The 288,358-nt window shown below is 47.4% G+C and overlaps 1 pseudogene across 1 annotated transcript; it reads right to left on the reverse strand.

Moving 5' to 3' along the window:
* Positions 1 to 15,743: 15,743 nt before the first annotated feature.
* Positions 15,744 to 231,371, reverse strand: LOC308256632 (protein SPT2 homolog; annotated as a pseudogene). The gene is made up of 3 exons: positions 230,857 to 231,371; positions 219,783 to 220,725; positions 15,744 to 16,286 (listed from the first exon to the last, which is right to left on the reverse strand). The product of its transcript is annotated as a protein SPT2 homolog (transcript).
* Positions 231,372 to 288,358: the final 56,987 nt, after the last annotated feature.

Raw genomic sequence — 288,358 nt, forward strand, 5'->3', positions numbered from 1 at the left:
ATTACCTTTGCTGGCAGGTATCCATGATCTCTTGGCTGCAGTGGTGTCAGAAGTTAACCATGTCACAGCCAATAATTTCACAAGGCCGGCTCTTATTTACCTCATACATTATAAATTCTAACAACTGGGTTAATAACCAAACTGACATGATCAGATTAACAAGAGATGTACAACGCTTAATCCATGCACAAGGAAAACTCACATACAAATGAATACCAAAGACAATGAGGTAATATTAGGAACAGAAAATGTTGGAAAATGGGGAAACAGGGTCTTAGATTGTAGAGGTGAAATGGGTAATATTTAGGAAAAGCACAGGCTATGTGGCATGTTAATTTTAGTTAGGTAATCCCAAAAACTATATGATGAGGGGGGTAAGATAGGCATATCAAGAAACTCCTGGTAGCCTGGCTGGTGTGGCTCAGTGGTTGAGCATCAACCCATGAACAAGGAGGTTATGGTTTGATTCCTTGTTAGTGCACATGCCCAGTTTGTGGACTTGATCCCCAGTGTGTGGTGTGCAGGAAGCAGCCGATCTCTCATCATTGTTTCTATCTCTCCCTCTCCCTTCTTCTCTGAAATCAATAAAAATATATATTTTAAAGAAACTCCTGACCTCCCCCCCACACAGACAGCACCTTTAGTCAGTGTGTGCTCTACCCTCAGGCTCCCCACAGAGCTGTCACACAGCACATGCTCTACCCCGAGCCCAGGTCAGAGCTGCTGGTGTGACCTGGTATGCCCAGCCACAGGTCACAAGACCATGCTGCATGTGTGAGAGGGTCCTAGGGCGCCATCCTGCCTTGAGTGCTGGGGCTGCAGAGTGAATTGCATGCCACAGGGCTCTGGGTCCTCATGGGGAGTTGCAGGCCAGAGGAACTGTGCATGCACCCCCACCACCCCGAGAATCTGAAGTGGACAACTGAAGGACCAGAATCATGGGAGAAGGAACTACAATTCAGAGCAGATGATAAAGGTATGAAACTCAAGGCACACCCAGCCTCTGGTCTAGCGAGTCCCAGATCATTGGACCACTAGGGGATTCAACCCCTTGGATCCCAAGCAGGGAGTCCAGCATCAGGAAGAGGAGACAGCAAAAAGGAGGAGACAAAGAAAACCCCCAAAGGATAGAAAAGGAGAAATCACCAGAAAAGGAAATGGAGGCAAGCAATATGTCAGAGAAATAATTCATAGTAAGGGTCATGCAGTTCCTAAACCAACTGGATGAGAAAATTACCAACATATGTAAGAATCAAGAAAAAATGAAGAATGATATAGCTAAAATAAAAACCACAATGGAAGGTTTCAATAGTAGACTAGAAAAAACAAAGGCCCGAATCAGTGAGTTAGAAGACAGGGTTTTAAATATACCCAATCAGAACAGCAATTGGAGAAAAACTTTTAGAAATCAGGAGAAGAGCCTAAGGGAGACTTGGGACAACATGAAATGAAGCAACATCAATATAATAAGGGTACCAGAAGGGGAGGAAGAGGGGTAAGGATTAGAAAACTTATTTGAAGAAATAATGACAGAAAACTTCACTAACTTGGGGAAGAAAAAAGTCACACAAACAAAGAGAGTCCCAAACAAGATGAACCCAAAAACACCCACACCAAGACACATCATAATTACAACGGCAATTGTTAGTGACGAAGAGAGAATCTTAAAGGCTGCAAGAGAGAAATAGAGTTACCAACAATGAATCTCTCATTAGACTATCAACTTACTTCCCAACAGAAACACATCTGGCCAGAAGGGAATGGAATGAAGCATACAAAGTGATACAAAGCAATGGAATGACTTCAACAATACTCTTTCCAGTTAGGCTACCATTTAAATTAAAAGGGAAATCAGGAGCTTCACAGACAAGAAAAGGCTGAGGAAATTTATTACTATCAAGCCAGAAATGCAAGAAATGCTAAAGGGACTGTTGTAAAAAGAAGAAATAGGAAGAGAAGAAGGAACACATGCATAAAAATTAAAATTGCTACAAACAAGTACTTATCAATAATAACCTTAAAAATTAATGGATTAAGTGCTCCAATCAAAAGACATCAAGTGGCTGAATGGAAAGAAAACATGACCCATACATATGCTGTCTACAAGAGACCCACCTCAGATCAAGGGACTCACAATACTGAAAGTGAAGGAATGGAAGAAATTTTTTCAGGCACATGGAAATGAATAAAAAAAAGCTGGGGTAGCAATACTTATATATCACAAAATAGACCTCAGAGTGAAGGCCATAACAAAAGATAAGGAAGGCTACTTTATAATACTAAAGGGATTGGTACAACAAGAGGATATAACCCTGGAAAACATATATGCTCCCAATGCAGGAGCATCCAAATACATAAAAAACTTCTGGAAGATATTAAGGGAGAAATCCACAGCAATACATTCATAGTAGTGAACTTTAATATCCCATTGACAACACTGGAGAAATCTAGACAAAAAAATCAACAAAGAAACAGCAATCTAAAGGACTCACTAGATCAGTTGGAATTAATTGACATCTTCAGAACATTTCACCCCCAAAGCCACAGAATATACATTCTTCTCAAGTGCACATGGGACATTTTCATAGACAGAGCACATATTAGGACAAAGGCTAAGTCTCTACAAATTCAAGAAGACTGAAATCATATCAAGAATCTTCTCAGATCACAATGGCATAATATTAGAAATCAACTACAATAAAAACAATTTTATAAAAATCAAACACTTGGAGGCTAAATAGCATGTTACTAAAGAATGATTGGGTTACCAAAGAGATCAAATAAGAAGTTACAAACATCCTGGAAACAAATGACAATGAAAACACAACAATCCAAAAATGATGGGACACATTGAAAGCAGTCGGGAGAAGGAAGTTCATAGCATTACAGGTCTACCTCAGAAAACAAGAAAAACAGGCAATAAATTATCTAACCCTACAACTTAAAGAATTAAAAAGAGAGCAACAAGAACAGCCCAGAGTAATCATAAGGAATCAGATAATAAACATCAGAGCACAAATAAATGGCATAGAGGGAAAAAAGATCAATAAAACCAAGAGCAATTTCTTTGAAAAGATACACAAGATTGTTGAATTTCTAGCGAGGACCACCTAGAAGTAAAGAGAGATTGCCCAAATAAACAAAATCAGAAATGAAAGAAGTGAAGTAATAACCAACCCCACAGAAATAAAACGATTGTACAAAAAAATACTATGAACAACTCCATTACAACAAACTGGACAACCTAGAGGAAATGGACATGTTCCTAGAAAAGTACAATCTTCCAAATCTCAATCAGGAAGAATAAAAAAATCTGAAAAAGCCAATAACTATGGAGGAAATTGAAGCAGTCATCAAAAACCTTCCAGCAAACAAAATCCTGAGCTGGATAGTTTCACAGAGGAGGTTCACCAAACATTCGGAGAACTAAAATTACCCTCCTCAGACTATTCCAAAAAATTCAAGAGGAAGGAACACTTCCAAGCTTTTTCTATGTAGCCAGCATTACCCTAATCCCAAAAGCAGATAAAGACACCCCAAAGAAAGAGAATTACAAGCTAATAACCCTGATGAACATAGATGCTAATATACTCAACAAAATTCTAGCAAATTGGATCCAGCATTACATTCAAAAGACCATACACCATGACCAATTGGGATTTATTCCAGGGATGCAAGGCTAGTATAATATCCACAAATCAATCAACGTGATACATCACATATACAAATTGAGAGACAAAAATCACCGAGTCATATCAATTGATGTAGAAAAAGCACTTGACAAAATCCAACACCCTTTCTTGATAAAAACTCTCAGATAAGTGGGAATAGAGGGATCATACCTCAACATAATAAGGGCCATATGACAAACCTACAGCCAACAGCATACTCAGAGGGCAAAAAATAAAACCATTTCCCCTAAGAACAGGAACAAGACAGGGATACCCACTTTCACCACTCCTGTTCCACATAGAACTGAAAGTGCTAACCATAGCCATCATACAAGAAGAAAAAATAAAAGGCATCCACATTGCCAAAGAAGAAGTAAAACTGTCATTATTCACAGATGACATGATATTGTACATAGAAAACCCTAAAGACTCCATCAAAAAACTACGAGGCTTAAATGAATTTGGCAATGTAGCAGGATACAAAATTAACACTCAGAAATGTATGGCTTTTTATACACCAATAATGAACTCACAGAAAGAGAAAGTAAAAAAAAAAATTCAATTTATCGTTGCAAAAACAAACCAACAACAACAAAAAACAAAGATACCTAGGAATAAACTTAACTAAAGAGGTAAAAGGCCTGTACTCAGAAAACTACAGGACATTGAAAAAACAGATAGAGGAAGATGTAAACAAATGGAAGAATATACCGTGTTCATGGACTGGTAGACTCAACATCATTAAAATGTCTATACTACCTGAAGCAATCTATAGATTCAATGCAATCACCATTAAAATATCAATGGCATATTTCATAGACCTAGAACAAACTCTCCAAAAATTCGTATGGTGCTGAAAAAGACCCCAAATAGCTGCAGCAATCCTGAGAAAGAGAAACAAATTTGGAGGAATCATAATACCAGATATCAAGATATATTACAAAGCCATTGTTCTCAAAACTGCCTGGTACTGGCACAAGAACAGACATATTGACCAATGGAACATAACAGAGAACCCATAAATCAACCCAAGCAATTATGCTCAATTTATATTTGACAAAGGAGGCAAAAGCATACCATTTAGTGCACAGGTAGACCCAGGGCCTGCAGCTTCCATAGGGCCTGGGTTGGGTTCCTCTCCAAGGCCAGGGTGGCCGCCATGGAGATCTGAGTTTTGCCCACTCATCTTGGGGAAAACCTTCAGCACATCCTGGAAGAAATGTGGCCACCGGGCTGGTTTTGCAACTTTGAGAGCCACTCAGCACCCTCACGCTTCTTCTCCGCCAACTTGAGGAAGAAGTGAGAGACACTTCATCATGGCGGAAATACTAGTAGAAGCCCAGAGAGAGAAGAAAAGCTGTGTGAGGACACAGTGAAGAAGCGGACATCTATATACCAGGAAAAGAGTCCTTATGGAAATTCAACCGTGACAGTGACACCTTGATATTGGCCTTCTAGTCTTCAGAACTGAGGAGCAGCAGTCCCGTGAGCAATGTGCCCCCATCCGAGGAGCAGCAGCTGCATAAGCTGCCCGCCACAATCCAAGGATCAGCAGCTTTGTAAACAGCCTCCCCCTCTCCAAGGAGCAGCAGCTGGAAGATCAACCCAGCCACACCAGCCAGAGGAGCCACCACTGCTGCGAGCAGCGGCACAAGCAGCACCCACTAGAGGAGCTTCTGCTAAATGAGGAGCAACCGCCACCCAAGGAGCCACTGCTGCCTGAGGCACAGCCCCTGCATGACTCGACACCTAGGTCCTTCAGTAAGAGCAAAAATGGGGAGACAAAATCCCCAAAGGAAAGAAAAGAAGGAATTACCAGAAACTGAGCTAAGTGAAACGGAGGTATGCAATATGTCAGAAAAAGAATTCAAAATAAGTGTTATACAGTTCATAAACCAGATAGATGAAAAAATCAACAACTTATGTAAAAACCAAGAAGAAATAAACAGTGTGTAGCTTCAGTAAACAACACTAAGGAAAGTTTCAACAGTAGACTAGAAGAAGTGGAAGACTGAATTAATGAATTAGAAGACAGAGAAGAAAAATGCACCCAAACTGAACTGCAATTGGGGAAAAAAACTAAAAGACAGTAGGAGAGCCTAAGGGAACTTTTGGACAACATTAAATGAAGCAACATACAAATAATAGGGGTGCCACAACGACAGGAAGAGGAACAAGGTTTAGAAAACATATTTGAAGTAATAACGTCAGAAAACTTTCCTGATGTGGGGAAGAAAACAGTCACACAAGCACAGAGAGTCCCAAACAAGATGAACCCAAAAAGACCCATACCAAGACACATCGTAAATACAATGGCAATTGTTAACAACAAAGAGAGAATATTTTTTAAAGTTCTTTATTGATTAAGGTATTACATATGTGTCCTTATTTTCCCATTATCCCCCAACCCCCCCATTCATGCCCTTACCCCCCTGTTGTCTGTGTCCATTGATTAGGCTTATATGCACGCATATAAGTCCTTTGGTTAATCTCTTCCCCTTACCCCCACCATCCCCTACCTTCCCTGAGGTTTGACATTCTGATTGATGTTTCTCTGTCTCTGGATCTGTTTTTGTTCATCAGTTTATGTTGTATTCCATAAATTCCATAAATGAGCGAGATCATGTGATATTTATCTTTCTCTGCCTGGCTTATTTCACTTAGTATAATGCTCTCCAGCTCCATCCATGTTGTTGCAAATGGTAAGAACTCCTGCTTTTTTACAGCAGCGTAGCATTCCATTGTGTAGATGTACCACAGTTTTTTAATCCAATCATCTGTTGCTGGGCACTTAGGCTGTTTCCAAATCTTAGCTATGGTGAATTGTGCTGCTATGAACATAGGAGTGCATATATCCTTTCTGATTCGTGTTTCTAGTTTACAAAGAGAGAATCTTAAAGGCTGCAAGAGAGAGACAGAAAGTTATGTACAAGGGATCTCCCATTAGATTATCAAATGACTTCTCTACAGAAATACATCAGGACAGAAAGGAATGGAAGGAAGTTTACAAAGTGATGCAAAGCAAGGGACTGAATACAAGAATATTACATTCAGCAAGGCTAACATTCAAAATTGAAGGGGAAATAAGGAGCTTCACAGACAAAAAAAAAAAAAAAAAGGTTAAGGGAGTTTATCACCACCAAGCCAGCAATGCAAGAAATGCTAAAGGGAATGGTATAAAAATAAACAATAAAAAGGGAAGGAGGAACACAGGCACAAATAATAAAAATGGCTACAAACAACTACCTATCAATAATAACTTAAAACATAAATGGACTAAATGATCCAATCAAAAGACACTGAGTGGCTGAATGGATAAGAAAACATGACCCATACATTTTCTGTCTACAGGAGACCCACCTTAGAACAAGGGACTCACACAGACTGAAAGTGAAGGGATGGGAAAATATCTTCCAGGGAAATGAAAAAAAAAAAAAGCTGGGGTACCAATACTTATATATCACAAAATATACCTCACAATAAATGCCATAACAAGTGATAAAGAAGGCCACTACATAATACTAAAGGGATCGGTACTGCAAGAGGATATAACCCTGATAAACATATATGCACCCAATACAGGAGCACCCAAATACATTAAAAAGAAACCTCCTTGAAGATATCAAGGAAGAGACTGACAGCAATACAATCATAGTAGGGGATTGTAATACCCCTTTGACATCACTGGAAAAATCATCTAGTCAAAAATCAGTAAAGAAACAGCAATCCTAAATGACTCACTAGATCAGATGGACTTAATTGACATCTGCAGAACATTTCATCCCAAAGCCAGTAAATATACATTCTTATCAAGTGCACATGGGACATATTCAAAGATAGACCACATATTGGGTCACAGGCAAAGTCTCTTCAAATTCAAGAAGATTGAAATTATATCAAGCATCTTCTCAGACCACAATGGCATAATATTAGAAATAAACTACAATAAAAACAATTAAAAAATCAAACACTTGGAAGCCGAATAGCATTCTATTAAACAATGATTGGGTTACCAAAGAGATAAAGAAGAAATTAAAAACATTCTGAAAAAAATGATAATGAAAACACAACAATCTAAAAATCTATGGGACACCGTGAAAGCAGTTCTGAGAGGGAAGTTTATAGCTCTATAGGCCTACCTTAAAATACAAGAAAAAAATGATAATAAATCATCTAACTCTACAACTTAAAGAATTAGAACAAGAAAATCCCAGAGTGAGCAGAAGGAATGATACAATAAAGAGCAGAGCAGAAATAAATGACTTAGAGACAAAATAACGACAACACACACAATACAAAAGATCAATGAAACGCAGAGCTCTTTCTTTGAAAGTATACACAAAATGGATGAACCTCCAGCCAGGCTCATCAAGAAGCAAAGAGAGAGGACCCAAATAAACAAAATCAGAAATGAAAGAGGTGAAATAACAACAGCCCTCACGGAAATACAAAGTATCCTATATAATAAAGAGCTAATATGCAAATGGTCATCATGCGGTCATGCCATCACGCCGTCACACCAGGGCTGGGGGACCTGAGGCCAGGCCAGGGGGCCCTGAAGCCATCCCCTCTTCCCCAGTGCCGAGGCTAGGGGACTGGAGGTCAGGAAAGAGGACCTGAGGCTGAGTCGGGGGACCTGAGTCCATGCCCCCCATCGAGTGGGGCTTGATGGGGGACTTTAGTCTGTGCCTCCTGCCCAGTGCCAGGCCGGGGGACCTGAGGCTGCAACACCAGCCAATGTGGGGCTTGATAGGGGTTGGGCCAGCCGGGTCTGGGTCCCGAGTGATTTCAAAGCACACACGGGTGGGTGGGGACTTGACTCTGGGTCTTGTGGCATGCCCCAGATACTGACAGGAGGAAGATTTGAGATTTCCATATACATTTTACTAATTTTCTTTCATCTCTGACACTTCTATTATAGAGAAAGGTCAAATAGCAATATTAAAATATTTCCTCTACTTAATTCCCTTTTAATGTGCATGAATTTCATGCACCAGGCCACTGGTTGTAAAAAAAAAAATACTATGAACAACTCTATTCCAACAAACTAGACAACCTAGAGGAAACGGACATATTCCTAGAAAAATACAAGATTCCAAAACTCAATCAGAAAGAATCTAAAAATCTCAATAGGCTGATAACTATGGAGGAAATTAAAGCAGTCATCAAAAAGCTTCCAGCAAACAAAAGCCCAAGTCCAAGTGGCTTCACAGGGGAGTTTTACCAAACATTCAAAGAAGAACTAAAACCTATCCTCCTCAGACTATTCCAAAAAATTAAAGAGGAAGCAACACTTCCAAGCTCATTCTATGAAGCCAACATTACCCTAATACCAAAACCAGATAAAGACACCACAAAGAAAGAGAATTATAGGCCAATATCCCTCATGAATATAGATGCCAAAATCCTCTACAAAATTGTAACAAATCAGATCCAGCATTACATCAGAAAAATTCATATATCATGAACAAGTAGGATTTATCCCAGGGATGCAAGAATGGCACAATATCCACAAATCAATAAACATAATACATCACACAAATTAAGAGATAAAAATCACATAGTCCTGTCAATTGATGCAGAAAAAGCTTTTGACAAAATCTAACATTATTTCTTGTTAGAACCCAGAGCAAAGTGGGAATAGAGGGATCATACATCAACATAATAAAAGCCTTCCTTATATGACAAACCTCAGCCAACAGCATACTTAATGGGCAAAAACTAAAACCATTTCCCCTAAGAACAGGAACAAGACAGGGATGCGCACTGTCACCACTCCTTTTCCACATAGTACCAGAAGTGCTAGTCATAGCAATTAGACGAGAAGAAGAAATAAAAGATATCCAAATTGGAAAAGAATACATAAAACTGCAATTATTCACAGGTGACATGATGCTGTACGTAAAAAAACCCCAAGCACTCCATAAAAAATTATTAGACTTAATAAATGAATTTGGCAATGTAGCAGGATACAAAATTAATGCAAGGAATCTATGGAATTTTTATAGACCAATAGTGAACTTACAGAAAGAAAGGTTTAAAAAATCCCATTTACCATTGCACCAAAAACATTAAGATACCTACGAATAAACTTAACTGAGGAGGTAAAAGACCTGTACTCAGAAAACTACAGGACACTGAAAAAAAGAGATAGAGGAAGACATAAACAGATGGAAGAACATACCATAGAATCAACATCATTAAAATGTCCATAGTACCCAAAGCAATCTATAGATTCAATGCACTCCCCATTAAAATGCCAATGGCATATTTCACAGTCCTATAATGAACTCTCCAAAAATTCATCTGGGATGAAAAAAAAAAAAAAAAAAGACTCCAAATAGTTGCAGCAATCCTGAGAAAGAAGAAAAAAGTAGGAGGGATCTCAATACCAGATATCAAGCTGTATTACAAACTCACTGCTCTCAAAATTCCCTGGAACTGGCACAAGAACAGACATGTAGATCAATGGAACAGAACAGAGAACCCAGAAATCGACCCAAGCCACTATGTTCAATTAATATTTGACAAAGGAGGCAAGAGCATACAATGGAGTCAAGACAGTCTCTTCAATAAATGGTGTTGGGGAAATTGGACAGATAAATGCAATAAAATGAAACTAGACCACCAACTTACATCAGACACAAAAATAAACTCAAAATGCATAAAGGACTTAAATGTAAGATAGGAAACCATAAAAATATTAGAGGAATCCACAGGCAGCAAAATCTCAGACATATGCCAAAGCAATATCTTCATCGATATAGCTCCTCGGGCAATAGAAACTAAAGAGAAAATAAACAAATGGGACTACATCAAAATAAAAAGCTTCTGCACAGCAAAAGAAATCATCAAGAAAACAACGAGAAAGCCCACTACATGGAAGAACATATTTACCAACGTTATCACCGATAAGAGTTTAATCTCCAACATTTACAGGGAACTCATACAAATTAACAAAAGGAAGACAAACAACCCAATCAAAAAATGGGCTACAGATCTAAATAGATATTTTTCATAGGAGGACAGAAGGAAGGCCAAGAGACATATGAAAACATGCTCAAAGTCACTAATCATCCGAGAGATGCAAATCAAAACTACAATGAGGTACCATCTCACACCTGTCAGAATGGCAATCATCAACAAATCAACAGATGACAAGTGTTGGCAGGATGCAGAGAAAAAAGAACCCTCATGCACTGCTGGTGATAATGCAGACTGGTGCAGCCACTGTGGAGAACAGTATGGAGTTTCCTCAAAAAACTAAAAGTGGAACTGCCATTTGACCCAGTGATCCCCTTCTAGGACTATATTCCAAGAAACTAGAATCATCAGTCAGAAAGAATATATGCACCCCTATGTTCATAGCAGAACAATTTACAATAGCTAAGATTTGGAAACAGCCTAAGTGCCCATCAGCAGATAAGTGGATTAAAAAACTGTGGTACATCTACACAATGGAATACTATACTGCTGTAAAAAGGAAGGAACGCCTACCATTTGCAACAGCATGGATGGTCCTGGAGAGAAAGATAAATATCACATTATCTCACTCATTTGTGAAATATAATGAACAACATAAACTGATGAACAAATATCGATCCAGAGACTTAGAAGCATCAAACAGACCATCCAACCTCAGAGGGAAGGCAGGGGAGGGTGGGAGAGTGAGGTAAGAGATCAACCACAGGACTTGTATGTATGCATATAAGCATAACCAATGGACAAAGACAATAGGGAGTGAGGGCATGTGCTGAGGGGGTGGGAGCTGCCAGGGAGAGGCCAATTGGGGAAATGGAGACATATGTAATTCTTCAAACAATAAAGAATTTTAAAAAATTAAAAGAAACCCCTGGTAAAGTTCTCTTCTAACACCAGTGTTTTCCAACTAAATCTTTTAGAAAGGAATGGGAGACAATTTTTATTTCTTAACAATGAGCTTAAAATCAGTACATCCAATGCAAAATTTTGGTACTCTTTGAAACTTTATTTATTTATTTATTTATTTTCTCTTGGTACACATGAATTTAGCTTTTGTTTTATTGCCATTGATTGCTAAGGAATTTTAAGATAAAAATACAAAGTCATTAACATCAAGAGACACAAGGGCACTTTGGATTCCAAAATATCTTTATAAGGGGGTGTAAGTAAGGGGAACCTCACGTGTCACTTGCTTATTTTTTAAACTATTACTCTTTCAATTCTAATCTTTGAATAAAATATTTTTCTACAATATAAAATGACTTTTTCGATAAAAATCAGCACAGTAACATTGTCTATTTTACAATAAATCTGAAAGGAAAATATGGAAAAGAATATTCTTACACCATATAACATAACTTGTTTTTTTAATTGAAATTTTTTTGTTAATTGCCTAATCACCTAAATCAGTGAATAAGAATGCTCAGCTTCCAATCCATGAATATAGAATACAATATAATTTATTCTACATTTTGCTTCAAAGTTACAGAGATGACATCCACCCTATCCAATAAAAGAGTGATATGCAAATTGACCGTACCTCCGCTACACCCACAAGCCACGCCCACCAGCCAATCAGGAGTGATTATGCAAATTAACCCAAACAAGATGGCTACGGCCACAGAGAGAGCAGGAGGCTTGGGTTTCCCCGGCAATGGAGGAAGCCAAGCTTTCCTGCACACCCTGGCCAGCCCAGGCCTCTGCTCAAGGCTACAAAGTTTCCGTTATAGAAGATAAATCAATCCCAACAAAAATGGCGGTGGCCACAGAGCAAGCAGGAGGCTTGGCTCTGCTCAAGGCTACAAAGTTTCAATTATAGAACATAAATATATCCCAGATACCAGGGCCTCCGCTTGGGTTGCAGGGGACATGGCCGGCCCGCAAACCACCATAGGCCCCTCACCCAGGCTGCCCCACACCCCAAGAGAACCCCCACCCTGATCTGGAACACCCTTCAGGGCAAACCACCCGGCTCCCACCCATGCACCAGGCCTCTGTCCTATATAATAAAAGAGTAATGTGCAAATTGACCATCACTCCAACACACAAGATGGCTGCCCCCATGTCGTCAAAGATGGCTGCCCCCATGTGGACACAAGATGGCCGCCACAGATGGCCAGCAGGGGAGGGCAGTCGGGAGGGACCAGGTCTGCAAGGGAGGGCAGTTGGGGGTGATCAAGCCTGCAGGGGAGAGCAGTTAGGGGTGACCAGGCCTGCAGGGGAGGGCAGTTAGGGGTAAACAGGCTGGCAGGGGAGCTGTTAGGCATCAATCAGGCTGGCAGGGGACTGGTTAGGGGGTGATCAGGCTGGCAGGCAGAAGGGGTTAGGGGCAATCAGGAAAGCAGGCAGGCGAGCAGTTGGGAGCCAGCAGTCCTGGATTGTGAGAGGGATGTCCGACTGCCCGTTTAGGCCCGTTTCTACCAGGATCTGGCCTAAACGGGCAGTCGGACATCCCTCAAGGGTTCCCAGATTGCAGAGGGTGCAGGCTGAACTGAGGGATACACACGCCCGTGCAAGAATTTCGTGCACCGGGCCTCTAGTATAATTATAAAGCCTACTCTACATTTTCAAGTTTTCAATCCAAATATATAGATTAGAACAGGTCACTTTATTACTGACAACATTCATGGAAGGGCCAGATTCCTCATAAAAAGACAAAATAAGTTTGATTGGGAGCTGGCCATTGCTCTACTCACCCATCAACAGAATTATGGAAGTCAACAGGCAATATTTTTTCCTTTTTAAAATAGCAAAGGAACAAAAGAAGATTGGCTGTCTGTTGAGTGGGCCCCACATTAGAGTGCATAGCTCATCAGGATCAAAGCTGGCACCTGTGAGCAGTTAACTTCCTAAGAGCACTCACTGGGCATTATGTCATCTGTATTACAGCTTTCACCGTGGAAAGTATTTGAAAATACTTTATGCTCAAAATATACACTGAGTGGCCAGATTATTATGATCTCTGAATGCATAATAATCTGGCCACTCAGTGTATATCCTATATTATAAAAAGCTAATATGCAAATTTTCCCCTCGACCAGCAGGCAGGCCGGCCAACCACCCATATCCTCCCCCTGGCCAGGCTGGCCGGACCCCAACCATGCACAAATTCATGCACTCACTGGACCTTTAATATATATATATATGAGTGTGTGTGTGTGTGTGTGTGTGTGTGTGTGTGTATACTAGAGGCCCGGTGCATGAAATTCTTGCATGGGGGAGGGGTGTCCCTCAGCCCAGCCTGCACCCTCTCCAATCTGGGACCCCTCGAGGGATGTCTGACTGCCCGTTTAGGCCCGACCCTAGGGTCGGGCCTAAACGGGCAGTCAGACATCCCTCTCACAATCCAGGACTGCTGGCTCCCAACTACTCGCCTGCCTGCCTTCCTGATTGTCCCTAACCCCTTCTGCCTGCCAGCCTGATCACCCCCTAACCAGTCCCCTGCCAGCCTGATTGATGCCTAACGGCTCCCCTGCCAGCCTGTTTGCCACTCACTGCCCTCCCCTGCAGGCCTGGTCACCCTTAACTGCTCTCCCCTGCAGGCCTGGGTCCCCCCCAACTGCCATTCCCTGCTGACCCCGTCACCCCTAACTTCCCTGCTCTGCAGGCCTGATCACCCCTAACTGCCCTCCCCTGCTGGCCATCTTATGGCAGCCATCTTGTGTCCACATGGGGGCAATCATCTTTGACCACATGGGGGAAGCCATCTTTTGTGTTAGAGTGATGGTCAATTTGCATATTATTCTTTCATTAGATAGGATTAGATAGGATAGAGGCCCGGTGCACGGATGGGGGCTGGATGGTTTGCCCTGAGGGTGTCTCGAATCAGGGTGGAGGTTCTCTTGGGGTGTGGGGCCACCTGGGTGAGGGGCCTATGGTGGTTTGCAGGCTGGCCACGGCCCCCAGTGACCCAAGAGGAGGCCCTGGAATCTGGGATTTATTTATGTTCTATAATTGAAACTTTGTAGCCTTGAGCGGAGCCAAGCCTCCTGCTCGCTCCGTGGCCGCCCCCATTTTTGTTGGGATTTATTTATCTTCTATAATTTAAACTTTGTAGCTTTGAGTGGAGGCCAAGGCAGGCCAGGGCTTCAGAAACTTGGCTTCCTCCATCGTCAGGAGCAACTCAAGCCTCCTGCTCTCTCCAGCTCCATGGCTGCCGCCATTTTTGTGGGGATTTATTTATCTTCTATAATTGAAACTTTGTAGTCTTGAGTGGAGGCCTGGGCCAGCCAGGGCAGGCGGAAAGCTTGGCTTCCTTTTTTGCTGTGGAAACCCAAGCCTCCTGCTCTCACTGTGGCCGCAGCCATCTTGGTTGGGTTAATTTGCATACTCGCTTTTTATTGGCTGGTGGGCATGGCTTGTGGTATAGCGGAGGTACGTTCAATTTGCACTGCGTGGCCAGAAAATTATGCGTTCAGAGATCATAATAATCTGGCCACTCAGTGTATAGTATCCATTCCTTGTCCTGGAGGATCCAAGTATCTATACTAATATAAACCTAGGTGGCCCTCGCATGTGACGTTGCCACAAGATGGCTTCCACAAGATGGCTGCCACAATATGGCCAAGTGCACAGAGGAGGCGGGGCCCAGCAGCAACTTTGTGTGGTGAGGCCTGGGGGTCCCAGCATCTCCTCTGCCTCACGAAGAGCAGGCGTGTCCCATTGGAGAAGGCAGGTAGAGGCAGGGGAGGGCAGTTGGGGGGAATCAGGCCAGCAGGGGAGCAGTTGGGTGTCAATCACGCCGGCAGTGGAGTGGTTAGGGGGTGATCAGGCTGGCAGGCAGAAGTGGTTAGGGGCAATCAGGCAGGCAGGCAGGTAGGCAGGCAAGCGGTTACGAGCCAGCAGTCCTGGATTGTGAGAGGGATGTCCAACTGCCGGCGTAGGCCTGATCCTGTACATCCCCCTAGGGGTCCCAGATTGGAGAGAGTGCAGGCTGGGCTGAGGGACACCTTCCCCCCACCCCTGTACACGAATTTCATGCACTGGGCCACTAGTAAATCTAACATGATAATGGGCTTCTTCAGTCCAAAGGCAGGACTTCTTTGCAGTAGAGTGTCTCCAGTGTTTCACAAAAATAAATAAAAGCAGCAGCTAACATCTTTTCAGCTTCTTGACCTCTCCGCATTTCGTTGCTTCTTCCTCCCATCTCATTTCCTCTAAGTCATGTTGCATACCTAGTCTTAAACACTTTGCTTCTTCATCTTTGTAATTTATTTTCGTCATAGCCAAAGAATGTGCTTAGATATTTCTTCCTGATATTCTCCTTCATCATTGATAAAATCTTCCATTTTGGAGTCATAGTTCTCATCTTCCTCCTTTTCATATTCTCATTGTCTTTTGTAACCACCAGGGAAGGGAAACCCTTGAGAACATTGGGCAGATCTGTAACCAGCTAAAGAAGGCTTCATTCCATTCATCTGTCCATTGGTGGGCCAGGTAATGATATTCTTAGAAGATATTGTTTCTGAGACAAAAGTGCATTTGGGTTTATGGGGGGATCTAAGCTACTAACTAATCACCCAGGTCCCAAGGTGCTCACTGGTCTTCTAGGGCCTGAACTGCTGACAGTCTGTCCAGCTGAAACTGTGCCACTTACTGATCGCCCAGAGCCACTGACTGACCGCTTGGGGGGCACTGAGCCACTCATTGGTCGTCGGTTATGTGGATTGTGCACAGGCCACCCAGAGTCACCAGAACTGACCACTGACTTCCTAGAACCACCTGGGCCACTGATGGGTCATCCAGAGCCACCTGTACTGCTGACTGTCCTTCCAGGAGGACTTAAGTCACTGGCTGGCCTCTTGGTCCCACTGATTGATCGCTCAGGTTCTGAGCTGGAGCTGCCATTCTGGTGCCTGGGCACGGAGCCAGAACTAACCATAGGCTGAAGACTCCCTGTGATGGGCTGCCCAGGAGCTAGGCTGGAGCTGCTGCCTGATGGCCTGACACTTGGACTCTTAGCCTTATGTGGGGAGACCACAGGTCCAGGTCTGGAATGGCTAGGATAGAGAGGAGATTTTTCACTGTGTGCTCAGTAACAGATTTCTGAGTCCCTTTAGCAGAAGTCTTTGGAACACTTGGTGAAAAGGTGCTCAAGTGGGTCTTTCCAGCCCCATTGTCAACAGGCCTGTCATGGTCCTTCCGAAGTGAGGCTTAGGAGCAGTTGCTAGATCTTACTTTGGTCCTCTCTCCTGGCATGGATTTGGATGAAAACAAACCTAAATGTTTCTTCTTATCTGTGCTGGGTCTGAATTTCTTCTCAGTATGAAGAAGGTGAGTACCTTTGGGGGAAGGATGCTTGTCCCTGGAAACTCTGCTAGGTATTGGGCCCATACTTTCAGTATGAGAGGGCACCATTTTGGTCAGAGGTAGTCCTGCATCTGCTTCAGGCTTCTTTTTCATATGTCTTCATTCAAGAAGTTTTCACTCCCTAAGTTCTTGTGCAATCATAGGCCACTTTTCTGTGTTTTTTTTCCACTACCTTGATTTCCACTGGTTCATACTGTTGGAAGCTAGCCATTGTCTTCCCTATCAGAAAAGTGTAAACAAGGAATGCAGAAGGCTCATGAACCTTGAGCTCTGGCAAGGGCCAAAACTATGCACTGATTGTTTAGTTGAGACAATGCTGGCTCAAGCAATTTCCTGACCAAACAGACTCAAAGTAAATCTTTACTAATATTTACTGACCTTTAAGATAGTCTTTATGTTACCAGAATTGCCTGCCTGACTAAGGGCAATATGTGTATCTAAAATTGAATAAAAGACTGTCAGGGCTTGGGCACCAGTGAAGTCCTTGCCCTTGCATTGGACTCTCTGCCTGGCCCCCCATTATTTCCAAATTATTATTTCTTGTCTTGTCTCATCATTTGACCACAGCCTTTCTCCAGATCCCAAACCCTGAGCCATGTGGGACATGAACTCTCACATCTGGCACCTTGAATGATGGATATCTGGAAAAGAAGATTTATGCTGGAGCAGAAAAACAAAGTTTCACCAGCGAGGTGGGGAAAAAGAATTCACCAGATAGGTGGGGAAATTCACCGCATGCAAAGCCCACAGCCAGCTGCAGAAGTCGAGATCTGTAAGTAGGGTGGGAACATCTTTTTTTAGTCAGGCTAATGGGCAGAATTTGTCAAAAGGGGAGAAGCTTTATTGTAGACTGTTGGTTTGCATGCTTAAGGATAAAGGGATTAAAGTGTCAGAAGGTATTCTCTTACAGTTTTTGCATGTTATTATAGAACATAATCCCTGGTTTCCTGAAGAAGGTACATTAGATGTTGAATGTTGGGAAAGAGTTAGTCATAACTTGAAAAAACCTCAGCAGCAGGGAAAAATTTGCCTCCAAATTGTTTCTCCTTGTGGAACATGGTATTGCATTTGCTAGAGCCTTCTAGAGAAACAAAACAGGACAAACCCCCTCCCCTTGCACCTTCTGCTCCTAAAGAGGAGCAAAAAGAAAAATTGGAGGAATGGCCTTCATGGTCCCCTCCACCTCCATGTCCTAATCCTGAAACATTTAATTCACCATTAATAGAATCACTTATGCAAAGAGCTATCCGAGAAGGATTAAAGGACATGACGGTGGAGGACCAACTCGCTTTTCCTATTATACAAGTAGCTGACCCACAGCTCCTAAATCATATAATAAGATAGCATGAAAAATTTGACTTTAAAATAATAAAGGCCTTGCGTGAAAGCATTGTCCAGAATGGTCCTATAGCTCTTTTACTGGAGAAATTATGACTAATATTTCTGAAGCATTCTTAGCTTCTTATGATTGGTATTCTCTGGCTCACGGAGGAGATTATTTACTATGGAAGGGAGAATTTTTGGAGAAATGTCAGGAGCAAGCCCATGCAAACTGCGGGCTGAATGCTCAAATAACTTATGAAATGCTGACAGGACTGGGACAATATAATGACATGCAAAATCAGCTAAATTATGTGCAACAGGCATATGAGCAAATTAGACTTTGTGGAAGAAGAGCTTGGTGGGCTTTACCATCAAAAGGGGACCCTGAGGGAGCTTTTAGTAAATGTATGCAGGGGCCTACAGAGTCATTTTTTGACTTTATGGCTTGCCTCACTCAAGCAGTGAGATGACAGATTCAACATGAAACAGCAGGAGACATTTTAATTCAGCCATTAGCTTATGAAAATGCCAATGCTGATTGTAAGAAATGCCTGACGCCTCTGAGAAAAAATAGTACCATTACAGAAATGATTTGAGCATGTCAGAATGTGGGGTGAGGCACTTTTCAATCAAACTTACTCGCTGCCGCCATAACGGTGGGGAATAAAAGGTATTATAATTGTGGAAGAACAAGACATTTTAAAAAAGAATGTAAGCAACCAAGAAGGACACAAGGTGGCAATCTAAGGAAAGGCGTGAGCATTCTGCCTCCCAATTCAATCAACACAGATGAAACCTCTCTGTGTCCTAGAAGTCAGAAGGGAAACCATTGGGTTGGTTAATGTAGATCGAAATTTCATAAAAATGGACAGCCATTAGATCAAGACATAGGGAATGGACAGCCACAGGGAAACGGCCCCCCAGCCCCATCATCAATAGGGGAAATTTGCCCTGCAAGGCCCACAGTGGACTCCCTCATCTGAGCCACTCCAGGGAGCGCAGGCCTAGTTTTTAACAGTACTATAGCGGTCACTTTGACCCCTGATATGGTTCGGCAAGCTGTTCCTACAGGAATCTGGGGACCTGTACCATCAAGAACTTTAGGATTAATCTTAGGGAGAAGTGGAAAAACTCTGAAAGGACTAACTGTTCTGCCTGGAGTCATAGATTCAGACTATGAGGGAGAAATTAAGGTAATATTAGAATATAATCATATTATGCAACTTACTTCAGGACAAAGAATTGCTCAGATACTACTTCTACCTTTTATTCAGCAAGGTGAAGCTATAAATAGGAAAGGAGGAACACAAGGATTTGTAAGCTCAGATCGCTATTGGATACATGAAATTAGCAAAACCCATCCTATGATTAATTTAAGAATAGAGAGAAAACAGTTTAAAGGTTTAAGAGACACTGGAGCATATGTCAGCATTATCAGCAAAGAATTCTGGCCTCCAAGTTGGTCCATGGTAGAAGCTATAAGCTCTATCATGGGGGTTAGAGTTCCTGATAATACACAGTGCAGTGCTGCAGTGTTAAGGTGGCAAGATGAAGAAGGACAGACAGGATGGTTTCAGCCTTACATAGTCTCTGGGATTGCAATCAACTTATGGGGCCGGGATGTTTTAGAAGGTTTACAAGCTTGTATTATTACCGGCAAAGGACAGCAGTTAATAACTCAGATGGGATATCAGACTGGTCAAAGCTTAGGAAAAAATAATCAGGGAATTAAAGAGCCCATCGAAGCCAAAGGAAACCTAGAAAGACGAAGATTAGGGTATCAACATTTTGAGGAGTGGTTATTGCTCAATCTCCTCACCCTCATGCAGATCCTATACAATGGGAAGATGATAGACCTATATGAGTGGATCTGTGGCCATTAACCAAGGAGAAATTAGGTCATATTCATGAATTAATACAGGAACAAATAGAGCATAGATCCTTCTAATATTCCTTGGAATACACCTATATTTACTATACCTAAGAAGGCAGCAGGAAAATGGCAATAGTTACATGATCTTAGAGCGGTTAACACTACTATGCATACTATGGAAGCTTTACAGCCTGGATTCCCAGCGCCTTTGCAAATCCCTCTAGATTGGTCTCTTATAGTAGTAGATCTTAAGGATTGTTTCTTGACCATTCCCTTGGCACCTCAAGATAAACAGAGATTTGCATTTTCAGTGCCAGCTATTAATAATATAGACCCCATGAAAAGATATCAATGGAAAGTTTTGCCTCAAGGAATGGCCAATGGCCCCACCTAGTGTCAAAAATATGTAGCTCAAGCTGTTCAGCCTTTAAGGGACAAATATTCCCGATGTTACATTATTCATTACATGGATGACTTGCTCTTAGCAAGTCTATGGGAAGAGCAGACTTTGGCAATATAAAAATTGCTCCAGAAAAGGTACAGAAAGAAACGCCTTTCAAATATCTGGAAACCATAATTGAAAAGCAACGTATCAGGCCTCAAAAGGTGGAAATAAGATTGCCTTAAAAGTTTAACTGATTTTCAAAAAGTATTAGGGTATATTAACTGGTTAAGACCTTATCTTAAAATCTCTACAGGAGAAATGACAATTCCTCATCCTGAACATTTACAGATGAAGCTAGGAAGGAGTTGCTAAGAATTGAGCAGGCAATCTCCTCAGCCCAAGTAGCATGGGTAGAGCCTGAATTGCCTTTATTGGGACAGATTAACCCTACTGCAAATAGTCCCACTGGAGTCATCTTCCAAAAAACTCTCCTGCTATTATTGAATGGGTCCACCTAGGGCATCAATCCTCTAAAACTGCAGTTAATATGTAGAACTTATGGCTCAGTTGATACCTCAACTTAGAAAGTGCTGCAGGTAGCTTAGAGGAGAAGAACCCCAATGCATTTACCTTTCCCTCACTGGGAAGCAATTAAAAATACTATTTCAAACTGATTTGAATTGGCAAATTGGACTAAGTGGATATTCAGGGGAACTTAGTTGTCACCTATTAAAAGACAAATTACTACAATTTTTATATTATACCTCCTTATTATACCAAAAAATTCTAGGCAGGAACCTATTCCTGGAGCATTAACTGTTTTTACTGATGGATCATCGAATGGTAAAGCTTCCTATCATACAATGAATTCAGACCGAGTCATAATGACCAGTCATACTTCTGTACAAAGAATTAAATTAGAGGCTATTAAGGCTGCATTGCAGGATTTCCAAGAGCTTCTTAATATTATCTCTGGCTCTTCTTATGCTGTGGGCCTAGTGAATAGAATTGAAACTGCTCAGTTAAAATGGCTCAGTGACCAAAGTTTATTTTTTACTATTTAAACAAGTTCAGCAGATTGTACACTCACATCAGGGCTCACAGTGTATTACCTGGCCGGCTAACAAAAGGAAATGCATATGCTGATCAATTGGTTGCTTTATTAAAACAGGCCTCAGAATCTCATCAACCTGCCAAAATGTTGTCCAAACAATTCTCGATCACTCGACAACAGACAAAACAGATTATCAGAGAATGTCTCACTTGCATATTACATCTGCCTCAAGGGTCTAATATAGGAATTAACCCTTGAGGATTGATAAGGGAACATATGTGGCAAATGGATGTAACACATTATACTCCTTTTGGACACCTTGGGCATTGCATGTCTCTGTATATACCTTTTCAAAGGGCCTATGGGCTACTGCATCTTCAGAGGAAATGGCAAAACAGATTATTAATCATTGCCTAGATGCTTTTGCCGTCAAGGCAATTCCAAAAATCATTAAAACTGTCAATGGACCAGCTTACACAACCTGTCATTTCCAGCAATTTTGTAAAAAGTGGAAAATTCACATCCCCCTGGGTCTCTCATATGCCCGGTGCCAGAGCAAGCTGCGGCCTCGAACCATTGCCCGGCCTCTGCCCATAGGCAGCAGGCACTGAAGCAGGTTGCACAGGGGGAAGCAGAAAAAAAAAAGTGGAAAATTCAGCACATTACATGAATACCATATAATTTGCAGGGACAGGCAATTATAGAACGCCAGCATCATAGGCTAAAATCCCAACTTGAAAAACAGAAAAGAGGGAATATGGAGAAATCGCCTGTAGGTAGACTACACTAAGCCTTAATTACTTTAAATTTTTTCACTTGTGATGCCGATGGCAAGACACCCATGGAAATAAATTGGTGTCAGAAGAAGCCAAAGGAAAATGGTCTGGTTAAATGGAAAGATCCCGAGTCTGGTTTATGGAAGGGCCCCAACCCCCTGTTAACATTTGGTCAAGGCTACACTTGAATATTTCCAGAAAATTTCTCAAAGCGCATGTGGATTCCCACAAGAAATATTAAACTTCAACATGGATCCGAGGGAGGAACTGGCCAGGTTAATGAGGACCTTGTACCTGGAGCCATGTCTTAACAGCTGCAGACAATCGACTACCCCAGCCGCAGATAGCAGCAGCCCCAAGCAACCCACTGAAGATAAGGAATGGGAGGAGGACGAGACAAATAGCCCAGAGGTCACCTGCGAGATGGTGAAGAAGATGGTCCAGAAAGCAGAGAGAATTTGTGAGGAGACCAGAACCCCAAGAATGCCTGAGAACGTCTTTCTTGCCCTGCTAGCAGTCATCAGCTGTGCGGTAATGCTACCGGGGCAAATGGGGAAGTATTTTGGACTTATGTTCCTGATCCTCCATGGGTAAGACACCTTACGTGGGCTGATCCCCCACCTAATGTAGTCACCAATAACACCAAACACCTTGGTCACCCAGGAGGACCACGGGTGGGGCAAGGAAGTATATGGGCAAAGTATAATTACATGGGTATCACCACCTAGCTTCCCTTTTGTATGACACAGAACCAAACCACAGCTCCTTTGTGTGTAAAATTAAAAAAGAGGCTTCTGACTAACATGGACACCAAAGAAGGGGGAAGCAAAAGCCGAAGTACATCTACTATCACTACTTGCTCTGGGGAGAGGTGCAGAAAATGTAACTTTACTAAGACACCCCACCACACTAAGCCGGTATGTAAAAAGTCTTATGAATGGCACCCTACCGAGGAAGAAATTAATTGGCAAGACTGTTATAGTGACCACCCCACCAGCAGCAAACTTAATAACAGTTTTTCCTTTGTGGGTTGGAGCCCGTATGGTTTTGCATATAGTAACAATCACACCCTAAAATGGAAGGGGAATGCATCCTATCCATATGTTGAAGCTAATCACTCCATTTCATGGCATGGAGGAGGATTTGTTGGATCTCAATTTCAACATGACAATTGGCCCCTAAAAAATACATAATGGAAATTAGCTGCTGCACTTGCACCTATTAAATAGTATAGTTTTAACTATAGCTCAGATAATTCCATTCGTACCTTATGGGGAACTCCCAATAAGATAGTATTTGCCACCGCCTGTGTATTTGATCCGTTTTTACTCCTCTCAGGCCCCATCCAGATGCACCTTAATATTACAAGTGATCTGTATGAGGTGTCATGCACAGGCTGCACAATATCCCATTGTATTAATTTCACATTCCAAAAGGATTCCCTCATGATTTTAAAACAACCGGCTTTCGCTTAGTTTCCTACTAACCTAACTGAGCCTTGGGAATCTCATCAAACCTACTAACTGTTACATGATCTGGTAAAAATCTTAAAAAGAGGAGAAACCAAAATGGCAGCATAGGTAAGCACCTAAACTGCTGACCCACACAACAATTTCAAAACTATAACTAAAAGACAGAACAGACACCATCCAGAACCACAGGAAAGCTGGCTGAGTGGAAATTCTACAACTAGAAGGAAAGAGGAAAACTCACAGAGAAGGAGAGGAAAAGGGCTGAGGTACAGAGACACGTGCACGCAGAGAGGAAGGGCGGCGGAGTGCCTGGCTGGCTTTCTCTAGTGTTAGGGGGAAGGAAGCCCCCGACGGTGCTGAACCCCAGTTCCGACTGCACTGAACCTCAGTTCCGGGCGAAACCCTGTGGACCCAGGCTCATTCAGGGGGAGTTTGGACTGTCAGTTAGAGAGAAAGGCACACGGAGACTCAGAGACTCGGAGACTCAGGGGAGCCATGGCGGCAGGGGTCTGGATGCGCGAGTGCGCAAAAAGACTGACTGCGGAGGTTGCCGCAGGCTTTCCCTAGTGGAAGGGAGTCGGAAGCTCCTGACTGCACTGAACCCCAGTTCTGACTGCACTGAACCTTGGTTCCGGGCAAGCCCCTGGGGACCCACTCTCTTACGGTGGAAATCTGGACTGTAAGGTGGAAACTCGGGAACCATGGAAGCCAGAAGTCTGGAGACGCGCATGCAAGGGCAGGGCTGACGGGCAGTGTGGCAAGGCAGAAAGGCGGCTCCAGGCCAGAGCAAAAAGGCAGTTCCAGAGCTAAGGCAGTGCTGGCAGCCAGGGTAAGGAAGGCCCATTCTTGCACGAATCTTCATGCATCAGGCCTCTAGTTGTGTTATAATGCTACAGTAATTAAAAAACTTGGATAATGTCCTGTGAATAGATAAACTGATGGAACGGAAAACAAAGTCCAGTGATAGACTCAAATACATATGGAAATTTGGTAAAATAAAAATATCTCCTTAGATCAGTGGGAAAATATGCATTATATTAATAAAGAGTGTTGGAACAACTGAATGGTGAAAAATATTGAACCAAAAATTAACTCATTTTACTCATAACTAATATAAAAACTGAAAGCTACCGAAAACCTAAGGGCACAAAGATATCAAAAGTGAAAGAACAGAAAAAAATATATTAAGCGAATATAAACCAAATAAAAAGTATATGATAACACAGGAGACTTGAAGGCAAAAAGCATTACTATAAATAAAGAGCACTTCATATGAATAATTGCATTTTACCAGGAATATCCAAATTCACAAGCACTTCATAACATGAAATCAAAGTACATAGAAGAGACCTACAAGGGAAACTAGATACATTTGTAATCGTAATAAGTTTAACACACCTCTCTCATTCAGAGACAGAGCATACCTCTTTCAGAACCAATAGCCTCACACAAAGACTTCAGTAAGGATGTAAAACACTTCAACAACCTGAGCAGCAAACTGCATTCAACAATCAGATAACCCACTGTACCCAACAACCTTTCCTGCTGAAAGGCACTAAGGTATTATTCCCAAGTTGCACATGCATACAACTCCTTTGGTTGATTTCTCCCCTTACCCTCACCCTCCCCTGCCTTCCCTCTGAGGTTGGACGGTCTGTTTGATGCTTCTAAGTCTCTGGATTTATTTTTGTTCATCAGTTTATTTTGTTCATTATATTCCACAAATAAGTAAGATCATGTGATATTTATCTTTCCCTGACAGGCTTATTTTGCTCAGCATAATGCTCTCCAGGTCCATTCATTCTATTGTGAATGGTAAGAGTTCTTTCTTTTTTACAGCTACATAGTATTCCATTTTGTAAATGTACCATAGTTTTCTAATCCACTCATCTGTTGATGGGCTGTTAGGTTGTTTCCAAATCTTAGCTATTGTAAATTGTGCTGGTGTGAACATAGGGGTGCATATAATTTTTCTCATTGGTGTTTCTGATTTCTTGGGATATAGTACTAGAAGTGGGATTACTGGGTCAAATGGGAGTTTCATATTTAAGTTTTTTTAGGAAATTCTATACTGTTTTCCACAGTGGCTGCACCAGTCTGCATTCCCACCAGCAGTGCACGAGGGTTCCTTTTACTCCACACCCTTGCCAGCACTTGTCTTTTCTTGATTGGTTGATGATAGGAAAGTTCTTAGTTTTAAAAGTTCTGAAATACACTCCTAAACAGCATTTCATTCAGCTCTTAGAGATGCTCCACTATAGCCACCCCTTTGTCCTGCTGACCTGCACTGACGTGCTACTCCCAAGATGCACACAAGATGGCAGTGGAGGAGCATTTCAATTATTTTTCAAGTGAACCTGCTGGACTATGAAGCAGGTGTAAACTAACTTCAAAGAATTGAAATTATACACAATATGTTTCTTGTTGTCATTGTAGTTAATCCAGAAATCAAGAACGGAAGTACCTAGAAACTCCTTATATTTAAAAGTTGTCAAATACACTTCTAACCCCAACAATACATCACAATTCAAGTTAGAAAATAAGTTGAACTAAATGATAATACCACATACCAAAATTTATGAAAAAATGTGCACTCATAAATGCACATACTAGGAATAAAAGTTGAAAATTTACATGTTTTGCATCCATATTAAGAACCTAAAATAGTAAATTATATAGAGATAAAACAGAAGAAAGGAAATGTGTGCACGTAGAGATGTCTGAAGGGAGATATACTTAAAATGATAGCAGTTTTTTTTAACTCTTGGGTAGAATTTTGAATTAACTCCATATTTTATTGCTTAAGTAAACTGCACACAGAAAGCCATTTTCATTTTAGGAAAAATGTTTTAGAGGAAAACATGGGATAATCCTAGATAATAAAGAGATAATATGCAAATTGATCATCACACCCTCACACAAGATGGCCATCCCCATGTGGTCATAAGATGGCTGCCCAATGTGGTCATAAGTTGGCCATGCCCATGTCATCACAAGATGGCCATCTCCATGTGGTCACAAGATGGCCTCACCCATGGGGTCACAAGATGGCCACCCCCATGTGGTCACAAGATGGCTGCCACAAGATGGCCAGAAGGGGAGAGCAGTTGTGGGGGACCGGGCCTGCAGGGGAGGGCAGTTGGGGGTGATCGGGCTGGCAGGCAGAAGCTGTTAGGGGCAATCAGGCAGGTAGGCAGGTGAGCAGTTGGGAGCCAGCAGTCTCGGATTGTGCGAGGGATGTCCCAGATTGCAGAGGGTGCAGGCTGGGCTGAGGAACACCTCAACCCCCAGTGCTCGAATTTCATGTACCGGCCCCCTAGTCCTATCCTATATTATAAAAGGCTAATATGAAAATCAACTGAATGGCAGAACGACTGGTCGCTATGATGCGCACTGACCATCAGAGGGCAGATGCTCAACGCAAGAGCTGCCCCCTGGGGGTCCGTGTGCTCCCACAGTGGGAGAGCCCGTCAGCCAGTAGCTGGGCTCACCACTGGCCAGTGCAGCAGTGCTGGCGGGAGCCTCTCCTGCCTCCATAGCAGTGCTAAGGATGTCCAACTTCCAGCTTAGGTCCCTTAGTCGGACATCCCCTAAGTGCTCCTGGACTGCGAGAGGGAGCATGCTGAGCTGAGGGAACCCCCCCGCCCCCATGCATGAATTTCATGCACTGAGCCTCTAGTTTATAGACTGTTGTGATAGCAAAACAAGTTTTTCCTTTGCTCACCAAGGCTGCTCTCTTAGACTAAAGAGAATAAAAATTCTTCCTAATTTTTTAGCCCAAAGTGGCTCCTTTCATAATCTGCACCTCTTCCTGTGCAATCCCAGCAGTTCTGAGAAAGGGAAACCCTAAAGCTTGGGGTCCCTGGAATCTACCTGAGCCTGGTTCTAAGATTTACAAGCAATGTGTTTTTTTTTAATTTATATTTTATTGATTTTTTACAGAGAAGAAGGGAGAGGGATAGAGTTAGAAACATCTATGAGAGAGAAACATCAAGCAGCTGCCTCCTGCACACCCCCTACTGGGGATGTGCCCGCAACCAAGGTACATGCTCTTGACCGGAATCGAACCTGGGACCCTTCGGTCCGCAAGCCGACACTCTATCCACTGAGCCAAACCGGTTAGGGCACAAGCAATGTTCTTTTTAACACAGAACAGATTTCTCAAAGTTTTCATTTTGTAACATGGAAAAAAAAAACCCTTTTTTTGGTTAATCCTCAACCTGAGGATATTTTCTCCATTGATCTTTTAGAGAGTGGAAGGGAGGGAGGGAGCAGGAAAAAGAGAGAAAAATCAATATGAGGGAGACACATCAATTGGTTGCCTCCTGTACTCATGGGGTATCAAACCTGCAACCCAGGTACATGTCTTTGACTGGGAATCAAACCTGCAACTCTTCCCAGTGCGGGCTGACCCTCTAACCACTGAGCAACACCAGTCAGGCCAAATTCTCCTGTTTTATAGTGTAGTTCATTCATTGCTGACAATCCAAGCCTCAGCACCTTGGCTCTGCCTCCAGAGAGACTGTAAGATGGGACCACGCAGCTCAGGTAAGCAGTACACTCCAGAATTCTGGTGTTCAGCCTGCAGTATATGCTCATGAAAAGTGTCCCCACAGGAAATGCTCACTAATGGCTACCCCGTCTCTCAAATCAGAAAAAATCCTGCTGGTTGTCCTGTATCTGTGACCTGCTGTTTGCCCAGTGTCCCAACACCACTTATTTTAAAAGGCACATTTTCACAACTGATCTAAGGAGACATCTTTATCTTACAAAATTTACTGACGGATTTCGGTAACTTACTAAACCTTCTATTCTGTTCAATTAATTCACGTACAAATGAATGTGAAAAACAATGAGGAAACATTTGGTATATAAAACGCTTTGGGACATGGTAGAGTGAAGCATAATAGTAATTCCTCCTCTGGAAAACCTGCTATTTGAAATTCTCTGATATTTTTAGATAGTCCCTTGCTCTGTAAGTCAACTCTGTCATTTTTAGATGATCTCTTATTCTATAAAATAACTTTGCTTTTAGCTTAAATAATAGGAAAGATAAACTTAACTGCCTGACCTTCTAGGCTAGCCATCCAATGTAAGGGGCTGAAACAATGATACTGATATGTACTCCCATACCAGGTGTCTGTATAGATATGATATGTACTCAAGGTTACAAGTTGTCTGTATAGATATGACAGGTGTTTGTTAGATATGATATATACTCAAGGTTACAAACTGTCTGCAAAAAAAAACTTACACAAAGACCTAGAATGATATAAAAAGAGAATACTCCTTCCTGTGATTGTTCAGAATTTGACAGAGGTATTCTGCTCGGAACCTGTGTGAAATAAAGATGACTCCTAACTAACTGACCCATTACGGTGCTTGTCTAGCTCGCTGATTTATGATCCAACATTTGGAGGCCCCAGCAAGATAAGAGACAGGTGCCTGTCCCTGGGCCAAGTCCTTATCCACTTGAGCACTTTTGGCTGTCCACGTGCCCCCGCCCCCTTGATGACGTGAACACTTCCTGCTGGCCCTTGGGCCCCAAACCCTTATCCACCTGAGCACTTCTGGCTATCGAAGTGGCCCCTCCCCCTTGAGGATGGCAGCATTTCTGGCCCAACATCGGGCACCAAGCCCTTATCCACCTGAGCATTTCTGGCTGTCCATGTGGGCCTCTTCCCGTTGATGACATCAGCACTTCAGGCCTGTCACCGAACCTCAAGCCCTTGTCCACCAGAGCATTTCTGGATGCTCACCTGGGCCAGACCATATCCATGGTCACCTCAGCATTTCCGGCTGTCCACCTGGCCCCACCCCATTGATGACATAAACACTTCCTGCTGGTCCATGGACCCCAACCCTTATCCACCTGAGCACTTCTGGCTCTCCCAGTGGCCCCTCCCCCTCGTTGACTGTAGCACTTCTGGGCCAACATCGGGCACCAAGCCCTTATCCACCTTAGCGTTTCTGGCTGTCCACGTGGCATCTCCCCCTTGATGACATCAGCACTTCAGGCTGGTCATCGAACCTCAAGCCGATGTCTACCAGAGCAATTCTGGCTGCTCACCTGGGCCAGACCATATCCTTGGTCACCTCAGCACTTCCGGCTGTCAACCTGACCAATCCCCCGTGATGATATGACCAGTTTGAGCTGGTCACCTGGGCCCAACCCTTGTTCATGTGACTATTTCCGGCCGTTCCCCAGGCCCTTGTTCGCCTGACCAATGAGACACACTGGCCGGCTACTTACCTCCTAAGAAAAGGGGTGACTTCCCAATATCTGGAAGTTGGCTGAACGGCCTAACACCCACAGCCCCAGGTCACCTTAGGCTCACAGACTGCCTAATCCCCGGTGTGGAGGGTGGCAAGCAGGGGGCCGCCAGAACTCCTTTAAGACAATCATGGGCATACATGAACACAGGGACACCCCATGCTCCCCAACATAGGAGCATCTCATTCTGGTGTGACCTGCGACACAGACAGCCCTGCCTCTGGACTATGAATTCCGGGAAAAGCAGTGTTGAAGCCCTGAAAACTAGTTCCATACTGGGAGCAAAGACCTGGCCCCTCAATGGTCATTAAAATTTCGCTGCCAACTGAAGGCCAGCTATTTACTTAATACCTAGGAAATGTCCTTCCGTGAGGAAAGGTACATTCCCACTGCCTTCTTGTGTGTGGACCACAGGAAGCTGGGGCGTTTGCGAACTCTTAGGATCCTCCAATGCATTCTCCTGGCTCTAACAGACTTTACACTTGACCACTTCCAGCTGTTGACCTGGCAGCAAACCTTTGTTTACCTGAGCATTTCTAGGTGTTCACTGGGACAGGCCCAACCACTTGGCTTCGTCACCACTTCTGGCTGTCCACGTGGCCGGTCCCCTTGATGACATCAGCACTTCCATCCTGTCCTGGTCCCCAAGCCCTTGTCCACCAGAGCACTTCCGGCTGTTCACCTGGGCCAGCAAATATCCATGGTCACCTTAGCACTTCCGACTCTCCACCTGGCCCCTCCCCATTGATGATATGAACACTTTAAACTGGTTACCGGCCCCAACTCTTGTTCATGTGACTATTTCCCAGTTTCCCAGGCCCTTGTTTGCCTCACCAATGAACCACACTGTCTGGCTACTTAGTTACTAAGAAGAGGGTTGACTTCCCAATCTCTAAGTTTGCTTCAGGGCCTAACAACCACAGCCCCAGGTCACCTTGTGCTCACGGATTGCCTCTTCCCTGGTGGGAAGATGGCAAGAAGGGAGCCAGCAGCACTCCTTTAAGACAACCCTGGGTGTCCATGAGGACAGGGATCCCCCATACGGCTCAACATGTGGGCATCTCACCCTGGAGTGACCTGCGACTATGACAGCCCTGCCTATGGGCTTTGAAATCCGGGAAACAGCAGTGTTGAGGCCCTGAAAACCCTTTCCAAACTGGGAGCAAAGACCTGCCCCCTCCATGGTCACTTAAATTTCGTAGCGAACTGAGGGCCAGCTTTTTGCTTAATTCCTGGGGATCAACCTTCAGTGAGGAAAACTACCTACTCGCTGCCTTCCAGAGTATGGTGCACAGGAAGATGGGGAGTTTCTAACCTCTTGGGATCCTCCAATGAATTCATCAGGCTCTACAAGCATTTACACTTGACCACTTCCAGCTGTTGACCTGGCAGCAAGCCCTGGTCTACCTGAGGATTTCTAGCTGTTCATTGAGAGAAGCCCAACCACTCGGCCTCATTACCACTTTTGGCTGTCCAGGTGGCCCCTCCCTTGATCACGTCAGAAGTCTCAGTTGGTCCCGGGCCACAAAATCTTAACCACCTGAACACTTCGGGCTGTCCACGAGGCCCTTACCCCCTGATGATGTCAGCACTCCCTGCAGGTTTCCACGCCCCAAACCCTTACCCACCTTAGCACTTTGGGCTGACCATGTAGCCCCTCCCCCTTGATGACATCAGCATTTCTGGCCAGTCTGTGGTCCCCAAGCACTTATCCACCAGAGCACTTCCGGATGTTCACCTAGGCCACACAATATCCTTGGTCACCTAAGCACTTCTGACTCTCCACCTGGACCCTCCCCATTGAAGATATGAACACTTTAAACTGGTTACCAGGTCTCAACCCTTGTTCATGTGACTATTTCCTGCTTTTTCCCAGGCCCTTGTTCACTTTACCAATGAGCGAACCTGGATAGCTACTTAGCTCCTAAGAAGAGGGGTGACTTCCCAATCTCTGGAAGTTGGCTTAAGGGCCTAACACCCACAGCCCAAAGTCAACTTTTGCTCACATACTGCCTCTTCCCCGGTGGGAGGGTGGCCAGCAGGAAGCAGCCAGCAATCCTTAAAGACAACACCTGGCGTCCATGAGGCCAGGGATCCCCCATGCTGCCCAACATGGAGGCGTCTCACCCTAGAGAGAACTGCGACTCTGACAGCACTGCCTATGGGCTTTGAAATCCAGGAAACAGCAGTATTGAGGCCCTGAAAACCCTTTCCAAACTGCTAGCAAAGACCTGCCCCCTCCACGGTCACTTAAATTTCGTAGCGAACTGAGGGCCAGCTTTTTGCTTAATTCCTGGGGAACTGTCCTTCCGTGAGCACGGATACCTTCTCGCTGCCTTCCAGAATATAAACCACAGGAAGTTCAACAGTTTCCAACCTCTTGGGATCCTCCAATGCATTCTTCTGGCTCTTTACACTTGAACACATCCAGCTGTTGACCTGGCAGCAAGCTCTGGTCAACCTGAGGATTTCTGGCTGTTCACTGGGACAAGCCCAACCACTCGGCCTCATTACCATTTCTGGCTGTCCACGTTGCCCCTCCCCTTGATGAGGTCAGCAGTCTCCTCTGGTCCTGGCCCCAAAATCTTAACCACCTGAACACCTTGGGCTGTCCACGTGGCACCTCCCCCTTGATGACGTCAGCGCTTCTGGCAGGTCACCGGGCCAAAAACCCATAATCACCTGAGCAATACAGCTTCTAGACGTGGCTACTCCCCGGTGATGACGTCAGCACTTCCTGCTGGTACCAGGTCCCCAAGACTTTATCCACCAGAGCACTTCCGGCTGTTCACCTGAGCCTGACCATATCCTTGGTCACCACAGCCCTTCTGACTGTCCACCTGGCTCGTACCCATTGAGGATATGAACACTTTAAACTGGTTACCCGGGCCAAACCTTTGTTTGACTATTTCCCATTGTTCCCCCGGCCCTGGTTCACCTCACCAATGAGCCACACTGGCTGGTGCTTAGCTTATAAGAATAGGGGTGATTTTCCAATCTCTGGAAGTTGGATTAAGGGCCTAACACCCACAGCCCCAGGTAACCTTCTGCTCACAGACTGCCTCTTTCCCAGTGGGATGGTGGCCAGCCGTGCGCCCCAAGCACTCCCTTAAGACAACCCTGGTTGTCCATGATGCCGGCATCACCCATGGTACTCAACATGGGGGCATCTCACCCTGCAGTGACCTGCGACTCTGACAGCCCTGCATATGGGCTTTGAAATCTGGGAAACAGCAGTGTTGAGGACTTGAAAATCCTTTTCAAACTGGTAGAAAAGACCAGACCCCTCCACGATCACTTAAATTCATAGCGACAGAGGGCCAGCTTTTTGAGTAATTCCTGGGAAACTGTCCTTCTGAGAGGAGAGCTACCTTCTCACTGCCTTCCAGAGTATGGTCTACAGGAAGTTCGGCAGTTTCTGAACTCTTGGGATCCTCCAATGTATTCTCCTGGCTCTACAAGACTTCACACTTGACCACTTCAGTTGTTGACCTGGGAGGCAGCCCTGGTCAACCTGAGGATTTCTGGTTGTTCCTGGGACAAGCTGAATCAATCGGCCTCGTCACCACTTCTGGCTGACCACATGTCCCCACCCCTTGATGACATCAGTAGTCTCAGCTGCTCCTAGGCCCCAAAATCTTAACCACCTGAACACCTAGGGCTGTCAACGTGGCTCCCCCCGCAAGATGACGTCAGCAATTCCGGCCAGTATCCGGCCCCAATCCCATAACCACCTGACCACTTCAGCCTCTCGATGTGGCTCCTCCCCCTTAGTGACATCAGCACTTCTGGCGTGTCCCTGGGCCCCGAAATCATAACCACCTGAGCACTTCAGCCTCTACATATGGCCCCTCCACGGTGAGGACATTAGCACTTCCTGCCTGTCCCTGATCCTCAGCATTTATTTACCAGAGCTCTTGGGGCTGTTCTCCGGGGCCTGACCATATCCTTGGTCACCTCAGCCCTTCTGACTGTCCACCTGGCACCTCCCCTTTGCGGATATGAAAACTTTAAACTGGTTACCGGGTACTAACCCTTGTTCATGTGACTATTTCCCGCTGTTCCCTCAGCCCTGCTTCACCACACCAATGAGCCACACCGGGTGGCGCTTAGGTCACAAGAACTATGGTGATTTACCAATCTTTGGAAGTTGGTTTAAGGGCCTAACACCCACGGCCCAGGTAACCTTCTGCTCACAGACTGACTCTTTCCCAGTGGGATGGTGGTGAGCAGAAAGCCCCCAGGACTCCTTTAAGGCAATCCTGGTTGTCCATGAGGCAGGGATCCCCCATGCTACTCAACATGGGGGCATCTCAACCTGCAGTGACCTGCGACTATGACAGCCCTGCATATGGGCTTTGAAATCTGGAAAACAACAGTGTTGAGGACTTGAAAACACTTTTCAAACTGATAGAAAAGACCAGACCCCTCCATGGTCATTTAAATTTTGTAGCGAACTGAGGGCCAGCTTTTTGCTTAATTCCTGGGGTACTGTCCTTCTGAGAGGAAAGCTACCTTCTCGCTGCCTTCCAGAGTATGGACTACAGGAAGTTCGGCAGTTTCCGACCTCTTGGGATCCTCCAATGTATTCGCCTGGCTCTACAAGACTTCACACTTGACCTCTTCCAGTTGTTGACCTGCGAGGCAGACCTGTTCTACCTAAGGATTTCTGGTTGTTCATTGGCACAAGCCCAAACAATCGACCTAGTTACCACTTCTGGCTGACCACGAGTCCCCACCCCTTGATGATGTCAGCATTCTCAGCTGGTCCTGGTCTCCAAAATCTTAACCACCTGAAACCCTCGAGCTGTCTTCATGGCCCCCCACCTTGATGACATCAGCATTTCCAGCCAGTACCCGGGCCCCAATCCAATAACCACCGGACAACTTCAGCCTCTCGATGTGGCCCCTCTCTCTTAATGACGTCAGCTCTTCCGGCATGTCCCAGGGCCCCAAACCCATAACCACCTGAGCACCTCAGCCTCTACTTGTGGCCACTCCCCCCTGAGGACATCAGCACTTCCTGCCTGTCCCTGATCCTCAGCCCTTTATTTACCAGAGCTCTTCCGGCTGTACACCGGGGCCTTACCATATCCTTGGTCACCTCAGCCCTTCTGACTGTCCTCCTGGCACCTCCCCATTGCAGATAGGAATACTTTAAAAAGGTTACAGCGCTCCAACCCTTGGTCATGTGACTATTTTCCATTGTTCCCCCGGCCCTGTTTCTTTTCACCAATGAACCATACTGGATGGCGCTTAGCTCATAAGAACAGGGGTGATTTCCCAAACTCTGGAAGTTGGCTTAAGGGCCTAACACCGACAGCCCCAGGTAACCTTCTGCTCACAGACTGCCTTATTCCCGGTGGGATGGTGGCCAGCAGTGGGCCCCCAGCACTCCTGTAAGACAACCATGGGTGTCCATGGGGCCGCGATCCCCATGCTCCCCAACATGGGGGCATCTCACCCTGCAGTGACCTGCGACTCTGACAGCCCTGCATATGGGGTTTGAAATCCGGGAAACAGCAGTGTTGAGGCCTTGAAAACCCTTTCCAAACTGGGAAAAAAGACCAGCCCCCTCCACGGTAACTTAAATTTGGTGGCGAACTGAGGGACAGCTTTTTGCTTAATTCCTGGGGAACTGTCCTTCTGAGATGAGAGCTACCTTCTCGCTGCCTTCCAGAGTATGGACCAAGGACGTTCAGCAGTTTCCGACCTCTTGGAATCCTCCTATATATTCTCCTGTCTCTAGAAGCGTTTCCACTTGACCACTTCCAGTTGTTGACCTGGGAGGCAGGCCTTGTCTACCTGAGGATTTCTGATTGTTCATTGGGACAATCCCAAACAATCGGCCTCATTACCACTTCTGGATGTTCACGTGTCCCCTCCCCTTGATGATATCAGCAGTCTCAGCTGGTCTACGCCCCAAAATCTTAACCACCTGAACACCTCGGGCTGTCCACGTAGCCCCCTGCCTTGATGACGTCAGCACTTCCGGCCAGGTCCAGGGCCCCAATCTCATAACCACCTGACCACTTCAGCCTCTCGATGTGGCCCCTCTCTCTTAGTGACATCAGCACTTCCAGCGTGTCCCTGGGCCCCAAAACCATAACCATCTGAGCACTTAAGCATCTACACGTGGCCCCTCCCCTGTGAGGACGTCAGCACTTCCTGCCTGTCCTTGATCCCCAGCCCTTTATTTACCAGAGTTCTTCTGGCTCTTCACCTGTGCCTGACCATATCCTTGGTCACCTCAGCCCTTCTGACTGTCCACCTGGCACCTCCCCATTGCAGATATGAACACTTTAAACTGGTTAACTGGTCCCACCCCTTGTTCATGTGACTATTTCCTGTTGTTCCCCTGGCCCTGGTTCACCTCACCAATGAGCCAAACTGGCTGGCGCTTTGCTCATAAGAACAAGGGTGATTTCCCAATCTCTGGAAGTTGGCTTAAGGACCTAACACCCACAGTCCCAGGTAACCTTCTTCTCACAGACTGCCTCTATCCCGGTGGGATGGTGTCCAGCAGTGAGCGCCCATCACTCCTTTAAGACAACCCTGGGTGTCCATGAGGCCGGGATCCCCCATGCTCCCAAACATGGGGGCATCTCACCCTGCAGTGACCTCCGACTCTGACAGCCCTGCATATGGGCTTTGAAATCCGAGTAACACCAGTGTTGATGCCCTGAAAACCCTTTCCAAACTGGCAGAAAAAGACCAGCCCCCTCCACAATCACTTAAATTTCGTAGCGAACTGAGGACCAGCTTTTTGCTTAATTCCTGGGGAACTGTCTTTCAGTGAGGAGAGCTACCTTCTTGCTGCCTTCCAGAGTATGGACCACAGGACGTTCGTTAGTTTCCGACTTCTTGGGATCCTCCAATGTATTCTCCTGGCTCTACAAGCCTTTACACTTGACCACTTCCAGTTGTTGACCTGGGAGTCAGACCTGGTCTACCTGAGGATTTCTGGTTGTTCCTGGGACAAGCTGAATCAATCGGCGGCGTCACCACTTCTGGCTGTCCACATGTCCTCACCCCTTGATGATCTCAGAAGTCTCAGCTGATTCTAGGCCCCAAAATCTTAAACACCTGAATACCTTGGGCTGTCTACATGGTCCCCCCATCTAGATGACGTCAGCACTTCCGGCCAGTACTCGGCCCCAATCTCATAACCACCTGACCACTTCAGCCTCTCAATGCGGCTCCTCCCCCTTAGTGACATTAGCACTACTGGAGTGTCCCCGGGCCCCAAAACCATAACCACCTGAGCACTTCAGCCTCTACACTTGGCCCCTCCACGTTGAGGACGTTAGCACTTCCTGCCTGTCCCTCATCCTCAGCATTTATTTACCAGAGCTCTTGCAGCTGTTCACCTGGGCCTGACCATATCCTTGGTCACCTCAGCCCATCTGACTGTCCACCTGGCACCTCCCTATTGAGGATATGAACACTTTAAACTGGTTACCTGGTCCCAACCCTTGTTCATGTGTTCTTAGCTAAGCGCCAGGGAGTGTGGCTCATTGGTGAGGTGAACCACGGCCGGGGGAAAAATGGGAAATAGTAAGAACAAGGGTGATTTCCCAATCTCTGGAAGTTGGCTTAAGTGCCTAACAGCCACAGCCCCAGATAACCTTCTGCTCACAAACTGCCTCTTTCCCGGTGGGATGGTGGCCACCAGTGCACCCCCAGAACTCCTTTAAGATAACCCTGGTTGTCCATGAGGCCGGGATTCCCCATGTTACTCAACATGGGGGCATCTCACCCTGCAGTGACCTGCGACTCTGACAGCCCTGCATATGGGCTTTGAAATCTGGGAAACAGCAGGGTTGAGGACCTGAAAACCCTTTTCTAACTGGGAGAAAAGATCAGACCCCTCCACGGTCACTTAAATTTTGTAGCGAACTGAGGGCCAGCTTTTTGCTTAATTCCTGGGGAACTGTCCTTCTGAGAGGAGAGCTACCTTCTCGCTGCCTTCCAGAGTATGGACTACAGGAAGTTCGGCAGTTTCCGACCTCTTGGGATCCTCCAATGTATTCTCCTGGCTCTACAAGAATTTATACTTGACCACTTCCAGTTGTTGACCTGGGAGGCAGCCCTGGTTTACCTGAGGATTTCTGGTTGTCTTCTGGGACAATCCCAACCAATGCGCCTCATTACCACTTCTGGCTGTCCATGTGGCCTGACCCCTTGATGAGGTCAGCAGTCTGAGCTAGTCCTAGGCCCCAAAATCTGAACTACCCGAACACCTCGGGCTGTCCACGTGGCCCCTCCTCCTTGATGACGTCAACACTTCCTGCCAGTACCCAGGCTCCAATCCCATAACCACATGAGCACTTCAGCCACCCAATGTGGCCCCTCCCCCTTGATGACATTAGCACTTCCAGAGGGTCCCAGGGCCCAAACACAAAACCACCTAAGCACTTTTGCTTCTACACGAGGCCCCTCCCCTGTGATAACATGAGCACTTCCTGCTGGTTCCTGATCCCCAACCCTTTATTCACCAGAGCACTTCCATCTGTTCACCTGGGCCTGACCATATCCTTGGTCACTTTAGCCCTTCTGACTGTCCACCTGGTACATCCCCATTGATGTTATGAACACTTTAAACTGGTTACCGGGTCTCAACCTTTTTTTATGTGACTATTAACCCCTGTACCCCAGGCCCTTGTAGGCCTCATTAATGAGCCACACTGGCTGCCTTTTAGCTCCTAAGAATAGGGGAGATTTCGCAATCTCTGGAGTTGGCTTAAGTGCTTAACACACAAAGCCCCAGGTAACCTTTTGCTCACAGACTCCCTCTTTCTCAGTGGGATGGTGTCCAACAGTGCGCCCCCAGCACTCCTTTAAGACAACCCTGTGTGTCCATGAGACCGGGATCCCCCATGCTCCCCAACACGGGGGCATCTCACCCTTCAGTTACCTGGGACTCTGACAGCCTTGCATATGGGTTTTGAATTTCGGGAAACAGCAGTGTTAAGGCCCTGAAAACCCTTTCCAAATGGGAGCAAAGACCTGACCCCGTCCATGGTCACTTAAATTTCGTAGCGAACTGAGTGCCAGCTTTTTGCTTAATTCCTGGGGAACTGTCCTTCTGTGAGTACAGGCACCTTCTTGCTGCCTTCCAGAGTATAAACCACAGGAAGTTGGGGAGTTTCTGACCTCTTGGGATCCTCCAATGCATTCACCTGGTTCCACCTGCCTTTACAATTGACCATTTCCAGTGAGGATTTCTGGCTGTTCACTGGGACAAGCTTAACCGCTGGGCCTTGTTACCACTTCTGGCTGTCCACCTGGCCCCTCCCCTTGATGACGTCAGCAGTCTCAGGTTGTCCCCGGTCCCCAAACCCTTACCCACATGAGCACTTCAGCCTCTCCACCTGGCCCCTCCCCCTTGATGACCTCAGTATTTTCGGCCTGTCCCCAGTTCCCAAGCCCTTGTCTTCTAGAGTACTTCCCGCGGTTCACCTGGCCAGACCGCATCCTTGGTCACCTCAGCACTTCCGCCTCTCTACATGACCTCTCTGCATTGATGATATGAACACTTTAAACTGGTTAAGGGGCCCCAACCCTTGTTCATGTCACTATTTCCCGCAATTCCCCAGAACCTTGTTCTCCTCACCCATGAGCCACACTGGCTGGCTACTTAGGTCCAAGAAGAGGGGTGACTTCCAAATCTTGTAAGTTGGCTTAATGGCCTAACACTCACAGTCCCAAGTCACCTTCTCCTCAAGGACTGCCTCTTATCCGATGGGAGGGTGGCCAACAGGGAGCCGCCAGCACTCCATTAAGACAACACTTGGCGTCCATGAGGCCAGGGAATCCCCCATGCTGCCCAACATGAGGGCATCTCAACCTGGAGAAAACTGAGACTCTGACAGCCCTGCCTAAGGGCTTTGAAATGTGGGAAACAGCAGTGTTGAGGACCTGAAAACCCCTTCCATATTGGGAGCAAAGACCTGACCCCTCCATGGTCACTTAAATTTCGTAGCGAACTGAGGGCCAGGTATTTGCTTACTTCCTGGGGAACATCCTTCTGAGAGGACTGGTACATTCTAACTGAGATCAAGATTATAGAACACAGGTAGTTCGGCAGTTTCTGACCTCTTGGGATCCTCCAATACATTCACCTGGCTCTACCAGGCTTTACACTTGACCACTTCCAGCTGTTCACCTGGAAGCAAGCCCTGGTCTACCTGAGGATTTCTGGCTGTTCACTGGGACAAGCCCAACCACTAGGCCTCTTAACACTTCTGGCTGTCCAGGTGGCCCTTCACCCTCACTGAAGTCAGCAGCCTCAGCCAGTCCTGTTCCCCAAAATCATAACCACCTTAGCACTTTGGGCTGTTCACGTGGCCCCTCCCCCTTATGATGTCAGCACTTCCGGCCAATCCCAGGTCCCCACCCACTTGTCCACCAGAGCAATTCCACCTGTTCACCTGGGCCCTCCCCATTGATGATATGAACACTTTAATCTGGTAATACGGCCCAAACCTTAGTTCACGTGACTATTTCTGGCTGTACCCTAGGCCCTTGTTCGCCTGACCAATGAGCCACATTTTCAGGCTAAGATAAGGGGTAACTTTGCAATCTCTTGGCTTAAGAACCTAACACCAAGAGCCCCAGGTCACCTTATGCTCACAGACTGCCTAATCTCCAGTGGAGAGGATTGCAAGCAGGGGGCCGCCAGCATTACTTTAAGACAATCATGGGTGTACATGAGCATAGGGACGCCCCATACTCCCAATCATAGGAACATCTCATTCTGAACTAACCTGCGACTCAGACTGCCCTGTCTCTGGACTTTGAAATTTGGGAAAAAGCAGTGTTGAGGCCCAGAAAACCCTTTCCATACTGGGAGCAAACTCCTGACACTCCAGGGTAATTTACAGTTCCCGGAGCCCTGAGGGCCAGCTTTTTGCTTAATTCATGGGGAACGCCCTTCCCTGAGGCTAGGTACCTTCTCTGTGCCTTCCAGAGTATGGAACTCAGAAATTTGGGGAGTTGCCGACCTCCTGGGATCCTCCAATGCATTCACCTGGCTCTACGAGCCTTTACACTAGCAACTTCGAGCTGTTGACCAGGCAGGAAGCCCTGGTCTACCTGAGGATTTCTGGCTGTTCACTGGGACAAGCCTAACCACTGGGACTTGTTACCACTTCTGGCTGTCCACGTGGCCTCTCCCTTTGATGACGTCAGCAGTCTCAGGTGGTCCCCGGTCCCCAAACCCTTACCCACATGAGCACTTCAGCCTCTCCACGTGGCCCCTCACCCTTGATGACCTCAGCATTTTCTGCCGGTCCCCAGTTCCCAAGCCCTTGTCTTCTAGAGTAATTCCCGTGGTTCACCTGGGCCAGACCGCATCCTTGGTCACCTCAGCACTTCCGACTCTCCACCTGACTCCTCTCCACTGATGATATGAACACTTTAAACTGGTTACCGGGCCCCTACCCTTGTTCATGTGACTATTTCCCGCTGTTCCCCAGGCCCTTGTTCACCTCACCAATGAGCCACACTGGCTGGCTACTTATCTCCTAAGAAGAGGGGTGACTTCCCAATCTCTGGAAGTTGGCTTAAGGGCCTAACACCCACAGCCCAGGTCACCTTCTGATCATAGACTACCTCTTCCCTGGTGGGAGGGTAGCAAGAAGGGAGCCGCCAGCACTCCTTTAAGACAACCCTGGGCGTCCATGAGGCCAGGGATCACCCATGCTTTGCAACATGGGGGCATCTGACCCTGGAGTGACCTGCAACTATGACAGTCCTGCCTTTGGGCTTTGAAATCTGGGAAACAGCAGTGTTGAGGTCCTGAAAATCCTTTCCAAACTGGGAGAAAAGACCTGCCCCCTCCATGGTCACTTAAATTTTGTAGCAAACTGAGGGCTAGGTTTTTGTTTACTTCCTGGGAAACGTCCTTCGTGAGGACAGGTACCTTCTCGCTTCCTTCCAGATTATAAACCACACGAAGTTCGGCAGTTTCCGACCTCTTGGGATCCTCCAATGCATTCTTCTGGCTCTTTACACTTGAACACTTCCAGCTGTTGACCTGGAAGCAAGCCCTGGTCTGCCTGAGGATTTCTGGCTGTTCACTGGGACAAGCCCAACCACTTGGCTTCTCATTTCCACTTCTGTCTGTCCACGTGGTCCCTCCCCTGATGACACTAGCAGTCTTATCTGGTCCTGGGCCCCGAAATCTTAACCACCCGAACACCTGGGGCTATAACGTGGCCCCTCCCCCTTGACGATGTCAGCATTTCCGGTCAGTACCCGGGTCCCAATCCCATTACCACCTGACCACTTCTGCCTCTTGATGTGGCCCCTCCCCCTTCATGACTTCAGCACATCCAGCAGGTCCCCAGGCCCCAAAACCCATAACCACCTGAGCACTTCAGCCTCTACACGTGGCCCCTTCCCAGTGATGACGTCAGCACTTCCTGCCTGTCCCCAATCCTCAACCATTTATCCACCAGAGCACTTCCGTCTATACACCCGGGCCAGACCATATCCTTGGTCATCTCAGCACTTCAGACTCTCCACCTGGCCCCTCCCCATTGATGATATGAACACTTTCAGTTGGTTAACGGGCCCCAACCCTTGTTCATGTGACTATTTCCCACTGTTCCCCAGGCCCTTATTCGTCTCACCAATGAGCAACACTGGCTGGCTACTTAGCTCCTAAGAAGTTGGGTGACTTCCCTATCTCTGCAATTTGGCTTAAGCGCCTAACACCCAGAGCCCCAGGTCACCTTCTGCTCACAGACTTCCTAATCACCAGTGGAGAGGGTGGCAAGCATGGGGCCGCCAGCACTCCTTTAAGACAATCATGGTCGTACATGACCATAGGGACGCCCCATGATCCCCATCATAGGAACATCTCATTCTGGACTAACCTGCGCCGCAGACAGCCCTGTCTCTGGACTTTGAAATCTGGGAAAAAGCAGTGTTGAGGCCCAGAAAACCCTTTCCATACTGGGAGCAAACTCCTGACACTCCAGGGTAACTTACAGTTCCCGGAGCCCTGAGGGCCAGCTTTTTGCTTAATTCATGGGGAACGCCCTTCCCTGAGGCTAGGTACCTTCTCTGTGCCTTCCAGAGTATGGAACTCAGAAATTTGGGGAGTTGCCGACCTCCTGGGATCCTCCAATGCATTCACCTGGCTCTACGAGCCTTTACACTAGCAACTTCGAGCTGTTGACCAGGCAGGAAGCCCTGGTCTACCTGAGGATTTCTGGCTGTTCACTGGGACAAGCCTAACCACTGGGACTTGTTACCACTTCTGGCTGTCCACGTGGCCTCTCCCTTTGATGACGTCAGCAGTCTCAGGTGGTCCCCGGTCCCCAAACCCTTACCCACATGAGCACTTCAGCCTCTCCACGTGGCCCCTCACCCTTGATGACCTCAGCATTTTCTGCCGGTCCCCAGTTCCCAAGCCCTTGTCTTCTAGAGTAATTCCCGTGGTTCACCTGGGCCAGACCGCATCCTTGGTCACCTCAGCACTTCCGACTCTCCACCTGACTCCTCTCCACTGATGATATGAACACTTTAAACTGGTTACCGGGCCCCTACCCTTGTTCATGTGACTATTTCCCGCTGTTCCCCAGGCCCTTGTTCACCTCACCAATGAGCCACACTGGCTGGCTACTTATCTCCTAAGAAGAGGGGTGACTTCCCAATCTCTGGAAGTTGGCTTAAGGGCCTAACACCCACAGCCCAGGTCACCTTCTGATCATAGACTACCTCTTCCCTGGTGGGAGGGTGGCAAGAAGGGAGCCGCCAGCACTCCTTTAAGACAACTCTGGGCGTCCATGAGGCCAGGGATCGCCCATGCTCTGCAACATGGGGGCATCTCACCCTGCAGTGACCTGCAGATATGACAGCCCTGACTTTGGGGTTTGAAAACTGGAAATAGCAGTGTTAAGTCCCTGAAAACCCTTTCCAAACTGGGAGAAAAGACCAGTCCCCTCCAACGTCAATTAAATTTCTTAGTGAACTGAGGGCCAGGTTTTGCTTAATTCCTGGGGAACTGTCCTTCCCTGAGGAGAGCTACCTTCTCGCTTCCTTCCAGAGTATGGACCACAGGACGTTCCGCAGTTTCCCACCTCTTGTGATCCTACAATCTCCTAGCTTTACAAGCTTTTACACTTGACTACTTCCAGGTGTTGACCTGGGAGGAAGTCCTGGTCTACCTGATGATTTCTGCTTGTTCACTGGGAAATGTCCAACCAATGGGCCTCCTTACCACTTCTGGCTGTCTACGTGGCCCCACCCTTTGATGAGGTCAGCAGTCTCATCTGGTCCTATGCCCAAAAATCTTAACCACCTGAACACCTGGGGCTGTCCACGTGGCCCCTCCCCCTTGATGACGTCAGTAGTTCCGGCCGGTACCCGGGCCCCAATCCCATAACCACCTGAGCACTTCAGCCTCTCGATGTGGCGCCTCCTCCGTGAGGACATCAGCACTTCCTGCTAGTACCTGGTCCCCAAGCTTTTATCCACCAGAGCACTTCAGACTGTTCACCTGGACCTGACCATTTCCTTGGTCACCTCAGCACTTCTGACTGTGCACCTGGCGCCTCCTCATTGATGATACGAACACTTTAAACTGGTTACCGGGTCTCAACACTTGTTCATGTGACTATTTCTTGCTGTTCCCCTGGCCCTCGTTCGCCTCACCAATGAACCACACTGGCTGGCACTTAGCTCATAAGAACAGGGGTGATTTCCCAATCTCTGGAAGTTGGCTTAGGGGCGTAACACCAACAACCTCAGGTAACCTTCTGCTTACAGACTGCCTCTTCCCCGGTGGAATGGTGGTCATCAGGGTGCCCCCAGCACTCCTTTCAGACAACCCTGTGTGTCCATAAGTCCAGGGATACCCCATGCTCCCCAACTGGGGGGCATCTCAACCTGCAGTGACCTGTGACTCTGACAAACCTGCATATGGGCTTTGAAATCTGCGAAATAGCAGTGTTGAAGCCCTGAAGTCCCTTTTCAAAGTGGGAGCAAAGACCTGAGCCCCCCATGGTTACTTAAATTTCTTAGCGAACAGAGGGCCAGCTTTTTGCTTAATTCCTGGGGAACTTTCCTTCTGAGAGAACAGGTACCTTCTCCCTGCCTTCCAGGGTATCACCACAGGAAGTTGGGGAGTTTCCGACCTCTTGGGATCCTCCAATGAATTCACCTGGCTCCACTAGCCTTTACAATTGACCACATGCAGCTGTTTACCTGGCAGAAAGCCCTGGTCTACCTGAGGATTTCTGGCTGCTTACTGGGACAAGCCCAACCACTCAGCCTCGATTCCACTTCTGGCTGTCCACATGGCCCCTCTCCTTGATGACGTCAGCAGTCACATCTGGTCCAAGGCCCCAAAATCTTAACCACCAGAACACTTCAGGCTGTCCACGTGGCCCTTCTCCCTAGATGATGTCAGCATTTCCGGCCAATTCCCAGGCCCAAAACACATAAGCACCTGAGCACTTCAGCCTTTACACGTTGCACCTCCCCCATGATGACGTCAGCAATTCAGTAGGTCTCTGGTCCCCAATCCCTTATCCACCAGAAAACTTACAGCTGTTCACCTGGGCCTGACCATATCCTTGGTCACTTCTGCCCTTCTGACTGTGCACCTGGCACCTCCCCATTGATGATATGGTTACCGGGTCCCAACCCTTGTTCATGTGACTATTTCCCCCTGTACCCCAGGCCCTTGTTCGCCTCACCAATGTGCCACACTGTCTGGCTCTTACCTCCTAAGAAGAGGGGTGATTTTCCAATCTCTGGAGTTGTCTTAAGGGCCTACCACAAAAAGCCCCAGGTAACCTACTGATCACAGACTCCCTCTTCCCCGGTGATATATTGGCCAGCAGTGCGCCACAAGCACTCCTTTAAGACACCCTTGGGTGTCCATGAGGCGAGGAATCATTCATGCTCCCCATCACAGGGGCATGTCACCCTGCAGTGACCTGCGACTCTGACAGCCCTGCATATGGCCTTTGAAATCTGGGAAACAGCAATGTTGAGGCCCTGAAAACCATTTCCAAACTGGGAATAAAGACTTGACCCCTCCATGGTCACTTAAATTTCGAAGCGAACTGAGGGCCAGCTTTTTGCTTAATTCCTGGGGAACTGTCCTTCCTTGAGGACAGGTACCTTCTTGCTGCCTTCCAGAGTATAAAACACAGGAAGCTGAGAAGTTTCCGACCTCTTGGGATCCTCCAGTGCATTCACCTGCCTAGACCCACCTTTACAATTGACCACTTCCAGCTGTTGACCTGGGAGGCAGCCCTGGTCTACCTGAGGATTTCTGGCTGTTCTCTGGGACAAGCCTAACCACTTGGCCTCATTACCACTTCTGACTGTCCACATGGCCCCTCCCCCTTGTTGACAACAGCACTTCCTGCTGGTACCCGGGCCCCAATCCCATAACCACAAGAGCACTTCAGCCTCTTGATGTGGACCCTCCCCATTGATGACATCAACACTTCCAGCGGATCCCAGGGCCCCAAACCCATAAGCACCTGAGCACTTCAGCCTCTACATGTGGCCCCTCCCCCATGAGGACGTCAGCATTTCCTCCCTGTCCCTGATGCCCAGCCCTTTATTTACCAGAGCTCTTCCGGCTGTTCACCTGGGCCTGACCAGATCCTTGGTCGCCTCAGCCCTTCTGACTGTCCAACTGGCACGTCCCATTGAGGATATGAACACTTTAAACTGGTTACCGTGTCCCAACCCTTGTTCATGTGACTATTTCCAGTTGTTCCCCCGGGCCTGGTTCACCTCACCATGAGCCACGCTGGCTGGCGCTTAGCTCATAAGAAAGGGTGATTTCCCAATCTCTGGAAGTGGGCTTAAGGGCCTAACACCCACAGCCCCAGGTGACCTTCTGCTCACAAATGCCTCTTTCCTGATGGGATGGTGGCCAGAAGTGCGCCCCCAGCACTCCTTTAAGAAAACCCTGGGTGTCCATGAGGCCGGGATCCCCCATGCTCCCCAACATGGGGGCATCTCAACCTGCAGTGACCTGCGACTCTGACAGCCTTGCATACGGGCATTGAAATCCGGGAAACAGCAGTGTTGAGGCCCTGAAAACCCTTTCCAAACTGGGAGCAAAGAGCTGACCCCTCCATGTTCACTTAAATTTCGAAGCGAACTGAGGGCCAGCTTTTTGCTTAATTCCTGGGGAACTGTCCTTCCCTGAGGACAGGTACCTTCTCGCTGCCTTCCAGAGTATAAAACACAGGAAGTTGGGGAATTTCTGACCTTTTGGGTACCTCCAATGCATTCACTTGGATCCAACAGCCTTTCCACTTGACCACGTCCAGCTGTTGACCTGGCAGGAAGCCCTCGTCTACCTGAGGATTTCTGGCTGGTCTCTGGGACAAGCCCAACCACTAGGCCTTGTTACAACTTCTGGCTGTCCACGTGGCCTCTCCCCTTGATGATGTCAGCACTTCCTGCTAGTTCCTGGGCCGCAATCTCATAACAACCTGAGCACTTCAGCATCTCCATGTGGCCCCTCTTTCTTGATAACATCAGGACTTCCCGTGGGTCCCGGGGACTCAAACCCATAACCACCTGAGCACTTCAGCCTCTACACGTGGCCCCTCCCCGGTGATGACCTCTGCATTTCGTGCAGGTCCCAGATTCCCAACCCTTTATCCACCAGAGCACATCCGGATGTTCACCTGGGCATGACTATATCCTTGGTCACCTCAGCCCTTCTGACGGTCCACCTGGCACCTCCCTAGTGAAGATATGAACATTTTAAACTGGTTATGGGTCCCAACCCTCGTTCATGTGACTATTTCCCCCAGCAACCCAGGCCCTTGTTAGCCTCACCAATGAGCCACACTGACTGGCGCTTAGCTCCTAAGAACAAGGGTGATTTTCCAATCTCTGGAGTTTGCTTAAGGGCCTAACATCCAAAGCCCCAGGTAACCTTCTGCTCACAGACTCACACTTGTCCGGTGTGATGGTGGCCATCAGCGTGCCCCCAGCATCCTTTAAGACAACCCTGTGTGTCCATGAGGCCAGGGATCCGCCATGCTCCCCAACACGGGGGCATCTCACCCTACAGTGACCTGCGACTCTGACAGCCCTGCATATGGCCTTTGAAATCCCGGAAAAGGCAGTGTTGAGGCCCTGAAAACACTTTCCAAACTGGGAGCAAAGACCGTTCCCCTCCATGGTCACGTAAATTTCATAGCGAACTGAGGGCCAGCTTTTTGCTTAATTCCTGGGGAACTGTTCTTCTGTGAGGACAGGTACCTTCTTGCTGCCTTGCAGAGTATAAACCACAGGACGTTCGGCAGTTTCCGAACTCTTGGGATCCTCCAATGTATTTACCTGGCTCCACCAACCTTTACAATTGACCATTTCCAGCTGTTGACCTCCACATAGCCCTGGTCTACCCAAGGATTTCTGGCTGTTTACTGGGACAAGCCCAACCACTTGGCCTTGTTATCACTTTTGGCTGTCCACCGGGCCCCTCCCCTTGATGACTTCAGCACTTCCAGCCGGTACACGGGCCCCAAAGCAATAACCACCTGAGTACTTCAGCCTCTACACGTGGCCCCTCCCCTGTGAGGACATCAGCACTTCCTGCCTGTCCGTGATCCCCAACGCTTTTTCCACCAGAGCACTTCCGGCTGTTCACCAGGACCAGAACATATCCTTGGTCACCACAGCCATTCTGACTGTCCACCTGGCACTTCCACATTGATGATATGAACACTTTAAACTGGTTACCGGTTCCTTACCCTTGTTCATTTGACTATTTCCCCCTGTACCCCAGGCCCTTGTTCGCTTCACAAATGAGCCATAGTGGCTGTCTTTTAGCTCCTAAGAAAGGGGGTGATTTCCCAATCTCTGGAGTTGGCTTAAGGGCCTAACACCCGCAGCCCCAGGTAACCTTGTGCTCACAGAATCCTTCTAACCTGGTGGGATGGTGGCCAGCAACGCCCCCCAAGCACTCCTTTAAGACAACCCTGGATAACCATGATGCCAGGGATCCCCATGCTCCCAAAATGAGGGCATCTCACCCTGCAGTGACCTGCGACTCTGACAGCCCTGCATGTGGGCTTTGAAATCCGGGAAACAGCAGTGTTGAGGCCCTGAAAACCCTTCCAAACTGGGAGCAAAGACCTGACCCCTCCATGATCACTCAAATGTTGTAGCGAACTGAGGGCCAGCTTTTTGCTTAACTTCTGGGGAACTGTCCTTCTGTGAGGAGAGCTACCTTCTCACTGCCTTCCAGATTATGGATGACAGGAATTTCGGAAGTTTTCCACCTCTTGGGATCCTCCAAAGTATTCTTCTGGCTCTACAAGCCTTTACACTTGACCACTTCCAGATGTTGACCTGGGAGGCAGCCTTGGTCTACCTGAGGATTTCTGGTTGTTCACTGGGACAAGCCAACCAATCAGCCTCCTTACCACTTCTGCCTGGCCACGTGTACCCACCCCTTGATGACGTCAGCAGTCTCAGCTGGTCCTAGGCCCCAAAACCTTAACCACCTGAACACCTCGGGCTGTCCACGTGGCCCCTCCCCCTTGATGACTTCAGCACTTCCGGCCAGTATCCGGACCCCAATCCCATAACCACCTGACCACTTCAGCCTCTCGATGTGGCCCGTCACCCTTAGTGACTTCAGCACTTCCAGTGTGTCCCCGGGACCCAAACCCATAACCACCTGAGCACTTCAGCCTCTACATGTGGCCCCTCCCCCGTGAAGACATGAGCACTTCCTGCCTGTCGCTGATCCAGCCCTTTATTTACCAGAGCTCTTCTGGCTGTTCACCTGGGCCTGACCATATCCTTGGTCACCTCAGCCCTTCTGACTGTCCAACTGGTACATCCCCATTGAGGATATGAACACTTTAAACTAGTTACCAGTTCCGTACCCTTGATCATGTGACTATTCCCGTTGTTCCCCTGGCCCTTGTTCACCTCACAAATGAGCCACACTGGCTGTCTTATAGCTCCTAAGAACAGGGGTGATTTCCCAATCTCTGGAGTTGGCTTAAGGGCTTAACACCCACAGCCCCAGGTAAACTTATGCTCACCGACTTCTTATTCCCAGGTGGGATGGTGGCCAGCAGCGCACCCCAAGGACTCCTTTAAGACAACCCTGGGTGTCCATGACTTGGGATCCCCCATGCTCCCCAACCTGGGGGCATCACACCCTGCAGTGACCTGCGACTATAACAGCCCTGCATATGGGCTTGAAATTCAGGAAACAGCAGTGTTGAGGCCCTGAAAACGGTTTCCAAAATGGGAGCAAAGACCTGACCCCTCCATGATCACTCAAATTTTGTAGCGAACTTAGGGCCAGCTTTTTGCTTAATTCCTGGGGATCTGTCCTTCCATGAGGACAGGTACATTCTTGCTGCCTTCCAGAGTATAAACCACAGGAATTTGGGGATTTTCCGACCTCTTGGAATCCTCCAATGCATTCACCTGGCTCTACAAGACTTTACACTTGACCACTTCCAGCTGTTGACCTGGCAGGAAGCCCTGGTCTATCTGAGGATTTCTGGTTGTTCACTTGGAGAAGCCCAACCAATCGTCCTCATTACCACTTCTGGCTGTACACGTGGCCCCACCCCTTGATGACCTCAGCAGTCTTAGCTGGTCCTAGGCCCCAAAATCTTAAACACCTGGAAACCTCGAGCTGTCCGCGTGGCTCCTCCCTCTTGATGACGTCACCACTTCCGGCCGGTACCTTGGCCCCAATCCCATAAACGCCTGAGCACTTCAGCCTTGGGATGTGGCCCGTCCCCCTTAATGATGTCAGCACTTCTGGCTTGTCCCCGGGCCCCAAACCTATAACCACCTGAGCACTTCAGCCTCTACACGTGGCCCCTCCCCCATGAGGACGTTAGCACTTCCAGCCTGTCCCTGATGCCCAGCCCTTTATTTACCAGAGCTCTTCCGGCTGTTCACCTGGGCCTGACCAGATCCTTGGTCGCCTCAGCCCTTCTGACTGTCCAACTGGCACGTCCCATTGAGGATATGAACACTTTAAACTGGTTACCGTGTCCCAACCCTTGTTCATGTGACTATTTCCAGTTGTTCCCCCGGGCCTGGTTCACCTCACCATGAGCCACGCTGGCTGGCGCTTAGCTCATAAGAAAGGGTGATTTCCCAATCTCTGGAAGTGGGCTTAAGGGCCTAACACCCACAGCCCCAGGTGACCTTCTGCTCACAAATGCCTCTTTCCTGATGGGATGGTGGCCAGAAGTGCGCCCCCAGCACTCCTTTAAGAAAACCCTGGGTGTCCATGAGGCCGGGATCCCCCATGCTCCCCAACATGGGGGCATCTCAACCTGCAGTGACCTGCGACTCTGACAGCCTTGCATACGGGCATTGAAATCCGGGAAACAGCAGTGTTGAGGCCCTGAAAACCCTTTCCAAACTGGGAGCAAAGAGCTGACCCCTCCATGTTCACTTAAATTTCGAAGCGAACTGAGGGCCAGCTTTTTGCTTAATTCCTGGGGAACTGTCCTTCCCTGAGGACAGGTACCTTCTCGCTGCCTTCCAGAGTATAAAACACAGGAAGTTGGGGAATTTCTGACCTTTTGGGTACCTCCAATGCATTCACTTGGATCCAACAGCCTTTCCACTTTACCACGTCCAGCTGTTGACCTGGCAGGAAGCCCTCGTCTACCTGAGGATTTCTGGCTGGTCTCTGGGACAAGCCCAACCACTAGGCCTTGTTACAACTTCTGGCTGTCCACGTGGCCTCTCCCCTTGATGATGTCAGCACTTCCTGCTGGTTCCTGGGCCGCAATCTCATAACAACCTGAGCACTTCAGCATCTCCATGTGGCCCCTCTTTCTTGATAACATCAGGACTTCCCGTGGGTCCCGGGGACTCAAACCCATAACCACCTGAGCACTTCAGCCTCTACACGTGGCCCCTCCCCGGTGATGACCTCTGCATTTCGTGCAGGTCCCAGATTCCCAACCCTTTATCCACCAGAGCACATCCGGATGTTCACCTGGGCATGACTATATCCTTGGTCACCTCAGCCCTTCTGACGGTCCACCTGGCACCTCCCTAGTGAAGATATGAACATTTTAAACTGGTTATGGGTCCCAACCCTCGTTCATGTGACTATTTCCCCCAGCAACCCAGGCCCTTGTTAGCCACACTGACTGGCGCTTAGCTCCTAAGAACAAGGGTGATTTTCCAATCTCTGGAGTTTGCTTAAGGGCCTAACATCCAAAGCCCCAGGTAACCTTCTGCTCACAGACTCACACTTGTCCGGTGTGATGGTGGCCATCAGCGTGCCCCCAGCATCCTTTAAGACAACCCTGTGTGTCCATGAGGCCAGGGATCCGCCATGCTCCCCAACACGGGGGCATCTCACCCTACAGTGACCTGCGACTCTGACAGCCCTGCATATGGCCTTTGAAATCCAGGAAAAGGCAGTGTTGAGGCCCTGAAAACACTTTCCAAACTGGGAGCAAAGACCGTTCCCCTCCATGGTCACGTAAATTTCATAGCGAACTGAGGGCCAGCTTTTTGCTTAATTCCTGGGGAACTGTTCTTCTGTGAGGACAGGTACCTTCTTGCTGCCTTGCAGAGTATAAACCACAGGACGTTCGGCAGTTTCCGAACTCTTGGGATCCTCCAATGTATTTACCTGGCTCCACCAACCTTTACAATTGACCATTTCCAGCTGTTGACCTCCACATAGCCCTGGTCTACCCAAGGATTTCTGGCTGTTTACTGGGACAAGCCCAACCACTTGGCCTTGTTATCACTTTTGGCTGTCCACCGGGCCCCTCCCCTTGATGACTTCAGCACTTCCAGCCGGTACACGGGCCCCAAAGCAATAACCACCTGAGTACTTCAGCCTCTACACGTGGCCCCTCCCCTGTGAGGACATCAGCACTTCCTGCCTGTCCGTGATCCCCAACGCTTTTTCCACCAGAGCACTTCCGGCTGTTCACCAGGACCAGAACATATCCTTGGTCACCACAGCCATTCTGACTGTCCACCTGGCACTTCCACATTGATGATATGAACACTTTAAACTGGTTACCGGTTCCTTACCCTTGTTCATTTGACTATTTCCCCCTGTACCCCAGGCCCTTGTTCGCTTCACAAATGAGCCATAGTGGCTGTCTTTTAGCTCCTAAGAAAGGGGGTGATTTCCCAATCTCTGGAGTTGGCTTAAGGGCCTAACACCCGCAGCCCCAGGTAACCTTGTGCTCACAGAATCCTTCTAACCTGGTGGGATGGTGGCCAGCAACGCCCCCCAAGCACTCCTTTAAGACAACCCTGGATAACCATGATGCCAGGGATCCCCATGCTCCCAAAATGAGGGCATCTCACCCTGCAGTGACCTGCGACTCTGACAGCCCTGCATGTGGGCTTTGAAATCCGGGAAACAGCAGTGTTGAGGCCCTGAAAACCCTTCCAAACTGGGAGCAAAGACCTGACCCCTCCATGATCACTCAAATGTTGTAGCGAACTGAGGGCCAGCTTTTTGCTTAACTTCTGGGGAACTGTCCTTCTGTGAGGAGAGCTACCTTCTCACTGCCTTCCAGATTATGGATGACAGGAATTTCGGAAGTTTTCCACCTCTTGGGATCCTCCAAAGTATTCTTCTGGCTCTACAAGCCTTTACACTTGACCACTTCCAGATGTTGACCTGGGAGGCAGCCTTGGTCTACCTGAGGATTTCTGGTTGTTCACTGGGACAAGCCAACCAATCAGCCTCCTTACCACTTCTGCCTGGCCACGTGTACCCACCCCTTGATGACGTCAGCAGTCTCAGCTGGTCCTAGGCCCCAAAACCTTAACCACCTGAACACCTCGGGCTGTCCACGTGGCCCCTCCCCCTTGATGACTTCAGCACTTCCGGCCAGTATCCGGACCCCAATCCCATAACCACCTGACCACTTCAGCCTCTCGATGTGGCCCGTCACCCTTAGTGACTTCAGCACTTCCAGTGTGTCCCCGGGACCCAAACCCATAACCACCTGAGCACTTCAGCCTCTACATGTGGCCCCTCCCCCGTGAAGACATGAGCACTTCCTGCCTGTCGCTGATCCAGCCCTTTATTTACCAGAGCTCTTCTGGCTGTTCACCTGGGCCTGACCATATCCTTGGTCACCTCAGCCCTTCTGACTGTCCAACTGGTACATCCCCATTGAGGATATGAACACTTTAAACTAGTTACCAGTTCCGTACCCTTGATCATGTGACTATTCCCGTTGTTCCCCTGGCCCTTGTTCACCTCACAAATGAGCCACACTGGCTGTCTTATAGCTCCTAAGAACAGGGGTGATTTCCCAATCTCTGGAGTTGGCTTAAGGGCTTAACACCCACAGCCCCAGGTAAACTTATGCTCACCGACTTCTTATTCCCAGGTGGGATGGTGGCCAGCAGCGCACCCCAAGGACTCCTTTAAGACAACCCTGGGTGTCCATGACTTGGGATCCCCCATGCTCCCCAACCTGGGGGCATCACACCCTGCAGTGACCTGCGACTATAACAGCCCTGCATATGGGCTTGAAATTCAGGAAACAGCAGTGTTGAGGCCCTGAAAACGGTTTCCAAAATGGGAGCAAAGACCTGACCCCTCCATGATCACTCAAATTTTGTAGCGAACTTAGGGCCAGCTTTTTGCTTAATTCCTGGGGATCTGTCCTTCCATGAGGACAGGTACATTCTTGCTGCCTTCCAGAGTATAAACCACAGGAATTTGGGGATTTTCCGACCTCTTGGAATCCTCCAATGCATTCACCTGGCTCTACAAGACTTTACACTTGACCACTTCCAGCTGTTGACCTGGCAGGAAGCCCTGGTCTATCTGAGGATTTCTGGTTGTTCACTTGGAGAAGCCCAACCAATCGTCCTCATTACCACTTCTGGCTGTACACGTGGCCCCACCCCTTGATGACCTCAGCAGTCTTAGCTGGTCCTAGGCCCCAAAATCTTAAACACCTGGAAACCTCGAGCTGTCCGCGTGGCTCCTCCCTCTTGATGACGTCACCACTTCCGGCCGGTACCTTGGCCCCAATCCCATAAACGCCTGAGCACTTCAGCCTCGCGATGTGGCCCGTCCCCCTTAATGATGTCAGCACTTCTGGCTTGTCCCCGGGCCCCAAACCTATAACCACCTGAGCACTTCAGCCTCTACACGTGGCCCCTCCCCCATGAGGACGTTAGCACTTCCAGCCTGTCCCTGATGCCCAGCCCTTTATTTACCAGAGCTCTTCCGGCTGTTCACCTGGGCCTGACCAGATCCTTGGTCGCCTCAGCCCTTCTGACTGTCCAACTGGCACGTCCCATTGAGGATATGAACACTTTAAACTGGTTACCGTGTCCCAACCCTTGTTCATGTGACTATTTCCAGTTGTTCCCCCGGGCCTGGTTCACCTCACCATGAGCCACGCTGGCTGGCGCTTAGCTCATAAGAACAGAGGTGATTTCCCAATCTCTGGTAGTGGGCTTAAGGGCCTAACACCCACAGCCCCAGGTGACCTTCTGCTCACAGACTGCCTCTTTACCGGTGGGATGGTGGCCAGCAGTGTGCCCCCAGCACTCCTTTAAGACAACCCTGGTGCCAGGGCCAGCCTGACAGGTTGAACCGAGCTGAGGTAGGGAGGTGGGAATTGAGAAAGGAAAGAAAGACAGGAAAGCGGGATCTGGAGAACTACAGGTCATCGAGAGACTGCAGCAAGTTTATTAACTGCGTAATGCTTTTTATACATAAAACACTGAATAGGAGGTCTGTCAAGAGGAACGTATTCTTTGTTCCTCTTAATCTCTAAGGGAGAGACAGAGCAGGACAAATTCTCAGTACAGCAAATCTAAGTAAATAGTTACAGACTTCTTGATAAGCTATGAAAGGTTGCTCTCATTCTACTGATAACAGCCATCCAAACATGCCTGGGAAAACTGTGTGGGTAGGGGACAGCCTTGCTAGTCCCCTCAGGTGCAAGGACCTTGTCAGCTTACACCCGGTCTCCAACACCCTGGGTGTCCATGAGGTGGGATCCCCCATGCACCCCAACCTGGGGGCATCACACCCTGCAGTGACCTGCGACTGTAACAGCCCTGCATATGGGCTTTGAAATCTGGGAAACAGCTGTGTTGAGACCCTGAAAACCGTTTCCAAACTGGGAGCAAAGACCTGACCCCTCCATGATCTCTCAAATTTTGTAGCGAACTTAGGGCCAGCTTTTTGCTTAATTCCTGGGGATCTGTCCTTCCATGAGGACAGGTACATTCTCGCTGCCTTCCAGAGTATAAACCACAGGAAGTTGGGATTTTCCAACCTCTTGGGATCCTCCAATGCATTCACCAGGCTCCACCAGCCTTTACAATTGACCACCTCCAGCTGTTGACCTGGAAGGAAGCCCTAGTCTACCTGAGAATTTCTGGCTGTTCTCTGGGACAAGCCCAACCACTAGGCCTTGTTACCACTTATGGATGTCTACGGGTCAGCACCCCATGATGCCATCACCAGTCTCAGCTGATCCTAGGCCCCAAAATCTTAACCACCTCGGGCTGTCCACGTGGCCCCACCATTGATGACGTCAGCACTTCCGGCAGGTACCCTGGCCACAATCCCATAACCACCTGACCACTTCAGCTTCTCGATGTGTCCCCTCCACTTAGAGATGTCAGCACTTCTGGCGGGTTTCAGAGCCCCAAACCATAACCACCTGAGGACTTCAGCCTCTACACCTGGCCCCACCCCCAGGAGGACATTAGCATTTCCTACCTGTCCCTGATCCCCAGCCCTTTATTTAACATAGGTCTTCCGGCTGTTCACCTGAGCCGACAATATCCTTGGTCACCACAGCCCTTCAGACTGTCTACATGGCACCTCCCCATTGAGGATATGCACACTTTAAACTGGTTACCGGGTCCCATCCCTTATTCATGTATTTCCCGTTGTTCGCCTGGACCTGGTTCACCTAACCAATGAGCCTCACTGGCTGGCACTTAGCTCATAAGAACAGGGGTGATTTCCCAATCTCTGGAAGTTGGCTAGGGGCCTAACACCCACAGCACCAGGTAACCTTCTGCTCACAGACTGCCTCTTTCCCTGGGGGATGGTAGCCAGCAGTGCGTCCCCAGCACTCCTTTAAAACAACCCTGGGTGTCCATGTGGCGGGGATCCCTAATGCTCCCCAACATGGGGGCATCACACCCTACAGTGACCTGTGACTCTGACAGCACTGCATATGGGCTTTGAAATCCGGGAAACAGGAGTGTTGAGGTCCTGAAAACCCTTTCCAAACTAGGAGAAAAACAAGGCCCCTACACCGTCACTTAAATTTCGTACCTAACTGAGGGCCAGCTTTTTGCTTAATTCCCGGGGAACTGTCCTTCCTTGAGGAGAGCTACCTTCTTGCTGCCTTCCAGAGTATGGACGACAGGACATTCGGCATTTTCCGACCTCTTGGGATCCTCCAATGTATTCTCCTGGCGCTACAAGCCTTTACACTTGACCACTTCCAGTGGTTGACCTGGGAGGCAGCTCTGCACTACCTGAGAATTTCTGGTTGTTCACTCTTCAAGCCCAACCAATCGGCCTTGTTACCACTTCTTGCTATCCATGTGGCCCCACCCCCTGATGACGTCTGCAGTCTCAGCTGGTCCTAGGCCTCAAAATCTCAACCACCTGAACACCTCGGGCTGTCCACGTGTCCCCTCCCCCTTGATGACGGCAGCGCTTCCGGCCAGTACCCGGACCCCAATCCCATAACCACCTGAACACTTCAGCCCCTCGATGTGGCCCCTCCCTTTAGTGATATCAGCACTTCCAGCGGGTTTCCGAGCCCCAAACCCATAACAACCTGAGCACTTCAGCCTCTACATGTGGCCCCTCCCCGGTGAGGACGTCAGCACTTTCTGACTGTCCCGGATCCCCAGCCCTTTATTTACCAGAGCTCTTCCGGCTGTTCACCTGGGCCTGACCATTTCCTTGGTCACAGCAGCACTTCTGACTGTCCATCTGGCACCGCCCCCACATTGTGGATAGGAACACTTTAAACAGGTTACCGGGTCCCATCCCTTGGTCATGTGACTATTTCCCGTTGCTCCACCAGCCCAGGTTCACCTCACCAATGAGCCACACTGGCTGGGGCTTAGCTCATAAGATCAGGGGTGATTTCCCAATCTCTGGAAGTGAACTTAAGGGGCTAACACCCACAGCCCCAGGTAATATTCTGCTCACAGACTGCCTCTTTCTCTGTGGGATGGTGGCCAGCAGTGAGCCCCCAGAACTCCTTGAAGACAACCCTGGGTGTCCATGAGGCCGGGATCCCCCATGCTCCCCAATATTGGGGCATCTCACCCTGGAGTAACCTGCGACTCTGACAGCCCTGCATATGGGCTTTGAAATCCGAGTAACACCAGTGTTGAGGCACTAAAAACCCTTTCCAAACTGGGAGAAAAGACCAGCCCCCTCTACGGTCACTTAAATTTCGTGGCGAACTGAGGGCCAGCTTTTTGCTTAATTCTTGGGGAACTTTCCTTCCGTGAAGAGAGCTGCCTTCTCTCTGCCTTCCAGAGTATGCACGATAGGACGTTTAGCAGTTTCCGACCTCTTGGGATCCTCCAATGTATTCTCCTGGCTACACAAGCCTTTACACTTGACTACTTTTACTTGTTGACCTGGGAGGCAGGCCTGGTCTACCTGAGGATTTCTGGTTGTTCACTGGTTCAAGCCCAACCAATCAGCCGCGTTACCACTTCTGGCTGGCCACTTGTTTCCACCCCTTGATGACGTCAGCAGTCTCAGCTGGTCCTAGGCCCTAAATCCTAACCACCTGAACACCTCCGGCAGTCCACGTGGGCCCTCCCCATTGATGACGTCAGCACTTCCAGCCAGTACCCGGACCCCAATCCCATAACTACCTGACCGCTTCAGCCTCTCGATGTGTCCTCTCCACTTAGAGATGTCAGCACTTCCGGCGGGTTTCCGAGCTCCAAATCCATAACCACCTGAGGACTTCAGCCTCTACACATGGCCCCTACCTAGTGAAGACGTCAGCACTTCCTGCCTGTCTCTGATCCCCAGCCCTTTATTTAACAGAGCTCTTCTGGCTGTTCACCTGGGCCTGACCATATCCATGGTCACCTCAGCCCTTCTGACTGTCCACCGGGCACCTCCCCATTGAGGATATGCACACTTTAAACTGGTTACCGGGTCCCAACCCTTATTCATGTGAGTATTTCCCGTTGTTCCTCCTGACCTGGTTCACCTTACCAATGAGCCACATTGGCTGGCGCTTAGCTCATAAGAACAGAGGTGATTTCCCAATCTCTGGAAGTTGGTTTAAGGGCCTAACACCCACAGCCCCAGGTAACCTTCTGCTCACAGACTGCCTCTTTCCCGGTAGGATGGTGGCCAGCAGTGTGCCCCCTGCACTCCTATAAGACAACACTGGGTGTCCATGAGGCACGGATCCGTAATACTCCCCAACATGGTGGCATCACAACCTGCAGTGACCTGCGACTCTGGCAGCCCTGCATATGGACTTTGAAATCTGGAAAACAGCAGTGTTGAGGTCCTGAAAACCCTTTCCAAACTAAGAGAAAAACCAGCCCCCTACACGGTCACCTAAATTTCGTACCTAACTGAGGTCCAGCTTTTTGCTTAATTTCTGGGGAACTGTACTCCTTCTTGCTGCATTCCAGAGAATGGACGATAGGACATTCGGCATTTTCCAACCTCTTGGGATCCTCCAATGTATTCTCCTGGCGCTACAAGCCTTTACATTGACCACTTCCATTGGTTGACCTGGGAGGCAGCTCTGGTCTACCTGAGAATTTCTGGTTGTTCACTCTTCAAGCCCAACCAATCGGCCTTGTTACCACTTCTTGCTATCCATGTGGCCCCACCCCCTGATGATGTCTGCAGTCTCAGCTGGTCCTAGGCCTCAAAATCTTAACCACCTGAACACCTCGGGCTGTCCATGTGTCCCCTCCCCCTTGATGATGGCAGCTCTTCCGGCCAGTACCCGGACCCCAATCCCATAACCACCTGAACTCTGCAGCCCCTCGATGTGGCCCCTCCCTTTAGTGATATCAGCACTTCCAGCGGGTTTCCGAGCCCCAAACCCATAACAACCTGAGCACTTCAGCCTCTACACATGGCCCCTCCCCGGTGAGGACGTCAGCACTTTCTGCCTTTCCCGGATCCCCAGCCCTTTATTTTCCAGAGCTCTTCCGGCTGTTCACCTGGGCCTGACCATATCCTTGGCCACAGCAGTCCTTCTGACTGTCCATCTGGCACCTCCCCCCATGCGGATAGGAACACTTTAAACAGGTTACCGGGTCCTATCCCTTGGTCATGTGACTATTTCCCGTTGCTCCCCCAGGCCAGGTTCACCTCACCAATGAGCCACCCTGGGTGGCGCTTAGCTCATAAGATCAGGGGTGATTTCCCAATCTCTGGAAGTTGGCTTAAGGGGCTAACACCCACAGCCCCAGGTAAACTTATGCTCACCGACTTCTTATTCCCAGGTGGGATGGTGGCCAGCAGCGCACCCCAAGGACTCCTTTAAGACAACCCTGGGTGTCCATGACTTGGGATCCCCCATGCTCCCCAACCTGGGGGCATCACACCCTGCAGTGACCTGCGACTATAACAGCCCTGCATATGGGCTTGAAATTCAGGAAACAGCAGTGTTGAGGCCCTGAAAACGGTTTCCAAAATGGGAGCAAAGACCTGACCCCTCCATGATCACTCAAATTTTGTAGCGAACTTAGGGCCAGCTTTTTGCTTAATTCCTGGGGATCTGTCCTTCCATGAGGACAGGTACATTCTTGCTGCCTTCCAGAGTATAAACCACAGGAATTTGGGGATTTTCCGACCTCTTGGAATCCTCCAATGCATTCACCTGGCTCTACAAGACTTTACACTTGACCACTTCCAGCTGTTGACCTGGCAGGAAGCCCTGGTCTATCTGAGGATTTCTGGTTGTTCACTTGGAGAAGCCCAACCAATCGTCCTCATTACCACTTCTGGCTGTACACGTGGCCCCACCCCTTGATGACCTCAGCAGTCTTAGCTGGTCCTAGGCCCCAAAATCTTAAACACCTGGAAACCTCGAGCTGTCCGCGTGGCTCCTCCCTCTTGATGACGTCACCACTTCCGGCCGGTACCTTGGCCCCAATCCCATAAACGCCTGAGCACTTCAGCCTCGCGATGTGGCCCGTCCCCCTTAATGATGTCAGCACTTCTGGCTTGTCCCCGGGCCCCAAACCTATAACCACCTGAGCACTTCAGCCTCTACACGTGGCCCCTCCCCCATGAGGACGTTAGCACTTCCAGCCTGTCCCTGATGCCCAGCCCTTTATTTACCAGAGCTCTTCCGGCTGTTCACCTGGGCCTGACCAGATCCTTGGTCGCCTCAGCCCTTCTGACTGTCCAACTGGCACGTCCCATTGAGGATATGAACACTTTAAACTGGTTACCGTGTCCCAACCCTTGTTCATGTGACTATTTCCAGTTGTTCCCCCGGGCCTGGTTCACCTCACCATGAGCCACGCTGGCTGGCGCTTAGCTCATAAGAACAGAGGTGATTTCCCAATCTCTGGTAGTGGGCTTAAGGGCCTAACACCCACAGCCCCAGGTAACCTTCTGCTCACAGACTGCCTCTTTACCGGTGGGATGGTGGCCAGCAGTGTGCCCCCAGCACTCCTTTAAGACAACCCTGGTGCCAGGGCCAGCCTGACAGGTTGAACCGAGCTGAGGTAGGGAGGTGGGAATTGAGAAAGGAAAGAAAGACAGGAAAGCGGGATCTGGAGAACTACAGGTCATCGAGAGACTGCAGCAAGTTTATTAACTGCGTAATGCTTTTTATACATAAAACACTGAATAGGAGGTCTGTCAAGAGGAACGTATTCTTTGTTCCTCTTAATCTCTAAGGGAGAGACAGAGCAGGACAAATTCTCAGTACAGCAAATCTAAGTAAATAGTTACAGACTTCTTGATAAGCTATGAAAGGTTGCTCTCATTCTACTGATAACAGCCATCCAAACATGCCTGGGAAAACTGTGTGGGTAGGGGACAGCCTTGCTAGTCCCCTCAGGTGCAAGGACCTTGTCAGCTTACACCCGGTCTCCAACACCCTGGGTGTCCATGAGGTGGGATCCCCCATGCACCCCAACCTGGGGGCATCACACCCTGCAGTGACCTGCGACTGTAACAGCCCTGCATATGGGCTTTGAAATCTGGGAAACAGCTGTGTTGAGACCCTGAAAACCGTTTCCAAACTGGGAGCAAAGACCTGACCCCTCCATGATCTCTCAAATTTTGTAGCGAACTTAGGGCCAGCTTTTTGCTTAATTCCTGGGGATCTGTCCTTCCATGAGGACAGGTACATTCTCGCTGCCTTCCAGAGTATAAACCACAGGAAGTTGGGATTTTCCAACCTCTTGGGATCCTCCAATGCATTCACCAGGCTCCACCAGCCTTTACAATTGACCACCTCCAGCTGTTGACCTGGAAGGAAGCCCTAGTCTACCTGAGAATTTCTGGCTGTTCTCTGGGACAAGCCCAACCACTAGGCCTTGTTACCACTTATGGATGTCTACGGGTCAGCACCCCATGATGCCATCACCAGTCTCAGCTGATCCTAGGCCCCAAAATCTTAACCACCTCGGGCTGTCCACGTGGCCCCACCATTGATGACGTCAGCACTTCCGGCAGGTACCCTGGCCACAATCCCATAACCACCTGACCACTTCAGCTTCTCGATGTGTCCCCTCCACTTAGAGATGTCAGCACTTCTGGCGGGTTTCAGAGCCCCAAACCATAACCACCTGAGGACTTCAGCCTCTACACCTGGCCCCACCCCCAGGAGGACATTAGCATTTCCTACCTGTCCCTGATCCCCAGCCCTTTATTTAACATAGGTCTTCCGGCTGTTCACCTGAGCCGACAATATCCTTGGTCACCACAGCCCTTCAGACTGTCTACATGGCACCTCCCCATTGAGGATATGCACACTTTAAACTGGTTACCGGGTCCCATCCCTTATTCATGTATTTCCCGTTGTTCGCCTGGACCTGGTTCACCTAACCAATGAGCCTCACTGGCTGGCACTTAGCTCATAAGAACAGGGGTGATTTCCCAATCTCTGGAAGTTGGCTAGGGGCCTAACACCCACAGCACCAGGTAACCTTCTGCTCACAGACTGCCTCTTTCCCTGGGGGATGGTAGCCAGCAGTGCGTCCCCAGCACTCCTTTAAAACAACCCTGGGTGTCCATGTGGCGGGGATCCCTAATGCTCCCCAACATGGGGGCATCACACCCTACAGTGACCTGTGACTCTGACAGCACTGCATATGGGCTTTGAAATCCGGGAAACAGGAGTGTTGAGGTCCTGAAAACCCTTTCCAAACTAGGAGAAAAACAAGGCCCCTACACCGTCACTTAAATTTCGTACCTAACTGAGGGCCAGCTTTTTGCTTAATTCCCGGGGAACTGTCCTTCCTTGAGGAGAGCTACCTTCTTGCTGCCTTCCAGAGTATGGACGACAGGACATTCGGCATTTTCCGACCTCTTGGGATCCTCCAATGTATTCTCCTGGCGCTACAAGCCTTTACACTTGACCACTTCCAGTGGTTGACCTGGGAGGCAGCTCTGCACTACCTGAGAATTTCTGGTTGTTCACTCTTCAAGCCCAACCAATCGGCCTTGTTACCACTTCTTGCTATCCATGTGGCCCCACCCCCTGATGACGTCTGCAGTCTCAGCTGGTCCTAGGCCTCAAAATCTCAACCACCTGAACACCTCGGGCTGTCCACGTGTCCCCTCCCCCTTGATGACGGCAGCACTTCCGGCCAGTACCCGGACCCCAATCCCATAACCACCTGAACACTTCAGCCCCTCGATGTGGCCCCTCCCTTTAGTGATATCAGCACTTCCAGCGGGTTTCCGAGCCCCAAACCCATAACAACCTGAGCACTTCAGCCTCTACATGTGGCCCCTCCCCGGTGAGGACGTCAGCACTTTCTGACTGTCCCGGATCCCCAGCCCTTTATTTACCAGAGCTCTTCTGGCTGTTCACCTGGGCCTGACCATTTCCTTGGTCACAGCAGCACTTCTGACTGTCCATCTGGCACCGCCCCCACATTGTGGATAGGAACACTTTAAACAGGTTACCGGGTCCCATCCCTTGGTCATGTGACTATTTCCCGTTGCTCCACCAGCCCAGGTTCACCTCACCAATGAGCCACACTGGCTGGGGCTTAGCTCATAAGATCAGGGGTGATTTCCCAATCTCTGGAAGTGAACTTAAGGGGCTAACACCCACAGCCCCAGGTAATATTCTGCTCACAGACTGCCTCTTTCTCTGTGGGATGGTGGCCAGCAGTGAGCCCCCAGAACTCCTTGAAGACAACCCTGGGTGTCCATGAGGCCGGGATCCCCCATGCTCCCCAATATTGGGGCATCTCACCCTGGAGTAACCTGCGACTCTGACAGCCCTGCATATGGGCTTTGAAATCCGAGTAACACCAGTGTTGAGGCACTAAAAACCCTTTCCAAACTGGGAGAAAAGACCAGCCCCCTCTACGGTCACTTAAATTTCGTGGCGAACTGAGGGCCAGCTTTTTGCTTAATTCTTGGGGAACTTTCCTTCCGTGAAGAGAGCTGCCTTCTCTCTGCCTTCCAGAGTATGCACGATAGGACGTTTAGCAGTTTCCGACCTCTTGGGATCCTCCAATGTATTCTCCTGGCTACACAAGCCTTTACACTTGACTACTTTTACTTGTTGACCTGGGAGGCAGGCCTGGTCTACCTGAGGATTTCTGGTTGTTCACTGGTTCAAGCCCAACCAATCAGCCGCGTTACCACTTCTGGCTGGCCACTTGTTTCCACCCCTTGATGACGTCAGCAGTCTCAGCTGGTCCTAGGCCCTAAATCCTAACCACCTGAACACCTCCGGCAGTCCACGTGGGCCCTCCCCATTGATGACGTCAGCACTTCCAGCCAGTACCCGGACCCCAATCCCATAACTACCTGACCGCTTCAGCCTCTCGATGTGTCCTCTCCACTTAGAGATGTCAGCACTTCCGGCGGGTTTCCGAGCTCCAAATCCATAACCACCTGAGGACTTCAGCCTCTACACATGGCCCCTACCTAGTGAAGACGTCAGCACTTCCTGCCTGTCTCTGATCCCCAGCCCTTTATTTAACAGAGCTCTTCTGGCTGTTCACCTGGGCCTGACCATATCCATGGTCACCTCAGCCCTTCTGACTGTCCACCGGGCACCTCCCCATTGAGGATATGCACACTTTAAACTGGTTACCGGGTCCCAACCCTTATTCATGTGAGTATTTCCCGTTGTTCCTCCTGACCTGGTTCACCTTACCAATGAGCCACATTGGCTGGCGCTTAGCTCATAAGAACAGAGGTGATTTCCCAATCTCTGGAAGTTGGTTTAAGGGCCTAACACCCACAGCCCCAGGTAACCTTCTGCTCACAGACTGCCTCTTTCCCGGTAGGATGGTGGCCAGCAGTGTGCCCCCTGCACTCCTATAAGACAACACTGGGTGTCCATGAGGCACGGATCCGTAATACTCCCCAACATGGTGGCATCACAACCTGCAGTGACCTGCGACTCTGGCAGCCCTGCATATGGACTTTGAAATCTGGAAAACAGCAGTGTTGAGGTCCTGAAAACCCTTTCCAAACTAAGAGAAAAACCAGCCCCCTACACGGTCACCTAAATTTCGTACCTAACTGAGGTCCAGCTTTTTGCTTAATTTCTGGGGAACTGTACTCCTTCTTGCTGCATTCCAGAGAATGGACGATAGGACATTCGGCATTTTCCAACCTCTTGGGATCCTCCAATGTATTCTCCTGGCGCTACAAGCCTTTACATTGACCACTTCCATTGGTTGACCTGGGAGGCAGCTCTGGTCTACCTGAGAATTTCTGGTTGTTCACTCTTCAAGCCCAACCAATCGGCCTTGTTACCACTTCTTGCTATCCATGTGGCCCCACCCCCTGATGATGTCTGCAGTCTCAGCTGGTCCTAGGCCTCAAAATCTTAACCACCTGAACACCTCGGGCTGTCCATGTGTCCCCTCCCCCTTGATGATGGCAGCTCTTCCGGCCAGTACCCGGACCCCAATCCCATAACCACCTGAACTCTGCAGCCCCTCGATGTGGCCCCTCCCTTTAGTGATATCAGCACTTCCAGCGGGTTTCCGAGCCCCAAACCCATAACAACCTGAGCACTTCAGCCTCTACACATGGCCCCTCCCCGGTGAGGACGTCAGCACTTTCTGCCTTTCCCGGATCCCCAGCCCTTTATTTTCCAGAGCTCTTCCGGCTGTTCACCTGGGCCTGACCATATCCTTGGTCACAGCAGTCCTTCTGACTGTCCATCTGGCACCCCCCCCCCCATGCGGATAGGAACACTTTAAACAGGTTACCGGGTCCCATCCCTTGGTCATGTGACTATTTCCCGTTGCTCCCCCAGGCCAGGTTCACCTCACCAATGAGCCACCCCGGGTGGCGCTTAGCTCATAAGATCAGGGGTGATTTCCCAATCTCTGGAAGTTGGCTTAAGGGGCTAACACCCACAGCCCCATGTAACCTTCTGCTCACAGACTGCCTCTTTCCCGGTAGGATGGTGGCCAGCAGTGTGCCCCCTGCACTCCTATAAGACAACACTGGGTGTCCATGAGGCACGGATCCGTAATGCTCCCCAACATGAGGGCATCACAACCTGCAGTGATCTGCGACTCTGACAGCCCTGCATATGGGCTTTGAAATCCGGAAAACAGCAGTGTTGAGGTCCTGAAAACCCTTTCCAAACTAAGAGAAAAACCAGCCCCCTACACGGTCACCTAAATTTCGTACCTAACTGAGGGCCAGCTTTTTGCTTAATTCCTGGGGAACTGTACTTCCGTGAGGAGAGCTACCTTCTCGCTGCCTTCCAGAGTATAGACCACAGGATGTTCGGCAGTTTCCGACCTCTTGGGATCCTCCAATGTATTCTCCTGGCTCTAAAAGCCTTTACACTTGACCACTTCCATTGGTTGACCTGGGACGCAGATGTGGTCTACCTGAGAATTTCTGGTCGTTCACCGGAAAAGCCCAACCAATCGGCCTCGTTACCACTTCTGGCTCGCCACGATTCCACAACCATTGATGATGTCAGAACTCTCAGCTGATCCTAAGCTAAAACACCTTAACCACCTGAACACCTCGGGCTGTCCACGTGACTACCCCGTTGATGACATCAGAATTTCCTGCCGGTACGCGGGCCCCAATACCGGAACCACTTGACAACTATAGCCTCTCGTTGTGGCCTCTCCCCCTAAGAGATGTCAGCATTTCCGGCGTGTCCCCGGGCCCCAAATCCATAACCACCTGAGCAATTCAGCCTCTACACGTGGCCCCTCCCCCGTGAGGTCGACAGCACTTTCTGCCTGTCCCTGATCCCCAGCGCTTTATTTATCAGAGCTCTTCCGGCTGTTCACCTGGGCCTGACCATATCCTTGGTCACCTCAGCCCTTCTGAATGTCCAGTTGGCACCTCGCTATTGCGAATAGGAACACTTTAAACTGGTTACAGGGCCTTAACCCTTGGTCATGTGACTATATCCCGTTGTTCCCCCAGCCCTGGTTCACCTCACCAATGAGCCACACTGGCTGGCGCTTAGCTCATAAGAAAGGGGTGATTTCGCAATCTCTGGAAGTGGGCTTAAGGGCCTAACACCCACAGCCCCAGGTAACCTTCTGCTCACAGACTGCCTCTTTTCCTGTGGGATGGCTGCCTGCAGTGCACCCCCAGCACTCCTCTCCGTCAACCCTGGGTGTCCATGAGGCCGGGATCCCCCATCCTCCCCAATATGGGGGCATGTCACCCTGCAGTGACCTGCGACTCTGACAGCCCTGCATATGCGCTTTGAAATCCTCAAAACAGTAGTGTTGAGTCCCTGAAAACCCTTTCCAAACTGGGAGAAGAGAAAAGCCCCCTCCACGGTCACGTATATTTCGTGGCGAACTGAGAGCTAGCTTTTTACTTAATTCCTGGGGAACTGTTCTTCCGTGAGGAGAGCTACCTTCTCGCTGCCTTCCAGAGTATGGACAACAGGACATTCGGCAGATTCCGACCTCTTGGGATTCTCCAATGTATTCTCCTGGCTCTAAAATCCTTTACACTTGACCACTTCCAGTGGTTGACCTGGGAGGCAGATCTGGTCTACCTGAGAATTTCTGGTTGTTCACTGGTACTAGCCCAACCAATCGGCCTCGTTACCACTTCTGGCTGCCCATGATTCCCCACCCCTTGATGACGTCAGAACTCCCAGCTGATCCTAGGTTCCAAAACCTTAACCACCTGAACACCTCAGGCTGTCCACCTGACCACCCCCCGTGATGACGTCAGAATTTCTGGCCTGTACGAGGGTCCCAATCCCACAACCACTTGACCACTATAGCCTCTCGATGTGACCCCTCCTCCTTAGTGATGTCAGCAATTACGGCGGGACACCGACCCCCAAACCCATAACCACCTGAACACTTCAGCCTCTCGATGTGGCCCTTCCCCCTTAGAAACATCAGCACTTCCTGTTTGTCCCCGGCACCCAAACCCATAAGCACCTGAGCACTTCAGGCTCAACGCGTGGCCCCTCCCCCATGAGGACGTCAGAACTTCCTGCCTGTCCCTGATCCCCAGCCCTTTATTTACCAGAGCTCTTCCAGCTGTTCACCTGGGCCTGACCATATCCTTGGTCGCCTCAGCCCTTCTGACTGTTCACCTGGCACGTCCCCATTGAGGATATGAACACTTTAAACTGGTTACCATGTCCCAACCCTTATTTATGTGACTATTTCCAGTTGTTCCCCCCGCCTGGTTCACCTCACCAATGAGCCACACTGGCTGCCACTTCGCTCATAAGAACAGGGGTGATTTCCCAATCTCGCGAATTTGGCTTAAGGGCCTCAGACCCAAAGCCCCAGGTAACCTTCTGCTCACAAATTGCCTCTTTCCCAGTGGGATGGTGAACAGCAGTGCGCCCCCAGTACTCCTTTAAGACAACCCTGGGTGTCCATGTGGCCGGGATCCCCCATGCTCCCCAACATGGGGGCATCTCACCCTGCAGTGACTGCGACTCTGACAGTCCAGCATATGGGCTTTGAAATCCGGGAAACAGCAGTGTTGAGGCCCAGAAAACCCTTTCAAACTGGGAGAAAACACCAGCCCCCTCCACGGTCACTTAAATTTCGTGGCGAACTGAGGGCCAGCTTTTTGCTTAATTCTTGGGGAACTTTCCTTCCGTGAAGAGAGCTGCCTTCTCTCTGCCTTCCAGAGTATGCACGATAGGACGTTTAGCAGTTTCCGACCTCTTGGGATCCTCCAATGTATTCTCCTGGCTATACAAGCCTTTACACTTGACTACTTTTACTTGTTGACCTGGGAGGCAGGCCTGGTAACCTGAGGATTTCTGGTTTTTCCTGGGACAAGCCTAACCAATTGGCCTCGTTACCACTTCTGTCTGTCCACTTGTCACCACCTCTTGATGATGTCAGAAATCTCAGCTGGTCCTAGGCCCCAAAATCTTAACCACCTGAACACCTGTGACTTTCCACGTAGCCCCGCCCCTTGATGACGTTAGCACTTCCGGCCGGTAACTGGTAACCAATCCCATAACCAACTGACCACTTCAGCCTCATGATGTGGCCCCACCCTCTTAGTGACATCAGAAATTCTGACGTGTCCCCCAGGCCCAAAACCATAAACACCTGAGCACTTAAGCATCTACACGTGGCTCCTTCCCCTTGAGGACATCAGCATTTCCTGCCTGTCCCTGATCCCTAGCCCTTTAATTACCAGAGCAATACAGGCTGTTCACCTGGGCCTGACCATATCCTTGGTCACCTCAGCCCTTCTGACTCTCCAGCTGGCACCTCACCATTGCGGATATCAACACTTTAAATGGGTTACCGGGTCCGAATCCTTGTTAATGTAACTATTTCCCGTTTTTCCCTTGGCCCTGGTTCAACTCACCAGTGAGCCACACTGGGTGGCGCTTAGTTCATAAGAACTATGGTGATTTCCCCATCTCTGGAAGTTGGCTTAAGGGCCTAACACCCACAGCCTAGGTAACCCACTGCTGACAGCCTGCTTCTTTCCCGGTGGGATGGTGGCCAGCAGTAAGCCTCCAGCACTCATTTAGACATCCTTGTGTTTCCATGAGGCCAGGATTATCCATGCTCACCAATATGGGGACATCTCACCCTGCAGTGAGCTGCGACTCTGTCAGCCCTGCATATGGGGTTTGAAATCCGGAAAACAGCTGTGTTGAGGCCCTGAAAACCCTTTACAAACTGGGAGAATAAACCAGCCCCCTCCAGGGTCACTTAAATTTCGTAGCGAATTGAGGGCCAGCTTTTTCTTATTTCCTGGTGAACTGTTTCTTTGTGAGGTGAGCTACCTTCTCGCTGCCTTCCAGAGTATGGACCGCAAGAAGTTTGGCAGTTTCCGACTTCTAGGGATCTTCCAATGTATTCTCCTGTCTCTAAAAGCCTTGACACTTGAGCACTTCCAGTTGTTGACATGGGAGGCAGACCTGATTTACCTGAGGATTTTTGTTGTTCCTGGGACAAGCCCAACCAATCGGCCTGGTTACAACTTCTGGCTCTCCACATGTCACCACCCCTTGATGACGTCAGCAGTCTCAGCTGGTCCTAGGCCCCAAAATCTTAACCACCTGCACACCTGGGACCGTCCAGGAAGCCCCCGCCCTTGATGACATCATCCCTTCCGGCTGGCAAGTGGTAACCAATCCCATAACAACCTGACCACTTCAGCCTCACGATGTGGCCCCTCCCTCTTAGTGACGTCAGCACTTCCGGAGTGTCCCCCAGTCCCAAAACCATAACCACCTGAGCACTTAAGCATCTACACGTGGCCCCTCCCTCGGGAGGAGTTCACCACTTCCTGCCAGTCCTGATCCCCAGCCCTTTAATTACCAGAGCACTTCAGGCTGTTCACCTGGGACTGACCATATCCTTGGTCACCTCAGCCCTTCTGACTGTCCACCTGGCACCACCATATTGCCGATATGAACACTTTAAACGGGTTACCGTGTCCGAATCCTTGTTCAAGTGACTATTTCCCATTTTTCCCTTGGCCCTGATTCAACTCACCAATGAGCCACACTGGGTGGCGCTTAGCTCATAAGAACTATGGTGATTTCCCAATCTCTGGAAGTTGGCTTAATGGCCTAACACCCACAGCTTCAGGTAACCTACTGCTCACAGCCTGCCTCTTTCCCGGTGGGATGGTGGCCAGCAGTAAGCTCCCGGCACTCCTTTAGACATCCTTGTGTTTCCATGAGGCCAGGATTATCCATGCTCACCAACATGGGGGCATCTCACCCGGCAGAGACCTGCGACTATGACAGCCATGCATATGGGGTTTGAAATCCGGAAAACAGCTATGTTGAGGACCTGAAAACCCTTTCCAAACTGGGAGAATATAACAGCCCCCTCCAGGGTTACTTAAATTTCGTAGCTAACTGAGGGCTAGCTTTTTTCTTAATTACTGGGAAACTGTCTTTCCATGAGGAGAGCTACCTTCTGGCTGCATTTCAGAGTATGGACCACAAGAAGTTCGGCAGTTTCAGACAATTGGGATCCTCCAATGTATTCTCCTGCCTCTAAAAGCCTTTACAGTTGACCACTTCCAGTTGTTGACCTGGGAGGAAGACCTGGTCTACCTGAGGATTTTGGTTGTTTCTAAGACAAGCCCAAACAATTGGCCTGGTTACCACTACTGGCTCTCCACATGTTACAACCCCTTGATGACATCAGCAGTCTCAGCTGGTCCTAGGCCCCAAAATCTTAACCACCTGAACACCTGGGATTGTCCACGAAGCCCCTGCCCTTGATGACATCAGCCCTTCTGGCCAGTAACCTGTACCCAATCCCATAACCACCTGACCACTTCAGCCTTTCGATGTGGCCCCTCCCTCTTAGTGACGTCAGCACTTCCAGCTTGTCCCCAGGGACCAAAACCATAACCACCTGAGCACATAAGCATCTACACGTGGCCACTCCGCAAGAGGACGTCAGCACTTCCTGCCTGTCCCTGATCCACAGCCCTTTAATTACCAGAGCCCTTCAGGCTGTTCACCTGGGCCTGACCATATCCTTGGTCACCTCAGCCCTTCTGACTGTCCACCTGGCACCTCCCTATTTCCGATATGGACACTTTAAACGGGTTACCGGGTCCGAATCCTTGTTCATGTGACTATTACCCATTTTTCCCTCGGCCGTGGATCACCTCACCAATGAGCCACACTGGGAGGAGCGTAGCTCATAAGAACTATGGTGATTTCCAAATCTCTGGAAGTTGGCTTAATGGCCTAACACCCACAGACCCAGTACCCTTCTGCTCAAAGCCTGCCTCTTTCCCGGTGGGATGGAGGCGAGCAGAAAGCCCCCAGCACTCCTATAGACATACTTGAGTTTCCATGAGGCAGGGATTATCCATGCTCACCAACATGGGGACATCTCACGCTGCAGTGACCTGGAACTCTGACAGCCCTGCATATGGGGTTTGAAATCCGGAAAACAGCAGTGTTTAGGCCCTGAAAACCCTTTCCAAACTGAGAGAATAGACTAGCCCCCTCCAGAGTAAATTAAATTTCCTGGAAAACTGAGGCCCCGCTTTTCCTTAATTCCTGGTGAACTTTTTTTTTGTGAGGTGAGCTACCTTCTCGCTGCCTTCCAGAGTTTGGACCACAAGAAGTTCGGCAATTTCCGACATCTAGTGATCCTCCAATGTATTCTCTTGGCTCTAAAAGCCTTTACACTTGAACACTTTCAGTTGTTGACATGGGAGGCAGAACTGGTCAACCTGAGGATTTCTGGTAATTCCTGGGAGAAGCGCAACCAATCGGCCTTGTTACCACTTCTGTCTGTCCACATGTCGCTACCCCTTGGTGATGTCAGCAGTCTCAGCTGGTCCTAGGCCCCAAAACCTTAACCTCCAGATCACCTGGAACTGTCCATGTAGCCCCCGCCTTTGATGACGTCAGCACTTCCAGCAGGAAACCGGGCCACAATCCCATAACCACCTGACTACTTCAGCCTCTCGATGTGGCCCCTCCCTCTTAGTGACGTGAGCACTTCCAGCTTGTCCCCTGGGACCAGAACCATAACCACCTGAGCACTTAAGCGTCTACAGGTGGCCCCTCCCCCTTGAGGACGTCAGCACTTCCTGCCTGTCCCTGATCCCCAGCCCTTTAATTACCAGAGCAATTCAGGCTGTTCACCTGGGCCTGACCATGTCCTTAGTCACATCAGGCCTTCTGACTGTCCACCTGGCACATCCCTATTGCCGATATGAACAGTTTAAACGGGTTATCGAGTCCGAATCCTTGTGCATGTGATATTTTCCCATTTTTCTCTCGGCCCTGGTTCACCTCACCAATGAGCCATACTGGGAGGCGCATAGCTCATGAAAACGATGGTGATTTCCAAATCTCTGGAAGTTGGCTTAAGGGCCAAACACCCACAGCCCCAGGTAACCTTCTGCTCACAGCCTGTCTCTTTCCCGGTGGGATGGTGGCCAGCAGTAAGGCCCAGCACTCCTATAGACATCCTTGTGTTTCCATGAGACCGGGATTATCCATGATCACCAACATGGGGGCATCTCACCCTGCAGTGACCAGCGATTCTGACAGTTTTGCATATGAGGTTTGAAATCCGGAATACAGCAGTGTTGATGCCCTGAAAACCCTTTCCAAACTGTGAGAATAGACCAGATCCCTCCACGGTCACTTAAATTTCGTAGCGATCTGAGGGCTAGCTTTTTGCGTAATTCCTGGGTAACTTTCTTTCAGTGAGCAGAGCAACTTCTCGCTGCCTTCCAGAGTATGGACCACAAGAATTTCGGCAGTTTCCGACTTCTTGGGATCCTCCAATGTATTCTCCTGGCTCTGAAAGCCTTTACACTTGACCACTTCCAGTTGTTGACATGGGAGGCAGACCTGCTCAATCTGAGGATTTCTGGTATTTGCTGGGACAAGCCCAACCAATCGGCCTCGTTACCACTTATGTTTGTCCACATGTTGCCACCCCTTGATGACGTCATCAGTCTCAGCTGGTCATAGGGACCAAAATCTTAACCACCAGAACACCTGGGACTGTCCACGTAGCCCCCGCCCTTAATGACGTCAGCACTTCCGGCCGGTAAACGGGCCCCAATCCCATAACCACCTGACCACTTCAGCCTTTCCATGTGGCCCCTACCTGTTCCTGACATCAGCACTTCCGGAGTGTCCCCCGGCAAAAACCATAACCACAGGAGCACTTAAGCCTCTACACGTGGCCCCTATGCTGGAGGATGTCAGTACTTCTTGCCTGTCCTGATCACCAGCCCTTTAATTACCAGAGCACTTCAGGCTGTTCACCTGGGCCTGACCAATTCCTTGGTCACCTCAGCCCTTCTGACTGTCCTCCTGGCACCTCCCTATTGCCGCTATGAACACTTTAAAAAGGGTTACCGGGTCCGCATCCTTGTTCATGTGACTAATTCCCGTTTTTCCCTCGGCCCTGGATCACCTCACCATTGAGCCACTCTGGGAGGCCCGTCGCTCATAAGAACTATGGTGATTTCCAAATCTCTGGAAGTTGGCTTAAGGGCCTAACACACACAGCCCCAGGTAAACTTCTGCTCACAGCCTACCTCTTTCCCGGTGGGATGGTGGCCAGCAGTAAGCCCCCAGCACTCCTATAGACATCCTTGTGTTTCCATGAGACCTGGATTATCCATGCTCACCAACATGGGGGCATCTCACCCTGCAGAAACCTGCGACTCTGACAGCCCTGCATATGGGGTTTGAAATCCGGAAAACAGCAGTGTTGAGGCCCTGAAAACCCTTTCTAAACTGAAAGAATAGACTAGCCCCCTCCACGGTCAATTAAATTTCGTAGCTAACTGAGGCCCCGCATTTCCTTAATTCCTGGTGAACTTTTTTTTGTGAGGTGAGCTACCATCTCGCTGCCTTCCAGAGTATGGACCACAAGAAGTTCGGCACTTTCCGACTTCTTGGGATACTCCAATATATTCTACTGGCTCTAAAAGCCTTTACACTTGACCACTTCCACTTGTTGACATGGGAGGCAGACTTGGTCAACCTGAAAATTTCTGGTATTTCCTTAAAAAAGCCCAACCAACCGGCCTGGTTACCACTTCTGTCTGTCAACATGTCGCCACCCATTGATGACGTCAGCAGTCTCAGCTGGTCCTAGGCCCCAAAACCTTAACCTCCAGATCACCTGGGGCTTTCCACGTAGCCCCCGCCCTGATGACAGCAGCAATTCCAGCTGGTAACCTGACCCCAATGCCATAACCACCTAAATACTTCAGCCTCTCGATGTGGCCCTCCCTCTTAGTGACTTCAGCACTTCCGCATGTCCCCCAGGCCCAAAACGATAACTACCTGAACACTTAAACATCTACACGTGGCCCCTCCCCCGTGAGGACGCAGCACTTCCTGCCTGTCCCTGATCCCCAGAGCTTTAATTACCAGACCTCTTCAGGCTGTTCACCTGGGCCTGACCATATCCTTGGTCACCTCAGCCCTTCTGTCTGTCCAAATGGCACCTCGCTATTGCCGATATGAACACTTTAAACGGGTTACCGGGTCTGAATCCTTGTTCATGTGACAATTTCCCTGTTTTCCCTCGGACCTGGTTCACCTCACCAATGAGCCATACTGGGAGGCGCGTAGCTCATAAGAACTATGGTGATTTCCAAATCTCTGGAAGTTTGCTTAAGGGCCTAATACCCACAGCCCCAGGTAACCTTCTGCTCACAGCCTACCTCTTTCCCGGTGGGATGGTGGCCAGCAGTAAGCCCCCAGCACTCCTATGGACATCCTTGTGTTTCCATGAGACCGGGATTATTCATGCTCACCAACATGGGGGTATCTCACCCTGCAGTGACCAGCGATTCTGACAGTTCTGCATATGGGGTTTGAAATCCGGAAAACAGTAGAGTTGATGCTCTGAAAACCCTTTCCAAACTGGGAGAATAGACCAGCTCCCTCCAAGGTCACTTAAATTTCGTAGCGAACTGAGGGCTAGCTTTTTGCGTAATTCCTGGGTAACTTTCTTTCAGTGAGCAGAGCAACTTCTCGCTGCCTTCCAGAGTATGGACCACAAGAATTTCGGCAGTTTCCGACTTCTTGGGATCCTCCAATGTATTCTCCTGGCTCTGAAAGCCTTTACACTTGACCACTTCCAGTTGTTGACATGGGAGGCAGACCTGCTCAATCTGAGGATTTCTGGTATTTGCTGGGACAAGCCCAACCAATCGGCCTCGTTACCACTTATGTTTGTCCACATGTTGCCACCCCTTGATGACGTCATCAGTCTCAGCTGGTCATAGGGACCAAAATCTTAACCACCAGAACACCTGGGACTGTCCACGTAGCCCCCGCCCTTAATGACGTCAGCACTTCCGGCCAGTAAACGGGCCCCAATCCCATAACCACCTGACCACTTCAGCCTTTCCATGTGGCCCCTTCCTGTTAGTGACGTCAGCACTTCTGGAGTGTCCCCCGGGCAAAAACCATAACCACAGGAGCACTTAAGCCTCTACACGTGGCCCCTATGCTGGAGGATGTCAGTACTTCTTGCCTGTCCCTGATCACCAGCCGTTAATTACCAGAGCACTTCAGGCTGTTCACCTGGGCCTGACCAATTCCTTGTTCACCTCAGCCCTTCTGACTGTCCACCTGGCACTTCCCTATTGCCGATATGAACACTTTAAAAAGGGTTACCGGGTCCACATCCTTGTTCATGTGACTAATTCCCGTTTTTCCCTCGGCCCTGGATCACCTCACCATTGAGCCACTCTGGGAGGCGTGTCGCTCATAAGAACTATGGTGATTTCCAGTAAGGGCCTAACACACACAGCCCCAGGTAACCTTCTGCTCACAGCCTACCTCTTTCCCGGTGGGATGGTGGCCAGCAGTAAGCCCCCAGCACTCCTATAGACATCCTTGTGTTTCCACGAGACCTGGATTAACCATGCTCACCAACATGGGGGCATCTCACCCTGCAGTAACCTGCGATTCTGACAGCCCTGCATATGGGGTTTGAAATCCGGAAAACAGCAGTGTTGAGGCCCTGAAAACCATTTCTAAACTGAAAGAATAGACTAGCCCCCTCCACAGTCAATTAAATTTCGTAGCTAACTGAGGCCCCGCTTTTCCTTAATTCCTGGTGAACTGTTTTTTTGTGAGGTGAGCTCCCTTCTCGCAGCCTTCCAGAGTTTGGACCACAAGAAGTTCGGCAATTTCCAACATCTAGGGATCCTCCAATATATTCTCTTGGCTCTAAAAGCCTTTACACTTGAACACTTTCAGTTGTTGACATGGGAGGCAGACCTGGTCAACCTGAAAATTTCTGGTATTTCCTTAAAAAAGCCCAACCAATCGGCCTCGTTACCACTTCTGTCTGTCCACATGTCGCTACCCCTTGATGATATCAGCAGTCTCAGCTGGTCCTAGGCCCCAAAACCTTAACCTCCAGATCCCCTGGGTCTGTCCATGTAGCCCCCGCCCTTGATGACGTCAGCACTTCCAGCTGGAAACCGGGCCACAATCCCATAACCACCTGACTACTTCAGCCTATCGATGTGGCCCCTCCCTCTTAGTGATGTGAGCACTTCCAACTTGTCCCCTGGGACCAGAACCATAACCACCTGAGCACTTAAGCATCTACAGGTGGCCCCTCCCCCTTGAGGACGTCAGCACTTCCTGCCTGTCCCTGATCCCCAGCCCTTTCATTACCAGAGCAATTCAGGCTGTTCACCTGGGCCTGACCATATCCTTAGTCACATCAGACCTTCTGACTGTCCACCTGGCACATCCCTATTGTCGATATGAACAGTTTAAACGGGTTATTGAGTCCGAATCCTTGTGCATGTGATATTTTCCCATTTTTCCCTCGGCCCTGGTTCACCTCAACAATGAGCCACACTGGGAGGCGCGTAGATCATAAGAAATATGGTGATTTCCAAATCTCTGGAAGTTGGCTTAAGGGCCTAACACCCACAGCCCCAGGTAACCTTCTGCTCACAGCCTGCCTCTTTCCCGGTGGGATGGTGGCCAGCAGTAAGCCCCCAGCACTCCTATAGACATCCTTGTGTTTACATATGACCTGGAATATCCATGCTCACCAACATGGGGGCATCTCACCCTGCAGTAACCTGCGACTCTGACAGCCCTGCATATGGGGTTTGAAATCAGGAAAACAGCAGTGTTTAGGCCCTGAAAACCCTTTCTAAACTGAAAGAATAGACTAGCCCCCTTCACGGTCAATTAAATTTCGTAGCTAACTGAGGCCCCGCTTTTCCTTAATTCCTGGTGAACTTTTTCTTTGTGAGGTGAGCTCCCTTCTCGCTGCCTTCCAGAGTTTGGACCACAAGAAGTTTGGCAATTTCCGTCATCTAGGGATCCTCCAATGTATTCTCTTGGCTCTAAAAGCCTTTACACTTGAACACTTTCAGTTGTTGACATGGGAGGCAGACCTGGTCAACCTGAGGATTTCTGGTAATTCCTGGGAGAAGCGCAACCAATCGGCCTTCGTTACCCCTTCTGTCTGTCCACATGTCGCTACCCGTTGATGATGTCAGCAGTCTCAGCTGGTCCTAGGCCCCAAAATCTTAACCTCCAGATCACCTGGGACTGTCCATGTAGCCCCCGCCCTTGATGACGTCAGCACTTCCAGCTGGAAACCGGGCCACAATCCCATAACCACCTGACTACTTCAGCCTCTCGATGTGGCCCCTCCCTCTTAGTGATGTGAGCACTTCCAACTTGTCCCCTGGGACCAGAACCATAACCACCTGAGCACTTAAGCATCTACAGGTGGCCCCTCCCCCTTGAGGACGTCAGCACTTCCTGCCTGTCTCTGATCCCCAGCCCTTTAATTACCAGAGCAATTCAGGCTGTTCACCTGGGCCTGACCATATCCTTAGTCACCTCAGTCCTTCTGACTGTCCACCTGGCACATACCTATTGCCGATATGAACAGTTTAAACGGGTTATCGAGTCCGAATCCTTGTTCATGTGACTATTTCCCGTTTTTCCCTCGGCCCTGGTTCACCTCAACAATGAGCCACACTGGGAGGCGCGTAGCTCATAAGAACTATGGTGATTTCCAAATCTCTGGATGTTGGCTTAAGGGCCTAACACCCAAAGCCCCAGGTAACCTTCTGCTCACAGCCTGCCTCTTTCCCGGTGGGATGGTGGCCAGCAGTAAGCCCCCAGCACTCCTATAGACATCCTTGTGTTTCCATGAGGCCTGGATTATCCATGCTCACCAACATGGGGGCAACTCACCATGCAGTAACCTGCGACACTGACAGCCCTGCATATGGGGTTTGAAATCCAGAAAACAGCAGTGTTGAGGCCCTGAAAACTCTTTCCAAACTGGGAGAATAGACCAGCTCCCTCCACGGTCACTTAAATTTCGTAGCGAACTGAGGGCCAGCTTTTTGCTTAATTCCTGGGAACTGTCTTTCCGTGAGGAGAGCTACCTTCTCGCTGCCTTCCAGAGTATGGACCACAAGAAGTTCGGCACTTTCCGACTTCTTGGGATCCTCCAATATATTCTACTGGCTCTAAAAGCCTTTACCCTTGACCACTTCCACTTGTTGACATGGGAGGCAGACCTGGTCAACCTGAAAATTTCTGGTATTTCCTTAAAAAAGCCCAACCAACCGGCCTGGTTACCACTTCTGTCTGTCCACATGTCGCCACCCCTTGATGACGTCAGCAGTCTCAGCTGGTCCTAGGACCCAAAACCTTAACCTCCAGATCACCTGGGGATGTCCACGTAGCCCCCGCCCTGATGACGTCAGCAATTCCAGCTGGTAACCTGACCCCAATGCCATAACCACCTAACCACTTCAGCCTCTGGATGTGGCCCTCCCTCTTAGTGACTTCAGCACTTCCGCATGTCCCCCAGGCCGAAAACGATAACCACCTGAACACTTAAACATCTACACGTGGCCCCTCCCCCGTGAGGACGTCAGCACTTCCTGCCTGTCCCTGATCCCCAGCCCTTTAATTACCAGACCTCTTCAGGCTGTTCACCTGGGCCTGACCATATCCTTGGTCACCTCAGCCCTTCTGTCTGTCCACCTGGCACCTCGCTATTGCCGATATGAACACTTTAAACGGGTTACCGGGTTCGAATCCTTGTTCATGTGACTATTTCCCTTTTTTCCCTTGGCCCTGGTTCACCTCACCAATGAGCCATACTGGGAGGCGCATAGCTCATAAGAACTATGGTGATTTCCAAATCTCTGGAAGTTGGCTTAAGGGCCTAACACCCATAGCCCCAGGTAACCTTCTGCTCACAGCCTGCCTCTTTCCCGGTGGGATGGTGGCCAGCAGTAAGCCCCCAGCACTCCTATAGACATCCTTGTGTTTCCATGAGACGTGGATTATCCATGCTCACCAACATGGGGGCATCTCACCCTGCAGTAACCTGCGACTCTGACAGCCCTGCATATGGGGTTTGAAATCCGGAAAACAGCAGGGTTGAGGCCCTGAAAACCATTTCTAAACTGAAAGAATAGACTAGCCCCCTCCACGGTCAATTAAATTTCGTAGCTAACTGAGGCCCCGCTTTTCCTTAATTCCTGGTGAACTTTTTTTTTGTGAGGTGAGCTACCTTCTCGCTGCCTTCCAGAGTTTGGACCACAAGAAGTTCGGCAATTTCCGACATCTAGGGATCCTCCAATGTATTCTCTTGGCTCTAAAAGCCTTTACACTTGAACACTTTCAGTTGTTTCACATGGGAGGCAGACCTGGTCAACCTGAGGATTTCTGGTAATTCCTGGGAGAAGCGCAACCAATCGGCCTCGTTACCACTTCTGTCTGTCCACATGTCGCTTCCCCTTGATGATGTCAGCAGTCTCAGCTGGTCCTAGGCCCCAAAACCTTAACCTCCAGATCACCTGGGACTGTCCATGTAGCCCCCGCCCTTGATGACGTCAGCACTTCCAGCTGGAAACTGGGCCACAATCCCATAACCACCTGACTACTTCAGCCTCTCGATGTGGCCCCTCCCTCTTAGTGATGTGAGCACTTCCAGCTTGTCCCCTGGGACCAGAACCATAACCACCTGAGAACTTAAGCATCTACAGGTGGCCCCTCCCCCTTGAGGACGTCAGCACTTCCTTCCTGTCCCTGATCCCCAGCCCTTTAATTACCAGAGCAATTCAGGCTGTTCACCTGGGCCTGACCATATCCTTAGTCACATCAGGCTTTCTGACTGTCCACCTGGCACATCCCTATTGCCGATATGAACATTTTGAACGGGTTATCGAGTCCGAATCCTTGTGCATGTGATATTTTCCCATTTTTCTCTCGGCCCTGCTTCACCTCAACAATGAGCCACACTGGGAGGCGCGTCGCTCATAAGAACTATGGTGATTTCCAAATCTCTGGAAGTTGGCTTAAGGGCCTAAAACCCACAGCCCCAGGTAACCTTCTGCTCACAGCCTGCCTCTTTCCCGGTGGGATGGTGGCCAGCAGTAAGCCCCCAGCACTCCTATAGACATCCTTGTGTTTCCATGAGGCCTGGATTATCCATGCTCACCAACATGGGGGCAACTCACCATGCAGTAACCTGCGACACTGACAGCCCTGCATATGGGGTTTGAAATCAGGAAAACAGCAGTGTTGAGGCCCTGAAAAGGCTTTCCAAACTGGGAGAATAGACCAGCTCCCTCCACGGTCACGTAAATTTCGTAGCGAACTGAGGGCTAGCTTTTTGCGTAATTCCTGGGTAACTTTCTTTCAGTGAGCAGAGCAACTTCTCGCTGCCTTCCAGAGTATGGACCACAAGAATTTCAGCAGTTTCCGACTTCTTGGGATCCTCCAATGTATTCTCCTGGCTCTGAAAGCCTTTACACTTGACCAATTCCAGTTGTTGACATGGGAGGCAGACCTGCTCAATCTGAGGATTTCTGGTATTTGCTGGGAGAAGCCCAACCAATCGGCCTCTTTACCACTTCTGTCTGTCCACATGTCGCTACTCCTTGATGATGTCAGCAGTCTCAGCTGGTCCTAGGCCCCAAAATCTTAACCTCTAGATCACCTGGGACTGTCCATGTAGCCCCCGCCCTTGATGACATCAGCACTTCCAGCTGGAAACCGGGCCACAATCCCATAACCACCTGACTACTTCAGCCTCTCGATGTGGCCCCTCCCTCTTAGTGATGTGAGCACTTCCAGCTTGTCCCCTGGGACCAGAACCGTAACCACCTGAGCACTTAAGCATCTACAGGTGGCCCCTCCCCCTTGAGGACATCAGCACTTCCTGCCTGTCCCTGATCCCCAGCCCTTTAATTACCAGAGCAATTCAGGCTGTTCACCTGGGCCTGACCATAACCTTAGTCACGTCAGTCCTTCTGACTGTCCACCTGGCACATCCCTATTGCCGATATGAACAGTTTAAACGGGTTATCGAGTCCGAATCCTTGTTCATGTGACTATTTCCCTTTTTTCCCTCGGCCCTGGTTCACCTCACCAATGAGCCATACTGGGAGGCGCGTAGCTCATAAGAACTATGGTGATTTCCAAATCTCTGGAAGTTGGCTTAAGGGCCTAACACCCACAGCCCCAGGTAACCCTCTGCTCACAGCCTGCCTCTTTCCCAGTGGGATGGTGGCCAGCAGTAAGCCCCCAGCACTCCTATAGACATCCTTGTGTTTCCATGAGGCCTGGATTATCCATGCTCACCAACATGGGGGCAACTCACCATGCAGTAACCTGCGACTCTTACAGCCCTGCATATGGGGTTTGAAATCCAGAAAACAGCAGTGTTGAGGCCCTGAAAACTCTTTCCAAACTGGGAGAATAGACCAGCTCCCTCCACGGTCACTTAAATTTCGTAGCGAACTGAGGGCCAGCTTTTTGCTTAATTCCTGGGTAACTTTCTTTCCGTGAGCAGAGCAACTTCTCGCTGCCTTCCAGAGTATGGAGCACAAGAATTTCGACAGTTTCCGACTTCTTGGGATCTTCCATTGTATTCTCCTGGCTCTGAAAGCCTTTACACTTGACCACTTCCAGTTGTTGACATGGGAGGCAGACCTGCTCAATCTGAGGATTTCTGGTATTTGCTGGGACAAGCCCCACCAATCGGCCTCGTTACCACTTATGTTTGTCCACATGTTGCCACCCCTTGATGACGTCATCAGTCTCAGCTAGTCATAGGGACCAAAATCTTAACCAGCAGAACACCTGGGACTGTCCACGTAGCCCCCGCCCTTAATGACGTCAGCACTTCCGGCCGGTAAACGGGCCCCAATCCCATAACCACCTGACCACTTCAGCCTTTCCATGTGGCCCCTTCCTGTTAGTGACGTCAGCACTTCCAGAGTGTCCCCCGGGCAAAAACCATAACCACAGGAGCACTTAAGCCTCTACACGTGGCCCCTAAGCTGGAGGATGTCAGTACTTCTTGCCTGTCCCTGTTCACCAGCCCTTTAATTACCAGAGCACTTCAGGCTGTTCACCTGGGCCTGACCAATTCCTTGGTCACCTCAGCCCTTCTGACTGACCACCTGGCACCTCCCTATTGCCGATATGAACACTTTAAAAAGGGTTACCGGGTCCGCATCCTTGTTCATGTGACTAATTCCCGTTTTTCCCTCGGCCCTGGATCACCTCACCATTGAACCACTCTGGGAGGCGCGTCGCTCATAAGAACTATGGTGATTTCCAAATCTCTGGAAGTTGGCTTAAGGGCCTAACACACACAGCCCCAGGTAACCTTCTGCTCACAGCCTACCTCTTTCCCGGTGGGATGGTGGCCAGCAGTAAGCCCCCAGCACTCCTATAGACATCCTTGTGTTTCCATGAGACTTGGATTATCCATGCTCACCAACATGGGGGCATCTCACCCTGCAGTAACCTGCGACTCTGACAGCCCTGCATATGGGGTTTGAAATCCGGAAAACAGCAGTGTTGAGGCCCTGAAAACCCTTTCTAAACTGAAAGAATAGACGAGCCCCCTCCACGGTCAATTAAATTTCGTAGCTAACTGAGGCCCCGCTTTTCCTTAATTCCCGGTGAACTTTTTTTTGTGAGGTAAGCTACCTTCTCGCTGCCTTCCAGAGTTTGGACCACAAGAAGTTCGGCAATTTCCGACATCTAGGGATCCTCCAATGTATTCTCTTGGCTCTAAAAGCCTTTACACTTGAACACTTTCAGTTGTTGACATGGGAGGCAGACCTGGTCAACCTGAGGATTTCTGGTAATTCCTGGGAGAAGCGCTACCAATCGGCCTCGTTACCACTTCTGTCTGTCCACATGTCGCTACCCCTTGATGATGTCAGCAGTCTCAGCTGGTCCTAGGCCCCAAAATCTTAACCTCCAGATCACCTGGGACTGTCCATGTAGCCCCCGCCCTTGATGACGTCAGCACTTCCAGCTGGAAAACGGGCCCTAATCCCATAACCACCTGACCACTTCAGCCTTTCCATGTGGCCCCTCCCTCTTAGTGATGTGAGCACTTCCAGCTTGTCCCCCGGGACCAGAACCATAACCACCTGAGCACTTAAGCATCTACACGTGGCCCCTCCCCCTTGAGGACGTCAGCACTTCCTGCCTGTCCCTGATCCCCAGCCCTTGAATTACCAGAGCAATTCAGGCTGTTCACCTGGGCCTGACCATATCCTTAGTCAAATCAGGCCTTCTGACTGTCCACCTCGCACATCCCTATTGCCGATATGAACAGTTTAAACGGGTTATCGAGTCCGAATCCTTGTGCATGTGATATTTTCCCATTTTTCCCTCGGCCCTGGTTCACCTCAACAATGAGCCACACTGGGAGGCGCGTAGCTCATAAGAACTATGGTGATTTCCAAATCTCTGGAAGTTGGCTTAAGGGCCTAACACCCACAGCCCCAGGTAACCTTCTGCTCACAGCCTGCCTCTTTCCCGGTGGGATGGTGGCCAGCAGTAAGCCCCCAGCACTCCTATAGACATCCTTGTGTTTCCATGAGGCCTGGATTATCCATGCTCACCAACATGGGGGCATCTCACCCTGCAGTAACCTGCGACTCTGACAGCCCTGCATATGGGGTTTGAAATCCGGAAAACAGCAGTGTTTAGGCCCTGAAAACCCTTTCTAAACTGAAAGAATAGACTAGCCCCCTCCACGGTCAATTAAATTTCGTAGCTTACTGAGGCCCCGCTTTTCCTTAATTCCTGGTGAACTTTTTTTTGTGAGGTGAGCTACCTTCTCGCTGCCTTCCAGAGTTTGGACCACAAGAAGTTCGGCAATTTCCGACATCTAGGGATCCTCCAATGTATTCTCTTGTCTCTAAAAGCCTTTACACTTGAACACTTTCAGTTGTTGACATGGGAGGCAGACCTGGTCAACCTGAGGATTTCTGGTAATTCCTGGGAGAAGCGCAACCAATCGGCCTCGTTACCACTTCTGTCTGTCCACATGTCGCTACCCCTTGATGATGTCAGCAGTCTCAGCTGGTCCTAGGCCCCAAAACCTTAACCTCCAGATCACCAGGGGCTGTCCACGTAGCCCCTGCCCTGATGACGTCAGCAATTCAAGTTGGTAACCTGACCCAATGCCATAACCACCTAATCACTTCAGCCTCTCGATGTGGCCCTCCCTCTTAGTGACTTCAGCACTTCCGCATGCCCCCCAGGCCCAAAACGATAACCACCTGAACACTTAAACATCTACACGTGGCCCCTCCCCCGTGAGGATGTCAGCACTTCCTGCCTGTCCCTGATCCCCAGCCCTTTAATTACCAGACCTCTTCAGGCTGTTCACCTGGGCCTGACCATATCCTTGGTCACCTCAGCCTTTCTGTCTGTCCACCTGGCACCTCGCTATTGCCGATATGAACACTTTAAACGGGTTACCGGGTCCGAATCCTTGTTCATGTGATTATTTCCCTGTTTTCCCTCGGCCCTGGTTCACCTCACCAATGAGCCACACTGGGAGGCGCGTAGCTCATAAGAACTATGATGATTTCCATATCTCTGGAAGTTGGCTTAAGGGCCGAACATCCACAGCCCCAGGTAACCTTCTGCTCACAGCCTGCCTCTTTCCCGGTGGGATGGTGGCCAGCAGTAAGCCCCCAGCACTCCTATAGACATCCTTGTGTTTCCATGAGACCGGGATTATTCATGCTCACCAACATGGGGGCATCTCACCCTGCAGTGACCAGCGATTCTGACAGTTCTGCATATGGGGTTTGAAATCCGGAAAACAGTAGTGTTGATGCTCTGAAAACCCGTTCCAAACTGGGAGAATAGACCAGCTCCCTCCACGGTCACTTAAATTTCGTAGCGAACTGAGGGCTAGCTTTTTGCGTAATTCCTGGGTAACTTTCTTTCCATGAGCAGAGCAACTTCTCGCTGCCTTCCAGAGTATGGAGCACAAGAATTTCGACAGTTTCCGACTTCTTGGGATCCTCCAATGTATTCTCCTGACTCTGAAAGCCTTTACACTTGACCACTTCCAGTTGTTGACATGGGAGGCAGACCTGCTCAATCTGAGGATTTCTGGTATTTGCTGGGACAAGCCCAACCAATCGGCCTCGTTACCACTTATGTTTGTCCACATGTTGCCACCCCTTGATGACGTCATCAGTCTCAGCTGGTCATAGGGACCAAAATCTTAACCACCAGAACACCTGGCACTGTCCACGTAGCCCCCGCCCTTAATGACGTCAGCACTTCCGGCCGGTAAACAGGCCCCAATCCCATAACCACCTGACCACTTCAGCCTTTCCATGTGGCCCCTTCCTGTTAGTGACGTCAGCACTTCCGGAGTGTCCCCTGGGCAAAAACCATAACCACAGGAGCACTTAAGCCTCTACACCTGGCCCCTATGCTGGAGGATGTCAGTACTTCTTGCCTGTCCCTGTTCACCAGCCCTTTAATTACCAGAGCACTTCAGGCTGTTCACCTTGGCCTGACCAATTCCTTGGTCACCTCAGCCCTTCTGACTGACCACCTGGCACCTCCCTATTGCCGATATTAACACTTTAAAAAGTGTTACCGGGTCCGCATTCTTGTTCATGTGACTAATTCCCGTTTTTCCCTCGGCCCTGGATCACCTCACCATTGAGCCACTCTGGGAGGCGCGTCGCTCATAAGAACTATGGTGATTTCCAAATCTCTGGAAGTTGGCTTAAGGGCCTAACACACACAGCCCCAGGTAACCTTCTGCTCACAGCCTACCTCTTTCCCGGTGGGATGGTGGCCAGCAGTAAGCCCCCAGCACTCCTATAGACATCCTTGTGTTTCCATGAGACTTGGATTATCCATGCTCACCAACATGGGGGCATATCACCCTGCAGTAACCTGCGACTCAGACAGCCCTGCATATGGGGTTTGAAATCCGGAAAACAGCAGTGTTTAGGCCCTGAAAACCCTTTCTAAACTGAAAGAATAGACTAGCCCCCTCCACGGTCAATTAAATTTCGTAGCTAACTGAGGCCCCGCTTTTCCTTAATTCCTGGTGAACTTTTTTTTTGTGAGGTGAGCTACCTTCTCGCTGCCTTCCAGAGTTTGGACCACAAGAAGTTCGGCAATTTCTGACATCTAGGGATCCTCCAATGTATTCTCTTGGCTCTAAAAGCCTTTACACTTGAACACTTTCAGGTGTTGACATGGGAGGCAGACCTGGTCAACCTGAGGATTTCTGGTAATTCCTGGGAGAAGCGCAACCAATCGGCCTCGTTACCACTTCTGTCTGTCCACATGTCGCTACCCCTTGATGATGTCAGCAGTCTCAGCTGGTCCTAGGCCCCAAAATCTTAACCTCCAGATCACCTGGGACTGTCCATGTAGCCCCCGCCCTTGATGACGTCAGCACTTCCAGCTGGAAAACGGGCCCTAATCCCATAACCACCTGACCACTTCAGCCTTTCCATGTGGCCCCTCCCTCTTAGTGATGTGAGCACTTCCAGCTTGTCCCCTGGGACCAGAACCATAACCACCTGAGCACTTAAGCATCTACACGTGGCCCCTCCCCCGTGAGAACGTCAGCACTTCCTGCCTGTCCCTGATCCCCAGCCCTTTAATTACTAGACCTCTTCAGGCTGTTCACCTGGGCCTGACCATATCCTTGGTCACCTCAGCCCTTCTGTCTGTCCACCTGGCACCTCGCTATTGCCGATATGAACACTTTAAACGGGTTACTGGGTCCGAATCCTTGTTCAGGTGACTATTTCCCTTTTTTCCCTTGGCCCTGGTTCACCTCACCAATGAACCATACTGGGAGGCGCGTAGCTCATAAGAACTGTGGTGATTTCCAAATCTCTGGAAGTTGGCTTAAGGGCCTAACACCCACAGCCCCAGGTAACCTTCTGCTCACAGCCTGCCTCTTTCCCGGTGGGATGGTGGCCAGCAGTAAGCCCCCAGCACTCCTATAGACATCCTTGTGTTTCCATGAGGCCTGGATTATCCATGCTCACCAACATGGGGGCATCTCAACCTGCAGTAACCTGCGACTCTGACAGCCCTGCATATGGGGTTTGAAATCCGGAAAACAGCAGTGTTTAGGCCCTGAAAACCCTTTCTAAACTGAAAGAATAGACTAGCCCCCTCCACGGTCAATTAAATTTCGTAGCTTACTGAGGCCCCGCTTTTCCTTAATTCCTGGTGAACTTTTTTTTGTGAGGTGAGCTACCTTCTCGCTGCCTTCCAGAGTTTGGACCACAAGAAGTTCGGCAATTTCCGACATCTAGGGATCCTCCAATGTATTCTCTTGGCTCTAAAAGCCTTTACACTTGAACACTTTCAGTTGTTGACATGGGAGGCAGACCTGGTCAACCTGAGGATTTCTGGTAATTCCTGGGAGAAGCGCAACCAATCGGCCTCGTTACCACTTATGTCTGTCCACATGTCGCTACCCCTTGATGATGTCAGCAGTCTCAGCTGGTCCTAGGCCCCAAAACCTTAACCTCCAGATCACCAGGGGCTGTCCACGTAGCCCCTGCCCTGATGACGTCAGCAATTCAAGTTGGTAACCTGACCCCAATGCCATAACCACCTGACCACTTCAGCCTCTCGATGTGGCCCTCCCTCTTAGTGACTTCAGCACTTCCCCATGCCCCCCAGGCCCAAAACGATAACCACCTGAACACTTAAACATCTACACGTGGCCCCTCCCCCGTGAGGATGTCAGCACTTCCTGCCTGTCCCTGATTCCCAGCCCTTTAATTACCAGACCTCTTCAGGCTGTTCACCTGGGCCTGACCATATCCTTGGTCACCTCAGCCTTTCTGTCTGTCCACCTGGCACCTCGCTATTGCCGATATGAACACTTTAAACGGGTTACCGGGTCCGAATCCTTGTTCATGTGATTATTTCCCTGTTTTCCCTCGGCCCTGGTTCACCTCACCAATGAGCCACACTGGGAGGCGCGTAGCTCATAAGAACTATGATGATTTCCATATCTCTGGAAGTTGGCTTAAGGGCCGAACATCCACAGCCCCAGGTAACCTTCTGCTCACAGCCTGCCTCTTTCCCGGTGGGATGGTGGCCAGCAGTAAGCCCCCAGCACTCCTATAGACATCCTTGTGTTTCCATGAGACCGGGATTATTCATGCTCACCAACATGGGGGCATCTCACCCTGCAGTGACCAGCGATTCTGACAGTTCTGCATATGGGGTTTGAAATCCGGAAAACAGTAGTGTTGATGCTCTGAAAACCCGTTCCAAACTGGGAGAATAGACCAGCTCCCTCCACGGTCACTTAAATTTCGTAGCGAACTGAGGGCTAGCTTTTTGCGTAATTCCTGGGTAACTTTCTTTCCATGAGCAGAGCAACTTCTCGCTGCCTTCCAGAGTATGGAGCACAAGAATTTCGACAGTTTCCGACTTCTTGGGATCCTCCAATGTATTCTCCTGACTCTGAAAGCCTTTACACTTGACCACTTCCAGTTGTTGACATGGGAGGCAGACCTGCTCAATCTGAGGATTTCTGGTATTTGCTGGGACAAGCCCAACCAATCGGCCTCGTTACCACTTATGTTTGTCCACATGTTGCCACCCCTTGATGACGTCATCAGTCTCAGCTGGTCATAGGGACCAAAATCTTAACCACCAGAACACCTGGCACTGTCCACGTAGCCCCCGCCCTTAATGACGTCAGCACTTCCGGCCGGTAAACAGGCCCCAATCCCATAACCACCTGACCACTTCAGCCTTTCCATGTGGCCCCTTCCTGTTAGTGACGTCAGCACTTCCGGAGTGTCCCCTGGGCAAAAACCATAACCACAGGAGCACTTAAGCCTCTACACCTGGCCCCTATGCTGGAGGATGTCAGTACTTCTTGCCTGTCCCTGTTCACCAGCCCTTTAATTACCAGAGCACTTCAGGCTGTTCACCTTGGCCTGACCAATTCCTTGGTCACCTCAGCCCTTCTGACTGACCACCTGGCACCTCCCTATTGCCGATATTAACACTTTAAAAAGTGTTACCGGGTCCGCATTCTTGTTCATGTGACTAATTCCCGTTTTTCCCTCGGCCCTGGATCACCTCACCATTGAGCCACTCTGGGAGGCGCGTCGCTCATAAGAACTATGGTGATTTCCAAATCTCTGGAAGTTGGCTTAAGGGCCTAACACACACAGCCCCAGGTAACCTTCTGCTCACAGCCTACCTCTTTCCCGGTGGGATGGTGGCCAGCAGTAAGCCCCCAGCACTCCTATAGACATCCTTGTGTTTCCATGAGACTTGGATTATCCATGCTCACCAACATGGGGGCATATCACCCTGCAGTAACCTGCGACTCAGACAGCCCTGCATATGGGGTTTGAAATCCGGAAAACAGCAGTGTTTAGGCCCTGAAAACCCTTTCTAAACTGAAAGAATAGACTAGCCCCCTCCACGGTCAATTAAATTTCGTAGCTAACTGAGGCCCCGCTTTTCCTTAATTCCTGGTGAACTTTTTTTTTGTGAGGTGAGCTACCTTCTCGCTGCCTTCCAGAGTTTGGACCACAAGAAGTTCGGCAATTTCTGACATCTAGGGATCCTCCAATGTATTCTCTTGGCTCTAAAAGCCTTTACACTTGAACACTTTCAGGTGTTGACATGGGAGGCAGACCTGGTCAACCTGAGGATTTCTGGTAATTCCTGGGAGAAGCGCAACCAATCGGCCTCGTTACCACTTCTGTCTGTCCACATGTCGCTACCCCTTGATGATGTCAGCAGTCTCAGCTGGTCCTAGGCCCCAAAATCTTAACCTCCAGATCACCTGGGACTGTCCATGTAGCCCCCGCCCTTGATGACGTCAGCACTTCCAGCTGGAAAACGGGCCCTAATCCCATAACCACCTGACCACTTCAGCCTTTCCATGTGGCCCCTCCCTCTTAGTGATGTGAGCACTTCCAGCTTGTCCCCTGGGACCAGAACCATAACCACCTGAGCACTTAAGCATCTACACGTGGCCCCTCCCCCGTGAGAACGTCAGCACTTCCTGCCTGTCCCTGATCCCCAGCCCTTTAATTACTAGACCTCTTCAGGCTGTTCACCTGGGCCTGACCATATCCTTGGTCACCTCAGCCCTTCTGTCTGTCCACCTGGCACCTCGCTATTGCCGATATGAACACTTTAAACGGGTTACTGGGTCCGAATCCTTGTTCAGGTGACTATTTCCCTTTTTTCCCTTGGCCCTGGTTCACCTCACCAATGAACCATACTGGGAGGCGCGTAGCTCATAAGAACTGTGGTGATTTCCAAATCTCTGGAAGTTGGCTTAAGGGCCTAACACCCACAGCCCCAGGTAACCTTCTGCTCACAGCCTGCCTCTTTCCCGGTGGGATGGTGGCCAGCAGTAAGCCCCCAGCACTCCTATAGACATCCTTGTGTTTCCATGAGGCCTGGATTATCCATGCTCACCAACATGGGGGCATCTCAACCTGCAGTAACCTGCGACTCTGACAGCCCTGCATATGGGGTTTGAAATCCGGAAAACAGCAGTGTTTAGGCCCTGAAAACCCTTTCTAAACTGAAAGAATAGACTAGCCCCCTCCACGGTCAATTAAATTTCGTAGCTTACTGAGGCCCCGCTTTTCCTTAATTCCTGGTGAACTTTTTTTTGTGAGGTGAGCTACCTTCTCGCTGCCTTCCAGAGTTTGGACCACAAGAAGTTCGGCAATTTCCGACATCTAGGGATCCTCCAATGTATTCTCTTGGCTCTAAAAGCCTTTACACTTGAACACTTTCAGTTGTTGACATGGGAGGCAGACCTGGTCAACCTGAGGATTTCTGGTAATTCCTGGGAGAAGCGCAACCAATCGGCCTCGTTACCACTTATGTCTGTCCACATGTCGCTACCCCTTGATGATGTCAGCAGTCTCAGCTGGTCCTAGGCCCCAAAACCTTAACCTCCAGATCACCAGGGGCTGTCCACGTAGCCCCTGCCCTGATGACGTCAGCAATTCAAGTTGGTAACCTGACCCCAATGCCATAACCACCTGACCACTTCAGCCTCTCGATGTGGCCCTCCCTCTTAGTGACTTCAGCACTTCCCCATGCCCCCCAGGCCCAAAACGATAACCACCTGAACACTTAAACATCTACACGTGGCCCCTCCCCCGTGAGGATGTCAGCACTTCCTGCCTGTCCCTGATTCCCAGCCCTTTAATTACCAGACCTCTTCAGGCTGTTCACCTGGGCCTGACCATATCCTTGGTCACCTCAGCCTTTCTGTCTGTCCACCTGGCACCTCGCTATTGCCGATATGAACACTTTAAACGGGTTACCGGGTCCGAATCCTTGTTCATGTGATTATTTCCCTGTTTTCCCTCGGCCCTGGTTCACCTCACCAATGAGCCACACTGGGAGGCGCGTAGCTCATAAGAACTATGGTGATTTCCATATCTCTGGAAGTTGGCTTAAGGGCCGAACATCCACAGCCCCAGGTAACCTTCTGCTCACAGCCTGCCTCTTTCCCGGTGGGATGGTGGCCAGCAGTAAGCCCCCAGCACTCCTATAGTCATCCTTGTGTTTCTATGAGAGGTGGATTATCCATGCTCACCAACATGGGGGCATCTCACCCTGCAGTAACCTGCGACTCTGAAAGCCCTGCATATGGGGTTTTAAATCCGGAAAACAGCAGTGTTGAGGCCCTGAAAACCATTTCTAAACTGAAAGAATAGACTAGCCCCCTCCACGGTCAATTAAATTTCATAGCTAACTGAGGCCCCGCTTTTCCTTAATTCCTGGTGAACTTTTTTTTTGTGAGGTGAGCTACCTTCTCGCTGCCTTCCAGAGTTTGGACCACAAGAAGTTCGGCAATTTCCGACATCTAGGGATCCTCCAATGTATTCTCTTGTCTCTAAAAGCCTTTACACTTGAACACTTTCAGTTGTTGACATGGGAGGCAGACCTGGTCAACCTGAGGATTTCTGGTAATTCCTGGGAGAAGCGCAACCAATCGGCCTCGTTACCACTTCTGTCTGTCCACATGTCGCTACCCCTTGATGATGTCAGCAGTCTCAGCTGGTCCTAGGCCCCAAAATCTTAACCTCCAGATCACCTGGGACTGTCCATGTAGCCCCCGCCCTTGATGACGTCAGCACTTCCAGCTGGAAAACGGGCCCTAATCCCATAACCACCTGACCACTTCAGCCTTTCCATGTGGCCCCTCCCTCTTAGTGATGTGAGCACTTCCAGCTTGTCCCCTGGGACCAGAACCATAACCACCTGAGCACTTAAGCATCTACACGTGGCCCCTCCCCCTTGAGGACGTCAGCACTTCCTGCCTGTCCCTGATCCCCAGCCCTTGAATTACCAGAGCAATTCAGGCTGTTCACCTGGGCCTGACCATATCCTTAGTCACCTCAGTCCTTCTGACTGTCCACCTGGCACATCCCTATTGCCGATATGAACAGTTTAAACGGGTTATCGAGTCTGAATCCTTGTGCATGTGATATTTTCCCATTTTCCCCTCGGCCCTGGTTCACCTCAACAATGAGCCACACTGGGAGGCGCGTAGCTCATAAGAACTATGGTGATTTCCAAATCTCTGGAAGTTGGCTTAAGGGCCTAACACCCACAGCCCCAGGTAACCTTCTGCTCACAGCCTGCCTCTTTCCCGGTGGGATGGTGGCCAGCAGTAAGCCCCCAGCACTCCTATAGACATCCTTGTGTTTCCATGAGGCCTGGATTATCCATGCTCACCAACATTGGGGCATCTCAACCTGCAGTAACCTGCGACTCTGACAGCCCTGCATATGGGGTTTGAAATCCGGAAAACAGCAGTGTTTAGGCCCTGAAAACCCTTTCTAAACTGAAAGAATAGACTAGCCCCCTCCACGGTCAATTAAATTTCGTAGCTTACTGAGGCCCCGCTTTTCCTTAATTCCTGGTGAACTTTTTTTTGTGAGGTGAGCTACCTTCTCGCTGCCTTCCAGAGTTTGGACCACAAGAAGTTCGGCAATTTCCGACATCTAGGGATCCTGCAATGTATTCTCTTGGCTCTAAAAGCCTTTACACTTGAACACTTTCAGTTGTTGACATGGGAGGCAGACCTGGTCAACCTGAGGATTTCTGGTAATTCCTGGGAGAAGCGCAACCAATCGGCCTCGTTACCACTTCTGTCTGTCCACATGTCGCTACCCCTTGATGATGTCAGCAGTCTCAGCTGGTCCTAGGCCCCAAAACCTTAACCTCCAGATCACCAGGGGCTGTCCACGTAGCCCCTGCCCTGATGACGTCAGCAATTCAAGGTGGTAACCTGACCCCAATGCCATAACCACCTAACCACTTCAGCCTCTCGATGTGGCCCTCCCTCTTAGTGACTTCAGCACTTCCGCATGCCCCCCAGGCCCAAAACCATAACCACCTGAACACTTAAACATCTACACGTGGCCCCTCCCCCGTGAGGATGTCAGCACTTCCTGCCTGTCCCTGATCCCCAGCCCTTTAATTACCAGACCTCTTCAGGCTGTTCACCTGGGCCTGACCATATACTTGGTCACCTCAGCCTTTCTGTCTGTCCACCTGGCACCTCGCTATTGCCGATATGAACACTTTAAACGGGTTACCGGGTCCGAATCCTTGTTCATGTGATTATTTCCCTGTTTTCCCTCGGCCCTGGTTCACCTCACCAATGAGCCACACTGGGAGGCGCGTAGCTCATAAGAACTATGGTGATTTCCATATCTCTGGAAGTTGGCTTAAGGGCCGAACATCCACAGCCCCAGGTAACCTTCTGCTCACAGCCTGCCTCTTTCCCGGTGGGATGGTGGCCAGCAGTAAGCCCCCAGCACTCCTATAGACATCCTTGTGTTTCCATGAGACCGGGATTATTCATGCTCACCAACATGGGGGCATCTCACCCTGCAGTGACCAGCGATTCTGACAGTTCTGCATATGGGGTTTGAAATCCGGAAAACAGTAGTGTTGATGCTCTGAAAACCCTTTCCAAACTGGGAGAATAGACCAGCTCCCTCCACGGTCACTTAAATTTCGTAGCGAACTGAGGGCTAGCTTTTTGCGTAATTCCTGGGTAACTTTCTTTCCGTGAGCAGAGCAACTTCTCGCTGCCTTCCAGAGTATGGAGCACAAGAATTTCGACAGTTTCCGACTTCTTGGGATCCTCCAATGTATTCTCCTGACTCTGAAAGCCTTTACACTTGACCACTTCCAGTTGTTGACATGGGAGGCAGACCTGCTCAATCTGAGGATTTCTGGTATTTGCTGGGACAAGCCCAACCAATCGGCCTCGTTACCACTTATGTTTGTCCACATGTTGCCACCCCTTGATGACGTCATCAGTCTCAGCTGGTCATAGGGACCAAAATCTTAACCACCAGAACACCTGGCACTGTCCACGTAGCCCCCGCCCTTAATGACGTCAGCACTTCCGGCCGGTAAACAGGCCCCAATCCCATAACCACCTGACCACTTCAGCCTTTCCATGTGGCCCCTTCCTGTTAGTGACGTCAGCACTTCCGGAGTGTCGCCCGGGCAAAAACCATAACCACAGGAGCACTTAAGCCTCTACACCTGGCCCCTATGCTGGAGGATGTCAGTACTTCTTGCCTGTCCCTGTTCACCAGCCCTTTAATTACCAGAGCACTTCAGGCTGTTCACCTTGGCCTGACCAATTCCTTGGTCACCTCAGCCCTTCTGACTGACCACCTGGCACCTCCCTATTGCCGATATTAACACTTTAAAAAGTGTTACCGGGTCCGCATCCTTGTTCATGTGACTAATTCCCGTTTTTCCCTCGGCCCTGGATCACCTCACCATTGAGCCACTCTGGGAGGCGCGTCGCTCATAAGAACTATGGTGATTTCCAAATCTCTGGAAGTTGGCTTAAGGGCCTAACACACACAGCCCCAGGTAACCTTCTGCTCACAGCCTACCTCTTTCCCGGTGGGATGGTGGCCAGCAGTAAGCCCCCAGCACTCCTATAGACATCCTTGTGTTTCCATGAGACTTGGATTATCCATGCTCACCAACATGGGGGCATCTCACCCTGCAGTAACCTGCGACTCAGACAGCCCTGCATATGGGGTTTGAAATCCGGAAAACAGCAGTGTTGAGGCCCTGAAAACCCTTTCTAAACTGAAAGAATAGACTAGCCCCCTCCACGGTCAATTAAATTTCGTAGCTAACTGAGGCCCCGCTTTTCCTTAATTCCTGGTGAACTTTTTTTTTGTGAGGTGAGCTACCTTCTCGCTGCCTTCCAGAGTTTGGACAACAAGAAGTTCGGCAATTTCTGACATCTAGGGATCCTCCAATGTATTCTCTTGGCTCTAAAAGCCTTTACACTTGAACACTTTCAGGTGTTGACATGGGAGGCAGACCTGGTCAACCTGAGGATTTCTGGTAATTCCTGGGAGAAGCGCAACCAATCGGCCTCGTTACCACTTCTGTCTGTCCACATGTCGCTACCCCTTGATGATGTCAGCAGTCTCAGCTGGTCCTAGGCCCCAAAATCTTAACCTCCAGATCACCTGGGACTGTCCATGTAGCCCCCGCCCTTGATGACGTCAGCACTTCCAGCTGGAAAACGGGCCCTAATCCCATAACCACCTGACCACTTCAGCCTTTCCATGTGGCCCCTCCCTCTTAGTGATGTGAGCACTTCCAGCTTGTCCCCTGGGACCAGAACCATAACCACCTGAGCACTTAAGCATCTACACGTGGCCCCTCCCCCGTGAGAACGTCAGCACTTCCTGCCTGTCCCTGATCCCCAGCCCTTTAATTACTAGACCTCTTCAGGCTGTTCACCTGGGCCTGACCATATCCTTGGTCACCTCAGCCCTTCTGTCTGTCCACCTGGCACCTCGCTATTGCCGATATGAACACTTTAAACGGGTTACTGGGTCCGAATCCTTGTTCAGGTGACTATTTCCCTTTTTTCCCTTGGCCCTGGTTCACCTCACCAATGAACCATACTGGGAGGCGCGTAGCTCATAAGAACTGTGGTGATTTCCAAATCTCTGGAAGTTGGCTTAAGGGCCTAACACCCACAGCCCCAGGTAACCTTCTGCTCACAGCCTGCCTCTTTCCCGGTGGGATGGTGGCCAGCAGTAAGCCCCCAGCACTCCTATAGACATCCTTGTGTTTCCATGAGGCCTGGATTATCCATGCTCACCAACATGGGGGCATCTCAACCTGCAGTAACCTGCGACTCTGACAGCCCTGCATATGGGGTTTGAAATCCGGAAAACAGCAGTGTTTAGGCCCTGAAAACCCTTTCTAAACTGAAAGAATAGACTAGCCCCCTCCACGGTCAATTAAATTTGTAGCTTACTGAGGCCCCGCTTTTCCTTAATTCCTGGTGAACTTTTTTTTGTGAGGTGAGCTACCTTCTCGCTGCCTTCCAGAGTTTGGACCACAAGAAGTTCGGCAATTTCTGACATCTAGGGATCCTCCAATGTATTCTCTTGGCTCTAAAAGCCTTTACACTTGAACACTTTCAGTTGTTGACATGGGAGGCAGACCTGGTCAACCTGAGGATTTCTGGTAATTCCTGGGAGAAGCGCAACCAATCGGCCTCGTTACCACTTATGTCTGTCCACATGTCGCTACCCCTTGATGATGTCAGCAGTCTCAGCTGGTCCTAGGCCCCAAAACCTTAACCTCCAGATCACCAGGGGCTGTCCACGTAGCCCCTGCCCTGATGACGTCAGCAATTCAAGTTGGTAACCTGACCCCAATGCCATAACCACCTGACCACTTCAGCCTCTCGATGTGGCCCTCCCTCTTAGTGACTTCAGCACTTCCCCATGCCCCCCAGGCCCAAAATGATAACCACCTGAACACTTAAACATCTACACGTGGCCCCTCCCCCGTGAGGATGTCAGCACTTCCTGCCTGTCCCTGATTCCCAGCCCTTTAATTACCAGACCTCTTCAGGCTGTTCACCTGGGCCTGACCATATCCTTGGTCACCTCAGCCTTTCTGTCTGTCCACCTGGCACCTCGCTATTGCCGATATGAACACTTTAAACGGGTTACCGGGTCCGAATCCTTGTTCATGTGATTATTTCCCTGTTTTCCCTCGGCCCTGGTTCACCTCACCAATGAGCCACACTGGGAGGCGCGTAGCTCATAAGAACTATGGTGATTTCCATATCTCTGGAAGTTGGCTTAAGGGCCGAACATCCACAGCCCGAGGTAACCTTCTGCTCACAGCCTGCCTCTTTCCCGGTGGGATGGTGGCCAGCAGTAAGCCCCCAGCACTCCTATAGACATCCTTGTGTTTCCATGAGGCCTGGATTATCCATGCTCACCAACATTGGGGCATCTCAACCTGCAGTAACCTGCGACTCTGACAGCCCTGCATATGGGGTTTGAAATCCGGAAAACAGCAGTGTTTAGGCCCTGAAAACCCTTTCTAAACTGAAAGAATAGACTAGCCCCCTCCACGGTCAATTAAATTTCGTAGCTTACTGAGGCCCCGCTTTTCCTTAATTCCTGGTGAACTTTTTTTTGTGAGGTGAGCTACCTTCTCGCTGCCTTCCAGAGTTTGGACCACAAGAAGTTCGGCAATTTCCGACATCTAGGGATCCTGCAATGTATTCTCTTGGCTCTAAAAGCCTTTACACTTGAACACTTTCAGTTGTTGACATGGGAGGCAGACCTGGTCAACCTGAGGATTTCTGGTAATTCCTGGGAGAAGCGCAACCAATCGGCCTCGTTACCACTTCTGTCTGTCCACATGTCGCTACCCCTTGATGATGTCAGCAGTCTCAGCTGGTCCTAGGCCCCAAAACCTTAACCTCCAGATCACCAGGGGCTGTCCACGTAGCCCCTGCCCTGATGACGTCAGCAATTCAAGGTGGTAACCTGACCCCAATGCCATAACCACCTAACCACTTCAGCCTCTCGATGTGGCCCTCCCTCTTAGTGACTTCAGCACTTCCGCATGCCCCCCAGGCCCAAAACCATAACCACCTGAACACTTAAACATCTACACGTGGCCCCTCCCCCGTGAGGATGTCAGCACTTCCTGCCTGTCCCTGATCCCCAGCCCTTTAATTACCAGACCTCTTCAGGCTGTTCACCTGGGCCTGACCATATACTTGGTCACCTCAGCCTTTCTGTCTGTCCACCTGGCACCTCGCTATTGCCGATATGAACACTTTAAACGGGTTACCGGGTCCGAATCCTTGTTCATGTGATTATTTCCCTGTTTTCCCTCGGCCCTGGTTCACCTCACCAATGAGCCACACTGGGAGGCGCGTAGCTCATAAGAACTATGGTGATTTCCATATCTCTGGAAGTTGGCTTAAGGGCCGAACATCCACAGCCCCAGGTAACCTTCTGCTCACAGCCTGCCTCTTTCCCGGTGGGATGGTGGCCAGCAGTAAGCCCCCAGCACTCCTATAGACATCCTTGTGTTTCCATGAGACCGGGATTATTCATGCTCACCAACATGGGGGCATCTCACCCTGCAGTGACCAGCGATTCTGACAGTTCTGCATATGGGGTTTGAAATCCGGAAAACAGTAGTGTTGATGCTCTGAAAACCCTTTCCAAACTGGGAGAATAGACCAGCTCCCTCCACGGTCACTTAAATTTCGTAGCGAACTGAGGGCTAGCTTTTTGCGTAATTCCTGGGTAACTTTCTTTCCGTGAGCAGAGCAACTTCTCGCTGCCTTCCAGAGTATGGAGCACAAGAATTTCGACAGTTTCCGACTTCTTGGGATCCTCCAATGTATTCTCCTGACTCTGAAAGCCTTTACACTTGACCACTTCCAGTTGTTGACATGGGAGGCAGACCTGCTCAATCTGAGGATTTCTGGTATTTGCTGGGACAAGCCCAACCAATCGGCCTCGTTACCACTTATGTTTGTCCACATGTTGCCACCCCTTGATGACGTCATCAGTCTCAGCTGGTCATAGGGACCAAAATCTTAACCACCAGAACACCTGGCACTGTCCACGTAGCCCCCGCCCTTAATGACGTCAGCACTTCCGGCCGGTAAACAGGCCCCAATCCCATAACCACCTGACCACTTCAGCCTTTCCATGTGGCCCCTTCCTGTTAGTGACGTCAGCACTTCCGGAGTGTCGCCCGGGCAAAAACCATAACCACAGGAGCACTTAAGCCTCTACACCTGGCCCCTATGCTGGAGGATGTCAGTACTTCTTGCCTGTCCCTGTTCACCAGCCCTTTAATTACCAGAGCACTTCAGGCTGTTCACCTTGGCCTGACCAATTCCTTGGTCACCTCAGCCCTTCTGACTGACCACCTGGCACCTCCCTATTGCCGATATTAACACTTTAAAAAGTGTTACCGGGTCCGCATCCTTGTTCATGTGACTAATTCCCGTTTTTCCCTCGGCCCTGGATCACCTCACCATTGAGCCACTCTGGGAGGCGCGTCGCTCATAAGAACTATGGTGATTTCCAAATCTCTGGAAGTTGGCTTAAGGGCCTAACACACACAGCCCCAGGTAACCTTCTGCTCACAGCCTACCTCTTTCCCGGTGGGATGGTGGCCAGCAGTAAGCCCCCAGCACTCCTATAGACATCCTTGTGTTTCCATGAGACTTGGATTATCCATGCTCACCAACATGGGGGCATCTCACCCTGCAGTAACCTGCGACTCAGACAGCCCTGCATATGGGGTTTGAAATCCGGAAAACAGCAGTGTTGAGGCCCTGAAAACCCTTTCTAAACTGAAAGAATAGACTAGCCCCCTCCACGGTCAATTAAATTTCGTAGCTAACTGAGGCCCCGCTTTTCCTTAATTCCTGGTGAACTTTTTTTTTGTGAGGTGAGCTACCTTCTCGCTGCCTTCCAGAGTTTGGACAACAAGAAGTTCGGCAATTTCTGACATCTAGGGATCCTCCAATGTATTCTCTTGGCTCTAAAAGCCTTTACACTTGAACACTTTCAGGTGTTGACATGGGAGGCAGACCTGGTCAACCTGAGGATTTCTGGTAATTCCTGGGAGAAGCGCAACCAATCGGCCTCGTTACCACTTCTGTCTGTCCACATGTCGCTACCCCTTGATGATGTCAGCAGTCTCAGCTGGTCCTAGGCCCCAAAATCTTAACCTCCAGATCACCTGGGACTGTCCATGTAGCCCCCGCCCTTGATGACGTCAGCACTTCCAGCTGGAAAACGGGCCCTAATCCCATAACCACCTGACCACTTCAGCCTTTCCATGTGGCCCCTCCCTCTTAGTGATGTGAGCACTTCCAGCTTGTCCCCTGGGACCAGAACCATAACCACCTGAGCACTTAAGCATCTACACGTGGCCCCTCCCCCGTGAGAACGTCAGCACTTCCTGCCTGTCCCTGATCCCCAGCCCTTTAATTACTAGACCTCTTCAGGCTGTTCACCTGGGCCTGACCATATCCTTGGTCACCTCAGCCCTTCTGTCTGTCCACCTGGCACCTCGCTATTGCCGATATGAACACTTTAAACGGGTTACTGGGTCCGAATCCTTGTTCAGGTGACTATTTCCCTTTTTTCCCTTGGCCCTGGTTCACCTCACCAATGAACCATACTGGGAGGCGCGTAGCTCATAAGAACTGTGGTGATTTCCAAATCTCTGGAAGTTGGCTTAAGGGCCTAACACCCACAGCCCCAGGTAACCTTCTGCTCACAGCCTGCCTCTTTCCCGGTGGGATGGTGGCCAGCAGTAAGCCCCCAGCACTCCTATAGACATCCTTGTGTTTCCATGAGGCCTGGATTATCCATGCTCACCAACATGGGGGCATCTCAACCTGCAGTAACCTGCGACTCTGACAGCCCTGCATATGGGGTTTGAAATCCGGAAAACAGCAGTGTTTAGGCCCTGAAAACCCTTTCTAAACTGAAAGAATAGACTAGCCCCCTCCACGGTCAATTAAATTTGTAGCTTACTGAGGCCCCGCTTTTCCTTAATTCCTGGTGAACTTTTTTTTGTGAGGTGAGCTACCTTCTCGCTGCCTTCCAGAGTTTGGACCACAAGAAGTTCGGCAATTTCTGACATCTAGGGATCCTCCAATGTATTCTCTTGGCTCTAAAAGCCTTTACACTTGAACACTTTCAGTTGTTGACATGGGAGGCAGACCTGGTCAACCTGAGGATTTCTGGTAATTCCTGGGAGAAGCGCAACCAATCGGCCTCGTTACCACTTATGTCTGTCCACATGTCGCTACCCCTTGATGATGTCAGCAGTCTCAGCTGGTCCTAGGCCCCAAAACCTTAACCTCCAGATCACCAGGGGCTGTCCACGTAGCCCCTGCCCTGATGACGTCAGCAATTCAAGTTGGTAACCTGACCCCAATGCCATAACCACCTGACCACTTCAGCCTCTCGATGTGGCCCTCCCTCTTAGTGACTTCAGCACTTCCCCATGCCCCCCAGGCCCAAAATGATAACCACCTGAACACTTAAACATCTACACGTGGCCCCTCCCCCGTGAGGATGTCAGCACTTCCTGCCTGTCCCTGATTCCCAGCCCTTTAATTACCAGACCTCTTCAGGCTGTTCACCTGGGCCTGACCATATCCTTGGTCACCTCAGCCTTTCTGTCTGTCCACCTGGCACCTCGCTATTGCCGATATGAACACTTTAAACGGGTTACCGGGTCCGAATCCTTGTTCATGTGATTATTTCCCTGTTTTCCCTCGGCCCTGGTTCACCTCACCAATGAGCCACACTGGGAGGCGCGTAGCTCATAAGAACTATGGTGATTTCCATATCTCTGGAAGTTGGCTTAAGGGCCGAACATCCACAGCCCGAGGTAACCTTCTGCTCACAGCCTGCCTCTTTCCCGGTGGGATGGTGGCCAGCAGTAAGCCCCCAGCACTCCTATAGTCATCCTTGTGTTTCTATGAGAGGTGGATTATCCATGCTCACCAACATGGGGGCATCTCACCCTGCAGTAACCTGCGACTCTGAAAGCCCTGCATATGGGGTTTTAAATCCGGAAAACAGCAGTGTTGAGGCCCTGAAAACCATTTCTAAACTGAAAGAATAGACTAGCCCCCTCCACGGTCAATTAAATTTCATAGCTAACTGAGGCCCCGCTTTTCCTTAATTCCTGGTGAACTTTTTTTTTGTGAGGTGAGCTACCTTCTCGCTGCCTTCCAGAGTTTGGACCACAAGAAGTTCGGCAATTTCCGACATCTAGGGATCCTCCAATGTATTCTCTTGTCTCTAAAAGCCTTTACACTTGAACACTTTCAGTTGTTGACATGGGAGGCAGACCTGGTCAACCTGAGGATTTCTGGTAATTCCTGGGAGAAGCGCAACCAATCGGCCTCGTTACCACTTCTGTCTGTCCACATGTCGCTACCCCTTGATGATGTCAGCAGTCTCAGCTGGTCCTAGGCCCCAAAATCTTAACCTCCAGATCACCTGGGACTGTCCATGTAGCCCCCGCCCTTGATGACGTCAGCACTTCCAGCTGGAAAACGGGCCCTAATCCCATAACCACCTGACCACTTCAGCCTTTCCATGTGGCCCCTCCCTCTTAGTGATGTGAGCACTTCCAGCTTGTCCCCTGGGACCAGAACCATAACCACCTGAGCACTTAAGCATCTACACGTGGCCCCTCCCCCTTGAGGACGTCAGCACTTCCTGCCTGTCCCTGATCCCCAGCCCTTGAATTACCAGAGCAATTCAGGCTGTTCACCTGGGCCTGACCATATCCTTAGTCACCTCAGTCCTTCTGACTGTCCACCTGGCACATCCCTATTGCCGATATGAACAGTTTAAACGGGTTATCGAGTCTGAATCCTTGTGCATGTGATATTTTCCCATTTTCCCCTCGGCCCTGGTTCACCTCAACAATGAGCCACACTGGGAGGCGCGTAGCTCATAAGAACTATGGTGATTTCCAAATCTCTGGAAGTTGGCTTAAGGGCCTAACACCCACAGCCCCAGGTAACCTTCTGCTCACAGCCTGCCTCTTTCCCGGTGGGATGGTGGCCAGCAGTAAGCCCCCAGCACTCCTATAGACATCCTTGTGTTTCCATGAGGCCTGGATTATCCATGCTCACCAACATGGGGGCATCTCACCCTGCAGTAACCTGCGACTCTGACAGCCCTGCATATGGGGTTTGAAATCCGGAAAACAGCAGTGTTTAGGCCCTGAAAACCCTTTCTAAACTGAAAGAATAGACTAGCCCCCTCCACGGTCAATTAAATTTCGTAGCTTACTGAGGCCCCGCTTTTCCTTAATTCCTGGTGTACTTTTTTTTGTGAGGTGAGCTACCTTCTCGCTGCCTTCCAGAGTTTGGACCACAAGAAGTTCGGCAATTTCCGACATCTAGGGATCCTGCAATGTATTCTCTTGGCTCTAAAAGCCTTTACACTTGAACACTTTCAGTTGTTGACATGGGAGGCAAACCTGGTCAACCTGAGGATTTCTGGTAATTCCTGGGAGAAGCGCAACCAATCGGCCTCGTTACCACTTCTGTCTGTCCACATGTCGCTACCCCTTGATGATGTCAGCAGTCTCAGCTGGTCCTAGGCCCCAAAACCTTAACCTCCAGATCACCAGGGGCTGTCCACGTAGCCCCTGCCCTGATGACGTCAGCAATTCAAGGTGGTAACCTGACCCCAATGCCATAACCACCTAACCACTTCAGCCTCTCGATGTGGCCCTCCCTCTTAGTGACTTCAGCACTTCCGCATGCCCCCCAGGCCCAAAACCATAACCACCTGAACACTTAAACATCTACACGTGGCCCCTCCCCCGTGAGGATGTCAGCACTTCCTGCCTGTCCCTGATCCCCAGCCCTTTAATTACCAGACCTCTTCAGGCTGTTCACCTGGGCCTGACCATATACTTGGTCACCTCAGCCTTTCTGTCTGTCCACCTGGCACCTCGCTATTGCCGATATGAACACTTTAAACGGGTTACCGGGTCCGAATCCTTGTTCATGTGATTATTTCCCTGTTTTCCCTCGGCCCTGGTTCACCTCACCAATGAGCCACACTGGGAGGCGCGTAGCTCATAAGAACTATGGTGATTTCCATATCTCTGGAAGTTGGCTTAAGGGCCGAACATCCACAGCCCCAGGTACCCTTCTGCTCACAGCCTGCCTCTTTCCCGGTGGGATGGTGGCCAGCAGTAAGCCCCCAGCACTCCTATAGACATCCTTGTGTTTCCATGAGACCGGGATTATTCATGCTCACCAACATGGGGGCATCTCACCCTGCAGTGACCAGCGATTCTGACAGTTCTGCATATGGGGTTTGAAATCCGGAAAACAGTAGTGTTGATGCTCTGAAAACCCTTTCCAAACTGGGAGAATAGACCAGCTCCCTCCACGGTCACTTAAATTTCGTAGCGAACTGAGGGCTAGCTTTTTGCGTAATTCCTGGGTAACTTTCTTTCCGTGAGCAGAGCAACTTCTCGCTGCCTTCCAGAGTATGGAGCACAAGAATTTCGACAGTTTCCGACTTCTTGGGATCCTCCAATGTATTCTCCTGACTCTGAAAGCCTTTACACTTGACCACTTCCAGTTGTTCACATGGGAGGCAGACCTGCTCAATCTGAGGATTTCTGGTATTTGCTGGGACAAGCCCAACCAATCGGCCTCGTTACCACTTATGTTTGTCCACATGTTGCCACCCCTTGATGACGTCATCAGTCTCAGCTGGTCATAGGGACCAAAATCTTAACCACCAGAACACCTGGCACTGTCCACGTAGCCCCCGCCCTTAATGACGTCAGCACTTCCGGCCGGTAAACAGGCCCCAATCCCATAACCACCTGACCACTTCAGCCTTTCCATGTGGCCCCTTCCTGTTAGTGACGTCAGCACTTCCGGAGTGTCGCCCGGGCAAAAACCATAACCACAGGAGCACTTAAGCCTCTACACGTGGCCCCTATGCTGGAGGATGTCAGTACTTCTTGCCTGTCCCTGTTCACCAGCCCTTTAATTACCAGAGCACTTCAGGCTGTTCACCTTGGCCTGACCAATTCCTTGGTCACCTCAGCCCTTCTGACTGACCACCTGGCACCTCCCTATTGCCGATATGAACACTTTAAAAAGTGTTACCGGGTCCGCATCCTTGTTCATGTGACTAATTCCCGTTTTTCCCTCGGCCCTGGATCACCTCACCATTGAGCCACTCTGGGAGGCGCGTCGCTCATAAGAACTATGGTGATTTCCAAATCTCTGGAAGTTGGCTTAAGGGCCTAACACACACAGCCCCATGTAACCTTCTGCTCACAGCCTACCTCTTTCCCGGTGGGATGGTGGCCAGCAGTAAGCCCCCAGCACTCCTATAGACATCCTTGTGTTTCCATGAGACTTGGATTATCCATGCTCACCAACATGGGGGCATCTCACCCTGCAGTAACCTGCGACTCAGACAGCCCTGCATATGGGGTTTGAAATCCGGAAAACAGCAGTGTTTAGGCCCTGAAACCACTTTCTAAACTGAAAGAATAGACTAGCCCCCTCCACGGTCAATTAAATTTCGTAGCTAACTGAGGCCCCGCTTTTCCTTAATTCCTGGTGAACTTTTTTTTTGTGAGGTGAGCTACATTCTCGCTGCCTTCCAGAGTTTGGACCACAAGAAGTTCGGCAATTTCCGACATCTAGGGATCCTCCAATGTATTCTCTTGGCTCTAAAAGCCTTTACACTTGAACACTTTCAGTTGTTGACATGGGAGGCAGACCTGGTCAACCTGAGGATTTCTGGTAATTCCTGGGAGAAGCGCAACCAATCGGCCTCGTTACCACTTCTGTCTGTCCACATGTCGCTACCCCTTGATGATGTCAGCAGTCTCAGCTGGTCCTAGGCCCCAAAATCTTAACCTCCAGATCACTTGGGACTGTCCATGTAGCCCCCGCCCTTGATGACGTCAGCACTTCCAGCTGGAAAACGGGCCCTAATCCCATAACCACCTGACCACTTCAGCCTTTCCATGTGGCCCCTCCCTCTTAGTGATGTGAGCACTTCCAGCTTGTCCCCTGGGACCAGAACCATAACCACCTGAGCACTTAAGCATCTACACGTGGCCCCTCCCCCGTGAGAACGTCAGCACTTCCTGCCTGTCCCTGATCCCCAGCCCTTTAATTACTAGACCTCTTCAGGCTGTTCACCTGGGCCTGACCATATCCTTGGTCACCTCAGCCCTTCTGTCTGTCCACCTGGCACCTCGCTATTGCCGATATGAACACTTTAAACGGGTTACTGGGTCCGAATCCTTGTTCAGGTGACTATTTCCCTTTTTTCCCTTGGCCCTGGTTCACCTCACCAATGAACCATACTGGGAGGCGCGTAGCTCATAAGAACTGTGGTGATTTCCAAATCTCTGGAAGTTGGCTTAAGGGCCTAACACCCACAGCCCCAGGTAACCTTCTGCTCACAGCCTGCCTCTTTCCCGGTGGGATGGTGGCCAGCAGTAAGCCCCCAGGACTCCTATAGACATCCTTGTGTTTCCATGAGACCTGGATTATCCATGCTCACCAACATGGGGGCATCTCACCCTGCAGTAACCTGCGACTCTGACAGCCCTGCATATGGGGTTTGAAATCCGGAAAACAGCAGTGTTTAGGCCCTGAAAACCCTTTCTAAACTGAAAGAATAGACTAGCCCCCTCCATGGTCAATTAAATTTCATAGCTAACTGAGGCCCCGCTTTTCCTTAATTCCTGGTGACCTTTTTTTTGTGAGGTGAGCTACCTTCTCGCTGCCTTCCAGAGTTTGGACCACAAGAAGTTCGGCAATTTCCGACATCTAGGGACCTCCAATGTATTCTCTTGGCTCTAAAAGCCTGTACACTTGAACACTTTCAGTTGTTGACATGGGAGGCAGACCTGGTCAACCTGAGGATTTCTGGTAATTCCTGGGAGAAGCGCAACCAATCGGCCTCGTTACCACTTCTGTCTGTCCACATGTCGCTACCCCTTGATGATGTCAGCAGTCTCAGCTGGTCCTAGTCCCCAAAATCTTAACCTCCAGATCACCTGGGACTGTCCATGTAGCCCCCGCCCTTGATGACGTCAGCACTTCCAGATGGAAACCGGGCCACAATCCCATAACCACCTGACTACTTCAGCCTCTCGATGTGGCCCCTCCCTCTTAGTGATGTGAGCACTTCCAGCTTGTCCCCCGGGACCAGAACCATAACCACCTGAGCACTTAAGCATCTACAGGTGGCCCCTCCCCCTTGAGGACGTCAGCACTTCCTTCCTGTCCCTGATCCCCAGCCCTTTAATTACCAGAGCAATTCAGGCTGTTCACCTGGGCCTGACCATATCCTTAGTCACCTCAGTCCTTCTGACTGTCCACCTGGCACATCCCTATTGCCGATATGAACAGTTTAAACGGGTTATCGAGTCCGAATCCTTGTTCATGTGACTATTTCCCGTTTTTCCCTCGGCCCTGGTTCACCTCAACAATGAGCCACACTGGGAGGAGCGTAGCTCATAAGAACTATGGTGATTTCCAAATCTCTGGAAGTTGGCTTAAGGGCCTAACACCCACAGCCCCAGGTAACCTTCTGCTCACAGCCTGCCTCTTTCCCGGTGGGATGGTGGCCAGCAGTAAGCCCCCAGCACTCCTATAGACATCCTTGTGTTTCCATGAGGCCTGGATTATCGATGCTCACCAACATGGGGGCAGCTCACCATGCAGTAACCTGCGACACTGACAGCCCTGCATATGGGGTTTGAAATCCAGAAAACAGCAGTGTTGAGGCCCTGAAAACTCTTTCCAAACTGGGAGAATAGACCAGCTCCCTCCAGGGTCACTTAAATTTCGTAGCGAACTGAGGGCCAGCTTTTTGCTTAATTCCTGGGGAACTGTCTTTCCGTGAGGAGAGCTACCTTCTCGCTGCCTTCCAGAGTTTGGACCACAAGAAGTTCGGCAATTTCCGACATCTAGGGATCCTCCAATGTATTCTCTTGGCTCTAAAAGCCTTTACACTTGAACACTTTCAGTTGTTGACATGGGAGGCAGACCTGGTCAACCTGAGGATTTCTGGTAATTCCTGGGAGAAGCGCAACCAATCGGCCTCGTTACCACTTCTGTCTGTCCACATTTCGCTACCCCTTGATGATGTCAGCAGTCTCAGCTGGTCCTAGGCCCCAAAACCTTAACCTCCAGATCACCTGGGACTGTCCATGTAGCCCCTGCCCTTGATGACGTCAGCACTTCCAGCTGGAAACCGGGCCACAATCCCATAACCACCTGACTACTTCAGCCTCTCGATGTGGCCCCTCCCTCTTAGTGACGTGAGCACTTCCAGCTTGTCCCCTGGGACCAGAACCATAACCACCTGAGCACTTAAGCATCTACAGGTGGCCCCTCCCCCTTGCATATGGGGTTTGAAATCCAGAAAACAGCAGTGTTGAGGTCCTGAAAACCCTTTCCAAACTGGGAGAATAGACCAGCTCCCTCCACGGTCACTTAAATTTAGTAGCGAACTGAGGGCTAGCTTTTTGCGTAATTCCTGGGTAACGTTCTTTCAGTGAGCAGAGCAATGTCTCGCTGCCTTCCAGAGTATGGACCACAATAATTTCGCCAGTTTCCGACTTCTTGGGATCCTCCAATGTATTCTCCTGGCTCTGAAAGCAATTCAAGTTGGTAACCTGACCCCAATGCCATAACCACCTAACCACTTCAGCCTCTCAATGTGGCCCTCCCTCTTAGTGACTTCAGCACTTCCGCATGTCCCCCAGGCCCAAAACGATAACCACCTGAACACTTAAACATCTACACGTGGCCCCTCCCCCGTGTGGACGTCAGCACTTCCTGCCTGTCCCTGATCCCCAGCCCTTTAATTACCAGACCTCTTCAGGCTGTTCACCTGGGCCTGACCATATCCTTGGTCACCTCAGCCTTTCTGTCTGTCCACCTGGCACCTCGCTATTGCCGATATGAACACTTTAAACGGGTTACCGGGTCCGAATCCTTGTTCATGTGATTATTTCCCTGTTTTCCCTCGGCCCTGGTTCACCTCACCAATGAGCCACACTGGGAGGCGCGTAGCTCATAAGAACTATGGTGATTTCCAAATCTCTGGAAGTTGGCTTAAGGGCCTAACATCCACAGCCCCAGGTAACCTTCTGCTCACAGCCTGCCTCTTTCCCGGTGGGATGGTGGCCAGCAGTAAGCCCCCAGCACTCCTATAGACATCCTTGTGTTTCCATGAGACCGGGATTATTCATGCTCACCAACATGGGGGCATCTCACCCTGCAGTGACCAGCGATTCTGACAGTTCTGCATATGGGGTTTGAAATCCGGAAAACAGTAGTGTTGATGCTCTGAAAACCCTTTCCAAACTGGGAGAATAGTCCAGCTCCCTCCACGGTCACTTAAATTTCGTAGCGAACTGAGGGCTAGCTTTTTGCGAAATTCCTGGGTAACTTTCTTTCCGTGAGCAGAGCAACTTCTCGCTGCCTTCCAGAGTATGGAGCACAAGAATTTCGACAGTTTCCGACTTCTTGGGATCCTCCAATGTATTCTCCTGGCTCTGAAAGCCTTTACACTTGACCACTTCCAGTTGTTGACATGGGAGGCAGACCTGCTCAATCTGAGGATTTCTGGTATTTGCTGGGAGAAGCGCAACCAATCGGCCTCGTTACCACTTATGTTTGTCCACATGTTGTCACCCCTTGATGACGTCATCAGTCTCAGCTGGTCATAGGGACCAAAATCTTAACCACCAGAACACCTGGGACTGTCCACGTAGCCCCCGCCCTTAATGACGTCAGCACTTCCGGCCGGTAAACTGGCCCCAATCCCATAACCACCTGACCACTTCAGCCTTTCCATGTGGCCCCTTCCTGTTAGTGACGTCAGCACTTCCGCAGTGTCCCCCAGGCAAAAACCATAACCACAGTAGCACTTAAGCCTCTACACGTGGCCCCTATGCTGGAGGATGTCAGTACTTCTTGCCTGTCCCTGATCACCAGCCCTTTAATTACCAGAGCACTTCAGGCTGTTCACCTGGGCTTGACCAATTCCTTGGTCACCTCAGCCCTTCTGACTGTCCACCTGGCACCTCCCTATTGCCGATATGAACACTTTAAAAAGGGTTACCGGGTCAGCATCCTTGTTCATGTGACTAATTCCCGTTTTTCCCTCGGCCCTGGATCACCTCACCATTGAGCCACTCTGGGAGGCGCGTCGCTCATAAGAACTATGGTGATTTCCAAATCTCTGGAAGTTGGCTTAAGGGCCTAACACACACAGCCCCATGTAACCTTCTGCTCACAGCCTACCTCTTTCCCGGTGGGATGGTGGCCAGCAGTAAGCCCCCAGCACTCCTATAGACATCCTTGTGTTTCCATGAGACCTGGATTATCCATGCTCACCAACATGGGGGCATCTCACCCTGCAGTAACCTGAGACTCTGACAGCCCTGCATATGGGGTTTGAAATCCGGAAAACAGCAGTGTTGAGGCCCTGAAAACCCTTTCTAAACTGAAAGAATAGACTAGCCCCCTCCACGGTCAATTAAATTTCGTACCTAACTGAGGCCCCGCTTTTCCTTAATTCCTGGTGAACTTTTTTTTGTGAGGTGAGCTACCTTCTCGCTGCCTTCCAGAGTTTGGACCACAAGAAGTTCGGCAATTTCCGACATCTAGGGATCCTCCAATGTATTCTCTTGGCTCTAAAAGCCTTTACACTTGAACACTTTCAGTTGTTGACATGGGAGGCAGACCTGGTCAACCTGAGGATTTCTGGTAATTCCTGGGAGAAGCGCAACCAATCGGCCTCGTTACCACTTCTGTCTGTCCACATGTCGCTACCCCTTGATGATGTCAGCAGTCTCAGCTGGTCCTAGGCCCCAAAATCTTAACCTCCAGATCACCTGGGACTGTCCATGTAGCCCCCGCCCTTGATGACGTCAGCACTTCCAGCTGGAAACCGGGCCACAATCCCATAACCACCTGACTACTTCAGCCTCTCGATGTGGCCCCTCCCTCTTAGTGACGTGAGCACTTCCAGCTTGTCCCCTGGGACCAGAACCATAACCAGCTGAGCACTTAAGCATCTACAGGTGGCCCCTCCCCCTTGAGGACATCAGCACTTCCTGCCTGTCCCTGATCCCCAGCCCTTTAATTACCTGAGCAATTCAGGCTGTTCACCTGGGCCTGACCATATCCTTAGTCACCTCAGTCCTTCTGACTGTCCACCTGGCACATCCCTATTGCCGATATGAACAGTTTAAATGGGTTCCCGGGTCCGAATCCTTGTTCATGTGACTATTTCCCTTTTTTCCCTCGGCCCTGGTTCACATCACCAATGAGCCATACTGGGAGGCGCGTAGCTCATAAGAACTATGGTGATTTCCAAATCTCTGGAAGTTGGCTTAAGGGCCTAACACACACAGCCCCAGGTAACCTTCTGCTCACAGCCTGCCTCTTTCCCGGTGGGATGGTGGCCAGCAGTAAGCCCCCAGCACTCCTATAGACATCCTTGTGTTTCCATGAGACCGGGATTATTCATGCTCACCAACATGGGGGCATCTCACCCTGCAGTGACCAGCGATTCTGACAGTTCTGCATATGGGGTTTGAAATCCGGAAAACAGTAGTGTTGATGCTCTGAAAACCCTTTCCAAACTGGGAGAATAGACCAGCTCCCTCCACGGTCACTTAAATTTCGTAGCGAACTGAGGGCTAGCTTTTTGCGTAATTCCTGGGTAACTTTCTTTCAGTGAGCAGAGCAACTTCTCGCTGCCTTCCAGAGTATGGACCACAAGAATTTCGGCAGTCCGACTTCTTGGGATCCTCCAATGTATTGTCCTGGCTCTGAAAGCCTTTACACTTGACCACTTCCAGTTGTTGACATGGGAGGCAGACCTGCTCAATCTGAGGATTTCTGGTATTTGCTGGGACAAGCCCAACCAATCGGCCTTGTTACCACTTATGTTTGTCCACATGTTGCCACCCCTTGATGACGTCATCAGTCTCAGCTGGTCATAGGGACCAAAATCTTAACCACCAGAACACCTGGGACTGTCCACGTAGCCCCCGCCCTTAATGACGTCAGCACTTCCGGCCGGTAAACGGGCCCCAATCCCATAACCACCTGACCACTTCAGCCTTTCCATGTGGCCCCTTCCTGTTAGTGACGTCAGCACTTCCGGAGTGTCCCCCGGGCAAAAACCATAACCACAGGAGCACTTAACCTCTACACCTGGCCCCTATGCTGGAGGATGTCAGTACTTCTTGACTGTCCCTGATCACCAGCCCTTTAATTACCAGAGCACTTCAGGCTGTTCACCTGGGCCTGACCAATTCCTTGGTCACCTCAGCCCTTCTGACTGTCCACCTGGCACCTCCCTATTGCCGATACGAACACTTTAAAAAGGGTTACCGGGTCCGCATCCTTGTTCATGTGACTAATTCCCGATTTTCCCTCGGCCCTGGATCACCTCACCATTGAGCCACTCTGGGAGGCGCTTCGCTCATAAGAACTATGGTGATTTCCAAATCTCTGGAAGTTGGCTTAAGGGCCTAACACACACAGCCCCAGGTAACCTTCTGCTCACAGCCTGCCTCTTTCCCGGTGGGATGGTGGCCAGCAGTAAGCCCCCAGCACTCCTATAGACATCCTTGTGTTTCCATGAGACCGGGATTATTCATGCTCACCAACATGGGGGCATCTCACCATGCAGTGACCAGCGATTCTGACAGTTCTGCATATGGGGTTTGAAATCCGGAAAACAGTAGTGTTGATGCTCTGAAAACCCTTTCCAAACTGGGAGAATAGACCAGCTCCCTCCACCGTCACTTAAATTTCGTAGCGAACTGAGGGCTAGCTTTTTGCGTAATTCCTGGGTAACTTTCTTTCAGTGAGCAGAGCAACGTCACACTGCCTTCAAGAGTATGGAGCACAAGAATTTCGGCAGTTTCCGACTTCTTGGGATCCTTCAATGTATTCTCCTGGCTCTGAAAGCCTTTACACTTGACTACTTCCAGTTGTTGACATGGGAGACAGACCTGCTCAATCTGAGGATTTCTGGTATTTGCTGGGACAAGCCCAACCAATCGGCCTCGTTACCACTTATGTTTGTCCACGTGTTGCCACCCCTTGATGACGTCATCAGTCTCAGCTGGTCATAGGGACCAAAATCTTAACCACCAGAACACCTGGGACTGTCCACGTAGCCCCCGCCCTTAATGACGTCAGCACTTCCGGCCGGTAAACGGGCCCCAATCCCATAACCACCTGACCACTTCAGCCTTTCCATGTGGCCCCTTCCTGTTAGTGACGTCAGCACTTCCGGAGTGTCCCCCGGGCAAAAACCATAACCACAGGAGCACTTAAGCCTCTACACGTGGCCCCTATGCTGGAGGATGTCAGTACTTCTTGCCTGTCCCTGATCAACAACCCTTTAATTACCAGAGCACTTCAGGCTGTTCACCTTGGCCTGACCAATTCCTTGGTCACCTCAGCCCTTCTGACTGTCCACCTGGCACCGCCCTATGGCCTATATGAACACTTTAAAAAGGGTTACCGGGTCCTCATCCTTGTTCATGTGACTAATTCCCGTTTTTCCCTCGGCCCTGGATCACCTCACCATTGAGCCACTCTGGGAGGCACATCGCTCATAAGAACTATGGTGATTTCCAAATCTCTGGAAGTTGGCTTAAGGGCTTAACACACACAGCCCCAGGTAACCTTCTGCTCACAGCCTACCTCTTTCCCGGTGGGATGGTGGCCAGCAGTAAGCCCCCAGCACTCCTATAGACATCCTTGTTTTTCCATGAGTCCTGGATTATCCATGCTCACCTACATGGGGGCATCTCACCCTGCAGCAACCTGCGACTCTGACAGCCCTGCATATGGGGTTTGAAATCCGGAAAACAGCAGTGTTGAGGCCCTGAAAACCCATTCTAAACTGAAAGAATAGACTAGCCTCCTCCACGGTCAATTAAATTTCGTAGCTAACTGAGGCCCCGCTTTTCCTTAATTCCTGGTGAACCTTTTTTTGTGAGGTGAGCTACCTTCTCGCTGCCTTCCAGAGTTTGGACCACAAGAAGTTCGGCAATTTCCGACATCTAGGGATCCTCCAATGTATTCTCTTGGCTCTAAAAGCCTTTACACTTGAACACTTTCAGGTGTTGACATGGGAGGCAGACCTGGTCAACCTGAGGATTTCTGGTAATTCCTGGGAGAAGCGCAACCAATCGGCCTCGTTACCACTTCTGTCTGTCCACATGTCGCTACCCCTTGATGATGTCAGCAGTCTCAGCTGGTCCTAGGCCCCAAAACCTTAACCTCCAGATCACCAGGGGCTGTCCACGTAGCCCCTGCCCTGATGACGTCAGCAATTCAAGTTGGTAACCTGACCCCAATGCCATAACCACCTAACCACTTCAGCCTCTCAATGTGGCCCTCCCTCTTAGTGACTTCAGCACTTCCCCATGTCCCCCAGGCCCAAAACGATAACCACCTGAACACTTAAACATCTACACGTGGCCCCTCCCCCGTGAGGACATCAGCACTTCCTGCCTGTCCCTGATCCCCAGCCCTTTAATTACGAGACCTCTTCAGGCTGTTCACCTGGGCCTGACCATATCCTTGGTCACCTCAGCCCTTCTGTCTGTCCACCTGGCACCTCGCTATTGCCGATATGAACACTTTAAACGGGTTACCGGGTCCGAATCCTTGTTCATGTGACTACTTCCCTGTTTTCCCTCGGCCCTGGTTCACCTCACCAATGAGCCATACTGGGAGGCGCGTAGCTCATAAAAACTATGGTGATTTCCAAATCTCTGGAAGTTGGCTAAAGGGCCTAACACCCACAGCCCCAGGTACCCTTCTGCTCACAGCCTGCCTCTTTCCCGGTGGGATGGTGGCCAGCAGTAAGCCCCCAGCACTCCTATAGACATCCTTGTGTTTCCATGAGACCGGGATTATTCATGCTCACCAACATGGGGGCATCTCACCCTGCAGTGACCAGCGATTCTGACAGTTCTGCGTATGGGGTTTGAAATCCGGAAAACAGTAGTGATGATGCTCTGAAAATCCTTTCCAAACTGGGAGAATAGACCAGCTCCCTCCACGGTCACTTAAATTTCGTAGCGAACTGAGGGCTAGCTTTTTGCGTAATTCCTGGGTAACTTTCTTTCAGTGAGCAGAGCAACTTCTCCCTGCCTTCCAGAGTATGGAGCACATGAATTTCGGCAGTATCCGACTTCTTGGGATCCTCCAATGTATTCTCCTGGCTCTGAAAGCCTTTACACTTGACCACTTCCAGTTGTTGACATGGGAGGCAGACCTGCTCAATCTGAGGATTTCTGGTATTTGCTGGGACAAGCCCAACCAATCGGCCTCGTTACCACTTATGTTTGTCCACATGTTGTCACCCCTTGATGACGTCATCAGTCTCAGCTGGTCATAGGGACCAAAATCTTAACCACCAGAACACCTGGGACTGTCCACGTAGCCCCCGCCCTTAATGACGTCAGCACTTCCGGCCGGTAAACTGGCCCCAATCCCATAACCACCTGACCACTTCAGCCTTTCCATGTGGCCCCTTCCTGTTAGTGACGTCAGCACTTCCGCAGTGTCCCCCAGGCAAAAACCATAACCACAGGAGCACTTAAGCCTCTACACGTGGCCCCTATGCTGCAGGATGTCAGTACTTTTTGCCTGTCCCTGATCACCAGCCCTTTAATTACCAGAGCACTTCAGGCTGTTCACCTGGGGCTGACCAATTCCTTGGTCCCCTCAGCCCTTCTGACTGTCCACCTGGCACCTCCCTATGACCGATATGAACACTTTACAAAGGGTTACCGGGTCCGCATCCTGTTCATGTGACTAATTCCCGTTTTTCCCTCGGCCCTGGATCACCTCACCATTGAGCCACTCTGGGAGGCGCATCGCTCATAAGAACTATGGTGATTTCCAAATCTCTGGAAGTTGGCTTAAGGGCCTAACACACACAGCCCCAGGTACCCTTCTGCTCACAGCCTGCCTCTTTCCCGGTGGGATGGTGGCCAGCAGTAAGCCCCCAGCACTCCTATAGACATCCTTGTGTTTCCATGAGACCTGGATTATCCATGCTCACCAACATGGGGGCATCTCACCCTGCAGTGACAAGCGATTCTGACAGTTCTGCATATGGTGTTTGAAATCCGGAAAACAGTAGTGTTGATGCTCTGAAAACCCTTTCCAAACTGGGAGAATAGACCAGCTCCCTCCAAGGTCACTTAAATTTCGTAGCGAACTGAGGGCTAGCTTTTTGCGTATTTCTGGGTAACTTTCTTTCAGTGAGCAGAGCAACTTCTCGCTGCCTTCCAGAGTATGGACCACAAGAATTTCGGCAGTTTCCGACTTCTTGGGATCCTCCAATGTATTCTCCTGGCTCTGAAAGCCTTTACACTTGACCACTTCCAGTTGTTGACATGGGAGGCAGACCTGCTCAATCTGAGGATTTCTGGTATTTGCTGGGACAAGCCCAACCAATCGGCCTCGTTACCACTTATGTTTGTCCACATGTTGCCACCCCTTGATGACGTCATCAGTCTCAGCTGGTCATAGGGACCAAAATCTTAACCACCAGAACACCTGGGACTGTCCACGTAGCCCCCGCCCTTAATGACGTCAGCACTTCCCGAGTTTCCCCCGGGCCAAAACCATAACCACAGGAGCACTTTAGCCTCTACACGTGGCCCCTATGCTGGAGGATGTCAGTACTTCTTGCCTGTCCCTGATCACCAGCCCTTTAATTACCAGAGCACTTCAGGCTGTTCACCTGGGCTTGACCAATTCCTTGGTCACCTCAGCCCTTCTGACTGTCCACCTGGCACCTCCCTATTGCCGATATGAACACTTTAAAAAGGGTTACCGGGTCCGCATCCTTGTTCATGTGACTAATTCCCGTTTTTCCCTCGGCCCTGGATCACCTCACCATTGAGCCACTCTGGGAGGCGCGTCGCTCATAAGAACTATGGTGATTTCCAAATCTCTGGAAGTTGGCTTAAGGGCCTAACACACACAGCCCCATGTAACCTTCTGCTACAGCCTACCTCTTTCCCGGTGGGATGGTGGCCAGCAGTAAGCCCCCAGCACTCCTATAGACATCCTTGTGTTTCCATGAGACCTGGATTATCCATGCTCACCAACATGGGGTCATCTCACCCTGCAGTAACCTGAGACTCTGACAGACCTGCATATGGGGTTTGAAATCCGGAAAACAGCAGTGTTGAGGCCCTGAAAACCCTTTCTAAACTGAAAGAATAGACTAGCCCCCTCCACGGTCAATTAAATTTCGTACCTAACTGAGGCCCCGCTTTTCCTTAATTCCTGGTGAACTTTTTTTTGTGAGGTGAGCTACCTTCTCGCTGCCTTCCAGAGTTTGGACCACAAGAAGTTCGGCAATTTCCGACATCTAGGGATCCTCCAATGTATTCTCTTGGCTCTAAAAGCCTTTACACTTGAACACTTTCAGTTGTTGACATGGGAGGCAGACCTGGTCAACCTGAGGATTTCTGGTAATTACTGGGAGAAGCGCAACCAATCAGCCTCGTTACCACTTCTGTCTGTCCACATGTCGCTACCCCTTGATGATGTCAGCAGTCTCAGCTGGTCCTAGGCCCCAAAATCTTAACCTCCAGATCACCAGGGACTGTCCATGTAGCCCCCGCCCTTGATGACGTCAGCACTTCCAGCTGGAAACCGGGCCACAATCCCATAACCACCTGACTACTTCAGCCTCTCGATGTGGCCCCTCCCTCTTAGTGACATGAGCACTTCCAGCTTGTCCCCAGGGACCAGAACCATAACCACCTGAGCACTTAAGCATCTGCAGGTGGCCCCTCCCCCTTGAGGACATCAGCACTTCCTGCCTGTCCCTGATCCCCAGCCCTTTAATTACCAGAGCAATTCAGGCTGTTCACCTGGGCCTGACCATATCCTTAGTCACCTCAGTCCTTCTGACTGTCCACCTGGCACATCCCTATTGCTAATATGAACAGTTTAAATGGGTTCCCGGTTCCGAATCCTTGTTCATGTGACTATTTCCCTTTTTTCCCTCGGCCCTGGTTCACCTCACCAATGAGCCATACTGGGAGGCGCGTAGCTCATAAGAACTATGGTGATTTCCAAATCTCTGGAAGTTGGCTTAAGGTCCTAACACCCACAGCCCCAGGTAACCTTCTGCTCACAGCCTGCCTCTTTCCCGGTGGGATTGTGGCCAGCAGTAAGACCCCAGCACTCCTATAGACATCCTTGTGTTTCCATGAGACCGGGATTATTCATGCTCACCAACATGGGGGCATCTCACCCTGCAGTGACCAGCGATTCTGACAGTTCTGCATATGGGGTTTGAAATCCGGAAAACAGTAGTGTTGATGCTCTGAAAACCCTTTCCAAACTGGGAGAATAGACCAGCTCCCTCCACGGTCACTTAAATTTCGTAGCGAACTGAGGGCTAGCTTTTTGCGTAATTCCTGGGTAACTTTCTTTCAGTGAGCAGAGCAACTTCTCGCTGCCTTCCAGAGTATGGACCACAAGAATTTCGGCAGTCCGACTTCTTGGGATCCTCCAATGTATTGTCCTGGCTCTGAAAGCCTTTACACTTGACCACTTCCAGTTGTTGACATGGGAGGCAGACCTGCTCAATCTGAGGATTTCTGGTATTTGCTGGGACAAGCCCAACCAATCGGCCTCGTTACCACTTATGTTTGTCCACATGTTGCCACCCCTTGATGACGTCATCAGTCTCAGCTGGTCATAGGGACCAAAATCTTAACCACCAGAACACCTGGGACTGTCCACGTAGCCCCCGCCCTTAATGACGTCAGCACTTCCGGCCGGTAAACGGGCCCCAATCCCATAACCACCTGACCACTTCAGCCTTTCCATGTGGCCCCTTCCTGTTAGTGACGTCAGCACTTCCGGAGTGTCCCCCGGGCAAAAACCATAACCACAGGAGCACTTAAGCCTCTACACGTGGCCCCTATGCTGGAGGATGTCAGTACTTCTTGACTGTCCCTGATCACCAGCCCTTTAATTACCAGAGCACTTCAGGCTGTTCACCTGGGCCTGACCAATTCCTTGGTCACCTCAGCCCTTCTGACTGTCCACCTGGCACCTCCCTATTGCCGATACGAACACTTTAAAAAGGGTTACCGGGTCCGAATCCTTGTTCATGTGACTACTTCCCTGTTTTCCCTCGGCCCTGGTTCACCTCACCAATGAGCCATACTGGGAGGCGAGTAGCTCATAAAAACTATGGTGATTTCCAAATCTCTGGAAGTTGGCTTAAGGGCCTAACACCCACAGCCCCAGGTACCCTTCTGCTCACAGCCTGCTTCTTTCCCGGTGGGATGGTGGCCAGCAGTAAGCCCCCAGCACTCCTATAGACATCCTCGTGTTTCCATGAGACCTGGATTATCCATGCTCACCAACATGGGGGCATCTCACCCTGCAGTGACAAGCGATTCTGACAGTTCTGCATATGGTGTTTGAAATCCGGAAAACAGTAGTGTTGATGCTCTGAAAACCCTTTCCAAACTGGGAGAATAGACCAGCTCCCTCCACGGTCACTTAAATTTCGTAGCGAACTGAGGGCTAGCTTTTTGCGTATTTCTGGGTAACTTTCTTTCAGTGAGCAGAGCAACTTCTCGCTGCCTTCCAGAGTATGGACCACAAGAATTTCGGCAGTTTCCGACTTCTTGGGATCCTCCAATGTATTCTCCTGGCTCTGAAAGCCTTTACACTTGACCACTTCCAGTTGTTGACATGGGAGGCAGACCTGCTCAATCTGAGGATTTCTGGTATTTGCTGGGACAAGCCCAACCAATCGGCCTCGTTACCACTTATGTTTGTCCACATGTTGCCACCCCTTGATGACGTCATCAGTCTCAGCTGGTCATAGGGACCAAAATCTTAACCACCAGAACACCTGGGACTGTCCACGTAGCCCCCGCCCTTAATGACGTCAGCACTTCCGGCCGCTAAACATGCCCCAATCCCATAACCACCTGACCACTTCAGCCTTTCCATGTGGCCCCTTCCTGTTAGTGACGTCAGCACTTCCGGAGTGTCCCCCAGGCAAAAACCATAACCATAGGAGCACTTAAGCCTCTACACGTGGCCCCTATGCTGGAGGATGTCAGTACTTCTTGCCTGTCCCTGTTCACCAGCCCTTTAATTACCAGAGCACTTCAGGCTGTTCACCTTGGCCTGACCAATTCCTTGGTCACCTCAGCCCTTCTGACTGACCACCTGGCACCTCCCTATTGCCGATATGAACACTTTATAAAGTGTTACCGGGTCCGCATCCTTGTTCATGTGACTAATTCCCGTTTTTCCCTCGGCCATGGATCACCTCACCATTGAGCCACTATGGGAGGCACGTCGCTCATAAGAACTATGGTGATTTCCAAATCTCTGGAAGTTGGCTTAAGGGCCTAACACACACAGCCCCAGGTAACCTTCTGCTCACAGCCTACCTCTTTCCCGGTGGGATGGTGGCCAGCAGTAAGCCCCCAGCACTCCTATAGACATCCTTGTGTTTCCATGAGACTTGGATTATCCATGCTCACCAACATGGGGGCATCTCACACTGCAGTAACCTGCGACTCTGACAGCCCTGCATATGGGGTTTGAAATCCGGAAAACAGCAGTGTTGAGGCCCTGAAAACCCTTTCTAAACTGAAAGAATAGACTAGCCCCCTCCACGGTCAATTAAATTTCGTAGCTAACTGAGGCCCCGCTTTTCCTTAATTCCCGGTGAACTTTTTTTTGTGAGTTGAGCTACCTTCTCGCTGCCTTCCAGAGTTTGGACCACAAGAAGTTCGGCAATTTCCGACATCTAGGGATCCTCCAATGTATTCTCTTGTCTCTAAAAGCCTTTACACTTGAACACTTTCAGTTGTTGACATGGGAGGCAGACCTGGTCAACCTGAGGATTTCTGGTAATTCCTGGGAGAAGCGCAACCAATCGGCCTCGTTACCACTTCTGTCTGTCCACATGTCGCTACCCCTTGATGATGTCAGCAGTCTCAGCTGGTCCTAGGCCCCAAAACCTTAACCTCCAGATCACCAGGGGCTGTCCACGTAGCCCCTGCCCTGATGACGTCAGCAATTCAAGTTGGTAACCTGACCCCAATGCCATAACCACCTAACCACTTCAGCCTCTCAATGTGGCCCTCCCTCTTAGTGACTTCAGCACTTCCCCATGTCCCCCAGGCCCAAAACGATAACCACCTGAACACTTAAACATCTACACGTGGCCCCTCCCCCGTGAGGACATCAGCACTTCCTGCCTGTCCCTGATCCCCAGCCCTTTAATTACGAGACCTCTTCAGGCTGTTCACCTGGGCCTGACCATATCCTTGGTCACCTCAGCCCTTCTGTCTGTCCACCTGGCACCTCGCTATTGCCGATATGAACACTTTAAACGGGTTACCGGGTCCGAATCCTTGTTCATGTGACTACTTCCCTGTTTTCCCTCGGCCCTGGTTCACCTCACCAATGAGCCATACTGGGAGGCGCGTAGCTCATAAAAACTATGGTGATTTCCAAATCTCTGGAAGTTGGCTAAAGGGCCTAACACCCACAGCCCCAGGTACCCTTCTGCTCACAGCCTGCCTCTTTCCCGGTGGGATGGTGGCCAGCAGTAAGCCCCCAGCACTCCTATAGACATCCTTGTGTTTCCATGAGACCGGGATTATTCATGCTCACCAACATGGGGGCATCTCACCCTGCAGTGACCAGCGATTCTGACAGTTCTGCGTATGGGGTTTGAAATCCGGAAAACAGTAGTGATGATGCTCTGAAAATCCTTTCCAAACTGGGAGAATAGACCAGCTCCCTCCACGGTCACTTAAATTTCGTAGCGAACTGAGGGCTAGCTTTTTGCGTAATTCCTGGGTAACTTTCTTTCAGTGAGCAGAGCAACTTCTCCCTGCCTTCCAGAGTATGGAGCACATGAATTTCGGCAGTATCCGACTTCTTGGGATCCTCCAATGTATTCTCCTGGCTCTGAAAGCCTTTACACTTGACCACTTCCAGTTGTTGACATGGGAGGCAGACCTGCTCAATCTGAGGATTTCTGGTATTTGCTGGGACAAGCCCAACCAATCGGCCTCGTTACCACTTATGTTTGTCCACATGTTGTCACCCCTTGATGACGTCATCAGTCTCAGCTGGTCATAGGGACCAAAATCTTAACCACCAGAACACCTGGGACTGTCCACGTAGCCCCCGCCCTTAATGACGTCAGCACTTCCGGCCGGTAAACTGGCCCCAATCCCATAACCACCTGACCACTTCAGCCTTTCCATGTGGCCCCTTCCTGTTAGTGACGTCAGCACTTCCGCAGTGTCCCCCAGGCAAAAACCATAACCACAGGAGCACTTAAGCCTCTACACGTGGCCCCTATGCTGCAGGATGTCAGTACTTTTTGCCTGTCCCTGATCACCAGCCCTTTAATTACCAGAGCACTTCAGGCTGTTCACCTGGGGCTGACCAATTCCTTGGTCCCCTCAGCCCTTCTGACTGTCCACCTGGCACCTCCCTATGACCGATATGAACACTTTACAAAGGGTTACCGGGTCCGCATCCTGTTCATGTGACTAATTCCCGTTTTTCCCTCGGCCCTGGATCACCTCACCATTGAGCCACTCTGGGAGGCGCATCGCTCATAAGAACTATGGTGATTTCCAAATCTCTGGAAGTTGGCTTAAGGGCCTAACACACACAGCCCCAGGTACCCTTCTGCTCACAGCCTGCCTCTTTCCCGGTGGGATGGTGGCCAGCAGTAAGCCCCCAGCACTCCTATAGACATCCTTGTGTTTCCATGAGACCTGGATTATCCATGCTCACCAACATGGGGGCATCTCACCCTGCAGTGACAAGCGATTCTGACAGTTCTGCATATGGTGTTTGAAATCCGGAAAACAGTAGTGTTGATGCTCTGAAAACCCTTTCCAAACTGGGAGAATAGACCAGCTCCCTCCAAGGTCACTTAAATTTCGTAGCGAACTGAGGGCTAGCTTTTTGCGTATTTCTGGGTAACTTTCTTTCAGTGAGCAGAGCAACTTCTCGCTGCCTTCCAGAGTATGGACCACAAGAATTTCGGCAGTTTCCGACTTCTTGGGATCCTCCAATGTATTCTCCTGGCTCTGAAAGCCTTTACACTTGACCACTTCCAGTTGTTGACATGGGAGGCAGACCTGCTCAATCTGAGGATTTCTGGTATTTGCTGGGACAAGCCCAACCAATCGGCCTCGTTACCACTTATGTTTGTCCACATGTTGCCACCCCTTGATGACGTCATCAGTCTCAGCTGGTCATAGGGACCAAAATCTTAACCACCAGAACACCTGGGACTGTCCACGTAGCCCCCGCCCTTAATGACGTCAGCACTTCCCGAGTTTCCCCCGGGCCAAAACCATAACCACAGGAGCACTTTAGCCTCTACACGTGGCCCCTATGCTGGAGGATGTCAGTACTTCTTGCCTGTCCCTGATCACCAGCCCTTTAATTACCAGAGCACTTCAGGCTGTTCACCTGGGCTTGACCAATTCCTTGGTCACCTCAGCCCTTCTGACTGTCCACCTGGCACCTCCCTATTGCCGATATGAACACTTTAAAAAGGGTTACCGGGTCCGCATCCTTGTTCATGTGACTAATTCCCGTTTTTCCCTCGGCCCTGGATCACCTCACCATTGAGCCACTCTGGGAGGCGCGTCGCTCATAAGAACTATGGTGATTTCCAAATCTCTGGAAGTTGGCTTAAGGGCCTAACACACACAGCCCCATGTAACCTTCTGCTCACAGCCTACCTCTTTCCCGGTGGGATGGTGGCCAGCAGTAAGCCCCCAGCACTCCTATAGACATCCTTGTGTTTCCATGAGACCTGGATTATCCATGCTCACCAACATGGGGTCATCTCACCCTGCAGTAACCTGAGACTCTGACAGACCTGCATATGGGGTTTGAAATCCGGAAAACAGCAGTGTTGAGGCCCTGAAAACCCTTTCTAAACTGAAAGAATAGACTAGCCCCCTCCACGGTCAATTAAATTTCGTACCTAACTGAGGCCCCGCTTTTCCTTAATTCCTGGTGAACTTTTTTTTGTGAGGTGAGCTACCTTCTCGCTGCCTTCCAGAGTTTGGACCACAAGAAGTTCGGCAATTTCCGACATCTAGGGATCCTCCAATGTATTCTCTTGGCTCTAAAAGCCTTTACACTTGAACACTTTCAGTTGTTGACATGGGAGGCAGACCTGGTCAACCTGAGGATTTCTGGTAATTACTGGGAGAAGCGCAACCAATCAGCCTCGTTACCACTTCTGTCTGTCCACATGTCGCTACCCCTTGATGATGTCAGCAGTCTCAGCTGGTCCTAGGCCCCAAAATCTTAACCTCCAGATCACCAGGGACTGTCCATGTAGCCCCCGCCCTTGATGACGTCAGCACTTCCAGCTGGAAACCGGGCCACAATCCCATAACCACCTGACTACTTCAGCCTCTCGATGTGGCCCCTCCCTCTTAGTGACATGAGCACTTCCAGCTTGTCCCCAGGGACCAGAACCATAACCACCTGAGCACTTAAGCATCTGCAGGTGGCCCCTCCCCCTTGAGGACATCAGCACTTCCTGCCTGTCCCTGATCCCCAGCCCTTTAATTACCAGAGCAATTCAGGCTGTTCACCTGGGCCTGACCATATCCTTAGTCACCTCAGTCCTTCTGACTGTCCACCTGGCACATCCCTATTGCTAATATGAACAGTTTAAATGGGTTCCCGGTTCCGAATCCTTGTTCATGTGACTATTTCCCTTTTTTCCCTCGGCCCTGGTTCACCTCACCAATGAGCCATACTGGGAGGCGCGTAGCTCATAAGAACTATGGTGATTTCCAAATCTCTGGAAGTTGGCTTAAGGTCCTAACACCCACAGCCCCAGGTAACCTTCTGCTCACAGCCTGCCTCTTTCCCGGTGGGATTGTGGCCAGCAGTAAGACCCCAGCACTCCTATAGACATCCTTGTGTTTCCATGAGACCGGGATTATTCATGCTCACCAACATGGGGGCATCTCACCCTGCAGTGACCAGCGATTCTGACAGTTCTGCATATGGGGTTTGAAATCCGGAAAACAGTAGTGTTGATGCTCTGAAAACCCTTTCCAAACTGGGAGAATAGACCAGCTCCCTCCACGGTCACTTAAATTTCGTAGCGAACTGAGGGCTAGCTTTTTGCGTAATTCCTGGGTAACTTTCTTTCAGTGAGCAGAGCAACTTCTCGCTGCCTTCCAGAGTATGGACCACAAGAATTTCGGCAGTCCGACTTCTTGGGATCCTCCAATGTATTGTCCTGGCTCTGAAAGCCTTTACACTTGACCACTTCCAGTTGTTGACATGGGAGGCAGACCTGCTCAATCTGAGGATTTCTGGTATTTGCTGGGACAAGCCCAACCAATCGGCCTCGTTACCACTTATGTTTGTCCACATGTTGCCACCCCTTGATGACGTCATCAGTCTCAGCTGGTCATAGGGACCAAAATCTTAACCACCAGAACACCTGGGACTGTCCACGTAGCCCCCGCCCTTAATGACGTCAGCACTTCCGGCCGGTAAACGGGCCCCAATCCCATAACCACCTGACCACTTCAGCCTTTCCATGTGGCCCCTTCCTGTTAGTGACGTCAGCACTTCCGGAGTGTCCCCCGGGCAAAAACCATAACCACAGGAGCACTTAAGCCTCTACACGTGGCCCCTATGCTGGAGGATGTCAGTACTTCTTGACTGTCCCTGATCACCAGCCCTTTAATTACCAGAGCACTTCAGGCTGTTCACCTGGGCCTGACCAATTCCTTGGTCACCTCAGCCCTTCTGACTGTCCACCTGGCACCTCCCTATTGCCGATACGAACACTTTAAAAAGGGTTACCGGGTCCGAATCCTTGTTCATGTGACTACTTCCCTGTTTTCCCTCGGCCCTGGTTCACCTCACCAATGAGCCATACTGGGAGGCGAGTAGCTCATAAAAACTATGGTGATTTCCAAATCTCTGGAAGTTGGCTTAAGGGCCTAACACCCACAGCCCCAGGTACCCTTCTGCTCACAGCCTGCTTCTTTCCCGGTGGGATGGTGGCCAGCAGTAAGCCCCCAGCACTCCTATAGACATCCTTGTGTTTCCATGAGACCTGGATTATCCATGCTCACCAACATGGGGGCATCTCACCCTGCAGTGACAAGCGATTCTGACAGTTCTGCATATGGTGTTTGAAATCCGGAAAACAGTAGTGTTGATGCTCTGAAAACCCTTTCCAAACTGGGAGAATAGACCAGCTCCCTCCACGGTCACTTAAATTTCGTAGCGAACTGAGGGCTAGCTTTTTGCGTATTTCTGGGTAACTTTCTTTCAGTGAGCAGAGCAACTTCTCGCTGCCTTCCAGAGTATGGACCACAAGAATTTCGGCAGTTTCCGACTTCTTGGGATCCTCCAATGTATTCTCCTGGCTCTGAAAGCCTTTACACTTGACCACTTCCAGTTGTTGACATGGGAGGCAGACCTGCTCAATCTGAGGATTTCTGGTATTTGCTGGGACAAGCCCAACCAATCGGCCTCGTTACCACTTATGTTTGTCCACATGTTGCCACCCCTTGATGACGTCATCAGTCTCAGCTGGTCATAGGGACCAAAATCTTAACCACCAGAACACCTGGGACTGTCCACGTAGCCCCCGCCCTTAATGACGTCAGCACTTCCGGCCGCTAAACAGGCCCCAATCCCATAACCACCTGACCACTTCAGCCTTTCCATGTGGCCCCTTCCTGTTAGTGACGTCAGCACTTCCGGAGTGTCCCCCAGGCAAAAACCATAACCATAGGAGCACTTAAGCCTCTACACGTGGCCCCTATGCTGGAGGATGTCAGTACTTCTTGCCTGTCCCTGTTCACCAGCCCTTTAATTACCAGAGCACTTCAGGCTGTTCACCTTGGCCTGACCAATTCCTTGGTCACCTCAGCCCTTCTGACTGACCACCTGGCACCTCCCTATTGCCGATATGAACACTTTATAAAGTGTTACCGGGTCCGCATCCTTGTTCATGTGACTAATTCCCGTTTTTCCCTCGGCCATGGATCACCTCACCATTGAGCCACTATGGGAGGCACGTCGCTCATAAGAACTATGGTGATTTCCAAATCTCTGGAAGTTGGCTTAAGGGCCTAACACACACAGCCCCAGGTAACCTTCTGCTCACAGCCTACCTCTTTCCCGGTGGGATGGTGGCCAGCAGTAAGCCCCCAGCACTCCTATAGACATCCTTGTGTTTCCATGAGACTTGGATTATCCATGCTCACCAACATGGGGGCATCTCACACTGCAGTAACCTGCGACTCTGACAGCCCTGCATATGGGGTTTGAAATCCGGAAAACAGCAGTGTTGAGGCCCTGAAAACCCTTTCTAAACTGAAAGAATAGACTAGCCCCCTCCACGGTCAATTAAATTTCGTAGCTAACTGAGGCCCCGCTTTTCCTTAATTCCCGGTGAACTTTTTTTTGTGAGTTGAGCTACCTTCTCGCTGCCTTCCAGAGTTTGGACCACAAGAAGTTCGGCAATTTCCGACATCTAGGGATCCTCCAATGTATTCTCTTGGCTCTAAAAGCCTTTACACTTGAACACTTTCAGTTGTTGACATGGGAGGCAGACCTGGTCAACCTGAGGATTTCTGGTAATTCCTGGGAGAAGCGCAACCAATCGGCCTCGTTAACACTTCAGTCTGTGCACATGTCGCTACCCCTTGATGATGTCAGCAGTCTCAGCTGACCCTAGGCCCCAAAATCTTAACCTCCAGATCACCTGGGACTGTCCATGTAACCCCCGCCCTTGATGACGTCAGCACTTCCAGCTGGAAACCGGGCCACAATCCCATAACCACCTGACTACTTCAGCCTCTCGATGTGGCCCCTCCCTCTTAGTGACGTGAGCACTTCCAGCTTGTCCCCTGGGACCAGAACCATAACCACCTGAGCACTTAAGCATCTCCAGGTGGCCCCTCCCACTTGAGGACGTCAGCACTTCCTGCCTGTCCCTGATCCCCAGCCCTTTAATTACCAGAGCAATTCAGGCTGTTCACCTGGGCCTGACCATATCCTTAGTCACATCAGGCCTTCTGACTGTCCACCTGGCACATCCCTATTGCCGATATGAACAGTTTAAACGGGTTATCGAGTCCGAATCCTTGTTCATGTGACTATTTCCGATTTTTCCCTCGGCCCTGGTTCACCTCAACAATGAGCCACACTGGGAGGCGCGTAGCTCATAAGAACTATGGTGATTTCCAAATCTCTGGAAGTTGGCTTAAGGGCCTAACACGCACAGCCCCAGGTAACCTTCTGCTCTCAGCCGGCCTCTTTCCCGGTGGGATGGTGGCCAGCAGTAAGCCCCCAGCACTCCTATAGACATCCTTGTGTTTCCATGAGGCCTGGATTATCCATGCTCACCAACATGGGGGCAACTCACCATGCAGTAACCTGCGACTCTGACAGCCCTGCATATGGGGTTTGAAATCCAGATAACAGCAGTGTTGAGGCCCTGAAACTCTTTCCAAACTGGGAGAATAGACCAGCTCCCTCCACGGTCACTTAAATTTTGTAGCGAACTGAGTGCCAGCTTTTTGCTTAATTCCTGGGGAATTGTCTTTCCGTGAGGGGAGCTACCTTCTCGCTGCCTTCCAGAGTATGGACCACAAGAAGTTCGGCACTTTCCGACTTCTTGGGATCCTCCAATATATTCTACTGGCTCTAAAAGCCTTTACACTTGACCACTTCCAGTTGTTGACATGGGAGGCAGACCTGGTCAACCTGAGGATTTCTGGTATTTCCTTAAAAAAGCCCAACCAACCGGCCTGGTTACCACTTCTGTCTGTCCACATGTTGCCACCCCTCGATGACGTCAGCAGTCTCAGCTGGTCTTAGGCCCCAAAACCTTAATCTCCAGATGACCTGGGGCTGTCCACGTAGCCCCCGCCCTGATGACGTCAGCAATTCCAGCTGGTAACCTGACCCCAATGCCATAACCACCTAACCACTTCAGCCTCTCGATGTGGCCCTCCCTCTTAGTGACTTCAGCACTTCCGCATGTCCCCCAGGCCCAAAATGATAACCACCTGAACACTTAAACATCTACACGTGGCCCCTCCCCCGTGAGGACATCAGCACTTCCTGCCTGTACCTGATCCCCAGCCCTTTAATTACCAGACCTCTTCAGGCTGTTCACCTGGGCCTGACCATATCCTTGGTCACCTCAGCCCTTCTGTCTGTCCACCTGGCACCTCGCTATTGCCGATATGAACACTTTAAACGGGTTACCGGGTCCGAATCCTTGTTCATGTGACCACTTCCCTGTTTTCCCTCGGCCCTGGTTCACCTCACCAATGAGCCATACTGGGAGGCGCGTAGCTCATAAAAACTATGGTGATTTCCAAATCTCTGGAAGTTGGCTTAAGGGCCTAACACCCACAGCCCCAGGTACCCTTCTGCTCACAGCCTGCCTCTTTCCCGGTGGGATGGTGGCCAGCAGTAAGCCCCCAGCACTCCTATAGACATCCTTGTGTTTCCATGAGACCGGGATTATTCATGCTCACCAACATGGGGGCATCTCACCCTGCAGTGACCAGCGATTCTGACAGTTCTGCATATGGGGTTTGAAATCCGGAAAACAGTAGTGTTGATGCTCTGAAAACCCTTTCCAAACTGGGAGAATAGACCAGCTCCCTCCACGGTCACTTAAATTTTGTAGCGAACTGAGGGCTAGCTTTTTGCGTAATTCCTGGGTAACTTTCTTTCAGTGAGCAGAGCAACTTCTCGCTGCCTTCCATAGTATGGAGCACAAGAATTTCGGCAGTTTCCGACTTCTTGGGATCCTCCAATGTATTCTCCTGGCTCTGAAAGCCTTTACACTTGACCACTTCCAGTTGTTGACATGGGAGGCAGACCTGCTCAATCTGAGGATTTCTGGTATTTGCTGGGACAAGCCCAACCAATCGGCCTCATTACCACTTATGTTTGTCCACATGTTGCCACCCCTTGATGACGTCATCAGTCTCAGCTGGTCATAGGGACCAAAATCTTAACCACCAGAACACCTGGGACTGTCCACGTAGCCCCCGCCCTTAATGACGTCAGCACTTCCGGAGTATCCCCCGGGCAAAACCATAACCACAGGAGCACTTAAGCCTCTACACGTGGCCCCTATGCTGGAGGATGTCAGTACTTCTTGCCTGTCCCTGATCACCAGCCCTTTAATTACCAGAGCACTTCAGGCTGTTCACCTGGGCTTGACCAATTCCTTGGTCACCTCAGCCCTTCTGACTGTCCACCTGGCACCTCCCTATTGCCGATATGAACACTTTAAAAAGGGTTACCGGGTCAGCATCCTTGTTCATGTGACTAATTCCCGTTTTTCCCTCAGCCCTGGATCACCTCACCATTGAGCCACTCTGGGAGGCGCGTCGCTCATAAGAACTATGGCGATTTCCAAATCTCTGGAAGTTGGCTTAAGGGCCTAACACACACAGCCCCATGTAACCTTCTGCTCACAGCCTACCTCTTTCCCGGTGGGATGGTGGCCAGCAGTAAGCCCCCAGCACTCCTATAGACATCCTTGTGTTTCCATGAGACGTGGATTATCCATGCTCACCAACATGGGGGCATCTCACCCGGCAGTAACCTGAGACTCTGACAGCCCTGCATATGGGGTTTGAAATCCGGAAAACAGCAGTGTTGAGGCCCTGAAAACCCTTTCTAAACTGAAAGAATAGACTAGCCCCCTCCACGGACAATTAAATTTCGTACCTAACTGAGGCCCCGCTTTTCCTTAATTCCTGGTGAACTTTTTTTTGTGAGGTGAGCTACCTTCTCGCTGCCTTCCAGAGTTTGGACCACAAGAAGTTCGGCAATTTCCGACATCTAGGGATCCTCCAATGTATTCTCTTGGCTCTAAAAGCCTTTACACTTGAACACTTTCAGTTGTTGACATGGGAGGCAGACTTGGTCAACCTGAGGATTTCTGGTAATTCCTGGGAGAAGCGCAACCAATCGGCCTTGTTACCACTTCTGTCTGTCCACATGTCGCTACCCCTTGATGATGTCAGCAGTCTCAGCTGGTCCTAGGCCCCAAAATCTTAACCTCCAGATCACCTGGGACTGTCCATGTAGCCCCCGCCCTTGATGACGTCAGCACTTCCAGCTGGAAACCGGGCCACAATCCCATAACCACCTGACTACTTCAGCCTCTCGATGTGGCCCCTCCCTCTTAGTGACGTGAGCACTTCCAGCTTGTCCCCTGGGACCAGAACCATAACCACCTGAGCACTTAAGCATCTACAGGTGGCCCCTCCCCCTTGAGGACATCAGCACTTCCTGCCTGTCCCTGATCCCCAGCCCTTTAATTACCAGAGCAATTCAGGCTGTTCACCTGGGCCTGACCATATCCTTAGTCACCTCAGTCCTTCTGACTGTCCACCTGGCACATCCCTATTGCCGATATGAACAGTTTATATGGGTTCCCGGGTCCGAATCCTTGTTCATGTGACTATTTTCCTTTTTTCCCTCGGCCCTGGTTCACCTCACCAATGAGCCATACTGGGAGGCGCGTAGCTCATAAGAACTATGGTGATTTCCAAATCTCTGGAAGTTGGCTTAAGGGCCTAACACACACAGCCCCAGGTAACCTTCTGCTCACAGCCTGCCTCTTTCCCGGTGGGATGGTGGCCAGCAGTAAGCCCCCAGCACTCCTATAGACATCCTTGTGTTTCCATGAGACCGGGATTATTCATGCTCACCAACATGGGGGCATCTCACCCTGCAGTGACCAGCGATTCTGACAGTTCTGCATATGGGGTTTGAAATCCGGAAAACAGTAGTGTTGATGCTCTGAAAACCCTTTCCAAACTGGGAGAATAGACCAGCTCCCTCCACGGTCACTTAAATTTCGTAGCGAACTGAGGGCTAGCTTTTTGCGTAATTCCTGGGTAACTTTCTTTCAGTGAGCAGAGCAACTTCTCGCTGCCTTCCAGAGTATGGACCACAAGAATTTCGGCAGTTTCCGACTTCTTGGGATCCTCCAATGTATTCTCCTGGCTCTGAAAGCCTTTACACTTGACCACTTCCAGTTGTTGACATGGGAGGCAGACCTGCTCAATCTGAGGATTTCTGGTATTTGCTGGGACAATCCCAACCAATCGGCCTCGTTACCACTTATGTTTGTCCACGTGTTGCCACCCCTTGATGACGTCATCAGTCTCAGCTGGTCATAGGGACCAAAATATTAACCACCAGAACACCTGCGACTGTCCACGTATCCCCCGCCCTTAATGACGTCAGCACTTCCTGCCGGTAAACGGGCCCCAATCCCATAACCACCTGACCACTTCAGCCTTTCCATGTGGCCCCTTCCTGTTAGTGACGTCAGCACTTCCGGAGTGTCCCGCGGGCAAAAACCATAACCACAAAAGCACTTAAGCCTCTACACGTGGCCCCTATGCTGGAGGATGTCAGTACTTCTTGACTGTCCCTGATCACCAGCCCTTTAATTACCAGAGCACTTCAGGCTGTTCACCTGGGCCTGACCAATTCCTTGGTCACCCTAGCCCTTCTGACTATCCACCTGGCACCTCCATATTGCCGATACGAACACTTTAAAAAGGGTTACCGGGTCCGCATCCTTGTTCATGTGACTAATTCCCGTTTTTCCCTCGGCCCTGGATCACCTCACCATTGAGCCACTCTGGGAGGCTCGTCGCTCATAAGAACTATGGTGATTTCCAAATCTCTGGAAGTTGGCTTAAGGGCCTAACACACACAGCCCCAGGTAACATTCTGCTCACAGCCTACCTCTTTCCCGGTGGGATGGTGGCCAGCAGTAAGCCCCCAGCACTCCTATAGACATCCTTGTGTTTCCATGAGACCTGGATTATCCATGCTCAACAACATGGGGGCATCTCACCCTGCAGTAACCTGCGACTCTGACAGCCCTGCATATGGGTTTTGAAATCCGGAAAACAGCAGTGTTGAGGCCCTGAAAACCCTTTCTAAACTGAAAGAATAGACTAGCCCCCTCCAGGGTCAATTAATTTTCGTAGCTAACTGAGGCCCCGCTTTTCCTTAATTCCCGGTGAACTTTTTTTTGTGAGGTGAGCTACCTTCTCGCTGCCTTCCAGAGTTTGGACCACAAGAAGTTCGGCAATTTCCGACATCTAGGGATCCTCCAATGTATTCTCTTGGCTCTAAAAGCCTTTACACTTGAACACTTTCAGTTGTTGACATGGGAGGTAGACCTGGTCAACCTGAGGATTTCTGGTAATTCCTGGGAGAAGCGCAACCAATCGGCCTCGTTACCACTTCTGTCTGTCCACATGTCGCTACCCCTTGATGATGTCAGCAGTCTCAGCTGGTCCTAGGCCCCAAAATCTTAACCTCCAGATCACCTGGGACTGTCCATGTAGGCCCCGCCCTTAATGACGTCAGCACTTCCAGCTGGAAACCGGGCCACAATCCCATAACCACCAGACTACTTCAGCCTCTCGATGTGGCCCCTCCCTCTTAGTGACGTGAGCACTTCCAGCTTGTCCCCTGGGACCAGAACCATAACCACCTGAGCACTTAAGCATCTCCAGGTGGCCCCTCCCCCTTGAGGACGTCAGCACTTCCTGCCTGTCCCTGATCCCCAGCCCTTTAATTACAAGAGCAATTCAGGCTGTTCATCTGGGCCTGACCATATCCTTGGTCACCTCAGCCCTTCTGTCTGTCCACCTGGCAATTCGCTATTGCCGATATGAACACTTTAAACGGGTTACCGGGTCCGAATCCTTGTTCATGTGATTATTTCCCTGTTTTCCCTCGGCCCTGGTTCACCTCACCAATGAGCCACACTGGGAGGCGCGTAGCTCATAAGAACTATGGTGATTTCCAAATCTCTGGAAGTTGGCTTAAGGGCCTAACACACACAGCCCCAGGTAACCTTCTGCTCACAGCCTGCCTCTTTCCCGGTGGGATGGTGGCCAGCAGTAAGCCCCCAGCACTCCTATAGACATCCTTGTGTTTCCATGAGACCTGGATTATCCATGCTCACCAACATGGGGGCATCTCACCCTGCAGTAACCTGCGACTCTGACAGCCCTGCATATGGGGTTTGAAATCCGGAAAACAGCAGTGTTGAGGCCCTGAAAACCCTTTCTAAACTGTGAGAATAGACCAGCTCCCTCCACGGTCACTTCAATTTCGTAGCGAACTGAAGGCCAGCTTTTTGCTTAATTCCTGGGGAACTGTCTTTCCGTGAGGAGAGCTACCTTCTCGCTGCCTTCCAGTGTATGGACCACAAGAAGTTCGGCACTTTCCGACTTCTTGGGATCCTCCAATATATTCTACTGGCTCTAAAAGCCTTTACACTTGACCACTTCCACTTTTTGACATGGGAGGCAGACCTGGTCAACCTGAAAATTTCTGGTATTTCCTTAAAAAAGCCCCACCAACAGGCCTGGTTACCACTTCTGTCTGTCCACATGTCGCCACCCCTTGATGACGTCAGCAGTCTCAGCTGGTCCTGGGCCCCAAAACCTTAACCTCCAGATGACCTGGGGCTGTCCACGTAGCCCCCGCCCTGATGACGTCAGCAATTCCAGCTGGTAACCTGACCCCAATGCCATAACCACCTAACCACTTCAGCCTCTCGATGTGGCCCTCCCTCTTAGTGACTTCAGCACTTCCGCATGTCCCCCTGGCCCAAAACGATAACCACCTGAACACTTAAACATCTACACGTGGCCCCTCCCCCGTGAGGACATCAGCACTTCCTGCCTGTCCCTGATTCCCAGCCCTTTAATTACCAGACCTCTTCAGGCTTATCACCTGGGCCTGACTATGTCCTTGGTCACCTCAGCCCTTCTGTCTGTCCACCTGGCACCTCGCTATTGCCGATATGAACACTTTAAACGGGTTACCGGGTCCGAATCCTTGTTCAGGTGACTATTTCCCTTTTTTCCCTCAGCCCTGGTTCACCTCACCAATGAGCCGTAATGGGAGGCGCGTAGCTCATAAGAACTATGGTGATTTCCAAATCTCTGGAAGTTGGCTTAAGGGCCTAACACCCACAGCCCCAGGTAACCTTCTGCTCACAGCCTGCCTCTTTCCCGGTGGGATGGTGGCCAGCAGTAAGCCCCCAGCACTCCTATAGACATCCTTGTGTTTCCATGAGACCGGGATTATTCATGCTCACCAACATGGGGGCATCTCACCCTGCAGTGACCAGCGATTCTGACAGTTCTGCATATGGGGTTTGAAATCCGGAAAACAGTAGTGTTGATGCTCTGAAAACCCTTTCCAAACTGGGAGAATAGACCAGCTCCCTCCACGGTCACTTAAATTTCGTAGCGAACTGAGGGCTAGCTTTTTGCGTAATTCCTGGGTAACTTTCTTTCCGTGAGCAGAGCAACGTCTCGCTGCCTTCCAGAGTATGGACCACAAGAATTTCGGCAGTTTCCGACTTCTTGGGATCCTCCAATGTATTCTCCTGGCTCTGAAAGCCTTTACACTTGATCACTTCCAGTTGTAGACATGGGAGGCAGGCCTGCTCAATCTGAGGATTTCTGGTATTTGCTGGGACAAGCCCAACCAATCGGCCTCGTTACCACTTATGTTTGTCCACATGTTGCCACCCCTTGATGACGTCATCAGTCTCAGCTGGTCATAGGGACCAAAATCTTAACCACCAGAACACCTGGGACTGTCCACGTAGCCCCCGCCCTTAATGACGTCAGCACTTCCGGCCGCTAAACAGGCCCCAATCCCATAACCACCTGACCACTTCAGCCTTTCCATGTGGCCCCTTCCTGTTAGTGACGTCAGCACTTCCGGAGTGTCCCCCAGGCAAAAACCATAACCATAGGAGCACTTAAGCCTCTACACGTGGCCCCTATGCTGGAGGATGTCAGTACTTCTTGCCTGTCCCTGTTCACCAGCCCTTTAATTACCAGAGCACTTCAGGCTGTTCACCTTGGCCTGACCAATTCCTTGGTCACCTCAGCCCTTCTGACTGACCACCTGGCACCTCCCTATTGCCGATATGAACACTTTATAAAGTGTTACCGGGTCCGCATCCTTGTTCATGTGACTAATTCCCGTTTTTCCCTCGGCCATGGATCACCTCACCATTGAGCCACTATGGGAGGCACGTCGCTCATAAGAACTATGGTGATTTCCAAATCTCTGGAAGTTGGCTTAAGGGCCTAACACACACAGCCCCAGGTAACCTTCTGCTCACAGCCTACCTCTTTCCCGGTGGGATGGTGGCCAGCAGTAAGCCCCCAGCACTCCTATAGACATCCTTGTGTTTCCATGAGACTTGGATTATCCATGCTCACCAACATGGGGGCATCTCACACTGCAGTAACCTGCGACTCTGACAGCCCTGCATATGGGGTTTGAAATCCGGAAAACAGCAGTGTTGAGGCCCTGAAAACCCTTTCTAAACTGAAAGAATAGACTAGCCCCCTCCACGGTCAATTAAATTTCGTAGCTAACTGAGGCCCCGCTTTTCCTTAATTCCCGGTGAACTTTTTTTTGTGAGTTGAGCTACCTTCTCGCTGCCTTCCAGAGTTTGGACCACAAGAAGTTCGGCAATTTCCGACATCTAGGGATCCTCCAATGTATTCTCTTGGCTCTAAAAGCCTTTACACTTGAACACTTTCAGTTGCTGACATGGGAGGCAGACCTGGTCAACCTGAGGATTTCTGGTAATTCCTGGGAGAAGCGCAACCAATCGGCCTCGTTAACACTTCAGTCTGTGCACATGTCGCTACCCCTTGATGATGTCAGCAGTCTCAGCTGACCCTAGGCCCCAAAATCTTAACCTCCAGATCACCTGGGACTGTCCATGTAACCCCCGCCCTTGATGACGTCAGCACTTCCAGCTGGAAACCGGGCCACAATCCCATAACCACCTGACTACTTCAGCCTCTCGATGTGGCCCCTCCCTCTTAGTGACGTGAGCACTTCCAGCTTGTCCCCTGGGACCAGAACCATAACCACCTGAGCACTTAAGCATCTCCAGGTGGCCCCTCCCACTTGAGGACGTCAGCACTTCCTGCCTGTCCCTGATCCCCAGCCCTTTAATTACCAGAGCAATTCAGGCTGTTCACCTGGGCCTGACCATATCCTTAGTCACATCAGGCCTTCTGACTGTCCACCTGGCACATCCCTATTGCCGATATGAACAGTTTAAACGGGTTATCGAGTCCGAATCCTTGTTCATGTGACTATTTCCCATTTTTCCCTCGGCCCTGGTTCACCTCAACAATGAGCCACACTGGGAGGCACGTAGCTCATAAGAACTATGGTGATTTCCAAATCTCTGGAAGTTGGCTTAAGGGCCTAACACGCACAGCCCCAGGTAACCTTCTGCTCTCAGCCGGCCTCTTTCCCGGTGGGATGGTGGCCAGCAGTAAGCCCCCAGCACTCCTATAGACATCCTTGTGTTTCCATGAGGCCTGGATTATCCATGCTCACCAACATGGGGGCAACTGACCATGCAGTAACCTGCGACTCTGACAGCCCTGCATATGGGGTTTGAAATCCAGATAACAGCAGTGTTGAGGCCCTGAAACTCTTTCCAAACTGGGAGAATAGACCAGCTCCCTCCACGGTCACTTAAATTTTGTAGCGAACTGAGTGCCAGCTTTTTGCTTAATTCCTGGGGAATTGTCTTTCCGTGAGGGGAGCTACCTTCTCGCTGCCTTCCAGAGTATGGACCACAAGAAGTTCGGCACTTTCCGACTTCTTGGGATCCTCCAATATATTCTACTGGCTCTAAAAGCCTTTACACTTGACCACTTCCACTTGTTGACATGGGAGGCAGACCTGGTCAACCTGAGGATTTCTGGTATTTCCTTAAAAAAGCCCAACCAACCGGCCTGGTTACCACTTCTGTCTGTCCACATGTCGCCACCCCTCGATGACGTCAGCAGTCTCAGCTGGTCTTAGGCCCCAAAACCTTAATCTCCAGATGACCTGGGGCTGTCCACGTAGCCCCCGCCCTGATGACGTCAGCAATTCCAGCTGGTAACCTGACCCCAATGCCATAACCACCTAACCACTTCAGCCTCTCGATGTGGCCCTCCCTCTTAGTGACTTCAGCACTTCCGCATGTCCCCCAGGCCCAAAATGATAACCACCTGAACACTTAAACATCTACACGTGGCCCCTCCCCCGTGAGGACATCAGCACTTCCTGCCTGTACCTGATCCCCAGCCCTTTAATTACCAGACCTTTCAGGCTGTTCACCTGGGCCTGACCATATCCTTGGTCACCTCAGCCCTTCTGTCTGTCCACCTGGCACCTCGCTATTGCCGATATGAACACTTTAAACGGGTTACCGGGTCCGAATCCTTGTTCATGTGACTACTTCCCTGTTTTCCCTCGGCCCTGGTTCACCTCACCAATGAGCCATACTGGGAGGCGCGTAGCTCATAAAAACTATGGTGATTTCCAAATCTCTGGAAGTTGGCTTAAGGGCCTAACACCCACAGCCCCAGGTACCCTTCTGCTCACAGCCTGCCTCTTTCCCGGTGGGATGGTGGCCAGCAGTAAGCCCCCAGCACTCCTATAGACATCCTTGTGTTTCCATGAGACCGGGATTATTCATGCTCACCAACATGGGGGCATCTCACCCTGCAGTGACCAGCGATTCTGACAGTTCTGCATATGGGGTTTGAAATCCGGAAAACAGTAGTGTTGATGCTCTGAAAACCCTTTCCAAACTGGGAGAATAGACCAGCTCCCTCCACGGTCACTTAAATTTTGTAGCGAACTGAGGGCTAGCTTTTTGCGTAATTCCTGGGTAACTTTCTTTCAGTGAGCAGAGCAACTTCTCGCTGCCTTCCATAGTATGGAGCACAAGAATTTCGGCAGTTTCCGACTTCTTGGGATCCTCCAATGTATTCTCCTGGCTCTGAAAGCCTTTACACTTGACCACTTCCAGTTGTTGACATGGGAGGCAGACCTGCTCAATCTGAGGATTTCTGGTATTTGCTGGGACAAGCCCAACCAATCGGCCTCATTACCACTTATGTTTGTCCACATGTTGCCACCCCTTGATGACGTCATCAGTCTCAGCTGGTCATAGGGACCAAAATCTTAACCACCAGAACACCTGGGACTGTCCACGTAGCCCCCGCCCTTAATGACGTCAGCACTTCCGGAGTATCCCCCGGGCAAAACCATAACCACAGGAGCACTTAAGCCTCTACACGTGGCCCCTATGCTGGAGGATGTCAGTACTTCTTGCCTGTCCCTGATCACCAGCCCTTTAATTACCAGAGCACTTCAGGCTGTTCACCTGGGCTTGACCAATTCCTTGGTCACCTCAGCCCTTCTGACTGTCCACCTGGCACCTCCCTATTGCCGATATGAACACTTTAAAAAGGGTTACCGGGTCAGCATCCTTGTTCATGTGACTAATTCCCGTTTTTCCCTCGGCCCTGGATCACCTCACCATTGAGCCACTCTGGGAGGCGCGTCGCTCATAAGAACTATGGCGATTTCCAAATCTCTGGAAGTTGGCTTAAGGGCCTAACACACACAGCCCCATGTAACCTTCTGCTCACAGCCTACCTCTTTCCCGGTGGGATGGTGGCCAGCAGTAAGCCCCCAGCACTCCTATAGACATCCTTGTGTTTCCATGAGACGTGGATTATCCATGCTCACCAACATGGGGGCATCTCACCCGGCAGTAACCTGAGACTCTGACAGCCCTGCATATGGGGTTTGAAATCCGGAAAACAGCAGTGTTGAGGCCCTGAAAACCCTTTCTAAACTGAAAGAATAGACTAGCCCCCTCCACGGTCAATTAAATTTCGTACCTAACTGAGGCCCCGCTTTTCCTTAATTCCTGGTGAACTTTTTTTTGTGAGGTGAGCTACCTTCTCGCTGCCTTCCAGAGTTTGGACCACAAGAAGTTCGGCAATTTCCGACATCTAGGGATCCTCCAATGTATTCTCTTGGCTCTAAAAGCCTTTACACTTGAACACTTTCAGTTGTTGACATGGGAGGCAGACTTGGTCAACCTGAGGATTTCTGGTAATTCCTGGGAGAAGGGCAACCAATCGGCCTTGTTACCACTTCTGTCTGTCCACATGTCGCTACCCCTTGATGATGTCAGCAGTCTCAGCTGGTCCTAGGCCCCAAAATCTTAACCTCCAGATCACCTGGGACTGTCCATGTAGCCCCCGCCCTTGATGACGTCAGCACTTCCAGCTGGAAACCGGGCCACAATCCCATAACCACCTGACTACTTCAGCCTCTCGATGTGGCCCCTCCCTCTTAGTGACGTGAGCACTTCCAGCTTGTCCCCTGGGACCAGAACCATAACCACCTGAGCACTTAAGCATCTACAGGTGGCCCCTCCCCCTTGAGGACATCAGCACTTCCTGCCTGTCCCTGATCCCCAGCCCTTTAATTACCAGAGCAATTCAGGCTGTTCACCTGGGCCTGACCATATCCTTAGTCACCTCAGTCCTTCTGACTGTCCACCTGGCACATCCCTATTGCCGATATGAACAGTTTAAATGGGTTCCCGGGTCCGAATCCTTGTTCATGTGACTATTTTCCTTTTTTCCCTCGGCCCTGGTTCACCTCACCAATGAGCCATACTGGGAGGCGCGTAGCTCATAAGAACTATGGTGATTTCCAAATCTCTGGAAGTTGGCTTAAGGGCCTAACACCCACAGCCCCAGGTACCCTTCTGCTCACAGCCTGCCTCTTTCCCGGTGGGATGGTGGCCAGCAGTAAGCCCCCAGCACTCCTATAGACATCCTTGTGTTTCCATGAGACCGGGATTATTCATGCTCACCAACATGGGGGCATCTCACCCTGCAGTGACCAGCGATTCTGACAGTTCTGCATATGGGGTTTGAAATCCGGAAAACAGTAGTGTTGATGCTCTGAAAACCCTTTCCAAACTGGGAGAATAGACCAGCTCCCTCCACGGTCACTTAAATTTTGTAGCGAACTGAGGGCTAGCTTTTTGCGTAATTCCTGGGTAACTTTCTTTCAGTGAGCAGAGCAACTTCTCGCTGCCTTCCATAGTATGGAGCACAAGAATTTCGGCAGTTTCCGACTTCTTGGGATCCTCCAATGTATTCTCCTGGCTCTGAAAGCCTTTACACTTGACCACTTCCAGTTGTTGACATGGGAGGCAGACCTGCTCAATCTGAGGATTTCTGGTATTTGCTGGGACAAGCCCAACCAATCGGCCTCATTACCACTTATGTTTGTCCACATGTTGCCACCCCTTGATGACGTCATCAGTCTCAGCTGGTCATAGGGACCAAAATCTTAACCACCAGAACACCTGGGACTGTCCACGTAGCCCCCGCCCTTAATGACGTCAGCACTTCCGGAGTATCCCCCGGGCAAAACCATAACCACAGGAGCACTTAAGCCTCTACACGTGGCCCCTATGCTGGAGGATGTCAGTACTTCTTGCCTGTCCCTGATCACCAGCCCTTTAATTACCAGAGCACTTCAGGCTGTTCACCTGGGCTTGACCAATTCCTTGGTCACCTCAGCCCTTCTGACTGTCCACCTGGCACCTCCCTATTGCCGATATGAACACTTTAAAAAGGGTTACCGGGTCAGCATCCTTGTTCATGTGACTAATTCCCGTTTTTCCCTCGGCCCTGGATCACCTCACCATTGAGCCACTCTGGGAGGCGCGTCGCTCATAAGAACTATGGCGATTTCCAAATCTCTGGAAGTTGGCTTAAGGGCCTAACACACACAGCCCCATGTAACCTTCTGCTCACAGCCTACCTCTTTCCCGGTGGGATGGTGGCCAGCAGTAAGCCCCCAGCACTCCTATAGACATCCTTGTGTTTCCATGAGACGTGGATTATCCATGCTCACCAACATGGGGGCATCTCACCCGGCAGTAACCTGAGACTCTGACAGCCCTGCATATGGGGTTTGAAATCCGGAAAACAGCAGTGTTGAGGCCCTGAAAACCCTTTCTAAACTGAAAGAATAGACTAGCCCCCTCCACGGTCAATTAAATTTCGTACCTAACTGAGGCCCCGCTTTTCCTTAATTCCTGGTGAACTTTTTTTTGTGAGGTGAGCTACCTTCTCGCTGCCTTCCAGAGTTTGGACCACAAGAAGTTCGGCAATTTCCGACATCTAGGGATCCTCCAACGTATTCTCTTGGCTCTAAAAGCCTTTACACTTGAACACTTTCAGTTGTTGACATGGGAGGTAGACCTGGTCAACCTGAGGATTTCTGGTAATTCCTGGGAGAAGCGCAACCAATCGGCCTCGTTACCACTTCTGTCTGTCCACATGTCGCTACCCCTTGATGATGTCAGCAGTCTCAGCTGGTCCTAGGCCCCAAAATCTTAACCTCCAGATCACCTGGGACTGTCCATGTAGCCCCCGCCCTTAATGACGTCAGCACTTCCAGCTGGAAACCGGGCCACAATCCCATAACCACCAGACTACTTCAGCCTCTCGATGTGGCCCCTCCCTCTTAGTGACGTGAGCACTTCCAGCTTGTCCCCTGGGACCAGAACCATAACCACCTGAGCACTTAAGCATCTCCAGGTGGCCCCTCCCCCTTGAGGACGTCAGCACTTCCTGCCTGTCCCTGATCCCCAGCCCTTTAATTACAAGAGCAATTCAGGCTGTTCATCTGGGCCTGACCATATCCTTGGTCACCTCAGCCCTTCTGTCTGTCCACCTGGCAATTCGCTATTGCCGATATGAACACTTTAAACGGGTTACCGGGTCCGAATCCTTGTTCATGTGATTATTTCCCTGTTTTCCCTCGGCCCTGGTTCACCTCACCAATGAGCCACACTGGGAGGCGCGTAGCTCATAAGAACTATGGTGATTTCCAAATCTCTGGAAGTTGGCTTAAGGGCCTAACACACACAGCCCCAGGTAACCTTCTGCTCACAGCCTGCCTCTTTCCCGGTGGGATGGTGGCCAGCAGTAAGCCCCCAGCACTCCTATAGACATCCTTGTGTTTCCATGAGACCTGGATTATCCATGCTCACCAACATGGGGGCATCTCACCCTGCAGTAACCTGCGACTCTGACAGCCCTGCATATGGGGTTTGAAATCCGGAAAACAGCAGTGTTGAGGCCCTGAAAACCCTTTCTAAACTGTGAGAATAGACCAGCTCCCTCCACGGTCACTTCAATTTCGTAGCGAACTGAAGGCCAGCTTTTTGCTTAATTCCTGGGGAACTGTCTTTCCGTGAGGAGAGCTACCTTCTCGCTGCCTTCCAGTGTATGGACCACAAGAAGTTCGGCACTTTCCGACTTCTTGGGATCCTCCAATATATTCTACTGGCTCTAAAAGCCTTTACACTTGACCACTTCCACTTTTTGACATGGGAGGCAGACCTGGTCAACCTGAAAATTTCTGGTATTTCCTTAAAAAAGCCCCACCAACAGGCCTGGTTACCACTTCTGTCTGTCCACATGTCGCCACCCCTTGATGACGTCAGCAGTCTCAGCTGGTCCTGGGCCCCAAAACCTTAACCTCCAGATGACCTGGGGCAATCCACGTAGCCCCCGCCCTGATGACGTCAGCAATTCCAGCTGGTAACCTGACCCCAATGCCATAACCACCTAACCACTTCAGCCTCTCGATGTGGCCCTCCCTCTTAGTGACTTCAGCACTTCCGCATGTCCCCCTGGCCCAAAACGATAACCACCTGAACACTTAAACATCTACACGTGGCCCCTCCCCCGTGAGGACATCAGCACTTCCTGCCTGTCCCTGATTCCCAGCCCTTTAATTACCAGACCTCTTCAGGCTTTTCACCTGGGCCTGACTATGTCCTTGGTCACCTCAGCCCTTCTGTCTGTCCACCTGGCACCTCGCTATTGCCGATATGAACACTTTAAACGGGTTACCGGGTCCGAATCCTTGTTCAGGTGACTATTTCCCTTTTTTCCCTCGGCCCTGGTTCACCTCACCAATGAGCCATAATGGGAGGCGCGTAGCTCATAAGAACTATGGTGATTTCCAAATCTCTGGAAGTTGGCTTAAGGGCCTAACACCCACAGCCCCAGGTAACCTTCTGCTCACAGCCTGCCTCTTTCCCGGTGGGATGGTGGCCAGCAGTAAGCCCCCAGCACTCCTATAGACATCCTTGTGTTTCCATGAGACCGGGATTATTCATGCTCACCAACATGGGGGCATCTCACCCTGCAGTGACCAGCGATTCTGACAGTTCTGCATATGGGGTTTGAAATCCGGAAAACAGTAGTGTTGATGCTCTGAAAACCCTTTCCAAACTGGGAGAATAGACCAGCTCCCTCCACGGTCACTTAAATTTCGTAGCGAACTGAGGGCTAGCTTTTTGCGTAATTCCTGGGTAACTTTCTTTCCGTGAGCAGAGCAACGTCTCGCTGCCTTCCAGAGTATGGACCACAAGAATTTCGGCAGTTTCCGACTTTTGGGATCCTCCAATGTATTCTCCTGGCTCTGAAAGCCTTTACACTTGACCACTTCCAGTTGTAGACATGGGAGGCAGGCCTGCTCAATCTGAGGATTTCTGGTATTTGCTGGGACAAGCCCAACCAATCGGCCTCGTTACCACTTATGTTTGTCCACATGTTGCCACCCCTTGATGACTTCATCAGTCTCAGCTGGTCATAGGGACCAAAATCTTAACCTCCAGATCACCTGGGACTGTCCATGTAGCCCCTGCTCTTGATGATGTCAGCACTTCCGGAGGAAACCAGGCCACAATCCCATAACCACCTGACACTTCAGCCTTTCGATGTGGCCCTTTCCTCTTAGTGACGTTAACAATTCCAGCGAGTCCCCCGGGCCCAAATACATAACCACATGAGCACTTAAGCATCTGCACGTGGCCCCTACCCCGGATGATGTCAGTACTTCCTGCCTTTCCTGATCCCCAGCCCTTTAATTACCAGAGCTCTTCAGACTGTTCACCTGGGCCTGACCATATCCTTGGTCACCTCAGCCCTTCTGTCTGTCCACCTGGCACCTCCCTATTGCGGATATTAACACTTTAAACTGTTTACAGGGTCCGAATCCTTGTTCATGTGAATATTTCCCTTTTTTCCCTTTTCCCTGGTTCACCTCACCAATGAGCCACACTGGGTTGCACTTAGCTCATAAGAACTATGGTAATTTCCCATCTCTGGAAGTTGACGTAAGGGCCTAACAACCACAGCCCCAGGTAACCTACTGCTCACAGCCTGCCTCTTTCTCGGTGGGATGGTGGCCAGCAGTAAGCCCCCATGACTCCCTTAGACATCCTTTTATTTCCATGAGGCCGGGATTATCCATGCTCACAAACATGGGGGCATCTCACCCTGCAGTGACCTGCGACTCTGACAGCCCTACATATGGGGTTTGAAATCCGGAAAACAGCAGTGTTGATGCCCTGAAAACCCTTTCCAAACTGGGAGACTAGACCAGCTCCCTCCACGGTCATTTAAATGTCCTAGCGAGCTGAGGGCCAGCTTTTTGCTTAATTACTGGGAACTGTATTTCCCTTAGGAGAGCTACCTTCTCGCTGACTTCCAGAGTATGGACCACAAGAAGTTCGGCAGTTTCTGACTTCTAGGGATCCTCCAATGTATTGTCCTGGCTCTAAAAGCATTTATTCTTGACCACTTCCATTTGTTGACATGGGAGGCAGACCTGATCAATCTGAGGATTTCTGGTATTTGCTGGGACAAGCCCAACCAATCGGCCTCGTTACCACTTATGTTTGTCCACGTGTCGCCATCCCTTGATGACGTCATCAGTCTCAGCTGGTCATAGGGACCAAAATCTTAACCACCGGAACACCTGGGACTGTCCACATAGCCCCCGCCATTAATGACGTTAGCACTTGCGGCCGGTAAACGGTCCCCAATCCCATAACCACCTGACCACTTCACCTTTCGATGTGGCCCCTTCCTGTTAGTGACGTCAGCACTTCTGTCGTGTCCCCCAGGCAAAAACCATAACCACATGAGCACTTAAGCCTCTACACGTGGTCCCTACCCCGGAGGATGTCAGTACTTCCTGCCTGTCCCTGATCCCCAGCCCTTTAATTACCAGAGTTCTTCAGGCTGTTCACCTGGGCCTGACCATATCCTTGGACACCTCAGCCCTTCTGACTGTCCACCTGGCAAATCCCTATTGCGGATATGAACACTTTAAACAGTTTACAGGGTCCGAATCCTTGTTCATGTGACTATTTCCCGTTTTTCCCTTAGCCCTGGATCACCTCACCATTGATCCACTCTGAGAGGCACGTCGCTCATAAGAACTATGGTGATTTCCCATCTCTGGAAGTTGACTTAAGGGCCTAACACCCACAGCCCTAGGTAACCTACTGCTCACAGCCTGCCTCTTTCCCGGTGGGATGGTGGCCAGAAGTAAGCCCCCAGCACTCCTTTAGACATCCTTGTGTGTCCCTGTGTCCGGGATTATCCATGCTCACCAACATGGGGGGAACTCACACTGCAGTGACCTGTGACTCTGACAGCCCTACATATGGGGTTTGAAATCCGGAAAACAGCAGTGTTGAGGCCCTGAAAACCCTTTCTAAACTGAAAGAATAGACTAGCCCCCTCCACGGTCAATTAAATTTCGTAGCGAACTGAGGGCCCGCTTTTTCTTAATCCCTGGTGAACTTTTTTTTGTGATGTGAGCTACCTTCTTGCTGCCTTCAAGATTATGGACCACGAGGGGGAGAAAAATGGCGGCAGAATAGACAGACGTGTTCCGAGCCTTGTCCCGGAGCAGAAAGAAAGAACAGCTGATGGTCACACTAGGAGTATTTGTTGGCAAGTTGGGGACAGCTGAACTCCAGAAGAAGGTGGGAGACTGCTAGACGGGGTTCCCCTGACCTGGCAGCTCCCATTGCGGCTGGGTCCCCTCCCGGAGCTGCGGGCTTGGAAGCGGAGTCGCCGCCATCTGGAATCGGAAAGTGGAGCTTATCGGAAGCCTGAGAATCCACAACTGCGGCACCCACGGAACAGCTGCGAGCCCCAGAACAACGCTCCCCAATTGGCGCAAACACACGGGTTCAGAGGAGCTCTACACTCCACCACGGAAAGGTCAGATTTCGCCTAGGATAAGGTGAGGTCTCTGGTCCCAGCGCGAGAGAGGAACGAGCGTTTTGCGGGAGCTGGAGGACCAGGGAAGTCTGTGCCTAGAAAAATCGGTGGCTGCTGGGGCTGGCGTGATCTGTGAATGTGGAAGGGGGTCCTCAGAGCTGCTAACAGAAGGGCTCTCTAAAAAGCAACCCATTTTGATCTGAAGTGCAGGGACACCCTAAGAATTTCAGGGGTGTGCTAGACTTACGCGCAGCCACGGAGTGCGCACACTTGGGCTTTTTCCTCTTGAAATTCTTGCTTCTGATTACTAAGCCCAATCCATAGGTTCACCCAGTTGGGGACACCCTGGGAGACTGCAGGGGAAAGTTGTTTTTCTGGAACCTGGGGATCGGAGCGGGGAGTGACCATCCGAGAGCCAGCTCTGAGGCAGCCCACTCCCACAAACCGGTAGTGAGTGCCACAGGGAAAGAAGGCTCTAACACTCCCTAGAGAGGCCATAGATAAACCCGGAAGTCAATCCAGAAACACTGCCACCCAGGGGCTGAATCACAAATTGACTCTTGTGTAATCAAAAATAAAGGAATACGAATTAAGACACACTGCCTGCTTAAAATCAGGACTGGCTTACATCACTGAAGAGCAGTGGAACGCAGGGAACTGCAATACTGTCCGGACTGAGAAACAGGCGTGCCAAACAGAACAACAGAGGAAGTGAATGACCTTCACTACTCCACATTTTATTTTTATTTTTTATTTTTTATTTTCATTTTTTGCATCTTTTACTCAAGAAACTAATTTTTTTCCTCACTTGATTTTACCTTTTTAATTATTACATTTTTATTTTCAATCCGTATTATTACTACTGCTATTTTATCTTTTTTTTTTTAAGTGTCATTTTATTTTCTCTTCATTTTGTTTTGGGATTAATGTTCTACATTCTATTTTTATCTTTCCTTTAGCATCATTTTACTCTATCTCAAATCTATCTTTATGCCATCACTCTCTTCCTCACTTTTCCCTTTTCAGTGTCCTGTTTATCTTACCCCTTTCCTGCTTTAGATTTTCCCTATTCTTTCTGTTTACCCCCTTTTAAAATTTCACCCTACTTATATATCTAATCTCCAATCCCCTGCTCCAAGTCCATACACACCTCTCTCTTCGCTGTCTTAACTATCCAAAAAATTGTTCTTCTCTCTGTCCTTTTGTTGTTGTTCGTTTGAATGTAGATTATATCGAATTTTTATGCTTTTTTTGTGAGATTGTTTTGCTTATTCTTCTTTTGTTTATTTTTTTGTTTGTTTAGTGCTTCTGTTTTCCCTTGCCTCACTCAATATTAGTTGGTGTTGTAGTTTGTATTAATCCCCAGGTACTTGTTGCTGGCATTTGCTGGGATAAGTGATTGTTCTATTGGAGTTTTATCCCCAATATATATAGTCTGTTTCCCTTTCTCTCTTAGTCTCTTTCTTGTCTCTCTTACTTTTTTTTTCTTCTTTTTTTCCCTTTTCCCAATTTCATTTTGACACCCCCTTTTTTTTCTTCTTCTTTCTTTCTTTTTCCTCTTCTTCTTTCTCTACTATCCCCTGATTTGCCTTTCTCTGGTGGTCACCTTTATTGGAGGTCGTTAATATCGTGAATACATTTCTGTTCAGTGCCTTGTGTGTTGTACCTGGTAGTGCTGTATTTTGTGCCTTTAAATCGACGCAGGAGAGAGAGCTACATAACCAGACACCCAGAGAAGAGAGACCATGGGGAGACAAAGACACAGCCCGCATATGAAAGAAAAGCAGGCATCACCAGAAAAGGAAGTAAACGAAATGGAAGCAAGCAACCTTCCAGAAAAAGAATTCAGAGAAATGGTCATAAGGTGGCTGAAAAGAATGGAAGACAAATTCGACAATATGAGCAAGAACCAAGAGGAAATGAAGAAGAACCAAGAAGAAATGAAAAATGACATCGCTGCTGTAAAGAACTCAATAGAAAGCATCAAGAGTAGACTAGAAGAAGCAGAGGACCGCATCAGTGAGCTAGAAGACAAGATGGGGAAAAATACCCAAGTAGAGCAACTTCTAGAAAAAAAAATTAAAAGGCAAGAGGAGAGCCTAAGGGAACTTTGGGACAACACGAAACAAAACAACATCCCCATAATAGGGGTTCCAGAAGGAAAGGAAGCTGAGCAAGGAATAGAAAACCTCTTTGAAGAAATAATGACAGAAAATTTCCCTGATATAGAGAAGAAAAAACCCACACAAATCCAAGAAGCTCACAGAGTCCCAAGCAAAATGAACCCCAAAAGACCGACGCCAAGGCACATTATAATTAAATGGGCAAACACCAACGACAAAGTAAGAATCTTAAAAGCGGCCAGAGAGAGACAGAAAGTTACATACAAAGGAACCCCCATCAGACTAGCAACTGATTTCTCAACAGAAACTCATCAGGCCAGAAGGGAATGGAATGAAATATACAAAGTCATGCAAAAGAAGGGTCTGAATCCAAGAATACTGTACCCAGCAAGGCTGTCAATCAAAATTGAAGGTGAAATCAGGAGCTTCACAGACAAAAAAGGACTAAGGGAATTTATTACCACCAAACCAGCAATGCAAGAAATGCTAAAGGGTCTGCTGTAAAAAAAAAAAAAAAGAAATAGGAAGCGAAGAAGGAACACAGGTGTAAAGAATAGGAATGGCGACAAATAAGTACCTATCAATAATAACTTTAAATGTAAATGGATTAAATGCCCCAATCAAAAGACATAGGGTAATGGATTGGATAAGAAAACATGACCCATATATCTGCTGTCTACAAGAAACCCACCTCAGAAAAAAAGACGCACACAGACTGAGGGTGAAGGGATGGAAAAAGGTTTTCCAGGCAAATGGAACTGAAAAAAAAGCTGGGGTAGCAATACTTATATCTGACAAATTAGATCTCAAACTGAAGGACATAGCAAGAGATAAGGAAGGCCACTTCATAATACTAAAGGGAGCAATCCAACAAGAAGAAATAACTCTGGTAAACATATATGCACCCAATACAGGAGCACCCAAATACATAAAAAAACTCCTGGAGGATATCAAGGGAGAGATTGACAGCAATACAATCATACTAGGAGACTTTAATACCCCACTATCACCATTGGACAAATCCTCTAAACAAAAAATCAGCAAAGAAACATCAATCCTAAATGACTCACTAGACCAGATGGAATTAATTGACATCTTCAGAACATTTCACCCCAAAGCCACAGAATATACATTCTTCTCAAGTGCACATGGGTCATTTTCAAAGATAGACCATATGTTGGGACATAGGCAAAGTCTCTTCAAATTCAAGAAGATAGAAATCATATCAAGCATCTTCTCAGACCACAGTGGCATAAAACTGGAAATCAACTACAATAAAAACAACCCAAAGAAATCAAACACATGGAGAATAAACAGCATGCTATTAAACCATGACTGGGTTACCAGAGAGATCAAAGAAGAAATTAAAAACATCATGACAACAAATGACAATGAAAACACTACAATCCAAAATCTATGGGACACAGCGAAAGCAGTCTTGAGAGGGAATTTCATAGCTCTACAAGCCTACTGCAAAAAACAAGAAACAGGGGTAATAAATTACCTAACCCAACAACTCAAAGAGTTAGAAAAAGAGCAACAAGAAAAGCCCAGTGTAAGCAGAAGGAAGGAAATAATAAAGATCAGAGTGGAGATAAACGACATAGAGACCAAAGAAACAATACAAAAGATCAACAAAACCAAGAGCTGGTTCTTTGAAAGGATAAACAAGATTGATGAACCTCTAGCCGGGCTCACCAAGAAGCAAAGAGAGAGGACCCAAATAAACAAAATCAGAAATGAAAGAGGTGAAATAACAAAAGATCCTGCCGAAATACAAAGGATTGTTAAAAAATACTACGAACAACTCTATTCCAACAAACTGGACAACCTGGAGGAAATGGACATATTCCTAGAAAAATATAACCTTCCAAAACTCAATCAGGAAGAATCTAAACAGCTCAATATGCCAGTAACTATGGAAGAAATTGAAGCAGTCATCAAAGAGCTTCCGGCAAACAAAAGCCCGGGGCCAGACGGCTTCACAGGAGAGTTTTACCAAACATTCAAGGAAGAACTCAAACCTATCCTCCTCAGACTATTCCAAAAAATTCAAGAGGAAGGAACACTTCCAAGCTCCTTCTATGAAGCCAGCATCACCCTAATACCAAAACCAGATAAAGACAACACAATGAAAGAGAATTACAGGCCAATATCCCTCATGAATGCAGATGCCAAAATCCTCAACAAAATTCTAGCAAATCGGATCCAGCAGTACATCAGAAAGATCATACACCATGACCAAGTAGGGTTTATCCCAGGAATGCAAGGATGGTTCAATATCCGAAAATCAATAAATGTGATACATCACGTAAACAAATTGAAAGATAAAAATCACATAGTCATATCAATTGATGCAGAAAAAGCATTTGACAAAATCCAACACCCTTTCTTGATAAAAACTCTCAACAAGGTGGGAATAGAAGGATCATACCTCAACATAATAAAAGCTATATATGATAAACCCACAGCTAACATCATACTCAATGGGCAAAAACTAAAACCATTTCCCCTAAGAACAGGAACAAGACAAGGATGCCCACTCTCACCACTCCTGTTTGACATAGTACTGGAAGTATTAGCCATTGCAATTAGACAAGAAGAAGAAATAAAAGGCATCCAAATTGGAAAAGAAGAAGTAAAGCCTGTCCTTATTTGCAGATGACATGATATTGTACATAAAAAACCTGAAAGACTCTATCAAAAAACTAACAGACTTAATAAATGAATTCGGCAAGGTAGCAGGATACAAAATTAACGCCAAGAAATCTATGGCATTTCTATACACCAACAGTGAACTTACAGAAAGAGAGACTAAAAAAGCAATCCCATTTTCCATCGCACCAAAAAAATTAAGATACTTAGGAATAAACCTAACCAAGGAGGTAAAAGACCTATATGCGGAAAACTACAGGACACTGAAAAAAGAGATAGAGGAAGATGTAAACAGATGGAAGAACATACCATGTTCATGGATTGGTAGAATCAACATCATCAAAATGTCCATACTACCCAAAGCAATCTATAGATTCAATGCACTCCCCATTAAAATACCAACAGCATATTTCACAGACCTAGAAAGAACTCTCCAAAAATTCATCTGGAATAAAAAAAGACCCCGAATAGCCACAGCAATCCTGAGAAAGAAGAATAAAGTAGGAGGGATCTCAATACCAGATTTCAAGCTGTATTACAAAGCCACTGTCCTCAAAACAGCCTGGTACTGGCACAAGAACAGACATATAGATCAATGGAATAGAATAGAGAATCCAGATATTGACCCAAACCAATATGAGCAATTAATATTTGACAAAGGAGGCATGAACATACAATGGAGTCAAGACAGTCTCTTCAGTAAATGGTGTTGGGAAAATTGGACAGATACATGCAAAAAAATGAAACTAGATCACCAACTTACACCATACACAAAAATAAACTCAAAATGGATACAGGACTTAAACATAAGACGGGAAACCATAAAAATACTAGAGGAATCCACAGGCAGCAAAATCTCAGACCTATACCCAAAGAACTTCTTCACGGATACTGTTCCTAGGGCAATGGAAGTCAAAGAGAAAATAAACCCATGGGACTACCTCAAAATAAAAAGCTTTTTCACAGCAAAAGAAACCATCAACCAAACAACAAGAAACCCCACTGTATGGGAGAACATATTTGCAAATGTTATCACTGATAAAGGTTTAATCTCCAACATCTACAGGCCGCTTAAACACCTTAATAAAAGGAAGGTAAATGATCCAATAAAAAAATGGGCAACGGACCTAAGTAGAATCTTTTTGAAAGAAGACAGAAGGAAGGCCAAGAGACACATGAAAACATGCTCAACATCACTAATTATCCGAGAGATACAAATCAAAACGACAATGCGATACCATCTCACACCTGTCAGAATGGCTATCATCAACAAATCAACAAACGACAAGTGTTGGCAAGGATGTGGAGAAAAGGGAACCCTCGTGCACTGCTGGTGGGAATGCAGACTGGTGCAGTCACTGTGGAGAACAGTTTGGAGTTTCCTCAAAAAACTGAAAATAGAATTCCCATTTGACCCAGTAATACCCCAACTAGGAATATATCCTAAGAAACTAGAAACACCAATCAGAAAGGATATATGCACCCCTATATTCATAGCAGCACAATTTACAAAAGCCTAGATTTGGAAACAGCCTAGATGCCCGTCAGCAGATGACTGGATCAGAAAACTATGGTACATCTACACAATGGAATACTCTGCTGCCATAAAACAGAAGGAATTCTTACCATTTGTAGCAACCTGGATGGAATTGGAGAACATTATGCTAAGTGAAATAAGCCAGCCAATGAAAGAAAAATACCACATGATCTCACTCATTTGTGGGTAATAAAAAACATTATAAACTGATGAACGAAAAGATAGATACAGGGGCCGTAAAGAATCAAACAGTCTGTCAAATTACAGCGGGAAGGTTAGGGAGAGGTGGGGGAAATAAGAGATCAACCAAAGGACTTATATGCATGCATATAAGAATAACCCACGGATACAAAACATTGGGCAGTGAGGGCATGTATGAGTGTGTGTGTGTGTGGGGGGGGACAATGGTAAGAAATGTACACATATAATACCTTAATAAAAAAAAGAAAAAAAAAGAAAATGAATGTTTACGTGTTTAATCTTCTTCCAAAAACGCCAACACACTGAGACTGAATTATGAATGTAAACAGTATGGCACTCACTTCTGTGCTCTTTGAACACGATTTCCCAGTGATTTAACAGTGTCTTTAAGATATCAACGCTCTATGAACATGTATTCCTAGTGTTACAAGCACATTGCTAAAAATTTCCCCAGTCAATCCTTGTGAATTCTCAGTTTGAGTCACTGTTGTCCAGTGATTCAAGCTCATTCATTGTGAATTCCAAGTGCTTATACAGTGTTTTTCCACATATAACAGCTCTTTAATTGTAAATTGTTACTACTTTAATCCTTAGCCTATCATTGGGATTTCTAATAGTTTTGAATACTTTCCTCCTGCTATATCCGCTCTACGAAAATGAATTAAATGTTTAGTCCACTTTATTCCAAAAACGCCAACTCATTTAGACTGAATTATAAATGTAACAAGTATTCAACTCAGTCCTCAGCTCTTTGAATACGATTTCCCAGTAATTAAACATTGTCCTACAGATGTTAAGGTTCTTTATTAATCTATTCCTAGTTTTTCAAGCACATTGCTAAATGTTTCCCCAGTCAATCATTGCGAATTTTCAGAGTTTGTTTCAGTTTTTTTCCAGTGTTTCAAGCTCATTCTTTGTAAATTCCAAGTGTTTAAACAGCGTTTTTACATATATACCAGCTCTTTAACTATGAATTATTACTATTTTAAAGACAATCCTACCTTTCACAGCGCTTTGAATACAAACTCTCAGTGTTACAACATGCACTAGAGATATTAAGGTTCTACAAACGTATTCCCAGTGTTTAAGACGCATTCCTAGACATTTCCCTGGTCTGTCATTTTGATCTCTGAGAGTTTGAACATTTTCATACAGGTATCTGAGCCCTATGAAAATGAATGTTTAACAAGAACTCTCAACAAGGTGGGAATAGAATGATCATGCCTCAACATAATAAAAGCTATATATGCTAAACGCACAGCTAACATCATACTTAAAGGGCAAAAACTAAAACCATTTCCCCTAAGAACAGAAACAAGACAGGGATGCCCACTCTCACCACTCCTGTTTGGCATAGTACTGGAAGTATTATCCGTTGCAATGGGACAAGAAGAAGAAATAAAAGGCATCCAAATTTTAAAAGAAGTAAAGCTGTCCTTATTTGCAGGTGACATGATATTGTACATAAAAAAACCGAAAAACTCCATCCAAAAAACTGACAGACCTAATAAAGAAATTCGGCAATGTAGCAGGATACAAAATTAACGCCAAGAAATCTATGGCGTTTCTACACACCAATAGTGAACTTACAGAAAGAGAGACTAAAAAAGTAATCCCATTTACCATCACACCAAAATAATTAAGATACCTAGGAGTAAACTTAACCAAGGAGGTAAAAGACCTATAGGCGGAAAACTACAGGACACTGCAAAAAGAGATAGAGGAAGACGTCAACAGATGGAAGAACATACCATGTTCATGGATGAGTAGAATCAACATCATTAAAATGTCCATACTACCCAAAGCAATCTATAGATTCAATGCACTCCCCATTAAAATACCAACAGCATATTTCACAGACCTAGAAAGAACTCTCCAAAAATTCATCTGGAATAAAAAAAGACCCCGAATAGCCACAGCAATCCTGAGAAAGAAGAATAAAGTAGGAGGGATCTCAATACCAGATTTCAAGCTGTATTACAAAGCCACTGTTCTCAAAACAGCCTGGTACTGGCACAAGAACAGACATATAGATCAATGGAATAGAACAGGGAATCCAGATATCGACCCAAACCACTATGCACAATTAATATTTGACAAAGGAGGCATGAACATACAATGGAGTCAAGACAGTCTCTTCAGTAAATGGTGTTGGGAAAATTGGACAGATTCATGCAAAAAAACGAAACTAGATCACCAACTTACACCATACACAAAAATAAACTCAAAATGGATACAGGACTTAAACATAAGACGGGAAACCATAAAAATACTAGAGGAATCCACAGGCAGCAAAATCTCAGACCTATACCAAAAGAACTTCTTCACTGATACTGCCCCTAGGGCAATGGAAGCCAAAGGGCAAATAAACAAATGGGACTATATCAAAATAAAAAGCTTCTTCACAGCAAAAGAAACCATCAACCAAACAACAAGAAACCCCACTGTATGGGAGAACATATTTGCAAATGTTATCACTGATAAAGGTTTAATCTCCAACATCTACAGGCAGCTTAAACAACTTAATAAAAGGAAGGTAAATGATCCAATAAAAAAATGGGCAACAGACCTAAATAGAATCTTTTTAAAAGAAGACAGAAGGAAGGCCAAGAGACACATGAAAACATGCTCAAAGTCACTAATTATCCAAGAGATGTAAATCAAAACGACAATGTGATACCATCTCACTCCTGTCAGAATGGCTATCATCAACAAATCAACAAACGACAAGTGTTGGTGAGGATGCGGAGAAAAAGGAACCCTCGTGCACTGCTGGTGGGAATGCAGACTGGTGCAGCCACTGTGGAGAACAGTATGGAGTTTCCTCAAAAAACTGAAAATAGAACTCCCATTTGACCCAGTAATCCCCCAACTAGGAATATATCCTAAGAAACTAGAAACACCAATCAGAAAGGATATATGCACCACTGTGTTCATAGCAGCACAATTTACAAAAGCCTAGATTTGGAAACAGCCTAGGTGCCCATCAGCAGATGACTGGATCAGAAAACTATGGTACATCTACACAATGGAATACTCTGCTGCCATAAAAAATGAAGGAATTCTTACCATTTGTAGCAACCTGGATGGAATTGGAGAACATTATGCTAAGTGAAATAAGCCAGCCAATGAAAGAAAAATACCACATGATCTCACTCATTTGTGGGTAATAAAAAACATTATAAACTGATGAATGAAAAGATAGATACAGAGGCCGTAAGGAATCAAACATACTGTCCAATTACAGTGGGAACGTTAGGGAGAGGTGGGGGAAATAAGAGATCAACCAAAGGACTTATATGCATGCATATAAGAATAACCCACGGATGCAAAACATTGGGGGGTGAGGACATGTATGGGAGTGGGGGGGCAATGGTAAGATATGTACACATATGATAACTTAATTAACAAAATTAATGAATAAATAAATAAATAAATAAATAAATAAATAAATGAAAATATAAAAAATTGAATGTTTGTTTAACCTTCTTTCAAAAACGCCAACACATTGAGACTGAAGTATAAATGTAAACAGTATCACATTCACATCTCAGCTCTTTGAAAACGTTTTCCCAATGATGAACCATTGTCCTTCAGATATTAAGGCTCTATGAACATATATTCCTAGTGTTACAAGCATATTGCTAAAAATTTCCCCAGTCAATCCTTGTGAATTCTCAGTTTGAGTCACTGTTGTCCAGTGATTCAAGCTCATTTATTGTGAATTCCTAGTGTTTATACAGCCTTTTCCATATATACCAGCTCTTTAAATGGAAATTATTACCATCATTGTGATTTCTAAGAGTTTTGAATACTTTCATACTGTTATATTTTTACGTGTTAACCAACTTTCTTCCAAAAACGCCAAGACATTTAGATTGTCTCAGTGTTAATACACTGCCCCCAGGTATTGAGGTTCTAGAATCTTGTATTCCAATTGTTTCATGCACATTCCAAAACATTTCCCTGGTGTATCATAGTGAATTTTGATAGTTCTAAGCACTTTCAAACAGTTAACGGATTTCTATGAATATGAATTCTTAGGATTGTGAAAAACTTTCTTAGAAAAACATCTACTCATTGATACTGACTCACAAATGTGCCTTTGGACTCGAGCTCTCAGTGCTTCAACACAGCCTCACAGATATTAAGGTTCTACAAACTTGTATTCCAAGTGTTTCAAGCACATTCCAAAAAGTTTCCCTGGTGAGTTCTGTGAGTTCTAAGCACTTTCATACAGTTAACTGTGTTCTGTGAACATGAATTCTTTGTTTTGTAAACAACTTTCCTCACAAAATGCCAACTCATTGAGACTGACATATAAACTCATCTTTGAACATGAGTTCTCAGTGTTTCAACACTGCCTCACAGATATTAAGGTTCTACAAACATGTATTCTAAGTGTTGTGTCTGAATTATAAATATTGTGAACACGATCCTAATCAGTTAACAGCTCTTTGAACACTGACCCACAGATATTAAGGTTCTGTGACTTTCAATGTGCAGCATGACGTCATTAAAGGCAATGTTAGCCTCAAAGTCTAGCCTAGAATCACAGCCTCTGAGCCAAACCACCACACTTGGAGAGCCCAGCCTAGCCCCACATAGCTGAGCTTATCACTAAAGGGCTGAGCCTCGCTCAGGGAGAATACAGGCAAAGTCTTAAGCAATGGCAGACTGGGCCCTAGGCCTCTCTCTCAGTGAGTCTTAGGAGGCCCTGGGCACACTACTCCCTTGGTTTCTCTATCAGAGATTCCTAACATGGCCCAGGACCCTGGCAACCTTGGCCCTGGGCCTCTTTTAGAAACTTCTAAAGAGTCAGTAAGTTCTTAGAGGCCAAGCCCCATAGAGATCCAGGGTCCCTAGAGGACTGAAAGGGCAAGATTTCTGGCTGAGGTCCACTTGGGTATCCCTGGTGGCTTCCATCCCCTCCTTAGGCCTAAGCAGCCTTAGCCTTAAGAGGCAGATAGTGAGGGTAAGGTGCTGTACTCATGCTGATGATGGCCTGTGACTTCTCTGAAAGAGTTATCTGGGTTTCAAAAAGGAAGTTATTAACTATGGGCCACTAACTTACCATGCAACCTGGCTGTCTGATGTCACTCACGGAGTCCGAAAGAGGCCACACACAGGAAGACTACATGAATTTGAAATAGTACATACATGACGGGACCTTGGAGGATCAGAGCTCTTATATAAGAGGTGTCCCAATTGCCCTTGGCCCCTACTGCCCAACAACAATTCCTTCTTCCAGCCTAGATTTGTGGGCTCGTGGAAGGCTCCCTATGACCTGCTAACAGAGGAAGGAAAGTTGTGGAGTGGCTTTGCATGATGTCAATATCCAACGAGAAACTGCACTGCTGTGATACAACAGGCTATTCTGGATATTTGTGAAGGACAGTGGTAATGAAACCATAGCAATGGGCAGAGCTTGGGGCCTCATTCTCCTTGTTTAGATGACAAATGACCAGATTTGCAATCAGATTCTGATTCATGGCTCCAGCCATGATCTTGCAATTGTAGTCAGAGACATGAAAAACACATTATTGGAAGATCATTCCCAATGACATTTGGGCAGAAGTTTCTTAGACTGTTCTCAAACAATGTGCATGAAATATAGATATTTGTGTCGCATATACTGTTTATAACCGTAAATTCTCACAGTTGAGGATTTCATTAATCAAGAATAGAAAGTGGTCCTAGAAGGTTTGGCTCGGTGGGTATAGCATCGGCCTGTGGACAGAAGGGTCCTCGGTTCGATTCTGATCAAGGGAATATGCCAAGGTTGCAGGCTCAATCCCCAGTAGGATGCGTGCAGGAGGCAGCAAATCAATGATTCTCTCTCATCTTGATGTTTCTATCTCTGTCTCTCCCTCTCCCTTCCTCTCTGAAATAAATAAAAAATATATCTATTTAAAAAATAAGATAAAGTAGCACATTCTTTATATTCCCTCATATATGGAATGTAAAACCACAAACAAACAAGCAAAACCTCCCACATAGAAATGAAATCATGGTGGGTACAAGAGGGGAAAAACATGAAGGAGGAAAGGAGGTAAAGGGGTCAAATACAAGAGGACAGAGGAAGCTAGACTTTGGGAGGTGAGCACATAATGGATTATGCTATGTTGTACTATGGAGTCATAATATGACATTTATTTAATATTATTAACCACATTACCTCCCACTCTTGTTCATGAAAAGAAGATATTTTTCTGTTTTTGGACAAACACATTTTTGTTTATCTACAATTTGTTCAACCAGCATGAGTGTAATCACCTGAGACTTGGTAATAGAACATGGGCGGCATGGTGTTAGCCATCAGACGGTTAGTGAGGAGTAGTGCTTAGAAAAATAAAAAGGATTCATAATGTTATCAAACCCAGCTCTGAATCCAGACTCCTGCCAATCCAGACTCCAATTTCCAAGTACTGGGCTACAGCTTCAGTAGCTGGGGAGTGAAGAGTACTGGGCAATCCAATGGGTTTCCTGCATTCTAGTTCCCAAGTCTGTGGTAATAACATAGATTCTGAAAAATTTCCAAGTGGTCCCCTGCATCAGACATGGATGTGCTCTTACTCATCACTTAATTTATATCCAGAATCAGATTGAAGAGATTCAGGACATGAACAGATTATTCTTTTTCAACAGCTCAACAAAATATGAGGAAAATTGGAAAGTTCAGTTGTAACTGATAAGGAAGGAAACTAGAATAATACATGATTTGTCATGGACAGGAAAATTGTGCAAAAAAGAGATAGCACACAAGGGTAATAATGGCAGTGACGTCTCCTGTGGCAGTTGCCAACTTGAATAGATGCAACTCTCAGCAGGACATTAAAGGTGAAGGATGAAAAGTGACCCTTGAGGAAATGTGCTACTCTTTGGAAGAACTACATGAGTACAATAATTTACACAAGCAGAAAAGTATAGAATATGTGTGGAGATAATTAATGTTGGGGAAAATGTTACAGGGTACATAAATTTGGATGAGAGGGAATGTATTAATTTTAGCTCACCAGACAGAGACTCTGCATTTAAATTTTCAGAGTGGGTGATTAGAAAAGGCTCTAAAAGCTTATAGGGATGATTGGCTGACAAATGCATTGACTCATGGCCCAATAAATGTGACATGGAAATGCCCACTCTCTTTTTTTAATAAAGAAAAAAAGCAGTTCAACATTTTATAGAAGGGAGAATGTTAGAGTGTATTGGTCATAAGAGTCCTATTCCAAACTCTGTGCATGTACACCTAGCATAACTTTCACCAATACATTGCAAAATATATTTAAGTGTGGAAATGGCATGTTTGAAGAGCTGTGTGTTGATGCTTCTATGAAGGCTTGACATTGGAAATTGAAACCTCTCAATGGAAAAATCCAAATGTAATGGGGGTCTATGGATACCCTGGTGATGAAGGGAATGCAACCACCACATTCATGGTAGATCTGATCACACTGAAAGACTGCAAGTCAAAGCAGCATCAATGAGTTTGAACTCTCCAAAAGAAAAACCAAACAATCCCATTTACCATTGCAACAAAAAAAAAATTAAGATACTTAGCAATAAACTTAACCAAGGAGGCAAAAGACCTATCCTTGGAAAACTAGAGGATGTTGAAAACAGAGAGGAAGATATAAACAAGTGGAAGAATATACCATGTTCATGGATTGGTAGAATCAACATCATTAAAATGTCCATGCTACCCAAGGCAATCTACAGATTCAATGCAATTCCTATTAAAATACCAACAGCATATTTCAGAAGTCTAGCACAAACAGTCCAAAAATTATATGGAACCAAAAAATACCCCGAATGGTCATGGAAAATCTTGAGAAAGAAGAACAAAATGGGAGGAATCAAAACTTCAGATATCAGGTTATACTACAAAGTCCCTGTACTCAAAACAGCCTGGTACTGGCACAAGAATAGGCATATAGATCAATGAAATAGAACAAAGACACCAGAAAATCTACCCAAGCCATTACACTCAATTAATATTTGACAAAGGAGGCAAGAACACACAATGTAGTAGATACTGTGTCTTCAATATATGGATTGGGAAAACTGGACAGGTAAATGCAAAAAATAAAAAATAAAAGTAGACCACCAACTTACACCATACACAAGAATAAACTCAAAATGGATAAAAGACCGAAATGTACATTGTGAAACCATAAAAATCTTAGAAGAAATGATAGGCAGGAAATCACAAGACATCTCCTGTAACAATATGTTTACTGCTACATCTCCTAGGGCAAAAGAAACTAAGGAGAAAATAAACAAATGGAACTATGTCAAAATAAAAAGCCTATGCACAGCAAAAGTAACCATCAATGATATGAAAAGGGAGTTCACAGCATTGGAGAACATATTTACCAATGATAAATCTGATAAGGGGTTAATTTCAAAAATATATAAGAAACTCATACAACTTAATAAAAGGAAGACAAACAACCCAATTTAAAAATGGGCAAAGAACCTAAACAAAGTAGACATACAAAAGGCCAAGAGACATATGAAAAAGTGCTCAAAGTCACTAATCATCTAAGAGATGCAAATAAAATGACAATGAGGTGTCACCTCAAACCTGTCAGAATAGCTACTACTAACAAATCAACAAATAACAAGTGCTGGCGAAGATATGGAGAAAAGAGAACACTGCTGGTGGGAATGCATACTGGTGCAGCTACTGTGCAAAATAGTATGGAGTGTCCTCAGAAAATTAATATGGAACTGCATATAAGCCAGCGATCCCATTTCTAGGAATATATTCTAAGAAACCCGAAATACCAATAAGAAAGCTTATACCTACAACCCTATGTTCATGGCAGCGCAATTTATAATGGCTAAGATTTGGAAACAGCCTATGTGCCTATGAGTGGATTAAAAACTGTGATACATCTAAAGAATGTAGTACTACACAGCTGTAAAAAAGAAAGAACTCTTACCATTTACAGCAGCATGGATGGACCTGGAGAGCATTATGCTGAGAGACATAAAGCAGTCAGAGAAAGGTAAGTATCACATGATCTCACTCATGTGGAATCTAATGAACAAAATAAACTGATGAATAAAAATAGGTCTGGAGACAAAGCAACATCAAACAGACTGTTAAAACTCAGAGGGAAGGCAGGGGAGGATGGGTGGGTGTGAAGAGATCAACCAAAGAACTTGTATGCATTATATGCCTAACCCATGGACACAGACCATAGGGTGATGAAGGCCTGGTGTGGGGGGTGGGGGGAGGGCTGGGAGAGGCCAATGGGGGAAAAAGGGAACATATGTAATACTTTCAACAATAGTGATTTAAAAAACAAATAAATAGTGGAGTTCAGCCTCTCTTTGAGAATATTAGTGAAGCTCAAAGGATTAGCAGGCAAGTCCCTTGGACTCTCTTTTAGAGAGTCTGAGCAAGGCCCAAGACCGAGGCAGCCTTAGCCCTGGGCCTTTCTCTTACAGAGTTTGAGTAAAGCAAGAAGTAACCCTAGAAGCTAAGCTCTATAGAGACCCTGGCTCCCCAAAGAACTGGGGGAGGCACCATTTCCAGTCTCTGATTGAGGTCCATCTGGGCATCACTGGTAGCTTCCATCCCCTCTTTAGACCAAAGCAGCACTAGCTAAGATGAGCTAATATTTATGGTATTTGCCGTGAAGATAGGCTCTAATTGGTCACAAAGAATTATCTCAGGTGCTTAACCATGGGCTATCAAGTTACCATGCAACCTGAACTATGCATAATGACCTGGGTGTGATGTATACCATGGGGGTCACAAAGAGGTCATGTACAAGAAGACAACATCAGCTTAAAGTAGCCCATACAAGATTGAACCTGGGGGGATCAAAGCAGTTATATTAGAGGTGGTCCAAATTCCCACCAGCCCTACTGCCAACAATGAATCCTTCTCTCAAGCCTAGACCTGAGGACTCATGGAAGGCTCCATATGACCTTTTGGCAGAGGAAGGAACGTCGAGGCCTGGGTACCAATGATTTTGCAGAATTTGAGGACCCACCAGAAAGTGCGCTGCTGCCGCATCGCCGACCCTCTCTGGACATTCGTGAAGGATCGTGGGCAATGAAACCTTTACAACAGGCGGATTTGGGGGCTATTCATCTCCACATTCACTTTTTAAGGATGACAAAAGACCAGATGTGTAAGGAGATACTGATTCATGGTGCTGGCCATTATTTTGCAAAAATAGGGACATGAAGGAAACATGATTGGAAGATCCTTCACAATGACATTGGGCATAAGTTTGTTGGACAGTTCTCACTTAATCAGCAAAACTATACAAGGATATTTGTGTCTCCTATACTATTCCTCACAATAAATTCTCACAGTTGAGTATTTCATTAATCAAGAAGATAAAGTGGCACATTCTATATTTTTCCTCATCTATGGAATATAAAACCACACACAAAAGAAAGAAACAAACAAATAAAATCTTCTATACAGCCCAAATCATGGTGGTTACAAGAAAAGGAAAAGCCTGAGAAAGGATAAGGACCGTCTTGAAGAAGACAGAGGAGACCACATTTTCCTGGTGAGCACATAACACGGTGTGCCATGTTGTACCATAAACTCGAACAACTGAAATTTATATAATCATGTTAACCATGTTATCCCCCAAATTGTAATAATGAAGTTACATTTAAAGCAGCTCTCTTAGTCCCACATGCGCTTAAGAAAAGAGGAGATAACTTTTTTCAGGTTTTGAATAATATAAATATATTTTTATTTACCTACCCTTTGTTCAACAAGGGTCAGATAAGTCATCTGTTGAGACTGAACAGTAGAAGGTGTGCTGTAGGGTGTCAGCCATCAGATAATTATGGTGGAATCGTGTCTAAGAAAAGAAAAAAGAACAAATAGCTAAGGGTTACCAAGCCCAGCTCTGATCCCAGACCCCTACCAAGCAAGGCAGTTTTTAAGTCCTGGGCTACAGCATCGGTAGATGGGGAGTGTGGAGCACTATAGTTGCCCCTGGTTCTATGCATGACTGAAATAGCCAGGACGCCAGAATGATCTCCCACAATCATTACTGCTGAGTGAGGGCTACTATGAGAGAGTCTAATCAGAAGCCATTAGAACTGCCTGTAACTAGGTAAGCAGTAAATGAAAAGCTGTACCACATACCTGGATGAATAGAAGAGATTTGTGCCACCAGGAAAGTTTTCAAAGATGCAGGAAGTGCCGATTGCAACACACTCTCAGTAAGCTTTTGATTTGGCTTGTGCAAAAGGAGAAAGAAAAATGAGGAGAAGGAAGAAGTGTGGGAAAGGGAGGAGAAGGAGAAAAATAGAGGAAACAACATAGAAAAGGGTTGTTCATTCACCCAGACTGTAAGTACAGGTGACCTGAGCTGCTGCTGCTGGACCAATGTGGTTACAGTGCAGGCAATGCCTCCTCCTTGTGTTTCATGGTTCAATCGAAGTTGCCTTCCCTCCGCTGGCAAGGCCAGCCTAAACCTTCATTATCTCACTTCTGGGGTGAGTCAGCTCTACAGCTTTATGCTCTTTGCAGAGGTCTTGAATGTCTTTTCCATGCACAGGATGTACTTCCTGTTGGTCCATTACATAGATGACATTAGGCTCACTGGACCTAGTGAGTGGGAAACAACTCTAGACTTGCTAGACTTTTAGAGAGAGAAGTTAAAGAAGAAATCTGACTAAAATTCAGAATTCCTCTCAATCGGTGAAATATTTTTGTGTCCAGTGGTATTCAGCAGGAGAAGTAACTGTTTTGAGGTAGAAAATAATTGCTGCCACCTGGCCAGCATGGCTTCATGGTTGAACATTGGCCTGCGAACCAGAGGGTCATGGTTCGATTCCTAGTCAGGGCACATGCCCGGGTTGTGGGCTGGATCTTCAGTGTGGGGCATGCAGAAGGCAGCCAATTGAAGATTCTCTCCCATCATTGATGCTTCTCTCTCTCTCTCTCCCTTTTTCTCTGAGATCAGTGAAAATATAATAAAAAAAAAAATAATTGCTGTCATCCAGCCCCCGCAGAGACAATGATACAGGCACAGTGCCCAGTACGCCTCTGGATTTTAGAGGCAGTAGATTCCTCAGTGGAGTATGTGACTCTAGCAAATTTATGGAGAGACGATAAGGTCTGCTCCATTCCAGTTGGACCTGAAAAAACACAGGGCACTGAAACAGGCCCAGGCTGCTGTGCAAGCTGTTCTGTGACCGGGTCCATATACCCAGCAGACATGATGGTCCTGTGAGTATCTCTGGCAGATAGCGATTCTGTCTGGGATCTTAGAAAGACCTGTGGGTGAAAAAAAGTGTAAATGCTCAAACTTTACAACCAAGGTCTTGAAATCATCAAAATAACTATTGTTCTTTTGAGGAACCACTGTGGCCTCCTTTGTGTCAAATTGGGCAAATAAAGTTCTTTTTTTAAAAAAATATTTTTATTGATTTCAGAGAGGAAGGGAGAGGGAGAGGGAGAAAGAAACATCAATGATGAGAGAGAATCATTGATTGGCTGCCTCCTGCATGCCCCCTGCTGGGGATCGAGCATGTGCCCTTGACTGGAATTGAACCTGGGACCCTTCAGTCACAAGCTGATGCTCTATCCACTGAGTAAAACCAGATAGGGCTAAAGTTCTTTCTTAATTAGGAAGCCACATGCTTAGACCATCATTCATCATGCAAAATCTTTTCCAGCCAGTAAAACAGCATTTAAGAGTTCCTTCTTTTGTCACTTTAGTGTCCAGAATGAGAAAACTAAAGAAGACAACACAGGGCAGCAGAAGCCCTCCACTCTGTTCCCACCTCCTGAGCCCCAGAGAAACAGCAGGAACTGAGTCAGAAGCTGGCAAACCAGAGCCTCATGTTGCACTGTGCTGCGCAGTGCTTGGGAGAAGTAACCCCAGATGCCATGGTCCTTCAGGGGCCTTTAAGTGTCAAGGGAAACATTCCCTTTCTCAGTTCCATGAGCACTACACAGATGGTTTCCAAACGCCCTTCAGCCCAAAGTCACCCTGGTATGAGGGGCAAAGAGGCAGGGGATGGGCCTGTTGCCCCTCAAAATGCACTGAGGTTTTTCTCAAAGGGTTTCTTTGGTTTCGAAGAGGAAAAGTCTAAACATAAGACTCCAAGTGACCAGGCAACCCAGCTGTCCATTATGACATGGGTAAGATGGAACCCATGGAGCCAAAAGGTTGGTGACACACAGAATGACTACACATCCATCTAAAGAGGTTCATAGGTGATCTCACCTGGGAAGACTCAGGAAGCTCAGGGAAATCATGTAAGTGCTGGCCCAATTGTCCTTGATCCCGCTTGCAGCCGAGCTTTGGACTCATGAGAAACTCCTGAAGACTTGTTGACAAGGGGAGAAATGATGTGGCCTGGCTTAGCAATAAGCTAGCGTGATCTTGATGACCAAGCAGAGAGCAAGCAGCTGCAGCCCGACAGAGCCCTGCAGACATTCCTGAAGGGCAGGGCCAGGTAACCCATCCCAGGGGCCACAGTTCCCAGCAGGTCACTGTCACTCACTCTGCTTGAACAACAAATGATCTGAGATGAAAGTACATGTTGATTCACGGCTCTGGCCAAAATGTCTACATAGAGATAGGCAGAAAAGAAGCATGAATGGGAAATTATTCACATTAGAACATGGCAGAGGCATGAGGACAGTTTTCACTCAATGGGTACGATATAAGAGATTTTGGTGAATAACTGCAGAGTGCATAGCTGCAGCATGAAAGAGCCCCTGAAAATGTCCTTGAACAACAGGGGTGAGGAAACTATCACAGTGGGCAGCTTCCTGCAGGTCACCTGATCACTCACTGTGCTTGAAGGTCAAATGATCTGACATGACAGCATATGGTGATTCATGGCTCTGCCACTATTTCCCATCAACAGCGAGGGACAGAGGTGTGAGGACAGCTTTCACTCAATGGGCAAAAATATAAAAAGCTATTTGTGCCTCCTATGATGCTTATCACAAAATATCCTTAGAGTGGAGGACTTAATCCAGGGGGTATGTTGGCACATTCTGTATTTTCCCTCATCTATGGAATGTAAAAGCCAGAAGCAAAACAATGCTACAAATAAAATCACTTTTTAGTTTTGGCATAACATGAGTATATTTTTGTTTACTTTCCTTTTGGGAACTAAGGATCAGGTGAAGTCTCTGCTACAACTGAGCAGCAGCAGGTGTACTGTAGGGGGCTAACCATCAGATATTTAAAGAGGAACATTTTCTAAGAAAATCCTTCATTATGAGTTAATACCAAGTTGAGATTCTGGAGTCAAGCCATATAAGACAATTTCTAATATGTGGTCATAGCATCACTAGATGGAGGAGTGAGGACCACTGTAGCAATCCAATGTGCTTTTTCATTTCTAGTTTCCATGTCTGTGGTGATGACATCGACGTTCTGAAAATTTTCCGAGTGGTCTGCAACAGCACACATGGATTGCTTATTTGCTTTACACCCAAGGTCCCAGGTTCAGCTTGAAGATCTTCAGGACATGAGCAGATACTTGTCTAAATGGTTCCAAAACAGATGTGATAGATAAATTGGAAAGATTCATGGTAGAAATCTGGCAACTGATCTCATGATTCCCTGGGTTGGAGAGAGCTGGGCTAGAAGCAACCCTGGAGGCCAAGCTGCATAGGTGTCCTGGCTCCCAGACCTGTAGGGCAAAAATGATCGCAGTCTCAGGCTGATGTCCACCTGGGCATCACTGATGGCTTCTATCCCTTCTTTAGCCCAAAGTAGTCTTAGCCAGGAGGGGCAAATATTCAGGGCAATGAGCTGTCATCACACTGAAAATGGACTGAGATTTGTCCCAAAGCGTTTCCTTGGTTTGAAAGAAGGAGTGTTTAAAGATGGGTATCCAAATTTCCATGCTACCTGAATTGTCCGTTATGACCTGGGGTGGTGTCAAGCATGATCAAACCTGGGAGGACCAAAGCAGTAATATAACCTGTGACCCAATTTACTTCAGTACCAACTTCTATACAATGAATCTATCTTTCAGCCTACACCTATGGATTCCTGGAAAGTGTCCTATGACCTCAATACAAAGGAAGTAAAGTTGTGGCCTGGATTACTAATGATTATGCATGGTATTGATGGCCAACCAGAAAGTGGACAGCTGCAGCACGACAGACCATCTCTGGACATCAGTGAAGGACAGTGGGTAACAAAACCTTCACATTGGGCAGAGGTTGGGGCAGTTCACCTTATCATTCACTCTGTCCAGCTATGGAAGCAGATAGTGATTCATGGCTCTGTTTAGTATTTTGCAACATTAGGCAGAGACATTGAAAAGGGCATAATTAGAAAATTCTTCACAAACTTTTTGAGCAAAAGTTTATTGGATGTTCTCACTCAGTGGTCATGAAGCATCCATCTTATATAAATACTGCTATTTGAAATTTTAGCCCTGCTATTTGGCTTCTGTAAATTCTTGCTTGCTAAGACTACTCCCACTTCAGAGAGGCCATTAAACCTTCCCCAGACAAGGTTATCAGTGCTGGCGCCAGGCCAGGCCTCTGGTTGAGGTCTCAAGGCCCCAGCACATACGGGTTCTTTAAGAATTTGCAAAAGGGGCCAGAAACACCCCATATTTGGGAGACAAAGAAGGTAAAAACATATAAATAGGGAAAATTCCTGCATGTTGGGGCCAGAATTTGAGAGACATTCTCCTCTGGACCCGCGCGTAATAAATGTAACTCCATCTCTCTAAGTATTGCTTTGTTCTTCTTCGGTTTTCTGTAACATTATTGGTTCCCTGAACCGAGGAACAACTGTGCTTGGCCTTTATGGCCTCTGGTGAATGGGCCGGGTTTGGGGCCGGGGAAGCCGGATAGGCCTCCGGCAGGTGCCGCTCTGCTGATTTAGCAGAATTGAACCGGGAGACTCCGGGCACTCCCGGACCTCAGCCCAGGACCCGGCCGGCATCTGGAGAGAGTGGACGGACACTTCTGGACCTGTCGACAGAATCTGTAAGGTAGGGGCCCCGTCAGTTCAGCCCACTCCAAGTGAGTGGAAGGGGGAGCTTGATCACCTCCCCGGAAGCCATACAGCTTCTTCAGGCAAATCAATCAGGAGTCAGGAATCAGGTGATTGTTTAAACTCTGGGTAAATATCTGGTAGAAGTCAAAAATTCGGACTAGCTAGTATATAAATGTGGGACTCTGGAGGTGAATGAAGGAATTATGAGTTCACTTTGCTGTTTGTTTGTGTGGGACTAGCCAATTTGCTACTGAGAAGGGGGACTGGACGCAGCATTAACTCCTCCAGTAGGTTCTCACCAAGACTTTGGTTGAGAATTCTGTTCTGGGGCATGGGTGCCGGGAGTGCCCTCATGCCCATCTGGGGATTTGGGCATTGTTTTGTTTATCTGCTCAGCTCCAATCTGGGCTAGTCTACTGAGAGAGTGTGAGTATGGATGTTTGTCTGTCTTGGCATAATTATCTGTTCATTAACTGGTCTGTGTGAAGCAAAAGCCACTTTGTGCATTCTGGTTGTACACATGAGAGTATTTGTTATCTCTTTCTATTGTTTAATTTGTTTAAAGATAGGGCGGACCTGTTGTGATGGTCTGCAAACATCTTAAGCAGCGCTGCTGAGTTATTTTTCTCAGAGATGTTTGCTCTCTATCACAGTGGGAGGGAATCAGCCCATTTAGCTAATAAAAATTTTTCTCTCTGTATAAGTAAGGGTATCAGTTTGCTCTGATTTGTGAATTTGCTGTATTAAAGTGAAATGTTAAAGTCCTAGTGTTAATTTAAAGGTATAAATTTGTGATATTTCAAAGAGCAAAGAACTTTTATTTTTGGCTTTCTTACCTCTTTTGGTGGTTGGAGACTTCCAGGGGCAGGGCTTACAGCTCCGCAGGGCGGAGAGATTTACAGGCCCTGTCCCTGCCTGTGACATCATAGTCCAACATTTGTTTGACTTGCTGTTTTCAGTTATTAGGATCCTCATAGAGGACATAATCTGGGTTTCCCTTCCTCTCTCATCCTGATTCTAATAGCATCTGTAACTGGATTAAAGATCTTTTCTTTCAGGAGGCCACCCAGGCTTTCAGTTCACAAGAAATCTCCCTACACACCCTTATCTTCCTCCTCCCTATCTTTCCAGGCTGAGTCATTTTTCTCCACAGGTCGGACCTCAGCCTTCGAAAGGGAGGACTACTACAGTGGTAGTCTGTAGTTTTCTCTGAAACTCCCACTGTTTCTATTTCTCCCCTCTATAGGAATTGTCTTCCTCTGACTCACAATCAGAAAGAGACAAGCAACTGGACTGGGGGACGGGACAAGGGAAGTGGGGGTTGTCCACAGTTAATTATGAAGCAGGGAGAGATAGGTTTTTGTTGATTTTTACTGGCTGCAGACCGCTCTGGTGGCGTAGGGGTCTGGTCCAGGTGTCTTATCAGAACTTCACTAGATTCAAGGTCGCAAGTTTTCTGCAAGCATAATTAATACATTAAAAAACTAAACTCCCAGGAGCCAAGCGGAGGAGAAACGGAGCTGAAGTCCGTAGCTGCCCTGGTGATTTAAAACTGGGTGCTAGGCAGACTCATCACCCAAGAGCCAGATGAAAGAAGGGGGTGAAGGGGGTTGGATGCCTGAGCTGCCTGCAGTGGCCCTGGAAGAAGCCTCAGCAGCAGCGAGAAAAGCAGGGGACAGCAGACATTTACCTGACACTAGAGCTGCCCCGCTGCTGCCCAGTGAGTAATGAGTGTTTTACAACAAGCAATACAAGACTTAGGCCTTTGGCTTGCTGGCTGCAGCAATTAAACCAGAAGCCAGTGACTGCTACTAGTCTCCCTGCAGTCCCAGAAATAGAGCAGCAGGCCTGGGGTCTGTAAAAGCAACAGATAGAGCTAGTGAAAGCTCCCTGTTTGCAAATGTACTGAAAGGGTTCAGTACCTGTTGCTGCTGGAAGAGGAGGGGCTGAGAGCCCCTTCCAGTGCACTCCCTTGGGAGAGGCCTGGTCGCTGCTCTGCCACAAAGGGACTGGCAGGAAGACAAGGGGTCTAATACCCAAGCCACTGCCACAGAAGCACTTTGCAATATGCAAAGCTGTTTCTAACTGCAACTCTGGCTGTTTTGGACTGGCAGCTTAAAGTCAAAGAGCAAAGGAAAGGCACTCTCCCTGGACCAGGGAGCCTTCAGGACTTTGTGATTCTCCAAGAGAGGAGGAGTCTGACTGAGGGATGGCAGAGACCTGGTTGGGTTGGAAGGACCTAAGGCCACATGTTAAACTTATAAATTACAGCTTTCTAGGCAGATGTCCAAGCCCAGTTATGTAGGGGTTAAGCTGCCTGTTTATAGCAAAATAACTTTCTCCCATGCCAGAATAAATTTTAGGGAAATTAGACAAGCTGTGTTTGTGGCTAGAAAGAAGAACTGGCCACCATGCACAGCCCTGACAGTGGCCTGCAGAAAACTGTATAATAGACTTAGATGATGCCTGCATCTTTATGGACATGACTCCAGAAAGACAAGGACAATTTTGCTTTGTATGGGAAGGTCAAGAATAGACCTTAGTCACCTCCCTAAGATATTTGTATAGCCCTACCATATGTCATATATGGTAGCAGAAGATTTGGTTACCTAAGGTGGCCACAGTGCCAATATTGTACTTCATTGTGTTAATAATATTGCATTAACCTTACAGATTTGAATGCAGTTGCCAAAAGGGCAAGTACCCAAATGGGCAAGGAAAATACCCATCTGGTTTTGGTCTCTATTGAAAGACAGTTGGCAGCCTGTATACTGTCTTGCAGGCCTGTGTGGCCATATCCATGTCAGGTGTGGCACAAACTTCAACTTTAGAAAACTGGAGAAGGCTTGTTTGGAACAGAGGGAAGTAGTGAGTACCAGCCCTTTGTTACAGGAATTACAGACCCCGTGAGGTCCTGTGATGTGTGAGACCCTATAAAGGAATAAAGCTCCCTTAGTCCTTTCTGAGAGGGCATGTCATCCCCCCAGAGACCATATGAAATTTTAAGGACAAGTTAAGTAGGGGGAACCCTACTACAAGGACAGCTATAATTGTCTACTTGAATATAGACACATTTTGAATTTCTCCTTGTCATTTGAAGACAGTTATATTACTCTGAAGAATCCATAGAAAGGACTGACAAGGAAAATCAGAAGATCTTAAAGCAGGTCAGTATATTTTTCTCCTTATATAATTCCTCTGAAATTTGGCAATGCTTAATAAATCATGGCAATACATTTCTCTGCATAAATTCAATAAGACCGGTTTCTAATAGTGGTTTTATTGACCAGAAACTTTGACTGTAGTGTCATGTTTTAAAGAGCCCTGTCTGAACTCTGAAGACTTGAAGTCAGTAAGAGTGCCAAGGAAAAGCCTGGTATCCTGCTTGGGAGCCCTGAAAATGGCTGGTGCTGGAGCATCAGGCCCAGGCCCTACCATCACTGGTGGTTGGTCAGAGTAGAAGGGGAGCAATAAGGATGACTCTGCATCCCTGAGGAACCCCACACACTCTAGGCTGTGACGAGTAGGAGGGCTACTGAGATGGGCTTAAAACCTAGGGCGTGGGCCCAGGTGGAGTCGCTGCCGGTGAGGGATTCACCTAACTCAGCAGATACTACAGGCAGGCCTGACGGCAGCTGGATGGCTTGGCTTCCTGGCCCTATGGGGCACAATATGATTCAATCATGAAATTCCGGCAAAGGTAGTCAGTTATCATTCTTGTTGTGTTTATGCAAACAATCAGGCCAAATTAAATACAATAGGTAAATTAGTCTTTATCTGGCTCTTTTGATAAACATAGAGGTAATTTTGAGGAGAAAAATTCTATTTCAATAGAGGTCATTAAAACTGAAATGTTTTCTTTCCCTTCCACCAGACCAATTGTTACAGTTTGTCTCTGCCAGGTCACAAGCCCACCTCCTTCTGTGCCCAGGCCTCATCGTCCCTCTGACAGACAGCAAGGATCTCTTGACTCTGAGGGAAAACTCCGTCCCTTCTTAGCACGAAGCAGCTACAGAAGAAATTCAACGTCCATTTTCCCTAAAGAATTCAGAGCCAGGATCCTTGAGGTAATATATTAGGCAGTTAGACAGACATGAGCAGAGAAGGACGATGGGCCAACTAGTGCTACAGGATGTAACTAAGTCTTTCCACCTCTACGTATGAGAGACAAGGGGCATAGGCAAAGAGGTACTCACCAAAGTCTCAGCCCCTAGAAAAGGCTGGTAGCCTATTTGTCCAAAAAACTTGACCCCTTTGCAATTGGGTGACCTACTTGCCTCTGGGCGGTAGCAACCACAGCTATGCTTATTGAAAAAGCAAATAAGTTAACCCTACGGCAGTAACTAATCCTAACTCCCTTACATGAGGTCGAGGTTTTACTCCAGAACACACTAGAGCACTGGATGTCAAACACTTGAGTCACCCAGTTTCAGGCTCTCTGGTAGACAAAAGAAAAATCAGTAACAATGTATACTGATAGCAGGTATGCATTTACAACAAGGTAAGGGTTCTCCACAGAAGCAAGAGGGAACTGGGCCACAGATGAAGCTGCCCAGGAGGCTGCCCTAAAACCAGTGGGGCCTCTACAGATTCTAGTGACTCTTCCAGATCCTGACCTACCCAATCGAGAAAAGCTAAAATCCATAACCAGTCTTTCTTCAAGTTCTTACAGGCTTTACAGTCTACCCAGGAAGCAATCTGGAAGCACATCTGAGACCCTCTGCCTGTACCAACTTCTGATCTGGTTCATCCCTTCCACCCTGGTGACTCTGTTTGGGTAAAGAAATTTGCCACCCAAGGACTGACTCCTACTTGGAAAGGACCACCTCCACGGCAGTCAAGGTCAACGGAATCCCAACGTGGCTTCATCACACATGGCTTAAAACAAAATTGAGAGTCCAGGACTCTTCGGACTCTCTAAAGATTACTCCTGGCCCTCATTCTGGGCCCTTATCTTATAAGCAGGCCCACTAACTTTATTTGGCAGAAAATTAAGATTATAGTCCTCAGGGGTAAATATAACTACAATGACTAAGAGTCAATGATTTGACTCATGTAATAAAACCAGTGGGGAATGAAGCATCCATCTTATATAAATACTGCTATTTGAAATTTTAGCCCTGCTATTTGGCTTCTGTAAATTCTTTTTTTTTTTGTTTGTTTGTTTTTGTTTTTGTGTTTTTTTTTTTTTTTACATTTTTTTAATTGTTTGAAGTATTAAAAATAGTAGTACATATGTCTCTTTTTTTCCCCCATTGACCTCCCCCCACCCTCCCCTTCCCCCCAGTACATGCCTTTACCTGCCCTTCCCAGTGTCTTTTATCCATTGGTTATGCTTATATGCATGCGTACAAGTCCTTCGGTTGATCTCTTACAGCCCCCCTCCCCCCCAAAACCTCCTCTGCCTTCCCACTGTAGTTTGACAGTCTGTTCAATGCTTCTTTGCTTCTGTATCTATTTTTCCCCCCTTTCTTCCCTTTAAAAAATCTTGCCTCTGCAGACTAGAAATAGACATAAAATAACAAATAAATGTTTGAGTCCCAATTTCAATGTCCAACAGTTCTGATTCCCCGTTTCAATGTCAAACAGTTCCTTATGTGTACATGTCAGCAATGATATCTGGATGGTGGGCACATGGTGGCAATGCAGGTCCAACCCTCTCTGGTTTGGTCCAAGGCAAGTGCTGCGTCGCACAGCTTCTGACTGCTAGCGTGGCAAGGCGTCATCAGCGTCTCCCATCTCTGGACTGTTTCTCCTCTTGTCTTCATGGTTGGAGCAGACCTGTCAATTCCTCTCTGTTGCAGGAATCCACATGGTCTTGGAGTTGTTTTCTGAAAATATACAAACATATTCTCGACCAAAAGTTAATAAAGGAATCTTTTCTATATAATTGATTTGGGATCCTTTTTATTTTTGCCCAGACGATTTTCCTTTGTCTTATTTAGACACCATGTGTGTTTTGCTGTTAGCATTACAAATAGAAATTAATTTTGTAAAGTAAAAATTTTCTAGATGTAATTTACTTATAGGATATTTTTCCTTACATGATATTACCCTACTATCCCCCCTTTTTTGATTAATGGAGGCTTTTGTAAATTTTATAATGCAGTCTTGATAACTTTAAATTTTAACTTTTTGCACAAAAATATGACTGCTTTAGTTTCATTGCATGTTCAGGAATTTTACCATGAGATGAACTACCAATAGAAATTTTAGTTAACACTTTAGGAACAGCTTTTTGTCCAGTACAATTAAATTTTCTTGAATATTCACTTATTTGAATTAGCCTATTTAAATTAATCTGAAAACTTGATTATTATTTTACTGTCAAATTTAATACTCTACCAACAATCTTAGTTTACCCTGTAAATATTAGTGGAAAGGATTGTTTGCATTCTTGAGTAGGCCCTGAGCATTCTTGGTGCTAGGCTGGATTTAGATATAGGGCAGCTGCTGTCAGCCAAGTCTCTGTCTGTTACCTGGGTCCCAATCTGAGCTGGGCCAAGTCACACTGTCTGTCACCTGTGTCCCGATCTGAGCTGGGCGTGGGAAGCAAGGCAGCCATGGGAGCAGGAGACCTCCCTCAGATGGGGCGAGGGTTCAGGCCCCTGCAAGGTTGGGAGGGTGGGGGTCTGTGCCCCACCTCTGATGATCCCCAAGTTCTCTCCTGATGGCCCCACTGCGACTGTGCCTGTCTTAGGTTGTTCCTTCCCTGAGGAATCTTACCCGTCTCTGGCTAACCAGTCATCCTCCGGGGCCAAGCAGGGTGATGTGAGTTTCAGTTCTGTCTCCTTGGTAGCCTATGCCTCCGTGGCCTCCACGCCCAGCACCTGCCTAGGGATCCCCTGGCCTGCTGGCGGGGCCCCAGAACTGATCACATATCTCGGGGAACTCAGGTTTCTTCTCCAGGGAGGGCCCAGCTCACACAATTGGGCGAGAGACAGATCCATGGTACCAGCCACCACGAGGCTTCAAGCTCAGCATGAACAGAAAGCTCAGGCAACAGCTGAGGGCAACTGGATTGTGAGAAGAGGGTCCCTCTTGGCCCAAAAAGCAAGAGGGGCCAATATAGAATGCTCAAGTGCCTTCCCAGTGCCTTAATTCCTTCTGAAAGGGATTAAATCCTTTCATGTCCTCTTTTTTTTTTTTTTTTTTTTTTTTTTAAATTGCTGCCAAACATTCCAAGAATTAGTTTGTAAGTTTGTTTGGGATAATTGTACAGTATGCTGTTGTAAAATATCTAAAATTATAATGACATTGTAGAATAATATCATGTAAGGATATTTTTTGCTCTAGGCCATGGCAATTCAATTTCAAACTGGCTGACAATTTCTTTTTGTAACTTTATATAAACTTTGTCAGGGAGGCAAAAACACAAATTATTCCCCCATAACCCCCCACCCCCCACTTATGCCCCACCCCCTTGTTGTCTGTGTCCATTGATTGGGCTCATATGCTTGCACACAAGTCCCTTGGTTGATCTCTCCCCCTTATCCCCACCCTCCCCTACCTACCCTGAGGTATGACGTGCTGTTCGACGTTTCTCAGTCTCTGGATCTGTTCTTGTTCATCAGACTATGCCATTCATTATATTCCACAAATGAGTGAGATCATGTGATATTTATCTTTCTCTGCCTGGCTTATTTCACTTAACATAATACTCTCCATATCCATCCATGTTGTTGCAAATGCTAGGAACTCCTTCTTTTTTACCGCCGCGTAGTATTCCATTGTGTAGATATACCACAGTTTTTTAATCCACTCATCTGCTGATGGGCATTTAGGCTGTTTCCAAATCTTAGCTATGGTGAATTGTGCTGCTATGAACATAGGGGTGCATATATCCTTTCTGATTCGTGATTCTAGTTTCTTGGGATATATTCCTAGAAGTGGGATCACTGGGTCAAATGGGAGTTCCATTTTTAGTTTTTTGAGGAAACTCCATACTGTTCTCCACAGTGGCTGCACCAGTCTGCATTCCCACCAGCAGTGCACGAGGGTTCCTTTTTCTCCACATCCTCGCCAGCACTGGTCATTTGTTGATTTGTTGATAAAAGCCATTCTGACAGGTGTGAGATGGTACCACATTGTTGTTTTGATTTGCATCTCTCTGATGATGAGTGACTTTGAGCAGGTTTTCATATGTCTCTTGGCCTTCTTTCTGTCTTCTTTCGAAAAGTGTCTATTTAGATCAGATGCCCATTTTTTGATTGGGTTGTTTATCTTCTTTTTGTTAAGCTGCATGAGTTCCCTGTAAATGTTGGAGATTAAACCCTTATCGTTGATATCATTGGCAAATATGTTCTCCCATGCAGTGGGCTTTCTTGTTGTTTTATTGATGGTTTCCTTTGCTGTGCAAAAGCTTTTTAATTTGATGTAGTCCCATTTGTTTATTTTCTCTTTAGTTTCCATTGCCCTAGGAGCAGTATCAGTGAAGAAGTTCCTTCGGCATATGTCTGAGATTTTTCTGCCTGTGGATTCCTCTAGTATTTTTATGGTTTCCCGTCTTATGTTTAAGTCCTTTATCCATTTTGAGTTTATTTTTGTGTATGGTGTAAGTTGGTGATCTAGCTTCATTTTTTTGCATGTATCTGTCCAATTTTCCCAACACCATTTGTTGAAGAGACTGTCTTGACTCCATTGTATGTTCGTGCCTCCTTTGTCAAATATTAATTGAGCATAGTTATTTGGGTCAATTTCTGGGTTCTCTATTCTATTCCATTGATCAATATGTCTGTTCTTGTGCCAGTACCAGGCTGTTTTAAGAACAGTGGCTTTGTAATATAGCTTGATATCCGGTATTGAGATCCCACCTACTTTGTTCTTCTTTCTCAGGATTGCTGCAGCTATTCGGGGTCTTTTTTTATTCCAGATAAATTTTTGGAAAGTTCGTTCTAGGTCTGTGAAATATGTCGTTGGTATTTTAATGGGAAGTGCATTGAATTTATAGATTGCTTTGGGTAGTATGGACATTTTAATGATGTTGATTCTACCAATCCATGAACATGGTATGTTCTTCCATCTGTTTATGTCTTCCTCTATCTCTTTTTTCAATGTCGTGTAGTTTTCCACGTATAGGTTTTTTACCTCCTTAGTTAAGTTTATTCCTAGGTATCTTAATTTTTTTGGTGCGATGGTAAATGGAATTGCTTTTTTAGTCTCTTTTTCTGTAAGTTCACTATTAGTGTATAGGAATGCCATAGATTTCTTGGCATTAATTTTGTATCCTGCTACATTGCCGAATTCATTTATTAAGTCTAGTAATTTTTTGATGGAGTCTTTAGGGTTTTCTATGTACAATATCATGTCATCTGCGAATAAGGACAGTTTTACTTCTTCTTTTCCAATTTGGATGCCTTTTATTTCTTCTTCTTGTCTGATCGCAATGGCTAATACTTCCAGCACTATATTGAACAGGAGTGGTGAGAGTGGGCATCCCTGTCTTGTTCCTGTTCTTAGGGGAAATGGTTTTAGTTTTTGCCCATTGAGTATGATGTTGGCTGTTGGTTTGTCATATATGGCTTTTATTATGTTCAGGTATGATCCTTCTATTCCCACCTTGCTGAGAGTTTTTATCAAGAAAGGGTGTTGGATTTTGTCAAATGCTTTTTCTGCATCAATTGATATGACTATGTGGTTTTTATCTCTCAATTTGTTTATGTGATGTATCACGTTTATTGATTTGCGAATATTGTACCATCCTTGCATCCCCGGGATAAATCCTACTTGGTCGTGGTGTATGATCTTTCTGATGTACTGCTGGATTCGATTTGCTAGAATTTTGTTGAGGATTTTGGCATCTATATTCATGAGGGATATTGGCCTAAAATTCTCTTTCATTGTGTTATCTTTATCTGGTTTTGGTATTAGGGTGATGCTGGCTTCATAGAAGGAGCTTGGAAGTGTTCCTTCCTCTTGAATTTTCTGGAATAGTCTGAGGAGGACAGGTTTTAGTTCTTCCTTGAATGTTTGGTAAAACTCCCCTGTGAAGCCATCTGGCCCCGGGCTTTTGTTTCCTGGAAGCTTTTTGATGACTGCTTCAATTTCTTCCATAGTTATCGGCCTATTGAGATGCTTAGATTCTTCTTGATTGAGTTTTGGAAGGTTATATTTTTCTAGGAATATGTCCATTTCCTCCAGGTTGTCCAGTTTGTTGGAATAGAGCTGTTCATAGTATTTTTTAACAATCCTTTGTATTTCGGTGGGGTCTGTTGTTATTTCTCCTCTTTCATTTCTGATTTTGTTTATTTGGGTCCTCTCTCTTTGCTTCTTGGTGAGCCTGGCTAGAGGTTCATCAATCTTGTTTATCCTTTCAAAGAACCAGCTCTTGGTTTTGTTGATCTTTTGTATTGTTTTTTTGGTCTCTATGTCATTCATTTCTGCTCTGATCTTTATTATGTCCTTCCTTCTGCTCACTGTGGGCTTTTCTTGTTGCTCTCTTTCTAATTCTTTGAGTTGTTGAGTTAGATCATTTATTAGCATTTTTTCTTGTTTTTTGAGGTAGGCCTGTAGAGCTATAAACTTCCCTCTCAGGACTGCTTTCATTGTGTCCCATAGCAATTGCATTGTTGTGTTTTTATTGTCATTAGTCTCCAGGATGTTTTTAATTTCTTCTTTGATCTCATTGATCACCCAATCATTGTTTAATAGCATGCTATTCAGCTTCCAAGTGTTTGAATTTTTTGGAATGTTTTTATTATAGTTTATTTCTAATATTATGCCATTGTGGTCTGAGAAAATGCTTGATATGATTTTAATCTTTTTGAATTTGGGGAGACTTTGCTTGTGACCCAGTATGTGGTCTATTTTTGAAAATGTCCCATGTGCACTTGAGAAGAATGTATATTCCATGGCTTTGGGGTGAAATGCTCTGAAGATGTCAATTAGGTCCATTTGATCTAGTGCGTCATTTAGAATTGCTGTTTCTTTGCTGATTTTTTGTCTAGAGGATTTATCCAGCGATGTCAGTGGTGTATTAAAGTCTCCTACTATGATTGTATTGTTGTCGATCTCTCCCTTGATGTCTTCTAGGAGTTCTTTTATGTATTTGGGTGCTCCTGTATTGGGTGCATATATGTTTACCAGAGTTATATCTTCTTGTTGAATTGCTCCCTTCAGTATTATGTAGTGGTCTTCCTTATCTCTTGTTATGGCCTTTACTTTGAGGTCTATTTTATCAGAGATAAGTATCGCAACCCCAGCTTTTTTCTCATTTCCATTTGCCTGAAAAATGTTTTTCCATCCCTTCACTCTCAGTCTGTGTGAGTCCTTTGCTCTGAGGTGGGTCTCTTGTAGACAGCAAATATATGGGTCATGTTTTCTTATCCATTCAGCTACCCTATGTCTTTTGATTGGTGCATTTAATCCATTTACGTTTAATGTTATTATTGACAAGTACATGTTTGTTGTCATATTTTTCCTTAGTGTTTGTGTTTCTTTTTGCCTTTCTCTTTCTTCTTTTTACAGCAGTCCCTTTAGCATCTCTTGCATTGCTGGCTTGGTAGTGATAAACTCTCTTAGCCCTTTTTTGTCTGTGAAGCTCCTGATTCCACCTTCAATTTTGAATGATAGCCTTGCTGGGTATAGTATTCTTGGATTCAAACCCTTGCTTTGCATCACTTTGTATATTTCATTCCATTCCCTTCTGGCCTGGTGTGTTTCCGTTGAGAAATCAGTTGATATTCTAATAGGAGAGCCCTTGTAGGTAACTTTCTGTCTCTCTCTGGCAGCCTTTAAGATTCTTACTTTGTCGTTAGTGTTCGCAATTTAATTATGATGTGTCTTGGTGTTGGTCTTTTGGGGTTCAACCTGTTTGGGACTCTATGTACTTCTTGGACTTGCATAGTTTTTTTCTTGCCAATATCAGGGAAGTTTTCTGTCATTATTTCTTCAAACAGGTTTTCTATTCCTTGCTTCTCTTCTTCTCCTTCTGGTATCCCTATTATTCTAATATTGTTTCGTTTTGTGTTGTCCCAAAGCTCTCTTAGGCTCTCCTCTTGCTTTTTAAGTCTTCTTTCCAGTTGCTGCTGTGTTTGTGTGTTTTTTCCTACCTTGTCTTCTAATTCGCTGATGCGGTCCTCAGCCTCTTCTAGTCTACTGTTTAAGCCTTCCAATGTGTTCTTTATTGCAGCTATGTCATTTTTCATCTCTTCTTGGTTTCTTTTCATGTTGGTAACATTCTCATTCAGCTCCTTATAGTTCTCATTGAGTTGTGTGTATTTGTCATTGAGTTGTGTGTATTTGTCATCCATCCGTTTAAACATCCTTATAACCATTACTCTGAATTCTTTGTCTGTTAAGTTACTAGCCTCAATTTCATTGAACTCCCTCTCTGGTGATTCCTCTTTTTCTTTCCTTTGGGAGTTGCTTTTTTGTCTCCCCATGTTTTCCTGTAATGTTTTAATTGTAGATCCAATTGCTTTGCTACCCAGGTTCTTTTGGTGATGGTGTTACTGGTGTAATCTCTTAGTTCTCCTGGGCTTGGTAATCTAGTGCAGCTCCCTACTTGAGCTATTTGGGTTCTCTTGATGTAGGCCTTCGAGCTTGAGAGGCACAACTGCAGTATCTAGAAATCAGCAGCCGTGGAGGGGAGTATCCCAATTTTTGCTGTCTTGCACCCTTAATTGAAATCACGCGTGCCTAGTGGGGACTCACAATGGCACCAAGGAACTGTCTGTCGGGGTGATGTGGCTCAGGGGGCCTGCACTCTGGAAAGGTGTGACTGTGATGCCCAGAATTCTGTAGTTATGGGGTGGGCAGACTCAGCTTTCACTGCTGCACCTGTGGTGGATAGGCGCTTACTCCCAGTGGCGGCTCACAGGAGCACCCGCCTTTAAGTTTGCCAGCGAGGCACACTGAAGCACTCTGAAGGGCTCTGGCAGTGTAGCTGTGTAATTAAGGTGCTTAACTTTTAAAGATTTCTCTTTAGGGCAGATCCTATAGCCTCAGGGAGTATTCAGGTTCCACGGTGTTAATCAGTGTGGGATCTGGGTGTGGCTATATTGGTTGCCTGGAGACTGGAGGGAGGGGCTATCTCTCAGGAGAAAATGGCGACGGGGGCCTAGATATGACTCAGCACCAGACTCGCTTCCACCTCTCCTGGACCATCCGCTGCCTACTCTCCCCAGATTCCACAACCCCACTCCCTCCTCTGCACCTCAACTACAGGTAAGCGTCTGTATCCTAAGGGTCCTACGAACCAGGTTCAGTGGAGAAAGGCGCAGGCCCCAGCTCAAGGAGGGACCGCGTCTCTGCAAGTTCCTTTCTTGCTGGCACTGCGCGGTCCGGCAGCTCTTCAGGGTTGCCTTAGAGTTCAGATCCCAAATCCAGACTCCAAGGTCTAAAATCCCCTACCTCCCGCAATCCCGTGGACCCTTTTTTTTTTTTTTTCTTCAGTCAGACGCTTTGCCTGTCCTCAGGGACGCGGCTTGGCGCTGTGTAGTTTCTCCCTTACCTGGGCTCAGAGGTCCAGCCGATTCTAATGCCTAGATCTTTGACTTTACCTTTATTGGGGGATCTCTGCCCTTCCCAGCAGCAAACTGTCTCACCAGCTGCGCCTCCTTTGCCAATTCAGGCTGGATTCCACTCGTTTCAGCTGCTCCCTCTATCTGCCTGGCTTCTGTAAATTCTTGCTTGCTAAGACTACTCCCACTTCAGAGAGGCCATTAAACCTTCCCCAGACAAGGTTATCAGTGCTGGCGCCAGGCCAGGCCTCTGGTTGAGGTCTCAAGGCCCCAGCACATACGGGTTCTTTAAGAACTTGCAAAAGGGGCCGGAAACACCCCATATTTGGGAGACAAAGAAGGTAAAAACATATAAATAGGGAAAATTCCTGCATGTTGGGGCCAGAATTTGAGAGACATTCTCCTCTGGACACGCGCGTAATAAATGTAACTCCATCTCTCTAAGTATTGCTTTGTTCTTCTTCGGTTTTCTGTAACAGTCAAAAATATTCAAAGATATTTGTGTCTCATTTAATGCTCATCAGAGTGAAACCTCAAAGTGGAAGATTTCATTACTCAAAAGTATAAAGTGCCAGATTCCATATTTTCCCTCATCAATGGAACGTAGAAACACAAACAAAAGAACAAAATCTCCTACATACAAATGGAATCATGGTGGTTAAAAAGGAAAACATGAGGGAGGACCAAGTGAATAAAAAGAGTTAACTGCCTGGGGACAGAGGAGACAGACATTGGGTGGTGAGCACATAGCTGAGTGTGCTCTGTTGCACTATAAAGTTGTACAAGTGAAGTTTTATAATGTGATTAACCTAAAAATGTAATAATGAAATAATTTTTAAAATAAACTTTGTTAGTCCCATGCTTGCTTAAAAAATGAAGAGACATTTTTCTGTGTTTGAAAACTAGAAACATATTTTTTATTTACCTATCATTCATTCAATAAAAATCAAGTGAATAAGCTGTTGAAGCTGGGCAGTAGTGATTGTGCTGGAGACCATTAACCTTCAGAGAATTAGTGAGGAACTGTGTGTTTGAAAAGGAAATAAATCACGATTAATTGTTGCAAAACCCAGTTTAGATTCCAGGCTCATGCCAAGCAAGGCAATTTCTACACATGGGGCAATTTCTACAGCATCACTAGATGGAGACATGAGGACTGCTGCGGGAACCCAGCAGGATTCCTACATCCAGTTCCTATGTCTCTGGTGATGACATGCAATCTGAAATAGTTCTGAGTGGTCCCCTCAGCACACATGGACACACTCCTTCTCATCACTTGAGATCGCTTGCTGAACTCATGTCCAGGGCTCCAGATGCTGCTTGAGGAGCTTCAGGGCATGAATAGCTTATTTCTATGCTTCCAGCTAGATGTGGAAAAACATTGGAAAGTTTCCTGGTAGACACACAAGGGGAATCACCGTGGTGACCGCTCCTGTGGCAACTGCCAGCTTGACTAGATGCCCATCAGAGCAGGACACTCAAGGTGAGAGACAAAGTGTGGCCCTTGAAAAAGTGTGCTGCTCTTTGGAAGAACTATGTGAGTTCTCTAATACACAAAAGCAGACAAATATGAAATAAGTGTGGAATTAATTAATGGTGGAGGGCAATGTTCATAGAAACATAAATTTGGATGAGGAGTAGAGTTTATAACATAAAAAGAAAATCAATCATTTAGTGTTAAATAAACAAGTCTAATTCCAGAGTCGACTCAAGACAATGTCTAAATACTGGGTGGGCTACAGCATCACTAGATGGAGGAGTGAGGGCCGCAGTGAGAATCCAATGGGTTTTTTGGTTGTTGTTTCCATATCTGTGGTGATGACATAGACATTCTGGAAATTCCTGAGTAATCCGCAACAGCAGGCAGGGATGGTTTCCCTGGTTTATAGCCAGCACACCTCATTCAGCTTGAAGAGATTCAGGACATGAATAAATCTATTTTCACAATGGCTTCAAGCCAGATGTGAGAAAAAATGGGATGGATCATGGGAGTGTTGTAACCGATAGGGGATAAAACTGGAATAATCCAGGATTTGTCAGAGACTGGAGAAATGTGCAAGAAGGAACACATAAGGGTAATAAAGGCAGTGACCTCTCCTGTGGCAGCTGCCACCTTGACTAGACTCAAATCCCCACAGGAAACTAAAGGTGAGGGGAAAGCATGACCTATGAAGTAGTGTGCTACTCTGTGGAAGAACTATGTGAGTACTGTAACTTACCCAGGAAGAAAAATATACAATGTGTGTGGAAATAATTAATGGTTGAGGACATGTTGAAAGAAACACAAATTTGGATGAGAGGGAACCTATTAATTCAGGTCCACAAGAAAGAATCTGCATTTATACCGGCAGCATGGGTCATTACAAAGGCTCTACAAGTTGATCCACATGGAGAAGCTAGGCCACAAAGGGATGGGTGTAGCTAGTGTGGAGGCCCAGGGAGGAGAGGTTCAAAAAGGAAGGTCACCAGGGTGGATGCCCAGAGGTGCCCTAGGGCTGAGAGGCAGGCAGATCAGTTGACAAGCCCCTTTGAAGACCCAGGGACAGGGGTGTGTGTGGACTTGGCATAAGAAGAGTCAGCTAAGATGGGGCAGGCAGATTCCAGACCCATTCTCAGGTTAAAGGGACCTATCAAATGTGGAAGTGGAGAGAGGAGGGATCAAGCCTGCACCACACACTTTTGGCTTCTGTGATTGACAGCTGGTGTCCTTGGATAAGTAGGGAGCTCAGAGGAGCCAGGGAGAGTGGAGGAAGCCTACAGCCTAGGCAGTGGGCCTAAGGCAGCCGACCTCAGGCCTGCAGCTTAGGAGTGTCAGTGCTAGGGGAGCAGGTGGGTCAGCCCTACAGAGGGGTAGGGAGGGAGCTGCCTCCATGGTGGAACACAGGAGTGACAGGAAGCTTTCAATGAGTGTTTGTGGAATGCATGAGGGAGTGGCTAAGGGACTGGCAAGTGTGAGCCATGAAGAGCCGTCCCAGAGGGGAGAGAATCATGGGACAGAGGTTGAGAGCTCCAAGGGGTGACTGGCCAGTGTCAGACCCTCCAAACCAAAGGCACAGGGGAGGAAGCCTGCAGGGGCTGCTGCTCAGTTTGGCTCCAAGCATTGGGGAGGGCAGCTCGCCAAGTGGGCAACTCCCACAGATGCAGGGCCTTGGGAAAGAAGGAAAAAGGAGGCCAGAGGAGGAACCTTACAGAAGAGGTTTGGTGAGGAAGGAAGGGACATGCAGGTGGCAGCTGGACAGGCCACCATGAGATTAAGTCAGGTGGGGATCTTCACATGCCATCCTCCTCCCTCATCTGGCTCTTCCTAGTTGAGTAGCCTTGGAAAATCCAAAGGATCATTTTAAGCTGAGCTCCTGCTGTGATATAAATCCCATATCAAAATGGGATTCAACTTATGGGAATATAAAATACACACAAGTCTGGAAAAGGCTACTGCCTGGTAAACAGGAAACCTCGCTTCCCAATTCTCTGACCTCGTGGCCAAGAAAGGTCAGGATTCCAGGGGCCCAGGAGCCTTGGGGACTGATGTGAGGAACCTGGAGGGCTGATGCGGGGAGCCTCGGGGCTGAGGCAGGGAGCCCAGAGCCTGACAACGCTGCCAGTGACAAGTGGCGAGGAAAACTAGGACTCACTTCTACTCCATCTCATTTTATTACAAACCCATCCTTGTGTTCCAGAATCAATGGCTATTTAATACACACCTCAAAGTACTCGGAAGACAGACCATGTCAGCATACCAAATTCTCTCTCAGTACATTAACTCAAAAGGAAAACATATTTATAAAACCCAAATCACCAGGTTTAGTACATCCCAGGAAGAGCCCCTTAGTAAACAACAGGAAACAAAATGCTGTATCAGGAACCCAGCCACATACACACAGCAGGTGAGACTCCTCAAGAGTAAGATTGCCAATTGATGTAAATATAGGGTGTCCCCCCAAAAAGGTACACACTTTAACAGCTGATAACTCACTTAATTTTCACTCTTTTTCAAGTTTAACTGATTTGAAGAAATGGGTGAAGACAGACTAAGCTTTGAATGTAGAAAATTTCTCCACGAGGCTTTTTATGGGGATACACAAAAGTTAAAGTTTAGGGTACACAACGCACAGCAGTTGAGGAACTGAGGGAAGCTGTTGAAAGAGATGCGCACAAATACCAACCGAAGGAAGGATTCTCGGTGTTTGTGACACAACGGCTCGCGTGGTCCAGGTGCTGCTGATGAAGCAATGGAATCACAAACATCGAGAATTGCTGTGTTCTGTGTTTCTGTGCACCCTCTGTCCACAGCGGCCCTGGATGCCTGGACTGTGGCCCACTCTGCACCATGCACTTCATCCTATATGTGTCCCCATAAGGAAGTCCAGAGAATACATCTTTGTTCAGAGCTTAGCCTGGCTTCACCCATTACAACAATTCCATTAATCCTGAGGAGTGAAAATTGAGTTATCAGCTGTTAAAGTGTGTGTACATTTTAAGAGGACACCCTGTAGCACAGGGGTGGGAAAACTTTTTGACTCGAAGGCCACAATGGGTTCTTAAACTGGACCAGAGGGCCGGAACAAAAGCATGGATGGAGTGTTTGTGTGAACTAATATAAATTCAAAGTAAACATCATTACATAAAAGGGTACGGTCTTTTTTTTATTTTAATAGTTTTATTCATTTCAAAAATTTTAACAAGAAGAATGTAAACACTAATTATTATAATTTGAAACTTCAAAAAATGGAGGAATCATAGCACAATAACATACCTTATATTGAAGATGGCAAAGGCAAAATAAAATTGCCTAACAAAGCAAAGGTACAAAAGCCTTTCAAATTAAACTTAAATATAATAAAATAATTTAAAACTAAAACAAATAGAAAAGAACAAAATGTGTAAACAGTAAATTAAACATTTTCTTTAGTGCAACTTCCAAATTATGCCCGGGACATAGATGTAGATGGCAATGTAGACTGGGTTGAAAGGTTTTTGGTCTTTAAAACATCAACTTCAGTGGGAACAGTGTTGTTGGTCTCCTTTTTTAGCTAATGCATCAAAGTCTGGAGTTAGTTTTGTTGTGGCTATTCTCAGGATAGATCTGAGGTCTTTGTCAGTTAAGCTGGATCTGTGAGGGGCTTTGTTGATGGTCATGATGCTAAATGTCTGCTCACAAACACAGGTTGACCCAAACAGCACCAGTATCTTCTGTGCCATCCTCCGGATGTTTGGAAAAGTGGCTTCATTAAGTGAAGCATAAAAGTCTCTTAGTTTAAGAGAGCTGAATTTCCCCTTTAGGACAAAGTCTGACTGAAGATCGATGAGTTCCAGTTGCACCTCTTCTGGTGCTGTTTCAGGGTTTTGTGACAAAGGACAGGCCACCAGTTGAAGTGACTGGTCAATTTTTTCAACATCAGAAAACCGACGACAGAATTCTGCATGCAGGTCATCCAGTGATTTGCTGTATTTCTTCACGTTTTGGATGGTCTCCTTCTGTGTGGCTAGTGTGGCAAAATGAGTGAAGACTTTGTCTGTAATTTGTCTGGAAAAGAAAATCAGCTTCAATTTAAAGGCTTTCACATTAAGTGTACATGTCATGTACATACTGATCTTTTCCCTGTAGCTTCACATTTAGCTCATTCAAATGTGAAAATATATCTACAGCAAATGCAAAGTCACACAGCCAATTCTTGTCACTCAGCTCAGTAAATTCGTCAGACTTCCCCTTTAATTTCAAAAATGCACCAATCTCTTCTTTGAGCTCCCACACTCGTTGGAAAACTTTGCCCAAACTCAACCAGCTGACACGAGAGTGGTAAAGTAAGTCGTGGTGATCCGCATCAGTTTCCTCCAGAAACTTAATAAACTGACGGTGCTGAAGTCCCTTTGCTTGAATGAAATTAACAAGCTTTACGACTGGATTAACAACATGATTAAGTTGTAATATAGACTTGCACAATGATTCCTGGTGAATAATACAGTGAAGAAAAATAACATCTTGGTTAGGGTTCTCCTCTTTCACTTTATCCTGAATTCTTTTTAGCAGTCCAACATTTTTTCCAGTTAAATTTGGAGATCCATCTGTCATGACATTAGCAAGTTTACTCCATGGTAGCTTCATTTTCTCGATGACAGTAGACACCCGGTCATACAAGTCCTCTCCCCGTGTTTTTCCTTTCAGTGGCTCCATGGCTAAAAACTCCTCCATAATTTCAAAATTGTCACTAATTCCTCGGATAAAAATTAAGAGCTGAGCAGTGTCCTTTACGTCATTACTTTCATCCAATGCTAGTGGATAAAACTTAAAGAACTCTGCCTTACTATTTAACTTGCTGGCCAAGTCTTCATCAATCAGTTCCACTCGACGAGTCACTGTCCTGCACGATAAGCTGAGTTTTTCAAACTTGCCTTTGCTCTCTGGACACAAGAGACCTGCTGTCTCTATCATACATTCTTTCAAAAACTCGCCTTCAGAGAGAGGTTTGCTAGCTTTTGCTAATTTGAATGATAGCATAAAACTTGCTTTGGTAGTTGTCTCTTGAATTGCAGTTTGTCTGTGAAAGACATTTTGCTGAGCCTGTAATTTAGCCATCAACCTCTGTGCAGTAGCCTCCCGTTCTTGAGGTGACTGCTTGCTAGCATAGTTGCCATGCTTTGTGGCAAAGTGACGGCTGAGATTGTACTCTTTGAAGACTGCAAGTGTTTCCTGGCATATCAGACATACCGGCATTGATCGGACTTCGGTGAAAAAATATTTTGTTGTCCACTCCCTCTTAAACACTCGGCATTCAGTGTCCACTTTTCTTTTCTTTGGTCCACTCATGTTTAATATTGGGCTAAAACCAACAGTACCGTTCTCTTATTAAATTCTTTACTAAAATAAGACAGTAAAGTATAAAAACAAGTGGTTAAATTTGCTCTACTATAACATTTTTGGTCTTCTAAAAATATATATATATATATATATATATATATATAACAAAATCATCTGAAAAAGTTCAGACATGGGACAGAGGCACACCCTGACCATAGAGAACAACCCCTTTCCTCCATAGGAAACCTGTATATCTTTCACACAGGCCCTTTCTTTATGGTAACACACATAGCTGCACATTTCTGTGTCTTCCAGATATACTTGTATGGGAGGTGCTAGGGCAGTGCAAAACATGGATAACCAGTAGTTACCACTAGCACTTCCGTTACTGGCAAAAAACAGCCGCAATGCACATAGTGTGAAAGAGCCCATTATCAATGTCAGATTGCATCCACTGGACTCTATAAAAACAACCAAGTGCCACTTTTAAATGCCCATTGCAACAGTTTTTCTTATTAAAAGCTGGAAATGGCAGGATATTTATATATATACCCTTACTGTGACAGCCTGGCAGAGCATTACAAAGGAGAAAACCCAGCATCTGGTGATGTCCATAAGTACAAGACTTCAGGCTGTCATTACCAGGAAAGGGTTTCATCCAAGTATTAGATATGAACGTTTGATTTTCAGTTTTTCATTTGTCCAATTACTTCTGAAACCCTGAAATTAAGCGATTTTGTAATAAAATCTTTAGTTCATCACATTTCTATACAATCTTTTTGTTCAACCCACTGAAATAGGGTTCGTTCACACTAGCCGTGCTGCCGTTGCAGTGTGGTGCAGTACTGCAATGCAGCGCAGCTAGGGTTAATGCAGGGTACACAGGTTTCCATCATGTTTGCATTGATGCTAATGTGCAGTGGTGCATGTTAACACAAATGCCCTGTAGCACGCATTTTTACAGGCACAAGGGGGAGAAGCAAACGCAGCGCAAAATGCATTTGTTTTGCTGCTAACACATGCGGTTAGTGGCCACGGTAGCATTACTGATACCGCATCCGTATCAGCAAAAAAATGCAGCCGCAGCATGGCTAGTGTGACATGTCCTCTGTGTGTCTTTTTCCCTGCTGTGCGCGTCTGCAGTGGGAAAAAAAACTGCAGTGGATACAAGCCCTAAAAGCTGAAAGTCTTTGTTGTTTTATTAACAAGTCATTGTGATGTACAGAATGTGGGAACAGGAAAAAATTGTGTTTGAGTAGAGCTCTTAATCTTACCTCAGAAAGGCTCTGATACTGTGCTCTCCAGGGGCGTGTCTCCCTACATCACCGTGTCTATGCATTCCCAGGGTGATGTCAGGAGACGTGTCCGCGGGCATTACAAGGAGCCTCTGGAAGATTGAGAGGTTGTTCCTTCTACTGAATGGGCGGATATAAATCCGCCCACTCAGAAGAAGGAGCTGCGGCTTGCTGGTGAAGGAGCAGAGGGGAGAGCAAGAGAATGCTCTGCTCTTCCGGCTCCGCAGGCCGGATTGAACAGCCGAATGGGCCAGATCCGGCCCGCGGGCCGTAGTTTGCCCACGGCTGCTGTAGCACATATATTTTGGGGACACCTTGCAGCACATATATATATCACGAGTGTGTATACCTGTATTTAATATATTAAATTAAGTTTCTAACCCAGGAAGTCACTCAGAAATACTACTACTCGCCTCTTCTATAGCAGAAGCTGGAGCAGGAACTGGCTGAGCAGTTTATCCCCTTTAGCCCGCAGCCTTGCCGACATGGGAACCTCCGTCAACTTAACTATTTTCTCCCTGCACTTAGCAGGCGTTTCATCAATTTTGGGTGCTATTAATTTTATTACCACTATTATTAATATAAAACCACCAGCCCTTTCTCAATATCAAACACCATTATTTGTCTGATGAGTTTTAACTACAATTGTTTTACTCCTGTTCTCTCTCCCAGTCGTAGCTGCTGGAATACTAGTAACAGACTGGAACTTAAACACTACTGTTTTTTATCCTGCTGGAGGAGGAGACCCCATCTTATATCAACATATATTCTGATTTTTTGGTCATCCAGAAGTTTATATCCTTATCCTCCCTGGATTTGGGAGAATAGCTGCGTTCTGTCTTTCTGTGCACCCTCTGTCCACAGCGGCCCTGGATGCCTGGACTGTGGCCCGCTCTGCACCATATACTTACTTCATGTAGTAGCACATTTGCACTATGGCTTTCCTATGGAAGCTGTACTTGCTATTAAAGGTGGATTGATGCACTGATTTCCCTCATCTTCAGGTTATACATTAAACACAACTTGACAGCAAAGATCCATTTCTTGATTACATTTGTAGTCCTTAATATAAACTTTTTCCCCTCAACATTTCTTAGGCTTATCAAAAATACCATGATGCTACTCTGATTACTCAGACACTTATACAACTTGAAATACTGTATCATCTATAGGTTCATTCATTTCACTAATTACTGTTATACTTACAGTCTTCATGATATGAGAAGCATTTGCATCTAAACCATAAGTCTTAATAGTAAAATTACCAACAACTAATCTTGAATGACTACACAGATGTCCTCCACCTTAGCACACATTTGAAGAGCCTACAGACATAAATCCCAAGAAAGAAAGGAAGGAATCAAGCCCTCTTAAATTGATTTCAAGCCAATGTCGTAGGCATACTGTCTTTCTCTAAAATTGAGATATTAGTAAAATTTATATAACTTTGTTAAAATTAAATTATAAGTGGAACCCCTATATATCTCTATGATATATCCATTTCAACTAGGCGTTTAAGACACAGCATCATCAATTATGGAAGAATTATCACACTTCCAGGATCAGACCTTAATAGTTGTTTTCCTAATTAGCTCTCTTGTACTATACATTATTTCACTTATATTGCCATCCTGACTCATGCAAGTACTGTAGATGCACAAGAAGTAGAAACTATCGGAACAATTCTACCAGCTACTATTCTAATTACAATTGCCCTACCTATGAATTCTTTATATAATAGACAAAATTAACAACCCTTCTATAACTATTAAAACAATAGGCCCCCGATGATACTGAAGCAATGAATATACAGATTATGAAGACCTTAATTTTGACTCAAACACAATCCCCACTTCTGACCTAAACCCAGAGAGCGCGGCCTTCTAGAGGTTGATAACCAAGTAGTATTGCCTATAGAGATTACAATTCGAATATTAATCTCACCCAAAGATGTACTACACTCATGAGCTATCCCTGCACTAGGATTAAAAGCAGATGCTATTCTGGGCCCTGCCCAAATCAAACAACACTCCTATCCACCCAACACGGCTTATATTACGGGGAGTGCTCTGAAATCTGTGGATCTATCATAGTTTTATGCCAATCATTATTCAAATAATCCCACTAAAATATTTCAAAAATGATCATCCTCCTTACTATAATTTCATTAAGAAGCTAATTAACATTAACCGTTCAAGTTGGAGAGTGAAAATTTAAACCTTCTTTCTCTCTTTTTTAAATCTTTATTGTTGAAAATATTACATATGTCCCTTTTTATTTTTAACCTATTAATGATATGCCTCAATTAGATACATCAACTTATTTATCACAATTATATCAATAATTCTTAGATTATTTATAACTAGAGGCCCAGTGCATGAAATTCGTGCACTGGATGGGGAGTGTCCCTCATCCCATCTTGCACCCTCTCCAATCTGGGACCCCTTGGGGGATGTCTGACTGCCAGTTTAGGCCCAATCCCTCAGGCCTAAACCGACAGTTCGACATCCCTCTCACAATCTGGGACTGCTGGCTCCTAACCGCTTGCCTGCCTGCCTTCCTGATTGCCCCTAACCGCTTCTGCCTGCCAGCCTGATTAACACCTAACTGCTCCCCTGCTGGCATGCTTGCCCCCAACTGCCCTCCCCTGCAGGCCTGGTCGCCCCCAACTGCCTTCCCCTGCACGACTGGTCCCCACCAACTGCCCTCCCCTGCTGGCATGGTTGCCCCCAACTGCCCTCCCCTGCTGGCCTGATCTCGCCCCCAATGGCCCTCCCCTTCCAGCCTGATCTCGCCCCCAACTGCTCTCCCCTGCTGGCCTGATTGCCCCCAACTGCCCTTCCCTGCCAGCCTGATCACCCCTAACTGCCTCTGCCTGCCTGATCACTCCTAACTGCCCTCCTCTGCCAGCCTGATCTCGCCCCCAACTTCCCTCCTTTGCTGGCCAATTTGGTTCTGATTGGTCAGTTTCTTTTTTTAAAAAAAATATATTTTATTGATTTTTCACAGAGAGGAAGGGAGAAGGATAGAGAGCCAGAAACATCAATGAGAGAGAAACATCGATCAGCTGCCTCCTGCACACCTCCCACCGGGGATGTGCCCGCAACCAAGGTACATGCTCTTGACCAGAATCAAACCTGGGACCATTCAGTCCACAGGCTGACGCTCTATCCACTGTGCCAAACTGGTTAGGGCTGATTGGTTGGTTTCTATGCCAGTCAGCATCAAAAACTCCACCTCCTAGGCAGCCATTGGCTCCTCGCAATTCACCCAGATTTAGTTCTGATTGGTCGGTTTCTATGCCAGTCAGCATCTTTGGGCCTATCTCCAGGCCTGATCTTAGAGGCACAGCTGATTAGCAGCTGCCCCAGGCTGTTGGTGAGCAGCTGTACTGCTGACCTCTGAGAGAGAGAGAGAGGCTTGGCTGCTGGCGAGGCAGAGAGAAGCAGGGTGTGATCACCCTGCTTCTCTATCCGGGCTTCGCCAGCAGCCGCTGCCACTGCTGATGAGCCCCACCTCTCTCTCTCTGAGAAGTAAGCAGTTCAGCCCATTCACCTGCTGCACGCACATCCTGGTGAACGGTCAAGCCTCCCAGTTGTTGCAGATGTGACGGACCCAGGGTTTTTATATATTAGGATAATACAACTTAAAATTTCAAAACACTTACTATTCAAACCAAGAACCTCTAACAACTAAATTGCTAAAACTTTCAACCCTTTGAGAAACTAAATGAACTCAAATCTATTTGCCTTTTTCATTACCCCTATGATAACAGGCTTACCCTTTGTCATTTTAATTATATTTCCAAATATGCTCTTTCCATCAACTACATAGCTTGTATTAATAACCTCCTAGTCACAATTCAACAATGACTTATTCATTAACAACAACACAAATATTAATTCATAGTAAAAAGGGCCACACTTGAAAGCTTATATTAATCTTACTAATTATATGTTTTGGTTTAACAAACATTAGATCTTTTAGCCCATTCATTTACTCCTACTGCTCAACTCTCAATGAATCTTGGAATAGCTTTCCCTCTATTAGTATGAGCTCACAGTAATTTTTGGCTTTTGACATGAAACCAAAGCACACTTGCACACTTTTTACTACGAAGAACCCCAATTCCCTTTATCTCCATATTAGTAATCCTCAAGACAATCAGTCTATTCATGCAACCAATAGTACTAGCAGTACAACTGACAGCCAACATTACTGCAGATCACCTACTTATCCACTTAATGGGAGAGCAACCCCAGCTGTAATAAGCATTAGTATAACCAGCGCCCTCATGACATTGATTGTTCTTATCCTATTAACTATTCTAGAATTTGCAAGTAGCTCTAATTAAAGCTTATGTATTCACCTTACTGGTTAGTCTTCATCTTCATGACAATGGTTAGTGACCCACCAAATGCACGCATACCACATAGTCATCTCAAGCCCCTTATGACTTACAAGAGCCCTATCAGCCCTCGTCATAACAGCAGGCTTAGTTATATGATTTCACTTTAACTCACCATTATTATTAACTGTAGATCTGGTTACTAATATATTAACCATTTACCAGTGATGATGAGATATTGTTTGAGAAAGCACATTTTAAGGCCATCATACACCAATTGTACAAGAAGGACTCCATTACAACATAACTTTTTAATTTATCGTCTCTGAAGTATTTTTCTTTTCAGGATTTTTCTGAGTTTTCTATCATTCAAAGCTAGTCCATACTCCAGAACTAGGTGATTATTGATCCCCATCAGGCATCAACCCTCTTAATCCCTTAGAAGTACCTCATCTACATACATCTGCTCTGGCATCTCTATCACTTCAGCTCATTATAGTTTAATATTAGGGAGTTGCAAGCACATGGTTCAACACTATTCATTATGATTTGTGTAGCCTTGTACTTCACATTACTTCAAACCTCAGAATACCACGAAACATCATTTTCTATCTCAGACAGTGTCTACAGGTCAAGGTCCTTTATAGCCACAGGCTTTATTGGCTCTACTTTCCTTATTGAATGCCTCCTACAACAACTAAAATTCCATGTCACATCTCATCATTTTGAATTTGAAGCTGCTGCCTGATAATGACACCTTGTAGATGTCATATGACTACTCTTATATGTCCCTATTTATCGAAGAGGATCCTATTCTTTTAGTATTAATTAGTACAACTGACTTCCAATTTTTACCAGTTTTGGTAAAATCCAAAAAAGAATAATTAACCTTGTACTTACTTTATTTATCAATACTAGCATCTTTACTTGTAATAATCACATTTTATCTTCCCCAAACAAATGTTTATGCCAAAAAAATCAAGCCCTTATGAATGTGGTTTTGACCCAAGAAATGCTAAAGGGGTTGTTGTAAAAAGAATAAATAGAAAGAGAAGGAGGAACACAGGCTTAAAGAATAAAAATGGTAACAAACAAGTACCTATCAAGTACCTTAAATGTAAATGGATTAAATGCTCCAATCAAAAGACACAAGGTAACTAAATGAATACAAAAACATGACCTATATATATGCTGTCTACAAGACACCCACCTTAGAAAAAAGGACTCACACAAACTGAAAGTGAAGAGATGGGAAAAAAAATTCCAGGAAAATAGAAATGAAAAGAAAGCTGGGGTAGCAATACTCATATCTGACAAAATAGACTTCAAAGTGAAGGCCATAATAAGAGATAATGAAGGCCCCTCCATAACACTAAAGGGATTGATACAACAAGAAAATATAACTCTCGTAAACATGTATGCACCCAATACAGAAGCACCCAAGTACATAAAAAAAACTCCTGGATGAGATCAATAGTAATACAATCATAGTAGGTGACTTTAACACCCCACTGACATCACAGGATAGATATTCTAGACAAAAAAAATCAATAAAGAAATAGCGACCTTAAGTGACACACTACATCACATGGAATTAATTGACATTTTCAGGACATTTCATTCTAAAGCTAAAGAATATACATTCTTCTCAAGTGCACATGGGACATTTTTAAAGATAGGCCACGTGTTAGGACACAAGCTAAGTCTCTACAAATTCAAGAATATTGAAATAATATCAAGCATCTTCTCAGACCACAATGGCATGAAATTAAAAATCAGCTACAATAAAAACACTCAAAAACAATCAAACACATGTAGACCAAATAGCATGCTATTAAATAATAAATGGGCTACCAAAGAGATCAAAGAAGAAATAAAACACATACTGGAAACAAATGAAAGTGAACACACAACAAACCCAAATCTCTGGGACACAGCAAAAGCAGCCTTAAGAGGGAGGTTCATAGCACTACTGGCCAACCTAAAATAAATAAATAAATAAAAAATAAGAAGAAAGAAAGAAAGAAAGAAAGAAAGACTTGTAATCAGTTATATAACCCTAAAACTTAAAGAATTAGAAAGAGAACAACAAGAAAAGACCAGAGTAAGTAGAAGGAAGGAAATACTAAAGATCAGAGTAGAAATAAATGACATAGGGTCTAAAACAAAACAAAACAAACCAACAAAAGATCAATAAAACCAAGAGCAGGTTCTTTGAAAGGATAAACAAGATTGATGAACTTTGAGCCAGAATCATCAAGAAATAGAGAGAGCCCAAATAAATAAAATTAGAAATGAAAAAGGTGAATTAACCACTGACCCCACATAAATACAAAGAATCATAAAAAATACTATGAATGCCTTTATTCCAAAGTAATGGAATAAAGGACCTGGACAAAATGGACATATTCTTAGAAAAATTCCAATCTTCCAAAACTCAATCAGGAAGAATCAGAAAATTCTGATAGGCCAATAATGACTGATGAAATTGAAGCAATAATAATAATAATAATAATAATAATAATAATAATAAAAACTTCCAGAAAACAGAAGCCCTGGCCTAGATGGCTTCACAGGGGAGTTTTAGAAAACATTCTAAGAACTAACACCTGTACTCCTCAAACTTTTGCAAAAAATTTAAGAAGAAGGAACACTTTGAAGCTCTTTCTATGAGACCAGCATTAACTTAATTCCAAAACCAGATAAAGACACTGCAGAGAAAAAGAACTACAAACCAATATCCCTGATGAACATAGATGCTAAAATCCTCAACAAAATATTAGCAAATTGGATCCAGCAATGCATCACAAAGATCATTCACCATGACCAAGTGGGATTTTTCCACTTGGGTATGGAAGCTGGTACAATATTCACAAATCAATAAACGTGTTGCATCACAGAAACAGATTGCAAGACAAAAATCACATGATCATATCAATTGATGCAGAAAAAGCATTTAACAAAATCCAACACCCTTTCTTGATAAAAACTCTTGGCAAAGTGAGAATAGAGGGATCATATCTCAACATAATAAAAGCAATATATGACAAGTCTACATCATACTCAATGAAAAAAACTAAAACCATTTTTCCTAAGAACAGGAACAAGACATGGATGCCCTCTTTCACCACTCTTGTTCAACATAGTATTAGAAGCCCTAACCATAGCGATTAGACAATAAAAAGAAATAAAAGGCATCTAAGTTGGAAAGGAGAAAATAAACTGTCATTATTCGCAGATGACATTATATTGTACATAGAAAACCCTAAAGACTCCATCAAAAAATGACTATATTCAATACATAAATTCAGAATGTAGCAGGATACAAAATTAACACCCAGAAATTGATGGCATTTTTATACACCAACAATGAACTCTCACAAAGAAAAAGCAAGAAAACAATCCCATTTACCAAAATACTTTTTAACAAAAAATTAAGATAATTAGGAATAAACTTAACCAAGGTGGTAAAAGACCTGTACTAAGAAAACTATAGGACATTGAAAAAAGAGATAAGGAAGATATAAACAAGTGTAAGAATATACCATGTTCATGGATTGGTAGAATCAACATATTAAAATATTCAGACTACCCAAATTAATCTATAGATTCAATGCAATTCCTAGTAAAATACCAAATACCTATTAAAATACAAGGAAAGTGAAAGAGAAACAGCACCAGCCCTGGCCTGGCGGTTCCACCGCCCCCTCTGCCCTCCCACTGCAGTCAGGAGCAGCACCTCTCCAGTACTAATTACTTTTAAAACTCTTTTTGTAAAGAGAGAGATTAAATTTTGGAGGTATTTCAGGATCCATTGGAATAACTTAAGTCATTTTTCAGACAATTAAAAAGTCTCTTAAAATTTAAATATGAAAAGGTTGTAAAACAAGCTTCTATAATAATAAAAGCTTAATATGCTAATTAGAGCAGACATCCTTCCAGACAACCTTCCAGATGAACAAAGGGCTGCAAGGGAAGCCTGGGTTCCAGGTGCCAGAAGGAAGCCAGTGCCGGCAGCTGGGGGAAGAAAGGCCTACTCTTGTATGAATTTTGTGCATGGGGCCTCTAGTAATTATTATGATATACATTTTGTAAAAACTGGGTAAGACATCAGTTAAACTTTAAAATAGTGTTAGTATTAAATATTTTATTGAGACTACAAGATTTTCTTTAATTTACATAAGTATTTAATTTTTTAGGCCAGTAAATGATTATATCCTGTAATGCCATTTGGAGAGAGAAAATGCACAACACATAATACAAAGATGAATACATATCATACAAATGCTACAGACCATATACATAATTCAAGAGTAATTCACCTTTTTTCCTTAAATATATATTTCCATATTTTTTAATCCTGAGCAGCGAGGATATTTTTTTTTCATTGATTTTTAGAGAATGGGAGAAGTGAGGGGGGGAGAGAGGGAAACATCAATGTGACAGAGACACATCTATTGGTTGTCTCCCACACATGCCCTGACTGAAAGTGGGATCTGACCTGCAGCCCAGATACATGCCCTTGACTGGGAATCAAACCTGCAACCCTCTGATGCATAGGACAATGCATTAACCACTGAGCGCACCAGACATGGCTGTATTTTCATTTTTTAAATTAAAAGTAATTTAATGTATGAGAATTTTTAATGTATGGAAACCTCAATTTTCAATGATAGTGAAACATTAAGCAACCAATATTTCCTACAACTTTTATTAACATATTTTATTATTTTAAATTTAGGCACCCAGAGACCACTGCCATATGCCCATTTTAAAATGAGATTTCTAGTGAGATCTTGCTATTTCTGTAAAGCAATTACCAGTAACAGGATTTCTTTCAGGAGTATTATTTAACAAGAGCTGGGCTCCGGAAGTTTCTGGCCTTGGAAGCACAATTTCCCGTATTAATTGTAGTGGGTTTTCTGTTTTGAACATTGGCAGTCTGAGTAAATTCTCTAGGGAGGTAATGTAGTGGGTCAAAGTCTGCTGCTTATGAGTACCATGAGGCTCTTAGTCCTCAAGTGGTATTCAACCTTCTTACATGCCTTGATTTCTCTCCCTGGCTGTCTCATACAGCTGTGAGTGAGGATTCCAACCACTAGGTGACCAACCTTTATACGGGCATCCCTGGATGAGTCAATTTCTTAATTACAGTTGAGTTGGAGGTTCCCTATGGGGACCCTACACGTCGTGAGGAATGACCTCTGACACCTCCATAAAGATTCTTACTCATCTAAGAGCATCTGAGATTCGGGCTGGAGGGAGGATGTGCCCCTTATCTTCAGAGCTGAATGAATCAATGAAATGTGATTTTATTGATTTCAGAGAGAGAGGAAAAAAGAGAGAAACATCATCGATGTGAGAGATATATCAATCAGTTGCCTCTTGTTCAACCCACAACCTGGACATGTGTCCAAACCTGGAATTGAACAGGTGACCTTTTGCTGCATGGTACAACATTCAGTGAAGGTAGTCACAATGGCCAGGACAAAGATTTTTTACCTGGTGTTTAACAGTGGCAATTTTAGAGGAGGCCTCAATGGAATATCTCAATAGAATATTCATCAACTCTCCAGGTGTGTCATTTGATATGCTGATGTATTACAATGAATGTATACAGTGATGTGGGTCATTCTCTGATCAGTTTCACCTTAAAAAATGTCACTGGAAAGGGATTTGAAGCAACATGGGTCTGCTGGGCATGGTCTGGAACATGTACCCCATTTGCTCCTAAGCATCCTAGGTTAGGGAAGATAAGTTCTTGTGATTTAGTAGTTGTGCCTATAAATTACTAGGCCCTGTTAGAGTCTCAGATTTCCCATTCCACTTGTCAAGGAATTTACCTAGCTTTTTAATAACATGCCTCAACTCTATAAACTTGGGGACTCTTGTTAGTATTGAACTCAACACAATGACCATCAGTTGACAGACACTAGACACCAGAGCCAAAATCAGGACCCCAAACACACACCCTGGACTCCAGAAGCTGTACCCTACAGCAACTACAAACCAAAAGCTGGACCCCGGCCCTGGGACTCAAACTCAAAGCGATTTCCCTGACTCAAGCATACTATGCAGCACAAAAGCCAGAAACCAGATGCCAGAGACTGACAGCTAATTCTTAAGACCAGATTCCATACACCAGAATTTGAATCTATAGCTGCACTTGGGCTCCACACAAGAACCGCGGACACAAAGTCATACCCAAAGAGACCCAAAACGCCAGACACAGAGCCGAATACATATTTGATCTGAAACCACAGACCCTGAACATATAACAGGGATCTATAACTAAGATGCCATAGCCACAATGTGGAGTTAGAGACAGACAACAGACCTCAGTTGCCAGATGCCAGATGCAGGAACTGAACCAGATCCTCACATTGTACACAAATCCATGATTCAATAAAGGGAACCCATGTCACTCTAAGCCCAAGCAGCTAGTTTCACAAATACTTTTTGTATGACAATGTGAATGTATAAGAGGAAAAAGTACCTTGCAGAACTTCAAAATTCTACCAAACCCTGCAGTACTACACACAAAAGGCTAACAGAATGAAAAAATAAGAATAATGATTACCTTTGCTGGCAGGTATCCATGATCTCTTTGCTGCAGTGCTGTCAGAAGTTAACCATGTCACAGCCAATAATTTCACAAGGCCGGCTCTTATTTACCTCATACATTATAAATTTTAACAACTGGGTTAATAACCATACTGACATGATCAAATTAACAAGAGATGTACAACGCTTAATCCATGCACAAGGAAAACTCACATACAAATGAATACCAAAGACAATGAGGTAATATTAGGAACAGAAAATGTTGGAAAATGGGGAAACAGGGTCTTAGATTGTAGAGGTGAAATGGGTAATATTTAGGAAAAGCACAGGCTATGTGGCATGTTAATTTTAGTTAGGTAATCCCAAAAACTATATGATGAGGGGGGTAAGATAGGCATATCAAGAAACTCCTGGTAGCCTGGCTGGTGTGGCTCAGTGGTTGAGCATCAACCCATGAACAAGGAGGTCATGGTTTGATTCCTTGTTAGTGCACATGCCCAGTTTGTGGGCTTGATCCCCAGTGTGGGGTGTGCAGGAAGCTGCCGATCTCTCATCATTGTTTCTATCTCTCCCTCTCCCTTCTTCTCTGAAATCAATAAAAATATATATTTTAAAGAAACTCCTGACCTCCCCCCACACAGACAGCACCTTTAGTCAGTGTGTGCTCTACCCTCAGGCTCCCCACAGAGCTGTCACACAGCACATGCTCTACCCCGAGCCCAGGTCAGAGCTGCTGGTGTGACCTGGTATGCCCAGCCACAGGTCACAAGACCATGCTGCATGTGTGAGAGGGTCCTAGGGCGCCATCCTGCCTTGAGTGCTGGGGCTGCAGAGTGAATTGCATGCCACAGGGCTCTGGGTCCTCATGGGGAGTTGCAGGCCAGAGGAACTGTGCATGCACCCCCACCACCCCGAGAATCTGAAGTGGACAACTGAAGGACCAGAATCATGGGAGAAGGAAGTACAATTCAGAGCAGATGATAAAGGTGTGAAACTCAAGGCACACCCAGCCTCTGGTCTAGTGAGTCCCAGATCATTGGACTACTAGGGGATTCAAACCCTTGGATCCCAAGCAGGGAGTCCAGCATCAGGAAGAGGAGACAGCAAAAAGGAGGAGACAAAGAAAAAACCCCAAAGGATAGAAAAGGAGAAATCACCAGAAAAGGAAATGGAGGCAAGCAATATGTCAGAGAAATAATTCATAGTAAGGGTCATGCAGTTCCTAAACCAACTGGATGAGAAAATTACCAACATATGTAAGAATCAAGAAAAAATGAAGAATGATATAGCTAAAATAAAAACCACAATGGAAGGTTTCAATAGTAGACTAGAAAAAACAAAGAACCGAATCAGTGAGTTAGAAGACAGGGTTTTAAATATACCCAATCAGAACAGCAATTGGAGAAAAACTTTTAGAAATCAGGAGAAGAGCCTAAGGGAGACTTGGGACAACATGAAATGAAGCAACATCAATATAATAAGGGTACCAGAAGGGGAGGAAGAGGGGTAAGGATTAGAAAACCTATTTGAAGAAATAATGACAGAAAACTTCACTAACTTGGGGAAGAAAAAAGTCACACAAACAAAGAGAGTCCCAAACAAGATGAACCCAAAAACACCCACACCAAGACACATCATAATTACAATGGCAATTGTTAGTGACAAAGAGAGAATCTTAAAGGCTGCAAGAGAGAAATAGAGTTACCAACAATGAATCTCTCATTAGACTATCAACTTACTTCCCAACAGAAACACATCTGGCCAGAAGGGAATGGAATGAAGCATACAAAGTGATACAAAGCAATGGAATGACTTCAACAATACTCTTTCCAGTTAGGCTATCATTTAAATTAAAATGGAAATCAGGAGCTTCACAGACAAGAAAAGGCTGAGGAAATTTATTACTATCAAGCCAGAAATGCAAGAAATGCTAAAGGGACTGTTGTAAAAAGAAGAAATAGGAAGAGAAGAAGGAACACATGCATAAAAATTAAAATTGCTACAAACAAGTACTTATCAATAATAACCTTAAAAATTAATGGATTAAGTGCTCCAATCAAAAGACATCAAGTGGCTGAATTGAAAGAAAACATGACCCATACATATGCTGTCTACAAGAGACCCACCTCAGAACAAGGGACTCACAATACTGAAAGTGAAGGAAAGGAAGAAATTTTTTCAGGCACATGGAAATGAATAAAAAAAAGCTGGGGTAGCAATACTTATATATCACAAAATAGACCTCAAAGTGAAGGCCATAACAAAAGATAAGGAAGGCTACTTTATAATACTAAAGGGATTGGTACAACAAGAGGATATAACCCTGGAAAACATATATGCTCCCAATGCAGGAGCATCCAAATACATAAAAAACTTCTGGAAGATATTAAGGGAGAAATCCACAGCAATACATTCATAGTAGTGAACTTTAATATCCCATTGACAACACTGGAGAAATCTAGACAAAAAAATCAACAAAGAAACAGCAATCTAAAGGACTCACTAGATCAGTTGGAGTTAATTGACATCTTCAGAACATTTCACCCCCAAAGCCACAGAATATACATTCTTCTCAAGTGCACATGGGACATTTTCATAGACAGAGCACATATTAGGACAAAGGCTAAGTCTCTACAAATTCAAGAAGACTGAAATCATATCAAGAATCTTCTCAGATCACAATGGCATAATATTAGAAATCAACTACAATAAAAACAATTTTATAAAAATCAAACACTTGGAGGCTAAATAGCATGTTACTAAAGAATGATTGGGTTACCAAAGAGATCAAATAAGAAGTTACAAACATCCTGGAAACAAATGATAATGAAAACACAACAATCCAAAAATGATGGGACACATTGAAAGCAGTCGGGAGAAGGAAGTTCATAGCACTACAGGTCTACCTCAGAAAACAAGAAAAACAGGTAATAAATTATCTAACCCTACAACTTAAAGAATTAAAAAGAGAGCAACAAGAACAGCCCAGAGTAATCAGAAGGAAGCAGATAATAAACATCAGAGCACAAATAAATGGCATAGAGGAAAAAAGATCAATAAAACCAAGAGCAATTCTTTGAAAAGATACACAAGATTGTTGAATTTCTAGCGAGGACCACCTAGAAGTAAAGAGAGATTGCCCAAATAAACAAAATCAGAAATGAAAGAAGTGAAGTAATAACCAACCACACAAAAATAAAACGATTGTACAAAAAAATACTATGAACAATTCCATTACAACAAACTGGACAACCTAGAGGAAATGGACATGTTCCTAGAAAAGTACAATCTTCCAAATCTCAATCAGGAAGAATAAAAAAATCTGAAAAACCCAATAACTATGGAGGAAATTGAAGCAGTCATCAAAAACCTTCCAGCAAACAAAATCCCTGAGCTGGACAGTTTCACAGGGGAGTTTCACCAAACATTCGAAGAACTAACATTACCCTCCTCAGACTATTCCAAAAAATTCGAGAGGAAGGAACACTTCCAAGCTTTTTCTATGTAGCCAGCATTACCTAATCCCAAAAGCAGATAAAGACACCCCAAAGAAAGAGAATTACAAGCTAATATCCTTGATGAACATAGATGCTAATATACTCAACAAAATTCTAGCAAATTGGATCCAGCATTACATTCAAAAGACCATACACCATGACCAATTGGGATTTATTCCAGGGATGCAAGGCTAGTATAATATCCACAAATCAATCAACGTGATACATCACATATACAAATTGAGAGACAAAAATCACCGAGTCATATCAATTGATATAGAAAAAGCACTTGACAAAATCCAACACCCTTTCTTGATAAAAACTCTCAGATAAGTGGGAATAGAGGGATCATACCTCAACATAATAAGGGCCATATGACAAACCTACAGCCAACAGCATACTCAGAGGGCAAAAAATAAAACCATTTCCCCTAAGAACAGGAACAAGACAGGGATACCCACTTTCACCACTCCTGTTCCACATAGAACTGAAAGTGCTAACCATAGCCATCATACAAGAAGAAAAAATAAAAGGCATCCACATTGCCAAAGAAGAAGTAAAACTGCCATTATTCACAGATGACATGATATTGTACATAGAAAACCCTAAAGACTCCATCAAAAAACTACGAGGCTTAAATGAATTTGGCAATGTAGCAGGATACAAAATTAACACTCAGAAATGTATGGCTTTTTATACACCAATAATGAACTCACAGAAAGAGAAAGTAAAAAAAAAATTCAATTTATCATTGCAAAAACAAACCAACAACAACAAAAAACAAAGATACCTAGGAATAAACTTAACTAAAGAGGTAAAAGGCCTGTACCCAGAAAACTACGGACATTGAAAAAACAGATAAAGGAAGATGTAAACAAATGGAAGAGTATACCGTGTTCATGGACTGGTAGACTCAAAATCATTAAAATGTCTGTACTACCCGAAGCAATCTATAGATTCAATGCAATCACCATTAAAATATCAATGGCATATTTCATAGACCTAGAACAAACTCTCCAAAAATTCGTATGGTGCTGAAAAAGACCCCAAATAGCTGCAGCAATCCTGAGAAAGAGAAACAAATTTGGAGGAATCATAATACCAGATATCAAGATATATTACAAAGCCATTGTTCTCAAAACTGCCTGGTACTGGCACAAGAACAGACATATTGACCAATGGAACATAACAGAGAACCCATAAATCAACCCAAGCAATTATGCTCAATTTATATTTGACAAAGGAGGCAAAAGCATACCATTTAGTGCACAGGTAGACCCAGGGCCTGCAGCTTCCATAGGGCCTGGGTTGGGTTCCTCTCCAAGGCCAGGGTGGCCGCCATGGAGATCTGAGTTTTGCCCACTCATCTTGGGGGAACCTTCAGCACATCCTGGAAGAGATGTGGCCACCGGGCTGGTTTTGCAACTTTGAGAGCCACTCAGCACCCTCACGCTTCTTCTCCGCCAACTTGAGGAAGAAGTGAGAGACACTTCATCATGGTGGAAATACTAGTAGAAGCCCAGAGAGAGAAGAAAAGCTGTGTGAGGACACAGTGAAGAAGCGGACATCTATATACCAGGAAAAGAGTCCTTATGGAAATTCAACCGTGACAGTGACACCTTGATATTGGCCTTCTAGTCTTCAGAACTGAGGAGCAGCAGTCCCGTGAGCAATGTGCCCCCATCCGAGGAGCAGCAGCTGCATAAGCTGCCCGCCACAATCCAAGGATCAGCAGCTTTGTAAACAGCCTCCCCCTCTCCAAGGAGCAGCAGCTGGAAGATCAACCCAGCCACACCAGCCAGAGGAGCCACCACTGCTGCGAGCAGCGGCACAAGCAGCACCCACTAGAGGAGCTTCTGCTAAATGAGGAGCAACCGCCACCCAAGGAGCCACTGCTGCCTGAGGCACAGCCCCTGCATGACTCGACACCTAGGTCCTTCAGTAAGAGCAAAAATGGGGAGACAAAATCCCCAAAGGAAAGAAAAGAAGGAATTACCAGAAACTGAGCTAAGTGAAACGGAGGTATGCAATATGTCAGAAAAAGAATTCAAAATAAGTGTTATACAGTTCATAAACCAGATAGATGAAAAAATCAACAACTTATGTAAAAACCAAGAAGAAATAAACAGTGTGTAGCTTCAGTAAACAACACTAAGGAAAGTTTCAACAGTAGACTAGAAGAAGTGGAAGACTGAATTAATGAATTAGAAGACAGGGAAGAAAAATGCACCCAAACTGAACTGCAATTGGAGAAAAAAACTAAAAGACAGTAGGAGAGCCTAAGGGAACTTTTGGACAACATTAAATGAAGCAACATACAAATAATAGGGGTGCCACAACGACAGGAAGAGGAACAAGGTTTAGAAAACATATTTGAAGTAATAACGTCAGAAAACTTTCCTGATGTGGGGAAGAAAACAGTCACACAAGCACAGAGAGTCCCAAACAAGATGAACCCAAAAAGACCCATACCAAGACACATCGTAAATACAATGGCAATTGTTAACAACAAAGAGAGAATATTTTTTAAAGTTCTTTATTGATTAAGGTATTACATATGTGTCCTTATTTTCCCATTATCCCCCAACCCCCCCATTCATGCCCTTACCCCCCTGTTGTCTGTGTCCATTGATTAGGCTTATATGCACGCATATAAGTCCTTTGGTTAATCTCTTCCCCTTACCCCCACCATCCCCTACCTTCCCTGAGGTTTGACATTCTGATTGATGTTTCTCTGTCTCTGGATCTGTTTTTGTTCATCAGTTTATGTTGTATTCCATAAATTCCATAAATGAGCGAGATCATGTGATATTTATCTTTCTCTGCCTGGCTTATTTCACTTAGTATAATGCTCTCCAGCTCCATCCATGTTGTTACAAATGGTAAGAACTCCTGCTTTTTTACAGCAGCGTAGCATTCCATTGGGTAGATGTACCACAGTTTTTTAATCCAATCATCTGCTGCTGGAACTTAGGCTGTTTCCAAATCTTAGCTATGGTGAATTGTGCTGCTATGAACATAGGAGTGCATATATCCTTTCTGATTCGTGTTTCTAGTTTACAAAGAGAGAATCTTAAAGGCTGCAAGAGAGAGACAGAAAGTTATGTACAAGGGATCTCCCATTAGATTATCAAATGACTTCTCTACAGAAATACATCAGGACAGAAAGGAATGGAAGGAAGTTTACAAAGTGATGCAAAGCAAGGGACTGAATACAAGAATATTACATTCAGCAAGGCTAACATTCAAAATTGAAGGGGAAATAAGGAGCTTCACAGACAAAAAAAAAAAAAAAAGGTTAAGGGAGTTTATCACCACCAAGCCAGCAATGCAAGAAATGCTAAAGGGAATGGTATAAAAATAAACAATAAAAAGGGAAGGAGGAACACAGGCACAAATAATAAAAATGGCTACAAACAACTACCTATCAATAATAACTTAAAACATTAATGGACTAAATGATCCAATCAAAAGACACTGAGTGGCTGAATGGATAAGAAAACATGACCCATACATTTTCTGTCTACAGGAGACCCACCTTAGAACAAGGGACTCACACAGACTGAAAGTGAAGGGATGGGAAAATATCTTCCAGGCAAATGAAAAAAAAAAAAGCTGGGGTACCAATACTTATATATCACAAAATATACCTCACAATAAATGCCATAACAAGTGATAAAGAAGGCCACTACATAATACTAAAGGGATCGGTACTGCAAGAGGATATAACCCTGATAAACATATATGCACCCAATACAGGAGCACCCAAATACATTAAAAAGAAACCTCCTTGAAGATATCAAGGAAGAGACTGACAGCAATACAATCATAGTAGGGGACTGTAATAGCCCTTTGACATCACTGGAAAAATCATCTAGTCAAAAAATCAGTAAAGAAACAGCAATCCTAAATGACTCACTAGATCAGATGGACTTAATTGACATCTGCAGAACATTTCATCCCAAAGCCAGTAAATATACATTCTTATCAAGTGCACATGGGACATATTCAAAGATAGACCACATATTGGGTCACAGGCAAAGTCTCTTCAAATTCAAGAAGATTGAAATTATATCAAGCATCTTCTCAGACCACAATGGCATAATATTAGAAATAAACTACAATAAAAACAATTAAAAAATCAAACACTTGGAAGCCGAATAGCATTCTATTAAACAATGATTGGGTTACCAAAGAGATAAAGAAGAAATTAAAAACATTCTGAAAAAAATGATAATGAAAACACAACAATCCAAAAATCTATGGGACACCGTGAAAGCAGTTCTGAGAGGGAAGTTTATAGCTCTATAGGCCTACCTTAAAATACAAGAAAAAAATGATAATAAATCATCTAACTCTACAACTTAAAGAATTAGAACAAGAAATTCCCAGAGTGAGCAGAAGGAATGATACAATAAAGAGCAGAGCAGAAATAAATGACTTAGAGACAAAAAAACAACAACACACACAATACAAAAGATCAATGAAACGCAGAGCTCTTTCTTTGAAAGTATACACAAAATGGATGAACCTCCAGCCAGGCTCATCAAGAAGCAAAGAGAGAGGACCCAAATAAACAAAATCAGAAATGAAAGAGGTGAAATAACAACAGCCCTCACGGAAATACAAAGTATCCTATATAATAAAGAGCTAATATGCAAATGGTCATCACGCGGTCATGCCATCACGCCGTCACACCAGGGCTGGGGGACCTGAGGCCAGGCCAGGGGGCCCTGAAGCCATCCCCTCTTCCCCAGTGCCGAGGCTAGGGGACTGGAGGCCAGGAAAGAGGACCTGAGGCTGAGTCGGGGGACCTGAGTCCATGCCCCCCATCGAGTGGGGCTTGATGGGGGACTTTAGTCTGTGCCTCCTGCCCAGTGCCAGGCCGGGGGACCTGACGCTGCAACACCAGCCAATGTGGGGCTTGATAGGGGTTGGGCCAGCCGGGTCTGGGTCTCAAGTGATTTCAAAGCACACACGGGTGGGTGGGGACTTGACTCTGGGTCTTGTGGCATGCCCCAGATACTGACAGGAGGAAGATTTGAGATTTCCATATACATTTTACTAATTTTCTTTCATCTCTGACACTTCTATTATAGAGAAAGGTCAAATAGCAATATTAAAATATTTCCTCTACTTAATTCCCTTTTAATGTGCATGAATTTCATGCACCAGGCCACTGGTTGTAAAAAAAAAAAATACTATGAACAACTCTATTCCAACAAACTAGTCAACCTAGAGGAAACGGACATATTCCTAGAAAAATACAAGATTCCAAAACTCAATCAGAAAGAATCTAAAAATCTCAATAGGCTGATAACTATGGAGGAAATTGAAGCAGTCATCAAAAAGCTTCCAGCAAACAAAAGCCCAGGTCCAAGTGGCTTCACAGGGGAGTTTTACCAAACATTCAAAGAAGAACTAAAACCTATCCTCCTCAGACTATTCCAAAAAATTAAAGAGGAAGCAACACTTCCAAGCTCATTCTATGAAGCCAACATTACCCTAATACCAAAACCAGATAAAGACACCACAAAGAAAGAGAATTATAGGCCAATATCCCTCATGAATATAGATGCCAAAATCCTCTACAAAATTGTAACAAATCAGATCCAGCATTACATCAGAAAAATTCATATATCATGAACAAGTAGGATTTATCCCAGGGATGCAAGAATGGCACAATATCCACAAATCAATAAACATAATACATCACACAAATTAAGAGATAAAAATCACATAGTCCTGTCAATTGATGCAGAAAAAGCTTTTGACAAAATCTAACATTATTTCTTGATAAGAACCCTGAGCAAAGTGGGAATAGGGGGATCATACATCAACATAATAAAAGCCTTCCTTATACGACAAACCTCAGCCAACAGCATACTTAATGGGCAAAAACTAAAACCATTTCCCCTAAGAACAGGAACAAGACAGGGATGCGCACTGTCACCACTCCTTTTCCACATAGTACCAGAAGTGCTAGTCATAGCAATTAGACGAGAAGAAGAAATAAAAGATATCCAAATTGGAAAAGAATACATAAAACTGCAATTATTCACAGGTGACATGATGCGGTACATAAAAAACCCCCAAGCACTCCATAAAAAATTATTAGACTTAATAAATGAATTTGGCAATGTAGCAGGATACAAAATTAATGCAAGGAATCTATGGAATTTTTATAGACCAATAGTGAACTTACAGAAAGAAAGGTTTAAAAAATCCCATTTACCATTGCACCAAAAACATTAAGATACCTACGAATAAACTTAACTGAGGAGGTAAAAGACCTGTACTCAGAAAACTACAGGACACTGAAAAAAGAGATAGAGGAAGACATAAACAGATGGAAGAACATACCATAGAATCAACATCATTAAAATGTCCATAGTACCCAAAGCAATCTATAGATTCAATGCACTCCCCATTAAAATGCCAATGGCATATTTCACAGTCCTATAATGAACTCTCCAAAAATTCATCTGGGATGAAAAAAAAAAAGACTCCAAATAGCTGCAGCAATCCTGAGAAAGAAGAACAAAGTAGGAGGGATCTCAATACCAGATATCAAGCTGTATTACAAACTCACTGCTCTCAAAACTCCCTGGAACTGGCACAAGAACAGACATGTAGATCAATGGAACAGAACAGAGAACCCAGAAATCGACCCAAGCCACTATGTTCAATTAATATTTGACAAAGGAGGCAAGAGCATACAATGGAGTCAAGACAGTCTCTTCAATAAATGGTGTTGGGGAAATTGGACAGATAAATGCAATAAAAGGAAACTAGACCACCAACTTACATCAGACACAAAAATAAACTCAAAATGCATAAAGGACTTAAATGTAAGATAGGAAACCATAAAAATATTAGAGGAATCCACAGGCAGCAAAATCTCAGACATATGCCAAAGCAATATCTTCATCGATATAGCTCCTCGGGCAATAGAAACTAAAGAGAAAATAAATAAATGGGACTACATCAAAATAAAAAGCTTCTGCACAGCAAAAGAAATCATCAAGAAAACAACGAGAAAGCCCACTACATGGAAGAACATATTTACCAACGTTATCACCGATAAGAGTTTAATCTCCAGCATTTACAGGGAACTCATACAAATTAACAAAAGGAAGACAAACAACCCAATCAAAAAATGGGCTACAGATCTAAATAGATATTTTTCATAGGAGGACAGAAGGAAGGCCAAGAGACATATGAAAACATGCTCAAAGTCACTAATCATCCGAGAGATGCAAATCAAAACTACAATGAGGTACCATCTCACACCTGTCAGAATGGCAATCATCAACAAATCAACAAATGACAAGTGTTGGCAGGATGCAGAGAAAAAAGAACCCTCATGCACTGCTGGTGATAATGCAGACTGGTGCAGCCACTGTGGAGAACAGTATGGAGTTTCCTCAAAAAAATAAAAGTGGAACTGCCATTTGACCCAGTGATCCCACTTCTAGGACTATATTCCAAGAAACTAGAATCATCAGTCAGAAAGAATATATGCACCCCTATGTTCATAGCAGAACAATTTACAATAGCTAAGATTTGGAAACAGCCTAAGTGCCCATCAGCAGATAAGTGGATTGAAAAACTGTGGTACATCTACACAATGGAATACTATACTGCTGTAAAAAGGAAGGAACGCCTACCGTTTGCCACAGCATGGATGGTCCTGGAGAGAAAGATAAATATCACATTATCTCACTCATTTGTGAAATATAATGAACAACATAAACTGATGAACAAATATCGATCCAGAGACTTAGAAGCATCAAACAGACCATCCAACCTCAGAGGGAAGGCAGGGGAGGGTGGGAGAGTGAGGTAAGAGATCAACCACAGGACTTGTATGTATGCATATAAGCATAACCAATGGACAAAGACAATAGGGAGTGAGGGCATGTGCTGAGGGGGTGGGAGCTGCCAGGGAGAGGCCAATTGGGGAAATGGAGACATATGTAATTCTTCAAACAATAAAGAATTTTAAAAAATGAAAAAGAAACCCCTGGTAAAGTTCTCCTCTAACACCAGTGTTTTCCAACTAAATCTTTTAGAAAGGAATGGGAGACAATTTTTATTTCTTAACAATGAGCTTAAAATCAGTACATCCAATGCAAAATTTTGGTACTCTTTGAAACTTTATTTATTTATTTATTTTCTCTTGGTGCACATGAATTTAGCTTTTGTTTTATTGCCATTGATTGCTAAGGAATTTTAAGATAAAAATACAAAGTCATTAACATCAAGAGACACAAGGGCACTTTGGATTCCAAAATATCTTTATAATGGGGGAGTAAGTAAGGGGAACCTCACGTGTCACTTGCTTATTTTTTAAACTATTACTCTTTCAATTCTAATCTTTGAATAAAATATTTTTTCTACAATATAAAATGACTTTTTCGATAAAAATCAGCACAGTAACATTGTCTATTTTACAATAAATCTGAAAGGAAAATATGGAAAAGAATATTCTTACACCATATAACATAACTTGTTTTTTTAATTGAAATTTTTTTGTTAATTGCCTAATCACCTAAATCAGTGAATAAGAATGCTCAGCTTCCAATCCATGAATATAGAATACAATATAATTTATTCTACATTTTGCTTCAAAGTTACAGAGATGACATCCATCCTATCCAATAAAAGAGTGATATGCAAATTGACCGTACCTCCGCTACACCCACAAGCCACGCCCACCAGCCAATCAGGAGTGAGTATGCAAATTAACCCAAACAAGATGGCTACGGCCACGGAGAGAGCAGGAGGCTTGGGTTTCCCCGGCAATGGAGGAAGCCAAGCTTTCCTGCACACCCTGGCCAACCCAGGCCTCTGCTCAAGGCTACAAAGTTTCCGTTATAGAAGATAAATCAATCCCAACAAAAATGGCGGTGGCCACAGAGCAAGCAGGAGGCTTGGCTCTGCTCAAGGCTACAAAGTTTCAATTATAGAACATAAATATATCCCAGATACCAGGGCCTCCACTTGGGTTGCAGGGGGCATGGCCGGCCTGCAAACCACCATAGGCCCCTCACCCAGGCTGCCCCACACCCCAAGAGAACCCCCACCCTGATCTGAGACACCCTTCAGGGCAAACCAGCCGGCTCCCACCCATGCACCAGGCCTCTGTCCTATATAATAAAAGAGTAATGTGAAAATTGACCATCACTCCAACACACAAGATGGCTGCCCCCATGTGGTCAAAGATGGCTGCCCCCATGTGGACACAAGATGGCCACCACAGATGGCCAGCAGGGGAGGGCAGTTGGGAGGGACCAGGTCTGCAACGGAGGGCAGTTGGGGGTGACCAGGCCTGCAGGGGAGGGCAGTTAGGGGTAAACAGGCTGGCATGGGAGCCGTTAGGCATCAATCAGGCTGGCAGGGGACTGGTTAGGGGGTGATCAGGCTGGCAGGCAGAAGGGGTTAGGGGCAATCAGGAAGGCAGGCAGGCGAGCAGTTGGGAGCCAGCAGTCCTGGATTGTGAGAGGGATGTCCGACTGCCCGTTTAGGCCCGTTTCTACCAGGATCTGGCCTAAACGGGCAGTCAGACATCCCTCAAGGGGTCCCAGATTGCAGAGGGTGCAGGCTGAACTGAGGGATACACACGCCCGTGCAAGAATTTCGTGCACCGGGCCTCTAGTATAATTATAAAGCCTACTCTACATTTTCAAGTTTTCAATCCAAATATATAGATTAGAACAGGTCACTTTATTACTGACAACATTCATGGAAGGGCCAGATTCCTCATAAAAAGACAAAATAAGTTTGATTGGGAGCTAGCCATTGCTCTACTCACCCATCAACAGAATTATGGAAGTCAAGAGGCAATATTTTTTCCTTTTTAAAATAGCAAAGGAACAAAAGAAGATTGGCTGTCTGTTGAGTGGGCCCCACATTAGAGTGCATAGTTCATCAGGATCAAAGCTGGCACCTGTGAGCAGTTAACTTCCTAAGAGCACTCACTGGGCATTATGTCATCTGTATTACAGCTTTCACCGTGGAAAGTATTTGAAAATACTTTATGCTCAAAATATACACTGAGTGGCCAGATTATTATGATCTCTTTATGCATAATAATCTGGCCACTCAGTGTATATCCTATATTATAAAAAGCTAATATGCAAATTTTCCCCTCGACCAGCAGGCAGGCCGGCCAACCACCCATATCCTCCCCCTGGCCAGGCTGGCCGGACCCCAACCATGCACAAATTCATGCACTCACTGGACCTTTAATATATATATATGAGTGTGTGTGTGTGTGTGTGTGTGTGTGTGTGTGTGTGTGTATATATATATATATATATATATATATATATATATATATATATATATATATATACTAGAGGCCCGGTGCATGAAATTCTTGCATGTCTGACTGCCCCTTTAGGCCCAAACCTAGGATCGGGCCTAAACGGGCAGTCAGACATCCCTCTCACAATCCAGGACTGCTGGCTCCCAACTACTCGCCTGCCTGCCTTCCTGATTGCCCCTAACCCCTTCTGCCTGCAAGCCTGATCACCCCCTAACCAGTCCCCGGCCAGCCTGATTGATGCCTAACGGCTCCTCTGCCAGCCTGTTTGCCCCTCACTGCCCTCCCCTGCAGGCCTGGTCACCCTTAACTGCTCTCCCCTGCAGGCCTGGGTCCCCCCCAACTGCTATTCCCTGCTGACCCCGTCACCCCTAACTTCCCTGCTCTGCAGGCCTGGTCACCCCTAACTGCCCTCCCCTGCTGGCCATCTTGTGGCGGCCATCTTGTGTCCACATGGGGGCAATCATCTTTGACCACATGGGGGAAGCCATCTTTTGTGTTAGAGTGATGGTCAATTTGCATATTATTCTTTCATTAGATAGGATTAGATAGGATAGAGGACTGGTGCACGGATGGGGGCTGGATGGTTTGCCCTGAGCGTGTCTCGAATCAGGGTGGAGGTTCTCTTGGGGTGTGGGGCCACCTGGGTGAGGGGCCTATGGTGGTTTGCAGGCTGGCCACGGCCCCCAGTGACCCAAGAGGAGGCCCTGGAATCTGGGATTTATTTATGTTCTATAATTAAAACTTTGTAGCCTTGAGCGGAGCCAAGCCTTCTGCTCGCTCCGTGGCCGCCCCCATTTTTGTTGGGATTTATTTATCTTCTATAATTGAAACTTTGTAGCTTTGAGTGGAGGCCAAGGCAGGCCAGGGCTGCAGAAACTTGGCTTCCTCCATCGTCAGGAGGAACTCAAGCCTCCTGCTCTCTCCAGCTCCATGGCTGCCGCCATTTTTGTTGGGATTTATTTATCTTCTATAATTGAAACTTTGTAGTCTTGAGTGGAGGCCTGGGCCAGCCAGGGCAGGCGGAAAGCTTGGCTTCCTTTTTTGCTGTGGAAACCCAAGCCTCCTGCTCTCACTGTGGCCGCAGCCATCTTGGTTGGGTTAATTTGCATACTCGCTTTTTATTGGCTGGTGGGCATGGCTTGTGGTATAGCGGAGGTACGTTCAATTTGCACTGCGTGGCCAGAAAATTATGCATTCAGAGATCATAATAATCTGGCCACTCAGTGTATAGTATCCATTCCTTGTTCTTGAGGATCCAAGTATCTATACTAATATAAACCTAGGTGGCCCTCGCATGTGACGTTGCCACAAGATGGCTTCCACAAGATGGCTGCCACAATATGGCCAAGTGCACAGAGGAGGCGGGGCCCAGTAGCAACTTCGTGTGGTGAGGCCTGGGGGTCCCAGCATCTCCTCTGCCTCACGAAGAGCAGGCGTGTACCATTGGAGAAGGCAGGTTGGGGCAGGGGAGGGCATTTGGGGGGAATCAGGCCAGCAGGGGAGCAGTTGGGTGTCAATCAGGCCGGCAGTGGAGTGGTTAGGGGGTGATCAGGCTGGCAGGCAGAAGTGGTTAGGGGCAATCAGGCAGGCAGGCAGGTAGGCAGGCAAACGGTTACGAGCCAGCAGTCCTGGATTGTGAGAAGGATGTCCAACTGCCGGCGTAGGCCTGATCCTGTACATCCCCCAAGGGGTCCCAAATGGGAGAGAGTGCAGGCTGGGCTGAGGGACACCTTCCCCCCACCCCTGTACACGAATTTCATGCACTGGGCCACTAGTAAACCTAACATGATAATGGGCTTCTTCAGTCCAAAGGCAGGACTTCTTTGCAGTAGAGTGTCTCCAGTGTTTCACAAAAATAAATAAAAGCAGCAGCTAACATCTTTTCAGCTTCTTGACCTCTCCGCATTTCATTGCTTCTTCCTCCTATCTCATTTCCTCTAAGTCATGTTGCATACCTGGTCTTAAACACTTCGCTTCTTCATCTTTGTAATTTATTTTCGTCATAGCCAAAGAATGTGCTTAGATATTTCTTCCTGATATTCTCCTTCATCATTGATAAAATCTTCCATTTTGGAGTCATAGTTCTCATCTTCCTCCTTTTCATATTCTCATTGTCTTTTGTAACCACCAGGGAAGGGAAACCCTTGAGAACGTTGGGAAGATCTGTAACCAGCTAAAGAAGGCTTCATTCCATTCATCTGTCCATTGGCGGGCCAGGTAATGATATTCTTAGAAGATATTGTTTCTGAGACAAAAGTGCATTTGGGTTTATGGGGGGATCTAAGCTACTAACTAATCACCCAGGTCCCAAGGTGCTCACTGGTCTTCTAGGGCCTGAACTGCTGACAGTCTGTCCAGCTGAAACTGTGCCACTTACTGATCGCCCAGAGCCACTGACTGACCGCTTGGGGGGCACTGAGCCACTCATTGGTCGTCGGTTATGTGGATTGTGCACAGGCCACCCAGAGTCACCAGAACTGACCACTGACTTCCTAGAACCACCTGGGCCACTGATGGGTCATCCAGAGCCACCTGTACTGCTGACTGTCCTTCCAGGAGGACTTAAGTCACTGGCTGGCCTCTTGGTCCCACTGATTGATCGCTCAGGTTCTGAGCTGGAGCTGCCATTCTGGTGCCTGGGCACGGAGCCAGAACTAACCATAGGCTGAAGACTCCCTGTGATGGGCTGCCCAGGAGCTAGGCTGGAGCTGCTGCCTGATGGCCTGACACTTGGACTCTTAGCCTTATGTGGGGAGACCACAGGTCCAGGTCTGGAATGGCTAGGATAGAGAGGAGATTTTTCACTGTGTGCTCAGTAACAGATTTCTGAGTCCCTTTAGCAGAAGTCTTTGGAACACTTGGTGAAAAGGTGCTCAAGTGGGTCTTTCCAGCCCCATTGTCAACAGGCCTGTCATGGTCCTTCCGAAGTGAGGCTTAGGAGCAGTTGCTAGATCTTACTTTGGTCCTCTCTCCTGGCATGGATTTGGATGAAAACAAACCTAAATGTTTCTTCTTATCTGTGCTGGGTCTGAATTTCTTCTCAGTATGAAGAAGGTGAGTACCTTTGGGGGAAGGATGCTTGTCCCTGGAAACTCTGCTAGGTATTGGGCCCATACTTTCAGTATGAGAGGGCACCATTTTGGTCAGAGGTAGTCCTGCATCTGCTTCAGGCTTCTTTTTCATATGTCTTCATTCAAGAAGTTTTCACTCCCTAAGTTCTTGTGCAATCATAGGCCACTTTTCTGTGTTTTTTTTCCACTACCTTGATTTCCACTGGTTCATACTGTTGGAAGCTAGCCATTGTCTTCCCTATCAGAAAAGTGTAAACAAGGAATGCAGAAGGCTCATGAACCTTGAGCTCTGGCAAGGGCCAAAACTATGCACTGATTGTTTAGTTGAGACAATGCTGGCTCAAGCAATTTCCTGACCAAACAGACTCAAAGTAAATCTTTACTAATATTTACTGACCTTTAAGATAGTCTTTATGTTACCAGAATTGCCTGCCTGACTAAGGGCAATATGTGTATCTAAAATTGAATAAAAGACTGTCAGGGCTTGGGCACCAGTGAAGTCCTTGCCCTTGCATTGGACTCTCTGCCTGGCCCCCCATTATTTCCAAATTATTATTTCTTGTCTTGTCTCATCATTTGACCACAGCCTTTCTCCAGATCCCAAACCCTGAGCCATGTGGGACATGAACTCTCACATCTGGCACCTTGAATGATGGATATCTGGAAAAGAAGATTTATGCTGGAGCAGAAAAACAAAGTTTCACCAGCGAGGTGGGGAAAAAGAATTCACCAGATAGGTGGGGAAATTCACCGCATGCAAAGCCCACAGCCAGCTGCAGAAGTCGAGATCTGTAAGTAGGGTGGGAACATCTTTTTTTAGTCAGGCTAATGGGCAGAATTTGTCAAAAGGGGAGAAGCTTTATTGTAGACTGTTGGTTTGCATGCTTAAGGATAAAGGGATTAAAGTGTCAGAAGGTATTCTCTTACAGTTTTTGCATGTTATTATAGAACATAATCCCTGGTTTCCTGAAGAAGGTACATTAGATGTTGAATGTTGGGAAAGAGTTAGTCATAACTTGAAAAAACCTCAGCAGCAGGGAAAAATTTGCCTCCAAATTGTTTCTCCTTGTGGAACATGGTATTGCATTTGCTAGAGCCTTCTAGAGAAACAAAACAGGACAAACCCCCTCCCCTTGCACCTTCTGCTCCTAAAGAGGAGCAAAAAGAAAAATTGGAGGAATGGCCTTCATGGCCCCCTCCACCTCCATGTCCTAATCCTGAAACATTTAATTCATCATTAATAGAATCACCTATGCAAAGAGATATCGGAGAAGGATTAAAGAACATGACGGTGGAGGACCAACTCGCTTTTCCTATTATACAAGTAGCTGACCCACAGCTCCTAAATCATATAATAAGATAGCATGAAAAATTTGACTTTAAAATAATAAAGGCCTTGCGTGAAAGCATTGTCCAGAATGGTCCTATAGCTCTTTTACTGGAGAAATTATGACTAATATTTCTGAAGCATTCTTAGCTTCTTATGATTGGTATTCTCTGGCTCACGGAGGAGATTATTTACTATGGAAGGGAGAATTTTTGGAGAAATGTCAGGAGCAAGCCCATGCAAACTGCGGGCTGAATGCTCAAATAACTTATGAAATGCTGACAGGACTGGGACAATATAATGACATACAAAATCAGCTAAATTATGTGCAACAGGCATATGAGCAAATTAGACTTTGTGGAAGAAGAGCTTGGTGGGCTTTACCATCAAAAGGGGACCCTGAGGGAGCTTTTAGTAAATGTATGCAGGGGCCTACAGAGTCATTTTTTGACTTTATGTCTTGCCTCACTCAAGCAGTGAGATGACAGATTCAACATGAAACAGCAGGAGACATTTTAATTCAGCCATTAGCTTATGAAAATGCCAATGCTGATTGTAAGAAATGCCTGACGCCTCTGAGAAAAAATAGTACCATAACAGAAATGATTTGAGCATGTCAGAATGTGGGGTGAGGCACTTTTCAATCAAACTTACTCGCTGCCGCCATAACGGTGGGGAATAAAAGGTGTTATAATTGTGGAAGAACAAGACATTTTAAAAAAGAATGTAAGCAACCAAGAAGGACACAAGGTGGCAATCTAGGGAAAGGCGTGAGCATTCTGCCTCCCAATTCAATCAACACAGATGAAACCTCTCTGTGTCCTAGAAGTCAGAAGGGAAACCATTGGGTTGGTTAACGTAGATCGAAATTTCATAAAAATGGGCAGCCATTAGATCAAGACATAGGGAATGGACAGCCACAGGGAAACGGTCCCCCAGCCCCATCATCAATAGGGGAAATTTGCCCTGCAAGGCCCACAGTGGACTCCCTCATCTGAGCCACTCCAGGGAGCGCAGGCCTAGTTTTTAACAGTACTATAGCGGTCACTTTGACCCCTGATATGGTTCGGCAAGCTGTTCCTACAGGAATCTGGGGACCTGTACCATCAAGAACTTTAGGATTAATCTTAGGGAGAAGTGGAAAAACTCTGAAAGGACTAACTGTTCTGCCTGGAGTCATAGATTCAGACTATGAGGGAGAAATTAAGGTAATATTAGAATATAATCATATTATGCAACTTACTTCAGGACAAAGAATTGCTCAGATACTACTTCTACCTTTTATTCAGCAAGGTGAAGCTATAAATAGGAAAGGAGGAACACAAGGATTTGTAAGCTCAGATAGCTATTGGATACATGAAATTAGCAAAACCCATCCTATGATTAATTTAAGAATAGAGAGAAAACGGTTTAAAGGTTTAAGAGACACTGGAGCATATGTCAGCATTATCAGCAAAGAATTCTGGCCTCCAAGTTGGTCCATGGTAGAAGCTATAAGCTCTATCATGGGGGTTAGAGTTCCTGATAATACACAATGCAGTGCTGCAGTGTTAAGGTGGCAAGATGAAGAAGGACAGACAGGATGGTTTCAGCCTTACATAGTCTCTGGGATTGCAGTCAACTTATGGGGCCGAGATGTTTTAGAAGGTTTACAAGCTTGTATTATTACCGGCAAAGGACAGCAGTTAATAACTCAGATGGGATATCAGACTGGTCAAAGCTTAGGAAAAAATAATCAGGGAATTAAAGAGCCCAGTGAAGCCAAAGGAAACCTAGAAAGACGAAGATTAGGGTATCAACATTTTGAGGAGTGGTTATTGCTCAATCTCCTCACCCTCATGCAGATCCTATACAATGGGAAGATGATAGACCTATATGAGTGGATCTGTGGCCATTAACCAAGGAGAAATTAGGTCATATTCATGAATTAATACAGGAACAAATAGAGCGTAGAGCCTTCCAATATTCCTTGGAATACACCTATATTTACTATACCTAAGAAGGCAGCAGGAAAATGGCAATTGTTACATGATCTTAGAGCGGTTAACACTACTATGCATACTATGGAAGCTTTACAGCCTGGATTCCCAGTGCCTTTGCAAATCCCTCTAGATTGGTCTCTTATAGTAGTAGATCTTAAGGATTGTTTCTTGACCATTCCCTTGGCACCTCAAGATAAACAGAGATTTGCATTTTCAGTGCCAGCTATTAATAATATAGAACCCATGAAACGATATCAATGGAAAGTTTTGCCTCAAGGAATGGCCAATGGCACCACCTAGTGTCAAAAATATGTAGCTCAAGCTGTTCAGCCTTTAAGGGACAAATATTCCCGATGTTACATTATTCATTACATGGATGACTTGCTCTTAGCAAGTCTATGGGAAGAGCAGACTTTGGCAATATGAAAATTGCTCCAGAAAGAAACGCCTTTCAAATATCTGGAAACCATAATTGAAAAGCAACGTATCAGGCCTCAAAAGGTGGAAATAAGATTGCCTTAAAAGTTTAACTGATTTTCAAAAAGTATTAGGGTATATTAACTGGTTAAGACCTTATCTGAAAATCTCTACAGGAGAGATGACAATTCCTCATCCTGAACATTTACAGATGAAGCTAGGAAGGAGTTGCTAAGAATTGAGCAGGCAATCTCCTCAGCCCAAGTAGCATGGGTAGAGCCTGAATTGCCTTTATTGGGACAGATTAACCCTACTGCAAATAGTCCCACTGGAGTCATCTTCCAAAAAACTCTCCTGCTATTATTGAATGGGTCCACCTAGGGCATCAATCCTCTAAAACTGCAGTTAATATGTAGAACTTATGGCTCAGTTGATACCTCAACTTAGAAAGTGCTGCAGGCAGCTTAGAGGAGAAGAACCCCAATGCATTTACCTTTCCCTCACTGGGAAGCAATTAAAAATACTATTTCAAACTGATTTGAATTGGCAAATTGGACTAAGTGGATATTCAGGGGAACTTAGTTGTCACCTATTAAAAGACAAATTACTACAATTTTTATATTATACCTCCTTATTATACCAAAAACTTCTAGGCAGGAACCTATTCCTGGAGCATTAACTGTTTTTACTGATGGATCATCGAATGGTAAAGCTTCCTATCATACAATGAATTCAGACCGAGTCATACTGACCAGTCATACTTCTGTACAAAAAATTAAATTAGAGGCTATTAAGGCTGCATTGCAGGATTTCCAAGAGCTTCTTAATATTATCTCTGGCTCTTCTTATGCTGTAGGCCTAGTGAATAGAATTGAAACTGCTCAGTTAAAATGGCTCAGTGACCAAAGTTTATTTTTTACTATTTAAACAAGTTCAGCAGATTGTACACTCACATCAGGGCTCACAGTGTATTACCTGGCCGGCTAACAAAAGGAAATGCACATGCTGATCAATTGGTTGCTTTATTAAAACAGGCCTCAGAATCTCATCAACCTGCCAAAATGTTGTCCAAACAATTCTCGATCACTCGACAGCAGACAAAACAGATTATCAGAGAATGTCTCACTTGCATATTACATCTGCCTCAAGGGTCTAATATAGGAATTAACCCTTGAGGATTGATAAGGGAACATATGTGGCAAATGGATGTAACACATTATACTCCTTTTGGACACCTTGGGCATTGCATGTCTCTGTATATACCTTTTCAAAGGGCCTATGGGCTACTGCATCTACAGGGGAAATGGAAAATCAGATTATTAATCATTGCCTAGATGCTTTTGCCGTCATGGCAATTCCAAAAATCATTAAAACTGACAATGGACCAGCTTACACAACCTGTCATTTCCAGCAATTTTGTAAAAAGTGGAAAATTCACGTCCCCCTGGGTCTCTCATATGCCCGGTGCCAGAGCAAGCTGCGGCCTCGAACCATTGCCCGGCCTCTGCCCATAGGCTGCAGGCACTGAAGCAGGTTGCACAGGGGGAAGCAGAAAAAAAAAAGGTGGAAAATTCAGCACATTACATGAATACCATATAATTTGCAGGGACAGGCAATTATAGAACGCCAGCATCATAGGCTAAAATCCCAACTTGAAAAACAGAAAAGGGGGAATATGGAGAAATCGCCTGTAGGTAGACTACACTAAGCCTTAATTACTTTAAATTTTTTCACTTGTGATGCCGATGGCAAGACACCCATGGAAATAAATTGGTGTCAGAAGAATCCAAAGGAAAATGGTCTGGTTAAATGGAAAGATCCCGAGTCTGGTTTATGGAAGGGCCCCAACCCCCTGTTAACATTTGGTCAAGGCTACACTTGTATATTTCCAGAAAATTTCTCAAAGCCCATGTGGATTCCCACAAGAAATATTAAACTTCAACATGGATCCGAGGGAGGAACTGGCCAGGTTAATGAGGACCTTGTATCTGGAGCCATGTCTTAACAGCTGCAGACAATCGACTACCCCAGCCGCAGATAGCAGCAGCCCCAAGCAACCCACTGAAGATAAGGAATGGGAGGAGGACGAGACAAATAGCTCAGAGGTCACCTGCGAGATGGTGAAGAAGATGGTCCAGAAAGCTGAGAGAATTTGTGAGGAGACCAGAACCCCAAGAATGCCTGAGAACGTCTTTCTTGCCCTGCTAGCAGTCATCAGCTGTGCGGTAATGCTACTGGGGCAAATGGGGAAGTATTTTGGACTTATGTTCCTGATCCTCCATGGGTAAGACACCTTACGTGGGCTGATCCCCCACCTAATGTAGTCACCAATAACACCAAACACCTTGGTCACCCAGGAGGACCACGGGTGGGGCAAGGAAGTATATGGGCAAAGTATAATTACATGGGTATCACCACCTAGCTTCCCTTTTGTATGACACAGAACCAAACCACAGCTCCTTTGTGTGTAAAATTAAAAAAGAGGCTTCTGACTAACATGGACACCAAAGAAGGGGGAAGCAAAAGCCGAAGTACATCTACTATCACTACTTGCTCTGGGGAGAGGTGCAGAAAATGTAACTTTACTAAGACACCCCACCACACTAAGCCGTTATGTAAAAAGTCTTATGAATGGCACCCTACCGAGGAAGAAATTAATTGGCAAGACTGTTATAGTGACCACCCCACCAGCAGCAAACTTAATAACAGTTTTTCCTTTGTGGGTTGGAGCCCGTATGGTTTTGCATATAGTAACAATCACACCCTAAAATGGAAGGGGAATGCATCCTATCCATATGTTGAAGCTAATCACTCCATTTCATGGCATGGAGGAGGATTTGTTGGATCTCAATTTCAACATGACAATTGGCCCCTAAAAAATACATAATGGAAATTAGCTGCTGCACTTGCACCTATTAAATAGTATAGTTTTAACTATAGCTCAGATAATTCCATTCGTACCTTATGGGGAACTCCCAATAAGACAGTATTTGCCATCGCCTGTGTATTTGATCCGTTTTTACTCCTCTCAGGCCCCATCCAGATGCACCTTAATATTACAAGTGATCTGTATGAGGTGTCATGCACAGGCTGCACAATATCCCATTGTATTAATTTCACATTCCAAAAGGATTCCCTCATGATTTTAAAACAACCGGCTTTCGCTTAGTTTCCTACTAACCTAACTGAGCCTTGGGAATCTCATCAAACCTACTAACTGTTACATGATCTGGTAAAAATCTTAAAAAGAGGAGAAACCAAAATGGCAGCATAGGTAAGCACCTAAACTGCTGACCCACACAACAATTTCAAAACTATAACTAAAAGACAGAACAGACACCATCCAGAACCACAGGAAAGCTGGCTGAGTGGAAATTCTACAACTAGAAGGAAAGAGGAAAGCTCACAGAGAAGGAGAGGAAAAGGGCTGAGGTACAGAGACACGTGCACGCAGAGAGGAAGGGCAGCAGAGTGCCTGGCTGGCTTTCTCTGGCGGTAGGGGGAAGGAAGCCCCCGACGGTGCTGAGCCCCAGTTCCGACTGCACTGAACCTCAGTTCTGGGCGGAACCCTGTGGACCCAGGCTCATTCAGGGGGAGTTTGGACTGTCAGTTAGAGAGAAAGGCACACGGAGACTCAGAGACTCGGAGACTCAGGGGAGCCATGGCGGCAGGGGTCTGGATGCGCGAGTGCGCACAAAGACTGACTGCAGAGGTTGCCGCAGGCTTTCCCTAGTGGAAGGGAGTCGGAAGCTCCTGACTGCACTGAACCCCAGTTCTGACTGCACTGAACCTTGGTTCCGGGCAAGCCCCTGGGGACCCACTCTCTTACGGTGGAAATCTGGACTGTAAGGTGGAAACTCGGGAACCATGGAAGCCAGAGGTCTGGAGACGCGCTTGCAAGGGCAGGGCTGACGGGAAGCCAAGACTGTCTGCTCAGCCCTGAGACTCCACCCGGAGACTCCACCCCTTCCAAGCTGAGCACAGAGGCTTTTGCAATCTGGCAAGGCTAATCCTATAAGGCTGTCTCCAGCACTGAAAATCTCCCAGTGTAGACACAGCTGATCCTCATAGCCAACTGGCCTGGAGGTCAATTCCTCCCAGTGATACCAACAACAATCAAGACTTAACTACAACAAGGCTGTACACACAGTCCACAAAGGGGTGCACCAAGAGTGTCCACCTCAGGTTAACTGGGGAGGCTGACCCACTGGGCCATATAGGAAACCTAGCACACAAAGCTACCCTACCAACTCAGGGAAGCAGTGAAAAATGGGGAGACGAAAAAACAGATCACAAACGAAAGAAATGGAGGAAACAAACGACTGGATATAGAATTCAAAACCACGGTTATAAGGCTTTTTAAGAATATCCTAGAAAAGGCCGAGAAATATAACGAGACCCTCAAAGATATGAAAAAGGACCAACTAGAAATTAAACATACACTGACTGAAATAAAAAATATTATACAGACACCCAACAGCAGACTAGAGGAAAGCAAAAATCAAGTCAAAGATTTGAAATACAAAGAAGCAAAAAACACTCAACTGAAAAAGCAAAAAGAAAAAAGAATCCAAAAAGTTGAAGATAGTGTAAAAAGCCTCTGGGACAACTTCAAGCGTACCAACATCAGAATTATGGGGGTGCCAGAAGAAGAGAGAGAGCAAGATACTGAAAAACTATTTGAAGAAATAATGACAGAAAACTTCCCCAACCTGGTAAAAGAAATAGACTTACAAGTCCAGGAAGCGCACAGAACCCCAAACAAAAGGAATCCAAAGAGGACCACACCAAGACACATCATAATTAAAATGCCAAGAGCAAAAGACAAAGAGAGAATATTAAAAGCAGCAAGAGAAAAACAGTTAATTACCTACAAGGGAGCACCCATACGATTGTCAGCTGATTTCTCAACAGAAACTATGCAGGCCAGATGGGAGTGGCAAGAAATATTCAAAGTAATGAATAGCAAGAACCTACAAACAAGACCACTCTACCCAGCAAAGCTACTATTCAGAATGGAAGGTCAGATAAAGAGCTTCACAGATAAGAAAAAGTAAAGGAGTTCATCACCACCAAACCAGTATTATATGAAATGCTGAAAGGTATTCTTTAAGAAGAGGAAGAAGAAAAAAGTAAACATAAAAATTATGAACAACAAATACATATCTATCAACAAGTGAACCTAAAAATCAAGTGAATTAAAAATCTGAGGAACAGAATAAACTGGTGAATATAATAGAATCAGGGACATAGAAAAGGAGCGGACTGATAATTCCCTATGGGCGGTGCAGGAAGAGACTGGACAAAAATCATACACCTATGGATGAGGACAGTGAGGGGGAGGTAAGGGCAGAGGGTGGGGTGGGAACCTGGTGGAGGGGAGCTATGGGGGAAAAAAGAGGAACAATTGTAATAATCTGAAAAATAAAGATTTATTAAAATAAAGAAAGTAGAAGAAAGAAAGAAAGAAAGAAAGAAAGAAAGAAAGAAAGAAAGAAAGAAATTAAATAAATAAATAAAAGAAAAGGAAAGGAAAAAAAATCTTAAAAAGACAAAAAAGATTTCCTGGAATGTTAATTGCAGGACTCTTTGCCCTCATAACATTCCTGACTTCTGTGGGCATTGCTGCTTCATCCATAGTACAAAATGTTCAAACTTCTCAGTTTGTACAACCGGTCTATAAAAAAAAGAATTGATAGCCATGTTGAGATACAATTATCAGCATTAAAGTCTACAGTCTTGTGGATGGGTGATAAAATCCACAGCTTAGAGCAAAGAATATCTTTGTAGTGTCATTATAATTTTCCCCAGATTTGTGTTACACACCCACCCCGCCCCCTGCCCCGTTCCCTATTGGGAATCAATAAAAAAATCACCTTGGTGCTTGAGGTAAAGATAACACAACCCTTGATATTTTAGAATTACAACAGCATATTGTACAATTATCCCAAGCAAACTTATAAACTAATTCCTTAGATGCCTGGCAGAAATTTTAAAAAGACATGAATGAATTTAATCTCTTCCACTGGATCTCCTTACATTTGCCTCTCAGCATAACCACTATTGCTTGTCTCATTTTTATTCTTATGTTTATTTTTAGTCTGCAGATGTGGAATGAAGAGTCTTAAAAGGACTTGAACCCTTCAGGTGGCATGCACTTTTCAACATTTATTAAGAAAAAGAGAAGGGGGAGATGTTGGAAGCTACCCATTGCCTTCCCTATCAGAAAAGTGTAAACAAGGAATGCAGAAGGCTCGTGAACCTTGAGCTCTGGCAAGGGCCAAAGCTATGCACTGATTGTTTAGTTGAGACAATGCTGGCTCAAGCAATTTCCTGACCAAATAGTCTCAAAGTAAATCTTTACTAATATTTACTGACCTTTAAGATAGTCTGTCTGTTACCAGAATTGCCTGCCTAAGGGCAATATGTGTATCTAAAATTGAATAAAAGGCTGTCAGGGCCTGGGCACCAGTGAAGTCCTTGCACTTGCATTGGACTCTCCGCCTGGCACCCATTATTTCCAAATTATTATTTATTGTCTTGTCTCATTATTTTCCCACAGCCCTTCTGCAGATCCCAAACCCAGAACCAAGTGGGACATGGACTCTCACACCACACTGCTTTTTCACAGCCAGACTGAGTAGGTCAGTGAAGTTCATGATGGTGGGGCACTTTTAAGGGGGACCTTTGGTTTACTTTCAACTTTGGGAGGAGGTTCTTGCTCTGGTGCTGCTTGATTGTATTCTAAGAATTCTTCCGTTTCATACTCTTGGTCTTTTCCCTGACTAGTGGCTTTCCATTGCCTGTCTTTTCTTTAACTTTTCCTCAATAGGAATCCCATTTAACCATGAAAATTTTCCTTTGTCCTCTTGGCTATAGCTCTTGCTTTCTTCTCATGTTTTAGCTCAATTCACTTTTTCACTAGTTCTTCTTTTCTCCTTTTTTTTTTTCTCTAAGGCTTTTTGTCTGAGTTCCTCCACTTTTCTTCTGAGAAAAGCCTGTATGATGCTGATTGGACACCCTTAACTTTGGGGTCTTTTTGGGAAGGACCCACTGCCAAACTATACCTTTTCAGTATGCTGTTGGCTCCTTGTCCTTTAGAAGCTATCATGAGAATTTCCCTGAAATCCATGTTGACCAAACTGGATAAAATGGGCCAGCTCTCAAAGGGGAATGAAAGCGCATCTTACCAAATGGCCAGCTGCAGCCAAATGAACTGGCTGGCCGCCTCTTTCCTACCTCTACTCAGCAAGACCAATTCCGGCGCTGTCCCAGGCAGTCTGCCTGCCACCTTCCTCAAGCAGCCCATATCCTTACAAGTCCAATGCTGCATTCCCACCTTTGAAACTTTAAATAAAAGTTTTACATCCACAAGATAAATTAGTAGATTGGTCCTCATTCATTGACATAATCATTCAGTTGAGAATAAGTTACTTTAGTTTAATTGTTAAACCTCAGTTCGGCCTGGCTGGTGTGGCTCAGTGGATTGAGTATTCTCTCAGGCACCAAGAGGCTGCTGGTTTGATTCCTGGTCAGGACACATGCCAGGGTTGTGGGTTCAATCCCCAGAAAGGGGCATGCAGGAGGCTGCCAATTGAAGTGATATCTCTATCTCATCAATGTTTCAGCCTCTCTCTCCCTTTCCCTTCCTCCCTCTCTGAAAATCAGTATTACCATATATTTTTTAAAATCTTTGTTTAGGAAATGGTGATAGACATGTACTCCCAAAATGTCTGAATACTTGCTTATATGGTGAAGAAACAAAAGTTCATATTGATTTTTTTGCTAACAATCAGTAATCTTACTCATTTCATATTTTTTAATTTATTTCAGAGAGAAAGAGAGAGATAACATGTATATAAATACATAGCCTTTAAAACAGTACATGAAATATATAACCAAAGAAAATGTACAATGGCAACAAAACATAAGATGCCTAGGAATGATCTTAACAAAAATGTGCACAATCTGGGTAAATAAAATTTTTAAATGCTACCCAATAACTGACACTTGAACAACTGGACAGTAACATCGTATTCTTGGGTAAAAAACAACAACAAACCATAATGATGTCAACCTCCCAATGTTGATTATAAATTTATTATGATTTGATTAAAATATCAGCAAGATTTTTAAGACCAAAACAAGCTCATTTAAGTTCACATGTTCAAATGAAAATCGTAAAAGAAAATTCTGACCTGGCCAGCATGGCTCAGTAGTTGACCCATGAATAAGGAGGTTACAGTTTGATTCCTGGTCAAGTCACATGTCCTGATTGCAGGCTTGATCTCCCTAGTGAGGAGCATGCAGGAGACAGCTGATCGATGATACTCTCTCATCATTGATGTTTCTTTGTCTTCCTCTCTTTACTCTCTGAAATTAATAAAAATATTTTTTAAATAAAATTCTGAAAAAAATGAATGAATAAAAGCTACCCAAACAGATAGAATAATGTATCTACACTAATAAAAGAGTAAGATGCAAATTGACCATACCTTTGCGATGCGCACCAGCCAATCAGGAGTGAGTATGCAAATTAACCCAACAAAGATGGCGGGTTAATTTGCAGGCACCAAGCAGCCGGGAGTGGGGTGGGACACTTGCATCATTGCCATGGCGATGATGCAGGTGTTCTGCACTGCCCCAGCCACTCCGGGCCTCTGGGCAGTGTGGCAAGGCAGAAAGGCGGCTCCAGGCCAGAGCAAAAAGGCAGTTCCAGAGCTAAGGCAGTGCTGGCAGCCAGGGTAAGGAAGGCCCATTTTTGCACAAATCTTCATGCATCAGGCCTCTAGTTGTGTTATAATGCTACAGTAATTAAAAAACTTGGATAATGTCCTGTGAATAGATAAACTGATGGAACGGAAAACAAAGTCCAGTGATAGACTCAAATACATATGGAAATTTGGTAAAATAAAAATATCTCCTTAGATCAGTGGGAAAATATGCATTATATTAATAAAGAGTGTTGGAACAACTGAATGGTGAAAAATATTGAACCAAAAATTAACTCATTTTACTCATAACTAATATAAAAACTGAAAGCTACTGAAAACCTAAGGGCACAAAGATATCAAAAGTGAAAGAACAGAAAAAAATATATTAAGCGAATATAAACCAAATAAAAAGTATATGATAACACAGGAGACTTGAAGGCAAAAAGCATTACTATAAATAAAGAGCACTTCATATGAATAATTGCATTTTACCAGGAATATCCAAATTCACAAGCATAACATGAAATCAAAGTACATAGAAGAGACCTACAAGGGAAACTAGATACATTTGTAATCATAATAAGTTTAACACACCTCTCTCATTCAGAGACAGAGCATACCTCTTTCAGAACCAATAGACTCACACAAAGACTTCAGTAAGGATGTAAAACACGTCAACAACCTGAGCAGCAAACTGCATTCAACAATCAGATAACCCACTGTACCCAACAACCTTTCCTGCTGAAAGGCACTAAGGTATTATTCCCAAGTTGCACATGCATACAACTCCTTTGGTTGATTTCTCCCCTTACCCTCACCCTCCCCTGCCTTCCCTCTGAGGTTGGACGGTCTGTTTGATGCTTCTAAGTCTCTGGATTTATTTTTGTTCATCAGTTTATTTTGTTCATTATATTCCACAAATAAGTGAGATCATGTGATATTTATCTTTCCCTGACTGGCTTATTTTGCTCAGCATAATGCTCTCCAGGTCCATTCATTCTATTGTGAATGGTAAGAGTTCTTTCCTTTTTACAGCTACATAGTATTCCATTTTGTAAATGTACCATAGTTTTCTAATCCACTCATCTGTTGATGGGCTGTTAGGTTGTTTCCAAATCTTAGCTATTGTAAATTGTGCTGTTGTGAACATAGGGGTGCATATAATTTTTCTGATTGGTGTTTCTGATTTCTTGGGATATAGTACTAGAAGTGGGATTACTGGGTCAAATGGGAGTTTCATATTTAAGTTTTTTTAGGAAATTCTATACTGTTTTCCACAGTGGCTGCACCAGTCTGCATTCCCACCAGCAGTGCACGAGGGTTCCTTTTACTCCACACCCTTGCCAGCACTTGTCTTTTCTTGATTGGTTGATGATAGGAAAGTTCTTAGTTTTAAAAGTTCTGAAATACACTCCTAAACAGCATTTCATTCAGCTCTTAGAGATGCTCCACTATAGCCACCCCTTTGTCCTGCTGACCTGCACTGACGTGCTACTCCCAAGATGCACACAAGATGGCAGTGGAGGAGCATTTCAATTATTTTTCAAGTGAACCTGCTGGACTATGAAGCAGGTGTAAACTAACTTCAAAGAATTGAAATTATACACAATATGTTTCTTGTTGTCATTGTAGTTAATCCAGAAATCAAGAACGGAAGTACCTAGAAACTCCTTATATTTAAAAGTTGTCAAATACACTTCTAACCCCAACAATACATCACAATTCAAGTTAGAAAATAAGTTGAACTAAATGATAATACCACATACCAAAATTTATGAAAAAATGTGCACTCATAAATGCACATACTAGGAATAAAAGTTGAAAATTTACATGTTTTGCATCCATATTAAGAACCTAAAATAGTAAATTATATAGAGATAAAACAGAAGAAAGGAAATGTGTGCACGTAGAGATGTCTGAAGGGAGATATACTTAAAATGATAGCAGTTTTTTTTAACTCTTGGGGTAGAATTTTGAATTAACTCCATATTTTATTGCTTAAGTAAACTGCACACAGAAAGCCATTTTCATTTTAGGAAATATGTTTTAGAGGAAAACATGGGATAATCATAGATAATAAAGAGATAATATGCAAATTGATCATCACACCCTCACACAAGATGGCCATCCCCATGTGGTCATAAGATGGCTGCCCACTGTGGTCATAAGTTGGCCATGCCCATGTCATCACAAGATGGCCATCTCCATGTGGTCACAAGATGGCCTCACCCATGGGGTCACAAGATGGCCACCCCCATGTGGTCACAAGATGGCTGCCACAAGATGGCCAGAAGGGGAGAGCAGTTGTGGGGGACCGGGCCTGCAGGGGTGGGCAGTTGGGGGTGATCGGGCTGGCAGGCAGAAGCTGTTAGGGGCAATCAGGCAGGTAGGCAGGTGAGCAGTTGGGAGCCAGCAGTCTCGGATTGTGCGAGGGATGTCCCAGATTGCAGAGGGTGCAGGCTGGGCTGAGGAACACCTCAACCCCCAGTGCTCAAATTTCATGTACCGGCCCCCTAGTCCTATCCTATATTATAAAAGGCTAATATGAAAATCAACTGAATGGCAGAACGACTGGTCGCTATGATGCGCACTGACCATCAGGGGGCAGATGCTCAACGCAAGAGCTGCCCCCTGGGGGTCCGTGTGCCCCACAGTGGGAGAGCCCGTCAGCCAGTAGCTGGGCTCACCACTGGCCAGTGCAGCAGTGCTGGCGGGAGCCTCTCCTGCCTCCATAGCAGTGCTAAGGATGTCCAACTTCCAGCTTAGGTCCCTTAGTCGGACATCCCCTAAGTGCTCCTGGACTGCGAGAGGGAGCGTGCTGAGCTGAGGGAAACCTCCGCTGCCATGCATGAATTTCATGCACTGAGCCTCTAGTTTATAGACTGTTGTGATAGCAAAACAAGTTTTTCCTTTGCTCACCAAGGCTGCTCTCTTAGACTAAAGAGAATAAAAATTCTTCCTAATTTTTTAGCCCAAAGTGGCTCCTTTCATAATCTGCACCTCTTCCTGTGCAATCCCAGCAGTTCTGAGAAAGGGAAACCCTAAAGCTAGGGGTCCCTGGAATCTACCTGAGCCTGGTTCTAAGATTTACAAGCAATGTTTTTTTTTATTTATATTTTATTGATTTTTTACAGAGAAGAAGGGAGAGGGATAGAGTTAGAAACATCTATGAGAGAGAAACATCAAGCAGCTGCCTCCTGCACACCCCCTACTGGGGATGTGCCCGCAACCAAGGTACATGCCCTTGACCGGAATCGAACCTGGGACCCTTCGGTCCACAAGCCGACACTCTATCCACTGAGCCAAACCGGTTAGGGCACAAGCAATGTTCTTTTTAACACAGAACAGATTTCTCAAAGTTTTCATTTTGTAACATGGAAAAAAAAACCCTTTTTTTGGTTAATCCTCAACCTGAGGATATTTTCTCCATTGATCTTTTAGAGAGTGGAAGGGAGGGAGGGAGCAGGAAAAAGAGAGAAAAATCAATATTAGGGAGACACATCAATTGGTTGCCTCCTGTACTCATGGGGTATCAAACCTGCAACCCAGGTACATGTCTTTGACTGGGAATCAAACCTGCAACTCTTCCCAGTGCGGGCTGACCCTCTAACCACTGAGCAACACCAGTCAGGCCAAATTCTCCTGTTTTATAGTGTAGTTCATTCATTGCTGATAATCCAAGCCTCTCTGCCTCCAGAGAGACTGTAAGATGGGACCACGCAGCTCAGGTAAGCAGGACACTCCAGAATTCTGGTGTTCAGCCTGCAGTATATGCTCATGAAAAGTGTCCCCACAGGAAATGCTCACTAATGGCTACCCCGTCTCTCAAATCAGAAAAAATCCTGCTGGTTGTCCTGTATCTGTGACCTGCTGTTTGCCCAGTGTCCCAACACCACTTATTTTAAAAGGCACATTTTCACAACTGATCTAAGGAGACATCTTTATCTTACAAAATTTACTGACGGATTTCGGTAACTTACTAAACCTTCTATTCAGTTCAATTAATTCACGTACAAATGAATGTGAAAAACAATGAGGAAACATTTGGTATATAAAACGCTTTGGGACATGGTAGAGTGAAGCATAATAGTAATTCCTCCTCTGGAAAACCTGCTATTTGAAATTCTCTGATATTTTTAGATAGTCCCTTGCTCTGTAAGTCAACTCTGTCATTTTTAGATGATCTCTTATTCTATAAAATAACTTTGCTTTTTAGCTTAAATAATAGGAAAGATAAACTTAACTGCCTGACCTTCTTGGCTAGCCATCCAACGTAAGGGGCTGAAACAATGATACTGATATGTACTCCCATACCAGGTGTCTGTATAGATATGATATGTACTCAGGGTTACAAGTTGTCTGTATAGATATGACAGGTGTTTGTTAGATATGATATATACTCAAGGTTACAAGCTGTCTGCAAAAAAAAAACTTACACAAAGACCTAGAATGATATAAAAAGAGAATACTCCTTCCTGTGATTGTTCAGAATTTGACAGAGGTATTCTGCTCGGAACCTGTGTGAAATAAAGATGACTCCTAACTAATTGACCCATTACGGTGTCTTGTCTAGCTCGCTGATTTATGATCCAACATTTGGAGGCCCCAGCAAGATAAGAGACAGGTGCCTATCGGCACCTGGTCTCAGATGCCTGGATGGACGGCCTTGCCCGGCTGGTTACCAGGCCATGAAGATCTCTAAGGGGAGGTACCACCTGATGAAGTACCAGGGCCCTGGAGACACTTCTTGCTGGTCTTGATAGCCAGACAAGGGACACCTGACATGCCGCTACATTCTTGATGAGTCATCAGAAAGAAAGCCGCATGAGGTGAGTGAATTCAAATTCCACCTGTTGACCTGGCAGCAAGCCTTTGGCCACCTGAGCACTGTGAGCTGTTCACTGGGCCAAGCCCAACCACTAGCATTCGTCACCACTTCTGGCTTTCCACGTGGCCCCTCCAATTGATGACGTCGGCATTTCTGGCCAGTCCCCAGGCCCCAAACCCTTGTCCACTAGAGCAGTTCAGGCTGTCCATGTGGCCCCACCCCTTGATGACGTCACCACTTCCGGCTGGTCCCTGGGCCAAGTCCTTATCCACTTGAGCACTTTTGGCTGTCCAAGTGCCCCCGCCCCCTTGATGACGTGAACACTTCCTGCTGGCCCTTGGGCCCCAAACCCTTATCCACCTGAGCACTTCTAGCTATCGAAGTGGCCCCTCCCCCTTGAGGATGGCAGCATTTCTGGCCCAACATCGGGCACCAAGCCCTTATCCACCTGAGCATTTCTGGCTGTCCATGTGGGCCTCTTCCCGTTGATGACATCAGCACTTCAGGCTGGTCACCGAACCTCAAGCCCTTGTCCACCAGAGCATTTCTGGATGCTCACCTGGGCCAGACCATATCCATGGTCACCTCAGCATTTCCGGCTGTCCACCTGGCCCCACCCCATTGATGACATAAACACTTCCTGCTGGTCCATGGACCCCAAGCCCTTATCCACCTGAGCACTTCTGGCTGTCCCAGTGGCCCCTCCCCGTCGTTGACTGTAGCACTTCTGGGCCAACATCGGGCACCAAGCCCTTATCCACCTTAGCGTTTCTGGCTGTCCACGTGGCATCTCCCCCTTGATGACATCAGCACTTCAGGCTGGTCATCGAACCTCAAGCCGATGTCTACCAGAGCAATTCTGGCTGCTCACCTGGGCCAGACCATATCCTTGGTCACCTCAGCACTTCCGGCAGTCAACCTGACCAATCCCCCTTGATGATATGACAAGTTTGAGCTGGTCACCTGGGCCCAACCCTTGTTCATGTGACTATTTCCAGCCGTTCCCGAGGCCCTTGTTCGCCTGACCAATGAGACACACTGGCCGGCTACTTACCTCCTAAGAAAAGGGGTGACTTCCCAATATCTGGAAGTTGGCTGAACGGCCTAACACCCACAGCCCCAGGTCACCTTAGGCTCACAGACTGCCTAATCCCCGGTGTGGAGGGTGGCAAGCAGGGGGCCGCCAGAACTCCTTTAAGACAATCATGGGCATACATGAACACAGGGACACCCCATGCTCCCCAACATAGGAGCATCTCATTCTGGTGTGACCTGCGACACAGACAGCCCTGCCTCTGGACTATGAATTCCGGGAAAAGCAGTGTTGAAGCCCTGAAAACCAGTTCCATACTGGGAGCAAAGACCTGGCCCCTCAATGGTCATTAAAATTTCGCTGCCAACTGAAGGCCAGCTATTTACTTAATACCTAGGAAATGTCCTTCCGTGAGGAAAGGTACATTCCCACTGCCTTCCTGAGTGTGGACCACAGGAAGCTGGGGCGTTTGCGAACTCTTAGGATCCTCCAATGCATTCTCCTGGCTCTAACAGACTTTACACTTGACCACTTCCAGCTGTTGACCTGGCAGCAAACCTTTGTTTACCTGAGAATTTCTAGGTGTTCACTGGGACAGGCCCAACCACTTGGCTTCGTCACCACTTCTGGCTGTCCACATGGCCGGTCCCCTTGATGACATCAGCACTTCCATCCTGTCCTGGTCCCCAAGCCCTTGTCCACCAGAGCACTTCAGGCTGTTCACCTGGGCCAGCAAATATCCATGGTCACCTTAGCACTTCCGACTCTCCACCTGGCCCCTCCCCATTGATGATATGAACACTTTAAACTGGTTACCGGCCCCAACTCTTGTTCATGTGACTATTTCCCAGTTTCCCAGGCCCTTGTTTGCCTCACCAATGAACCACACTGTCTGGCTACTTAGTTACTAAGAAGAGTGGTGACTTCCCAATCTCTAAGTTGGCTTCAGGGCCTAACAACCACAGCCCCAGGTCACCTTGTGCTCACGGATTGCCTCTTCCCTGGTGGGAAGATGGCAAGAAGGGAGCCAGCAGCACTCCTTTAAGACAACCCTGGGTGTCCATGAGGACAGGGATCCCCAATACGGCCCAACATGTGGGCATCTCACCCTGCAGTGACCTGCGACTATGACAGCCCTGCCTATGGGCTTTGAAATCCGGGAGACAGCAGTGTTGAGGCCCTGAAAATCCTTTCCAAACTGGGAGCAAAGACCTGCCCCCTCCATGGTCACTTAAATTTCGTAGCAAACTGAGGGCCAGCTTTTTGCTTAATTCCTGGGGATCAACCTTCAGTGAGGAAAACTACCTACTCGCTGCCTTCCAGAGTATGGTCCACAGGAAGATGGGGAGTTTCTAACCTCTTGGGATCCTCCAATGAATTCATCAGGCTCTACAAGCATTTACACTTGACCACTTCCAGCTGTTGACCTGGCAGCAAGCCCTGGTCTACCTGAGGATTTCTGGCTGTTCATTGAGAGAAGCCCAACCACTCGGCCTCATTACCACTTCTGGCTGTCCAGGTGGCCCCTCCCCTTGATCACGTCAGAAGTCTCAGTCGGTCCCGGGCCACAAAATCTTAACCACCTGAACACTTCGGGCTGTCCACGAGGCCCTTACCCCCTGATGATGTCAGCACTCCCTGCAGGTCCCCACGCCCCAAACCCTTACCCACCTTAGCACTTTGGGCTGACCACGTAGCCCCTCCCCCTTGATGACATCAGCATTTCTGGCCAGTCTGTGGTCCCCAAGCACTTATCCACCAGAGCACTTCCGGATGTTCACCTAGGCCACACAATATCCTTGGTCACCTAAGCACTTCTGACTCTCCACCTGGACCCTCCCCATTGAAGATATGAACACTTTAAACTGGTTACCAGGTCCCAACCCTTGTTCATGTGACTATTTCCTGCTTTGTCCCAGGACCTTGTTCACTTTACCAATGAGCGAACCTAGATAGCTACTTAGCTCCTAAGAAGAGGGGTGACTTCCCAATCTCTGGAAGTTGGCTTAAGGGCCTAACACCCACAGCCCAAAGTCAACTTTTGCTCACATACTGCCTCTTCCCCGGTGGGAGGGTGGCCAGCAGGAAGCAGCCAGCAATCCTTAAAGACAACACCTGGCGTTCATGAGGCCAGGGATCCCCCATGCTGCCCAACATGGAGGCATCTCACCCTAGAGAGAACTGCGACTCTGACAGCACTGCCTATGGGCTTTGAAATCCAGGAAACAGCAGTATTGAGGCCCTGAAAACCCTTTCCAAACTGCTAGCAAAGACCTGCCCCCTCCATGGTCACTTAAATTTCGTAGCGAACTGAGGGCCAGCTTTTTGCTTAATTCCTGGGGAACTGTCCTTCCGTGAGCACGGATACCTTCTCGCTGCCTTCCAGAATATAAACCACAGGAAGTTCAACAGTTTCCAACCTCTTGGGATCCTCCAATACATTCTTCTGGCTCTTTACACTTGAACACATCCAGCTGTTGACCTGGCAGCAAGCTCTGGTAAACCTGAGGATTTCTGGCTGTTCAATGGGACAAGCCCAACCACTCGGCCTCATTACCATTTCTGGCTGTCCACGTTGCCCCTCCCCTTGATGAGGTCAGCAGTCTCCTCTGGTCCTGGCCCCAAAATCTTAACCACCTGAACACCTCGGGCTGTCCACGTAGCACCTCCCCCTTGATGACGTCAGCACTTCTGGCAGGTCACCGGGCCAAAAACCCATAATCACCTGAGCAATACAGCTTCTAGACGTGGCTACTCCCTGGTGATGACGTCAGCACTTCCTGCTGGTACCAGGTCCCCAAGACTTTATCCACCAGAGCACTTCCGGCTGTTCACCTGAGCCTGACCATATCCTTGGTCACCACAGCCCTTCTGACTGTCCACCTGGCTCGTACCCATTGAGGATATGAACACTTTAAACTGGTTACCCGGGCCAAACCTTTGTTTGACTATTTCCCATTGTTCCCCCGGCCCTGGTTCACCTCACCAATGAGCCACACCGGCTGGTGCTTAGCTTATAAGAACAGGGGTGATTTTCCAATCTCTGGAAGTTGGATTAAGGGCCTAACACCCACAGCCCCAGGTAACCTTCTGCTCACAGACTGCCTCTTTCCCAGTGGGATGGTGGCCAGCAGTGGGCCCCCAGAACTCCTTTAAGACAACCCTGGTTGTCCATGAGGCTGGCATCACCCATGGTACTCAACATGGGGTCATCTCACCCTGCAGTGACCTGCGACTCTGACAGCCGTGCATATGGGCTTTGAAATCTGGGAAACAGCAGTGTTGAGGACTTGAAAATCCTTTTCAAACTGGTAGAAAAGACCAGACTCCTCCACGATCACTTAAATTCATAGCGACAGAGGGCCAGCTTTTTGAGTAATTCCTGGGGAACTGTCCTTCTGAGAGGAGAGCTACCTTCTCACTGCCTTCCAGAGTATGGTCTACAGGAAGTTCGGCAGTTTCCGAACTCTTGGGATCCTCCAATGTATTCTCCTGGCTCTACAAGACTTCACACTTGACCACTTCAAGTTGTTGACCTGGGAGGCAGCCCTGGTCAACCTGAGGATTTCTGGTTGTTCCTGGGACAAGCTGAATCAATCGGCCTCGTCACCACTTCTGGCTGTCCACATGTTCCCACCCCTTGATGACATCAGTAGTCTCAGCTGCTCCAAGGCCCCAAAATCTTAACCACCTGAACACCTTGGGCTGTCAACGTGGCTCCCCCCGCAAGATGACGTCAGCAATTCCGGCCAGTATCCGGCCCCAATCCCATAACCACCTGACCACTTCAGCCTCTCGATGTGGCTCCTCCCCCTTAGTGACGTCAGCACTTCTGGCGTGTCCCTGGGCCCCGAAATCATAACCACCTGAGCACTTCAGCCTCTACATGTGGCCCCTCCACGGTGAGGACATTAGCACTTCCTGCCTGTCCCTGATCCTCAGCATTTATTTACCAGAGCTCTTGGGGCTGTTCTCCGGGGCCTGACCATATCCTTGGTCACCTCAGCCCTTCTGACTGTCCACCTGGCACCTCCCCTTTGCGGATATGAAAACTTTAAACTGGTTACCGGGTACTAACCCTTGTTCATGTGACTATTTCCCGCTGTTCCCTCAGCCCTGGTTCACCTCACCAATGAGCCACACTGGGTGGCGCTTAGCTCACAAGAACTATGGTGATTTACCAATCTTTGGAAGTTGGTTTAAGGGCCTAACACCCACGGCCCCAGGTAACCTTCTGCTCACAGACTGCCTCTTTCCCGGTGGGATGGTGGCCAGCAGTGCGCCCCCAGCACTCCTTTAAGATAATCCTGGTTGTCCATGAGGCAGGGATCCCCCATGCTACTCAACATGGGGGCATCTCAACCTGCAGTGACCTGCGACTATGACAGCCCTGCATATGGGCTTTGAAATCTGGAAAACAACAGTGTTGAGGACTTGAAAACACTTTTCAAACTGGTAGAAAAGACCAGACCCCTCCATGGTCATTTAAATTTTGTAGCGAACTGTGGGCCAGCTTTTTGCTTAATTCCTGGGGTACTGTCCTTCTGAGAGGAGAGCTACCTTCTCGCTGCCTTACAGAGTATGGACTATAGGAAGTTCGGCAGTTTCCGACCTCTTGGGATCCTCCAATGTATTCTCCTGGCTCTACAAGACTTCACACTTGACCTCTTCCAGTTGTTGACCTGCGAGGCAGACCTGGTCTACCTAAGTATTTCTGGTTGTTCATTGGCACAAGCCCAAACAATCGACCTCGTTACCACTTCTGGCTGTCCACGAGTCCCCACCCCTTGATGATGTCAGCATTCTCAGCTGGTCCTGGTCTCCAAAATCTTAACCACCTGAAACCCTCGAGCTGTCTTCATGGCCCCCCACCTTGATGACATCAGCATTTCCAGCCAGTACCCGGGCCCCAATCCAATAACCACCGGACAACTTCAGCCTCTCGATGTGGCCCCTCTCTCTTAATGACGTCAGCTCTTCTGGCATGTCCCAGGGCCCCAAACCCATAACCACCTGAGCACCTCAGCCTCTACTTGTGGCCCCTCCCCCCTGAGGACATCAGCACTTCCTGCCTGTCCCTGATCCTCAGCCCTTTATTTACCAGAGCTCTTCCGGCTGTACACCGGGGCCTTACCATATCCTTGGTCACCTCAGCCCTTCTGACTGTCCACCTGGCACCTCCCCATTGCAGATAGGAATACTTTAAAAAGGTTACAGTGTCCCAACCCTTGGTCATGTGACTATTTCCCATTGTTCCCCCGGCCCTGGTTCTCCTCACCAATGAACCATACTGGATGGCGCTTAGCTCATAAGAACAGGGGTGATTTCCCAAACTCTGGAAGTTGGCTTAAGGGCCTAACACCGACAGCCCCAGGTAACCTTCTGCTCACAGACTGCCTTATTCCCGGTGGGATGGTGGCCAGCAGTGCGCCCCCAGCAATCCTTTAAGACAACCATGGGTGTCCGTGGGGCGGCGATCCTGATTCTCCCCAACATGGGGGCATCTCACCCTGCAGTGACCTGCGACTCTGACAGCCCTGCATATGGGCTTTGAAATCCGGAAAACAGCAGTGTTGAGGCCTTCAAAACCCTTTCCAAACTGGGAAAAAAGACCAGCCCCCTCCACGGTAACTTAAATTTGGTGGCGAACGGAGGGATAGCTTTTTGCTTAATTCCTTGGGAACTGTCCTTCTGAGAGGAGAGCTACCTTCTCGCTGCCTTCCAGAGTATATACCAAGGACGTTCAGCAGTTTCCGACCTCTTGGGATCCTCCTATATATTCTCCTGTCTCTAGAAGCGTTTCCACTTGACCACTTCCAGTTGTTGACCTGGGAGGCAGGCCTTGTCTACCTGAGGATTTCTGATTGTTCATTGGGACAATCCCAACCAATCGGCCTCATTAGCACTTCTGGATGTCCATGTGTTCCCTCCCCTTGATGATATCAGCAGTCTCAGCTGGTCTAGGCCCCAAAATCTTAACCACCTGAACACCTCGGGCTGTCCACGAAGCCCCCTGCCTTGATGACGTCAGCACTTCCGGCCAGGTCCAGGGCCCCAATCTCATAACCACCTGACCACTTCAGCCTCTCGATGTGGCCCCTCCCTCTTAGTGACATCAGCACTTCCAGCGTGTCCCTGGGCCCCAAAACCATAACCACCTGAGCACTTAAGCATCTACACGTGGCCCCTCCCCTGTGAGGACGTCAGCACTTCCTGCCTGTCCTTGATCCCCAGCCCTTTATTTACCAGAGTTCTTCTGGCTCTTCACCTGTGCCTGACCATATCCTTGGTCACCTCAGCCCTTCTGACTGTCCACCTGGAACCTCCCCATTGCAGATATGAACACTTTAAACTGGTTAACTGGTCCCACCCCTTGTTCATGTGACTATTTCCTGTTGTTCCCCTGGCCCTGGTTCACCTCAAAAATGAGCCAAACTGGCTGGCGCTTTGCTCATAAGAACAAGGGTGATTTCCCAATCTCTGGAAGTTGGTTTAAGGACCTAACACCCACAGCCCCAGGTAACCTTCTTCTCACAGACTGCCTCTATCCCGGCGGGATGGTGGCCAGCAGTACGCCCCCAGCACTCCTTTAAGACAACCCTGGGTGTCCATGAGGCCGGGATCCCCCATGCTCCCAAACATGGGGGCATCTCACCCTGCAGTGACTTCCGATTCTGACAGCCCTGCATATGGAGTTTGAAATCCGGAAAACAGCAGTGTTGATGCCCTGAAAACCCTTTCCAAACTGGCAGAAAAAGACCAGCCCCCTCCACAATCACTTAAATTTCGTAGCGAACTGAGTGCCAGCTTTTTGCTTAATTCCTGGGGATCTGTCCTTCCATGAGGACAGGTACATTCTCGCTGCCGTCCAGAGTATAAACCACAGGAAGTTGGGATTTTCCAACCTCTTGGGATCCTCCAATGCATTCACCAGGCTCCACCAGCCTTTACAATTGACCACCTCCAGCTGTTGACCTGGCAGGAAGCCCTAGTCTACCTGAGAATTTCTGGCTGTTCTCTGGGACAAGCCCAACCACTAGGCCTTGTTACCACTTCTGGATGTCTACAGGTCAGCACCCCATGATGCCATCACCAGTCTCAGCTGATCCTAGGCCCCAAAATCTTAACCACCTCGGGCTGTCCACGTGGCCCCACCATTGATGACGTCAGCACTTCTGGCCGGTACCCTGGCCACAATCCCATAACCACCTGACCACTTCAGCTTCTCGATGTGTCCCCTCCACTTAGAGATGTCAGCACTTCTGGCGGGTTTCCGAGCCCCAAACCATAACCACCTGAGCACTTCAGCCTCTACAGGTGGCCCCACCCCCAGGAGGACATTAGCATTTCCTACCTGTCCCTGATCCCCAGCCCTTTATTTAACATAGGTCTTCCGGCTGTTCACCTGAGCCGACAATATCCTTGGTCACCACAGCCCTTCAGACTGTCTACATGGCACCTCCCCATTGAGGATATGCACACTTTAAACTGGTTACCGGGTCCCATCCCTTATTCATGTATTTCCCATTGTTCGCCTGGACCTGGTTCACCTAACCAATGAGCCTCACTGGCTCGCACTTAGCTCATAAGAACAGGGGTGATTTCCCAATCTCTGGAAGTTGGCTAGGGGCCTAACACCCACAGCACCAGGTAACCTTCTGCTCACAGACTGCCTCTTTCCCTGGGGGATGGTAGCCAGCAGTGCATCCCCAGCACTCCTTTAAAACAACCCTGGGTGTCCATGTGGCGGGGATATCTAATGCTCCCCAACATGGGGGCATCACACCCTACAGTGACCTGTGACTCTGACAGCACTGCATATGGGCTTTGAAATCCGGGAAACAGGAGTGTTGAGGTCCTGAAAACCCTTTCCAAACTAAGAGAAAAACAAGGCCCCTACACCGTCACTTAAATTTCGTACCTAACTTTGGGCCAGCTTTTTGCTTAATTCCTGGGGAACTATACTTCCTTGAGGAGAGCTACATTCTTGCAGCCTTCCAGAGTATGGACGACAGGACATTCGGCATTTTCCGACCTCTTGGCATCCTCCAATGTATTCTCCTGGCGCTACAAGCCTTTACACTTGACCAATTCCAGTGGTTGACCTGGGAGGCAGCTCTGGACTACCTGAGAATTTCTGATTATTCACTCTTCAAGCCCAACCAATCGGCCTTGTTACCACTTCTTGCTATCCATGTGGCCCCACCCCCTGATGACGTCTGCAGTCTCAGCTGGTCCTAGGCCTAAAATCTCAACCACCTGAACACCTCGGGCTGTCCACGTGTCCCCTCCCCCTTGATGACGGCAGCACTTCCGGCCAGTACCCGGACCCCAATCCCATAACCACCTGAACACTTCAGCCCCTCGATGTGGCCCCTCCCTTTAGTGATATCAGCACTTCCAGCGGGTTTCCGAGCCCCAAACCCATAACAACCTGAGCACTTTCAGCCTCTACATGTGGCCCCGCCCCGGTGAGGACGTCAGCACTTTCTGACTGTCCCGGATCCCCAGCCCTTTATTTACCAGAGCTCTTCCGGCTGTTCACCTGGGCCTAACCATTTCCTTGGTCACAGCAGTCCTTCTGACTGTCCATCTGGCACCCCCCCATTGTGGATAGGAACACTTTAAACAGGTTACCGGGTCCCATCCCTTGGTCATGTGACTATTTCCCGTTGCTCCCCCAGCCCAGGTTCACCTCACCAATGAGCCACACTGGCTGGGGCTTAGCTCATAAGATCAGGGATGATTTCCCAATCTCTGGAAGTGGACTTAAGGGGCTAACACCCACAGCCCCAGGTAATAATCTGCTCACAGACTGCCTCTTTCTCTGTGGGATGGTGGCCAGCAGTGAGCCCCCAGCACTCCTTGAAGACAACCCTGGGTGTCCATGAGGCCGGGGTCCCCCATGCTCCCCAATATTGGGGCATCTCACCCTGGAGTAACCTGCGACTCTGACAGCCCTGCATATGGGCTTTGAAATCCGAGTACCACCAGTGTTGAGGCACTAAAAACCCTTTCCAAACTTGGAGAAAAGACCAGCCCCCTCTACGGTCACTTAAATTTCGTGGCGAACTGAGGGCCAGCTTTTTGCTTAATTCTTGGGGAACTTTCCTTCCGTGAAGAGAGCTGCCTTCTCTCTGCCTTCCAGAGTATGCACGATAAAATGTTTAGCAGTTTCCGACCTCTTGGGATCCTCCAATGTATTCTCCTGGCTATACAAGCCTTTACACTTGACTACTTTTACTTGTTGTCCTGGGAGGCAGGCCTGGTCTACCTGAGGATTTCTGGTTGTTCACTGGTTCAAGCCCAACCAATCAGCCTTGTTACCACTTCTGGCTGGCCACTTGTTTCCACCCCTTGATGACGTCAGCAGTCTCAGCTGGTCCTAGGCCCCAAATCCTAACCACCTGAACACCTCCGGCTGTCCACGTGGGCCCTCCCCATTGATGACGTCAGCACTTCCAGCCAGTACCCGGACCCCAATCCCATAACTACCTGACCGCTTCAGCCTCTCGATGTGTCCCCTCCACTTAGAGATGTCAGCACTTCCGGCGGGTTTCCGAGCTCCAAACCCATAACCACCTGAGGACTTCAGCCTCTACACATGGCCCCTACCTCGTGAAGACGTCAGCACTTCCTGCCTGTCTCTGATCCCCAGCCCTTTATTTAACAGAGCTCTTCCGGCTGTTCACCTGGGCCTGACCATAACCTTGGTCACAGCAGTCCTTCTGACTGTCCATCTGGCACCCCCCCCATGCGGATAAGAACGCTTTAAACAGGTTACCGGGTCCAATCCCTTGGTCATGTGACTATTTCCCGTTGCTCCCCCAGTCCAGGTTCACCTCACCAATGAGCCACACTGGCTGGCGCTTAAATCATAAGATCAGGGGTGATTTCCCAATCTCTGGAAGTGGGCTTAAGGGGCTAACACCCACAGCCCCAGGTAACCTTCTGCTCACAGACTGCCTCTTTCCCGGTAGGATGGTGGCCAGCAGTGTGCCCCCTGCACTCCTATAAGACAACACTGGGTATCCATGAGGCACGGATCCGTAATGCTCCCCAACATGGGGGCATCACAACCTGCAGTGACCTGCGACTCTGACAGCCCTGCATGTGGGCTTTGAAATCTGGAAAACAGCAGTTTTGAGGTCCTGAAAACCCTTTCCAAACTAAGAGAAAAACCATACCCCTACACGGTCACCTAAATTTCGTACCTAACTGAGGTCCAGCTTTTTGCTTAATTCCTGGGGAACTGTACTTCCTTGAGGAGAGCTACCTTCTTGCTGCCTTCCAGAGAATGGACGACAGGACATTCGGCATTTTCCGACCTCTTGGGATCCTCCAATGTATTCTCCTGGCGCTATAAGCCTTTACATTGACCACTTCCATTGGTTGACCTGGGAGGCAGCTCTGGTCTACCTGAGAATTTCTGGTTGTTCACTCTTCAGGCCAACCAATCGGCCTTGTTACCACTTCTTGCTATCCATGTGGCTCCACCCCCTGAGGACGTCTGCAGTCTCAGCTGGTCCTAGGCCTCAAAATCTTAACCACCTGAACACCTTGGGCTGTCCACGTGTCCCCTCCCTCTTGATGACGGCAGCACTTCCGGCCAGTACCCGGACCTCAATCCCATAACCACCTGAACACTTCAGCCCCTCGATGTGGCCCCTCCCTTTAGTGATATCAGCACTTCCAGCGGGTTTCCGAGCCCCAAACCCATAACAAACTGAGCACTTTCAGCCTCTACACGTGGCCCCTCCCCGGTGAGGACGTCAGCACTTTCTGCCTTTCCCGGATCCCCAGCCCTTTATTTTCCAGAGCTCTTCCGGCTGTTCACCTGGGCCTGACCATATCCTTGGTCACAGCAGTCCTTCTGACTGTCCATCTGGCACCCCCCCCCCATGCGGATAAGAACACTTTAAACAGGTTACCGGGTCCAATCCCTTGGTCATGTGACTATTTCCCGTTGCTCCCCCAGCCCAGGTTCACCTCACCAATGAGCCACACTGGCTGGCGCTTAAATCATAAGATCAGGGGTGATATCCCAATCTCTGGAAGTGGGCTTAAGGGGCTAACACCCACAGCCCCAGGTAACCTTCTGCTCACAGACTGCCTCTTTCCCGGTAGGATGGTGGCCAGCAGTGTGCCCCCTGCACTCCTATAAGACAACACTGGGTGTCCATGAGGCACGGATCCGTAATGCTCCCCAACATGGGTGCATGACAACCTGCAGTGACCTGCGACTCTGACAGCCCTGCATATGGGCTTTGAAATCCGGAAAACAGCAGTGTTGAGGTCCTGAAAACCCTTTCCAAACTAAGAGAAAAACCAGACCCCTACACGGTCACCTAAATTTCGTACCTAACTGAGGGCCAGCTTTTTGTTTAATTCCTGGGGAACTGTACTTCCGTGAGAAGACCTACCTTCTCGCTGCCTTCCAGAGTATAGACCACAGGATGTTCGGCAGTTTCCGACCTCTTGGGATCCTCCAATGTATTCTCCTGGCTCTAAAAGCCTTTACACTTGACCACTTCCATTGGTTGACCTGGGAGGCAGATCTGGTCTACCTGAGAATTTCTGGTTGTTCACCAGAAAAGCCCAACCAATCGGCCTCGTTACCACTTCTGGCTCGCCACGATTCCACAACCATTGATGACGTCAGAACTCTCAGCTGATCCTAGGCAAAAACACCTTAACCACCTGAACACCTCGGGCTGTCCACGTGACTACCCCGTTGATGACATCAGAATTTCCTGCCGGTACGCGGGCCCCAATACCGGAACCACTTGACAACTATAGCCTCTCGTTGTGGCCTCTCCCCCTTAGAGATGTCAGCATTTCCGGCATGTCCCCGGGCCCCAAATCCATAACCACCTGAGCAATTCCGCCTCTACACGTGGCCCCTCCCCCGTGAGGTCGACAGCACTTTCTGCCTGTCCCTGATCCCCAGCCCTTTATTTTCCAGAGCTCTTCCGGCTGTTCACCTGGGCCTGACCATATCCTTGGTCACCTCAGCCCTTCTGAATGTCCACTTGGCACCTCGCTATTGCGAATAGGAACACTTTAAACTGGTTACAGGGTCTTAACCCTTGGTCATGTGACTATATCCCGTTGTTCCCCCAGCCCTGGTTCACCTCACCAATGAGCCACACTGGCTGGCGCTTAGCTCATAAGAAAGGGGTGATTTCGCAATCTCTGGAAGTGGGCTTAAGGGCCTAACACCCACAGCCCCAGGTAACCTTCTGCTCACAGCCTGCCTCTTTCCTGTGGGATGGCTGCCTGCAGTGCACCCCCAGCACTCCTCTCCGTCAACCCTGGGTGTCCATGAGGCCGGGATCCCCCATCCTCCCCAATATGGGGCATGTCACCCTGCAGTGACCTGCGACTCTGACAGCCCTGCATATGCGCTTTGAAATCCTCAAAACAGTAGTGTTGAGTCCCTGAAAACCCTTTCCAAACTGGGAGAAGAGAAAAGCCCCCTCCACAGTCACGTATATTTCGTGGCGAACTGAGAGCTAGCTTTTTACTTAATTCCTGGGGAACTGTTCTTCCGTGAGGAGAGCTACCTTCTCGCTGCCTTCCAGAGTATGGACAACAGGACGTTCGGCAGTTTCTGACCTCTTGGGATTCTCCAATGTATTCTCCTGGCTCTAAAATCCTTTACACTTGACCACTTCCAGTGGTTGACCTGGGAGGCAGATCTTGTCTACCTGAGAATTTCTGGTTGTTCACTGGTACTAGCCCAACCAATCGGCCTCGTTACCACTTCTGGCTGCCCATGATTCCCCACCCCTTGATGACGTCAGAACTCCCAGCTGATCCTAGGTTCCAAAACCTTAACCACCTGAACACCTCAGGCTGTCCACATGACTACCCCCCGTGATGACGTCAAAATTTCTGGCCTGTACGAGGGCACCAATCCCACAACCACTTGACCACTATAGCCTCTCGATGTGACCCCTCCTCCTTAGTGATGTCAGCAATTACGGCGGGACACCGACCCCCAAACCCATAACCACCTGAACACTTCAGCCTCTCGATGTGGCCCTTCCCCCTTAGAAACATCAGCACTTCCTGTGTGTCCCCGGGACCCAAACCCATAAGCACCTGAGCACTTCGAGCTCATCGCGTGGCCCCTCCCCCATGAGGACGTCAGAACTTCCTGCCTGTCCCTGATCCCCAGCCCTTTTATTACCAGAGCTCTTCCAGCTGTTCACCTGGGCTTGACCATATCCTTGGTCGCCTCAGCCATTCTGACTGTTCACCTGGCACGTCAACATTGAGGATATGAAAACTTTAAACTGGTTACCGTGTCCCAACCCTTATTTATGTGACTATTTCCAGTTGTTCCGCCCGCCTGGTTCACCTCACCAATGAGCCACACTGGCTTGCACTTCGCTCATAAGAACAGGGGTGATTTCCCAATCTCTCGAATTTGGCTTAAGGGCCTAAGATCCAAAGCCCCAGGTAACCTTCTGCTCACAGATTGCCTCTTTCCCAGTGGGATGGTGAACAGCAGTGCGACCCCAGTACTCCTTTAAGACAACCCTCGGTGTCCATGTGGCCGGGATCCCCCATGCTCCCCAACATGGGGGCATCTCACCCTGCAGTGACTGCGACTCTGACAGTCCAGCATATGGGCTTTAAAATCTGGGAAACAGCAGTGGTGAGGCCCAGAAAACCCTTTCCAAACTGGGAGAAAAGACCAGCCCCCTCTACGGTCACTTAAATTTTGTGGCGAACTGAGGGCCAGCTTTTTGCTTAATTCTTGGGAAACTTTCCTTCCGTGAAGAGAGCTGCCTTCTCTCTGCCTTCCAGAGTATGCACGATAGGACGTTTAGCAGTTTCCGACCTCTTGGGATCCTCCAATGTATTCTCCAGGCTATACAAGCCTTTACACTTGACTACTTTTACTTGTTGACCTGGGAGGCAGGCCTGGTCTACCTGAGGATTTCTGGTTGTTCACTGGTTCAAGCCCAACCAATCAGCCTTGTTACCACTTCTGGCTGGCCACTTGTTTCCACCCCTTGATGACGTCAGCAGTCTCAGCTGGTCCTAGGCCCCAAATCCTAACCACCTGAACACCTCCGGCTGTCCACGTGGGTCCTCCCCATTGATGACGTCAGCACTTCCAGCCAGTACCCGGACCCCAATCCCATAACTACCTGACCGCTTCATCCTCTCGATGTGACCCCTCCACTTAGAGATGTCAGCCCTTCCGGCGGGTTTCTGAGCCCCAAACCCATAACCACCTGAGGACTTCAGCCTCTACACATGGCCCCTACCTCGTGAAGACGTCAGCACTTCCTGCCTGTCTCTGATCCCCAGCCCTTTATTTAACAGAGCTCTTCTGGGTGTTCACCTGGGCCTGACCATATCCATGGTCACATCAGCCCTTCTGACTGTCCACCGGGCACCTCCCCATTGAGGATATGCACACTTTAAACTGGTTACCGGGTCCCAACCCTTATTCATGTGAGTATTTCCCGTTGTTCCTCCTGACCTGGTTCACCTCACCAATGAGCCACACTGGCTGGCGCTTAGCTCATAAGAACAGAGGTGATTTCCCAATCTCAGAAAGTTGGTTTAAGGGCCTAACACCCACAGCCCCAGGAAACCTTCTGATCACAGACTGCCTCTTTCCCGGTAGAATGGTGGCCAGCAGTGTGCCCCTGCACTCCTATAAGACAACACTGGGTGTCCATGAGGCACGGATCCGTAATGCTCCCCAACATGGGGGCATCACAACCTGCAGTGACTTGCGACTCTGACAGCCCTGCATATGGGCTTTGAAATCTGGAAAACAGCAGTGTTGAGGTCCTGAAAACCCTTTCCAAACTAAGAGAAAAACCAGACCCCTACACGGTCACCTAAATTTCGTACCTAACTGAGGGCCAGCTTTTTGCTTAATTCCTGGGGAACTGTACTTCCGTGAGAAGAGCTACCTTCTCGCTGCTTTCCAGAGTATAGACCACAGGACATTCGGCAGTTTCCGACTTCTTTGAATCCTCCAATGTAAACTACTGGCTCTAAAAGACTTTACACTTCCACTTGTTGACAAGGGAGGCAGACCTGGTCAACCTGAAAATTTCTGGTATTTCCTGAAACAAGCCCAACCAACCGGCCTCCTTACCACTTCTGTCTGTGCACTTGTCGCCACCCCTTGATGACGTCAGCAGTCTCAGCTGGTCCTAGGCCCCAAAATCTTAACCTCATGAACACCTGGGACTGTCCACGTAGCCCCCGCCATTGATGACGTCAGCACTTCCAGCCGGTAAACTTGCCTAATCCCATAACCACCTGACCACTTCAGCCTCTCGATGTGGCCCCTCCCTCTTAGTGACGTCAGCACTTCCAGCGTGTCCCCAAGGCCCAAAACCATAACCACCTGAGCACTTTATCATCTATACTTGGCCACTCCGTGTGAGGACGTCAGCACTACCTGCCTGTCCCTGATCCCCAGCCCTTTAATTACCAGAGCCCTTCAGGCTGTTCACCTGGGCTTGACCATATACTTGGTCACCTCATCCCTTCTGACTGTCCACGTGGCACTTTCCCTATTGCCGATATGAACACTTTAAACGGGTTGCCGGGTCCGAATCCTTGATCATGTGACTATTTCCCGTTTTTCCCTCGGCCCTGGTTCACCTCACCAATGAGCCACACTAGGAAGCGCATAGCTCATAAGAACTATGGTGATTTCCCAATCTCTGGAATTTGGCTTAAGGGCCTAACACCCACAGCCTCAGGTAAACTCCTGCTGACAGCCTGCCTCTTTCCCGGTGGGATGGTGGCCAGCAGTAAGCCTCCAGCACTCCTTTAGACAACCTTGTGTTTCCATGAGGCTGGGATTATTCATGCTCACCAACATGGGGACATCTCACCCTGCAGTGACCTGCGACTCTGACAGCTCTGCATATGGGGTTTGAAATTCGGAAAACAGCTGTGTTGAGGCCCTGAAAACCCTTTACAAACTGGGAGAATAAACCAGCCCCCTCCAGGGTCACTTAAATTTCGTAGCGAATTGAGGGCCAGCTTTTTCCTTAATTCCTGGGGAACCTATATTCCGTGAAGAGAGCTACCTTCTTGTTGCTTCCAGAGTATGGACCACAATAAGTTCGGCAGTTTCCGACATCTTGGGATCCTCCAATGTATTCTCCTGACTCTAAAAGCCTTGACACTTGAGCACTTCCAGTTGTTGACTTGGGAGGCAGACCTGATTTACCTGAGGATTTTTGTTGTTCCTGAGACAAGCCCAACCAATCGGCCTGGTTACCACTTCTGGCTCTCCACATGTGACCACCCCTTGATGACGTCAGCAGTCTCAGCTGGTCCTACGCCCCAAAATCTTAACCACCTGCACACCTGGGACCGTGTAGGAAGCCCCCGCCCTTGATGACGTCATCCCTTCCGGCAGGCAACTGGTACCCAATCCCATAACAACCTGACCACTTCAGCTTCAGGATGTGGCCCCTCCCTCTTACTGACGTCAGCACTTCCTGCGTGTCCCCCAGTCCCAAAACCATAACCACCTGAGCACTTAAGCATCTACACGTGGCCCCTCCCCCATGAGGAGGTTACCACTTCCGGCCTATCCCTGATCCCCAGCCCTTTAATTACCAGAGCTCTTCAGGCTGTTCACCTGGGCCTGACCATAACCTTGGTCACCTCAGCCCTTCTGACTGTCCACCTGGTCCTCCCTATTGCGGATATGAACACTTTAAACGGGTTACCGTGTCCGAATCCTTGTTCATGTGACTTTTTCCCGATTTACCATTGGCCCTGGTTCACCTCACCAATGAGCAACACTGGGTGGCACTTAGCTCATAAGAACTATGGTGATTTCCCAATCTCTGGAAGTTGGCTTAAGGAACTAACACCCACACCCTCAGGTAACATAATGCTCACTGCCTGCCTCTTTCCCGGTGGGATGGTGGCCAGCAGTAAGCCCCTAACACTCCGTTAGACATCCTTGTGTTTCCATGAGGCCGGGATTATCCATGCTCACCAACATGGAAGCTTCTCACCCTGCAGTTACCAGCGACTCTGACACCCCTGCATATGGGGTTTGACATCCGGAAAACAGCAGTGTTGAGGTCCTGAAAACCCTTTCCAAACTTGGAGAATAGACCAGCCCCCTCCAGGGTCACTTAAATTTCGTAGCGAACTGAGGGCCAGCTTTTTGCTTAATTCCTGGGGAACTGTCTTTTCTCGAGGAGAGCTAACTTCTCCCTGCCTTCCAGAGTATGGGCCACAATAAGTTCGGCAGTTTCCGACTTCTTGGGATCCTCCAATGTATTCTCCTGGCTCTAATAGCCTTTACTCTTGAACACTTCCAGTTGTTGATATGGGAGGCAGACCTGGTAACCTGAGGATTTCTGGTTTTTCCTGGGACAAGCCTAACCAATTGGCCTCGTTACCACTTCTGTCTGTCCATTTGTCACCATCTCTTGATGATGTCAGAAATCTCAGCTGGTCTTAGGCCCCAAAATCTTAACCACCTGAACACCTGTGACTGTCCCCGTAGCCCCCCCCCTTGATGACGTTAGCACTTCCGGCCGGTAACTGGTACCCAATCCCATAACCAACTGACCACTTCAGCCTCATGATGTGGCCCCACCCTCTTAGTGACGTCAGCACTTCTGACGTGTCCAAGGCCCAAAACCATAAACACCTGAGCACTTAAGCATCTACACGTGGCTCGTTCCCCTTGAGGACGTCAGCATTTCCTGCCTGTCCCTGATCCCTAGCCCTTTAATTACCAGAGCAATACAGGCTGTTTACCTGGGCCTGACCATATCCTTGGTCACCTCAGCCCTTCTGACTCTCCAGCTGGCACCTCACCATTGCGGATATCAACACTTTAAATGGGTTACCGGGTCCGAATCCTTGTTAATGTGACTATTTCCCGTTTTTCCCTCGGCCCTGGTTCACCTCACCAATGAGCCACACTGGGTGGCGCTTAGTTCATAAGAACTATGGTGATTTCCCCATCTCTGGAAATTGGCTTAAGGGCTTAACACCCACAGCCTCAGGTAACCCACTGCTGACAGCCTGCTTCTTTCCCGGTGGGATGGTGGCCAGCAGTAAGCCTCCAGCACTCCTTTAGACATCCTTGTTTTTCCATGAGGCCGGGATTATCCATGCTCACCAACATGGGGACATCTCACCCTGCAGTGACCTGCGACTCTGTCAGCCCTGCATATGGGGTTTGAAATCCGGAAAACAGCTGTGTTGAGGCCCTGAAAACCCTTTACAAACTGGGAGAATAAACCAGTCCCCTCCAGGGTCACTTAAATTTCGTAGCGAATTGAGGGCCAGCTTTTTCCTTAATTCCTGGGGAACCTATATTCCGTGAGGAGAGCTACCTTCTCGTTGCTTCCAGAGTATGGACCACAATAAGTTCGGCAGTTTCCGACATCTTGGGATCCTCCAATGTATTCTCCTGTCTCTAAAAGCCTTGACACTTGAGCACTTCCAGTTGTTGACTTGGGAGGCAGACCTGATTTACCTGAGGATTTTTGTTGTTCCTGGGACAAGCCCAACCAATCGGCCTGGTTACCACTTCTGGCTCTCCACATGTGACCACCCCTTGATGACGTCAGCAGTCTCAGCTGTTCCTAGGCCCCAAAACCTTAACCTCCAGATCACCTGGGACCGTCCAGGAAGCCCCCGCTCTTGATGACGTCATCCCTTCCGGCCAGCAACTGGTACCCAATCCCATAACAACCTGACCACTTCAGCCTCACGATGTGGCCCCTCCCTCTTAGTGACGTGAGCACTTCCAGCCTGTCCCCCAGGCCCAAAACCATAACCACATGAGCACTTAAGCATCTACACGTGGCCCCTCCCTCGTGAGGAGGTCACCACTTCCTGCCAGTCCCTGATCCTAGCCCTTTAATTACCAGAGCACTTCAGGCTGTTCACCTGGACCTAACCATATCCTTGCTCACCTCAGCCCTTCTGACTATCCACCTGGCACCTCCCTATTGCCGATATGAACACTTTAAACGGGTTACCATGTCCAAATCCTTGTTCAAGTGACTATTTCCCATTTTTCTCTTGGCCCTGATTCAACTCACCAATGAGCCACACTGGGTGGCGCTTAGCTCATAAGAACTATGGTAATTTCCTCATCTCTGGAAGTTGGCTTAATGGCCTAACACCCACAGCCTCAGGTAACCTACTGCTCACAGCCTGCCTCTTTCCCGGTGGGATGGTGGCCATCAGTAAGCCCCCGGCACTCCTTTAGACATCCTTGTGTTTCCATGAGGCCAGGATTATCCATGCTCACCAACATGGGGGCATCTCACCCTGCAGTGACCTGCGACTATGACAGCCCTGCATATGGGGTTTGAAATTCGGAAAACAGCATTGTTGAGGCCCTGAAAATCCTTTCCAAACTGGGAGAATATACCAGCCCCCTGCAGGGTCACTTAAATTTCGTAGCTAACTGAGGGCTAGCTTTTTCCTTAATTACTGGGAAACTGTCTTTCCATGAGGAGAGCTACCTTCTGGCTGCCTTTCAGTGTATGGACCACAAGAAGTTCGGCAGTTTCCGACTTCTTGGGATCCTCCAATGTATTCTCCTGCCTCTATAAGCCATAAACTTGACCACTTCCAGTTGTTGACCTGGGAAGCAGACCTGGTCTACCTGAGGATTTTGGTTGTTCCTAAGACATGCCCAACCAATTGGCCTGGTTACCACTACTGGCTCTCCACATGTTACAACCCCTTGACGACATCAGCAGTCTCAGCTGGTCCTAGGCTCAAAAATCTTAACCACCTGAACACCTGCGATTGTCCACGAAGCCCCGTCCCTTGATGACGTCAGCCCTTCTGGCCGCTAACCTGTACCCAATCCCATAACCACCTGACCACTTCAGCCTTTCAATGTGGCCGCTCCCTCTTAGTGACGTCAGCACTTCCATCGTGTCCCCAGGGCCCAAAACCATAACCACCTGAGCACATAAGCATCTACACGTGGCCCCTCCCCAAGAGGACGTCAGCACTTCCTGCCTGTCCCTGATCCACAGCCCTTTAATTACCAGAGCCCTTCAGGCTGTTCACCTGGGCCTGACCATATACTTGGTCACCTCAGCCCTTCTGACTGTCCACCGGGCACCTCCCTATTTCCGATATGGACACTTTAAACGGGTTACCGGGTCCGAATCCTTGTTCATGTGACTATTACCCATTTTTCCCTCGGCCGTGGATCACCTCACCAATGAGCCACAATGGGAGGAGCGTAGCTCATAAGAATTATGGTGATTTCCAAATCTCTGGAAGTTGGCTTAAGGGCCTAACACCCACAGACCCAGGTACCCTTCTGCTCACAGCCTGCCTCTTTCCCGGTGGGATGTTGGCCAGCAGTAAGCACCCAGCACTCCTATCGACATCCTCGTGTTTCCATGAGGCCGGGATTATCCATGCTCACCAACATGGGGACATCTCACCCTACAGTGACCTGCGACTCTGACAGCCCTGCATATGGGGTTTGAAATTCGGAAAACAGCAGTGTTGAGGCCCTGAAAACCCTTTCCAAACTGAGAGAATAGACCAGCCCCCTCCAGGGTCAATTAAATTTTGTAGAAAACTGAGGGCTAGCTTTTTCTTATTTCCTGGAGAACTGTTTTTTTTTGAGGTGAGCTACCTTCTCACTGCCTTCCAGAGTATGGACCACAAGAAGTTCGGCAGTATCCGACTTCTAGGGATCCTCCAAATGTATTCTCCTCGCTCTAAAAGCCTTTACACTTGAACACTTTCAGTTGTTGACATGGGAGGCAGACCTGGTCAACATGAGGATTTCTGGTAATTCCTGGGAGAAGAGCAACCAATCGGCCTCGTTAAGACTTATGTCTGTCCACATGTCGCCACCTCTTGATGACATTAGCAGTCTCACCTGGTCCTAGGCTACAAAATCTTACCTCCAGATCACCTGGGACTGTCCACGTAGCCCCCGCCCTTGATGACATCAGCACTTCCTGCCAGAAACCAGGCCCCAATCCCATAACCACCTGACCACTTCAGCCTCTCGATGTGGCCCCTAAATCTTAGTGACGTCAGCACTTCCAGCGTGTCCCCAGGGCCCAAAACCATAACCACATGATCAGTTAAGCATCTACACATGGCCCCTCCCTGTGAGGACATCAGCACTTACTGCCTGTCCCTGATCCCCAGCCCTTTAATTACCAGAGCCCTTCAGGCTGTTCACTTGGGCCTAACCATATCCTTGGTCACCTCAGCCCTTCTGACTCTCCACCTCGCACCTCCCTATTGCCCATATGACCACTTTAAACGGGGTACCGGATCCGAATCCTTGTTCATGTGACTATTTCCCGTTTATCCCTCTGCACTGGATCACCTCACCATTGAGCCACACTGGGAGGCGCGTCGCTCATAAGAACTATGGTGATTTCCAAATCTCTGGAAGTTGGCTTAAGGGACCAGACACACAGCCCCAGGTAACCTTCTGCTCACAGCCTGCCTCTTTCCCGGTGGGATGGTGGCCAGCAGTAAGCACCCAGCACTCCTATCGACATCCTCGTGTTTCCATGAGGCCGGGATTATCCATGCTCACCAACATGGGGGCATCTCACCCTGCAGTGACCTGTGACTCTTACAGCCCTGCATATGGGGTTTGAAATACGGAAAACAGCAGTGTTGAGGCCCTGAAAACCCTTTCTAAACTGAGAGAATAGACTAGCCCCCTCCACGGTCAATTAAATTTCGCAGCGAACTGAGGGCCCGCTTTTTCTTAATTCCTGGTGTACTGTTTTTTTTTTTGTGAGGTGAGCTACCTTCTCGCTGCCTTCCAGAGTATGGACCACAAGACGTTCGGCAGTTTCCGACTTCCAGGGATCCTCCAATGTATTCTCCTGGCTCTAAAAGCCTTTACACTTGAACACTTTCAGTTGTTGACATGTGAGGCAGACCTGGTCAACCTGAGGATTTCTGGTATTTCCTGGGACAAGCCCAACCAATCGGCCTCGTTACCACTTCTGTCTGTCCACATGTCGCCACCCTTGATTACATCAGCAGTCTCAGCTGGTCCTAGGCCACAAAATCTTAACCTCCAGATCACCTGGGACTGTCCATGTAGCCCCCGCCCTTGATGACCTCAGCACTTCTGGCAGGAAACCGGGCCACAATCCCATAACCACCTGACTACTTCAGCCTCTTGATGTGGCCCCTCCCTCTTAGTGACGTCAGCATTTCAGCATGTCCCTCAGGCCAAAAACGATAACAACCTGAACACTTAAATATCTACACGTGGCCCCTCCCCCGTGAGGACGTCAGCACTTCCTGCCTGTCCCTGATCCCCAGCCCTTTAATTACCAGAGCTCTTCAGGCTGTTCACCTGGGCCTGACCATATCCTTGGTCACCTCAGCCCTTCTGACTGTCCACCTGGCACCTCCCTATTGCTGATATGAACACTTTCAATTGGTTACCGGGTCCTAACCCTTGTTCCTGTGACTATTTCCTAATGTTCCATTGGCCCTGATTCACCTCACCAATGAGCCACACTGGGTGGCCCTTAGCTCATAAACAAAGGTGATTTCCCAATCTCTGGAAATTGGCTTAAGGGCCTATTACCCAGAGCCCCATGTAACCTTCAATATCACAGACTGCCTCTTACCCGGGGAATAGTGGCCAGCAGTGTGCCCCCAGAACTCCATTAGACATCCTTGTGTTTCCATGAGGCCGGGATTATCCATGCTCACCAACATGGGGGCATCTCACCCTGCATTGACCTGCGACTCTGACAGCCCTTCATATGGGGTTTGAAATCCGGAAAACAGCAGTCTTGAGGCCCTGAAAACACTTTCTAAACTGGGATAATAGACCAGCCCCCTCCACGTTCAATTAAATTTCGTAGAGAACTGAGGGCCAGCTTTCTCTTAATTACTGGCAAACTGTCTTTACGTGAGTAGAGCTAAATTCTCGCTGCCTTCCATAGTATGGTCCACAAGAAGTTCGGCAGTTTCCGACTTCTAGGGATCCTCCAATGTATTCTCCTGGCTTTAAAAGCCTTTACACTTGAACACATTCAGTTGTTGACATGGGAGGCAGACCTGGTCAACCTGAGGATTTCTGGTATTTCCTGGGACAAGCCCAACCAATCGGCCTCGTTACCACTTCTGTATGTCCACATGTCGCCACCCCTTGATGACATCAGCAGTCTCAGCTGGTCCTAGGCCCCAAAATCTTAACCTCCAGATCACCTGGGACTGTCCATGCAGCCCCCGCCCTTGATGACGTCAGAACTTCCAGCAGGAAACCGGGCCGCAATCCCATAACCACCTGACCACTTCAACCTCTGGATGTGGTCTCTCCCGCTTAGTGATTTGAGCACTTCTGACATATCCCCCGGGACCAGAACCATAACCACATGAGCACTTAAGCATCTACACGTGGCCCCTCCCCCGTGAGGACGTCAGCACTTACTGCCTGTCCCTGATTCCCAGCACTTTAATTACCAGAGCTCTTCAAGCTATTCACCTGGGCCTGACCATATTCTTGGTCACCTCAGCCCTTCTGACTGTCCAACTGGCACTTCCCTATTGCCGATATGAACACTTTAAAAAGGGTTACCGGGTCCGCATCCTTGTTCATGTGACTATTTCCCTTTTTTCTCTCGGCCCTGGTTCACCTCACCTTTGAGCCACACTGGGAGGCGCGTAGCTAATAAGAACTATGGTGATTTCAAAATCTTTGGAAGTTGGCTTAAGGGCCTAACACCCACAGCCCCAGGTAACCTTCTGCTCACAGCCTGGCTCTTTCCCAGTGGGATGGTGGCCACCAGTAAGCCCCCAGCACTCCTATAGACATCCTTGTGTTTCCATGAGGCCTGGATTATCCATGCTCACCAACATGGGGGCATCTCACACTGCAGTAACCTGCGATTCTGACAGCCCTGCATATGGGGTTTGAAATCCGGAAAACAGCAGTGTTGAGGCCCTGAAAACCCTTTCCAAACTGGGAGAATAGACCAGCCCCCTCCAGGGTCAATTAAATTTCGTTGCGATCTGAGGGCCAGTTTTTGCTTAATTCCTGGGGAACTGTCTTTACGTGAGGATAGCTACCTTCTCGCTGCCTTCCAGAGTATGGGCCACAAGAAGTTCGGCAGTTTCCGACTTCTTGGGATCCTCCAATATATTCTCCTGGCTCTAAAAGCCTTTACACTTGACCACTTCCACTTGTTGACATGGGAGGCAGTCCTGGTCAACCTGAAAATTTCTGGTACTTACTGAAACAAGCCCAACCAACCGGCCTCTTTACCACTTCTGTCTGTCCACATGTCGCCACCCATTGATGACATCAGAAGTCTCAGCTGGTCCTAGGCCCCATAATCTTAACCTCCAGATCACCTGGGACTAAACACGTAGCCCCCGCCCTTGATGATGTTAGCACTTCCGGCCGGAAACCGGGCACCAATCCCATAACCTCCTGACCACTTCAGCCTATTGATGTGGCCCCTCCCTCTTAGTGATGTCAGCATTTCCAGCGTGTCCCCAGGGCCCAAAACCATAACCACCTGAGCACTTAAGCATCTACACATGGCCCCTCCTAGTGAGGACGTCAGCACTTTCTGCCTGTTCCTGATCCCCAGCCCTTTAATTACCAGAGTCCTTCAGGCTGTTCACCTGGGCCTGACCATATCCTTGGTCACCTCAGCCCTTCTGTCTGTCCACCTGGCACCTCGCTATTGCCGATATGAACACTTTAAACAGGTTACCGGGTCCGAATCCTTGTTCATGTGAGTATTTCCCATTTTTCCCTCTGCCCTGCTTCACCTCAACAATGATCCCCACTGGGAGGCACGTAGCTCATAAGAACTATGGTGATTTCAAAATCTCTGGAGGTTGGTTTCACGGCCTTACACCCACAGCCCCAGGTAACCTTCTGCTCACAGCGTGCCTCTTCCCCGGTGGGATGGTGGCCAGAAGTAAGCCTCCAGCACTCCTATAGTCATCTTTGTGTTTCCATGAGGCTGGGATTATCCATGCTCACCAACATGGGGGCATCTCACCCTGCAGTGACCTGCGACACTGACAGCCCTGCATATCGGGTTTGATATCCGGATACAAACTGTGTTGAGGCCCTGAAAACCCTTTCCAAACTGGGAGAATAGACCAGCCCCCTCCATGGTCACTTAAATTTCGTAGTGAACTGAGGGCCAGCTTTTTGCTTAATTCCTGTTGAACTGTTTTTTTGTGAGGTGAGCTACCTTCTCGCTGCCTTCCAGAGTATGGACCACAAGAAGTTCGGCAGTTTTCGACTTTTGGGATCCTACAATGTATTCTCCTGGCTCTAAAAGCCTTTACACTTGAACACTATCAGTTTTTGACATGGGAGCCAGACCTGCTCAACTTGAGGATTTCTGGTATTTCCTGGGACAAGCCCAACCAATCGGCCTCGTTACCACTTCTGTCTGTCCACATGTCGCCACCCTTTGATGACATCAGCAGTCTCAGCTGCTCCTGGGTCCCAAAATCTTAACCTCCATATCACCTGGGACTGTCCACTTAGCCCTTGCCCATGATGACGTCAGCCCTTCCGGCCGTTAATCGGGCCCAAATCCCATAACCACCTGACCACTTCAGCCTCTCGATGTGGCCCGTCCCTCTTAGTGACGTGAGCACTTCCTGCGTGTCCCCCGGGACCAGAATCATAACCACCTGAGCACTTAAGTATCAACACGTGGCCCCTCCCCCCTGAGAATGTCAGCACTTCCTGCCTGTCCCTGATCCCCAGCCCTTTAATTACCATAGCTCTTCAGGCTGTTCACCTGGGCCTGACCATATCCTTTTTCACCTCAGCCCTTCTGACTGTCCACCTGGCACTTCCCTATTGCCGATATGAACACTTTAAACGGGTTACCGGGTCCGAATCCTTGTTCATGTGACTATTTCCCGTTTTTCCCTCGGCCCTGGATCACCTCACCAATGAGCCACACTGGGAGGAGCGTAGCTCATAAGAACTATGGTGATTTCCAAATCTCTGGAAGTTGGCCTAAGGGCCTTACACCCACAGCCCCAGGTAACCTTCTGCTCACAGCCTGCCTCTTTCCCGGTGGGATGGTGGCCACCAGTAAGCCCCCAGCACTCCTATAGACTTCCTTGTGTTTCCATGAGGCCGGGATTATCCATGCTCACCAACATGGGGGCAACTCACCCTGCAGTGACATGCGACTCTGACAGCCCTGCATATGGGGTTTGAAATCCAGAAAACAACTGTTGAGGCTCTGAAAACCCTTTACCAAACTGGGAGAATAGACTAGCCCACTCCAGGGTCATTTAAATTTCTTACCGAACTGAGGTCCAGCTTTTTGCTTAATTCCTGGGGAACTGTCTTTCCGTGAGAAGAGCTACCTTCTCGCTGCCTTCCAGAGTTTGGACCACAAGAAGTTCGGCAGTTTTCGACTTTTGGGATCCTACAATGTATTCTCCTGGCTCTAAAAGTCTTTACACTTGACCACTTCCAGTTGTTGACATTGGAGGCAGACCTGTTTAACCTGAGGATTTTGGGTTTTTCTGGGACAAGCCCAACCAATCGGCCTCGTTGCCACTTCTGTCTGTCCACAAGTCGCCACCCCTTGATGATGTCAGCAGTTTCAGCTGATCCTATTTCCCAAAATCTTAACCACCTGAACACCTGAGACTGTCCACGTAGCCCCCGCCCATGATGACGTCAGCCCTTCCGGCCGGTAATCGGGCCCAAATCCCATAAACACCTGACCACTTCAGCCTCTCTATGTGGCCCGTCCCTCTTAGTGACGTCGGCACTTCCAGCGTGTCCCCCGGCCCCAAAACCATAACCACCTGAGCACTTAAGCATGTACACGTGGCCTCGCCCCCATGAGGACTTAAGCACTTCCTGCCTGTCCCTGATCCTCAGCCCTTTATTTAACAGAGCTCTTCAGGCTTTTCACCTGGGCATGACTATATCCTTGGTCACCTCAGCCCTTCTGACGGTCCACCTGGCACCTCCCTAGTGAAGATATGAACATTTTAAACTGGTTACGGGTCCCAACCCTCGTTCATGTGACTATTTCCCCCAGCAACCCAGGCCCTGGTTTGCCTCACCAATGAGCCACACTGACTGGCACTTACCTCCTAAGAACAAGGGTGATTTTCCAATCTCTGGAGTTTGCTTAAGGGCCTAACATCCAAAGCCCCAGGTAACCTTCTGCTCACAGACTCACACTTGTCCGGTGTGATGGTGGCCATCAGCGTGCCCCCAGCATCCTTTAAGACAACCCTGTGTGTCCATGAGGCCAGGGATCCGACGTGCTCCCCAAAACGGGGCCATCTCACCCTATAGTGACCTGCGACTCTGACAGCCCTGCATATGGCCTTTGAAATCCGGGAAAAGGCAGTGTTGAGGCCCTGAAAACACTTTCGAAACTGGGAGCAAAGACCGTTCCCCTCCATGGTCACGTAAATTTCATAGCGAACTGAGGGCCAGCTTTTTGCTTAATTCCTGGGGAACTGTTCTTCTGTGAGGACAGGTACCTTCTTGCTGCCTTGCAGAGTATAAACCACAGGACGTTCGGCAGTTTCCGAACTCTTGGGATCCTCCAATGAATTTACCTGGCTCCACCAACCTTTACAATTGACCATTTCCAGCTGTTGACCTCCAGATAGCACTGGTCTACCCGAGGATTTCTGGCTGTTTACTGGGACAAGCCCAACCACTGGGCATTGTTATCACTTTTGGCTGTCCACCGGGCCCCTCCCCTTGATGACTTCAGCACTTCCAGCCGGTACACGGGCCCCAAAGCAATAACCACCTGAGTACTTCAGCCTCTACACGTGGCCCCTCCCCTGTGAGGACATCAGCACTTCCTGCCTGTCCGTGATCCCCAACGCTTTTTCCACCAGAGCACTTCCGGCTGTTCACCAGGACCAGAACATATCCTTGGTCACCACAGCCATTCTGACTGTCCACCTGGCACCTCCACATTGATGATATGAACACTTTAAACTGGTTACCGGTTCCTTACCCTTGTTCATTTGACTATTTCCCCCTGTACCCCAGGCCCTTGTTCGCTTCACAAATGAGCCATAGTGGCTGTCTTTTAGCTCCTAAGAAAGGGGGTGATTTCCCAATCTCTAGAGTTGGCTTAAGGGCCTAACACCTGCAGCCCCAGGTAACCTTGTGCTCACAGAATCCTTCTAACCTGGTGGGATGGTGGACAGCAACGCGCCCCAAGCACTCCTTTAAGACAACCCTGGATAACCATGATGCCAGGGATCCCCCATGCTCCCCAAAATGAGGGCATCTCACCCTGCAGTGACCTGCGACTCTGACAGCCCTGCATGTGGGCTTTGAAATCCGGGAAACAGCAGTGTTGAGGCCCTGAAAACCCTTACAAACTGGGAGCAAACACCTGACCCCTCCATGATCACTCAAATGTTGTAGCGAACTGAGGGCCAGCTTTTTGCTTAACTCCTGTGGAACTGTCCTTCTGTGAGGAGAGCTACCTTCTCACTGCCTTCCAGATTATGGATGACAGGAATTTCGGAAGTTTTCCACCTCTAGGGATCCTCCAAAGTATTCTTCTGGCTCTACAAGCCTTTACACTTGACCACTTCCAGATGTTGACCTGGGAGGCAGCCTTGGTCTACCTGAGGATTTCTGGTTGTTCACTGGGACAAGCCAACCAATCAGCCTCCTTACCACTTCTGCCTGGCCACGTGTACCCACCCCTTGATGACGTCAGCAGTCTCAGCTGGTCCTAGGCCCCAATACCTTAACCACCTGAACACCTCGGGCTGTCCACGTGGCCCCTCCCCCTTGATGACTTCAGCACTTCCGGCCAGTATCCGGACCCCAATCCCATAACCACCTGACCACTTCAGCCTCTCGATGTGGCCCGTCACCCTTAGTGACTTCAGCACTTCCGGTGTGTCCCCGGGACCCAAACCCATAACCACCTGAGCACTTCAGCCTCTACATGTGGCCCCTCCCCCGTGAAGACATGAGCACTTCCTGCCTGTCGCTGATCCAGCCCTTTATTTACCAGAGCTCTTCTGGCTGTTCACCTGGGCCTGACCATATCCTTGGTCACCTCAGCCCTTCTGACTGTCCAACTGGCACATCCCCATTGAGGATATGAACACTTTAAACTAGTTACCAGTTCCGTACCCTTGATCATGTGACTATTTCCCGTTGTTCCCCTGGCCCTTGTTCACCTCACAAATGAGCCACACTGGCTGTCTTATAGTTCCTAAGAACAGGGGTGATTTCCCAATCTCTGGAGTTGGCTTAAGGGCTTAACACCCACAGCCCCAGGTAAACTTATGCTCACCGACTTCTTATTCCCAGGTGGGATGGTGGCCAGCAGTGCACCCCAAGGACTCCTTTAAGACAACCCTGGGTGTCCATGACTTGGGATCCCCCATGCTCCCCAACCTGGGGGCATCACACCCTGCAGTGACCTGCGACTATAACAGCCCTGCATATGGGCTTGAAATTCAGGAAACAGCAGTGTTGAGGCCCTGAAAACGGTTTCCAAAATGGGAGCAAAGACCTGACCCCTCCATGATCACTCAAATTTTGTAGCGAACTTAGGGCCAGCTTTTTGCTTAATTCCTGGGGATCTGTCCTTCCATTAGGACAGGTACATTCTTGCTGCCTTCCAGAGTATAAACCACAAGAATTTGGAGATTATCTGACCTCTTGGAATCCTCCAATGCATTCACCTGGCTCTACAAGACTTTACACTTGACCACTTCCAGCTGTTGACCTGGCAGGAAGCCCTGGTCTATCTGAGGATTTCTGGTTGTTCACTTGGAGAAGCCCAACCAATCGTCCTCATTACCACTTCTGGCTGTACACGTGGCCCCACCCCTTGATGACCTCAGCAGTCTTAGCTGGTCCTAGGCCCCAAAATCTTAAACACCTGGACACCTCGAGCTGTCCGCGTGGCTCCTCCCTCTTGATGACGTCACCACTTCCGGCCGGTACCTTGGCCCCAATCCCATAAACGCCTGAGCACTTCAGCCTCGCGATGTGGCCCGTCCCCCTTAATGATGTCAGCACTTCTTGCTTGTCCCCGGGCCCCAAACCTATAACCACCTGAGCACTTCAGCCTCTATACGTGGCCCCTCCCCCATGAGGACGTTAGCAATTCCAGCCTGTCCCTGATCCCCAGCCATTTATTTACCAGAGCTCTTCCGGCTGTTCACCTGGGCCTGAACATATCCTTGGTCACCTCAGCCCTTCTGACTGTCCAACTGGCACATCCCCATTGAGGATATGAACACTTTAAACGGGTTACCGGGTCCAAACACTTCATCATATGACTATATACCGTTGTTCCCCCGGCCCTGGATCACCTCACCAATGAGCCACACCGGCGGGCACTTAGCTCATAAGAACAAAGGTGATTTCCCAATCTCTGGAAGTGGGCTTAAGGGCCTAACACCCACAGCCCCAGGTAACCTTGTGCTCACAGACTGCCTGTTTACCGGTGGGATGGTGGCCAGCAGTGTGCCCACAGCACTCCTTTAAGACAACCCTGGTGCCAGGGCCAGCCTGACAGGTTGAGCCGAGCTGAGGTAGGGAGGTGGGAATTGAGAAAAGAAAGAAAGACAGGAAAGCGGGATCTGGAGAACTACAGGTCATCGAGAGACTGCAGCAAGTTTATTAACTGCATAATGCTTTTTATACATAAAACACTGAATAGGAGGTCTGTCAAGAGGAACGTATTCTTTGTTCCTCTTAATCTCTAAGGGAGAGACAGAGCAGAAGGACAAATTCTCAGTACAGCAAATCTAAGTAAATAGTTACAGACTTCTTGGTAAGCTATGAAAGGTTGCTCTCATTCTACTGATAACAGCCATCCAAACATGCCTGGGAAAACTGTGTGGGTAGGGGACAGCCTTGCTAGTCCCCTCAGGTGCCAGGACCTTGTCAGCTTACACCCGGTCTCCCACACCCTGGGTGTCCATGAGGTGGGATCCCCCATGCACCCCAACCTGGGGGCATCACACCCTGCAGTGACCTGCGACTGTAACAACCCTGCATATGGGCTTTGAAACCTGGGAAACAGCTGTGTTGAGGCCCTGAAAACCGTTTCCAAACTGGGAGCAAAGACCTGACCCCTCCATGATCTCTCAAATTTTGTAGAGAACTTAGGGCCAGCTTTTTGCTTAATTCCTGGGGATATGTCCTTCCCTGAGGACAGGTACATTCTCGCTGCCTTCCAGAGTATAAACCACAGGAAGTTGGGATTTTCCAACCTCTTGGGATCCTCCAATGCATTCACCAGGCTCCACCAGCCTTTACAATTGACCACCTCCAGCTGTTGACCTGGCAGGAAGCCCTAGTCTACCTGAGAATTTCTGGCTGTTCTCTGGGACAAGCCCAACCACTAGGCCTTGTTACCACTTCTGGATGTCTACGGGTCAGCACCCCATGATGCCATCACCAGTCTCAGCTGATCCTAGGCCCCAAAATCTTAACCACCTCGGGCTGTCCACGTGGCCCCACCATTGATGACGTCAGCACTTCCGGCCGGTACCCTGGCCACAATCCCATAACCACCTGACCACTTCAGCTTCTCGATGTGTCCCCTCCACTTAGAGATGTCAGCACTTCTGGCGGGTTTCAGAGCCCCAAACCATAACCACCTGAGCACTTCAGCCTCTACACCTGGCCCCACCCCCAGGAGGACATTAGCATTTCCTACCTGTCCCTGATCCCCAGCCCTTTATTTAACATAGGTCTTCCGGCTGTTCACCTGAGCCGACAATATCCTTGGTCAACACAGCCCTTCAGACTGTCTACATGGCACCTCCCCATTGAGGATATGCACACTTTAAACTGGTTACCGGGTCCCATCCCTTATTCATGTATTTCCCGTTGTTCGCCTGGACCTGGTTCACCTAACCAATGAGCCTCACTGGCTCGCACTTAGCTCATAAGAACAGGGGTGATTTCCCATTCTCTGGAAGTTGGCTAGGGGCCTAACACCCACAGCACCAGGTAACCTTCTGCTCACAGACTGCCTCTTTCCCTGGGGGATGGTAGCCAGCAGTGCATCCCCAGCACTCCTTTAAAACAACCCTGGGTGTCCATGTGGCGGAGATACCTAATGCTCCCCAACATGGAGGCATCACACCCTACAGTGACCTGTGACTCTGACAGCACTGCATATGGGCTTTGAAATCCGGGAAACAGGAGTGTTGAGGTCCTGAAAACCCTTTCCAAACTAAGAGAAAAACAAGGCCCCTACACCGTCACTTAAATTTCGTACCTAACTGAGGGCCAGCTTTTTGCTTAATTCCTGGGGAACTGTCCTTCCTTGAGGAGAGCTACCTTCTTGCTGCCTTCCAGAGTATGGACGACAGGACATTCGGCATTTTCCGACCTCTTGGCATCCTCCAATGTATTCTCCTGGCGCTACAAGCCTTTACACTTGACCACTTCCAGTGGTTGACCTGGGAGGCAGCTCTGGACTACCTGAGAATTTATGGTTGTTCACTCTTCAAGCCCAACCAATCGGCCTTGTTACCACTTCTTGCTATCCATGTGGCCCCACCCCCTGATGACGTCTGCAGTCTCAGCTGGTCCTAGGCCTCAAAATCTCAACCACCTGAACACCTCGGGCTGTCCACGTGTCCCCTCCTCCTTGATGATGGCAGCACTTCCGGCCAGTACCCGGACCCCAATCCCATAACCACCTGAACACTTCAGGCCCTCGATGTGGCTTCTCCCTTTAGTGATATCAGCACTTCCAGCGGGTTTCCGAGCCCCAAACCCATAACAACCTGAGCACTTCAGCCTCTACACGTGGCCCCTCCCCGGTGAGGATGTCAGCACTTTCTGACTGTCCCGGATCCCCAGCCCTTTATTTACCAAAGCTCTTCTGGCTGTTCACCTGGGCCTGACCATTTCCTTGGTCACAGCAGCACTTCTGACTGTCCATCTGGCACCCCCCCCCCCCATTGTGGATAGGAACACTTTAAACAGGTTACCGGGTCCCATCCCTTGGTCATGTGACTATTTCCCTTTGCTCCACCAGCCCAGGTTCACCTCTCCAATGAGCCACACTGGCTGGGGCTTAGCTCATAAGATCAGGGGTGATTTCCCAATCTCTGGAAGTGAACTTAAGGGGCTAACACCCACAGCCCCAGGTAATATTCTGCTCACAGACTGCCTCTTTCTCTGTGGGATGGTGGCCAGCAGTGAGCCCCCAGCACTCCTTAAAGACAACCCTGGGTGTCCATGAGGCCGGGATCCCCCATGCTCCCCAATATTGGGGCATCTCACCCTGGAGAAACCTGTGACTCTGACAGCCCTGCATATGGGCTTTGAAATCCGAGTAACACCAGTGTTGAGGCACTAAAAACCCTTTCCAAACTGGGAGAAAAGACCAGCCCCCTCTACGGTCACTTAAATTTCGTGGCGAACTGAGGGCCAGCTTTTTGCTTAATTCTTGGGGAACTTTGCTTCCGTGAAGAGAGCTGCCTTCTCTGTGCCTTCCAGAGTATGCACAATAGGATGTTTAGCAGTTTCCGACCTCTTGGGATCCTCCAATGTATTCTCCTGGCTATACAAGCCTTTACACTTGACTACTTTTACTTGTTGACCTGGGAGGCAGGCCTGGTCTACCTGAGGATTTCTGGTTGTTCACTGGTTCAAGCACAACCAATCAGCCTTGTTACCACTTCTGGCTGGCCACTTGTTTCCACCCCTTGATGACGTCAGCAGTCTCAGCTGGTCCTAGGCCCCAAATCCTAACCACCTGAACACCTCCGGCTGTCCACGTGGGTCCTCCCCATTGATGACGTCAGCACTTCCAGGCAGTACCCGGACCCCAATCCCATAACTACCTGACCGCTTCAGCCTCTCGATGTGTCCTCTCCACTTAGAGATGTCAGCACTTCCGGCGGGTTTCCGAGCTACAAATCCATAACCACCTGAGGACTTCAGCCTCTACACATGGCCCCTACCTAGTGAAGACGTCAGCACTTCCTGCCTGTCTCTGATCCCCAGCCCTTTATTTAACAGAGCTCTTCTGGCTGTTCACCTGGGCCTGACCATATCCATGGTCACCTCAGCCCTTCTGACTGTCCACGGGGCACCTCCCCATTGAGGATATGCACACTTTAAACTGGTTACCGGGTCCCAACTCTTATTCATGTGAGTATTTCCCGTTGTTCCTCCTGACCTGGTTCACCTCACCAATGAGCCACACTGGCTGGCGCTTAGCTCATAAGAACAGAGGTGATTTCCCAATCTCTGGAAGTTGGTTTAAGGGCCTAACACCCACAGCCCCAGGTAACCTTCTGCTCACAGACTGCCTCTTTCCCAGTAGGATGGTGGCCAGCAGTGTGCCCCCTGCACTCCTATAGACAACACTGGGTGTCCATGAGGCACGGATCCGTAATGCTCCCCAACATGGGGGCATCACAACCTGCAGTGACCTGTGACTCTGGCAGCCCTGCATATGGGCTTTGAAATCTGGAAAACAGCAGTGTTGAGGTCCTGAAAACCCTTTCCAAACTAAGAGAAAAACCATACCCCTACACGGTCACCTAAATTTCGTACCTAACTGAGGGCCAGCTTTTTGCTTAATTCCTGGGGAACTATACTTCCTTGAGGAGAGCTACCTTCTTGCTGCCTTCCAGAGAATGGACGACAGGACATTCGGCATTTTCCAACCTCTTGGGATCCTCCAATGTATTCTCCTGGCGCTACAAGCCTTTACATTGACCACTTCCATTGGTTGACCTGGGAGGCAGCTCTGGTCTACCTGAGAATTTCTGGTTGTTCACTCTTCAAGCCCAACCAATCGGCCTTGTTACCACTTCTTGCTATCCATGTGGCCCCACCCCCTGATGATGTCTGCAGTCTCAGCTGGTCCTAGGCCTCAAAATCTTAACCACCTGAACACCTCGGGCTGTCCACGTGTCCCCTCCCCCTTGATGACGGCAGCACTTCCGGCCAGTACCCGGACCCCAATCCCATAACCACCTGAACACTTCAGCCCCTCGATGTGGCCCCTCCCTTTAGTGATTTCAGCACTTCCAGCGGGTTTCCGAGCCCCAAACCCATAACAACCTGAGCACTTCAGCCTCTACACATGGCCCCTCCTCGGTGAGGATGTCAGCACTTTCTGCCTTTCCCGGATCCCCAGCCCTTTATTTTCCAGTGCTCTTCCGGCTGTTCACCTGGGCCTGACCATATCCTTGGTCACAGCAGTCCTTCTGACTGTCCATCTGGCACCCCCCCCATGCGGATAGGAACACTTTAAACAGGTTACCCGGTCCCATCCCTTGGTCATGTGACTATTTCCCGTTGCTCCCCCAGCCCAGGTTCACCTCACCAATGAGCCACACTGGCTGGCGCTTAGCTCATAAGATCAGTGGTGATTTCCCAATCTCTGGAAGTGGGCTTAAGGGGCTAACACCCACAGCCCCAGGTAACCTTCTGCTCACAGACTGCCTCTTTCCCGGTAGGATGGTGGCCAGCAGTGTGCCCCCTGTATTCCTATAAGACAACACTGGGTGTCCATGAGGCACGGATCCGTAATGCTCCCCAACATGGGGGCATCACAACCTGCAGTGACCTGCGACTCTGACAGCCCTGCATATGGGCTTTGACATCCGGAAAACAGCAGTGTTGAGGTCCTGAAAACCCTTTCCAAACTAAGAGAAAAACCATACCCCTACACGGTCACCTAAATTTCGTACCTAACTGAGGGCCAGCTTTTTGCTTAATTCCTGGGGAACTGTACTTCCGTGAGGAGAGCTACCTTCTCACTGCCTTCCAGAGTATAGACCACAGGATGTTCGGCAGTTTCCGACCTCTTGGGATCCTCCAATGTATTCTCCTGGCTCTAAAAGCCTTTACACTTGACCACTTCCATTGGTTGACCTGGGAGGCAGATCTGGTCTACCTGAGAATTTCTGGTTGTTCACCGGAAAAGCCCAACCAATCGGCCACGTTACCACTTCTGGCTCGCCACGATTCCACAACCATTGATGACGTCAGAACTCTCAGCTGATCCTAAGCAAAAACACCTTAACCACCTGAACACCTCGGGCTGTCCACGTGACTACCCCGTTGATGACATCAGAATTTCCTGCCGGTACGCGGGCCCCAATACCGGAACCACTTGACAACTATAGCCTCTCGTTGTGGCCTCTCCCCCTTAGAGATGTCAGCATTTCCGGCATGTCCCCGGGCCCCAAATCCATAACCACCTGAGCAATTCAGCCTCTACACGTGGCCCCTCCCCGTGAGGTCGACAGCACTTTCTGCCTGTCCCTGATCCCCAGCCCTTTATTTTCCAGAGCTCTTCCGGCTGTTCACCTGGGCCTGACCATATCCTTGGTCACCTCAGTCCATCTGAATGTCCACTTGGCACCTCGCTATTGCGAATAGGAACACTTTAAACTGGTTACAGGGTCTTAATCCTTGGTCATGTGACTATATCCCGTTGTTCCCCCAGCCCTGGTTCACCTCACCAATGAGCCACACTGGCTGGCGCTTAGCTCATAAGAAAGGGGTGATTTCGCAATCTCTGGAAGTGGGCTTAAGGGCCTAACACCCACAGCCCCAGGTAACCTTCTGCTCACAGACTGCCTCTTTTCCTGTGGGATGGCTGCCTGCAGTGCACCCCCAGCACTCCTCTCCGTCAACCCTGGGTGTCCATGAGGCCGGGATCTCCCATCCTCCCCAATATGGGGGCATGTCACCCTGCAGTGACCTGCGACTCTGACAGCCCTGCATATGCGCTTTGAAATCCTCAAAACAGTAGTGTTGAGTCCCTGAAAACCCTTTCCAAACTGGGAGAAGAGAAAAGCCCCCTCCACAGTCACGTATATTTCGTGGCGAACTGAGAGCTAGCTTTTTACTTAATTCCTGGGGAACTGTTCTTCCGTGAGGAGAGCTACCTTCTCGCTGCCTTCCAGAGTATGGACAACAGGACGTTCGGCAGTTTCCGACCTCTTGGGATTCTCCAATGTATTCTCCTGGCTCTAAAATCCTTTACACTTGACCACTTCCAGTGGTTGACCTGGGAGGCAGATCTTGTCTACCTGAGAATTTCTGGTTGTTCACTGGTACTAGCCCAACCAATCGGCCTCGTTACCACTTCTGGCTGCCCATGATTCCCCACCTCTTGATGACGTCAGAACTCCCAGCTGATCCTAGGTTCCAAAACCTTAACCACCTGAACACCTCAGGCTGTCCACCTGACCACCCCCCGTGATGACGTCAGAATTACTGGCCAATCCCACAACCACTTGACAACTATAGCCTCTCAATGTGACCCCTCCTCCTTAGTGATGTCAGCAATTACGGCGGGACACTGACCCCCAAAACCATAACCACCTGAACACTTCAGCCTCTCGATGTGGCCCTTCCCCCTTAGAAACATCAGCACTTCCTGCGTGTCCCCGGGACCCAAACCCATATGCACCTGAGCACTTCAGGCTCAACGCGTGGCCCCTCCCCCATGAGGACGTCAGAACTTCCTGCCTGTCCCCGATCCCCAGCCCTTTATTTACCAGAGCTCTTCCAGCTGTTCACCTGGGCCTGACCATATCCTTGGTCGCCTCAGCCCTCCTGACTGTTCACTTCAAACGTCCCCATTGAGGATATGAACACTTTAAACTGGTTACCGTGTCCCAACCCTTATTTATGTGACTATTTCCAGTTGTTCCCCCCGCCTGGTTCACCTCACCAATGAGCCACACTGGCTGGCACTTCGCTCATAAGAACAGGGGTGATTTCCCAATCTCTCGAATTTGGCTTAAGGGCCTAAGACCCAAAGCCCCAGGTAACCTTCTGCTCACAAATTGCCTCTTTCCCAGTGGGATGGTGAACAGCAGTGCGCCCCCAGTACTCCTTTAAGACAACCCTGGGTGTCCATGTGGCCGGGATCCCCCATGCTCCCCAACATGGGGGCATCTCACCCTGCAGTGACTGCGACTCTGACAGTCCAGCATATGGGCTTTGAAATCCGGGAAACAGCAGTGTTGAGGCCCAGAAAACCCTTTCAAACTGGGAGAAAAGACCAGCCCCCTCCACGGTCACTTAAATTTCGTGGCGAACTGAGGGCCAGCTTTTTGCTTAATTCTTGGGGAACTTTCCTTCCGTGAAGAGAGCTGCCTTCTCTCTGCCTTCCAGAGTATGCACGATAGGACGTTTAGCAGTTTCCGACCTCTTGGGATCCTCCAATGTATTCTCCTGGCTATACAAGCCTTTACACTTGACTACTTTTACTTGTTGACCTGGGAGGCAGGCCTGGTCTACCTGAGGATTTCTGGTTGTTCACTGGTTCAAGCCGAACCAATCAGCCGCGTTACCACTTCTGGCTGGCCACTTGTTTCCACCCCTGGATGACGTCAGCAGTCTCAGCTGGTCCTAGGCCCCAAATCCTAACCACCTGAACACCTCCGGCTGTCCACGTGGGCCCTCCCCATTGATGACGTCAGCACTTCCAACCAGTACCGGGACCCCAATCCCATAACTACCTGACCGCTTCAGACTCTCGATGTGACCCCTCCACTTAGAGATGTCAGCACTTCCGGCGGGTTTCTGAGCCCCAAACCCATAAGCACCTGAGGACTTCAGCCTCTACACATGGCCCCTACCTCGTGAAGACGTCAGCACTTCCTGCCTGTCTCTGATCCCCAGCCCTTTATTTAACAGAGCTCTTCTGGCTGTTCACCTGGGCCTGACCATATCCATGGTCACCTCAGCCCTTCTGACTGTCCACCGGGCACCTCCCCATTGAGGATATGCACACTTTAAACTGGTTACCGGGTCCCAACCCTTATTCATGTGAGTATTTCCCATTGTTCCTCCTGACCTGGTTCACCTCACCAATGAGCCACACTGGCTGGCGCTTAGCTCATAAGAACAGAGGTGATTTCCCAATCTCTCGAAGTTGGTTTAAGGGCCTAACACCCACAGCCCCAGGTAACCTTCTGCTCACAGACTGCCTCTTTCCCAGTAGGATGGTGGCCAGCAGTGTGCCCCCTGCACTCCTATAGACAACACTGGGTGTCCATGAGGCACGGATCCGTAATGCTCCCCAACATGGGGGCATCACAACCTGCAGTGACTTGCGACTCTGACAGCCCTGCATATGGGCTTTGAAATCTGGAAAACAGCAGTGTTGAGGTCCTGAAAACCCTTTCCAAACTAAGAGAAAAACCAGTCCCCTACACGGTCACCTAAATTTCGTACCTAACTGAGGGCCAGCTTTTTGCTTAATTCCTGGGCAACTGTACTTCCGTGAGAAGAGCTACCTTCTCGCTGCTTTCCAGAGTATAGACCACAGGACGTTCGGCAGTTTCCGATTTCTTGGAATCCTCCAATGTATTCTACTGCCTCTAAAAGACTTTACACTTCCACTTGTTGACAAGGGAGGCAGACCTGGTCAACCTGAAAATTTCTGATATTTCCTGAAAAAAGCCAACCAACCGGCCTCATTACCACTTCTGTCTGTGCACTTGTCGCCACCCCTTGATGACGTCAGCAGTCTCAACTGGTCCTAGGCCCCAAAATCTAAACCTCATGAACACCTGGGACTGTCCACGTAGCCCACGCCCTTGATGACATCAGCACTTCCGGCCGGAGAACTTGCCCAATCCCATAACCACCTGACCACTTCAGCCTCTCGATGTGGCCCCTCCCTCTTAGTGACGTCCGCACTTCCAGCGTGTCCCCAGGGCCCAAAACCATAACCACCTGAGCACTTAAGCATCTACACGTGGCCACTCCGTGTGAGGACGTCAGCACTACCTGCCTGTCCCTGATCCCCAGCCCTTTAATTACCAGAGCCCTTCAGGCTGTTCACCTGGGCATGACCATATCCTTGGTCACCTCATCCCTTCTGACTGTCCACGTGGCACTTTCTCTATTGCCGATATGAACACTTTAAACGGGTTACCGGGTCCGAATCCTTGATCATGTGACTATTTCCCGTTTTTCCCTCGGCCCTGGTTCACCTCACCAATGAGCCACACTGGGAAGCGCATAGCTCATAAGAACTATGGTGATTTCCCAATCTCTGGAAGTTGGCTTAAGGGCCTAACACCCACAGCCTCAGGTAAACTACTGCTGACAGCCTGCCTCTTTCCCGGTGGGATGGTGTCCGGCAGTAAACCTCCAGCACTCCGTTAGACATCCTTGTGTTTCCATGAGGCCGGGATTAACCATGCTCACCAACATGGAAACTTCTCACCCTGCAGTTACCAGTGACTCTGACACCCCTGCATATGGGGTTTTACATCCGGAAAACAGCAGTGTTGAGGTCCTGAAAACCCTTTCCAAACTTGGAGAATAGACCAGGCCCCTCCAGGGTCACTTAAATTTCATAGCAAACTGAGGGCCAGCTTTTTGCTTAATTCCTGGGGAACTGTCTTTTCTCGAGGAGAGCTACCTTCTCCCTGCCTTCCAGAGTATGGGCCACAATAAGTTCGGCAGTTTCCGACTTCTTGGGATCCTCCAATGTATTCTCCTGGCTCTAATAGCCTTTACTCTTGAACACTTCCAGTTGTTGACATGGGAGGCAGACCTGGTAACCTGAGGATTTCTGGTTTTTCCTGGGACAAGCCTAACCAATTGGCCTCGTTACCACTTCTGTCTGTCCACTTGTCACCACCTCTTGATGATGTCAGAAATCTCAGCTGGTCCTAGGCCCCAAAATCTTAACCACCTGAACACCTGTGACTGTCCACGTAGCCCCCCCGCTTGATGGCGTTAGCACTTCCGGCCGGTAACTGGTACCCAATCCCATAACCAGCTGACCACTTCAGCCTCATGATGTGGCCCCACCCTCTTAGTGACATCAGCACTTCCGGCGTGTCCCCCAGTCCCAAAACCATAACCACCTGAGCACTTAAGCATCTACACGTGGCCCCTCCCTCGTGAGGAGGTCACCACTTCCTGCCAGTCCCTGATCCCCAGCCCTTTAATTACCAGAGCACTTCAGGCTGTTCACCTGGGCCTGACCATATCCTTGGTCACCTCAGCCCTTCTGACTGTCCACCTGGCACCTCCCCATTGCCGATATGAACACTTTAAACGGGTTACCAGGTCCGAATCCTTGTTCATGTGACTATTTCCCTTTTTTCCCTCGGCCCTGGTTCACCTCACCAATGAGCCATACTGGGAGGCGCGTAGCTCAGAAGAACTATGGTGATTTCCAAATCTCTGGAAGTTGGCTTAAGGGGCCTAACACCCACAGCCCCAGGTAACCTTCTGCTCATAGCCTGCCTCTTTCCCGGTGGGATGGTGGCCAGCAGTAAGCCCCCAGCACTCCTATAGACATCCTTGTGTTTCCATGAGACCGGGATTATTCATGCTCACCAACATGGGGGCATCTCACCCTGCAGTGACCAGTGATTCTGACAGTTCTGCATATGGGGTTTGAAATCCGGAAAACAGTAGTGTTGATGCCCTGAAAACCCTTTCCAAACTGGGAGAATAGACCAGCTCCCTCCACGGTCACTTAAATTTCGTAGCGAACTGAGGGCCCGCTTTTTCTTAATTCCTGGTGAACTTTTGTTTGTGAGGTGAGTTACCTTCTCGCTGCCTTCCAGAGTATGGACCACAAGAAGTTCGGCACTTTCCGACATCTAGGGATCCTCCAATGTATTCTCTTCGCTCTAAAAGCCTTTACACTTGAACACTTTCAGTTGTTGACATGGGAGGCAGACCTGGTCAACCTTAGGATTTCTGGTATTTCCTGGGACAAGCCCAACCAATCGGCCTCGTTACCACTTCTGTCTGTCCACATGTCGCCACCTCTTGATGACATCAGCAGTCTCAGCTGGTCCTAGGCCCCAAAATCTTAACCTCCAGATCACCTGGGACTGTCCATGTAGCCCCCGCTCTTGATGACATCAGCACTTCCTGCAGGAAACCAGGCCCCAATCCCATAACCACCTGACCACTTCACCTTTCGATGTGGCCCCTTCCTGTTAGTGACGTCAGCACTTTTGGTGTGTCCCCCAGGCAAAAACCATAACCACATGAGCACTTAAGCCTCTACACGTGGCCCCTACCCCGGAGGATGTCAGTACTTCCTGCCTGTCCCTGATCCCCAGCCCTTTAATTACCAGAGTTCTTCAGGCTGTTCACCTTGGCCTGACCGTATCCTTGGACACCTCAGCCCTTCTGACTGTCCACTTGGCAAATCCCTATTGCGGATATGAACACTTTGAATGGTTTACAGGGTCCGAATCCTTGTTCATGTGACTATTTCCCGTTTTTCCCTTAGCCCTGGATCACCTCACCATTGAGCCACTCTGGGAGGCACGTCGCTCATAAGAACTATGGTGATTTCCCATCTCTGGAAGTTGACTTAAGGGCCTAACACCCACAGCCCTAGGTAACCTACTGCTCACAGCCTGCCTCTTTCCCGGTGGGATGGTGGCCAGAAGTAAGCCCCCAGCACTCCTTTAGACATCCTTGTGTGTCCCTGTGTCCAGGATTATCCATGCTCACCAACATGGGGGGAACTCACCCTGCAGTGACCTGTGACTCTGACAGCCCCACATATGGGGTTTGAAATCTGGAAAACAGCAGTGTTGAGGCCCTGAAAACCCTTTCTAAACTGAAAGAATAGACTAGCCCCCTCCATGGTCAATTAAATTTCGTAGCGAACTGAGGGCCCGCTTTTTCTTAATTCCTGGTGAACTTTTTTTTTGTGATGTGAGCTACCTTCTCGCTGCCTTCAAGAGTATGGACCACGAGGGGGAGAAAAATGGCGGCGGAATAGACAGACGTGTTCCGAGCCTTGTCCCAGAGCAGAAAGAAAGAACAGCTGATGGTCACACTAGGAGTATTTGTTGGCAAGTTGGGGACAGCTGAACTCCAGAAGAAGGTGGGAGACTGCTAGACGGGGTTCCCCTGACCTGGCAGCTCCCACTGCGGCTGGGTCCCCTCCCGGAGCTGCGGGCTTGGACGCTTAGTCGCCGCCATCTGGAACTGGAAAGTGGAGCTTATCGGAAGCCTGAGAATCCACAACTGCGGCACCCACGGAACAGCTGCGAGCCCCAGAACAACGCTCCCCAATTGGCACAAACACACGGGTTCAGAGGAGCTCTACACTCCACCACGGAAAGGTCAGATTTCGCCTAGGATAAGGTGAGGTCTCTGGTCCCAGCGCGAGAGAGGAACGAGCGTTTTGCGGTAGCTGGAGGACCAGGGAAGTCTGTGCCTAGAAAAATCGGTGGCTGCTGGGGCTGGCGTGATCTGTGAATTTGGAAGGGGGTCCTCAGAGCTACTAACAGAAGGGCTCTCTAAAAAGCAACCCATTTTGATCTGAAGTGCAGGGACACCCTAAGAATTTCAGGGGTGTGCTAGACTTACGCGCAGCCACGGAGTGCGCACACTTGGGCTTTTTCCTCTTGAAATTCTTGCTTCTGATTACTAAGCCCAATCCATAGGTTCACCCAGTTGGGGACACCCTGGGAGACTGCAGGGGAAAGTTGTTTTTCTGGAACCTGGGGATCGGAGCGGGGAGTGACCATCCGAGAGCCAGCTCTGAGGCAGCCCACTCCCACAAACCGGTAGTGAGTGCCACAGGGAAAGAAGGCTCTAACACTCCCTAGAGAGGCCATAGATAAACCCGGAAGTCAATCCAGAAACACTGCCACCCAGGGGCTGAATCACAAATTGACTCTTGTGTAATCAAAAATAAAGGAATACGAATTAAGACACACCGCCTGCTTAAAATCAGGACTGGCTTACATCACTGAAGAGCAGTGGAACGCAGGGAACTGCAATACTGTCCGGACTGAGAAACAGGCGTGCCAAACAGAACAACAGAGGAAGTGAATGACCTTCACTACTCCACATTTTATTTTTATTTTTTATTTTTTTATTTTCATTTTTTGCATCTTTTACTCAAGAAACTAATTTTTTTCCTCACTTGATTTTACCTTTTTAATTATTACATTTTTATTTTCAATCCGTATTATTACTACTGCTATTTTATCTTTTTTTTTTTAAGTGTCATTTTATTTTCTCTTCATTTTGTTTTGGGATTAATGTTCTACATTCTATTTTTATCTTTCCTTTAGCATCATTTTACTCTATCTCAAATCTACCTTTATGCCATCACTCTCTTCCTCACTTTTCCCTTTTCAGTGTCCTGTTTATCTTACCCCTTTCCTGCTTTAGATTTTCCATATTCTTTCTGTTTACCCCCTTTTAAAATTTCACCCTACTTATATATCTAATCTCCAATCCCCTGCTCCAAGTCCATACACACCTCTCTCTTCGCTGTCTTAACTATCCAAAAAATTGTTCTTCTCTCTGTCCTTTTGTTGTTGTTCGTTTGAATGTAGATTATATCGAATTTTTATGCTTTTTTTGTGAGATTGTTTTGCTTATTCTTCTTTTGTTTATTTTTTTGTTTGTTTAGTGCTTCTGTTTTCCCTTGCCTCACTCAATATTAGTTGGTGTTGTAGTTTGTATTAATCCCCAGGTACTTCTTGCTGGCATTTGCTGGGATAAGTGATTGTTCTATTGGAGTTTTATCCACAATATATATAGTCTGTTTCCCTTTCTCTCTTAGTCTCTTTCTTGTCTCTCTTACTTTTTTTTCTTCTTTTTTTGCCTTTTCCCAATTTCATTTTGACACCCCCTTTTTTTTCTTCTTCTCTCTTTCTTTTTCCTCTTCTTCTTTCTCTACTATCCCCTGATTTGCCTTTCTCTGGTGGTCACCTTTATTGGAGGTTGTTAATATCGTGAATACATTTCTGTTTAGTGCCTTGTGTGTTGTACCTGGTAGTGCTGTATTTTGTGCCTTTAAATCGACGCAGGAGAGAGAGAACTACATAACCAGACACCCAGAGAAGAGAGACCATGGGGAGACAAAGACACAGCCCGCATATGAAAGAAAAGCAGGCATCACCAGAAAAGGAAGTAAACGAAATGGAAGCAAGCAACCTTCCAGAAAAAGAATTCAGAGAAATGGTCATAAGGTGGCTGAAAAGAATGGAAGACAAATTCGACAATATGAGCAAGAACCAAGAGGAAATGAAGAAGAACCAAGAAGAAATGAAAAATGACATCGCTGCTGTAAAGAACTCAATAGAAAGCATCAAGAGTAGACTAGAAGAAGCAGAGGACCACATCAGTGAGCTAGAAGACAAGATGGGAAAAAATACCCAAGTAGAGCAACTTCTAGAAAAAAAAAATTAAAAGGCAGGAGGAGAGCCTAAGGGAACTTTGGGACAACACGAAACAAAATAACATCCGCATAATAGGGGTTCCAGAAGGAAAGGAAGCTGAGCAAGGAATAGAAAACCTCTTTGAAAAAATAATGACAGAAAATTTCCCTGATATAGAGAAGAAAAAACCCACACAAATCCAAGAAGCTCACAGAGTCCCAAGCAAAATGAACCCCAAAAGACCGACGCCAAGGCACATTATAATTAAATTGGCAAACACCAACGACAAAGTAAGAATCTTAAAAGCGGCCAGAGAGAGACAGAAAGTTACATACAAAGGAACCCCCATCAGACTAGCAACTGATTTCTCAACAGAAACTCATCAGGCCAGAAGGGAATGGAATGAAATATACAAAGTCATGCAAAGGAAGGGTCTGAATCCAAGAATACTGTACCCAGCAAGGCTGTCAATCAAAATTGAAGGTGAAATCAGGAGCTTCACAGACAAAAAAGGACTAAGGGAATTTATTACCACCAAACCAGCAATGCAAGAAATGCTAAAGGGTCTGCTGTAAAAAAAAAAAAGAAAAAAAAAGAAATAGGAAGCGAAGAAGGAACACAGGTGTAAAGAATAGGAATGGCGACAAATAAGTACCTATCAATGATACCTTTAAATGTAAACGGATTAAATGCCCCAATCAAAAGACATAGGGTAATGGATTGGATAAGAAAACATGACCCATATATCTGCTGTCTACAAGAAACCCACCTCAGAAAAAAAGACGCACACAGACTGAGGGTGAAGGGATGGAAAAAGGTTTTCCAGGCAAATGGAACTGAAAAAAAAGCTGGGGTAGCAATACTTATATCTGACAAATTAGATCTCAAACTGAAGGACATAGCAAGAGATAAGGAAGGCCACTTCATAATACTAAAGGGAGCAATCCAACAAGAAGAAATAACTCTGGTAAACATATATGCACCCAATACAGGAGCACCCAAATACATAAAAAAACTCCTGGAGGATATCAAGGGAGAGATTGACAGCAATACAATCATAGTAGGAGACTTTAATACCCCACTATCACCATTGGACAAATCCTCTAAACAAAAAATCAGCAAAGAAACATCAATCCTAAATGACTCACTAGACCAGATGGAATTAATTGACATCTTCAGAACATTTCACCCCAAAGCCACAGAATATACATTCTTCTCAAGTGCACATGGGTCATTTTCAAAGATAGACCATATGTTGGGACATAGGCAAAGTCTCTTCAAATTCAAGAAGATAGAAATCATATCAAGCATCTTCTCAGACCACAGTGGCATAAAACTGGAAATCAACTACAATAAAAACAACCCAAAGAAATCAAACACATGGAGAATAAACAGCATGCTATTAAACCATGACTGGGTTACCAGAGAGATCAAAGAAGAAATTAAAAACATCATGACAACAAATGACAATGAAAACACTACAATCCAAAATCTATGGGACACAGCGAAAGCAGTCTTGAGAGGGAATTTCATAGCTCTACAAGCCTACTGCAAAAAACAAGAAACAGGGGTAATAAATTACCTAACCCAACAACTCAAAGAGTTAGAAAAAGAGCAACAAGAAAAGCCCAGTGTAAGCAGAAGGAAGGAAATAATAAAGATCAGAGCACAGATAAACGACATAGAGACCAAAGAAACAATACAAAAGATCAACAAAACCAAGAGCTGGTTCTTTGAAAGGATAAACAAGATTGATGAACCTCTAGCCAGGCTCACCAAGAAGCAAAGAGAGAGGACCCAAATAAACAAAATCAGAAATGAAAGAGGTGAAATAACAACAGATCCCGCCGAAATACAAAGGATTGTTAAAAAATACTACGAACAACTCTATTCCAACAAACTGGACAACCTGGAGGAAATGGACATATTCCTAGAAAAATATAACCTTCCAAAACTCAATCAGGAAGAATCTAAACAGCTCAATATGCCAGTAACTATGGAAGAAATTGAAGCAGTCATCAAAGAGCTTCCAGCAAACAAAAGCCCGGGGCCAGACAGCTTCACAGGAGAGTTTTACCAAACATTCAAGGAAGAACTAAAACCTATCCTCCTCAGACTATTCCAAAAAATTAAAGAGGAAGGAACACTTCCAAGCTCCTTCTATGAAGCCAGCATCACCCTAATACCAAAACCAGATAAAGACAACACAATGAAAGAGAATTACAGGCCAATATCCCTCATGAATGTAGATGCCAAAATCCTCAACAAAATTCTAGCAAATTGGATCCAGCAGTACATCAGAAAGATCATACACCATGACCAAGTAGGGTTTATCCCAGGAATGCAAGGATGGTTCAATATCCGAAAATCAATAAATGTGATACATCACGTAAGCAAATTGAAAGATAAAAATCACATAGTCATATCAATTGATGCAGAAAAAGCATTTGACAAAATCCAACACCCTTTCTTGATAAAAACTCTCAACAAGGTGGGAATAGAAGGATCATACCTCAACATAATAAAAGCTATATATGATAAACCCACAGCTAACATCATACTCAATAGGCAAAAACTAAAACCATTTCCCCTAAGAACAGGAACAAGACAAGGATGCCCACTCTCACCACTCCTGTTTGACATAGTACTGGAAGTATTAGCCATTGCAATTAGACAAGAAGAAGAAATAAAAGGCATCCAAATTGGAAAAGAAGAAGTAAAGCTGTCCTTATTTGCAGATGACATGATATTGTACATAAAAAACCCGAAAGACTCTATCAAAAAACTAACAGACTTAATAAATGAATTCGGCAAGGTAGCAGGATACAAAATTAACGCCAAGAAATCTATGGCATTTCTATACACCAACAGTGAACTTACAGAAAGAGAGACTAAAAAAGCAATCCCATTTTCCATCGCACCAAAAAAATTAAGATACTTAGGAATAAACCTAACCAAGGAGGTAAAAGACCTATATGCGGAAAACTACAGGACACTGAAAAAAGAGATAGAGGAAGATGTAAACAGATGGAAGAACATACCATGTTCATGGATTGGTAGAATCAACATCATCAAAATGTCCATACTACCCAAAGCAATCTATAGATTCAATGCACTCCCCATTAAAATACCAACAGCATATTTCACAGACCTAGAAAGAACTCTCCAAAAATTCATCTGGAATAAAAAAAGACCCCAAATAGCCACAGCAATCCTGAGAAAGAAGAATAAAGTAGGAGGGATCTCAATACCAGATTTCAAGCTGTATTACAAAGCCACTGTCCTCAAAACAGCCTGGTACTGGCACAAGAACAGACATATAGATCAATGGAATAGAATAGAGAATCCAGATATCGACCCAAACCAATATGCGCAATTAATATTTGAAAAAGGAGGCATGAGCATACAATGGAGTCAAGACAGTCTCTTCAATAAATGGTGTTGGGAAAATTGGACAGATACATGCAAAAAAATGAAACTAGATCACCAACTTACACCATACACAAAAATAAACTCAAAATGGATACAGGACTTAAATATAAGACGGGAAACCATAAAAATACTAGAGGAATCCTCAGGCAGCAAAATCTCAGACATATGCCAAAAGAACTTTTTCAGTGATACTGCCCCTAGGGCAATGGAAGCCAAAGAGAAAATAAACAAATGGGACTACATCAAAATAAAAAGCTTTTTCACAGCAAAAGAAACCATCAACAAAACAACAAGAAACCCCACTGTATGGGAGAACATATTTGCAAATGGTATCACTGATAAAGTTTTAATTTCCAACATCTACAGGCAGCTTATACAACTTAATAAAAGGAAGATAAATGATCCAATAAAAAAATGGGCAACGGACCTAAATAGAATCTTTTCGAAAGAAGACAGAAGGAAGGCCAAGAGACACATGAAAACATGCTCAAAGTCACTTATTATCAGAGAGATGCAAATCAAAACGACAATTCGATACCATCTCACACCTGTCAGAATGGCTATCATCAACAAATCAACGAACGACAAGTGTTGGCGAGGATGCGGAGAAAAAGGAACCCTCGTGCACTGCTGGTGGGAATGCAGACTGGTGCAGCCACTGTGGAGAACAGTATGGAGTTTCCTCAAAAAACTGAAAATGGAACTCCCATTTGACCCAGTAATCCCACTCCTAGGAATATATCCTAAGAAACCAGAAACACCAATCAGAAAGGATATATGCACCGCTATGTTCATAGCAGCACAATTTACAATAGCTAAGATTTGGAAACAGCCTAGGTGCCCGTCAGCAGATGACTGGATCAGAAAACTATGGTACATCTACACAATGGAATACTATGCTGCCATAAAAAAGAAGGAATTACTACCATTTGTAGACACCTGGATGGAAT

Source organism: Plecotus auritus (assembly GCF_963455305.1).
Source record: "Plecotus auritus genome assembly, chromosome: 8".
NCBI classification, from domain to species: domain Eukaryota; kingdom Metazoa; phylum Chordata; class Mammalia; order Chiroptera; family Vespertilionidae; genus Plecotus; species Plecotus auritus.